This window comes from Anastrepha obliqua, chromosome 4 (genome assembly GCF_027943255.1).
Source record: "Anastrepha obliqua isolate idAnaObli1 chromosome 4, idAnaObli1_1.0, whole genome shotgun sequence".
Lineage (NCBI taxonomy): Eukaryota > Metazoa > Arthropoda > Insecta > Diptera > Tephritidae > Anastrepha > Anastrepha obliqua.
Genome location: NC_072895.1, coordinates 123,876,261 through 124,164,618, shown reverse-complemented (window position 1 = coordinate 124,164,618; position 288,358 = coordinate 123,876,261). Strand labels below are relative to the sequence as shown.

At 37.5% G+C, this 288,358-nt stretch overlaps 3 protein-coding genes across 4 annotated transcripts; 1 reads left to right on the top strand and 2 right to left on the bottom strand.

Moving 5' to 3' along the window:
- Window positions 1-110,884: 110,884 nt before the first annotated feature.
- Window positions 110,885-112,236, bottom strand: LOC129244658 (glyceraldehyde-3-phosphate dehydrogenase 2-like). Its single transcript, XM_054882411.1, has one exon. The coding sequence runs from the start codon at window positions 112,001-112,003 to the stop codon at window positions 111,005-111,007; it is 999 nt and encodes a 332-aa protein (XP_054738386.1). The 5' UTR covers window positions 112,004-112,236; the 3' UTR covers window positions 110,885-111,004.
- Window positions 112,237-166,644: 54,408 nt separating this feature from the next.
- Window positions 166,645-234,293, bottom strand: LOC129244657 (uncharacterized). 2 transcript variants are annotated; one of them, XM_054882409.1, is made up of 2 exons: window positions 233,907-234,293; window positions 166,645-167,953 (listed from the first exon to the last, which is right to left on the bottom strand). In XM_054882409.1, the coding sequence occupies exon 2, from the start codon at window positions 167,809-167,811 to the stop codon at window positions 167,428-167,430; it is 384 nt and encodes a 127-aa protein (XP_054738384.1). In that variant the 5' UTR covers window positions 167,812-167,953; window positions 233,907-234,293; the 3' UTR covers window positions 166,645-167,427. The 2 variants fall into 2 exon arrangements, with proteins under 2 accessions (XP_054738384.1, XP_054738385.1); XM_054882410.1 differs by lacking the exon at window positions 233,907-234,293 and adding an exon at window positions 232,225-232,268.
- On the top strand, window positions 167,861-264,682 carry LOC129244407 (mucin-5AC-like). Its single transcript, XM_054882027.1, has 4 exons — window positions 167,861-169,231; window positions 211,595-211,717; window positions 244,690-245,642; window positions 264,596-264,682. Exons 3-4 carry the CDS (start codon window positions 244,713-244,715, stop codon window positions 264,680-264,682), a joined length of 1,017 nt encoding a protein of 338 aa, XP_054738002.1. The 5' UTR covers window positions 167,861-169,231; window positions 211,595-211,717; window positions 244,690-244,712.
- Window positions 264,683-288,358: the final 23,676 nt, after the last annotated feature.

Genomic DNA, 288,358 nt, shown 5'->3' with positions numbered 1-288,358 from the left:
ACACACTTGCACCACAACAAAACATGCAACACATGTTTACATAAGTCGCTCTGCACACTCACACATGCACATAAATATAAACGCATGCAGGCCTTCCTGTTATTTTGTTTTGTTTGTGTATTTGACCGTTTGACGCATGTTGAACACTTCATTACATAAAAGCAAAATCAATTTGCCAAAGTTTTTGCTAAAGAAAATAGCCAATATCAAGTAAGGAGAAAAGGGTGAAGAAAAATACGAAGATGAAAATAAGATGGCGAAATAAAAGAAATGGAATGGGACAAGGAAGCCCGCATGGTAGTACAGAGTTTGGCAAAAGCTTCATAATCAGATTGGCAAAGATAAGGTGCAGCGGAAAGATTTCGAGCTTTGCCTGAAACGAACTATTGCCCACACACACAAATATAAGTATATACAGGGTTTAAAATGAATGGAAAATATTTAAGGTATGGACCAAAGGAAGCATAATGCAAATTACAGCGAATAGGTGAAAAATCAGTGCAACATACCGCGATAGTGAAGCGCACCAAATGCACTCGTGTATACACAAATTACGTCCGTTTCAATGTAATATTACTTCCGATCGACGTGCGGCCTTGTACCCTAATAAAGTAGTACGCACATACACAGTTTTCACTGGTTCGCTGTGCGTATTGGAATATAACTCGAAAAGTTATATGAACCCCACTATGAAACTCTCAGCTACTAATGAAAAAATCTGAAGAGGGGTGTTAAGCAAAAATTACAAAAAAAAATATTTCCCCAAAAATTTACTTTTTTTTGGAAAACATTTTTTTTTATGTATGTTTTATCCCAAAAAAGTGGTAAAAATGTGGAGAAATTGGATATATTTCACTTAAAAAAAATGTATGCCAAAATTTTCAACATTGAATAAATTTCAAAAATATAAAATTTTTTACGAGATCTTTTTAAAGATATTAAAGATATTGCAAGTGTTACTTAATTATGTGATCTTTAGGCCCTCTGATTAGATAATGGCTATATTTTCTCCTTTTTTTTGAGTAACTAATGAAGTTATTAGCACCTTTTTTTGTTTATTGTTGGCTTGTTGCCATTTGTTAAATTCTCTCAACCATTTCTGAACACTACACAATTGGTTTTTATGTATTTATTTTCACTAGCGCAAAGGAAAAAACTTACTCAATTTTGCCCGCTATTTCCCAAATTTGCAACTTCAATTCATTCATTAAAAACTTCTCTTTCAAAAAAAAAAAAACAAAAAATTATCGTCTGCTCATCAAAGCTCCCTCGCGGATTTTTGCTCATTAATGTATTACCCGCGATTACCTTTACTAACTTTTGTTTCATCAATTTTCATTAAACTCAACCAACGTTCGAGTTTGGCGGCCGCAACGCCCCGTTGCCATTTGTTAATCAACTTTAGACCGGCTAGAGCGCCCAAATTTCGGCGGTTAAACGCCGATGAAAAAAAATCGCCACACTGATACACACTTTCAAGCATTTGTATGTACATATGTGTGTGTAGACGGGTATTGGAAAAAATCGCTATCGCGTAATTTACATAAAACAGAGATGTTTTTTTTTTTTTGTGTGTGTGTGTGTATGTATAACGGTGGGATGGCGAAATTGGTAGATGAAATGCGGAAGTCGGAATCCCATGTGCATAAATCCAAAATAAATTGAATTAAAAAAGGAGCAAACAACTTTTTGGCTATTCAGTCGTATATTTTCGTATTTGTAGAAATGATATTTTTTCCAACTGATTATCTCACCAGCATTTATTTGCGTTTTTATTTCTGTATTAATTTTTCGTTTTTTTATTTTATTACTTCCCTGGAAGCTGAGCTGAGCAGAGCTATCAAACCAACATTTGTAGAGATGTGCGACTAATAGTTATGGATGTGCAAAATCGGAAGTATTTTTTTGTCCAAATTTTGGCTTAAGTTTGTGGATAAATAATGACTGCAGTCGACGGTTTGCTGGTTGGCATTGGGAAACTGAAAGCAAAAGTGAGTGAAGAAGAATGTCGAGTAAGTAAGTATTTTCAGTCACTCATACTTTGTCCCTTCGGAGGTAGTTTCCTACGAAAAATTCACTCAAACTACCAAGAAGAAAAATATTGTTCAAAGCAGCTAATTTTTGTATGGTAACATTTAGTTTCTATACGTCGATATGTCGGGACATAAAAATGGTAATTCAAGGCACACGTTCTGAAGTCTTAGTATACAAAAGAGAAAATCGAAAAGAATTTTTCTCTCAACAAGTTTAGACCCTGGTCGAGAAGCGCAAAATTATAAAGGCACAATTGTTAAGAATGAAAGACGCAGTTCTTAAGTAAGGACTAAAAAAGAGAATATAAATGTTTTCGAATCAAATAAAACGCCAAGGCAAACGAGAGAAACACTCACTCTTTGACGTGTTGGGAGACGCTGCACAAACTGCTGTAGAAAAATGTGATTTAAATGAGCTCTATAAACTAAGTAGAGATATATTATTGGCAAGCACAAAATGAATCTGGTAATCAATTGTAACTGACGTCGTCGAGCAACTGGTAGTGCGGAAAAGGTATTTTGAAAGGACATTAAATATTTCGCATTCATGGCGTAAAGTCAATAGATCCATAGACTGCAGATCACCCAGCAAATATGAAATACACGAAGCCGTTTTATCGCTCAAGCCTGGGGAAAGCTTCTGGAAGCAACAGCATACCAGGAGGATGAGTGAAGGCAATACCAGATAGCATGGCAGAGAAATTGCATAACTTATTTGTGAAGGCGTGGAATATAGAAAATATTTCGACGGATTGGAAGAAAGCAATTGTAGTTAAAATTTCGACAAAGGGTAATAAAAAAATGCTCCAAATGAAGAGGGATATCTTTACTACCTACAATAAACAAGATTTTCATAAAAATTAGAATGGGATAAATTGCAGAACGACTAAACGCCCTTATTAAGCGAAATCAAGCTAATTTTTGGCCAGGCAACTCATGTACTTAACACAAATGCACCATTAAATTACACTGTGGTACAAAAAAAAAAGTTGCAAAAAAACTTTGGATCGGACATGGTGAGGGTTGTAGCTTATGAAAAACTGAAAATAATGGTATAGTTGAAATTTCCAATACACCCCCAAAATCTCATTTTATGGCCATAAAACCGTTTTTCAGTAGGTTGATATGAACAATCACTCCTAACTTCGCCAATTTCCATCCGATTTCGAATTTGCTTTTTTAGTTCGAAAGAACAAAAACAAGCCTTTTTGACAGTGTGTTAACATTTTTTCTGAAATGACAACTGACGAGACTGTAGACGGAAGTATTTGGAATTTTTTTATTTTTTCTCTATTTTTTCGACTTTGACATAATTTTTACGATATTATCCGATATTGAGGATTTTTTTTAGTACACTACTGTTATAGTAAATTTAATTTTGCGTCGAATGAGCTATATTTGACTGTAATTGAATTAAAATTAATAGAGTTGTGTGGGTTTTAAGATTTTTTCTTTTTTTACTACGAGATTTGGTATGCGTTTCGAAGCATGAAAATAATAACAAGTGTCATTATAAACGCATAATATTTATTGGAGTATTGTGCAGTGCAGCACTGTACGGTATGGTACGGTGCAGTACACAACGGCACTGGTTCCAAACTTAAAAATGCATTGGAAACGGCCCTTTGGAGTTTAGTATGGTACGGTACATTTGTCATTTCTTCATCAGTTTTGAATACTTCTCTGTAAGAAATTCGATCATCATCATTCATCTGAAGTCGTCATCAACTAAATTCCATTGTTTAAATCGAGAAGCGAGCGTTTCAGATTGTCTTCCCGATAGAAGTATGTAAATCACGAGAAAGATCCTGAAAATCTGAATTTGATACAATGTCTCGTTCTGAAAACTTAGAACCAGACGGAAAGTACTCTTCATCATCAGGTTTATTGTTATCAGTTTGATCATCATCAGCAATGAGTTGAACTTCCTTCAGTTCATGACCTGCAGTTGAGTCAATCATATCGTCCAAGACTACGGGGTTCTTAACAGTTGCAACATCAGCATACTTTATGTGCTTTCGAGTTTTATAATGATGACCGTTTACGTCCGTTTTACAAAAATAACAATCATCTGGTTTATGATAAGGCTGATGATGCCATATCATCGGAGAATATTGAGAAATTTGACTTTTCTGGCAACGTTTTGATTTATATCTTTTCAATTTCAATGAAACAAACAATAAAACTTTGACGTTTTAATAAGGTTAAATTATAATAACAAACTTCTTTTGTTAATCAATGTACAGTGTGAACTTTGGCACACTTGGGAGCTTTTCCATATTTCTATTGAAAAAAATGTGCTATAATATGTCAGATATTTTCGTAAGTTCTAACCAGTTCTGTTGTATGCAGTACAGTGTACTCTTATGTATTCATATATACTCCAATAAATATTACGTATCTATAATAACGCATCAAAACACGTCCTTATTCCCATTTAGCGTAAGCTATACCAACATTCCAAATTAGTAAAAAAAAAACAAAAAATCTTAAAACTCGCACAACTCTACTAATTTTAATTCAATTACAGTCAAATATAGCTCATTCGACGCAAAATTAAATTTACTATAACAGTAGTGTACTAAAAAAAATCCTCAATATCGGATAATATCGTAAAAATTATGTCAAAGTCGAAAAAATAGAGAAAAAATAAAAAAATTCCAAATACTTCCGTCTACAGTCTCGTCAGTTGTCATTTCAGAAAAAATGTTAACACACTGTCAAAAAGGCTTGTTTTTGTTCTTTCGAACTAAAAAAGCAAATTCGAAATCGGATGGAAATTGGCGAAGTTAGGAGTGATTGTTCATATCAACCTACTGAAAAACGGTTTTATGGCCATAAAATGAGATTTTGGGGGTGTATTGGAAATTTCAACTATACCATTATTTTCAGTTTTTCATAAGCTACAACCCTCATCATGTCCGATCCAAAGTTTTTTTGCAACTTTTTTTTTTGTACCACAGTGTTATTGATCGAATGGTCAGTTGAACTAAATGCGAACCAGCAACTTACTTTTATACATTTTAGGAAAGCCCTTGACGCATTAAACAGACTCTTTATGTAGAGAGTACTTCAATCAAGAGGGATTCCGCCGAAAATAGTGAACATAATTAAAAGCGGTTATGAAGGAGCTTCTTAGCGAGCCGTTCTCGTCAACTAGTGGAGTGAGATACCTTCGATTTTATTTATCACAGCCCTGAATGCTGTGCTAGAAACTGTTAACGTTGAAAGTTATGGCATAGACTGGGGGCTGCGCTGCAAGTGAAGCAACCTCGAGTATGCCGATGATTTAGTTTTTATATCATATCGCCATGCTGATATGCAAACACAGATATCATATCGTAATGAAACTAAATCTATGCGACCTTACGCAAACCTCTGAGCGAAATAGCAAATGGGAGCTGTAAACAAGAAGAAATAGGGGCCAACTGAAAACAACATGAAAGACAATCAACAGAGACACTAGCAGCACATTCAGCGAACTAAGAGCGTTAGCACGCAATAGAAATAGTTGGAGATCTTTTGTGATTAGACTAAGTTCCTAAATGTGTATATAAGGGTTTTCCAATAACAGGTGTTATTTTGAATAGCCCGCTATTTCGGTAGATGCCACTTTTGAAGCTGTCATTTTTTGATATTTGACCAGTAGAAACTACGCCATTAATAAAAATGGGGCGATACACGCTTAAACAAGCACTGAAATTATTAAAATTCACTATAAAAATGGTGAAAATTTGGCCGTGGTTCGTAAAACTCGAACATTTTTGGGTCATCGTGAAGCACCTTGTCGGACCGCAATACAGAAATTGGTGAAAAAATTCGCGCTGTTGGGAGAAGTTAGTGACGTGAAGAATAACACCCGTGCACGTCACTCAAGAACAGCCGAAAATATTGCTGTTGTAGCCGAAAGTGTTGAAGAAAACCCAGGTTTTTCCATTCCTCGTCGTTCTTTGGAATTAGGCATTCCACAAACGTCATTACACCGTATTTTGCATAAAGATTTGGGTCTTAAGGCTCATAAAGTGCAGTTAACACAAGAACTCAAACCGAGCTCAAACAACATCGTGTCTTTGCTGATTGGGTCGTTGAAATGCATGAAAATGATCCGAAATTCTATCGAAAAATCATCTTGGGCTCAGAAAATCAAAGAGTTATTGTTGAAAAGCGCCTCTATCCTCAACGTGTGACTGTGTGGTGCGGTTTATGGTCGGGCGGAGTCATTGGGCCTTACTTTTTCGAAAATGAAGCTGGAGCAACAGTTACGGTGAATGGATTGCACTATCGAGAGATGATTAACGATTTTTTATGGCCGGAATTGGATGGTATTTTCAACAAGACGGCGGGTACATGCCACGCAAGCAACGAAACCATTGATTTTTTAGCTATTATCTTTTTAAACAGTTGGTTTAAACAGCCGACTCACGTTTCGTGTTTTGTTTCACTGTCAAACATCTTCAGTTTGGTCTATAATTTAACCATGAATCGTCTTACAAACGAACAATGAATTTTATTATAAAAATACGTGTTCTGTTAAGAAAGTTTAAGATCCACTTTTTTATCGAAAAATTGTGTTCAGCGACGAAGCTCAATTTTGGATCAATGGGTACTTAATTATAGACGGAGAGCTGGCTACATAGATAGTGTCCTCATCAGGTACATGGCTAATTTATATTGAAAATAATAGTATTAGTGTAGACGAATATAAAAATGAATGTCTGCCATTGCAAAACTGGGGCGCAAAGGGGGGATACGCAGTGAAAGGGGTGAATTTTGGGTGGAAAAAAATTCATAAGGTACAGGTATTCTATGTACGGGAAAAGTTTGGTTATATATTTGATTGTTGTATTTTAAAGTTTAAACATTCCAAAAGCCATTTACAAAATGGCAGACAAAAAAGTGAGGGCTAAGGCCGCGGCAGACGACGTTAAAAAGTGCGCTACACATCAACATTTTTAGTCACATTCGCAATCGGAATCTGATTCGGACGTGATATCTCCTTCGCTATCGCTATATTCATCTTCATTTGATTCGCTTTCTGCACAAAGCAAAATGATTTTTAGACATTTAATAGAATGGAATAGTTATATGCTCTGTGGATAAATATATTATTATCAATTATTCGTTGCTTATTCCAAACCCCTGTTTGAATATAAACTTTGCTATTGTGTTGTACGTGAATCATATTAGCCAACATAATAATTAAAATATCCGGATCTGAGCATTTTATTAGAATGTTCGCTGTTGACTCGATATTGCACGCATGATATACTATTTTTGAATCCGCCTCTTCATGCAAATCGAGAGTAAACTTATCACTTTTTGAAAATAATATGCTTTCATTCACAGCTTCATATTGATAACAGTTATCAAAATTGAGTAGCACTTTTTTATTTTGAAAGAATGGAATTAATTCTTGATTTTGCCAGTTGACGATTAAAAATTTCACGAGTGCCTCTTTGAAAAAGCTATTTCGGAGTTCTTTATTAAAGTCTGATGGTCTTGATTGTTCAGGTCCAGAAATCACGTACATACGATTACCAGAGGAACCGCTTCGCTGACATCTTTCGTAATCTTTGATAGATGGTGACCAATATCTATCAAAAATTACATGAATTTCACGGGCTGCATTGTTAGTCCCCATTTGAAGTATTGTTTTGGAGATGCTTCCTGCCTTTGCCTTTTTCAAGACACTTTACACTCGAAACACTCCATAAATATCGATAATAATTCTTCTGCACTTAAATATCAAGAATGTGACTAAAAATGTTGATGTGTAGCGCACTTTTTAACGTCGTCTGCCGCGGCCTTAGCCCTCACTTTTTTGTCTGCCATTTTGTAAATGGCTTTTGGAATGTTTAAACTTTAAAATACAATAATTGGAATTCATGTACCTTATGATTTTTTTAAATTAATTTTTGCAATCTTCAGCGCCGTCTGCCGGCGAGTTAGCCCCTCGCAAAATGTCTGCCAATTTTTTTTACACTTTCTCAAATATATAACCAAACTTTTCCCGTACATAGAATACCTGTACCTTATGAATTTTTTTCCACCCAAAATTCACCCCTTTCACTGCGTATCCCCCCTTTGCGCCCCAGTTTTGCAATGGCAGACATTCATTTTTATATTCGTCTACACTAATACTATTATTTTCAATATAAATTAGCCATGTACCTGATGAGGGCACTTTCATGTAGCCAGCTCTTAGACTAAGAATTGTTGATTTTGGAGTGAACATCAGCCAGAAGAATTGCAAAAGCTACCAATGTATCCAGAAAAGGTCACAGTTTGCTGCGGTATATGGGCTGGAGGTATTATTGGACCGTATTTCTTCAAAGATGCTGCGAATCTAACTTAACTGTGAATGGTGAGCGCTACCGTGAAATGATATCCAACTTTTTTTTGCCTAAAATGTAAGAGCTTGACTTGTATGACATGTGGTTTCAGCAAGATGGTGCCACATGCCACACAGCATGCGTAACAATGGACTTGTTGAGAGGCGAGTTCGGTGAACATTTTATTTCACGTTCGGGACCTGTCAATTGGCCACCCAGATCGTGCGATATAACGCCTTTAGATTATTTGTGGGGCTATGTTAAAGCTCATGTCTATTCAGACAAGCCTGCTTCAATTAACGCATTGGAAGACAACATTAACAACAAAATTGGACTAAGCGGCTGGACCATTTGAAGCGCAGTCGTGGTCATCATTTGCATGACATAATCTTCAAGCATTAAATTATATGGACTGTACTATCGATTTAAATAAAAATTGTATGCATTTTTCTGAATTTGACGTGTGTTTTTTTGAAAAACTTTCCTATAGCTCTTAAAAAATCAGCCTTTAGTAACAATAGTAGAGCGTGCATGTGTACATCTATTCTCAACCCTTCTATTCCAGATGTCATCCATTGCTGACGAAAATTAAAGAGAAATATATATGACTCAAGAGTTATAAATTCTGTCTAAATGTACTATGTTTCTTCGCCCCTATCTGCCCTAAAATAGAAAAATAAATACATTTTGCTTGTTAAATTTCAAGAAAAAGACGTTAGGTCCAAATTGCTTAGACAGAGTATTTTCAGTGTAATTATTGGACAAAATATGCTGGATACGTAATGAATAATTTTTTAAGTTTTTATTATTATTTAAAATATGGTATTTTTGTGTCAGCAAAATTTTTTCATAATGCAAGCAACTGTAAATAAAGTTTCTTAAAAATTGAAGTTTGAAAATGGCTTTCAATTTCTCTTTCCTTTATTTTTTGCCGTCAAATGTGCATATACAAGGAATTTCGCTCAAAAAACTATTTTCGAATCTGTTTGGTTCGGAAAAGGAACAGTTCAAAGTAAATGCAGGTAAATTATTTTTGAATGCCTTAAAAAAGATGAATACACTGTTGTACGTAAAGCATTGATGAAAGTTTCTCATACACGCATACACTGGCATAACTGGAAAAGCGTTCGAAGTTAGCTGAGAGCAATTCACAAATTCACAAACCTCATTACGCTGAATAGAGGTATCGATGTGCCTTCCGACTGATTCTCTCGGTTTTCCCCTCCCTTTACTGTTTCAGATGTGAAGGTGCAATTCCGTCGATTTATGCGCACAGGCCTGGCAATGCGTTTAACTTAAATGCTTGACGCTTACAAAAACTGAAAACAGACAAAGCCACGTTCAAATTTTGAAAATAAAATTTTCACTCCCCGGTTCAAAAGAGCAACAAAAATAAGCCGTTAAGATAGAAGGGAAGAGATGACGAGGAGTAGAGAACTGAAATTTTATGTGGCACGTCATACTCCTTTACTTTCCCCATACGTCCCCATTCTGCGTTGGCCTTTTCTTGCTTCCCCTTCTTCCTTCCATTCCCCAATGCAGTCGGACAATCACACATTCAGTCGCATTCAAAAACCTCCACATTGCTTTGCTCTTGTTTGCTTTTGCGCCTAAAAAGAAACTTAAAAATGTAGATCTTCACGTTGCATAAATACTTGTATGCGCGCACACATGTATTTGTCTACTTTTAGGCGGTATTTTTTCCATGCTGCAACGGCATCGGGGGCCAAATGTTAGATGGCAAGTTTGCTGGTCGGATGATGGGGAGGGGGGCATTAGAGTGAGGGTGAGCTAGCGTTGTAGTGCTAAATTAATGCGAATTTGTGCGCGCCAAATACAAAATTCGCGTTAAATTTATAAAAAGCGAGCGAAAATAGAATAGCATGGAATGTGAAAGAGTTTGGGTGAGGTATGCCAGTACACCAAAATATTAGACTGTCTTTCTACATCACACCCCCTTTGCCTATAAGCGTCGAAAATGAGTGTCTGCTGCTTGTTCGCTTTAAGTTCTTCGCTGTCCTTTTGCTATTTGGTGGCTAGCTTTTTGTCGGTATGTGTATTTGTTGGTTGCTGTTGGTCTTGCTGTTGTTGTTTATTGTGGCGCTGCTCACCTGTCTATGCTGCTGATGAATGGTTATTATGCGTCGTCGTCATCATCACCATTGCCACGAGCCATTGCGTTGGTCATCATTTCGCACTAACCCCAAAAAGTCGACAAGCTTTTCTACTACTCTCGAGACCAACCTCGGCGCGCCATTCCCTTTACACAGAATAGCTCACAATATGCCACACTCTTGTAGCTCGTGGTCGCTGTTGTTAGTCTAATTTTTTTTAATTTGCTCACATGTTCCTCTTTCACATGCTCACATGCTCCTCCTCCTACGATTTGAATTTTTTTACCATTTCGCGTCGCTTTAAATGCCAAATTTTCGCCAACAGTTTCCTATGTATGCACCCCCATCGACCATTGCTGCTAATAGTATAAGAAAAAACTGCCTAAAGCACTCGCTTTGCTGCCAGCACTGGTGGTTGGCAGTCAACCGCGCCCCCCATTACCCTCCTCCATTAGTGATGCAGTTGAATTTTCGGCGATTATTTTTTCTTCGGTTTTGTGTTTTTAATTCGTTGATTTTGGTTGTTCATTTTGTGACTTCTTTGTTTGTCGCGCTTTGTGGCGTTGACCAGTGTACACATACACACGCATATACGTGCATTAACTTTTCATTATGCGATCGTATGATGCCTGTATATGCATGTGTTCAGCGCTTGAGTTTGTAGAAGACGATGTGTGGTGTTCGGTGTTCCAATGGTGGCGCCACTGGTCATCAGCAGCACCATCATTGTCCTCATCAGCGGCAAATGTGCTGTCATCAGTAGCAGCAACTTATTTTTGTTTTGTTTTTGTCAAAAATCAACTAAAACGACAAATACAACAACACTCCTCCTACTGCGCTCATAAGCACTGCATTGTACCAGTATCCGCGAAAAAGCAAAAAAAATTTGTGTCTAAATGATGTGTTCGCCTTTCGTCCTTTCGATTGCGTTCACCCCTCATACCTATGTTGGCTTGTGTGTTATTGTTGTTGTTAGGCTATATGCTGTGAATGCTCATCCGTTGGTTTTTTAATTTTTGCACCGCTTATTTCGATTTATCATTTGACGCTTTGGTCGCTCAGAGTTCATTTTGCTCATTTTTTCACGTTTGATTGCCATCGCCAAAGGATATCATCAGCATAAATTTGATGTTTGCTTCATTTTTTCTTCTTTTGCTACAACTTTGTCTTTTTTGCGTTAATCAAAAGGATAATGAACGTAAATGTTCAAAATTCTATGCTATTCAACTCGCATGGAATGAAAGGAGGTGCATGTGGCGGTGGGGGAGCAGCAGTGTTGATGTTATATTGACTTTTGCGAGTCAACTTTGAAGGAGTTAAAAAACTTCAGCGATACACATTTAGACACTGTAATTGTTCGAAAATAATCAAATCTGTAAGTAGATGGCGAGACTTTGTTTAAGCTTTAAGTCATATTAAAAAAAAATGTGTCACATGTTTAAAAGCGAACCGAACCAAGCTGGAATAAATTTTCAAAAAAAAAAATTTTTCTTCAGAAAATTCGGCCTGCGGTAAAACTCACTCAAGATTTCAATTCCTCAAAACTTCGTAAGCGAAGAAAAGCATTGTAGACTACACTCTGTGCACCCAGTGTAAGACTTATGCTGCCATTCAATTCATCAGCTCATATAGTTTCTCTCTTTAGTTATGGAACTAATATCATTTTTCGCTAATTTACTTGCTTTGAATTTTTACAATTTATTTTCATAACTAAGTTTTTGCTTTGCAAAAATTCACTAATTAAAACCTTAGCGAAAATATCAACTTTATTTGCGAGGAACTCAAATATTCCACTCACAAGCCATTTTTCTTCAGCATCGCCGTTCTCGAGTGACTAACGAGCAGGCGAAAAAAAGAAAGAAGAGAAATATAAACAATATACATATGTACATACAGTTGTACATAAACGTAAGAACATGTGAATACGTGTGTGTATGTATGTACCTGCATTTGTTGGTGAAAAAGTTTCCATTGTCAAATTAAAATTAATTTTCCAACATTTCGTAACCTTTTGCTGAACAACCAGCCAAAAAAATATGTAATAACTAACGAAAATTCGTTATATGGTACACAAATAGGTACATATGTGTGGCTGTGTGTGTATAAGGATGTGAAAACACAAGTCTCGGTTACTTGCAATTCGAGATTTTTTTAGCGCACAAATGTGCGACATAACATGCAATACTTTTTTTTAACAGCAATAATTCACTAAAGCTTGTATTTTTTTTATAAGAATAAACAATAATATATCTACAATTTATACATAAACATTTATATACAGACTTTATGCGGCAAGTGTAAAGAAATGCATAGATGTTAACCGAACAAGGAGATGCAGCTGCGCAGGAACATATGCAGGTGTGTTTGTATTTGTGTATTTCTATATTTTCAAGCATTTTTTGATGCTTTACCTGCTGGCATTAGTTTAAAAATTAACGAAAAATCGCGAGCATCGAAAAGCAGTGGATGAGAGATGGAAACATTTTTCCATTTAAATTAGAGTAAATAGAGAAATTTTGGTGAATTTGTAAGACGTTTTTCATTTACTTTATGATTATCTAAAATTCTAATTAAGAATTGAAAATTTATAATTCTTTGTTCCTCTAGAACTAGCAGTGATTTAAAATTTAGTAAAAAATTTGCGGTGCAGCCAAACAAAATTATAACCAACGCTCCCCTTTCTCCAGGCCGCAAATCGCTAACCGCCATGCGAGTTCGAGGCGCCAACGAAGCAGTTGTAATCAATGTTCAACTCGAGTTACCAGTGCTGTAGTTTGGCACCTGCTCTTTTACCTTTTTCAAATCCTCTGTAGACTCGAGCAATGTGAAAAATTACAAGTGTGGTCAAATAGGAAAGGAAAAAAGTGAAAAATGAAAATGTTAGAAAAAGTGCAAAAGCAGTGGAAAGTAACACATTTCAGTATAAAAGTTGAGAAAAATGCGCAAATTAAAAATATGCAACTGCAGTAGTGCTCGGTCAAAGACACATACCTACACACATGCTTACAAATGATCTGCAAACACCCTGTAGGCAAATCAACTCGTAACGAGCCGGTGCAATTCTGGTGGATGTAGACCCATGGCGAAAATGATATATTTTCGAAGTGTGGCCGCAGCTCAGCTGATGGGTTGACGTAACAGGGGATGTGCTTACAAAAAAACTGAGATTATGTTGGTGATATACGAAAAAAATCAGCGCAGCCTCCACTTCGTTGCCGTCTAAACAACGACGGATTAGACGAGTGTGAGAATATGTGTGACAAGAGCGGGCAGAATTCTGCTGCCGAGACCATGTGACTTGGCAACCGAAGTTGCTGGCGGCCAAACCTTGTAAATCTATTCTCCTTGACCGAGAGATGACGTCTGGTAGTTTTGCATGCCTTTTTCGATAGATCCGCACTACCAGTGCTCCGAGAGATTGGAGAGTTTTTATGTTTCCATTCCATTCCATTCGAGAAATTTATCAAAGATTTAAAGATATCTCTGAACGAAATTCGCCTGTTGCTGCTAAATAGCGGAATACCTGATTGTTCCCTGGTATTGATAAAGATAAAGTCGCATTCCCATCTCTCTGGAGATATGAGATCAGTAAATAATTGGTTGGCCAGGCTCCTCATCTGAGGCTACCTAAAGAGATTGGTCTACATAAACAATCGGAAGATTTCCCAGGCTCTCAATAACAACATTTGCTAACAAAATTGCCGAGCGTGGCTCCGGCTCTGGGGTCTACGTGGAATCCAGCGGGACAAAACTGCACTTTGCTCTTGGAATGCATGCATCTGTGTTTCAAGCGGAGGTGTATGCAGTTCAAGAAGCGATGAAATTTGTTGTGGAAAAACGATGGAGAGGCAGATCTATATGTGTCTGCAGCGACAGCCAAGCTGCGCTCATGGCCTTAGACAGCCCTCCAACCACATAAGGGGTAGTCAAGTCCTGTAAATCCAGGCTGAACTATGTCCGTAGATATAATAGCCTGATGGTAACATGGGTCCCGGGACACGTGGGTATCGCAGGTAACGAGACTTCTGACTCCTTAGCTAAGATGGGCTCTGAGGCCTACTTCTTTGGCCCAGAGCCCGTTTTGCCACTCCCTTCTGCGGCCATCAGAGCCACGGTTAGCAAATGGGTAACTACCACCCACAAGCGAGCTTGGCAGGCTGAGAGAGGCTGCAGATGGACTAAACTGATGTTACCTGCCATGTCCGATCGACTGTCGCAAACCCTTCTGTCATTAAGCAGAGGGGAGTGCAGACGGCTGGTTGGACCACTTTCTGTGAGCGAAGCACATGGAAAGGTTGGGCATCTCAGACACTGTACTCTGCCCAGCTTGTGAAGAGGAGGATGAGACGGCAGACCACTTCCTTTGTGTTTGCCCGGCCTTCGCTCGAATCAGGTTTGAGGTCTTTGGCACTGATGTGTTAAGAAGCGACCATCTTGGCTCCTTGGCACCACAAGATCTACTCATATTTCTTCGGAGATCGGGTAGATTTAAAGAAAATTAAAAGGGAAGCCAAGTGTAGTACAATGGACTTAATTAATGTCTGAGTGCTGCACTTGCTAGTTGTCTCGACAAAAAAAAAAAAAAAATGCCAGAAATCTTGACGAACATAAGGCAAAATGCCATACAAAAAGCTGAAACTCGCAGCAACTCTGATAATGGGCACCTATCAGATATCAATTTCGAAACATGCAAAAATTCAACTTATCTCCTCAAATACCTACATACACTGTGCTGCAAAACATAATTTTTTTAGGTAGTTTTGGGATAACAAAGCGGACTATGCTTTTGTGCCACATTGCAGTTCCGAACCATATATTTTCTTTAAATAGTTTTCCCTGCAGGGTGTGCATTTTATTTTACGTGGCAAGTACATATGTGCTCGTGGTTATCACTGGCTGGTAACACTAGTCATAGTTTATTTTTATCAGATTTTTTCCGCTCATCTGCATACATTCCTCATATTTCTATGTGCGCTTTCATTTATTTGTAATTTTCTTGCATTTTTCCAACTACGCGACTTTTTTGCTCATTTAAAACTTGGCAAGCGATGTTTGTAAAATTTTTTACTCGGGTTTTTGTAATATTTTCACTGACTTTTATGCTATGGGTAAGTTAACAAAAGTAAGTAAGTAGTAGCCAGTGTAGTATGCAACTTCGGATTGCAAAATATCTTTCGTATGCATAAATGTACATACACACATACATATATACATATATAGTATGCTTTGGATATATTTGGAAGCGCAATCAAAACACTTAATTGGATCATATCCGTAACCAATTAGCATTTTTTATTATCAAAGGTTTCCTCAAACCTAAATCACCTGTCGATGAAATAAGCCAATATGCACCAAAAAATTGATCAGAGAAGTCCCGATGAATGAATTACGATTGAATAGGGTACCGATTTGAAAGTTTTAATCTGAAGAGATGCTCCTTTGTCTGTTTAGTTGATGTTCTCCACAAAACCATCATCTTCATCGAGCAAGAAATTCCTTGAAGGGAGCAAGGTCCGGCCCTCTATTCACTTTCGACGGCTGTTTTTAAGTGGCTTCAGTAGGCAAAGTTCTAATGTTCTGTAAAAATTGAACAATTGTGAAGAATGTAAACTTAAAATATAGCTGGAGAGTCCTGATAAATCAATGCAGCCGTATAGGACTGCCATTTTGAACTATTCACCTGTCCCTGTGATGCCCCTCTACTTTCTACTTTATATGATCTACAAAATTTCTTATATAAAGCTTTACGCCTGAAATAATGAGCTTATTTTCTCCCCTGCACTGCAATTTGTTTATACTATAATTATTTTTAGTGGCCAGTTGCCTTTCAACTCAACGTCTATGCGCGGAAGTGTTGAGTTTCGTATGGCCCAGGATGTGGCAAGTGCACTTTGTCGCTTGAATTATTATCAGAATTTGCATGGCAATATTTTTTGTTTTTCTATTTGTTTTTGAGTAAATATAAAATATGAATTGAAAATCAGGAAAAAAGAAGATTGTTTTTAAATTTCAAATCAACGCATATGAATAACTAAGAAGCAATCGTCTTTTTTCCTGATCATCCATGAATTTTTCGTTTCAATTTATATGTTTTATTAAGCATTGGAGCTTTTTTAACCATTATCCATTTATATTTTTCAAAAAAAAAAAAACGAAAAAAATTTCATTCACACATAATTTCATTCGGATTTCACATTAAATTCTCAAATTTCGTAAGAAGTTATTCACTGTTCCAAAATCCACTCCAAAAAAATTCACAAACAATTTTTACATATTGCACTTACGTTTTTTCCTTATGGCATCCAAATCAGAAAGAAATATTGACACATTGTAACTCACACTGTCAATTTGACAGTTCAGTTCCGCCCCAAGCGTTAAAAAAGTAAGCGACATTATGGCTGGATCAAAAGAACGCTGTACCCGTGGTTGTAATTCGGTGCAAAGGCACGGCGGGTCCACGTTTTGGCATATATTTCGAGACCCTAGTCATCAATAGGTATGAATATTAACCCGTATTAAAGCACTTATCCACAGCTTTTATTTGATATCCATATTGTACAAACACATTCTAGGGTCCACGTTTTGGTCTCTATCTCGAGACCCTAGTCACGGAGCGGATGGAAATACTCTGAACTAAAGCATTCACCAACAGCTTCCATTTGATACCCATATTGTACATACACATCCGAAGGTTACCCGGGTCCACGTTTTGACCTATATCTCGAGACCCTATCTACCAATAGGTATCCAAACTATACGGAAACCATCTTCAATACCTCCTTAACAATGTGTGTAAGTTTGGTTTAATTCGGTTTAAAGACACGGCGGGTCCACGTTTTGGCATATATTTCGAAACCCTAGTCATCAATAGGTATGAAAATTACCCCGTATTAAAGCACTTATCAACAGCTTTCATTTGATACCCATATTGTACATACACAACCAAAGGTTACCCGGGTCCACGTTTTGACCTATATCTCGAGACCCCAGTCACGTAGCGGCATGAAAAATACTCTGTACTAAAGCATTCACCAACAGCTTCAATTTGATATCCATATTGTACAAACACATTCTAGGGTCCACGTTTTGGTCTCTACCTCAAGACCCTAGTCACGGAGCGGCATGAAAAATACTCTGAACTAAAGCATTCACCAACAGCTTCCATTTGATACTCATATTGTACATACACGTCCGAAGGTTACCCGGGTCCACGTTCTGACCTATATCTTTATTCGAATTTTTCTCACCTTTTAAACCTTCCCTAGACCTCCACGAATAATTCAAGACTAAGATAAGATAAATCCGTTCAGCCGTTCTCGAGTTTTAGAGAGACTAACGAACAGCAATTCATTTTTATATATATAGATGAATATAAGTGAATAAAATCTGGATTTGGAAAAATAAAAGGTAAAACAAGAAATTTATAATAATAATTTACCACAAATATTACGCTAATGTGTAAAAAATTCGATGGTTGACATAGTTGCGTATTTGATTCCTAATAAAGTAGTTTGAAAAATATAGGGTCACCAAATAGGGGCGTTAGGAAAAAAAGTCGAATAGACATCGGGGGATGTAGTATTGGCTCTTGCTTTATTTGAAAGCTACATTCATGTCATTATGTGTAATGTTACAGCACACCTTTCGAACGAAATTAACTGGCAGTGTTTGAAGCAGACGATCGAATTTTTTATTACTCGGTCCAATATGTGTGGCATTATTTCGGCAATAGTGTCCCGAATGTTGGGTGTGAGCTCTGCCAAAGTGGTTGTCTTGCTTGTTGACGTAGACCAAGAACTTGAAGTAGTTGCAGAGAAAATAATAGATGAGGGACCGAGCCAAAAATGGGCCTCGTCTGAGAAGATGATTTTTTGACCATAATCTGGGCCATTTTTACTAGAGCCTAATTAGCTTACTCATGCCGTTGTTTTCGATAGTTCGATTTAAATTCTTACCACAGTTTTATACGGAAGATGGTTCAAGTCCAATCTTAAAAAAATTGAGTTGGTGATAGCCAAATCGACAGTTCTGGGTCTTTTTCGATACTGGCCATTATGTGCGCTTTGATTTCTTCATAAATCTCTGTCTGGTTGGTGGCTTAAGACCCTAAAGAGTGTACTCGAGTTCAAACTTTTCCGTGGTGCTAAAAATTGCCAATTTCTTGACAAAAATCAAGCAGAATTTTTATAATTGAGCTGGAATTTCTCTAAATTTTTTAGAAATTTGCAATTAAATTGACAAAGTTTGCTGAATGTTTTGGCAGCTGCAATTGGAAAAACTATTATTTCTATATATCGGGTGTTTTTTTAGCTGCATGAGAACTATCGATAGCTATGGTTTGACAACTGAGAATGGCAAACTGTATTGACATTTCTGTTCAGTAAGGTTTGGCAAAGCATCATGAATCGCTTAACTCTCGAACAGCGCTTTCAAATTGTGGAAATTTACTTTGAAAAAAAGTCTGTTCGTGCTGTTCATAGAGCACTGGCGGCATCACCGGCACTTTTTCCTTTCGGAATGGTGAAGGAGTTGCCATTTCGGTGAATGGCGAGCGCTATCGAACCATGCTGATTGAATTTTTGTAACCAAAACTAAATCAACTAAACATCGCCGACATTTAGCTTCAACAAGACGGCACAACTTGCCATGTAGCTCACTTAGCAATCGATTTATTGAAATATTCAAGCCCCTGTTGGCGCCATACGGCCAGATTTGTTGGGACAAGTATTCATAAATTTGATTGACCAAATGAACCATGTAATTCGTAGTCGCGGCGGACACATTTCTGTAAAGAAAGTATATTTATTTATGTTGAATATATTTATTTATTTGTCGTTCCAAGCTAGTCATCCAGCTTGTGAAACGATTATTTTCTTTCTTGTGTCTTACATACTAAGTACAAGCGTTTTTATAGTAATTTTTATCAATGCAAGCCAACAACAATTTTTCGGTGTTTACTTGTGTAATATGATTCTAGCATTCACGCGCCGCGCATAAAATAATTACGTTAGCTATGTTTGCGTTTACTTTCAAGTGTAATGAACCTTTTAAGAAATATGATACTCTATTTAAAACGACACAGCACAGTGAATGCATAAGTGGACAATAAAATAAAAGCCAAAACAAAATGTTTATGAATATTAATGTTAAGGCATATCCGACTTATAATCATACTACACCTCCCTTCTTCGGAAGAATGCTCATACAACTTTTTTTTGTATGAACATTCTTTTACATTGAATTGTTAAAATAAAATATGTACATAAGAGTAATCTTAATTTTATATATATGTATATATTGTATTAATTTTCTAAGTTTAGACGCGTCTTTAAAACTACTTATTGTAGATAAATCTTAAGCCTATTTTTGTGAACTATTTGTTCTTTTAAAGATAACTTATCGACTATAGTAACATTATTTTTATCATCTATTGCTTTAATGGTATAAGGCCCACAATATTGGGGTTCCAGTTTATGGGCCACTTCATTCCTAAGTAAAACTAAATTGCCTATGCTAAAATTGTGATCCAAACTATTTTTATCATAAAATGTTTTTTGCTTAATTTTAGCTATGTCTATCATATTGCGAGCTCTTTTATGTGCTACTTCTAGCCTAAATCTTACTTCTCTAGCGTAGTTATCTATGTTATATAATGGAGTAATTTGGTCTACATTTTTGAACTGCTGAAACATGTTTGGTGTTTTTCCAAAAACTAATTCATACGGACAATAGTCATGTACTGTAGAAGGAGTGGTGTTAAAACAGTATGTGAAGTATTGTAGCCACTCATCCCAGTCGTTTTTGTCAATCGATATGTAAGATCTTACGTATTGATTGAAAGTTTTATGTGATCTTTCTATTACTCCTAGTGTTTGGTGGTGGTAAGCAGTTGAATTAATTTTCTCTATTTCTAGCAATTCACATAGCTCTGTTAGTTTTGAATTTTTGTATTCTGTACCCATGTCCGAAATGAACGTCTTCATTGGACCGTAGGTAAGAATAAACTTTTCAAATATTGCTTTCGCCACTGTCTTGGCGTTTTTGTCTTGGATGGGTATCGTGACTAAATATTTTGTCATGTCGCATATTATTGTGACTGCATAAGTATTGCCATTAATTGTTGTAGGTAGTGGGCCTATTGTGTCTAGAATAACTGTATCAAATGTACCTGTAGGTGTTGGTGTTATAGTCATGGGGCTTTTTAAATGCTTTGTTGTTTTGGTTTTTTGGCATTTTTCGCAAGTTTTTACGTACTTAGCAACATCTTTTGGCATTTTATTCCAGAAGTAATGTCTTTTAATTTTCATAAGTGTTCTGAAAATTCCGCAATGACCGCCTTCTATAGGGCCATCGTGGTATCTTTTTAGAATGTCCATTACAGTTTTAGCATCATTCAGTAGCGCTACTTTTACTTTATTTAATATCATATTGCCCTTATTTTTAAAATCATTTATCGAGACAAATTCGAAAATTTTCTCGCTAGGTGCCACTTGTAAATTATTAATGCCATATTTGTCGGCCACTTCGTCGAGCCTAGAGAAGAATTGTCCTAAGTCAATTTTCCCATTAACAAATAAGTCATCAATTTTTATATATGCCATTATAGATTTTCCTCGTTTGATGTAACATCGCGTGGGTGTAATCTTTAATTTATTGTATTTCCTGACGTCAGTGTTATTAATTGGGACATATATTTTGGGCTTATCACATGTTTTAATGTGCTGCTGTGTAGTTGGACTGCTGTTATTTTTCGACATTGATCTAGTCACTATTTTGTATAAATTTTGATTCTTTTCATTTATTTCCCTTAAGTCATTGATTGTAATGCGAGACAAAGCGTCCGCGACGTGATTATCTTTTCCTCTAAGATATTCTACTACGAAATCATACTCTTCTAAATCAAGTCTCATTCGTGTTAGTTTTGAACTTGGATTCTTCATTGAGAACAGGTAAGACAGGGGTCTGTGGTCGGTTCTAACAAAAAACTTTGTACCATAGACATAAGGTCTGAAATGGGTTATTGCCCAGTGTATGGCAGCTAACTCTTGTTCAATTGTCGACTTGTTGCTTTCTCCTTTTGTGAAACTTTTGGAGGCATATGCCACTGGTAGATGTTTTCCTTCATATTCCTGAGTAAGTACTGCACCACACGCGTATTTGCTTGCGTCTGTTGTTAAGCAAAATGGTTTCTTAAAGTCGGGATATTGTAACAATGTAGGACTCATTAATGCTCTTTTGAGGTACACAAATGCATCATTGCATTCTTTTGTCCATTCGAAAGCAACTCCCTTTTTAGATAACCTTGTTAGGTATCTTGAATATTCAGCGAAGTTTTTAATAAACCTGCGGTAGTAGTTGCAAAAGGCGACGAACCTTTTTGCACTATCTCCGTCTGTGGGTGTAGGATAATTTTTTATTACCGAGTACTTATTGTCGTCTGGAAGTATCCCCTTGTTTGTACATTTATGCCCGAGGTAGGTTACTTCATGCATAAAAAATGAACATTTTTCAGGGTGTTTAGATTATGTGTTCTACATAAATCGAAAACATTTTTCAAGTTTGAAAGCATATGTTTTTCAGAGCAACCAAGGATTACTAAGTCATCCATATATAAGAAAGCTTGCTCTGGTTTTAAACCACTGAAAGCAATTGTCATCATTCTTTGGAATGAATTAGGTGCTACCTTTAAGCCATATGGTAGTCTAGTAAATCTGTATGAACCGTTGTTGGTTGAAAAGGGTGTGAAATTTCTTGAATTTTTATCAAGTTCTATTAGATCGAGACATGAAAAATACTTTGCCCTTCCGAGTTGGTCTAAAATGTCATCTATTCTCGGCAACGGGAATTTATCTGCAATTAATTTTTTGTTGATTTGTCTGTAGTCGATTACTAATCTCCATCTTTTTTCTACTGAGTTCGGTAGAGACTTTTTTGGTACCAAGAGTATTGGACTATTGTATTCTGAAAATGATGGTTCGACTATTTTGTCTTCTATAAGTTTGTTTACTTGTCTCTCAATTTCATCCTTATGTGTGTGGGGTATACGGTAGTTCTTTATGTATACCGGCTGTTTGTCTTTAACCATTAACTTTTGCTTATAAAAATTATTTGTTGTTATTGTTTCTGTTTCTAACCCAAATATGTCACTGTATTCGGAACATAGGTTTGTCAATTGTTTTTCATATGTTTTAGGAAATTTTTTTCTCAATTTGTTGAGAATATCCGTTTTTCTTTGTGCATTTCCCGTGTTGTTGTTTATTATGTCGTAATCAGAAACATTTTCAGTTAAAATGTTGCTTTGCTTTAAAGATACTGTATTATAATTTGTATTTAAAATGCGGATATAGGCGTTGTCATGTTTTACCAAGGTATTGGCTATAAATATTCCAGGGTGTGGTTCTTGATTTGGAATCAGTGCTTCCTCCAAGGTATTAGGTAAGTTTATTTTTCGTATAACTTCTGACCTTGCGGGAATGATTATTTCGTCGTTACATGTTGTTGTTATTGGTATTTCTATAATTTGTGTTAAATTGTCTGGTCTCAGAATTAGAGCATCGTAATTTTGAGTAAAGTCTAATACACAATTGAATTTTTTCATGAAATCCATGCCTATTATACCATCACATGGAATTGGAAAGATATCCGGGATAACGTGAAATTTATGTGGAATTAAAAATTTCGTAAATTTTAAATCAAAAAATATTGTACCAATAGAACTGATTTTGCCTTGCCCTATACCGCTTAATGCTGTAATGTGTTTTGTGTTTATTTTTTGAAAAGTGGATTTATTGAATTTTAAGAGTGATATATCTGCGCCAGTATCTACAAGTAGTGTAATGTTTGTATTTAAATCTGCTATTTTAAGTTGTACAAAAATGCTAAAGTTAAGGTTAAGCGTATGTATCTTAGAGGAATAGATTAGTTTTCCGAGTTGTTTTCGTCCGATTGGGCAACTCGTACATTGTGTGTCATGTTCCGGTTGAAATTTGGTCTGCCTTGTCGGTAACGATTTCTAATTTGATTATTATTTCCTAAATTATCAAAATTTGAACGATTTTGATTTCTAGGGAAGTTGTTTCTTCTTTGAAACCTTCCATTTCTGGCAAATCGTCCATTGAATGGTCGTTGACCAAAATGTAGTATTGTGTTTTGTTGTCCTGTAGCTTCAGTACAGCTACCAATGAATTTGCTTATCGCATGGTTCATATTGTTAAAATGGCCAGCTTCCATTATTAATTTGACTTTTTCAATGCTGCAGTTTTTGGTCAATGCTTTTACTGCAGTTTGTGTCGAGTATTTGCTTGCGAGTTCTGCCGACAACCCATCTGTGATATATGCATTTTCTAAGTTTTTTCTAAGAGCTTCTATCTCATTACAATAACTATTAGCTGGTTTGTTGTTCTGTCTGACACTCATTATTTTTGCAGCTAATACTTCTACCGATTCTCCTTTAACTGACCTGTTAAGTTTTGTGATTATTTCAGAGATTGTTGTTTCTGTGTCTATGAGATTTCTGGCATTCCCTTTTAATTTTGTTTTTATGAGTGAAACAGCAACAGTTTCGTGCTCACCCTTGATCACTTCAACTAATTCTAAGGAATCTAAGAATGATCGTAGATTTTCTGGTTTACCATCGAATTCAGTCACTAGCTTTGCAGCCGTGTTGAGAAATTCCACAACTGTTTGTGTCATTTCGCCTTCTTCTTCTGACTCTATTTCTGAATTAGTAACTGGATAATCTGTTTCTGAGGAAACTGCTTCAAGCTTAGCTGGTGGGTTCTCAATAATATTTATTGAAATTTTCTCATTAATTGTTTTATTTGTATATTTTTATTGATACATTTAAACGATTTTTTGAAATTTTCCTTTTCTATCAGTAAAGTTTTATGAATTTCGGACCATTTGTTCATATTTTGTCTAACTCATTAGATCTACTCATATACTTTTTCTTTAGTTTTTTATTATGCATAGCATATAATTTTAATGCTAATATCAATAAGGTTACGACTGTGATTATAATTAAGCAAATTTCTACTAAATTTAAGCCAGTGTTAACGACTACTTCGTTTACTACATTGGCATTGGGTTTATCAACTTTTGATAAGGTTTTTCCCATTTCTGAAAGACTATCTATTGGGGATCTTATACCGTAAATCAAATAATTTATGCAATGTAATAATGTATAATGTATATAATGTATGTATAAATTTTTTTTTTTTACATTGGATTTAAAAATTTTTTTTTTTTTCAAGTTAATTCATTTATTAAGTAAGCATATTATATTTAACATATTAAAACATTTTCATAAAATGACCTTCTGAGTAATTTTTACAGTCAAAAAAATTTTTTTTTTTGTATAAGGCAAACAGAAGCCAAAGTTGTTTAACTTTAATTCATGTAAAAGAAAATTATTTTTGTCTCGAGCGGTTAACGCTTATAGACTCTAACTGTCTGCATTCAATCATGCACAGTATTTTACTTAAATTCTTTCCTCTGCTGGAGCAGGAATTCCAGTTTGGTTATGCGCTCCCAGATTGCGCTGGCTTTTTCCCAGGATGGTGGTGGCTGCTGGTTTACCTCCCTGATGAGTATGCTGATTTCCCTCTTTATTCTGGTGGTGTAGCCTCCTCTTCTTTTTGGCTTGCTCACCTTTGGGATGGAAACCTCTTTTGGTTTTTTGTTGAGCCCGTTCCGTCTCCTGTATTCCTCCAAGGAGATTGGTTGCGGCCCTTGACCTCGGTTGTTCATCTATTTTTTTTGTTGTAATGGTTTAACTAAGTAAGTTCTTCCTTCCGCAGCTGACGGATCGTTTTGGCTGATCACGTCAGGACTTAATATTTTGTGCTTTTTGGTGCAGATATCGTCAGCACTCATGCAATATTTTGCTTTTTGTTTGTGCAAGAAACTTGCATTTTATAGCTTAGCAAAATTAATGCTCAAGCTGGCAGGATCGCCATGTAAAGAAAGTATATTTATTTATGTTGAATATTTTTATTTATTTGTCGTTCCAAGCTAGTCATCCAGCTTGTGAAACGATTATTTTCTTTCTTGTGTCTTACATACTAAGTACAAGCGTTTTTATAGTAATTTTTATCAATGCAAGCCAACAACAATTTTTCGGTGTTTACTTGTGTAATATGATTCTAGCATTCACGCGCCGCGCATAAAATAATTACGTTAGCTATGTTTGCGTTTACTTTCAAGTGTAATGAACCTTTTAAGAAATATGATACTCTATTTAAAACGACACAGCACAGTGAATGCATAAGTGGACAATAAAATAAAAGCCAAAACAAAATGTTTATGAATATTAATGTTAAGGCATATCCGACTTATAATCATACTACATTTCAGAAAATAAATATAATGAAATTATCTATCTGATTATAACAAAAAAATGCATACCAACAATATTTCTGTGGCGCATTATCATTTTAAGTCCTGAAGTTCTTTGTATAAGATTACTCCCGTGTGCGCCTTGGTAGTGATTGCTCCTGATTTATGCGTTTACCGCTACAAAACTCTCAAGAGCATTAATGAGTCTCGTATCTCTACGAACGTACTCGTTGAGTTCCAGTGGCCTTCTTACATTTATGCAGCGCAACTTTCTTTGGTTCACGCTAAATATTTCTTTAAAACTAGCGCTTTTTCGAAAATTAATTGAAAATAAAAATGTATGTGTCGAAGCTTCCTTCGACTTAAAATCTTGTTTACTAATTAATCGGCGTAATAGAATCACTTGTCACATGCTCCTGCAAATTTTCTCACACCACCGCCCACTCGAACACACACTCACGCGCGCACTAACACTCGCCACTATCACAATATCATTTAATACCAGAGTGATTTTATAAACGCTTTATCACTTGACCATCGCAACAGCATAAATATCACTTAAATCAGTGTATGACAGCGATACGTGTTGGATGGAAAAAGTGAACTGGACAAAATTGAAAAGGAAAGCAAAGCAGAAACTTCGAAAAATATCAGAGAATCGCTTCGAAGTAAAATAAACTTGTAATTGTGACAGTTTGTGTCAACAAAGGATAACGGCTGACAAACGGCTTTTGACCGGCAAACAGCCATGCGAATAGTCTCTATGTTTAAGCGGTTATACATACAGGGTTGGCCATATTAAACTGACCCATGTGATTATTAAAAAAATATGGAAAAAGAAACATTTTTTTTGTGTTTCATTGTGAAAAACATTTAATTTAGTTCAAGGAGATTCGTTTACATCACTTTTTGAATATGATATCGCGCAAGTGGTCGCCCTTAGCACGTATTTGGATATGTACAGGGTTGGCCATCTTAAACTGACCCATGTGATTATTAAAAAAATATGGAAAAAGAAACATTTTTTTGTGTTTCATTGTGAAAAACATTTAATTTAGTTCAAGGAGATTCGCTTGCATCACTTTTTGAATATGATATCGCGCAAGTGGTCGCCCTTAGCTCGTATAGCGTAATGTGCCCGTTTTTCGGCGTTTTCCATAGTTTTGGCCAGCGTCTCGGCCGATATGGCGGCTATTTCCCGTCGGATATTGGCCTTAAGTGCGCCTAGTGTCTTTGGCTTGTTGACGTAAACCTTAGATTTCAAATTACAGTAAAAAGTTATAGGGTTACTCAATGGGTCAGTTTAATATGGCCAACCCTGTATATACTTGCATCACTGTGTACATATACACACACACGTACTTGGATATGTATGACTGCCCCGTCGCAAAGTCGCTGTTGGCTTGACTTTGAAACACTGATGAGCGCAAATAAGATGAATGACTTTAGCAAGGACTGCGGCAGGATGCTGGGATGGGTACCCGTGCTAGTGAGTGTGGCCAGGCCGCGACTATTTGCCGCTGCTTAAACAACCGTCTGGCATCTAAGGTTAATGAAGACATGAATATGCATGAGTAGGTGATTGATATTGATTCGATTGTTGTTTTTCAGGAAGTATCAATTTAGGTAGCAAATGAATAACCTATACAAGTGCATATGAAATTAAGATATTCAATTTGAGAGGCACTTAAGTAGTAACAAGAAGAAGATTTGTGAAAAAAAAAATTAATTGTTGAAAATCATTATTTTTTGGTACCCAGGCATATGTGAAGCGCAAATTCAGTATTCCACATAATAACAGACTAAGCGTAACCGATCAGGCACTACTTAGTTTTTTATCTCCTTCTTCGTATTCTCATTCTCATGCACTACCTAAATTCGCTAGCATTTAGTAAAATTTTGTTTATCACTTTCCAACACTCGAGCTGACCATCATTTGATTAGTTAACAAATTGCTGCTCCGAAAAAAAGGAAAGAAAAAATCGGCAATGAATCATAGAATGAAGGCTTCCGTTATTTCCCGTTTATTATGCAGACGATTGAAAAGGACATTTACTCTCCTCTTTTTCAGTTGAATTTTTATATCGTTTTAGTTTGCTTGATGACTGGAACAAGCGAGAAAAATGCCGGGAATCAATAATCATGTGAAGGCAACAAATGATTGGCTTGTAGTTAGTTTTTATTTCAGATACAATTAGCATGGTTATTGAGAATGTTTCGCGCGATTGCTGGTATTTCAGTATTTCAGTATTTTTATTTATTTATTTATTTATTGTATGCTTATCTATCGATCAAGTTCAGCCGTTTGAAGTAAGAGCCTTTTGACACCCCAAAGATTGACTCAGATCTCAATTGCTGTATAGAATATAAACAAGATTATCGACTGCATTCCCTTTCTGTAGCATTAGAGTTTGAGAAGACCAAATACAACTCTCAAAGCCGACTCCGGAACTCTTAAAGGCCTGCCTCTTCATAAAATAATTTTATACAACTGGCCGAAATTTCTTCTTCTTCTTGATTGACACGAAAATCGCTTAAACAATTTTAGCCAGTCGTTTCTTTCTTGTGTTAACTGGCGCCAGTTGGACACAATAAGTGAAGCTATGTCCTTCTCCACCTGATCTTTCCAGAGCAGAGGAGGTTGGAATCTTATCATGCTACCAGCAGCTGGTACCGCATGGAATATTTTCATAGGCGGACGATATGACCCGTCACTTTTACTGTCTAACAATATTTTTTGTTATCTGTTTTTTGGAATATTTTTCTTTTTTTCCATAACCAAATATAAAATTTCACAGTATATTCTTAAGACACTACACTTTCGAAATATCAAAAAAAAAAGTTATTTTGAAATTTCTACACCTTAACCTTAACCTTAAGTGAAATTTATAAAAACTGAAAAAAAAGTTTATAAACCTCATTGTTTTTAATTTTTTTTGCAAGTCGTATTGGAATAAAATTCAAAAAGTCGTCAGAAAACAAAACTGAGCGAGTGAATAATATTAAAAAAAAACGAAAAATATTGTAAATATTAAAAAAAATATCATGCACGCCACTATATTTATTATATTTTGGCAAAAAAAGAGCCGCTGGCATTCATTCTCGGGACGAGATATTTACAAAAATTATTTCTATGTACCGATTTATCAAGTCAAAAGGTTTTTCGTATGCTCCCTATAGACTTAACTTAACTAAACTTCAGTACTTTGCAGATTTCACTCACACTTCGATACGTACATACGTTTTTGGAGAAGCGGAAGTATGTGGATATATCCTGGAATGGTTGAGTATACGGCGCACTTAGGGCTCAGCTAATTTATAACTAGAAAAGTGAGCGCCGATCGTTTTGGCTTATAGCTATGGTCATGACCGCCGTGACCGAATGGGTTGGTGCGTGACTACCATTCGGAATTCACAGAGAGAACGTAGGTTCGAATCTCGGTAAAACACCAAAATTAAGAAAAACATTTTTCTAATAGCGGTCGCCCCTCGGCAGGCAATGGAGTTGGCTTGAAATTGTAGGTCCCTCCATTTGTGGAACAACATCAAGACGTACACCACAAATAGGAGGAGGAGCTCGGCCAAACACCCAAAAAGGGTGTACGCGCCAATTATATATATATGTATATATATATATATGGCAGAATACGATAGTGGTGTTGTCATGAACTTGGCAGCAAACTCTGTTTTAAAGGGCCGAATTATCTAGTATAATATGTTTATATTTAAATTTTGTGACAAAAAGGAGGCTAACTTCATGGTTTATTTAGTCGCGATTCATAAATCTGTGGTCACAGTCAATAATCGCACAAGTCAAGAATCATATTTTTCACAAAAATCACTTTATATATCTGTAGCTTATGTAGAGGCTCATACGTTAAGCCAGTATGTTTTTGTGAATAACTATAAAAAAATATGTTTAGGAGGTAGGGATTTTACTTAAATATAGATCTTTGTAGCTAGAATATGGTACCAGATGTAGCTCAAACCTCTTGTTGTCTGTGCTCACAGATATGCCAAGTTTTATTAGAATCTCATTCAAATTTGACATATTTGCTCTTCCATTCACTGAAAACTGATTAAAAGTGGCGCAGATGAAAGTCACAAGACAAGCGAGTGCAAATGTAAATATTGCGCCAAAGTCATCTGATAATTTTCCTTTAGTCTAAGGTAATTTAAGAAAGTTCGTGCAGATAAAAAGTTACTGGGCAAAGATTCTCAGAATTTTTTATAAAAGCATCTCTGCTTAAAGGTGTGTTTTGATATAACAAAAAAAAAAACAAAATATAGAAATTCAAGCCTAGAAAATCTTTTTTGAAATCATTTACGAGCGTTTAAACAAAAAAGATTAAAATCGGTCAAAAATTGCTTATATGACTATTTGTATGTATTATACAACATATCTATGTTTATTTTTTAAGGGACGACTTAAAGTACAAAAAACGCAAACTCGATTTTTTAATTTTCTTTTCACTATTCCCATTTGAAAGGAAGACAAATTGGTAATGCAATGAAAAAATAAAAAATTCAGCCAAACTGCAGGTAAAGAAATTGAATTGAAGTTCGGCCTTATTCTCTTGTGAAAAATACATATTCACAATACATAAGCAAATAACTAAAACACTACACTACACACATACATATATGTAATACGTATATGCTTGTATGCAAGCTACACAAATATGGACTTTGAAAAGAAAATGGCCTCTCAGCGTTCAACGTGTAACCGTTGCGTGCTCGGTCTATATCTGTATCTGGCAGATGCACACATTTACGGCCGTTATTGTTTCATTACAAACAACAAGAGTAAAAATAGTAAAAAGCTCCTACACCCAAGCCTTTCGTGCCAAGTCCGAACAAGAAGATCATCAACTATGCACTATCCGCCCATCTCCACAGCTACGACCCCGTTGTATTCAGCTGGGCTCCGTTAAAAGTCAACAAAAATTAAAAAAAAAAAAATTTCCACGCACACTTTCGCAAAAAATAACATTTGCCATGAGGCTGACATGTGACCGGAGAGCGTGCTAAAAAGAAACCATAGGCCTAAATGCTTATCTGAGAAACAGCCAACGCAGTGTGGCAGACTCAGCAAAAAGCAAAGCAATAACAAAAGATTACCCACAACGTTATCTAAACTTTTAGTTTTTCTGCCTAATGCGCTCTTTCAGACTCTGTACTATAACCTCACCGCCTCACCTCACCTAACTTCACCTCATTCTATCCGTACGCCGCTGGCATAGCACAAAAGAAAGTCTGGGAATCATGAAAAGCAACCAAGAATAACGAAAACTGCACAAAAACAGCGATATAGATTTTTTTTGGGGATTTCGTTGCGCCTATTTTCCGCAGAGAAACAAAGGGGATGGGTTGTTTTAAGGTGTTTAGTTCGTTTATTTGCTGCGTTTAATTGCGAACTAAAATCATCACAATATAGAGTGTCAGAGGATGCGAATAGAGAGGAGAGGTAGGACAGAAAGTTGAATAAGCAAGACAAATTGAAAATGAAATAGACAGGCCAGTGTGAGTGGGCAAGCAAAGTTAGAAAAAGAATTACGAGAAGGAGAAGTTTCATAGGAAAATGAGCAAGAAGCGAAAATTATGTATTTGGTTTAGTATTTGTGTAGTGTTCTTCGAAAAGAAAAAGCAATGAAATTACTAAAACCAGTTAAGTTTGGGCGCAATACCTCTGTATCATTTTCTCTCTCACTCTGTCGGGAATTGAACGTTTTCTCTAACGCAGATCATTGACGCGTTTAGTTCGTTTACCTCTCCATGTTTGTATGTAAATGTACCATATACACAGCGAAATCTTAAAAACTGAAGACCACTTTTGGGCGTGCAGGAGGCACAACATCGAGCCTAACTTAACCCAACAGAATGTTCTCAGCGGATTTTTTTTCATATGAAAAAATACTAAGCCAAATCACAATAAGTAGCGGCAATTTAACAGCTATCTTCCGAAAATATGAGGTAGCTTCTGCTACAGACCCACACTCATATTATACACATATGCATGTACTATGTGGCAGGTCACTCCATGGGTGCTAGATAATTTTTACAACCCCTTGCCATTTTAGCTCTGTATGCCTGTAGGAAACTGCTGTCGATTGGTCCGCGATATTATCTGTAAAATATTTGAGTAGCGGCTTAAATCCGCCGCAACCGTATGCGTTGGTGTGTGACTACCAGTCGTAGGTGTACAGGCTCGAATCACCATTTGATAGAAACAGTTTTTACTAAGAAGGCTGAACCCTATATTTTTGGGAAATGGTCAAGACGAACACCAAAAGCAGGAGAAGGAGCTCGGCCAAATAGCCAAAAAAGCAGGCAAACACAAATTATATATATGTATGTATGTTGGTTTAAGGGTTTAAGTTCTTTTAGAACTGTTAACTATTAACTTCCCTAGAATCATTGTTTCAGAAAGTGGTATCTCTATAAATGTTGAGGTAATCAGACTCCTGTTTAATATAAAGATTTTTACTTAACGCTAGAGCTTACAGCGCCTCACACTTATGCCAGCTCTACTTAAGATGGCTCCTGCCTTGCTCTTTCGTTGAATCTTCATAAAGTTGAGTCTCTGTTTGTGCTTTTGAAGTAAAAAATAAATTTCTGGAGGAGTCTAGGTCTTCAAAGCATTCAACTTTTATAGTAGAGAATCAAAAAAGTTATTTTTTTTTCTGCACATATCGAATCCACGACATTTTTTATGGAGAAAGTGCGTTACACCGTCAGAGGTTGTAAAACGGATGCATTCAAGTTTTCTTATTAAAAGTTTGGAATTTTTGGTGAACATTTATTTGAATTTCTATAAATCTGTTGTGGCAGTACAGTTTGTTTTTTCGCGGCCGAGTATAAGAGTATTACTACCGTGCGAATCAGCCACGTGCGCTTCTTCTGCTCGATAAAACAGTTAATCAGCTTTCTTTTACTAATGGGTTTTCCATTAACGTAATTTCCACCGCCCACTTGCTTGCACTCTCTTATCATCGTTATATAAGTATAAGATCCTAGGTTACGGGGTGATATGAACTTCATAGCTCTTTACTTATTTCCAAAAGCAACAAATATGGTTTTATTAAAATCTCTCGGAAATGCGAGCCCGGACAAGCTGCTAAGGGTCATCAATTCAGTCTGTAAATTGAAGGAGACAGCAAAATCATCTCAGAGATGAGACAACAAGTTGACCATTTAGCCTTTATGGACGGTCTGAAGACGCCGTTGGTATTTAATGTGGACTACGGATGTAATAAAAAAATTGTTTAGGTCGCAGAACCACTTCGCTCTTGAGAACCTTATTTTTAAGTTTTGCATTTTTTCACACATCATTTCTTCTACGTGAAATTTCCATTCGGTCTGCGGCCATTATGCGCCCAACGCACCCAACATCACTACTCAGGCTTACACACGCACATACATACATGCATACTCAAACGAGATAAACGTTCGTGTGTGTAAGACGCTTTTTTTGTTTGAACTTTTTGGCCTACGCAGGGCGGAGCCTAAGCCAGTCGGCATTCGCCCAGTTTTTATGACTTTTTCGCAGAATACGTACGAGTAGGTGTTCAACGTGTAGTGGTGTGAGTGAACACATGCACACATGTACGAAAATGTGTTTTATGGCGAAGCATCTCATATGGCCTCTGGTGACGGACAAGCATTGTTTGACAAGAACTTTATATGTGTGCGTGTCGGCTGATTGACGCTAATATCTAAAATTTTTGATTTTCATCATTCAAAAGCCGACAACAAGTATGTGTGACACGACGACACCCGACTGCACTAACACACACAAAGCTCAGTCAAGCATGCTGGATCGTCTCCCGAGGCCATTATGCAAACACTCTACCGATAAGCGGAAATGTGTGTGTGTGTGTATAAACGCATTTATCTATAGAAAAAACCGAAACCAAATTCCAGTTGTAGGTGTATTTGTATTTTTGCAAAAATCTTTTTTTATTTCAATTTTATTTGCGGCAATTTCGTAGTTGTTTTTACTAATTTTAAATAGCGCGCATGCTTGTGTTAGTGGTCGCTGTGTGTGTGTATTTCTGGGTTGTTGTAACTTTGCTTGCCATAACTACGCGCCTGGAATTAACTATTCTTGTGAAAATATTCGCCTGCAGTTTGAATATTTGCAAATTTTATTGTAAGAGCCTGACAGCAGTACGCTTTTCTAATAGAACATTGTACATTCAAAGTCAAGCAGGAAAATTACGAATAAATAAAACTCATCTCTGTTTGAGCTATTCAATGTTTGCCTTTTGTCAAAATGATAATAACTACGTTAGACTAATTCGAATGAACTTCTTTTATATGTGAAAGGGGGTGCATAATTTGATCACTCGAATCCGGGAAAATTCGAAAATCGAAACTCGAAAATCCGGGAAAAATCAGCTGAAGATCCGTTTCTAGGCATAAGCAATTTTGTGGCAGAACTGCATGCCAGGAAAAGGTGCTAGGTCTAGTCCCTGAGAGAAAGATATCCTTGAAGAGATTGAAGATAGAACTAAATAGGCACTAACTAATTGCCTTGTGGGGGAAAAGGTGTTACTTTCACTAAAACATTAATTATGTTATATGGAATCCTTGCCTGGGCGAACTCGCTGAAGAATACGACGCTCGTAAGGCAGATGGAAAGTTTCGAAAACGCCGTTTTCTTTGGAAGCAATGAGACATTTAGGATCGCTTTTGTTCTATTACAATATATTACAAGAAAATTTAGGCCGAAAACCAGAGGCTATAGGTTTGATTTAAGTTATGTGCTCTTCAGTATTTTCCGAAGTTTACTAATCATCTCATGGTAACCAACACAGCCACACTGAGGTCAAGCGGGAGCTTCTTCCGTCGTTTTTCAAGATAGTCAAATCAGAATCGGAAGTTACAATTTTGAGCTTATACAGGCATTTTAATAGCTGGGCGTAGTAAAAGCAAAAAAAAAAAAACAAAAAAAAAAAAGATGCATCCGTTCAAGATAGCATTCACGAAGCTAAAGGCGCACATTTTGGGAATACCTAACTTATGAAATCTTCATTGATATCAAAGGAACAAAAAGTGCAGATGTACAAAACTATCATAAGACCGGTTCTATCCTACGGTTGTGAAACATGAATCTTAAAGCTAATGACGTGAATTTACTGATGCGACTTGAAAGAAGAATTCTTAGGAAAATATTCGGCCTTATACGATTAGAAGGCAGTAAGTACATACTGTACACGCTTTGTAATCACGAGGCGTAATGTTACGCGGTTTATAAAGTAGCAGGGATTGTGTAGGTATGGACACGACCTAAGAATGAGCAGCGAAAGAAAAGAGTGGATGACCGCGGCAAAGATAGTTATTGAACAACATTGAGCGAGAGCGCAATGTAGAGAAATATGGAGGCGTATTGTAGAGGAGGCAGTGGTCCGCCCCGGACTGTAATGACAATATCACAATATTCCGACAGCCAAACACCAGTTGGGGTCCTAAGCTCGCTGTTGGTAAACTTGAATTAGTCGGTTGATGTCTGATGCTCATGTCTATCATCAGTCACAGGCGTATTGCAGAAAGCTGCATGGTTGATGTGGTTAGGCAGTATTCTGTGAGAAGGTTGCCCTCATCTAACCTAACCTACGACTAAATACTCCATCACAACTATAGACGAAATCCGGGAAAAGTGTAGGTAAGGCAATGCATTTGTTGACACCCACATTTTTGCTATGATTTCTCTAAAAAATGTTGCAGATAGAGAATATAACTTCAATAACTTAAAAGCTTTACTATTATTATTAAATAACTTTTTGATTTGGTGAGACCATTTCATTAATTCGAATTACATATATAATTGCGTTGAAAAATGTGAATACTCACTTTTTAAATCAGTACGGCAGTTTAGTCAAAGGCAAGATGAATGACAACACCGACCCCTGCTCAGCAGCAGCAAATGTCTATTTTCACGCACACATGCATGCTGCTTTACAACAAGTACAGGTGTAAGCAGATATGTGACAGCGTAAAAAAGTCTGTATTGGTTGGCGTGTGCCCATATTTATGTATTTTGCAGTTACATATATACCTTTTTCTTATGTTTTTTTATATTGCGATCTCCTATGTGCGAATGTGTGTGTAGGTAAATATTTCCCTAGTAGTAATTGAATGCGAATTAATTGAAAGACATTTGTCAAATGCAGACTTGGTAAGTTAACAACAAAAAGAAAATGGCCGCTTAACGGCAACGACAAATAGGGCGAAAGAAAGGATTCCTATGTGACAGTGAGTGCAAAAACACTGTTACTATGTAAACGCTTGGGAAGTCGTGGTTTGTTTTTGGTCATAATCCATTGGAAAACAAGACAAAGAGACGATAAATTAGTGTTTAATTTTTTCACTTGAAAATATAAAATGAAATGCCAGTTAAATGAAGAATTAAAAGTTGGGTTCGGAAAAAAAAGGAGTTTTACGCATCTGTCAACGATGTTTAAGCTTTGGAAACATTTTGTATGTGATCACTTGAGCCTTACTTTTAGTATTACAGAAAGTATGAAAGTATTTAAACTTTGGCATATCAGCAAAAAATATTTTGGGCCTACTGTGATCGATCACAGCGTAATTTGTGTAAGAGTGAGTGAGTAGAAGAGCAAAATACTCCCTGTTGCTTTTGAATTGAATTCATTAAGTACGATTATGAGGAAGAAGCCACACGCTTTACCCTGGAAAGCCAGGTTCTGATTACTATAACAGGTTAAACTTATGAAAATATCTTCATGACCTCTTCAGATTTCTGTCCAACCATTAACATCAGACGTCGATAACATCATTAGTGTCCTCTGGCGCCACCTGTCGAAACAGCTCGTTTTCTGGACCTACTGTTAGATGATGTCGACGAGAGCAAATGACAATTTAACACTATAAGTATGGTTTAGTAAGCTGCTACAGTAACAACAACATTAGAAAGCAGTTTACATTGTTATATTCGCTCTTGGTTTGAGGGTGCAAGTGAGTGAAAAGTTGATGGAACTCGCTTGGATGCTAATAGGGGAAAATTACAGCTCTATTACTTCGAATCCCTTTTGAGGTATATGACAGTTTTCGTTTTTCGAGGAAGTCATATAAGGGGTAGGATTATAGCGGCATTCATCGAAGTAGGTTTATCTCAGCTACTGGGATTGCTCGAACATCAGGCATGAATTTTTAAGGGATACTATCACCATGTGGCTCAGAAAGTAAATTTACTAATTTGTTGGTTTTTTTATATTCTTTCGGAGCTAATAACCTTTGCTAAGATATGTGTAGTCAGCTGTAAAGAAATATTGCCAAAAACATATGTGTAAAAAGTTCTGTTGTTTTTCATAATGCTTGGAATCACTGATGATCCTATACAGGGCCATTATCTTAACAAAATAGTTGAATTTTTAGAGTAATATCTCTTGAATTTTTTAGAACTTTATGCACCAACTCACGAACAACCCTCGTGTGAATCAAATGTATTTGACGAAAGTTTTAAAAATGTTGATACAAGCTTGAAAAATTCCGGGTGCATAAGGTAGAAGAGGACATGCATATATGTGGCTATAACTTCCCGAATGACATAAGATAAGACATGGAGGACTGCAACTGAACTCAAGAAATGAAAAATGAAGAAACGTGCAGTTATCGTCGCTATACTTGCTAATCAAATCGATTTAGAAATCTCTAATTTTTTTAAGTGCACCCGTTTATTCATTCATAAGGTTTACCGTGAATTGGAAGTATTAGATGGCGATGTTAGAATTTATTCAACAAGTGCAAGTGATCATTGAGAGGCTCTTTAAAATCAATGAGGGGCCTAGCGGTGGGACTTAGTGCCTCTGAGTATCTCATCCGTTGAGTTGCATACGATGATCTACGGCAGTTTATGTCGGGGCAAACACGAGAACAGCGAGTAATCCAATTAAAACGCCTTCTAAACAGAGTAAAATACCCTAAAGTGCCTGCGATGTTATGATTTTTTTCTATAGAAAAAAGACCAACCGCAGGAATGACAGTTTTTCTTTACGAAAAAAATGTTGGCCAAGACCATCCGCAGAAATGACATGCACACGAAGTTTCTAGCCACTGTTATGGCTTCGGGCATGGGTTGTTATGGTTTGTGAGCAACAAAGGACATGCCAAGCCACCTCACCTCTTTACTCGTGAAGTTCTGCTCCTAGGCTCTAGAAACTGTGGAGAAACCCTGGATTGATAGTGTATGCGGGACTTTGTCAAGACTTTGAAGGACTCGAAAAATTTCCATGACCATAACACCAACTTTACGGACATCTAACTCCGCAGACTTTATTTTCCTGGATTCCCACCTATAGGCGTAGCTGAGGGTGCAATTAGCAAGCATCCTCATATCATTTCTGTCTGAAGGCTGCAATTAATATCGTTAAGAATAATTTGATTCGGGCAAGCACTCTTTTTTGGATCTGGATCGAGGAGGTTATTGCAATTAAGAAAATTTTGCTTAATAACTTTATTTTTATTTATATACATACATTTTACTAAAAATTCCCAGGACTTTTTGAATAAATGTCACTGACTCCTACTGATTCAGGATTCAGTTTACCCTTCAAGGTGTAAGTTGCCAGTAGTTAAGCCTCAGGCTTGAAAAACTATGTAAAACCCTTGATCCTTTGAGAATGAGTAAATGTTAGATGGAGTTGAAATTTGAGATTAAACATATCAATTTTCTTGCGCTGTTAGATAAAGTAGAAAGGATAAATTCGAATTCAGTTGGCGTGCATTAATGAAATAAACAGTTTTTTTGTTTCACTGCGAAAGTTGCCCAGTTTTTCTTAAATAGTAAACAGTGAAAGAAATATATTCTCTCTTATGCTTCAGTTTTAAATTCTACAGGCTTTCATTTAAGCTTAACTAAAATCAGAAAGCGTCCCGTCACCAGCGAAAACTTTCACTTTTATTTGTTTCACATTGGCCATTTTCTGACGCGCCAAATATTTTCAATAGTTCATTCACTTCACAGAACACGAATGCAACTAATGTGAAAGTAAAAAGAGAAACAAAGGATCCATATAATAAAAAAAACAAAATGCGACAAAAAAGCTTCTAAAAAGCTGGTCTGCTGCAGTGAAAGCGCTAAAAAGTGGCACACTCACCTTTACTTTGACTTTTTTCTATCAAAATAGTAACTGCGAAAAAAATTTTAAATATCACAAAGTGACTAACACTCACACAAACATACATACATATAAATATATTGAAAAAGTGAGTGAAAACTCCAGTTGCCTGTTACAATAAATCAGACATTGATCCATATTTTTTCAAATGACCTTGAAATTCAAACAGCAACAATGGAAAGAACACACATACAAAAACAAAAAAAACTCCAAAATAAAAAAGAAAGTTACATAGCAGCGCATTCAATGAAGCATATCCACATGTATAGGTTTGAATATCTCTGAAGCATGCGTGTAAGTGTATGTGTGTGTGTGAAGCGCGATTTTATATAATATATAAAAGTATTTTTCTACAAACTGTATATAAAAATATATTAAATAAACAGCCATACCCACACAAATTTGCCGAAATACTCATACACATACAACTGCACGAATATCCAATAAACTTTGCTGCTTTTGCGTGCAACAGAACCACGAAGAGCCTACTGGATCCCCCAACTTGCACTAACGCACACATACATACACATTTACACGTAGGCGCATCAACAATCCTTCAAATCACTGGCTGACGAGAAATGTATAGGAACATCGTATCTATGCACTCCAATGTGTATATGCGTGTGAGTTGCGTGCGCCTGTGTGCACGTGCGCTGAAGTGTGGCATTTTGTTGCGTATCGCAGCTGCAACAAACGCGGCGTCGATGGCCACATAGCCTATAGGCATAAAAATGCATTTTGGACGCCGCAGCACACTCGCATATATGAGTGTGTATGTGTATATAGCACAATGTAACAATAACAAATATGCCCACTAAAAATTGTGATAAAAATAAAGAATTAGACTTCATAAATTGCCACCGTGTTGCATATGGAATTGCCGGCCGGCATGCAGCTGCTGCAACTGCAACTGCACGCGGCTTTGTGTAAGCTTTGCATCTATACACATGCGCATATGTGTGTGTGTAATAGGTGTGTATCGACTTGCATTTAGGCCATTCAACCGGTCAATAGCCAATATTCGATGAGGGGATGGATGTTGCACGTAATGGCTGTCGACGAATTGCAGCTGCAACTTCAACTGCAGCTGATGTTTTGTTGTCGGTTGTCAATGTAGCTCTTCCAGTCGACCGTGCCCCGTCGCATTGCTCCCCAATGACAAACGCAAATGCTCGAAAGTGGTTGAATTTTGTCGAATTGCTGTTTGATGTTTGGCACTTTTGTGGTTGATCCGCCTGTTGGTCTGCTGCCAAAGTGCATTCAATTGTTGCAGGTCAAAGTTTGCGTGCGTAATTCAGGCCAATTGCACTTTTCTGTTGTGGCAGTTTAGTTATGCCTCATCTTTTATGCAGTTTTTCTATATCCACAAAAATATACTGCATTGAAAATTAGTTGAATTAAGTTTTGTTGTTGTATTAAATATGCATAACGGCATAAAGAGACCTTAGTCGAGTCATTTAAGACATTCTAAGAATTTTGTGACTGAAGGGAGTGACGTGGTTGAGTTGAGGATGTGCAGGGGCTTGTAAATGTTTCTCTGTAGATAGAAGATTTTTTAACTAAATTAGTGATGTTGCTCTGAGATTACCTTTAGGGCTTTTAGATATGCAATTAAAGGAAAAATAATACCAAGTTTTTTCCAATGAATTCTGGTAGAGCAGACAAAACAAAATTTACTTTTATAGACGATTTGAAAGTTTGCCTAACACTTATATACCTAGGATCCTCAAGTTTTTCAGGCGATGCGCACTGAGGGTTTTCGCTATTCTGCCCCGGCTAATTCGGGTCATTTACGAAGGAAGTGAAACATGTGAAGACAGTGCACTTTTTTCTAACGGACACCTCTCTTCGGCAGACATCTCTGTTGAGCGGAAACTTTTTTCAGTACATACCACAACTCTTTAAGAATTTTTTTTTTAATTTTTTCTTATGAGCGGGCAACCCTCCTGAAGTGGACACATTTTTCAGTCACATTTTTCAGTCCCTAAGGTATTCTACCTCGTCATGTCGGTCTCCTTGCCGCGGGGATGAGGCTTAAGTGGCGAGTTAACCCCATTCTATGGAGATTAACTTACCACGAACTAAGAGGGCAGCTTCATATAGGAATTGGGTATCCACTCATCCGCGGAACGGCGGAATTGGTGGCCACCCAAGTACTATGTGGAGAGTACCGTACCGACAACCTGGCAGGAGGGATAAAATGCATTTCTTTTCTTACATGTGGAGGCTAAATAAAGATATTTCTGCACGGGGTAACCCACTTTTGGGAAATCCTCCCGTCGAGCAATCGACGGCTCGGGCATCGGATGTGCAGGCCCGAACCCCACATTCCCCTATGACCGGAACTGACACCCAGGGTTCCGGAGGAAGCGGACTACTAGTGGTGAAACATGGCACATTGGCTATGCCAATGGAGAGCCGAGTGAGTGTGAGCGATACACCGCCATCGAAACGATGCGGAGATGGCGGACAATCTCTCAGTAGACTCAGACGGATCTCTGGTACCGAGTAAGTCTTTGACAACGGTTAAACCTGGTGTGAATCAGGTAAGTACCGGTAAAAAGACTGAAGTTATTGGAGAGTCGAACGCAGGTGTTGGTCTAACCGCAAGGCAGATCAAACGAAGAAGACAGAAGGCGAGGCAAGCCGAAGCACTAGCTAAGGCAAGGATTCAAGCTCCGTCAACTTCGACACCTGTAACGGAAACGGGAAAGCTTGGCAGAACAGAGGATTCCTCTGTAGCGCTGCGCTCTTCCGGAAACGAAACGGGGTCTGTGCCAACGACCGGGAAGAGGAGGAAGGCAAAGAAGAGGAAAGTTGAAAAACGGAATTCGGAAATGCCTGCATCCTCGACCCAATCCAAGGCAGACAAACCTTTGCCTGACAAGGCAGAGGCTAAGGGACCTCAAATGTCGAATGACACTCTTCCGTCAATGTCTGGCGAATCATTCGCGAGAATGGAAGCAAAGGCAATGACGGTGGAGATACATTCCGACAAACAAGATGGTCTACTGTCCACAGGGCAACAAGACTATCTTGACAGCTATCTTTGGAAAGCTATCGGTGAGTCGAAAGACGCGCCGACGTTCGAGGGGAAAAGCGTGGTGGACGGCATCGTAAAGGTGCACTGTTCCAATGCTTTTTCCCGAGAATGGCTAGAAAAAGCGATGGCAAAAATCCCAGCCTGCGAAAACAGCAAGTTTATTCTTGTTGAGAGTAGCAAAGAAAGGCTGGTACGAGCGAGTGTCTGGATTCCGGGCCCTTCCTGTAATTCAGCAGAACTCCTCAAACGCATCCGTGTTCAGAATACGGATCTTGACACGACTCTCTGGAGAGTATACTCGTGCACCAGGCAGAAATCCGCTACCACTTCGGAGGCGGGTTCCCACCTGGTACTGGGTATCGATCTTGGGTCCCTCAAGGTTCTTAAGTCGAAGTACGGGTGCCGTCCCCACCTACATCTGGGGCGGATCCAGTGCCGCGTCCAGGATAAGGTGGAGGACAAAGCGTAAATATACTCAGTCTCATGACTGAAGTAATATTTACACAGATAAATCTGCAGCATAGCAAAGCGTCTACGGCTCTCTTGTGCCGTAGGCATGCAAAACTGCAAACAAACCCACACATAATACTTATACAAGAACCATGGGTATGTCACAAGCGTATCTGTGGTCTAAGTGCTATTTCGTGGGGACAAATACTTCATTGTGAAGGGAATGTGAGACCGCGAGCATGTATTATCATGCCGAGGTTGATCGAACACACGATGTTAAAAGAGCTATGCTCCGGAGATATCGTTGCTGCAAAAATAAAGTACTTGAAAAGTGGGAACAGTGTCGAAGCTATTATAGTTTCGGCCTACCTACCCTACGACTCTTTACAGCCACCTCCTTCGACGGAGCTAAGAGAAGTGGTCAAGTACGCAGAATCCAATAATCTGGGGCTAATAGTGGGCTGTGATGCAAACTCACAGAACATTGTGTGGGGAAGCAGCAAATGCAACCCCAGAGGTCTCAAGTTACTGGATTTTATCCTGTCATCCGATTTGGTCATTCAAAACACTGGTAACAAACCAACTTTTGTGACCAGAAGGAGACAAGAGGTGATTGATTTAACACTTACCAATAGGTCAGTTGGGAATCAAATCAACCGATGGCGAGTTTTGGAAGAGGACTTTCTTTCTGATCATCGTCTTATCGAATTCCGACTGGGAATTGACACAATATCAATACCTTCCGGTAGGAATCCTCGAAATGTGGACTGGGACAGGTATGGTGAGCTTGTAACAGAGCGATTACCAAACCTGAAAAAACTCAAATCAGCAGAAATGATTGAAGATGCGACTAAGAAATTAGAAGGTACTTTAATCAATTGCTTTGAGGAACTGTGTCCACTCAGGCAAAGCAGACAGGGGAAAGCGGTTCCTTGGTGGAACCCTGAACTGTCGAAGCTTCGTGTATGGTCCAGGAAACTTCTTAATAAGGCCTTGAAGACCAAAACAGAAGAGGACTGGGCCAATCATCGACTTACACAGAGAGAATATAAGAAAAAAGTACGGCAAGCCAAACTTGAATCCTATAGAAATTTCTGCAGTAACGTCGAAGAAATGAGGGAAACAGCGAGACTTTGTAAGGTCCTTCATTTAGACCGCTCAGTAAGGCTGGATTCCATTCGAAAACCTGATGGTTCATACACCATTTCCAAATCGGAAACGTTTAATGCTTTACTCGGAATCCACTTTCCGGGTAGTAGAACTCTCTCTGAAGGTGAGAGTGGCATGAACAACAACGGTGGCAACGGTGGAACCTCTAGGTACAGCTGGTATATTGCTAGTCGGATAGTGACAAGGGAATCGATAAGGTTTTCCTTATCTTCCTTTGAGAACTTTAAGTCCCCTGGACCTGACGGAATATATCCAGCAATGCTTAAAAAAGGAGGAGACAGGCTGATTGAGGCCCTGAAAAGGATCTTTACAGCCTGTCTTGCATTTGGTTATATACCATCCCAATGGCGACGCGTAAGAGTAGTATTTATTCCGAAACCAGGAAAAGATGACTATTCCCTAGCAAAAAGTTTTAGACCAATCAGTTTGACATCGTTCATGTTGAAAAGTCTGGAACGAGTGGTGGAGAAACATATTCGAGTGGAGGTATTGCCGAGAAGTCCACTTAGTAGAAATCAACACGCTTACCAGAGTGGAAAATCATGTGAATCAGCCTTACACGATCTTGTTAGCAAGATTGAAGCTGGGCTGGAAGCTGACGAATACACAATGGGCGTGTTCGTGGACATTGAGGGGGCTTTTGATAATGCCACTTTCGGCTCGATATGTTCTTCTGCCGAACGACACGGAGTTAATCAAGCCATTATAAAATGGATATACTCCATGCTCTCTGAGAGGCTGTTAACCGCTTGTGGGAGCGATGACGAGCAAATCACAGTCAGGGCCAAGCAAGGATGTCCCCAAGGGGGTGTTCTTTCTCCGCTGCTGTGGTGCTTCGTCGTAGACTCCCTATTAGTGGAGATGCAGGAACTCGGCTTCCACGTCCAAGCATATGCGGACGACGTCTGTGCGCTAACATCGGATAAATCCTTAAGGAGGCTTTGCACGAAAGTGCAGAGGATTCTTGACAAAATCGATGATTGGTGCATGAGACAAGGTCTTTCCGTTAATCCGAACAAAACAACTATAGTCTTGTTTACGAGAAAACGGAAATTGGATGGACTCAGTCTTCCAACACTGAAAGGTGTGACACTTGGTCTTTCCAACGAAGTTAAATATCTAGGAGTAATCTTGGATAAGAAGCTGACTTGGGAAACACATGTTTCACTGAAGGTGAATCGTGCATTGAAGATTTTTCAGCAATGCCGTAGAGCCTTTGGCAAAACTTGGGGTCTGAAACCTGCTGTGGTCCTATGGTTAAGTCCACAATCCGGGAACTATACAGGCTGCAAAGAAGTGTATGTTTATTAGGGTGGTCCAAAAATGCATGGGAAAAAATTTATATTAAAATTTTTATGCTGCCGCCCCCCATAATGGTAAAGAATGAAAAATAAAAAGACCCGTATTTTTTTTTTTTTTAATCAGACCATATTTAATGGTGCCGCCGGGGCTTTGAAATATCCCATGTATTTTGCATGGGAAAAAAATACTTTTTCGTAGATTTCATGTAAAAACCTGGAAAATGAATATATTTTAACCGGATACCTCAGTTTCTCTTCATAATTGGTCAGGGAATAACAACCAATTATGAAATAATTAATTTTTTTGTATTAACTATTTTTTATAGAACCCCAAAAAGCCCCCATAAAACGAAAATCTAAGAAAAAATCGAAAAACAATATTTTATATTATTTTTATGAAAATAGTTAATACAAAAAAAATTAATTATTTCATAATTGGTTGTTATTCCCTGACCAATTATGAAGAGAAACTGAGTTATCCGGTTAAAATATATTCATTTTCCAGGTTTTTACATGAAATCTACGAAAAAGTATTTTTTTCCCATGCAAAATACATGGGATATTTCAAAGCCCCGGCGGCACCATTAAATATGGTCTGATTAAAAAAAAAAAAATACGGGTCTTTTTATTTTTCATTCTTTACTATTTTGGGGGGCGGCAGCATACAAATTTTTTTTGGACCACCCTAATGTTTATGCATCACTGGTGCCATGAGTACAACCTCTGGAGATGCCCTAAATGCTATGCTTGATTTGCTCCCCCTGGATCTTAAGATACAACAGGAAGCAATAAAAGCAATGTGTAGACTCCATAAATATGGTTTCTGGCACGAAGATGGAACTTCGGGACACAGAGAAATCTTTTAGTTGCTGTCGGAGTAGTATCCACTGTTTTTGGCACCTAAAGATGACCTGATATCCACCGTTTCATTCGGAAGGAAATTTGATGTCAGATTTCCATTGCGTGAGCAATGGAGCAATCCAGGAGGCATGCAGGGAGGTTTGACGGATATTTTCTTTACCGATGGGTCCAAGACTGAAACAGGGTCTGGAGCCGGATGATACTTAAACGATAGTAATAAGTATCACTACGCTATGGGGGGAATGGCAACTGTTTTCCAAACAGAAGTTTTTGCCATCCTAAAAGTAGCCGAATGGATAATCGAGAGGAGATGGAGCGGGAAACAGATTGGAGTCTTCAGTGACAGCCAGGCTGCATTGAAGGCCCTGGAGAACGCGAAGCAAACCTCAAAGATTGTTCAAGAATGTAAGAAGAAGCTTAATTCTGTCGCAAGACAAAACAGGCTTGTACCTATATGGGCTCCGGTGTTCAAGGTAACGAAATTGCCGACGAATTGGCCAACCGTGGATCAGCGGTGCCCCCACAGGGGCCAGAGCCAATAATCGGAATCAGTCCCGCAGGAATCAAGAACTGGATCAACGATTGTGTAGGCAATCTACATAAAGAGCGATGGTCCGGTCGAGAACGCTGCAGAACTGCAAAGTGTTTTGTAGTATGATTATAAGTCGGATATGCCTTAACATTAATATTCATAAAACATTTTGTTTTGGTTTTTATTTTATTGTCCACTTATGCATTCACTGTGCTGTGCCGTTTAAATAAAGTATCATATTTCTTAAAAGGTTCATTACTCTTGAAAGTAAACGCAAATATAGCTAACGTAATTATTATATGCGCGGCGCGTGAATGCTAGAATCATATTACACAAGTAAACACCGAAAAATTGTTGTTGGCTTGCATTGATAAAAGTTACTATAAAAACGCTTGTAATTAGTATGTAAGACACAATAAAGAAAATAATCGTTCGCCAAGCTGGATGCCTAGCTTGGAACGATAAACAAATAAACATATTTAACTTCAATAAATATTCTTTCATTACAGTTTTGTGACAAGTCCGAACAGAAAACTGTCAAACTTTGTACTAAAACTTAGAAGGAAAGACATTCGGTTGATGGTCGGCATCATTACAGGACACAACCCATGGGGTCAGCATATGACCACCATTGGAATCATCGAGGACCCGGTATGCCTGTCATGCCTGGTGCTCCTTGGCTCGACCTTTTCAAATTTCAATTTCAATTTCAAGGTATTCGCCTAAGAGAGAGCTGTAGTAGTAGTATTTATTGCAAATACTAGTCAAATATACAACATTTGATAATTACTTATTCTAGTATTAAGAAAAAAAAGTGCGTGTAGCGTAGTACACATAATAGAAGTGAAACTTTCAAGGCAGTCAAAGAAAGAGGGAGAGACCCGAGAGAGAATGAGAGAGAAAGAATATATATCTAAATAAATTCACATTTGCAGAGAATACAAATAGACAAAATTTACAAAAAAAATTAAGAGCAAATAGACAAACATATGCAAACATATATCTAATATCTGTATGTATGCAAAAATCTCATCTAAGCCTTATGCATTTACATATGCATATGTATGTATGCATTTATGAATAAATATGTTGGGACTATGTATGCACGTAGAGGTTTCTATTCTAAGCCTAGCGACTACAAGAATAAAACGCATTAATAGGCGCAGCCGTAGCGGCCATCATTCTAATTGCCATAGTGCTGAACAGTCTGAAATAGTCGCGGCGGAGCCGAACAGTTCCAACTATTGTACTGTACAACAAAAACTCTTCATCAAATATATATGTATAAGGTATAGCTCTCTCACACCTTTTCCTCTACGTTATATCTTTTTTCTCTCTCGCGGAACGAAAATGCAATGGTATGAGCCATCTGTCTAAGAGAGAGCATACCAATCCAATAATCACGGAGGTCTCAGATAATTATTGTATTTCAAAACGGGCTTTTAGAACCCGAAAAGCGTCTTTTTAAACGAGTTTTCATTACTGGGGTGTTATTAATTTTGTTGATTCCGGGTTCGATAAGTTAGTCGAAATTGAAACATCAACTATTTTCTAAAAATCCCCAACGAACAATAAACAAATAATGTAGGAGCCGAATATCCATAATTCGGTCTTTTACTTCTTATTGGATTATTCGGACTATATACATATATATATACATATATCTATATATATAAAAATTAAGCCGAAAAAAAGTGTACATTTGTCCCGGGTAATCTCAGCAACGCGTTCAAGAAAAACAATGAAAGTTTCACACATTGTTGGTGCTGCTTTGGCAACTTCTGTGAAGTTTGGTTGGAATCCGATAACTCGTGTGTGTGCGGTGCGTCGGTTAAGTGAGTGTGTTTTTGCTATTTGCCGCACGTATTTTTTGTACCGCACATGGCATTCATTAGAATTGAATACATTTTGGTCGTGTGTGTCTGGGCCGATTATTATGAAATTTGGTATATATATATATTTTTCCACGGTGAAGGTTAGTATAATATGCTTATTGATTCCACTCGCCACCAGGTGGCGCTGCCGAAGGCCAAAACGAGGACCCGGGTAACCCTAGGATGTGTTTTACATTGTGGGTATCAAATCAAAGCTACTGATGAATGCTTTAATACAGGGTATTTGTTAGATCTCTGAGTGACCAGGGTCTCGAGATATAGCCGAAAAGGCGGACCAAGTTACCCTTGGATGTGTTTGTACAATATGGGTATCAGATGGAAGCTGTTGATGAAAGCTTTTAAGTGAAGTAATTTTTACTGCCCGTTTCCGGGATAAAGAAAGGAGATGGAGCTGGAGATGGAAGAGGAAAAGGAATAGCTACAGGAAGAGGAAGAGGAAGACCACTTATTATTAAAAACTAATATAAAAAAAAAAATTCTAAAAATATTTTAAAATGTTACATATACGCTTATTATATAAACGTTAATCTGAAGTCAGTTATAGTGAAAAATTCATTGTATCATTGCCGGCTTGATTGGTGATCGTTTCCTTAATTTTTTGCAGAAAGGTTATGCTATATCATTCATATATTTACGTATTACCTGTGCACTCACAAATATACGGTTGAAGCAAATATATGTCAGTTTTTTTACTTCGCCTGGAAAAGTTTATATAAATTTAAGAAGAGTAAATAGAACTTATTTTATATCAGACTTCACGCAAAAAAGGTCATTTGCACCTGAACACATAGCTGGGTTAAAGCGGGGGGGAATAGAACAGTTCTCTTCTCCTTCTCCGCTTTTTCGCACACGTAATTGTGTGGGATGAGTACACGATGGCACATAAAAAGTCACTGGAAGCGCTTGATAGGACATTACGAGATTTACGTAGTAAAAATGAAATGTTTGGTCGTGCCTTAGTGCTGCTGGCAGGTGATTTTAGACAAACACTGCCTGTTATTTCTCGAGCAACTGTAGCAGATGAATTGGCTGCATGTTTGAAATCATCATATTTGTGGAGACTTGTTGAAACACTCAAACTAACTACAAATGTACGTGTTCTAATGCAAAATGATCCATCAGCTGCTGAATTTTTACATCAATTATTGGATATTGGAAATGGCAAAGTTCCTATCGATAATTTAACTGGCTTAATAACTGTACAACCAAACTTTTGTCAAATAAGTCAAACGAAAGAACAGTTAATTCAAAGTATTTTCCCAAATTTGACTCAAAATTACAAAAATCATGATTCGCTTAGTGAACGAGCCATCATGGCTGGCAAAAATAAAGATGTGAATGAAATGAATGCCAAGTCCAGAACAAACATATCGATCCGTTGACACTGTTACAAATCAAGATGATATTGTAAATTATCCCACTGAATTTTGGAATTCCTTTGATTTACCTGGATTACCACCACACATGCTAACTTGAAAATAGGAGCACCGAATATTATGTTGAGAAACATAAATCAACCACGACTTTGTAATGGCACTCGATTAACAGTTAAGAGATTGATGAATAACGTCATTGAAGCAACAATTTTGAATGGAAAATACTCTGGTGAAGACGTTTTAATACCGCGAATACCAATGATACCATCGGATATGAGGTTTGAATTCAAACGTTTTCGATTTCCTGTTCGCCTTGCATTCGCGATTACTATTAATAAGTCACAAGGCCAAACTTTATCAATTTGTGGTATTGATTTAGAATACCCATGTTTTTCTCATGGCCAACTTTATGTTTCATGCTCAAGAGTTGGTAAGCCATCGGTATTGTTCATTTATTCAACAACGCATGGAAAAACGAAGAATATTGTATACCAAAGAGCATTACAATAAAAAAAGTAATAAAGTAAATCACATCAAATGTTTTTTAATTGCTACTACTATTTAAAACTTCTTTCATTACTATTCATGCGCGAGAATTTTTATAAAAAACACACAGTATTTTTCGGCTTAATTTAATTCATTAATCTAGACTTTTTTAAAGACGACCAGCGGAACGGGCGGGTTTTTGGCTAGTATATACATATATAATAATAATACATTATAACATTTATTTTTATAAAAGTCTAGCCATGAAAGGAAATTGGTATACTTTAGTGTATTTTACATTGGAAATGAGCTCTGTGGGATTCATGGATACGCGAGCTTTGCTTGCTGTTCCTCAAATATGTAAGCAATGGTTATCTGTTTTCAGTTGCCTTCAATTAAAAAAAATACTAGTCTAACGGTTAGACGCGATAGAAGAGAAACCTTCCGTAAAACAAACTGAGAGAGAATGAGACGAAAGCAGCATTAGGAGCGGGTAGGTTGATTATAATATTGCTAATATATAAAGCTCATATTTTATTTTCTTCATTTTATTATTATTCATCCTCAATATTTTCAATTTCAACAAATGATACGAGTGGCTTATGATAGCTAAAATATGATACAAATGCTTTGGTTTCGATGTTGTCAACATATCTTTGAAATACCGCGTCAATTGTTGTTTTTGATCATGTTGTCGATTCAGTGCGATTGTTACACATTTTTAAATTGAATGTTGTATTGAGAAAGTCAATTAAAGGAACCGCTGTGTCCAATGCAAAATTTACGTTAAAATCGCCACTTAAAATCATTGGAACATCGTAATCTTTTCTAAGTATCCGCGATACTTCTGGTGTATACTTTATTTTTTCGGTCGATATTCACGACACTTTTCTTCATTATTTTTCCGCATAATTGCGGTAAATATTTAAAAATTAAAATATTTACGAATATAAAAATACGGACGCAATACAGCACACGCGGTTGCTATTATGAGCGTCGTAACGCGTATATTACACAGACGTACTAACATACACACAAACATTCGGAGGACGCTTGGTCTAAGCAAGTTTATGTAGTGTAGTATAGGTATACATAATGCCTTCTCGCTCACCGTGGCTCCGTAATACGAAGGCGCGCACACATACGTACTAGCATACATACAAACATACATACGTATGACTCTTGAACTAAACACCAAAGCAAGTAATAGGCAGTGTAGTATACATACTACAATACTCACTATACTAGCGTGGCTCAGCAGTACGCAGCCACACACATATACGTATATCAACATATAACGCTTCGTAGCCCAGAGTGTCGCTTTTTCGTTTCATCGAGTCTCAAATCACTCCCAACGATTCTAAAGACGTTTTCACTAAAAAAAAAACTCCAAATACGTATGCGTCCTTCATATACTACAACTCTACTTCCGAGGGGCGACATAAATTCAGATCCGCCACATTTTTGTTGCATAACTCGAAAGATATTGCCAGTGGTGTTTTACCTTTGCTGCTCACTTTGTCCGGCATGCGAAGAGTTGATTTAATGGTAGAGATTTTGTGCAGAGTTCTATGACTGCTGAACGGAGAGAAGAACCACCGTTGTATATATATCCTACTTCCATTTTGACTTACTACGCAAACTTACTAAACTAGCGTTTATTTAAGCCTGAGCAAGCGCATACAGCTTTTCAATTGACCCTATCCATTATATTCGCCAATCTCGCACTTTTTTTATTAAATTAGACTGAAAATTAGGTGCACATATAATACTTTTCTTGTTATGTAGAGGTGAAGTTTCTCTTACATTTTTGGCATTTAGTTGGAATATTCGGAAGGAAAGGAAGTTGACTGACTCCAACACCACTCCTGTCAACCCACTCTGCCAATGCTGCTGCTTAATAAACAGAGGAAAAAACACATGTGGTCACAAACTGCTGCCACCTACACCTTCCCACTCGGTGGCTTATGCGCGCTCGCATGCTGGTTATACATCATTTAAAATGTGCATAAAACAATAAAAAATAACAACAATAACAATAAAAGCCATCGCATTTTTCGACGCCGCCATCGACGATGACCATTTCAAATGCCACAGCGCTGCTTTAACTGTTGTTACTGCTGTTGTTATTGCTATTATTGCCAAACGTATAGATTTTATGCTTTATTTTTGCAGTCTGTGCTTCCTACGTTACAGTTTTTTTGGCAGACGAAAAATAGAAATGCAAGAGGGCAATAGGAAAAAGCTAAAAAAAAGTATTTGCAAAACCGCGGGATGACGATTGCGAAATTTTCCAAAAAAGCATAGAAAAAGCGACAAATAAATAGGGAGACAAAAGAAGTCAACGGAAATAACAGCTGTAACTGGGAGGAGGGAAACAAAGGAAAGGCAAACAGAAGCGGGGCAAATAGTAGCAAAACAATTGGAATTGAAATCGCGAGACTGCGAAACAGTGAGACACTGAGACCAAACCGAATAATACTAAAAGATGAAGGCAAGGTGGTATTGGCGGCCGACTACCGGCGGGTGGGTGGCTGTGTGAACGATCATGGGAGGGGCAATGGCAATGGCCGCCATATCCAGCTAAAGTCACAATGTCAGTAACAGTAATAACAAAAACACATGTTTGAGTAAAAAATTTAAAAAAAACAGTAGGAATCATTCGCGTGATGATACATGCGAAATGATCGCCGACGAGGCTGGCAAAAAAACTCATCTCGCATTTCATATATCGTAAGAACTGACCAAAAAGAATGGAAATGAAGGACTGGCGATGGCAGGAGTCCAGCGGTATTGTTGCCGCCAATTTTATATTTGATGAAATTTCTCTGTCTCTTTAATTTTGTTACGGTAAGTTCCTGCTGAGTATATAATTTCTAGCCATGCGGATTTGCGCATTTGAAATTTTCCACAGGCAAATGAAATATATGAGTGGGCACAAAAAAAAAAGAAACATATAAAGGGTTTGTGATTAAACTCAATTTATTATTTGATATCAATTATTCAAGATTAAAATTAATTGCGAGTCAACGAAATTGTCAAAGAAATCCAAAAGTCAGTCGAGTAGGCCTACTTGTGCGTAACTGTATTCTTATCTTGGTGCATCCTTTTTCAAAAGCTTGCCTCGTCTTGCTGCGTGACTGGTAAAAATATAAGTGTGTGAATGCATATTTATCCACCAGCTCGGCTTGACGTTTTTCCCACTCTCCGTTTTCATAGGCTATCTCCCTTCTATGTACACAGAGCAAAGATAACTGTTTGTAAGTATATATGTGAGCTGGTAGAAAATGCGCGTCGCCGATTGGCTTAGAAAATGCGCAATGTCGCACTGTCGACGAGTAGGCCTGGTCTAAAGACAGCCAAAAAAATACAAAATAAATGAAATTGTGCAAAGTGAATGGAAAGCATTTTTTTGTTATTTTTTCATCGATTTTTCCAATTTTAAATTTTACCTCTGGCTTTCTTCGTTTCGCACATTCTATCTTCAATAAAAAAACTTAATTTTAACTAATGAGTAAGAAAAATGTGCAAAAATTATATAACGAAGATGTGCGAAAACAACGGAAGCAAAGCGAAAGGGAGGAATTGGTCTCAAGAAAGAGAGCCCAGAAAGTTGTAAGTAAGTAAGCGTTGGATTTAAGAGAAGTTTATGGCTCTTTAAATTATTACAGTTATAGCAAAATTCCGTCAGAGCTACAAAGGAGTTATACAAGCAGCTAATTTGGCACAAGTAAGGAGTAAGTGAAGGAATTTAAATTTGTGTTCCACGATAGAGGCAAGTAGTAGGAAGAAAATAATATTGGAAATAATAATTTCATTTTAATAATATAGTTAAACAATAAGGGTTACAGTAGTTTATTTATGTTGGTTGGGTTTTTTGATAGCTTTAGAGCGCATTAATAAAGGGAAATTAAATGAAGTGTTGCAATGTGAATAATGAACGGTTATTTGGAAAAATTTATTTCGCCATTAGCAGATTTTTACTCCAGTGGCAAAATTTCTCTGAAAAGAGTTAAAACATAATTTGAAATTAGAAATAATTATTGTTGAATCATTTAACATCGCTAAGTTTATTGATAAGTCGAAAAAAGGCGTCACACATTTAAACATTGTTTTAATGCGTTTCATATTTGGTCATTCCTTAAGTTCCAGTGGCAATTAGAAGCCGATATAAAGTTTTGTTCGTTTTTACGGGCTTTTTTTCCGAAAGTTTAGTGGGGCCGCGAAAATTAATCTGTAAGACTTTGTGATCCCGCATGCAGACTGAAAGCAAAGAATGAGGTGTTTAGTCACTGGTAATGAGATTTAGTTATTTAAGTATGACACCGAGGCTCTAATACGAAGTTAGCGGTTGTTTGTGCTTTTGGCGAAAAAAGGCATTCGAATATTACCACATTTACTTATAGCACCGATATCGCACTCTGCAAGGTGTTTTTTATTCCTCATTCAACAAAACTTCGCATGGCGGCGTAAAGGTGGTTCTGGAAGCTATTTTTGCGGTGCTGAATGGGTTAACTTCGGATAATTACCAAGGATGTTGTCGAATGTGAGATGCAGATTCAAATGCTATGTATTATGCAGAGTTAGAGGGACACTATGTGAAGGTCGATAATACAATTTTGCTCGTAACTTAATAAGCCTATATTTCATTGGCAAGTTCATGGAAACTTATCTATTTCGTCCGCGGCGAAGTAATCCCACACCGGCAAAATATTATGTGACAAAGATTTTTCCTATGAAGTGTAATTTAACTTTATTTTATATTCTTTTCTTGAGTTTCCTCGAATTATTGTGTTCTGCTTCATAAGACATACCAGGTGAATATTGCTCTTGTGGTTGAAAATCTTTAATTTTTTGAAGGCATAGACTCAAATTTATCTAATTTCGCCAAATATATTCAAGCCATGACTAAATAATACTTTTTAGTCATTGTTTGCTCTTTCTCAAAATCATATTCCAGTAGTTTCTCAGGTTAGTCGATATATTATGATTACAAATTTTGAAAATTTGAAAATTTCAAATACAATTACTTAAGATTTTTAGAATGTTCAACTGAAATATAGTTATTAAGCTCAATAAATGCGCTGAGAGTCTAGATTTGATTTATATATGTATAACTTTTTTTATAAGAAAGTACAAATAAAGAGTATTTTTTAACCTTTAAGTAAATTTGTTTTCTCTTCTGTCAACGCTTCTGTTGCACATCCCTACTGATAACGCCTATTGCTTACTTACTCCAGCCAGGCAATAAATTTTCATACTTGCGCACTATTCTGTCGCTCTCTAAAAACAGTTAGAGAAAATCTGTCGCAAAAGCGGCGCTCTTAACTAAAAGCATTGGGTTACTCTCCCTTGCAGCACTTTAAGCAGAAATAGCAATGAATAACTAAGGATAAAAAATATAGTTATTCTGCATATATATTGTACATACATAGTTGAGCAGAAAATTTCTCCTGTTGAGATGAGGTCAGCGTGTATCTAAGGCAGCGCTGCTGCTGGCTGTTCCTCGTAGGCGCGCCGCTCGCTACATTCAGCATTAGAAGTGACGACTTGGGGGCTTTTCCCACCCTTCGGCTCTAAGTGGGTATTCCCCCTGCTGGAAATAAAAATTTCACTGTGCATTCGTTTTGTTTTTTTGCGTCAAGGAGAAAAATTAGAAATAACTTAAAAAAGGCGTGCATGATTTTTTCTCTGCTCACCCATACACCAATTTCCGCCCTTGGCACCACGGTTGAGCTTAGCACAGCTTCCTTATTTGCTTCCTTCCTACCTGCCGTGCGTTCTGTCTTCACTTCTACAACATCCTGTAGCTGTTGTTGCTGTTGGCACATTTTTTCATTTGCTCTTTTTCGCTGATTTTCTTGTAGCGCGTCGCAAACAGAATTTGTGATTGGTCGGTGCACGCGAATGCTTCACAAGCGCAGCGGCTGGCGGTTGGCGGTGGTGGTGGCGTATTCTAAATAAGATACAAACACATACATATGCACACACAGTATGGGTACAGTTCCGAACGCGAAAGGACGAAATGTCGTTTCGTAAGTAGGAAAAATGCGGAAAAGCTAAAAATTGTGTGAGTGAGCGAACAGTGGTAATTGTACAGCATTCTTTATGGGTGTGTGTGCATGTGGGTTTTTTTCACTGCTGCTTTGTTGCTGGCATTTGTTGTCGCGAGTTCACAAGCAGCGTAACTGCAATAACAAAAATACACAATTGTTAACTGCTTATGTTGTTGTTGTTGGCGTGTAGTTTTGTCTCTGTTTAGCGTGCAACTTAATGTGATTAAGGGGATATATTTGGCAACAACAAAATGAGTAAGGAAAAATAGAAGTGAGTGGGAGCGTCGGGGGCAATAGGATGTCCTGGGCTGGGTTACGGGTGGATCCTGCGACTGCGACTGTGGCTGTGGATGTGGTTGTGGTTGTGCTGTACATGATTTGTGGCGCTTAATCGGGTTGGTGCTAACGTTATGTTAGTAATTGCTGCCTTTCGCCGAGGCTGATGCTGTTGTTGTTGTATTTTTTCTAATATTTTTTCATTTTGCATGCTTTTTAATGAGGCTGCAGTTGGCGAATGCGCGACGTACTTCGTTAGCTGGAGCGTTGTAGTCTTAGGCAATTGCTGTTTGCCGTTTTCGCCATTACATGTACGCGTTGTTGTTGCAAGCACTTGAAGATTAATTGGTTTTTGCTATACTTTGCTCTCTCATATAGCTTCCGCAGTAATTTATTTTGCCGCTGTTTGTGTTGGTAATTAGTTTTGTAGATGTTTTCGACGTTCACTCAGATGAATTACAAACTTGAATGCGTCGAGAATTTAAGATTGAATTTAAACGAAACTTACTAAGTTTTACCTACAATGCACTTCCCATTCATGCTTTAATTCTTCAACATTCAGCACAGTGGTCACTCACTCAGCTCAATAGAGCTGGTCATCTTTTGCATATCCTTGAGCCGTGTGTCCTTGACCCAATAACACCTTTTGTGTTGACGCGCGCATATCACACTTCAGTTTCTACCGACTGCCTTTGATTTCCACACTTTCTTCTTACTCACCAATTTTTTTCGCCTTTCATTTTATTTTGCTGTCTAACTTCTTCTTTGTTGCAAGTTGAATGCACTTGCCACACGTTCTCAGCACGTTGCCGCACACCTACAGCAACTTGCTATTGCTAAACCAAAACCGAAAACATTGCAAAGCATTCCATTTCCTCTATGAGTGCTTCGTACGAACCAAACTAGACTCTTTCAGGCAAAAATAAAATCCAAAAAGGGCAAGAAACTCGTACATAGACACACACACACACTTAGACATATAGCAGAAAAATGTCCTTGAAATAGCAAATACTCAGCACAGCTGTTACGAGACGAGTTTTATTTGTCTCCCGTCTATGTAGTGTCTGCTCTGAACGTCTACCCATCCATCCCCAGCTAGCCAACACTTTGCCAATACATATCTGTCTGTCTGTCTGCCCTCTCGTTCGGCACTTCCCTATACAATGCTTCGAATTTTGCTTCCCTTCCGTCCTGTTCGTCCATTTATCCATCCAACCATTCATTCATTCATCCAATCGTCTACCTCATATATTCGAGTGCCCCTCATCTGCTTGCTTCTCATCCGTAGGTAGGTACTCCTAGTCGTATGAGTGTTTTTTCTTCTTTTGAACTCTTCTTGTCCCCAACCAAACTTGTTACTTCCTTGTTGCTTGCCGGTTTCTTCTGTCTGTGTCATAGCACTGTGCCGCTTGTTTGCCTGCTTCCTTCGATTTTTTCTAACTCTTTCCTTGTTGCAATTTCAGTTTTTTGTTTGTTTTTGTGTACCAATGTTTTTATTGCAAACACTTGTGTTTTGTTGCCTCCTTTCTGATAACTGTTGGTAGCGGTGTATTATTGTATATATAACGGTATTGACACTCATTGTCGAATAGCTTCTATTTCTTCGAAAATAAGTGGTAGTTTGAGGTGGTGTCGAAGATGATGGAGAAGCAGTAAACGGAATACTAATATAAAAAAACATGAAAGCAAACTTCGCTATGCGTTTAGAGAGGTGTGCACTATCATTTTATCATTGGCTTTTGTACTTTTTTCTACATTGAATTTATCGACGCTCTAGTTTAATGGTACCTTCGAGAAAATATAACAAAAACGCAAACACTGGAAGATAATTAAAATAGAGTTTGCTTCCAGACAGCTCTTAGTTCTCCAAAGTGAGGCGACCTTAGGCAGATCCCATAGTAAATTTTGTAAAAAAAAGTCTGCTTTTCTTTCTCTGCCTGTGAACTTGAGTTCTAACACAGAATTGAAACTCATTTTTTCACCGAAAATTTTGCCGGACTGAGATACTGTATATATATAAGTCCTAATAAATATGTTATATGGAAGCCCAAGTAAATATTTATAGTGTGGAGATCTAAGTACGACTACAACTATGGGCAGATCTACGCACTACATATGAGCACTAATGCTCTATCTTATACATAGTTCATATTTTAAATACTTAGAATTCAGAACTTTGCAAATGTGTCATCTACAATTTCCTACCACTTTTTAGAGATCAAATGGTATCATATTGTGGAACCATTCTGCAAACTCGAATCCTTGCAATCATGTTGATGTCTTCTACCAGGTGTGAGTCTTCAATACGACGAGAAGCATAATGTTTATTAGGTTTGATACATTTTTTTCTGCAACACTCTAAGCAGATTCAGATTCTAAATTAAATTATAACAAAAATGGTTCACTAGAGCTTTAGAAACTCACAGCTCTAAAGTCAATTTCGAGCCCCTTAAATTTTAAAAGAAGTTATCTTTAATAAATTCGAAGTTAAGATGGAGACTAGTATTAACTGAAGTACTATGAATGGGATTTTGAACTTTATTTTTCTACTGTAGCATTTCTTGGTATGAATAATTTTTATTGCATCTATTTTTTTATTTGATATCAAATTTTTATTGCATGAATCGCAAAATGGCGCTAAATGCTAAAAATAAATGTTTTTGATTGATGTTTTGAAAATTTTGCTTTGGTATTTAAGAAGAAGCATGAACAAAAATTATATGAAGACACTTTCCTATTACAGTACTAAAATTGTATATAGTTTGCATTTTATTTTTTACATTAATTACAAGAATTTACATTAAATAAAAAATATATATCAAAAATATTTTTTTGTATACGACATTGAGAGCTTCCTTCCATGTTAAATAATTATGTGGAAGAAAATTTTCAACATCATGTGCAAAAAAAAATTGTCAAAATTGAACGCGACTTCTAATTGACTTTAAACTTACACTTTATTATACAAAGATTTGATGGACATGCCCAAAAGTTTTCTAGAGGCTTTGATTAAAAAAAAGAAAATTTGATAACCTTCTGTTGAAAAGTGTTAAATTTTGTGAATTGTTCTTTGTGCGGTGACTTTTTTGAACTACTTCAGGAGTTCGGTCATTGCCTTTTGTTGAACTTTTAACGAAAAGTTCTCAAAGAAAAGGTGAGCACCACTTAGTGCTTTTAATGTTTTCGGTATCAACTGAGATTTAAAGTTTGTTCAGGCGCAAAACGTCTTTCAAAATAATTGGGCATGATTCAAATGAAGTGTTAACAGCTTGTTAATTCTCAACCGTCGATTCTTCAGCATCAAAAACTTGATTTCCTGGAAGTGTTGCTCTTCAATTCATAGTCACCTAGAACAAGATTTCTCTTGATAGTTCCTGTACTTTATTTCAGATTTTTGTACCACTTATATTTGTTTTCTGACCTAAATTGGTCGCCAAAAGATTACTCCAACATTTTCTATATTTTTTCCGCTGACATTTCATTCCTTCTTGGCTCAACAAAACACAGCTCCACTTGCGCAACTTTGAATGAATGCTAAAACTGCCTAAAAAAATGGAACATACTTTTTGATCACAGTGTACTCGTATATCAATTTTCAGTGATTTTAGCGATGCGCTCGAGAAAATTCAGCGGAAATTAGATGCCGCAGATAAATTAAATGAAAAGTTGGATAGAAATACAGAAGACGATATGAGCAATCGCGTTTACTACATTCGCCCGAAGTCTTTTTATATGCACCACTATGTAAGTTCTCAACAAATTTTGTATAAAACTTACAAACTTTTTAGTAGGACTTTAGAAAACAGTGGTGTGCACTGTTTGCATTTGCTAAAACATCCAGTTGATTTTTTATAATTTCTTTTCTAGACAGCGTTGCGCATTTTCTGTGGGGGAAAAAAATGATTAAAAATTAACCGGAACTTTGAGCCACTTAAACTTACCATTTATGCTATTAAATTTGCTGCTGATCTATTCTTTTTTAATTTTAATTACAAATTTTGATGAAAATTTGCCGAACTTTCACAAAGTTTTTACAAAGTTTGAAACTTGAATTAATATGATGCTCACAGCAGAATAAACTATACTAAAAAAAATCAAATTAAGAAGTGAAATAAGAAATTTTTATTGAATCCATTTATTTATTGCAAGTGGTTTTCTAACTGTCAGCAATATTTGTACGTAAAACGGAGACATTTTATTAGGCATGTATGGAAAGCACCCTTAAAAAATCTTTCATATTAGTATAACAAATCCATTGTAGACTTTCTCTGCAGTCTGTTCAAGGAGATGGGATTAAGAGTTATTTCTATGATTACAGAGTTTGTGTGTGTCTGAAGTCTCTGATTGTGAAATGTGACAAGCGCTTTTATCTTTTTAGTTATTGTAAAACATATGAGACCGCTATCTATTTGGTCATTTGTGGTGTTATGTGGTAAAAAAAAATAGTCAAAATGTGTCAAAGTGTGTCCAAATGTTGAGGTTATATGGCTTTTTCGCGAGTGTATGAAGGAATAAGTCGATTTTTTTTTAATTTTATTTTGTTTCCATGTCTTAATTTTTATATTAATTATTATTAATTTATTGATAGCTCAATCGATGACAAGAGGTGATATTTTTACAACTGCAATGCCTATCTGAGTCGGGTGTAAATACTTATACACTGGGCTGCTTATCTTTTAGTATTTGCTTTAAATTGTTTGTGGTGCAAACCTGAGAAAGATCACTCTGGTTAAAAAGGGTTTTTGCATTAAACTGTGTGGTCTACCAACTTCTACGCTCTAGCCTCTTTGGCGTCAGTTTTGGTTGAGCGACGCTCATTTGGACTTATCACCCAGGTTGCTTGCTAGCAATAGAGAGTTGGCTTATTTTGTGGAAGAACTTAAAGTCAGTTTTTGTTACATGCTTTAGCTCTCTATAATGACTGAAAGGTCATATTTTGATGTAGGCTGGTAGGCAGTGAGCAGTCACAGCACTGACTTTGCAGATTTTATCTATTCACGTAGACTATGGCATCAGCTACCCCATAAAAAACAGCGACAAATGCAATCAACTTTAGCGTCTGATTACAAACTAGGTCCTTAATTGTAATTACATAAATTTATTTTTTTAGATGTTTTTTCCCGTTATATTCCTGCGTATCTGCAATTATTGCTAAGTGCACAGGTAATCATTTTAGTGCGCTAATAAAGTAATTCAAATGCGAAATGCTTTTAGGTTTTGCTGCCTTTCACACACACACGCACAAACGTACATACGCACAGACGTATAGGTAAAACATTACTTTTATTGCAGATATTTATATCCTTTACCTTCATAACGAATTAAATTAAGGAAAAAATAAATAAAACATGATTTCTTTTTTATTAAAAAATTAAATTCATGAAGCAAATGTGTTTCCACATACACAAGTATACAAATGCATGTGTGTTTACATGTGACAAAAGCAAATGTCGGGATTACACAAAAAATCAACAACAAATATGTAAGTAGAAAAAATTGCAAGATCAGTGCAGAAAAAATGTGAAGAAATTAAATTAAATGCAATTTTATGGCTTTCAAGCGGCGACGTTGAGGTAAAGCCAAAGTCAAAGCTAAAGCCAATGCGCCGACCCAAATAACGGTAAAAAATACACTGCCCTTTCGCTACTAACACGCTACGGCGCAGTGCAGTACAGCGCCGTGAGCAGGATAATGCGATTGTTTATACATACATATATCTATATATATATATATATATATGTGTGTGTGAGCGTGTGTGTTAAAAATGTTACTTCTACGCGCATTTGTGTGTGGGTTTATGCATTTAACGGCGTATTTATGTAAGGATAATGAAATTTATTATTGCGGCTAAAATGTGAAAATGCGGCTAAAATTACAAAGCGCTACATAAAATATTGACAATAAAAAATTGGCTCACATAAAATTTATTTTACATATAAATATCGAGCGAAACAACTAAGCAGCAGCTTCAAGCAGCAGAATATTGAAAAAATAATAAAAATCACATAAATAGATAAATCAAATCCAATGCTTACAAAAATTAGGAAAAAATGCGTTGTCAAAGTGCATTAAAATAAATTAAATTAAAAAAAAATAGTAATTGAAAAGTTTATGAATAAAAGAAAATGGCAAAACTACATTAAACGAGTCTGCCTGAAATATGGAGTCACTGGCGAAAAAAAAAATGGTTCATATAAAATCGAAGTACATGCAGCGGGTTATAATAAATTTAATGTTTATTCTGTAACATTTGAATCAATAAAAATTAAAAAAGAAAGTTAAATAGTGATGCCAACTTGACCATATTTGAGTAGAAGTATTGCTGCTCTGGGCTCGCAAATAATACATTTTTTTTTTGGTTTTTTTAGTAAAGGATTAGTAAATTTTAGCTTTTTATTTTCAGCCAAAATTTTGTAATGTTACTATTAATAATGAACAAGCTTTGGATAAAATACTTAAAAAAACTCACTAAATACTAAAATTTTAACAATTCATATTAAAATGTAAATAATTGAATTAAAACATAGCAAAGTACTTTAATTATATGTATTTTATAAGAACCTCATTACTTTTTTTGTATTTATAAAGGACCCCACCGTCTCCTTATCTTACATCCCATTAATCGTACATTTTTTTACAACCTAAATTTTATTGCTGCATAAAATATATTGGCACATTCTCCGTATCTGCTGGCCCGAAAACTAGATCTCAAATGCGGATCTGCTCAATAGGTGTAACCAAAGGCCGATAAATATTGAGACTCGGGAAGGAACATGGCGTTCGATATGGCATGCTCTGCGCAAACCAGCGCACGAAGTCAGCGCAGTTTCTTTAGACTGGCAGAAATCAATGGAAATCATTTGTATTGGCACTATGTATTAGAGGTGTAAAAGTAACGAAAAAAAGCAAACCCGTATATGTCGTCCCTATAACGATGAGTACTCGTTACTATCGTATCGTTACGTTACTCGTTACTTTTGATACCTTTTCCATTACGCAACGAATCGAATATGTTGTATCGGTATGGTACGCGTACAGTATGACGTTGCGACGTCACAAGAAAGTGTAGAGCTGCAAATGAAGAATTGGCAGAATCTCCTAAATTATAATGAAAAAGCAACAAATAGGTGTCAAAAATTATTTATTGACAATAACATTTAAACAACAAAAATCTTTCGTTCCTGAACTGAAATTAAACATTAAATAAAAACATATTTTAGACAAAACAAAAAATATTTTTGATAAACTAAGTTATTAATATATTAAAAAAATTATTGCAAGAATCTTTGGTTCATATTTAAAAATAACATCTTTTCCATTCTCTTTGGCTGAAAATAATTTGGCCCGATTTCGAAAAAGTCCTTTCAGATGGTACAGAAGAAGCCATAACTGATAAATATTTATCAGCCAAGTTCGAGAGCTCCGGATATAGAATTGCCCGTGCTTGCCACCATTTCAAAGGACACTCATTTCGAGATATAATTCTTTCCTCTAAATATTGCCTCATAGTAATAATACTAACTACAGAGTTTGAAGCTGACACTGACGTCGCCACAGCGTCAAAATCTTTCCAAATTGAATCGTTATCAGCGTCAGTGTTGCTAGTAGTTATAGCTAACGTTGATTCAGTAGGTTCTATAGATTGCTGATGAAAGTTGAACTCGTTTTGCAGCTCAGTTTTCAATGCATCTTTCGCAGACTCATAACTTGATAAATCAAACCTAAATGCCAGCTTCTTAAAACGTGGGTCTAATAGTGCTGCTTTATATAACACAGGGTGCCTGGGACAACTCTTAAACCTACTTTTATATTCCGTTAGTATTTTATTTGCCAGTTTCTTCTGTTATTATATTCGTAGTTAAACTGACCAAAATTCTGGTCATGCTTTCTGTCGAAGCCAGGACCATTGAAACAGTGACCTTTTTTTCTGAAGACATTTCTTCAGTGAGTTTTTTGAATGGCTTCAGAATTTTTATTATTTCTGGCAGTGTCTGCCATTCGCCTTCCGAAAGATTTTCTACTGGTTTGTGTAAGATTCCGAGAGACGCTTATAAAGTTTCTTGAAGTGAATAAATCCTCTCAATCATATCTAGGGTACGGTTCCATCTGGTCACTACGTCCATTTTAAGCTTTAATGGTTTTTGATTAGGCCTCAGTTGCTCCTGCATGGCAATTAGTTTTTTGGTAGCTATTGGACTCTTGTGGAAATGTTCCACAATAGCTTTTATTTTTTTTATCAGTCCACATTCCTGGAGTCCTGCACGCACGACTAAATTAAGAGTATGAGCAAAACACGGTAAATGCTCATATATTAATTTGTCAATCGTATAGCAGCCTTCATGTTCGCTGCGTTATCTGTAACGCAGACAAATATTTTATTTTGTATGTCCCAATAGCAGAGCAACTTATGCAACTCATTTTTGATGTATTCGGCCGTATGTCGCTCATGGCATTCAAAACATCCTAGTAATGCAGACTTAATCTCCCAATTTAATAAATAATGGACTGTTACGGCTTGGTAAGAAGTTGTTGCTCTTGAAGTCCAGCCATCGGTGGTAATCGATACATATTTAGCATTCTCCAATTCTACTTTTAATTTTTTTTGGACTTCGGAGTAGTGAGAATCCAACAAAGTATTGCTTAACATATATCTTGAAGGTATTTTATAACTTGGTTCTAAGTAATTAATAAGATCTTTAAAACCCGCGTCTTCAACTACATAAAAAGGCTGAATGCCTTTAACTATCATTTTAAAAAATAAATCATGATTTTATTTTCTCTTACTACACTTATTGGACGTTTAATAAAGGCATTTAAATTAGTCTGCTTCGAATTGGTTTCATTTGTTTTAATCACAAGATTAGTTTCAGGATTAGACTCTGCGCTTGTTGAAGTTGGTAGTATAGGACCTTCTAGGGCTAGCGCATTTGACTCGGAACACAGAATGATGGTTTCATATGTTGGTCTGTGTTTCTTCATGAGATGCTTTTTCAAATTTGTAGTAGAGCCACCTTTCACGGAATACAACGAATTGCAAAGATCACATTTTACCTTATCGTCTTTAGCCTCCGAGAAAAAACCCCATAGTTTACTCCTTTTCTTATCCATTGTACCAGTAAAATTATTCTCTAAAATAATAACAATAATAAGTGTAAACAAAATTTTCTTACGTTATTCCAATTTCAAACTTTGTCTACGTACACAAAACTTGAAGCACCAAAAGCACTGAAAAACTTTTACGGACGATTAACTTCCAAATTTTAATATAGGTACTAAAGTGGTGCACAAGTCGACATATATGTGCTTTCAAATCATTTGCTAAATTCACACAACAATGCAGTGTTTTGTTCTCAACTAACAGTAACAGGCAATAGCAGCTAGAGAGAAAACCAAATCATGCTTTTGTATGACTTGTTTCTCTCTCAGCATTATCACAACACACATATTTCGGCAAGATAGCAAGAAAAGCAATGACACTGAAAGGCAATGAAAAACAATTCAATTCAAACAAGTGAATTGTGTCAAATGTGGATTATTTACTTACATGAATTCCTGATATTTTAAAATCAAATAGACAGTTAATGTTTGGTATGATGGTTTTGTAGAATAAAAATTAAATTCTGATTAATATTTGAATGTAACTTACACTTTGCCTGCTAATATACACTACGTACATACATACATATGACACCAATTCACACATTGTACTTGATGTCTTTCGGCAAGGCTTGTATGAGAATGTTTTTCTACCATTGCCATGCAAGCATATAAGCAGCGTCGTGCAATTCGTGCACTGTCGATAGAGCCGAAGTAGTATTGCTTGTTGAAGACAGTTTTTCTTCGTTGCTGTTCAAGTTGTGTGCCTACATTGCTTTTTGTCTTCACAAACAGTGTCACATGCAATGTGTGACTTGTTGCTTTGTAATAAGCAAGTCATTTGTGCACCACTTTAATAGGTACTATAATAACAAACAAACATCAGTCTTTGTAACGAGAGTTTTTAAATTCACTGAATGAGCGCATGCGCAAACAAACGTACATCAGCAAACGTTTTTATAAACGTATAAACTTTTTACACTGAATTGAACTCATACTACAAAAAATGCGAGTAACGGAATATATTCGGGTGTAACGTTTCGTTACTCGGTACTAGAGAGCGTACCCGTTACTCACTACCGAATACATACAGTTTGCTTCAGCTTTACTATGTATCCAGTTATCGGCGCGACAGCAATTAATAATAATAATTACCATAAGATATGTATTTATAAAAAATCAGCATTGCTGTGTTGCCAAATTTGTCGCTCTGAAAAACTTTTGCAAGAGAAAGTGACTGAACTGCGAAATTCATAATTTAATATCGCAACTTGAGCTATGGCTATCCTCATCGGAGGTGACTCGAATTCGCCACCAACATTTTGCCATTTGACTTCGAAAGACGTTTTTGTGGGATTTTCAAAGCAGCAAAGCCATTAAAAGGTAGTTTTTTACACCTAAAACATTACACCTTTAAAATAAAAGAACACAAAATCAATGTGGCCATTAAAGTTTATGACAAGATTTTCTGAAATATGTAATCGAAATTAAAATACTTCAAATATTCCAGTACTGGAAAATTCGATTCTATTTATCAAAGTGCCTTCGACTCATCCGGAAGTTATATTATCATTGAAGAAAGATTCATTATTTAGCTGCCAAACTGTTGCCCAGTTGCATTGAGTCCATAACTATAAAATATAAAAGCCCGCCTAAGAAAATATTTAGAATTTCATGTAAAGTAAATTTTCAGAAACTCACTTTTTCCAAGGGGAGTGATAATTTCGCCGTGTGAAGAAGGTGTAGGTGCTTCAAGAACTGCAACAATTCCGTCTAGAAATTCTATAGTTTCTTTGGACACAATTTGGTTTCCTCTATCGATTTCAAAGTGGTCTGTAGACCCATACAATTTTGAATAAAACTAATCGCTTGGTTGGCTTAGGTTAAAATTACATATATGTATATTCATTAGCTTATTATGTTTTTTGTTGTTTTGCTAAGAATTTACTTTCGCTTTATTCCGTTTTGTTTAGTTTGGTTGATTATTTTGATACTTTTCTGAAAAAAATTGGGGCAGACAAAGATTTATTCGTAATTTGTATAGAAGGTGAAACTTGATTACCTAAAAATAAAGCAATTCAATCTGAAACTTAAAAAAATAGTTTTTAATTTTTTTAAATCGTTTTGTTATACATTTTTTACAATGCATATCGAAAATGTTCATACCCTTGAAAAAAAAACATTTGGTAGATTGGAGGCGCTTAGTTTTAAAAATATGAGGCATGAATTAATTCAAAGTAATTCAATTTGATATACCACTTGTTTCGATCGGCGCACCAATTCTCCAGATGTTACAAGTTTTTCCGATATACCACTTTTCTCTTTAATCCAAATCTAAATTGGCGATCTGTCGAAAGCTACATGAAAGAATTATGGGAATTTTCGGACATAGCGATTTATTTCGCATAGGAATTGGATGGTCTGGGTTTTAGGTAAGGAAGCCATTGATTATTTGTAGCCTGTACAAGCAAAATTTTAAGAGTATGGAAATTTTCATTAAAATAATATAGATATGACAATAGTTAATCCATGACTGATGGTGCTTCAGGAGGGTTCCCTTAGCTAGCAGCGGGTGGCTGAATCAGTGCTAAAATAATACTGGTGACAAATTTAAAATATTGCTTCGGATTTCATGAAAAAGAAATTCAAATGCAATGTGTTTAAGCCTTTTTAGCACTTTATTTTAATAAGAAGAACCAGAAAGTTTTACTTCAAATATTTTCTTTTTTTTGGGGCTATAGGCTGATAATTAGCAACTCCTTTGATTGCCAGTTACAAGCCCACCTGGCAGCTTAGGGTGGTTTGCAGAGTTGAGTTGACCTTAAGTTGAGTATAAAAAGGCCACCGGTGCGTGACTACCATGCGATGGTACGTAGGTTCAAATCCCCGTGCGTGAAAATCAAATAATAGAAAACGTTTTTTCTACAATATAGCGGTTGGCCCTCGGCAGGCAATGGCAAACCTTCGAGTGTATTTCTGCATGAAAAGGTTCCTCATAGAAAACATTTACTGTTCGGAGTCGGTATAAAACGGTAGGAGAAGGAGCTCGGCCAAACACCTAACGGAAGTGTAGGAACCAATTATTATTATAATTATTATTTTTTGTTTTTATAAAAAGATAAGTATTGTATAAAAAGAGGCAAGTATTAATTTTCAAATAAATTTTATTTTATTTTGTTTTATGTATCTATGTGATTTCCCAGGTAGGGGCTTATCTACTCACGATATGTTTAATTGGCGCGTACACCCTTTCTGGGTGTTTAGCCGTGCTCCTTTTCTTCATTTTGGTGTTTCACCTAGATTCGAACCTATGTTCTCTCTGAATTCCAAATGGTAGTCACGCACCAACCCATTCGGCTACGGCGGGCGCCGCGGCATATGTGTGTATGGGTGTATTTTATTTCAACTCCTTCTCCGTGGGGCGCCTAAGTTGTCATTTGCACGTCTACCTTTTGTGTGAACTGAGTCTTTTCGCACCTGTATCTCTCGCTACAATAATCCATTGATTTCTCCCATTTGTCTATATTTGTATGTGTGCATTCTAGCCAGTATTCTCACTTCACACCAAAATAAACCTTTGTGTGAGGTATCACTTTTGGTATATGACACCAATTTCCTGCTTTAAATTGACCAATGCACTAACTTGACTTCTATATGTCCTGCCCTCTCACAATATCCTGCTCGTTGAGCAACTGACATGTTAAATCATGAGATGTGTGTGAGTTGGGCAAAATGTCAAATGCTCTTACTGAACATATATTTGTGCACATAAACAACAACAATAGTATTCGTTGACCTTTTCCTTTCCAACTCTGCATATATTTGCCCCTCTTACAATGGCATTTGATTTTTATTTGAAGGTCACATGGAAAGCCTGAAAGAGATATGTAAAAAATACAGAATCGATCAAATTCATTTCGCTATCTTGGATAATTTGATGCATTTTAGTTACAAAGTTACCAGCAGTTTAGCGCCGCGCAGTCGTTTGGCTGCTACTGAATATCATGAGGAACATTTTGTTTATGCATTTATGTATAGCGGCTTACGAAAAGTGCCATTAATGTAATTGATAAGAAAAATTAGTAAATGGTAGAAAAAATTGTTCAGCATGCATTTTTTGCTGGCCAGGAAATACTTATTAACAAAAAGTGCTACCGTGTTGTTGAAGACAAAGTGGCGTCGAATGTAGTTCCATATATTGGGCCAAAAATACAAAACAAGAAATTTATTGCTATTATGAAACCTGCTTTGCCTGTTCCTTAACCTTTATTTCAAAGTAAGACTTAAAGTATACTTTAATTTATGTACACCTCAATGTTCACATTAACCTAAGTATAAACTTATGACGTAAAATAAAAGAAATTATGTATATTTTCGGTTTAAATACGAACTGAATGGTTTGGTCTGACACTCCCCAAGTAGCCCTAAAACACCTTCTTGATACCATTTTCAGACCTCTTACGGGCAGATATCTATAGCTTGTTGTTGTAACGGAGAAGGTTGATGGGATTTCGGTACGAAAAATGCCCCAGGTTGTCGAAAAAAGGAGTACACAGCGACCTTAATCGTCTACCTGACATACTTAGACTTTGCAGAGAAAGCGCTCAACTACTTCCTTCTCTGAGACACCCCCAAAACTTCTGCAGTGGGGATTAAATGGTAAATCTAGCCTTTCTGCGTGTGTACCAATCGTCCAATGACCGACAAATACAGCTATGAGGGTAAAAATTTAATGGCGTGCAGTCTCCACAAGTTTTGCGTCCTAGGTCTATCGCACACGAAGAGCAAGAGAATAGAGCTCCATAAATGCGTGTTTTCTGAGAAAAAAGTTGTATGATTTCCGTTAAAAACAGTCAAGGGAATGCCGACGACCGGGTAGGAGCTCTGAGACCAATCCAGTATAATCTCAAAAACTCTTCTTTCCTTGCTTACGAAAAAACAAAAATTAATTAGAATTATCAAAAGTAACAAACTCGAAACTTAGGAAGGGAAGGGGTTATGAAAGCTATTTCAAATGGTATATTTATTTTGTTATTCGCGGTTAGCTTGAAAATTAATGAAAATTTTCCCATAATTTTAATGTAAAAAATAGTAACGGAGGCGAATTGATGATTGAATCCTTATGATGAGATTTTTAAAATAAGTAATAATTACTAACCTCAGGAGTTTCGTGAGTCAAATTGGGGTGCTGCACAGCTTTTTATTCTCACCTCCATCTACTGCTTACAGCGCCGCATTTCATTGTACTCATTAAGGAAAATTTGCATTGTTGGGTATTAACATTTTACTCGAAAACATAAAACGAGACAGAAGGCGAACTGCAACTGGCCTTTCGAGGACGCTGCGTACAGCCATTAGTGCAACAACCACCCACCGTGGCTACGCAGCTAGGAATTTGCATAGCTTGTACATTCATATTTACTTACACACCAACATATCCAGGTATGAATATACGTGTTTGTGTGTGTGCATGTTTTGCCTGCAATTAAATTCCGTTGCGCTTTTCTTGTAATAATTCCCAAGCAACTGCAGATTAGAAAAGGGTTTACCAAATCTCACTGCACACCGCTCAACGCGAACTTTGCAATGTCTTCCACAGATTGCATACATATGTACATATGTATGTAAGTAAGTAAGTATCTATGTGTGTATGCCGCTTTTCTTACTCATTTATGCAAACGTCATACAAACATAGTATGCCTTTTGAGTATACCTGTGAGTGTGTGTGTGTGTTCCACATGTGTCTGACATTTAGTACAACATCACACTTTGGCTGACAGACCACACGTAAGCGAGCTCTGCCCGGCTAGTCAAATAACCAAGCAAAAGCAGTTGGAAAGCTGGCTGTTGTGCGGGCGACCAAAGCAAAGCCAAACATACAAATATTCATTTGCATGTGTACATGCATATGTGTATGTAGCAATGAGTTGGCTATCTTTTCACCTTCGACCGAAGACTCGATACTTGCAGCCGTTCGCTTTTAGTCTTCCTCCTGCGTCTCTTCGTTGTCTGTGCATGCAAATGCGTTTTTACCTATCAGCTATTATTATTGTAGCTGTTGTTGTTGTTGACTAGCCACCATTCATTTGCGCTGCCGTCTTACGAACACTTTTGCGCCACTTACTCGTACATTACTCCTTTTCAGCTTCTTCTCCTTGCACTGCTGCCACTATTGCTCTCTTTCCCATTTCCTGTCTATTGTTTTTGGTGCTTTTGCTTTTCAACTATTGTGGTTTCAGTTGTTGCCGCCATTTCGTCTATTTGCATCCTATAAATTAAATTATGTTTGGAAATTATGCATGCATCAACATCCACTTCGATGTAGTTGGTGGTAGCATTCACAGCGTAGTAGGGCAGAGCTGCAGGCAACACCAATTCCACCGATGCTGGCGGCACTTCGAATGCCTTCAATAATTTCGCAGATATATCTATGAGTTCAATGGAAGGTGGTGACTACCAACATTGGACGACTTAACCGCCAAACAACAGCGGCAATAGTAATAATAACAATAACAACAATGGCGGCATAGTACCACCAGCCAGTGCCACCGCCAGTTCTGCCACCAGCAATGCCAAAACCGAAGCCAGGCTGACGTTGATTTGGTGGCTAGTAACACCTTTATTGCCTCTTTCTTTCCATACTGGTCTAGGAAAATGTGCTAGTATTGTTGTTTTACTTGTTGTCGTTGTCGCTGTCGCTGTCGTCATTGCACTAATTCACATTTGATGTTCATTGAATGCGTTTGGTCAATGAGGTTAAGTCTCAAGTGCTGCTATGTAGCATACAGCTTTGTTGTTGTTGTTGTTTATACCTTGATGTTACTGTCGTTATTGCCGGAATAATATTACTAGTGATTTCAAGTTAAGAAATCGTAAAGTGATTATAAATGTAATCGTAGTGCAAGAAAGGCAGGCTTTGAGGGGAGGTCCCTGGCAATCAATTCTGATGAAATTATTACGTAAACATGGATATAAGCCCAGAAAAGAGTATTGCATAGAAGTTCTAGATTTGTTTAAGTTGGTTCCACGAAATGCTCATCGAGACAGGAATAAGCACACCCCTCTTAGGATGGTTCGAATTTAAAAATATCAAGTGATGTCGCAAAGGGAAGCCATTAACTCAAGTTGACTTGAAGCAGATAAAGAAACACTGCAAAACCTCGAACGAAAAATACTTAGAAATTTTTGTAGCAATTAAAGACCCCGACGGAAGAGGTTTCATCAAAGCATACCGGTTAACACGGCTGAGTCATATAACAATAATGGATGGTACGAGGCCGCAGAAGAAAATTCTCGAAGCCAGAGTGTTCAACACTAGAGCAAAAGGCAGACTCAGAACAAGATGGACCGACGAACGAGAGCAGGACGTCAATAAACTTGGATTAAGGAATTGGAAGAAAGTCGCAGGCAATCGAGATGTATGGAGGTCCTACGTGCAGCAGGCCAAACCTCACAAAGAGCTGTAGTGCAAAAAGATGATGATGCAGGCCAAAGTATATTAAACCGGATAATGCACTAGTTTTTCCTTCAATCTAAATTTTCTTTTTGTACTATGTTCTATGGCATTGTGGAAGCTTTGAGACTCTCAGCAATTGATTTGGTTTTGCTTTTCTCATCAGATCCTAATTAGCTTTTAATTCTAAAAATTATCAAGCTTCAATATCTGGTACTGTAAGTCCATATATTTTATTGAATCTTGACTAGTGTCGAGTGGCGGGGAATTATTTGCAAGAGCCTAAGTAGCACTCATTCATCTAAAGATTTGGCGTGCAGATGCTGTCCGATCTATGGGTGGTGGTAAAGAATTTCGGTTTTGTAGTAAAGATCAAGCCTTGAAATTGGAGCTCATTGCCGACAATGAATCTAATATGCTCTGAGTCGATTTTAAAGGCTGCGAAAAAGTTGAGAGACAAATTAACTGACAATCTAGTCCAGTTGGCCTCGTGCGTTAGAAAGTAACAAATATTGCTACTGAGGGCTTACAGCTCTTTCATAACTAACAAATGTATTAAAAAAAATCGCATGTTAAACATATCTACGCTAAAGTAAACAATCATAAGCTCTAAGTGCTTGATATTAAGTCTTATTAAGGTACGAAAAAAAATGTATCTGTAAATTACAGAATTATTTAAATTTTCTTATTAATTGCAAGATTCTATAATTTTACTTTTTACTAAAAATAGCTGTTATATTCTAGTTAACAATACCTATAAAAATCGAAACAGTGCCAAGAGTCTTGCATTTGCATGCAGGCTCCTTCAATTAACAGCTTTTTCATGACCTATCCCACTGCATTCATAACTTACGCACGTCGTGAGCTATATCAGTACAATAATAATCTTTGGTAGAACCAGTTTGGACAGCTTCCTCCAAGTGACCTCCACCAATTTGCCTTACTTTCAACTCCAACTCCTTGCTTCATTAATCACAATGACTCCCACTCTCAGTTAATTTGTTCATTCTAGCTTTTGTACCTTTCCTGCTCAGCGTAGCAGAATTCCAAACCAGTGGCTCTGTTTAGCAACAAAGCTGAGTTGCTTCATGCTTTCTCATACTCAACTTGATTTTCTTCTTAAAATGTCTACTCTTCTTTCTGTTCTGCTCTTCTCACTGAAAAAAAAGCAGTTTCTCCAAACTTCGTTCAGTTTTCCCCTTTTTAGCTGCTTTAGTTGTTTCTGCTGTGCGCCACTATTTCTCCTTTAGTCTCTCTCACTGTTGTGCATCCATGGATGATGACGTCATTAACGCTCTTAGTTTGCCCCTCTGTTGTAGTTATTGTTATTGTTGTTTTTGTTGTTCTATAGCATAGCACATCAATTTTTTCCTTTGCGACGAATTCTTGTAGTCGGTGGCCTTATCAGTTGGCGTCGCCAAAGTCTGCAGCTTGCTGTCGACGTTCAAATGGATTTGTTGGCCAGCAGCAGCAACTCTTGGCATGTCTTAGCTTTGGTGTTGGCACAAACAACGGTACCAAGTTGGCATAAATTATGCAGCTCGCACATGCAAAGTGGTCATTAACGTTTGGCGAATTAATGCGTCCACATTGCTCACCTGACGACTGCTGGCTGCAAAACTGGTTAGACGTTCGAATTGCAAGCGTGTTGGCTCTCTTGAAATCATAGTGACTTTGTTGGCCGAGGTTGGTTGACTTGTGGCAATGAGTATGCTGATTTGCCATTTGGTGCATCATTATTCGACAATTCGTTGGAAGCTATTTTTTGTTTTTATTCATGCCTCGAAAACAGTAAAAATTATTTCCAACTTTCATGAAATGGCAGCAATTCCCATTATCTTTATCGGCGTATATTGCTTTAAATTATACTCTGCTGGGGATAACACGAATAATTAAAATATTTCATGAATAATTAAATGGCGGCCGCCGTAGCCGAATGGGTTGGTGCGTGATTACCATTCGGAATTCACAGAGAGGTCGTTGGTTCGAATCTCGGTGAAAGCAAAATTAATAAAAACATTTTTCTAATAGCGCTCGCCCCTCGGCAGGCAATGGCAAACCTCCGAGTGTATTTCTGCGATGAAAAAGCTCCTCATAAAAATATCTGCCGTTTGGAGTCGGCTTGAAAGTGTAGGCCCCTCCATTTGTGGAACAACATCAAGACGCACACCACAAATAGGAGGAGGAGCTCGGCCAAACACCTAACAGAAGTGTACGCGCCAATTATTTATTTTTTTATTTTTAATTAAAATAATTTTATTTAAATTTTCATACTTACGTGACTTTTCTTGTATTCTATTACTTTTGAAAGTCAGCAGATTGTCCGATTTTTTTCTTATTACACTTGATTGGACTATAAGTCAATATTTATTATTTTGGGCTCAATAATTTCTAATTCGGACTTTTTTATATTTAAATAATTATTCTTATAATTAAACCAACTTTGCCTGTTCTTTGATGGTAATGGCTTGCAATAATTCTCCGGTATTAGAGGGTTTCTATAAAAATAATTGGCAAAATTCGGTGGGATATATTTATTCCAGAAATCCTTCAAAGTGCATACCCCGAGCATCTACAACTTTTGACATCAGTTTTTCCACGTTTCGAATGGTCCCTAATAGGCAGATTCCATGTAAGGATCTTTGATGACAATCAGAGTCCCAAGGTAGCCTAAATTTTTTGAAACTAAGTCGAGGCTATAGGGGAGCTGGGGAATCGCCACGATGCTGCTTCAAGACACAATAATAATAAACCACAAAAGTGGAGGATGCAACAGATGCAGTTCGATATACCGTTGATTTTTTGAGTGTTCCTTCCTTTTGATATACTAAATTTCTTAAAAATTTTTATTATTTAAAGTAAGATCTTGGAGCTGCTCTATGTTTTCGCCATTTGCCAAAAGTGCCAAGAATTCACTTTGGAGCTGAGGTTGGGCGAATAAAGTGACATTGCAATTTTACTTACCTTAAAAAGTTCGTTGTTTAATGAAATTTCTTAATTAGTTTGCTTATATATATGGCTGTGATATTTTATGTTCATGTTGAAAAATAGCTATTCTGTCTTTAAATAGTGGTCTTCAGCCACTGGGATAAAATTTGTCTGAAGTCGTAGTCGGTACGTAATATGTAGAAGAAGCACCCAGACTTTTCGGCGACTACCTCGTCTAGCAGTGTGCCGATGATATGCGATATGAGGCTAACCAGTTCTTTTCAATATGTATGACATAACTTCCGAACCAGACGGATTAAATTTAAACTTATCTGAAAAAATAATTTTATTCAATCAATGCAGTATAAATTTGGTATTGCAGTATAATATTGGTACCTAATGGCAAAAAGTCGAATTTTCACTAGTAAAAGTCCCTTTATGTTACTATGCCAAGCGTAAGAGCTACCATCTTAAAATATTCCATAAACTACAGTTATTTCCTTTCAGATGTCAGTGCCGCTGTCTTCTATGAACTCTTTTCCAATTTTGTCCAGAGCTCTTCATCTGTTTCGTAAACTCTTCCATTGCCGATAGTTTGCCTTTCTCTAGTTAGCCAAACAGGTGCGCTCCGAAACTGTTCTCCTCTGCATATAAGGGCACGCCTAGATATTGTTTAAAAATAAAATATGTAAAAATTTAGATTCTTTCATTTTTCACTATTTTTTATTCAAAGTTGGGCTCTTAACAATTATATTTGATGAGCTCTTAACAGGCTGTTAGAGGACAAATATAATTTTTAAGGAGTTGCTCACAAATTCTTGCATTAAGTTCAGCAATTCAATATGAAGATCTCAAGAGGAAAAACGAAAAGTTTGGTAGTTTCCAAGGATCCAATTAGATGCAAGGTTGTAATAGGGAAGAGAATGATAAGACAAGCAATGAAATTTAAAAATATGGGAGTAGAGACATCTCATGATCGAGATATTATATTATTAAAGAGGTTCAGGAAAGATGTATGCAGAGTGCACGTGATGAGGGATGCTTCAGAGATGTAACAGGGAGGAATTAATGCAAGAGAAATGAAAGCATATGTCTTATATACAAAACTACAATCAGGTCTGTACTGATCTATGAAGCTGAGGCACGAGCAGAAAACTCAAAAACAGAACGACTGATACGTGCAACTGAAATGCAAGTACTCCGATTAACAGGATTAGATTGCGAACGATGCAATCCGAAACGAAATTGTAATAAACGAGGTGTGTTCAAAAAGTATCGTGAATTTAGAATTTTCGCAGGTTACGTATATTTGAATTTCGATTGTTTTGTGGCGATATGTTGGTACTCATGTCTCTCATTCATGCCGACGAGTTCGGCCATTTTGAATGTTCAGTTAAGTTGACAGCCGCTTTGCTTCCACGTGTTTCGGCACGACTTCGATTTTTACCTATTTAAGAAGATGGATCAAAGAACCTGTAACAAATTGTTTTTCAATGATTTGGGCATGAGACGGGTCGCCGCAAAATTCGTACCAAAACTGCTCAATTTCGATCACAACTGGTGACGAGACGTGGGTTTATGGTTATGACGTGGAAACCAAAACTCAATCATCTCAATGGAAGCTGCCGCACGAACCAAGACCGAAAAAAGCGCGCCTAGTTCGGTCGAATGTAAAGGTTTCGCTTACCGTTTTCTTCGATTGCAGGGGCGTTGTGCATCATGAGTTCTTGCCACAGGGTAAAACGGTCAATAAGGAATATTACCTGCAAGTTATGCTCAATTTGCGTGAAGCAATCTGCCAGAAACGCCCGGAATTGTGGAAGAACAAAAATTGGCTCTTGCATCACGATAACGCACCTGCTCACACATCGTTGCTTGTGCGCGACTTTTTGGCCAAAAACAACACACTAATGATGCCACAGCCACCGCATTCCCCAGATCTGGCCCCTGTGACTTTTTCTTGTTCCCAAAACTGAAGATGCCCGTGAAAGGACGATGCTACGCTGCGATTGATCTTTATCTCATCACCGAAGGAGGTGCTGAACGAGATAAAAAAATGATTTTTTGAAGTGATTCGAAGATTGGAAAAAACGTTGGCACAAGTGCATAATATCTAATGGGGATTATTTTGAAGGGGACAAAATTGATATTAATGAATAAATAAATAATTTTTGAAAAAAAAACACAAAATTCGCGACACTTTTCGAACACACCTCGTATATCTGTAATTTGTATGACGAACAGGCCCAAGCCAAGAATTCAGCAACTTCGATCCGAATGTTGTTATTAAAATTTTTGGCGATCTACATTTTTAGAGACAAAAGTTTCTGCGTTATTTGGCGATATCTCAAAACCTATATTTATTGGTTTTTTACCCATACCTTCTATTGGAGCATAGGGCGTATAATGATGTGAATTTTCGGACTCAGCGACCGATTTTATATACTAGTTGGAAGATCTGATTCCTGGGTTTTTTGACTCTAAAGTAGTGTAACTGGAGCTCACTGGATTTGTAGCCATATCTCGAAATTTTGCTATAGGAGGAATACACTGAGCTCTAATTGAAAGATGAATTCTCGATTGAAATGGGCTGTTCAGGGTTGAGTGCCTTAAAATAAAATGATTTTTTCTCTCTGGATGTATAGCAACACCAAATGAACAAACAGGAGTTTTTATTCACTTACAGGCTCATTTATGAAATTTAAGCACTTTTCCTCCTTAGCTGTACTTCTATTTATTCATTTCGTTACTTATGCCTAGCACGCGAAAGTATAACAATTCAAGAAAGTGGTAGTTTCATTGCTGCAACAAGTAATTTGCACGCCATACGAACGCATTTTGCTGACAGTTGCAACATTGCGGAATTCTTACGAAAAGTGTGTGCTCAAATTTTAGAGAAACTCATACAAAGTTATTGGCTACTTCAGAAGGTAAAGCAATTGCCGGGGGCTTTTGAATTCTTGATTGCCTATCATAATTGGTACAGAAATTAAAATGGCTAATAAATAAAATTAAAATTCAAAAACTCAATGGTAATCACCTACTTGCAACGACTTGCGTTGCATGCCACCTGCTAATGTGCAACAAAGTTAGCGCATTAGCATTTTTTATTTGATATATTACTTAGGTGCATAATGATATATGCCGCAGCCAGAAGAATGCAAAATTGGTTCACGTGTATGTAGCTTTTAGCAGTATGGCACTTACTTGAATAATATTGAATGTGTAAAATTTCGTGCAAGTGTTTACTTAAGTGAGTCAAGCGTAGAGTAGTGAGTAAGGTAGGAGCCACTCAGTTCAGAACGCTTTGTAATTGCAACAGAGACAGCTGCTTACTTTGTTGCAAATTTTCCAATAAATTAAATTTGCTATGTAAATACGAGCACGAATAAAGGAGAAGGTGTGAGGGTGGTGCACCTATGTGTATGTGTGTATGTATGCGAATGCGAAGTCTATTTTCAGGCGTAGTATGCAAATTTTGAATCCTGAAACAAGTGTCGCATGCATATGCCTAGCTTGCTGGCTAATTGTCTTGCATACCATAGAGTGGAGTGTTGGTGTCATTGTAGCTGTATGGCACTCACCCTACTCTACTCCAGCAACTACATGCATTTACGCAAGAAGCTCCACCACTTGACTTGGCAACTATGAAATGTGGCTCTTACTATTTTCACCACTTTTTCCCCGCATATGCTTCATCTCATTCCCTCTCCCCACACTCATCTCGTTCTAATGCAATGTTATTATTTCTGCTTTGGTGTAAAATTAATTTTCAAACACAAAAGCGCCCACAAAAGCTGCTTGGAAATGTGGCGTAGGTATAAGCGTTGAGCGCGCTAAGAAGAAAGCCTTCAAATTCAATGGACGCAGAAGGGTAGGGGGCAAGTGGTGTTAGTCTTTCTTGACGTGTGCGCGTACGTAGCTGTTGCAGGCGCATAATTGCATTTATTATTGAGAAATTTTGCGCTAAAATTAGAAATTTCAAAAGGACTTGCACAAGGACTCAAAGCGCACACACAAAGCTACATGCACACATAATTGGTGATATACTCGAACAGAAATTTAGCTGCTATTCGCTGTTAAAATAATGACTTTGTAATTTCAATAGTCCAATGTCAAAGACAATATGTCTATTTTAGATGGAAATTAATTACGACAAGCTGATCTAACCAACCAAGTTCTTGACGTGCAATTTTACTATGTACGGTTTGTGAGTTTTTCAGATTCGAGAGAATTAGTTTAACATTTTAAGAGATAGGAAGCGAGCATAGTAAAATTGATTATTAAGAAAGAACTCCGTAAAGAATGCATCTGTGTAAGTTTCTGCGAGATTTTGATTGGGGTTATTTGAAAGAAAAGGTGTACTTCCATTGCAACAATTCAAGAACTAAAGGATGAGATAATTCCGCACATTAACGGCATAAAACCTCAATTATGCCTCAGCGTCATCGAAAATTTGAACCATCGGATGGAGGTGTACCGCCGAGGCCGCGGCAGCCATTTGGCTAATATTTTGTTTCACACGTAATTGAGCTATACCAATATTATCATAACAAAGAGAAAAAACAATAATTTAAAAAAAAAAATTGTATTTTATTGAAAATCAACACCGGTCCTTGAAACTTAACCACACTTTAGATAAGGAACTATTTGCATTTGGTGGTCTAATTGGCCAATATTTTATTCCATGCATAATTGAGCCATACCCGTATTATCATAACAAAGAGAAATGGTAATAATTTCCTAAAACAATTCTATTTTGTTCAAAATCAGCACTGGCCCATGAAACTTAACCACCCTTTAAATAATTGGCACTAACATCCATTGTTGGTTGTGTGGCCGAGCTTCTCCTACTATTTGTGGTGCGCGCTTGATGTTTTTCAACAAATCGAAGGGCCTACAGTTTTAAGCCGACTCCGAACGGCAGTTGGCTATTTTTATCAGCAGTTTTTTCATGGCAAAAATTCACTTACAAGTTTGCCTTTGCCTGCCAAGAGGTGACCACTATTAGATATTAAATGATATTTTCTATCATTTGGTGTTTCACGCACGGAATTCTATATAATTTTCAATAAAAAAATTCTTACCATGCTTTTGCTGTATTTCGACGATGAAATTAGAATAGTTAGATTCTTCCGGTTTACATCAGGTATCCAAAGGTTATCCACTTGTGAGGCAAATTCATAATTTCTGGATTGGAGAAGTTTTCCTCTCTTTTAGTAAAAAATCGTTAGAAGCCAATTTTTAAACGCTTTGTTGAGGTCAGTTTTATACCATCAAGAATGAAATGATGCAAATGCTAGAGAAAATGCTAGCCAGGCTTGTACAGCGAATGCGATATATTGTCTTATCCAATCTATTGGGGCTTGTGGTCTATTCTCTGCTTCAGTTCAGTTGTTACCATTAGCGGTCCGAATTGAGTGCTTGGTCAATTCATAGTGGATGATCCCCTTCCATTTCCATGAAACACACAGAAACCCTTCTCGGCCGTTTGGCTTTGGCTTTGGACATGTTGATTTTGGTTGGGATTCAGTTGAGTTTCTTCTTGAATGGCTGTCAAAAACACGAGAAGAGCTTGACTTAAAAATAAATGAGCTATTTCATCGCTCATGCTGATAGATGCTCAAGCTTATCAATCCGCAACAAATTACACTTATCCCCCGATTTACACGGTAGATACGTTCCTGAGAAAAACGTGTAAATCGAAAATTAAAAATTTTCAAGTCAAAACCGTGTAAATCGAAAAGCTTGTGTTGTGTTTTTTTTTCAATATTTTTAGGTGTACACAGAAATAAAAATAAAATGCATTGACAGGTTAAAATATGTAAAATATATTACGGAAACACTTTTTTTTTATTTAATTACAATACATTAAACAGAAGAACAAAAAATAATAATCAATATCATCATCAGTAAAATCATCAAAACCTTCTCCGCCCAATGAATGCGCCATCTGTACTATCTGCGAATATTCATCATTTAACGTTGAAATGGAATATTCATTTTTGACTACATTTGGCCACAATTTTTTCCAACAACTATTGAGCGTTGTTTGCTTAATGGCAGTGTTTGATAAGTCGATGTGCTTCACACAGTCTAATATTGTACAATTTTTCCAAGCACTAATAACTGTTAAAGATTCATTGTTCTCCATTTGTTCCAAAATATATGTAAAGGCACGTTTTATGTACATACTTTAAAAGTAGAAATTATGCCTTGTAATGAAATTATTGAATAGAAATTATTGGTTGTAATAATGAAGTTGTATTTTTTGGTAAAAATTTTACATCAACGTTCTCATATTCTAGATCTTGTGGGTGACCCGGCGCATTGTCAATTAACAAAAGCACTTTAATGGGCAATCCCTTTGAACTTAAATATTTTTTGGCATCTGGAATAAAACATTCATGAAACCATTCAGTAAACATTGCAGCAGTAACTCACGCTTTCTCATTAGCCCTCCAATAAACTTGAAGATTATTGATGTTTACTCCTTTAAAGGCACGGGGTATTTTTGATTTGTTAATCACTAATGGTTTCATAATATAATCTGCTGAAGCATTGCTACAGAAAAGAATTGTTACGCGATCTTTTGCTGCTTTATTACCACTAGCCGATTTATAAAATTGTGAGACATATGTAAGTCCTTTCAGGCATTTTTTTCCAGAACAACCCTGACTCATCAGCATCGAAAACCTGATCAGGGGTGTATGAATAGCCGTTAATAATTTCTGCAAACTTTGCTGGATATTCTTGGGCTGCATCTACATCGCCAGAAGCCAGTTCACCTTTTAAATTTAAGCTGTGTAAAGAATGTCTTATTTTAAATCTTTCAAACCCGCCATGACTTGCCAAAAAATTTGACTTCTTTTCAGTTGAAGAAGAAGATGGTAATTGCTGTACAATTTTTTCGTAAATTCGTAATGCTTTATTTGTTATAGCGCCCATATCAATGGGTACTCTTTTTTGTGTTTGACCTTCTATTCAAAGCATTAACGCGTTCTCCATTTTTTCCTTTGCGATATTTCTGGTGTATGATGTTGACCCTTACTCGTGGTATTGCCAGCTGCAACACTCTGTCTAATTGTGTTTTCATTTGATCTAATAGTTTTTATTGCAGCTTCGTTCATGCTACATATGATTTTGCAACATGTACTACTCTATCTCCCTTTCGTAAGCGATCCAAAATTTCGATTTTAGTTTCTAAAGAAATAGCTTTTCTTTTAACTTCTTTCCTCATTATAAGCCTATAATTTTTTTAAATTTATATTAATTTGGCTGTGACTAAAGTAAAATTTTGACGGAAAATTAAAAGCTTTTATTTTTTATTAAATATTTATTTCTTTATTAGAGCGTAAGAGAATTCTACTTAATGTTTATTGGTTAACTAAAGAAAATCAACAAATTATATATTATAATAATTGTTTTTTTTTTTTCATTAATTTACAAGTACTAAGCGCCAAATAAGAACAAAATTATACCTTTAATAAAAGAACCAGTTATTTTAATTCACCATAACTAGACTGTTTAACAAAAGTTTAATAATTAGTTTTTATTAAAATTAAAATGTTTTAATTTTTTTATTTTAATTAAACTTATCTGGCAAATTGCCATAATTTACCTCCAAAATTTTCCGCATTTTTCCCTCTAAATTTTACTTTAATCACAGCCGTTAATTTATAATAATCTAAATTATGCACTCACTTGTAATTTACTAATATGGAAAATTAAATCTTTCTGAAACTGTCAAACTTTCACTCAAATACAATTTTCCGTAGATAAAACTTTAATGTAATGCGAAGAAATACAGACACAGTGTATGTGTGCAGCAAGTCAGCATACTCGTATAAGCTCGGGATTCCCCGTGAGATGTGTACACAGCGCACGTGTTCAATCACAATAGCATTTAGTAGAGTGCGATAAAAACAAAAATGACTTATTTAGAAAACCGTGTAAAAGCGAAAACGTGTAAAACAAGTACCGTGTAAATCGGGGGATAGGTGTACTTATTTACAAACAAACACGAAGACCGATTTGGACATACGGTATACCATTTCGGGGATAAAAGTACATCGCCTCTATTCATCTTCTGCAAAGCAAAATCCTGCGGAGCGTAGTAAACGCGTTATACTACAAAATAATAGAAGAATACTTCGTCGTGAGCTTGGCATACCAAGTACCGAAGCTTAATTATTATCGAAGACGTTTAAAACGCACGACTATAGCAGACCCTTAAATGCTTCTTGAAACAAGTCAAATGATCAAATGAAAATTGTTTAATAGTATCCTTATATATATATATATTAGGTGCAATTGTACAACGCTTCCAAAATATGACTAAGAATCGGTAATGGAAAATAAAAGAAAATTGCCAATAAAGATTTCCACTCATTTACCTGACGCTGTTTAAACTACGCTCGGAAGTTTCTGTTTAAAGTCTGAAGAAGGAGAAAAGGAAAAAATATGTACAAGTGTAACCTAAATGGTTTTATTGTTTCTCAAAATGTTATCGATGAGGGTATTATACTTCTGCATGCATTTGAGACAATATTTCAAGCACTTTTTCCGCTCCAATTGAAGTAACTCCAAAAGTTGTGATTTGAAGGCGTTTTCGCATGTGTTGCATTTTATTTTCAATTTGCGGGAGTAAGAAGATATCATTGGGGGCTTCGCTTCTATCTTTTCCGACTGGTTTATTTTAACTTTCGAATACCTGTGGTAAAAAATGGTACTTTATCCTTCAATATAAGCCATTCTACAATGTTGTAGCAGCATAAACATTCCCCATTCATGTATTTGGAATGCTGCTGGGGTGATGGTCCTTGACCGGACATAACTCTGGGTCGCTCCGGTAACATAGAAGCAACTAACGTGGGAACAAAAATTATTGCAAAAGAAAGCAGTAGTGCTTCATTTGTGAATAACTTTTGATGCATTTGATTTGTCTGGCAAACTCGATTGTTCTTTAGCTTCAGGGTCATATATATTATATGTATGTACAAGTATATATAAGATTATATAATAAATATGTAACCTGTAGTAATCTTGCATATCTTTTTTGATGTATCGCATTTGATTTTTGTCAACATTTCTTTCCGCTCGTCGCAGCCAGTTCTGCGCGATTTTTAAATTGTGCGGTATGCAATTGCGAACAAATCTTCTTGTTCTTTGTTCGATGTTCTGTTGTTATCTTCATCAAGGTCGATAGTCATGAGAAATCGTTGTGGGGAAATGCTCACCATTGAATTTCATTTTTCGACGAAGAAGAATGTTTCAAGTACATACCTGTAAGCTATACAATTATCACTGGTATGGAAAACATTCTGAATATTCATCAGCAATGAAAATGCCAAACCCGACAATAACAATACCATATTACACATTTTTGCACTAACTTAACCATAGTGTCAATGCCCGTACATCTGAAACTATCTCTCCATATAACACTCATTTTCCGTTTACACAACCGTTACACGTTTTTCGCTCATACCCATTTATGCCAGCAATTTTCAATAATTCACCCATAATTTTAATAGATTTTAACTTTATTATAAAATTAATTAACTTCCGCTTCATTTGTGGCTACGAACAACCCTCGAAAGGTAGTAATTTTCGGTAAATAGCAGGGCGAATCTATCAAGAATGGCACTCGTATAAGAACTGTGGCCATTACATTTGGAAAGGACACTCACGCACTATGCGTTTGTTTTCATGCACAACACATGCACACTAACACATTCGACGTACATACTTACATGGTTATAGGTGAGGTATGCGAATGTTTCACTCGCCTTATTTGTCGTACAGTTTGATTATCCTTCATTAAAAAGTAATTTTAAGCAGGAAATTAAAAATGTTTAAATGCAAAAGCTGTAATTTCTCGTAAATGGAATGCGTTGCGAGATAATATTGAGAGGAGTTTGTTTTTACAGATGAGAAAGGCCGAAATGTTGAAATAATTTTAGACAAATGTGTTTTATTCACCTTAGAATGAGATTTGGGATAGTGAAGATTTAAGCTGATAAATAATGAAAAAAATGACGGCAAATCAGTAATCGTTGAGTCATTTACCGACATAGACCGCCCCAAAGAAGTTGGTACTTTAAAGTTCTCTGTTCGGTCAAAAGACGGAAAAGCAGAAAAAGTTGCACTTCAATTTTGATCCGAAATAGATCTAAAACCCCAAAATTTTCGCCTCTTTTAAGCATATAGAAAGTATTTTTTTTAATAGCGGCCGCTCTTCGAGGTGTCCCCTGATGACCGCAATCAACGCCATTAGTGAGCACCAACAACTTCCTGGACCAGATAAAATTAGTTCTTGAAATTTCCTTATTGAAGACAAACATTTAGTACTAATTTTTCTTTTCTTTGTTGTGGATTAATAAAAGGACGAAAATGCTAAGAGGTAATCCGAAAAAATTATTAATTGTATTCCACATCTTTTGCTTATACTTTTCGCGAGTTGCACTGCGAGAGGGCTTATAAAATTATTGTCTTTCGTACAATGAATCCACGGGTGCGTGCATTATTTATGAGGCATTTTGGCGGTGAACTCGGTGAGTACCTCGAATGTCTGTGTCCAACGGATATAATAAAGCAGCGATGACCATTTTTTGTTTTTAAAAGAATCAAGAGAAGAATAAAACTGGTTTACAATAAAAATGTCCTCCGCATGTTATAATCCAATTTCTATTTAGAGTCACTGGCTCATTCCGAGTATCGGGTTAATGGTTTTTATGAACAAGTTTTTAAGATACTTGCGATATTTCGCTATTGAGCCAAAAAAACGTGGTTTTCTTCAACCTTATAGCCCATTCTTAATAGACTTTTTCCTTAAACATGTACTTTCATATACAGTGGCGTCCAGAGTAATAGCAGCGTGCCATACTGCTATTGCTTTGAGCATTTTTATACATTTTTTTATGAAAATATAGTTCATATTGAATAGTACTCAAATTAAATGTTAAAAAATGTTAGTCAACATTTTTGGAACAATTTTCCAAATGCTCGAAACTAATTTTTTTAGTTTTACATTTTTTCCCTGTTAAATTTTGAATTTTTGTAATTTTTGCCTACAAATTTTTTTAAAATTAATTTCTCAACGATTATGAGACTTATTGTTTATGGGGAATTTTATTATCTTTCATTTTGTATAACAAATATTATAACATATTAAGCGTGTTTAACTGGCTTGTAAGATATATGTATGTCATTGAGTTGAACCCTTTTTTTTGGTTTGGCTGAATAACGATAAATTGCAAATATATCGAAAACTTGACAATAAAAAGGAAACTAACTTAGATTCCCAATATGCGAGGAATTGCAGCTGACATTCGGTGCGCAAAATAAAAACAAATTTTGTTCACCAGTGTAATTTTCATTTGATAATTTAACTTAATTTGGGAAATAAATCTGACTTAGTTTCGAAAATTCGATTAGTGGGTACTAATATCTAATAATTTAAGGCACTTAATTATTTTTATAAGTTTCCTTCTTTCTACCCATTGAACTTTCGTAATAAAAATTTATATTCAGAAAGTTACCGAGAATTTGCCTCAATTAACACAAACAGCAGCCAAAATGCATTCATAGGCAAAACTTATTTGGGATATATAGAGGCTGGGCACTCTAACCAATTAACGGCCTATAAGTCTTGCTTGAGTGCATGTAAATGTGTGTGATAGTGTGAGCATGTGTGTGTGATACGTATTTCTATATACATATGTACGTACTAAAAACGAAGATGCATGCAAGTGGGCCCATGACTAAGCATTTATTATTATTATGTACTTACTTTGCTGTACATAGAACACGCCTTAAATTTACATAAGCAGCATTTACATAAGTACATTTGAGAGAAAATAAATATTTGCGTGTGTATATTGCAAGATTATATGCACGTTGGTGTGTTAATGTGCGCTCCACACATTTGTGGCAAAGCCTTTTTGCATTTGGATGTGTGCTTAGTTCCACATAAATATCTATCAATTATCCTGTCAGCTCGCAGGCTTCACTCATTTATTGTCCACTTGCATGTGCAAGCCTGTGAACATCTACGAATGCATTTCCACGTACACATAAACACGCATTCAAATGTACAAGCGTATATACGGTGTGAATGTGTGAATTCATGTGTTTTATATTTAATGCAAGTGTGTATGTATTTACATGCACTTCAGTTTCTAATTATAAGTGTAACGAGATCCTACGAAAATTTGCTCCGGACCCCCGCCAACGCCGACGCCAACACCTTCGCTCGCCCGGTGAGCTGGGTAATCAGCCCGGGACGTTGTCGCTAGCAGAGACAAAGCAAACAATCTGAAGCTATTTACCACGCAAAACAAGCACAAAATTTCTTGTCCATGTCTGCATGGATGTGTGCGTAAGTGCATACGTACATATGTGTTAATTCCAATAAATACAATTGCTTAGATTTCTACGCATGCGTGTGAGTGTGTGCGCATTAAGTGCATGCATGCATAAATGCATATTCACCTGTATAAGTGCAAGCATTTGCTGACTTGTCGTTATCGTTGCTACCTTCAATTTGTTGTTGTCGTTGTTTATTATGCAAGCACTGAGGCTGACCAAGCAATGCGTATGCGTACATTACGATTATCATTTATTATCCTTTATATGTATGTATATGTATTTTTATTGCATATGTGTTTGTACGAGTGCGCCTATGTACATACATTGTGCCTGGGCAAGTATGTGCGAATACATAAGCGTATGAACATATGTAAGTAAATTATTTTATCAAAAACAAGTCTGGCAAATTAGAATATAAATTCGTATCTTTCGATGTTGGTTGCAATTAGAAATAATCGTGCAGTGGTCTTATGAACCCGATCGCGAAGAGAGAGCACGTTTGAGCAGGTTTGGGCATTTTATGTAAAAAAATATTTTCGGATAGTGCCTTTTTGACATGGTAGATAAGCTCCTTAGAAAAGAGTGCAAAAAAATCGTATATGGTAAATTTGGGATGTTCCACAATTTAAAAAAAATAAGATGAAAGCATGCTAAATATTTTCCAAACCACCATGCACATCTTTTGCATGATCCGTCATGAAATCCATATTACATAAGTATTTATAAAACAAAAACAATTAATTTCTTATTAATTACAGTGAAAATTCAATCCATAAATACAAAACATTTAAAAATTGAAATTGAAATTAAAAAACAAATAAATTTGAAACTGTACATCGCTACCTGATAACAGGCGTGCGCGTTTATTATAGGCCTCAACCATAAACGCTATCATCAGTAAATACCATATGCTCATACTAAGTCAGATATGTCAGGTTTTATTCAAATTCTAGCGAAGTCTGTTACGAGCCATTGTTTTGTGCTTTCTTGAGTTGTTTATACAAGGTGGCACAAAATTAATCACCCTACGTCGAAGCTCAGTGGTTATAAAATGTATCGTTTTAGAAGGAACGTATGTATGTTTATATCTTTACTTAATTTTACACAAAAAATGGTTACTCAATAAGGCTTTGTTTCATGAATAGTGCTTTGTTTAGAAACAAAATGATTTGTTTTGAGATGCGAGCAAGAACGAAAATTTCGTATAAAAAATGTGTTATTTCAAAATCGTGGAAAACAAGATTGTGTAAGAAAAGAAGAAATTTTTAACAAATGTATTTTCCAGTAATTCATTTGGGTCATTCATTTTACTTCAAAGAGATCTGTTTTACGTCTTTGCGGTGATGATATATCGTGCAAATGGGCACATTTGGCCTTTTCGGAGCTTGTCTTTCATTCATACTACAAACATCACATTGCTCCTGGGAAGCATACAGCGTAACTTCATTTTGAGAAATACATACATAAATCCTAGGGCCTTGGTTTCTGTAACAGCGGTTCACAAGATATTTGGATCTGAACATTGAATTTTGATTTCGCTTACGCCACTCATAACGGGTTACTTTCGTACACCCCTGTGTAACTTTTTGATTTTTTTGTTTCTAGTTGATTATAGTAATTATTAATTCATTTTATTAAAAAAAATGAAAATTTAGTCGATATTTCTTCTAATCCATAATTTGTTTGGATTTTTATTTGAATCAAGAAATATTTAGACAGTTTAAAAGGCCCTTTTTCACATGTGCTACTTAATTAGTTAAGCCGAAATAAGATTAAGTGGTTAAGATGTGTGTCCAAGTATAGCTAAGAATTATTGTTATAATTAAGCTATTGCGCATTCAGACCAAAGGAGATCTATTGTACAAAGACCACCTGGCGGTGTAGCCTTTTTCCGCCTCGTGCAGTACATTCACAAAGAATGTGTTCCAAATTTTCAGTCTCCATTTGACACAATCGGCAGATGTTGATCTCGGGAAGATCAATTCTGTTTAAATGATAACCCAGGCTATAGTGACCTGTAAAGTCACCAGTAAAAAGTCTTAAGACAATTCCGCTGGACTCACGTATATCTCGATGGTATGTTTTTCTGCCTCGAAGTTTGTTGGCTAAAAACACATTGGAATGGATTTATTGAATTTCTGTCCATTGCCGTGCATGAAGGTGGCAGAACTATTTCTTCTGGCTGTACGAGGATTAATAAGAACTTGAAAGTTCCTGAAGGAAATGGGTTTGAGTGATAATATATCAAGCCTAAAATGCGTCAGTTGGGAATGTTTTCATTACTCCTGTTATTTACCGCCTTTCGTTGCTTAACTTAAGGCCACCATGCTAGAGGCGCGTGAGGGACTATGGGTTTGACAACTGTAGTGAATGTGCATTAAGTCTTTCTGGCTCTCAGCCCTCATGTTTTCCTAAAAGTCTTGTACAGGCAATAGCTAAGAATACTCTGTTGTGAAATTGTAAAAGCAAAACATATTGAAAGGCTGCGACTATTAATTTCACTTGTTTTTTATGAAAAGTTTCAAACTCTATGTATGATTTATAAAAAGTGTACAAATTTTCATGAAATTTCCAAATATTTATTTAGAATTTGAGAAAAATATTTGGGAGCGCAGTTTTATAGCACAATAAATTTTAGTATAACTAAAGTAGAATGTAAGTTCAAAGTGGCTCGTTGATTTTTGATAATTCTTTGCCCCTTACATGAAAACAATTGGTTATATGCAGAAAATAGACAAGACCACCAGCAAAAAAAGGTTTCAGAAATTACCAAGAATTTTGTGCCTTCTACTACCACTACTGCAGAAAACTACTATAAAAATGCCTATCAAAAAACTTTTTTTAAAAATGTTGGTTAAAAAGTGTGAAAATTTGATAGAAATTGGGTGAATGTTTAAAAATTTTGGACAAGAAATTTTGCAAGAAAAAAATACACATAACAGAAGTGAAACTTTCAAGGCAGGCAAAGAAAGAGCAGAGAATACAAATAAACAAAATTTACAAAAAACGGAGAATGGTCGACTGGTGTAGGTAAACGCCTGACACAAACCGTGGCAACAACGCACACTACTCCGAGCGTTTATCACCCGCACAAATGCAGCGATTCCAGGATCGCAGGAACAGCACAAATTACCGCAAGGCAGTACCAATAAATCCGACGCCGGAATGGATAGCACTTTATAGTAGCCACAAGCACTAGCCAAGAAATGGAAATAAGCGCCAAAAAAAGACGATAAGAAAATTGGGACCAAGAAACGCCCCAAACAGCAGGCACCAAAAATATATTTCCTACAAGTTTTCACCAACAAACAAGTGCCAAAAAGTAGGCAGTGTTATTTTTCTAGAGAGAAATTAGCAACCACAAGGAAAAACTCAGGAAAAAAGCGTAAAGTGTATCTAAGAAATATATAAGGTATAGCTCTCTCTCTCCTTTTCCTCTACGTTATATTTTTTTCTCTCTCGCGGAACGAAAATGCCGAAAACGTTGCATGACATTAAAATTTTACTCTCCATTCTCGCTCGTCCATCGACGCCTAAGAAGTTTCACTTCAAAAATATCAAAGCTTAACAATATATGGTGACCTTATAATTATGCCACTCACTTTATTATGAATACCACCGTCAATTAGTGTTTTCGTTACTTCGAATTGAAGGTATTAAAAGGATGCCTACCGGAGAAAAACTTCCTGAGTTGAAATGTCTCAAATTTTTCTTTTAAAACATATGTCTGTGTAAACCAAAATTTTATTGTGGAACTATTTTGATATCTGATTTCTTGTATCTGAATACCCTTCTTAATCCAAAAGAGTGGACTGGGTCCGCACACATGAACAGAATATTTATTTTTACTGCTAACCGATTTTTTAACAATTTTCCACTTCATAGCTATATAAGTATGCTATAACTGTACATTCAGTTTTACCTAAGCGAATAGATAAACGCAGCGTCACTATATAGTAGCCTACAGCGATGTGTGTGGGCTTGCCGCATACTTAAGTAACTTTGTAAAACACAAATAAAAATATATAATGTTTTGTGGTGTATATACGTGTATTTCTGCATGCATACACAAACATGTGTACATACTTCCGAGCTTTAAACTTTAATTATTATTATTTTAATTAACATTTGAATATTTTCTACTGCAACGATGACGACGACGACACTTTTCATGCAGTAGGCTAACTACAACAAAATGTGCTTATATATGTAGTTGTTGCTAGCAATTTGTATATTCTAAACGCACATGTGTTAGTGCAGTAAAAAATTCTAGTACAAAATCCTATAGATATTTGTCTGCACATACACGCAGAAGCAATTATACGTAGTGAAATGAGTGCATGTGTATGTGTGTGTTTTCACTTTATTTCTGATGCATAAATGAATTAGTAGCAAAAGTTATTGTTGTTGCTGTCTTCTGTTGGTTTCATCATCCAATCGTGATTTCTAATTGTGGTTGTTGTTGTTGTTATGTTAAGTAAGAACTAAAATTTTCGAGTTCATTGTGCTCTCAGCTGCACTCACCAACCTCACCAGAGGTAGTGACCGTCCAACTACCCACCAATCATTGTTTGCTGCCATTTAACTCATCGTTTTCTTTATTCATTCCTCTCCTCAAGCTCGCCACTTCAATTTTTGTTCACTTGTTTCTCGATGCCTCCACAAATCTACATAGTTTTGGTAAGTTTACGTTTGTTATTGTCTGGCTTTCTATTGTTTTGTATTTCTGTTTCGCATCGTCAACCACTTCCTCCACTATTTTACTTATTCGCATCCTTTTGGCTACTGATTCCACTGTCACTTCCACATTTGCACTTTTAACACTTTAATATATGGACACATGCTCATACATATGCTCATCTATGTATTTCTAAAGCCTGACTGTTGCATAAATAATTTTCTATAATATTCTGATATTGTTGTTGCTGCTTTAAGTTAGCAGTCACTTACAAAATCTGCATAAGATTTTTTATCCACCAGCACTGGAACTCTCATTCATTTTCCGCCATATCTGTCCAAATCATTCCACTACAACATTTTCATGTACTCACTCATTTCGTTCTTTAGGACAGCCAGCGTGGTCGTTTCTGTTTGTTTTTGGCGTTTTAGTTTGTGTATTCATAATTTGATTTTCGGGATTTTAATTAGAATATCAGCAAAGGCTATCTTTGTGGCAATGCTGATTGTATCTGAGCTGAGCGTAGAAGACTTTCTTATACGATATACACATATGCAGATATAAATATACATACAAATAATGTTGTGATGCAAAGCAGTTAAGACATTTTCTTTTTGTCAGGTTTTGCTGACCTTACTTCCAATTCTCTATTACTAAGTATTGTTCTCATAGACATTGCAGAAAATACATTGTGTATCCTTATGTGAAGCGCATTGGTTAGACGTTCGGCTCAGAGATTACGAGTTCTCGAAACATTCTAAGAAATATCGAATTTGACTATGATGGAATGGATCAGTGGTTACTTGTGTAGGTTATAACAAGATGCTGTAACAAGATAATTCATTCAAGCGGGATTTGAACTTATATGTACATAAATGGTGCAAAATTGAATGGAAATATTGGTGTAGGCCTATCTGGCCAGGAACTCTTCACTGACCTTCTTTTGGAATCACATAAGTAGCACAGTGGATCCCCGCTCTTGCAATGGATAAGTCTATTGGCAATCAATGGCTTAGGCTCATTTTTAGTGCGCTCAAAAGTAGTTAGGAAATCCTGAATACTTTCCCAATTTTACCTGCATATAACTTATATGGATGTATGGTATAGTAAATCACAGTGACGCATAGCAGATGCTCCAGCGAGGTAGCGTACAGTCAAAGTGGTTTTTCCTGGTAGGTTAATTTAGCTGCTTGTGGGCTGCTTTTGAACGGATGGGTCTTATCTTCGCTCAGCTCGTTATATATATAATTGGTGCTTACACCCTTCATTTGGTGTTTGGCCAAGTTCCTCCTCCTATTTGTGGCGTGCGTCTTGATGTTGATCCGTGAATGATAGAACCTACAGTTTCCAGCCGACTCCGAACGACAGATTTTTTTTATAAAAAGCTTGACCGAAAAACACTCGGAGGTTTGCCACTGTCATTTGATGTTTCATGCCCGGAGACTCGAACCAGCGCACTTCCGAATGGTAGTGACGCCCCAAACCAATGTCTCAGAGTGATATTGCTTGGTATTGAATTGTGGGAGAGAGAGTCGCAGGAGCTTTTAAGCTTCACCCGCCTAATAATTTCCTTTTATAAGCTCGAAGTGCTTTTCTATTGAAATTTCTAGGAACTCATATGCCACTTGGGACGATTGAGTTAAATTAACCGGAGCTACTCTGTCTCTCTACTCCAGGTCACGAACTCGTATTCGATATAAGTGGCAAATAGATGTACTTATTAACCCGAAGAAGTTGGTTTAAGCTCAGTCATGGTTGCTGAATATTTTTAACTGCTTCATTTTACCGCTTCATGCCCATTCTCTTTTATCAAATCATTGATTTATGCACCAGTTCTAACTCTGGTGTTTCTCTGAGATAATATGCTCTTTCTGTAATAAATTTTTGAGTCATTGCGGTTGTTTTGGAATTTTCTCATACAGTGGAATAATTATTTGAAAAATGTTTTGAGCCCAACTCAAAATATCGTCCAATAAGCCGTCAAAGCAAAAGCTGGGAGTAAGCATAGCTTAGCGAACCTAAGGATATAGCTAGAAAGCAGCATGGGGCCTGACATTTTGCGCTTCACTTTCAATGCCTTCAGCACGAATACCATACATATAACACCCATACATGCATACGTATATATGTAAAATTTATATCTACATACATAATTCATATTCAGGCTCTCCCATTTATGTATTATACATACATATATACCTATATAGTATCTGTACATATCAAAGCTACAGTTAGCTTGGAACCCAGTGCTTGCCCACTCACTGCTCTCCCTGATTCCATCCACACTTTCATGCTTGGTGTCATTGTCAAATGAATCTCATTTGCATTTAAATTAAGAGTCCAAAATGCTCGTGCTCAAACCTCGACTCTATGTTGAACTTGCCAACCAGGCCGCTGGTTCTAGCCAAATCTCTAACTTGTACACATGTAAAAAGATGTGACGCCCAGTGGGTTCTCAGTAGCCAGAGTTTTCTTCAACGTAGCAGAGGAACTTTGGATCTCAGTGCGAGTATTTATGTAGGAAAATATTTCAGTGGCACGTCTGTTGGCACATTGGGTTGCAAGTATAAATGTGCGCGTAAATGTGGTTGCATGGCTTGTATGCTTGCAGTGCGTTTTGTAGTGCTTTTGGGTGTAAAATCTAAAATCTGTTTGGACATTTCGATAAATGTGTTTGAATATTTTGCATTATACACTGGCTAGTGTCGAGTGCATAGTAGATTTGCCAGGTGCTGTTGGTATTGTAAGTGGGGCAAATATAAGTTTCCTGTGTGTGGCAAGTTTGCGTAAATGTTGATAATAATGCGGAGTTCGAAGCTGTTCGTTCAAATAATTAATGCCAGGAACAGGGCGATACGTTTATTTGAAATACGCAATGGTAAAGAAAGAATATTTTAAGTTTGTGTAAGGAAAAATGTTTTTGTGAATACCTTTCGCGCATTCATTGTCACTTCAATCGCCTCAGCAATTTTTTCGGAGTTCAAGGTTGAGACACAGAGTTGACATTGCAAGAGAGAGAAAGCCAGAAATAATTATTTTCCAGCTCAGAATTTCCAACTTCGGTCAAGTATCTCATGAGTAGAATTCACACACAAGGTGCGAGCTAAAATGAAATGAAAAAAAGCCGACGAATTCGGCCTTGAGGGATTACGAAGATATTCACTAGAAGAGGCAGGTGTCTGTCTCTTAGAGTGACGTGTCTCCAAGCAAAGTACTCAAAGATCTGAATGTGTGATAGACTTAAGACCTATCACCTGCGACCAATTAGCATTGGAAATAATAAAATCCGCACATTCTTTAAATGAATAGGTCATACATACTTTTTTGTTTACCAGACTGGCTTCTGACGTATTTTCGTGCGGATTCGAAGGTCATCACTCAAATTTTATTTTATTTTACTTCTATTTAAAAAAATCAAGGCATCAGGAACTCTTTTGGACCGCAGAATCGTCTACAGAGCGCAAAATGTTTGGGAAACCAGACCATATAAAAAAGTAAATTTATAGATTTGTGAAGGGCAAATACTAAGTGTTACTGATTGAGATGAATGTCGGGATGGTGAATTTTGATATTTTGATATTATACACGCCATGTTGTAAGTCTGCGTAGTTAATTTCGTACATATGCGAGCCATGGCATTGACCTAATAGTTTTTCTGGCGAAGTCTATTTCCAGTCAAGCAATTCAATTGGCAGTTCCGCTATTGAAGCAAGGTATAAATTGCATATAACAGTTCCCTTTTGTAGCTGGTTTGATAGCATAAGCTATACGAGCATGCACATCTACATATACTTAATATCTCATTGTTAGTGTTTCAAGCCCTTCCACTATCATTAGACTCCAGTGAATATTAAAACAAAGGCACTTTACAATGCAGCCAAATTATAAACTCGCACCAGCACACTAACACATGAGCACTTGTTCGCTCTAAGTTACTCACTCTAATCACACTCACCCCATTCTTTGGTTTCCATGAACATCAGTACAAAACTTGCTCATTGATCTGTGTAGTAACCAGCTCCGACTGACGATGTTCGGCCAGCTTTGACTTGTCTGCTTAAGTTTTCGACATTAACATAACCCCTCCTGCTGTACACCCTATCAGTTTCCCTGTAACCCGCAAACTTACCAACAAACTTGTCTTACAACGACACTAATAATGAAAGAAGTAGGCAATGCGGGAATGAGCTGTAGGATCCTCCTTCATTACACAAATCTACGCTTATGTGCGCACGTCTCACTGTGCCATTTTTGTTGGGTAGCTAGCTGTCTTGGCTTCTTACCGAAAATTAGCATCGCATACAAACGCACAAAATGACCGCATTGTGTAGGTGAATGAGAAGTTGTGAAAGTATGAGCTTGTATGCGTGTGTGTGTGCATTTATTTGTCTCGTTTACTTGCTTAGCAAGGGAATGGCGGCGCTGGAAATGCAACAATGAAGTAGAAAGGCTTAAGTGCGATAGACAGCAGGCAGGTTTATGAAGGAAGCGGTTCTCTACCGAGGGCGGAAGGACAATGCAAGAGACTCATTTGGAATTAGGAAATTTCAAAATTTACAAACACAAATTTACGCAAGTCTGACAGGCGAATAAATGCAAAGCAGCGCTGCTGTTCGTGTAAGAAGAGGAGATGCTCGGCTGCAGGAAGTGGCATGACCAAGGTGTTCTGAGGGACAATTACTTGCTGCGCTGCTTTTAACTATTCCATGTATGCATGTGTATATTTGTTTGTGTGAGTGTTTGTGCAAGCGTAGGAAACAAGTTAATTCAGTTAAAGGACACTCAGGCAGCGACATAGTCAAATAATCATCTCATTGTGGTTGTTGCGACATTTTGCGTATACATAAATATATTGGTGTATATGTATATCGGTATATATACGCATTTATATTTAAAGCCATCTAATAAAGCTGTAGCTCTCCATTCGCAAGCGTATGCCCGAGTTGAAGGAACTTCTGAGCAAGTAAATGAACAAGAATGGCAACGAAGCTGACGGCTAAGAGTAGCGGTAAGGTGGCTGTGTGCCAATTGAAGGTATGAGTGGCCAGCTGACATTATTACACAGGAAATTCTTCATATGCATTGCATATATTTAGGAGTTTTAGCCATTTCGAAGCTATTTGAGTACACTATAACGGCTTACAAACTAGAACTGAGCAGCGGAGTGTAAATGTTTTGGGTGGGTTCGATAAATCTCTCCGTGTTTGTGCGTGGAATGTATTTATTTGAAAATTGCTAGGCAATAATTAAATATTGAGACGACGTGAGTTCGAACTAAAATTAATGATATATGTATGTATATATATCTTCTCTCTTGCTGACTTCTGAAGACTACGCTTTTGCTATGAAAAGTCAAATTGTATGGTGTCTGTTAGACGTGTGAAGAAAATACCTCCTATACGGCGAAGATTTGTTGGTTAATAGCTTGACTAGTTGATTTTTCTTTGCGCAGAAGAACTGAAATATTAATATTTCTGGTCTACGATGTGGTGGTATTTTTAAAAAACTTCATTGATATGAATCAAAAACTAAAAAATATTCATAACTAGTTTCACGGGCTATAAAACTGTATACCTAGAAATTTTCTAAAAATTCTGATTAAAAAGCAAGAAATGTTAATTATAATTCTTTGTAAATTTGGACAAAGATGAACCGACTTAATTATGTCACCACAAGTGCATATATACTTACGGATAATAGGCTTCAAAGAGGATACTTTTGGGTTTTGATGCAGCGAATCAAAGTTTTCCAAAATTAGTGGTAAAACTTGAGTTATTCCGCCAGGCAATTGCAAAAACATTATTTCGGGAGAAATGCGTTTGAAGGGTTTCTGTCACATTTTCTAGTCAGTTCAAATTGGTAATGGGTATAAATAGCTCCTCTGCTGCTCTGCTGATTTCGTTCAAAGGTAAAGCGGTAAGAAAGTTTCGTGGATCGGTTACGAGAGAAGAAAACTCCCTCATACTTTACCGTCAAGGTCATATCTATCTTTTGTGTGATAACTGTTCTTCTCTTACTTCCGGTTAGGAATTTGCGTACCATAGCTGCTCTCAGCAACCAAGATCTTAGCTCTGTGATCTCAGATTATGGGAAAGAAATGCTACATATTTTATATACTATATATATCAACATGGATATGTTTCTTAATAATGAAGAATATCAAGCTTCACAGCACAGCTCCTGTAGACTGAATTTCGGGCAAGCTGTTGGTCGCTTGATAAAAGTTTGATTTACCTTTTTCTCGTTGGCATTGCTAAAACTTCAACCACATGCACCAAACACATTTTTTTGGTCATATTCTTACAATAATTTTTTTTTTTTTTTTTTTTTTTTTCATATATTACTTTGTTCCTATGCTTTGTCAAACTCCAAAAAAGTTTTCTACGATGGTCAATGGCAGCGCGATTTTTTTGTTTTTTTCACCAAGCAAATACAACATAAAGATGTACCCCTGTGCTCTCGTATAACAGATAGGTTTGGATGTTGGTGCGCGTGTGTGTATGGTACCTGAAAATCGCGCTCATACTATCTTGCTGTTGTTACAGCTGCTGTACTCCTGTGCTCGATTTTCCTCTACATAGCCGCGCCCCACAACCCTTCGGTGTTTGCTACTTCTACAATTCTTCTTGCTACTCCCTTATCTTTTGCAAGCGCTTTGTGTATTTTGGACACTCTTCGTGTTTTGTTATTTTGACCAACTTTTTGCCATGTGATGTAGCTCCTCTAACCCTCCTCTCTCTATTTTCCGTTGGCGCAGCGTTCTGTCCACATTGTGACCATTCATGTGTGTCTGCGTACAACTACGTTTGTGTTCACGTGCGTTTCTGCTATATTTGCTCGTCCACCTCAGCGCGTGGGGTGGTGCTGGTCGAGCGATTCAGTTGTTGTTGCTTGCGACTAACGTCAGGACGATTGCGTTCTGGTCATTCTGGTCCAACTGCTTCGGGTTTATGGTTTTTTTTTTTCTTTGTTAGCTGCTGCCTTCTCAACAGTCGCTGCTGATTAAACATTAATTAAGGAAAAACAATGCGGCCCACAAGCGCTCGTATATGCGCGAAACAACAGCAATAACAACAACGTCTCACTCCACAGTTGTTGCAAAAAAGCTTGCATGTGCTTACTCACATACATACATACCTACATATGAATATGTGCATGTAGTTGTGTTGGGTTGTTTGTTTGCGTTTGTGTGCAAATAAAAATAAAATCGCGAAATTTTGTGGTTGTTCTACTATTCGTTTTTCAGTTTTTTTCCTTTATTTTAAATAAAAACGAAAAATTACAAAATCGCGAAAACGCTATAACGCATTTTTTCTATTTTTGTGCCAATAACAAAAAACACTTACCTACATGCTCTTAGTTTTTAACCAGCAGAAACGCATGGGCGCTGAAGAGAAAGGGTAGCGAGAATTTCAACTGTTCTGTAAACGGTGGCAAGCAGTTGTATTTGCAACTCCGTTTTGTTTTTGGTGGTCTCATATGTGCATATGTGGTTTAAGACTGTTATGGGTGTGTGTGCGCTGGCAGTGGTTGGCTGAAGGAAGTCGAATTTTTTAAAATGTTAAATCGCCACAAAACGAATAGAAAAGAATCATCGACAGACGCAATAAATTAAAGAGCGCGGCGCCCTGAGCAGAGTGGAATTTACTATATGCCTTTTTACGTATATGCAGGCCATACTATTCTTTCGTATTGGTATATTTATATACTATATATTATAATATATGTATATTGAGATGTGTGTGTGCATATGATGGGCTAAGGATTGCGATACAAGTGAAGTAGCGGGCAGCGAGGCAAAGCAGTAAAGGCTGCCGATTAATTTTTCCTAAGTATTTGTTACAGCAAAAATTAATGCAAAGTTATAAATTATAATCAGATACACGAAAATGAAGGACTTGAATAAAAATAAATAGTCAAATCGATTTATATGCATTCCTAAAGCATTTTCAGGCATTTCTGGTAATACGGAAATTCTTCCTTTTCGACGAAGTCAAGCTGCAGGCGTCACGGGTCACGGGTTTCGGACGGTGGAGGACCTCTAGATATATAGGTTAGCCTAGGATAAGTTAGCAATAACAAAGAAGCAGTCCCGGACAAGCAGCGTGTGTTGATTAGTCCGTAGTGGACTAATGTCAATGACGGCAGCCCCATCGTGTAGAGTGGGGCTCTGGGCTAACAACCTATCGCTCCTAATGAAGCTGAAACGAATAACAGAAAATTTTTAGCTTACATGTATTTTAATTTCATAGTTTTTAGGGATGGATTCTTTTCTTTGACTTGACTTTTTTTTACCTGAAGTATGGCGTTAGTGATAGACATAAAACTCTTTGGCTCGTAGACTCAATTGTTACCTACAATTCATGGAATGCTCCGCCTGCAGAAGAGGCGTCCTACTACCTTATTTTCTGTACCGAGGAGTGTTCCGAAGAGAAACCGCGGGGTTGAGGTATTTAAATTGTTTTTCTTTATTTTAAATTTCTATAAATGAATGAATAATATTTCGTATACTCAAAAATATTGTGCAAAAATAAGCAGAATTGAGAAAGTTATGAGTATTTAGCGTTCGTTGCTCCGGCCGGTATTTCTATACCTCCACGACTTTGAAAAGTATTCGTCTTAACTAAGAATTCTTTTTCTGAATTTTAGGCATAATAATTCATCAGGTGCACCTCGGAGCTTTCTTTTGTGTTTTTTAATAATTAACCTCACAATATAAAATTGGCCGATTTTCCTTTTTAGTGAAAATCAGTTTTTTGGCTTCAATGTGTTATGGAGAATTGAAAAATCGGAAAATAATTCTTTGAAAAAACAATTCATTTCGATTTTTTTTTTCGGATGATTCTGTTGCGAGTTGCGATGCGCACCACTTAACGGCATGCTCTTCGAGGTACGTTCGCTTTTCAAAATTACAAAGAAAATTGAAACAAAAAATATTATATTTTACTCAAAAGTAATTTTTTAAAGAGGCATATTTTTTCCTAAAAATATTTGTAAAATGTCAAAAAAATGAAGATCTTTCGTATTGAAAAACTATTAAAATTTTACAGATTGAATAAATTCTATATTACAAAAATTTTTGCTTAATTTTTCCAGTTCACTTTTTATTGTACTCGAGCCTAAGATTCTTTTGAATATATTTGTTCCTAAAAAATAAAAAAAAAACTTTTTTAAAATGTGAAGATGTTTCATGTTAACAAATTCTTTTAAAACTTTGCATATTGAATAAATTCTAAGTTATAAAAATTCTTGCAAAATTTTTCAGTTCACTTCTAAATCTAACTTGTAAGCCTAAAAATAAGTAAACTATTACGTAAATTGACGAAATACTCAAAATACTTGGATCGTATTACATGGTCTCGTTCATGAATGCTGTCTGCATTGCCAAAAAATATCTTTAAAATATTCCCTTTTTAATCTAATCAAATACTTAGCAGATCTAGACTCAGTTAGTAGTTACGACTTTTAGCTGAGGGGAACGGCAGTGCGCTGCACTTCTTCCCACTATTTTTTTTATTATCATAAACATCACAACATGTGAATTTTCCAAGTAAATTTACTATCTGAGTGAACAACACTTCAGCCTACAAAAAAGTATTCACGTGAATTTGCAGTCGCCCGGAGATTTCGATATGATGCATCAAAAGCTGAACGTATGAGCTGAACGTATGAGGCTTGCAACACTCACATAACACGCTGGTGACTTGACATCAAAAAATGTAGTACTAGACTAACGACCTTTACCATTATTAGGTAAATAGGTCAGGCAGTAGTGCCTAACTCCATCCATCCCCCATGCATCACACAGCTTCTCAAACGCTACCGCGCAACCTCATTGGCGGCACGGATTCATTATAATTTGCATGCGAGTCACGTTCGTTATGCGAACTCAGTTTCTTCTTTCTGCCAACACACATTTGCATTTCCTCCCATGCAATTAAGTCCTGACTTTAATTATATAATAATATGCTGTTGCATACTTTCAGGCGTTCAACAGGAAACACCTTGATATTATCAAGCGAGAGTCTAATTGAAAAGATAAAATTTTCACTGCTCAGAAACCTCTCATAATGCGAATATTTTATCAGCTGCAGAATGCTTTTCTTTATGAATTTATGACGTGCAGCTCTGTGCTGCTGCCTCGGTGAAAATTAACTACATTAAAACTTAACCCATTTTCTCATCTACCCACCTACTCTCTCACACGTCTATGCATTTTACATCGCTTCTATGCACTTAGTTTCGAATAAGGCAAGCAGATGGCTAGCAGAACGTTAGTGGCGCCATTTACACGCTCCGCTAATTGGGTGTTGTTAGCTGGGCTCCTTATTAAATTTTCGCATAAATTGCAAGTGCAAATGTTGTTGATGGTGGTGCAACCAGCGATGGAGGTCAAAGAGCGAGCAGCATCTAAACTATAGCAAAGTACATCAGCACAATTAGCAACACCGGCGCAATCAGCCTTGCAGAGATGCTGCTTCTACTACTCGTACATGGGAACTTTGCGTTTCCAACCTCATTGCCGCGTCATCACCAGTTAGACCTTTGGAGTCCAGGAATCAACATTATTAACACCAAAAAGCCAAAGGTGCCTCGCAAGCAGCCAACAAAGTTCTAAGTTGTGAGCACATTTCTTGACAGTGTGTTGTCCTGCGGCGGCGGCAAGTGCTGCCTAATTGCCACCAGTGCTGACCTAGTACGAGTGCGGAGTAACAGCAACAACTACACAGATGTGATATGACGAATTGCAGCGAATTGTGGCGAAGAAGCTGAGCCCAACCACATGACGAAATGGCAGCTAATTTGCGAAAGGTACTGGTTGCAGGATTTATACAGACATCTGCGTGTAGGCAGTAGATGGAAGCTGCAAGCCAAGATGATGGCAGGAGTCAGGAAATAGTTCCCATGGATAGGTAAGAGCAGATAGGGAATGCAAATGTATTTGAATTGCTTTGTTGCACCCTGAGATGGACGCATATGCGCTTCGATGGCCCAACGGAAGTTGCATGCCACAAAAGCCACTGTAGTCGAGAGCATAGTCAAACACTCCCGTACACACACACACCTACGAACATACACATTCATCTTTCAGCGACAAGTTGCGGCACCCTTTTGCTATCGAACCGGATGTTTCGCATCCGCTGGCAATACGCTTATTCTTACACTTCCCGCTCCGTACTTACCCTTTTACGCTTGCTGACATCCACCACCTCGTCGCTTTGCTGGCTTTAATTGCTGTTAATTTTCTACTAAAATGAAATTCGTGCAAATAAGACGATGCCCGCGCATAATGACAGCGAAAGGAGGCGACCAGCGAATCAGTCAAGCGAACCGAGGAGGATGTGTACCGAAAAAAGCAACAAAAAGGATGCTAACAAGCAGTTGGCGGCTGCTGCTGCTATCGATGCTGTTGCTACTTTGCATTTGACCTGCTACTTTGCACCTGGAACGCTTGCAACAACGGCTATAGTGGCATGCTAGTTGGAGTGCAGAGTGAAATTTGTAGTTCGCGGTCGTGTCCTTTGGTATTTTCAGCATCAGCACTTACCCATTTCCGTAGCCACACACCCACACGCACACACATGTGCAAGTAAAGTGCAGTACGTATACACATAGCCACATAACGGTATACGAGTATGCATTTAGGTGACTCTTTTAATAAATAATGCCAGCGCATCATCATCACTCGTTACGGAAATTATTATTATTATTGTTTGCTGTTGCTGTTGAACTTCATATACCGGTAAATAGGTTAGAGGTTAATTTCAGTGCATTTCAGTTGAGCGTGGCGCGTTTGAAAAAGTGGCAAAATAAGAGAAAGATATTAGGAGAGTAGCAGTTAACACCGCACTGACACGGACGTAAATTCATTTCTGCACACAAAAAGAAGAAGGGCGTACAATACTAAGATGATGCTATGAGATATATACAGGGTGATGCAAATACAAGTTTATTTTTAATCAATTGTATTTTGGACATTGTCAGCCCTTTCATCTTTCGAAATTTCTCTTTTCAAAGTTGAATAGTGTTGGTTTCCTATCGATTGAAGATGAGCGATTGAAAAACATTTATTCTACGAGCTTCACTTTCCTCTTTGTGGCTATTTTAGAAAACTAAATGAACTGAAATACCATTTCAGTCTAAGGTGATCCCAACAAATCCAATATTACCGCCTTTCTAAGAACGGAATGTAAGTATAATGATTTGACAGTCTTTAAATGCAGCAGAATGATACACCATGACACTCAACCCACCAAAGGATTGATCTTTTGTACGCTAGGTTCAGAAATTAAGTAATCAGCCATGCTAGATGTCAGCTGCTCCTTTGGAAACTTTTTCTTGGAGTATTGTGAAAGGTCGAAAATTTTAGAAATTAAGGCAATTCTTACGTCAATCTTCTCTTAAGCCTTTCGAGCGATAGAGTGGAAAAATACTCATTTTTTAGAAAAGGTAAGACGGCCACTTCAATTACGGTACCGTCCCCAATATAAGATAATGGAGGAAAAATGAGGTGTTCAAACAGTACTGATAATAAAATGGCGCATCTTCAATCGGATTTTAATATCAACTGCAATAGCGCAGCCATATGCCTAATACGAGATATCCTAATAGATAAATAAATTTCTTTTAGGAGCCCAGCCACATTGGAATACGGAGAAGTGAACTACCCAACAGTATAGCTTAATTAGTGAAAAACCACTTTTATAATTAGTCGATACGTTAAGCAAAAATACGCCAAAAGAACAGAATGTATAAGAGGTATCTAAACCCGGTAAGCGCCCCATGAGAAAATTAGTCACCCATATACAAAACAATTACCCCAGCTGCTTTCCCAGCCGAAGTTCCAAGACGTAGGAGATTGACAGTTGCTTCTGGTTTGGACACACACGGATTATCCAGCAACTACTTTTTGAGAAAACCCAATTGGCCATTTGCCCCTATTACAACACTGACAACCTCACTATAATTTATATACGACAAACTTGTTCACACCTAGAATATTTAACGCGAAAATATAATTGTTTTAGAATGTCTAACTATTTCTTATATAAAAATATTTATTAAGTTCATAAGTGAACTTAATTTCTTTTTAAGTCTGATATTCCATATCAGATTAATATGTATGATTTATTTTGCTGCTAATGGCTGATTGCACTTTTTTTTGTGTCGGGATAACTAGCAAGTGCAGCACTCAGACATTAATTAAGTCCATTGTATTACACTTGGATTCCCTTTTAATTTTCTTTAAATCTACCCGATCTCCGAAGAAATATGAGTAGATCTTGTGGTGCTAAAGAGCCAAGATGGTCGCTTCTTAACACATCAGTGCCAAAGACCTCAAACCTGATTCGAGCGAAGGCCGGGCAGATACACAGGAAGTGGTCCGCCGTCTCATCCTCCTCTTCAGAAGCTGGTCAGAGTACACTGTCTGAGATGCCCAACCTTTCCATGTGCTTCGCCCACAGAAATTGGCCCGTCATCAGTCCAACCAGCCGTCTGCACTCCCCTCTAACATCAGTTTAGTCCATCTGCAGCCTCTCTCAGCCTGCCAAGCTCGCTTGTGGGTGGTAGTTACCCATTTGCTAACCGTGGCTCTGATGGCCGCAGAAGGGAGTGGCAAAACGGGCTCTGGGGCAAAGAAGTAGGCCTCAGAGCCCATCTTAGCTAAGGAGTTAGAAGTCTCGTTACCTGCGATACCCACGTGTCCCGGAACCCATGTTAGCATCAGGCTATTATATCTACGGACATAGTTCAGCCTGGATTTACAGGACTTGACTACCCCTGATGTGGTTGGAGGGCTGTCTAAGGCCATAAGCGCAGCTTGGCTGTCGCTGCAGACACATATAGATCTGCCTTTCCATCGCTTTTCCACAACAAATTTCATCGCTTCTTGAACTGCATACACCTCCGCCTGAAACACAGATGTGTGCATTCCAAGAGCAAAGTGCAGTTTTGTGCCGCTGGATTCCACGTAGACCCCAGAGCCGGAGCCATGCTCGGTTCTGGAGCCATCCGTAAAAATGCGAAAACAGTGTTTGCCGGGGTAATTTTCTGACATTTTCCACAACTAAGTCTCTGGTAGCACTACACTATATCTCTTTTCATGTACAACTCTTAATGGCATGGAGTCAAGGGGCATGGAGAGAAGCGTCCATGCGTTCTCTGTGTTCCAATGCCGGACAGGGCCGTACCAGTTCCCAGAAAACTGTCAGTGCTTTGGATGTCTTTGTTTCAACGTGTGATATCCATAGGAGCTTACTATCGAAGATTACTCCAATATATTTAATTTCCTTGGATAGCTGGATTGTGGCTTCTTTTAGCTTAGGCAGAACGAGTCCATTAAACTTCCTCCTTCTGGTGAAGAGGACAATAGAAATCCCGCCAAGACTGGGGATTTGCCGATAGCCCTTTCACACAGCATCAAGTGTCTATCCAATCCAGAGTTTTCTGCACTTTCCTGCAGATGTTCATAAGCGAAGGGCCTGTTACCAAATAAGCGACATCGTCCGCATATGCTTGTGCGTAGACTCCCGAGTCGTTTACGGTAGTGAGCAGAAGATCGATTACCATGCACCATTCAATGGACTGTCCCAAAGAAGAGACTCAGACGGTTCCCGTACCGTAAGTCCATAACATCAACACTGGCCTCATCCACTCGCACAAGAGCAGCCCCTTCCTTTCTTTCCCGGTTTTTGCTCTTGGTGTACGAGAGGACTCGCCAAAGCCTCGTGTTTATGCCTGGATTCTGGGCACGTAGACAGGATAGGACATCCGCCGTAGACAGGTCTGGATTCGGAATCCAGCAGATGGCTTTTCTGAGGGGTACACTCTTCTCGCTGTAGACTGCGAAGCGAGTGGTCCGGAGGCAATAACCTGACGCATCAGTTGACGCAGTGGCGAAGGTCCAGCTCCCCATCCTCCACTGATGAAGATTTCGCCGGACAGACAGCCGTGCTGGACATTTTGTCGAGGCGCCGATAGGGACGTGGCTCAGCAGAACCTTTTCCCGCCATATTAACTAGCGCCAAGACCGCGCTCGTATCTTGGGGGGTAGTGGCTCGGCTATTGGCGGCAATCGCAGGGCAGGGAGGTGTGCTGCTTTCATCCACCGTACCTCGAGAGCGAGACAAGTTGGGAGCGCCCGTGCCCACCGAGGATTCGGTAGCTTCCGTGGGTGTCACTTCCGCTGACCGAGGTCTTGTGGAAGACACAGACGCAGAAGGGCCGGCAGAGCCACATGAGGATTTCTCCCGCATGAGGATTGCCCGCCGCTTTCTTCTCTCCCCCCTTGCCACGCTCCTCAATTTCCCGGCTTCTTTGGGAGGTCGTGCTGCCGCCGAAGAGATCTCACAACTCAGGCCCTCCGAAACAGGGAAGCGTTTCTCAGACTCTGAAGGAGAGGAGATTGCGATAGCCCCGTCTCCTCCAGGATGCGCTCTCGCTCGTAGAGCTGAGAGACTTGGGTAATGGTTGGGGCCTCCAGAATCCATGCCCCTGCCGCCGGAGCGGGTGGATCGCCACTCGTGTGGATTCCACCTGGAGTAATAGATCCATTGTTTTCCATTACCTTTTCGGTTTTTTTCGGGACCCTAGCCAGTTTGGTTCGCGGATGGTACCCTGATTCTATGCCAACTTGTTCTTAGTTAGACTAATTTTATTATCCTAATAAATTGCCAAAGCATGTGTAGAAATTGGGAGCAAAATTCGAAGCAAAAATGTGTAAAACTCCGCTTCAAAAAAGTAGCACAGCTAAATATTCTATGCAGACGATACCCAATTTTATGTATTTTGAGTTTTAGAGTAGGGATTCCCAATGGTTAGTTCCCGGTTGAGGCCCGCACCACCAACTAAAGGTAAATCTTTGCTAACTTCAGAAGCTCCATCGGTCTTCTACGATTAGCCCATGGGCAGAAGGGCCTTTCAATACGATGTTCTCGACCAACGCTCGGTTTTATTGATTCAATCTCAAGCCTCTTTTTACGCGGAGACAGCACCTCAGCACTATAGGTCCTTGCCAAATTTGAGCTGGAACTTCATCAAATACATCTCTGCAAAACCAGTTACGAGCTTAAGGATTTACTTATTATTTTTGATATTTGCACCATAACTTCCAAGTGCTGTGTTATTTTCTCTAAAAGGTAGTGTTAACTACAGCTGCAGCTGTGGGATCTGGGATGACACCAATGTGCCCTCTTTTTCGCTAACGCGAATGTGAGCTTAAAAATTAGTCTAAGTAGCTGCAATTCACAGACGTTGGTCTGCCGGGTTTTCCGTTGATTGGTTCGAAATATCACTCAAACCGATTGTGCAAGAGGTAGACATGCTCTCGGCTGGCCAGTAGTATATTGTCAAAATGCGAAAATCTCCACTGTCACAAACGTGTTGCGGCATAATAGCGTGGGAGAAATCCAGCGTGCCCTTATTATGCGATATTTTAGAATCAGTCGAAAGTCCCGCATATGCTGTTGAGAAGCCTAAAGTGATTGCATGCCCACTCAAATGAATATTTTTGGCAATTCTTAAAAAAGGAAAACTAAAAACCACAGAAAAAATGTCGCTTTTGCTGCACTAATGACAATACCAAACACTCTTGCTACCAGCAACTGCCGTCCAAAATGTTTTAAATAGCACATTATAGTGCTGTTGCACCCTCACACTTGACTCCACCAACGCTTCCTTGCATTGAGTCAGCTATCAATATGACTGTCATTTGCAAATTCGTCGAATGCATTCGTCCAACTGTCCATTCATCCTTACAGCCATCCGTACATTCGCGCTTATCGATGCCAAACTTAAGGCGAAAAAACTAATGAAAAATCAGCTAAGCAGAAAAAAGGGAGATGACGACAATAACAATATGAAACAAGACCAAGAAAAACAAACAAAAAAAACAAAAAAACACTTAAAAAGACCAGGCCACAGTGCAACAGAAAACGGGTACAATCAGCAAAATGAAAACGAATTAAATTAAATTGAATTAAATTAAATGAAAACTAAAATTCAAATGAATTTTTTGGCATTAACGAGCTGAGTTGAGCCACTGAACTGCTGAGTTGCTGACTCGCTGAGCTGTAGGGCTGTAGAGCTGTATAGCCTGAGAGGCGCTGAGAGCTGCCAGTGTGGCGAACGGAGAATGCTTAAGCAGATGGCAGTTGGCTGTTTGGCGCTTGGCAGTTGACCAGTTATGCGCTTTGTTGTTGGCTTTGCAACTTATGCTGGTGACATTGGCAATGTGTTTGGCTGTTGTTTTCGTTATTGTTGTTGCTGGCTTTCAATGTGCAATGTAATGAAATAATCCACAAATCGATTTCATTTGCCATTTTGACTGTTGATCGTCGTCGCTTGTTTGTTGGCTGTTGGGTTTCGGTCATAGCTTCTGCTGTCAACTGTTCAAGACTTCTTGTTGTCCAACTGCCTGCTTGCCCGCTTGGCTTGGTTTGGATGCAAATTAGCAGTCAACTTTCTGAAAGGGGCAACTGGCAACCAGCTCCTTGGTTTCCTCTTTCCTTCGTTGCGCTGTATAATGCAAATCCGTTTCGTTTATATTTGTATTTAGTTACTGCCTTCTGTCCGCTCCAGCTAAACTATGAAAGCAAGAAATGCGGGAATGCAAATTGATTGATTTATTTTGTAAATAAGCAGACGGCAATGCAGCAAGTTTTTTTACGATTTTTTTTTGTTTTTGCATTCTGCTTTTAATTCATTTCTGGAAGTGAAATTTAAGGATCTCAATTTGTATGTATGCACACAGCCGCTATGAGTTGCGTTTCCTGGAAGTTGGCGATTAATGATGAGTCTCCAACTGTTCTTAATCAGGAAGAATATTAGTAAATAAAAAAAATATGTCCTCTGAGCTGAAATCTTGCACTCAAGATACATAATTGAAAAATATTTAATGAATCAAAAAACCCGTTAGGATGCCTTAATTAGTAGTGTTCATTAAAACATCTAGCTTAACAATCCATTCGTCAATTTATTTTCAAGAAACATCCATTTGAAATTGAAAACACTTACAAATATACAGCACAAAATTAACTGCCAATGTTATTGCATTCCGCCTTGACCACTCTTTCTTAGTCCTTCTTTTGCATGAACCGAATAAGATCAATGATACGTTTCGAATAGCCGTACTCATTATCATACCAAGCGATCAATTTTACGAACTTATCATTCAGCGCTATACCCGCCTTGGCATCGAAGGTGCACGAATGCGTGTCATGCAAAAAGTCCGTCGAAACCACTTCCTCATCTGTGTAGCCGAGTACACCCTTTAAGGAACCATTGGCTGCTTCCAAAATTTTCTTCTTGATGGCTTCGTAGGGCGCCGGCTTGTTGAGTCGTACTGTCAGATCCACCACCGACACATCTGGCACCGGCACACGGAATGCCATGCCTGTGAGTTTGCCATCCAACGAAGGTATAACCTTGCCAACCGCCTTAGCGGCACCCGTCGAAGCGGGTATTATATTTTGTGCAGCGCCACGTCCATCACGCCAAAGCTTACCACTTGGACCGTCCACCACCTTCTGTGTAGCTGTGAACGCATGCACGGTCGTCATTAAACCCTCTATGATCTCGAAGTTCTCATGTATGACCTTGGCCAGAGGCGCCAGACAATTGGTGGTGCAGGAGGCATTCGAAACGATGCGCATATCTCGGCTATACATATCTAGATTGACGCCCACCACAAACATGGGTGCGTCCGGAGAGGGTGCACTGATGACGACTTTACGTGCACCACCTATAAAATGGGCTGATGCCTTTTCTATTGTCAGAAATACGCCTGTCGACTCTACAATGTATTCGGCGCCAGCACTGGCCCAATTGATGGAGGCCGGATCGCGTTCGGTGAAAACTTGAATTTTAGTGCCGTTGATGATGAGACCATCGTCTTCGGCAGTCACTTCGCCTTGGAAGCGCCCATGCGTGGAGTCGTACTTGAATAGGTAGGCCATGTAGTGGGGATTGATGAAGGGATCGTTGATGGCCACAACAAAGGCGCAATCGTCGATGGCCGCACGCAATACGAGCCGACCGATACGTCCGAAACCGTTGATGCCAATGCGTGACATTTTCGTTACCAGCGAAAATTAAGGAAAACCGCAAAAGCGTTTATATCGTCTACGTAAATTGTGGTTTTCAGAAATGTCAAAGATTTTTAGAAATTTCACTGAGCTGTCTACTTTGATTTGTTAAAAATACTTTGACAGAGGGTTTTCACATAAAAACACAAACAAGAAATTTTGAAAGTTTACAAATTTTCAACAAACAATGGATACTGACAGAAAAGCCGGAGATAGGATCGATATTTCTGAACTGTGATGGCTGGAGTAAAGTTCCTTATTATAACCGAGTGTGAAACTTAAATATTTACGATGTATATCTTAGCAACACTCGATGGAGAGAATAATAAGGTGGCGTCTATCGTGGTACCGTTGCTTTACTCTCAACGAATTTAACAAATTTAGCTGATTTTCGTGACGTCGCACTGGTGAAATTATTATTACAGATTAACATGTTTGAAATCAAGTTTGTCTTTTTTTGTCCTCTAGCCTCGGAGTTTTTGTTATTTTTTTGTAATATTTTCCAGGGCTGTTTTAATTGGAATGTGATGTTTATAATGAGAGATATACTTTTTTTCAAAATTAGTTCAGTAGTTTACCCAGTTCTGTTTGGCTTTTCTTACATCTTCAGCGATTGCGATTATTGTTGGTGTTAGGGATCATTCGCGTGTTAGTTGCGTGTTACTTCTCTTCGGTTTATTCATTATTTTTCAAGTTTGTTCTTCTTCTTCTTCGAGCAATCAAATCTCTCTCTCTGGCAACTGCAGTGTTACCTAGTTTTGGATATAAACTACACTAAAACCCCCATTGAAAGAAAAGAAAATATCAATTATTTATTGAATTACTTGAAGAATTTTGTATGCGTGATAAATTGCCTTTAATGTGTGCGTTTTTATAAAATAATCTGCTATCATTATGTACAATAAGCCGTATTTTCCTTTTATTTAAAGCCTATGTTAAGATAATTAAAAAAATCTATCTTTGAGATCTTGAATCGACCCTGGACTGTTGGCGTAGACCTTCTCTTGCACGTTGCCCCAAAGAAAAAGCCACAAGGTGTTAAATCACAAGATCTCGGTGGCCAATTGTGATCACCTCTTCGAAAGATAATACGGTCCGGAAACTTTTCCCGTAAAAGATCAATGGTTTCGTTACTTGTCGTTGTCCAGATCAATACCATCCAATTCCGGCCATAAAAAATCATTAATCATCTCTCGATAGCGATAGATAATACCTGTTATTGGAAAACTCTTTAGTATGATTTTTGAGAAATAACTCTTACTGCTTAAATTCACTAGTTTTTTATATTCGTGTTGCAATAAATCGATACGTAGGCTATCTAACGTGTGTGTTTGGGATGTGGACTTCTAAAGTGATGGTAAAGTTTTCTTGGAAAAGCAATTGCAGTTTTACACCATTTTTGGACATTTTGTCAGGTAATATAGAAAAAGAAAAATACAATATCAAAAGCTAGGAACCAAGGGATTGGCAGGTGGGAAGTGAGTGTTATTTTCTGACTTGAAAATGTTGCAATCCGTTAACAGTTGAGCGGGTACTAAAATGCATATAATGCATTTTCTGAAATTTGTCTGAAAGTATATTTTTTGTTTAAAATTCATTCTACACATCAACTTTTAGTATTTGGTTCCACTTTTTACTTAGATTTCCCAGTTGTTGAATTCTCCAAAAGTACCGTTATATGGAATACAGGCATATTTTTAACCGATTTCACAGTTTTTCCTTACTAATCTAGCCTGCGCCAAGTTTCATTGTGAAATCTCATTTAGTTTGAGAGAAACCTATTTTAGATTGTTGCTTCATGCAAATGGAAACCCCGAGTAGCGGTTTGAACCAAGAGATTGAGTCTCTTCTATTTGTCGCGAAACTTAATTTTTAGAGTGTTTTTGTGTGTATCTCTAGAAGAAAGTACGTTTGCAATTAAGAATTTAGTTTTTTTTTAGTTTAAAATATTATGAACTCCGCAAAGACATTGAAATCCTACCCGAGTTTAAGGCGCGGGTTAATAGATAAGAAGTTGAAATTTCATTTTGGTGTAATTTGTTCAAAAAACGCAAGGCAAGACGTCGCATGCCACTAGACACTTGCGAAGAAAAATTAATGGAATAGAAGGGCAAGTGGGGTAACGGCCGTTGAAGTACTGCGAAGGTAGCTGCGTAAGGAATGCATACCAATTAACCCTTAAGTAGGCGTAACTCGACGAAAGCAAGCAGATAAATACGAAGGTGATTTGAAGCGAAGAAACAGTCAGGAAAACATTTTCGAAAACACACACACATACATTTAAAGGTATCTCCACCAATTTCAGCGCGGTGACCAAGTAAAGTGTGTTATTGTTGTTGGTGTTGTAAGCTTGGTGATATTTGTAAAAGCGTTATAATTAAAATGCATTAATTATACGAACAAAGTAGAGAAATTTCAAAGAAATGCGCGGAGTAAGTATGCGGTGATGGTCATGGAGCTGGCTTGAATGGACCTACTGCGTCTTATAAATATCCTTTTCGATATTTGCAAATGTAAATCAATTGATGCCGACGAACACTTAATCCTTAAAGTCACTCTCATACACACCCGTATAGAAATTTGATGTGGTCGTAATGCTATTAACGCTTTTTAGCATATTTTTAGGCGCAGAACACCAAAGAAATTTGTCTCGCTACTCATTAGCATAGAATTTCAAGGAAATTTACAAGCAAATGACAATCCTGGCATCTTTCGTAATAATCAAGTAGCAGCAAAGATGTTCTGGCATTTCGAAGAAATTTTGAAGGCCAATGCTTTTAACAAAGGCGACCGACCACTCCATGCGCCTTAAAGCAGACAATTAATAATGTGACTCATTTGAATTTGGGAATTAGATTCAGCGGCTGTGGTTATTTAGTTGTATTTGACTTTTGTGGTGCATTTGCTGCTTTCATTTGTATTAGACGTTCAATTATTTTAAGCTGGTGTGAATGTGTGCGTGCGTGAAACTGTTAGGAAGGGTTTTCAATGCCACAAAGCAAATTAAATCTAATTTGAATTGCAAATCAGGCCACAAAATTATTCGAATACAATTTGGGTTTGCCTTTACGGTGTTGATAATTTGATAAGAAGGGCAATGTGTTGGAGTGAAGGATAAAAAGGCAATATTTTAATTAAAATATTTTTGTTTTTACTATATAACAATAATAAGCGAACAAGTGTGCAAGAATTATTTGATATTTCTTTGAATCAATCCCTCTCGAAATGCTGTTTGGTATTAAATTAAAAGTTGGGAATTGGGTTAGTCTAAAGCTGATGTGAAAATCAGATTTACTAGAGCCGTCTCCAAATAAGCCATTTATAACAACAGATAAATCAAAACTTTAATAAATCGTCAAAGGTCAGCTTGAACTAATGAGGATAGGGTAGGTATTAGTAGTTTTTTACTAAAAATTATAGAAGAATTATGTGTTTTATGAGAGATCATAATTTTGTTCCAAAAAAGGTGCAGGTACGATAGAGATTGAACTCATTGCTCACTGAGATCATAATTTTGTTGAAAAGAAGATGAAGGAGCACACACTACACTGCCCCTGTCGTCCCTTAAGCAAGTGTCCTTCAGAAATTTGTGATGCTACTGCGAGGTATGCATATGTACGGGCTGTCCAGGAGAAGACTTCGGAATAAAAAGCTAAATCGAAGTATAACTACTAACAATAAAAACTTATTTCAATGCCTGCCCTCAAAGGGAGGAGAAGTTTACCAAGCAATTTCTTTTTTTTTTAATTTTTAACTAAAAAATTATTTACTTCAAAATTTTTTTGTTTTTAATTTTATCATAAGAAAATTTGAGAAATCACTAAATACGTAATTTTTATTTTTGTGTTAATGTTTTATTAATGTTTAAATAAAAAAAATAGATATATTAAAATGAACCGAAGATATTTTACTACAAGAAACTATACATTTAAATTTTCAATAATAAATGCATTTCAAAATTTTAAATGTTTTCAGTTTACATCTGATTATACTCAAACCTATAAATAAACCAGTTTCGAGAACAATTAAGCGTTCCAATCATAAAGTCGAGATATTTGAGGTTTCTATTACAAATTTATGACTTTCAGCGCAACACCGATATAAGGGAATGAGGTGAGAGAACATAGTGCATGGGAGCGTAAATTTGCTTTAAGAGCTTTGGTTTGAAAGGAAATCTTAGAAGGAAATCATTGAAATAGTAACTCCTCTGACTCTATTGTAGTTTTCACTGATATACAATTTACTAGTTAGTTTAGTTAGTGTTAATAAGTTTACTAAGATAATTTTTTTAAATAATTATTTCGCTGGCTTCATTATTTTTAAAAGCGCAATTATTTTAACAAATAAAAAACCAAATCCATTTATTATTAACTTCAATAATCCTTTCCGTCTTTACAACTGCATTTAGTTAATATTTATTTCACAGCTGTCAGTAAAGCGAACTTTATTTCATACTTATATTTATTTTTACCCATATCTGCCTATATGCGAGGCATATCCGCTTTGCTTATCGTTTACTCTCAGAGATAACACAGTTTCACACACACATTCAGGTAGGATAGTGAAAATTATTATTGACCGCATTAAAAATTTAATTAACATCCATTAATCGAGCGATAAAACATTTGCGAACATACGCAAAAACTCTGTCACGAACAGTGTTTGTGCGCATATGATGGCGTTGTGCAGGCTGTGGATTACAATAAAAGCGACTTACCTTATCGGGCAAACGCCAAAAAATATGCAGCAAATACGCTGCACATGAGCACTTAAGTTAAAAAAGTGCGCACTGGAGGCGTGCAGAAGAATTGGTTGAAAAGAGGCCGGCTGCTGGATGAAAGTCATAAGAGGAGGAGAGGAAGGGCGTGGTAGGAGCAGGTGGTTTTGGTTACATTCATCATTCATTTATTTCGGTTGTAACATGTGTAAACCACCATTTGTGTGAGTGCTTGTGCAAGTGATTTTGTTTTTGTCTCTTGCTGTGCTTGCTTTTAAGTATTTGCTTGCACAATATAGCTATTTTCCCCCATATGAGGTTGTGCTACTATGCATTTTTAAAAATCAACGAAAATGATTCACGCAATAACAATAATAATGCAAAGTGAAACGCTCGTTGCATATTTTTTGGCGTAACCGCATAAAACAATTTTCATTTCCTTTCAACAAGCCAAGCCACGATACAAACACACAGCCAAACAAGTCATATGCGAGGCGGTGTGGCGGCGTGAGCACTCAGAACGGCAGTTGGTTGAAGTGGCCCGCCAGCCAGCAGCGGGCGTAGTGTCAAGCGTCATCAGTCAGCCAAAAACCAGTGTAACCCTAAAACAACAACGAGCGTCAAACAGCGCTGCAACAATAAACAACACTCTTTCGCCCCATCCCCTCAAAGCTAAAAATGCAGCGAAGGTAAACTCTTTTAATTGTCAACGCATACCAAAATGAAAATGACCTAAAAAAGATGAGCAACAACAACAACAAAAGGCAGCAGAAAAACAAGCGTTTCAAAAATAAATATTGTAAAACAAAAACAACACTCTTTGTGGCATGTGGCACTTGCGGCTTGCATACATGCAAAATGCCAGAGTTCACGGTGGTGTTGACGATGGCGGCGGCAGCGGCGAACAAACGGCGACGTTACGGCACAGAAGAGGTGGTCAGTTGTTGGTGAATTGGTAAAATAATTGCTTCGCATTTCCGGTGAACTAAAGTAGATTGTTGTCTATGTACATATGTATGTGTGACGGAGCAAGTGCGTATGCGTGTGTGCTTGATGCGCGCCACTCAGCGCTCAGAAACATGCAACAGCAGCGACTCAACGGAGCGCGTCAATGCAAACCGCGAAAATCCATTGTGGTCGCGCAGTGGAAATAACCGTGGTTGAGTCTTCTCTTTTACATGGCTTCTACAGCGTGTCGCAAACAGAAGAAGCTACTTCAGTTGAGCTATGAAATTTCAAAGCCGTGCGCCTAAAAGCATGTTTGCTAAAACAAAGAATGTTCGTAAGAGCAAAAAACGGAATTTAAGACTGCAAAATTAGGTGAGGATGTGACTAAAATGTGGTCGCTCATGTAGAAAATGCAAAGCGGCGGGTTCGATGGTCTTACACAAACTTGTTCCGCGCACGATTTCCAGCTGCTGAGCTTAGATTCAACTACATTGCGCAATGTAATGCCCTGCAGGCGGCGCCGAGAAAGCTAAGCCTGGTTATTTTCTAATTTTCATCATATTTCCTACGCATCATTCACTTTTTAACCCAACTACATTTCTTCAAACACTTTTTTCAATTCCTTCTACGTTTTCATATCTTTCTTCCTCTTTTAAGTGCAGCACACTTTCAGGCACTTGGAAAAATGTCACAAATTCTTAATTCCTACAATGGCAGTAAATAACGTTCGCCCAACAAAAGTTGCTTTTATTCCTTTGCACACGCTTTATTTATATGAAAAAAGCCTTGCGCTGTTCCGCTTTTTTCTGCAGAGTCTAGCACACTTTTAGGTGCTTCAGTAACATTCCTGTGTTCACTCACTCGCTCGAGTTGTTGTCGTTATTCTAGTCGTTTGCGTTGCTTAATTATTGCATAAAAATACCCTTGGGTAATTTGTCTTCATTAGACGCTACTTGGCGAGTGTGAGTGTCCTTATTTTGTACAAAGCCTGGAAGTTGACTTCCATATACGCCATTCAAGCAAATATCACTATTGTCTTGCCGCTGTAGCTATGTCAGGTAATTTTTATTGTTCTCTAAATGACATAAGCCAACATATGTTGGACAGGCAGGAAGTACCAAAGACAACAACAATACTCAAGTGCCGTTTCTGCTATTTCCTACTAATTAAGCCCATAAGTAGGCAACTTTTGTCGTGCACAATGCATATATTTATTTAGGCGAACGCAGGTATCTGCGTTTGTGTGTGCACTAAGCAGCATGCAACTACCTTCCAGCGCAATTCTGCGTTTGTGACTGCAACAATAGTTTTTCCGCGTGTATTTATGTATTTCATACTTTTTTTCGCCGCTTGATTGCCTTCATAATACAAAAATAACTTAAAAGTACTTAGTATGTTGTTATTGCGCCTGAAAGTATGCCTACACGTTGGCTATGAAACATTGCAGATTCTGCACGTCATGAAATCATTGCATTCCTCCCTTCGTTTTGTGGTAAAATTGGTGCTTATATAAAAATATATATATAAAATACAAATATGCATATGTTTGTAAAAATATTTTTGTATTGGAAGAAGTATGAGAGTGGTGCAAAATATGTTTTCAAAGCGTCAAAAACTGTGTGATGCCTCAAACATTTTACATAATATTGTTTTTAAAATACGTAAGTTCTTGTCTCGCTTGCGCTGAAATGCATTTACGAAAACTTTACGTAGGTATACGCATACATACATACATACATACACACATGAAGCCAGTTACATATGCGCTTATGTAATAACTAACGGGAGATACATTTCTGAAGTCTGTGCGAAATAAAAGTGATGTCTAACTTATGGGGAAGTTAAGGAAATTCGTCAACTCATCTAATTTGTATGCAGATATTATTCACCAACGCTCTGTTATGTGTATTGCTGTGAGAAGGCATAGATAAATGCGTGTGTGTAAGAAATACTTTGAAGTATTGTATGTATTTGGTATATTGCTAGTCGGATAGTGACAAGGGAATCGATAAGGTTTTCCTTATCTTCCTTTGAAAACTTTAAGTCCCCTGGACCTGACGGAATATATCCAGCAATGCTTAAAAAAGGAGGAGACAGGCTGATTGAGGCCCTGAAAAGGATCTTTACAGCCTGTCTTGCATTTGGTTATATACCATCCCAATGGCGACGCGTAAGAGTAGTATTCATTCCGAAACCAGGAAAAGATGACTATTCTCTAGCAAAAAGTTTTAGACCAATCAGTTTGACATCGTTCATGTTGAAAAGTCTGGAACGAGTGGTGGAGAAACATATTCGAGTGGGGGTATTGCCGAGAAGTCCACTTAGTAGAAATCAACACGCTTACCAGAGTGGAAAATCATGTGAATCAGCCTTACACGATCTTGTTAGCAAGATTGAAGCTGGGCTGGAAGCTGACGAATACACAATGGGCGTGTTCGTGGACATTGAGGGGGCTTTTGATAATGCCACTTTCGGCTCGATATGTTCTTCTGCCGAACGACACGGAGTTAATCAAGCCATTATAAAATGGATATACTCCATGCTCTCTGAGAGGCTGTTAACCGCTAGTGGGAGCGATGACGAGCAAATCACAGTCAGGGCCAAGCAAGGATGTCCCCAAGGGGGTGTTCTTTCTCCGCTGCTGTGGTGCTTCGTCGTAGACTCCCTATTAGTGGAGATGCAGGAACTCGGCTTTCATGTCCAAGCATATGCGGACGACGTCTGTGCGCTAACATCGGATAAATCCTTAAGGAGGCTTTGCACGAAAGTGCAGAGGATTCTTGACAAAATCGATGATTGGTGCATGAGACAAGGTCTTTCCGTTAATCCGAACAAAACAACCATAGTCTTGTTTACGAGAAAACGGAAATTGGATGGACTCAGTCTTCCAACACTGAAAGGTGTGACACTTGGTCTTTCCAACGAAGTTAAATATCTAGGAGTAATTTTGGATAAGAAGCTGACTTGGGAGACACACGTTTCACTGAAGGTGAATCGTGCATTGAAGATTTTTCAGCAATGCCGTAGAGCCTTTGGCAAAACTTGGGGTCTGAAACCTGCTGTGGTCCTATGGATATACACGGCACTTATCAGACCAATCATCACTTACGCTTCTGTGGTCTGGTGGCGACGGAGCATGGTTAAGTCCACAATCCGGGAACTATACAGGCTGCAAAGAAGTGTATGTTTATGCATCACGGGTGCCATGAGTACAACCTCTGGAGATGCCCTAAATGCTATGCTCGATTTGCTCCCCCTGGATCTTAAGATACAACAGGAAGCAATAAAAGCAATGTGCAGACTCCATAAATATGGTCTCTGGCACGAAGATGGAACTTCGGGACACAGAGAAATCTTTAAGTTGCTGTCGGAGCAGTGTCCACTGTTTTTGGCACCTAAAGATGACCTGATACCCACAGTTTCATTCGGAAGGAAATTTGATGTCAGATTTCCATTGCGTGAGCAATGGAGCAATCCAGGAGGCATGCAGGGAGGTTTGACGGATATTTTCTTTACCGATGGGTCCAAGACTGAAATAGGGTCTGGAGCCGGATGGTACTTAAACGATAGTAATAAGTATCACTACGCTATGGGGGGAATGGCAACTGTTTTCCAAACAGAAGTTTTTGCCATCCTAAAAGTAGCCGAATGGATAATCGAGAGGAGATGGAGCGGGAAACAGATTGGAGTCTTCAGTGACAGTCAGGCTGCATTGAAGGCCCTGGAGAACGCGAAGCAAACCTCAAAGATTGTTCAAGAATGTAAGAAGAAGCTTAATTCTGTCGCAAGACAAAACAGGCTTGTACTTATATGGGTTCCGGGACACTCCGGTGTTCAAGGAAACGAAATTGCCGACGAATTGGCCAACCGTGGATCAGCGGTGCCCCCACAGGGGCCAGAGCCAATAATCGGAATCAGTCCCGCAGGAATCAAGAACTGGATCAACGATTGTGTAGGCAATCTACATAAAGAGCGATGGTCCGGTCTAGAACGCTGCAGAACTGCAAAGTGTTTTGTGACAAGTCCGAACAGAAAACTGTCAAACTTTCTACTAAAACTTAGAAGGAAAGACATTCGGTTGATGGTCGGCATCATTACAGGACACAACCCATGGGGTCAGCATATGACCACCATTGGAATCATCGAGGACCCGGTATGCCTGTCATGCTTGGAGGAGGCGGATAGCACTGAGCACTTTCTCTGTGAGTGTCCTGCCTTTGCTAGAGCGCGACTACGGGTATTGGGTTCCGATGTCATGGGAATGGGTAATATTCGTTCTCTAAAACTGGAGGATATCTACAGATTTGCCAAAGAATCTGGAAAATTCTCACAGGACTAACTATCTCTATCTCTGTCTCTATTCTTTCCTATCTCTTTCTCTGATACTTTTCTCCCTCCCTCCTTGACTATCTACCCCCTTTCCAGAGCTTTAAATACAATGGGCTTTTTAGCCTGAGTGTTTTAGGAGCCACCAAATCTCCTGGTGCTCCTTGGCTCGACCTTTTCAAATTCAAATTCATGTATTTGAAGTCTTTAACCTGAGGTTAGAAGGAGTAATTTTTTTAGTCGCTGCCGGTATGTCCATATCTGTCTATTACCTTTGGAGCCATGGATAGCTTCATAAAGTTGTCCAGCTCTGAATTATAAAGAGTTCAGTAGCAAGAAGTTTAAAGATAAGTTTGTGCCTTAGTACATAACTTAATTCCACCATAAAGAGGCTGAGAAATTCCTATTAGTCCTACTTTAATAGCCCGCTTATGAATTTGAATATAACCTAATATTTTGCAGGGCAAAAGTGTTGCAAAAATCTATTACTAAAAGACAAATTAGTTAATATAAATAAAAATGGTAAAATTATTTCTTTAAAAATCAAGTGCAATTTGTAATAAAAATAACATAATAAATTATAGATTTATTGCGCTAGTGTGCCAAAATGATTTCAATTTTAATCAAATCCTAACATTTAAATATTTTGTCCTTTCGTACTAAAATATTAGACTATCCAGTGCTCGTAAATCTGTTGTAGTACTTCCTTAACCGGCCATCGCAGCAAATATCAGTACATGAATTCGGTGAATTTGCCATTCAGTTGTGACAGAGAGGCAGATATGAGCATGTGAGCTAAGTTTATGGTGCACTCAGCCCTAGAAGGTCTAGTTGGGATTCTATATAGTGTATCTAGACGAGGTATCTTACTTGATTGCCCCGACTTCGAATGGATTAGTTATGAGGCTTTTGAAAAATATATCTTGAAAAGGGAACATCTGAGGTGCCTACTGATTCTCAATTTAAAAATTATATTATATTCTATTATAATTTACTAGCTATTTACCCGGCACATTGCTGCCGCAGAAAATCTAATGGCGAACTGCAGTCGTTCGAAAGCGTACGACATTTCTGTAGGAATGAATCTTCTCCTTTAAATTTTCCATTGAGAATAGTTGCCTCTCTAACATTCAACGTCAGTTTCTTCACAGCGAGTAAGCTCCATTACATATTCTTGGTGGTGTACTGTTACCTAATAAACTAATTGGTACGCCGACTTTAAGTGGGAAATAGTGCATGCATACACCAAGAAGATCCAAGGAATTTATAACTTCGTCCAGATTCATGAGGCTGTCAATGGATTTGTATGCAATAGAGTCGCCTCAAACTTCAAACTGCGTGGTTTACTTCGTTGCAGTCGGTGTCTTTTGGTGACAAAATAGCAAGTTCGCAAAGCCTTTTATGATTTTTATAATTTGTACCAATTTGGAGAAAATGTCAACCGGCACTTTTCCTTCAACAATATTTATTGCATAGATGCTTTGAAAATGTTTGCCCCGACGAATCGCTCTGCCAATATACGCATTTACCTTTCGTGGAAGCTTTCTCACAGGCGACTTCGTTAGTACGACGTGCAACGACGTGCACGTTCACTTCTTAAATGAGTTGGCACGAACGGACGTTTTGATGTGAGTGAGCGATCTGGAAATAGCGAAAACAAAAAAATACCTGCACCTTATATTCGATGCTTTCTATTCCAAAGTTAAAGTGATCCACCGCGCTGTTTATATAAAGAATCTGTTTGATTTTTTATATAAAGAATCTTCATAGCACAAACACATTCAGAGATTACCCAATATGTGCCGCTTAGGTCTCATATTGAAAGTGGGTATCGAACCTAAGTTAAAACTTTATTAAGCTGGCACCACAGCTTTTTAGAATTAAAATCCGAATATAAAATCAGTAAAAATGAAGCTGTCAGAACCCTGCTAGCTTCAACTTTTGTAAAACAAGTCAAACGATTAACAAAATGTTGCATACATATAGGCTGAGAAGCATTACAGAACTCTCAGTATAGGTTTAAGGCATTTTGTGGGTTCGTTTTGCAAATACTGACTTAAGACAGGGAAATACTTTCTAAGTCGTTATCACTCGGAAGTGACTGTTTGTTGTATGTCGGCAATTGCAGTAAAATCTATGAATTTTGTATTAGTATTCTTATTAATTTAATAGAATCTTGTATCAAATTTACAGTTATAGGTACATTCAACAATTTGTGCTGGTTTTTTTGTCGCCGGGGTGGTAGGTTGTCGAGAAATTGAATGGAAAAGAACTTAGAAGACACTTTATGCCTAAGCAAATGTGTGAGACGAATTTTCACCGCACACATACGCATTTATGTGGGCAAGTGTTAGCCTACAAACGAGTTAGGTGAAAACATTTTTTTGGCAATTAAGGATATTGCAGAGGGTCGGACTAAAGTTTAAGTCAGAATGCAGCAAAATAAACACAACGCAAGAAAGAGAGCGCAAGAATGCTGCCATGGTATACAGAGTAAAAGATGGGGATTACATATTTACCATATGTAGTTGTTTTTGTTTATGCAGTGCGACCTAAGACTACCGAAATACAAAAACCAAACGCATTTAATAGGGTTTGAGGAGAAACTGAGAAATTATGCTTTGAAACTAGAGGTTAGTTATTTGTCTAGGCAATAAAATCTTTAAATGAAATAAAGTGAAATTTTGCAGTAAAGAAAAATATTAAAGCAAAATTTGTAGGCTTCCGTAGCCGGCGCTCAGAAATTAAAGCACAAAGCTAGAAAACTTAAAGAATTTTCGACGAAAGTCAAAAATGAAAGAGCAGACATGCAAATGAAGAAATCCAACAACACATCCAGCAATGCGCAAATGTGCATACGTACTTATGTATGTATGAGTACACACACATATGAGGCGTGATTAGGCAGTACCTGCATAAGGAGAAGCGATAAAAGAGACAAGGAAAATGGCCTATTGGTGTTGTTTTTCTAATGCATTGCAGGTGAGGGTTTAATCGCCTTTTGCGTCTCAAGGAGGCGCGTTGCCTATCTGAGGAATGGAAAATTGCATATAAATTTATAGAAAAACTGCATTTACATACACGGAGAAACCGTAGCTCTATATAAGAATTTTATATACACCTGTATGTAAATACGTAGAAAAGATTTATGTACGACATATTTACATATGTAGAGTGCATTCTTAAGTGCAATAGTGCGTGCATATAAAGATTTTTAAAGCAGCGGCTGGGCAGTACATAGCAACGCACACTCACACACACACACATATATATGTACAAGTTTCGGCATCTTAATATACGAGTAAGTTGCGTAAGAAGAAAAATGTATGCGTTGCCCACACACACTCATACGCGCACTTCTATTTCACACACATTCACACATGTCCTTGCATATGGCACATACGCACACATACTTTTGTGCACTTTAGCAATTTATTCAATTGGAATTTTTTGCTATTGGTTGCAATAATCTAAATTTAACCGGTGTGAGTGAATGAAGCAGAGCAATGGCAGTACCAATAACTATAACAATGCATTTGTTGTGCATTCTGTTGTTTTATAGTTCGTCAATTGCATTTGGATTGAGGCAATTTTGTCACTTTTAATTGTTTTTCATTATACATAAATGTATCTTTGAATACTGGCGTGTATGTGTAGGTGTACCTTTGCTTTTGCTGCTTTTTCATGGGGTTTACTTCGATTAGGAGGTGTGAATTTACACCTCAATGAGAAGCCTAAAGGGCCACGCATGTTAACTAGTTAAACACAAATATTTATATGCCTGTAGTGTGCGTGTGTGTAAGTGGGTGAGTGTGTTTCAGTGTGACTTTTGGTTAGCTATATGAAAACACATAATTGCGCTGCTGGTATATAACGTGTTTGAATAGAGAAAAACTGTGCAAAGTGCTGTGATGCACACATACACCCATACACATAAAGTACATGTTTTAGTATTTGACGTGATAGGGCGTATGCGTAGGTGTGTTTTATGGTTTTTGGGTAATTTATATGCAACTTGCAAATATGGATAGCACAAAGTGTACAGAAAAAGTTTTATATAAACACTAATACATTTACATACATGCGAGTTTTCTTATCTAAATGGAGCTACGCTTTGCATACATTCATACACAAATATATGTACGTGCATAATGATGTGCTCGTCAGCGACCTGGGCAAGGAATTCAATTATCACAGTTGATCTATCAGTTCGTGTTGGGAACTTAATTGACAACAAATTGCTTAATATAAAAAAAAACTGGCCCAGAAAATTTGAATACCGTAGCTGCTAATGCATTAATAATTTATATGAGTATATAATTGAATATCAGAGACCTTTGTAGCTGAACACTTTCTGAACAGAAATATATTTCTGTTGAATTACTTGTGCGCACTGGGGTCAATCTGGGGTTTGGAATTTGACCCATAGATTTGTTTTATATCTACAAGAGGGATCACTCCTCACCTGTAAAAAGCTGGCACATATTAATATCGTGTAACGGAAATCAAAAACCAAAAAGTCAAGTGGAACGGTGATGCCAATTGGCCGCCCCAAAGCAGCGATTTGACTCCATGGTACTATTTTTATGGAGTGCCTTTTAAATAAGTGCATGTTATTTCTTCCTCTTATGAAATGTTGTTCTTTCTGAAGTTAAAGCGTTTTCGGAACAAAGCGTGACATTTGACTCTGGTTTTGCATTCGTAACCCATGTCAGTCAGATATTGCCAAAGACTTACCATATACTAATTCAGCATTTTTGAGGCGCTTTGCGACGGATTTTATAGACCCCTATGCTAGAAAAATTATATATAACTCCCTAGTTTGTGCTAAACTCGAAAATGGGTATGTGATTTGGAATCCAATGTATGCCTTTTATTCGAGTAGAATCGAAAGGGTACAACGAAATTGTTATCGACTCGCTCTGCAACCTCATCATTTCTCTGTTCCACTACCAACCTACAGTGAACGGTGCTTGTTAATAAATCTAGGATCCCTTGCCAATAGACGTACCCTTCAGTCCTTGATGTTGGTTTTTGGTGTTATTTGGAGTTCTGTTGATTGCCCCGAATTCTCGAACAGATTGGCTTCAATGTTCCTTACAAAACTTTCCAATTTTACTATCCATTTAACGCCGAAACAGTCAAATAAAACTACTATAGCTTTGCCACTATTACGAGGGCTCCTACTAAGTTAAATAGTATCTACAGCCTACTTGGCCCAGATTATGGCTGCGCCAAGAGTTCTTTTAGAGAATTGCGTCCCACTACTCATAAAGCTCTCTTTTGATCTAGCAAGTAAGAGTTACTTTTAACTAAATATTATATAATATTAAATTCCAACCGCTAGCTGGATCACCCTGTATTAATCTTTGTTGAGAGTAATAATATTTAATTCCAATGCCTTTCGTTTCTCAACCTGTCCTGCTAGATTCAGTTCGACAGTTGTAACTTTTAGATAAGTAACGAGTGTTTTTTATGGTTTGACAGCTGAGAATGGCAAACTGTCCAGACATTTCTGTTCAGTAAAGCTAAGTAGTCGCCCCACGACAGACAATAGCAACCTTCCAAGTATATCTCTGCCATGAAAAGCTCTTCGTAAAAAAATATCAACCTGTCATACAGCGCATTTAACAATCGATTTATTGCAATATTCAATTCACCATTGACGCCAGGCGGCCAGATATTTTGGAAAAAGTAGTCAAAAATTGGACTGATCGAATGGATTTTGCTTTTCTACTATCATTTTAAGCCCTCAAACTCTTATGAAAATATCCGATATATTCTTGGAGGGCCTGTACGCGATGCGATGCAATTTTTGGAATGCATTTTTTAAGTCACACATCCAGTCATGCTTGACAAACATACGACTAATGTGAGGAAACAGTGCTGCCTATCCCTTGCTACAGATGAGAAAGCTGACACTCGCATTTCTGAATTAGAAAAAAATTATATTCTGTCTCTGCTTCCTTTCTCCACTAAGAACTTAGCATTAAAGAACCAGAAACTTTCGCCCATTTCACTTTAATGCGCCCGAGTATTGCGAGTCGACTAGGCGTTTGAACTGCAGGCTGACGATCTTACAATACACTCGCTCACATACATTTATCACACGAACTGTTATCAACGTTGACCGCCGAAACCGTGAAAACCAAAAATCCTGTCGAGTGGTTTGTTTGCGGCCGCAATTGCAGATTGCTGCGGCCAGCCAACGAACCAGTCAGTCAGTGAGTCAGCAATCGCCGCGCACAACAACGTCACAGCCAAACAGCAACAAGCAGGCGACGAAGGTGCCAACAGTGCGACGTAGACGTGAATTAAAAGCGCCCTTTGAATGGCGGAGGTTGCGCGCGCGGTGCATTTGCGTTAATGATGATTTACCAAATTATGCTAGCCACAAATAAATGCAATGTAGCGAACGGCAGTTGCAACAATAGTAGCAACACCAATTGCGTACTGGTAATTGTGGCAGCAATCGCTTTAGTAGTCACACTAACAATATGGAAATATTATTAATTGAAAATGCATTGCGATATGAGCGTTGCTGCGTATCGTTGGTATGTGGCTATGGCTGTGGTAAGCACACACATACATATGTGTGGCATGAGCGTTACTGTGTCGCATTTTCGATAATGTGGTCGCTGCTGGCGGATGGCTGAGGCTGACAAACGGTAATGTGGTATGCGAGCAATGCGTACGTTGCGTGCGATGCATAACTCCGCGACAGCAGGACATGTGGCAAGGCAAGCGACGAGTCGAAGGTGGCGTGAGACAAGTGACTAGTGGCATGCGGCATATGGCAGTGGCAAGCAACAATTGACCAACAGCTGCGGCAGTTGTATTGGCTAAATGTGATAATTGGCTAACGAAAGTATGAAAATGTTTGGAGCTGATTGCCGTAGCTGCTGTTATAACCGCCACTTACCAGGCCTTATCAGCTCACTCGCAATACCAATAAATCAGTGATGGGCCTTCCGCTTTAAACACCAGTGCACGCACACATATGAGCGCTGGCATGCATTTGGAAATTAGCTTATGCAATGCCAATGCGTTGTTTTTGTGTCTATATTTAAGTGTGTATATAAAGGGCGATTGTTTAAGAGCTATAGGAAAGTTATTCAAAAAAAACACACGTAAAATTCAGTAATTTAATGTTTGAAGATTATTTCATGCAAATGTTGACCCCGACTGCGCTTCAAATGGTCCATCCGCTTAGTCCAATTTTGGCATACTCTTTCCAATGTTTCGGCCGGTATCTCACATATAAATGCGTTTTTTTTCCAATGCGTTAATTGAAGCAGGCTTGTCTGAATAGATATGAGCTTTAACATAACCCCACAAATAATAATCTAAAGGTGTTCTATCGCACGATCTGGGTGACCAATTGACAGGTCCCGAACGTGAAATAAAATGTTCACCGAACTCGTCTCTCAACAAGTCCATTGTTAGTCTTGCATTTTGGGCAAAAAAAAGTTGGATATCATTTCACGGTAGCGCTCACCATTCACAGCTACGTTACGATTCGCAGCATCTTTGAAGAAGTACGGACCAATGATACCTCCAGCTCATAAACCGCACCAAACTGTGACCTTTTCTGGATACATTGGTAGCAGTTTTTCTGGCTGATCTTCACTCCAAAATCGACAATTCTGCTTATTTACGTACCCATTGATCCAAAAATGAGCTTCGTCGCTGAACACAATTTTTCGACTTTAAACTTTCTTAACAGAACACGCATTTTTATAATAAAATTCAATGATTAGCAAGCGTTGTTCGTTTGTAAGACGATTCATGGTTAAATTATATACCAAACTGAAGATGTTTGACAGTGAAACAAAACACGAAACGTGCGTCAGCTGTTTAAACCCACAGTTTAAAAAGATAATAACTAAAAATATCACCCGTTGTAGGCACATGTAGACACATGTGATTCTGCGGGTATTTGAGGTAGTCATAAATGAAAATTCATTAAGTCCACAAATTATGTACATAGATATTTAACATTAATTTTCTGATTTTTAACGACTCGGTGACTGGTGCGCCTGATTTGTGTTTGGCCTTGTGGCAGTTCGAAGCGTTGCAATTTCAGTATTCATTGATTTCATTACAAGAAAAATTTATTGAAAGCACTTGCTCGTAATTGTTGTATTGCTGTTGATAATCGTATAACAGTAATTACTTCAGCCACTAATATATTCGGGAATATTTAAAGAAAATGGGGCCCTAAATGCTTACGCGTGTTGACTTTTCTGTTATTACTGAGTTATTTTCATATAAAATATGTTTCCGTATGCACTTAACTATTATGATTGACAGCTTAAGATACATGTATACAGGGTGTTAAAAAATAGTTTAAAATATTCAAATCAAAAGAGCAAAAAGGCCTTAGCCCTTTACTGCATTAATTAAGAAAGCCTTGGAAATAGATTTATTTTGCTTTAAATAAGGTATATTAAAAGAAAAATAATGAATACGTAATTTTCTTTTAACGGAAGTATTTATAAAAACTTTTGTAACGCATAGAAAACACTTTAAAAGTGGAAAAATTATTGTCCGTCGATAAAGAGAGTTTATCAACTCAATGAAAATATTTTGTTTTGTCAAAAAGTGCTAACGTTTTATTCTGTTATAGGTTTTTGAAAATGAATCACTTGCACTGCAATTCTGCTTTTTCACCCATTTACACAAAAGTGAGGATATTTCGAAATGTCACAAAATCATAGTCAATTTTTACGTTTTTTTGTTCCTAAATATAGGTATAATCGATTAAAATAGTTTGAATTATTTTATAATACTTGATTTTGAAATAAAATTTAATCAAAACTGCAATATCATTTGTGAGCGCACCTGCGGACCCTTCGAAAATAAAGAAAAAGTACTGTAGTGGTATCGGAAAAATTATTGTCTTACAGAGAAAATCAGTCTTCGAGGCTATGTTGGTCCCGCATCCAAAGAGACTACAGAGATTGAATGAAGCGAGCAATCACTAAAGATAAGAGCTGGATATTCGACTATGAGCCAGAGATCCGTAACTGAAGCCAGCTCTGGCTAGAAAAGGGTGGAGAGCAGCCAAAGAAAGCAAAGATAGACAAGTCGCCGGTGAATCCAATGTTGAATACGTTTTTGGTAAATATTAGTGTGTGTCTGATGGACGCAGAGGGACGTGACATCTCTATATTGGTATTCTGCAAATGGCAGCGAGCACGCGTTTTCCGTGCAAAGCTCCAATATATTGAGAACAGTTGGATCTTGCACCAAGAGTTAGTTTGCACTGTGTAAGAGTTGTTTTTTACTAAAACAGGCATTCAAATGTTATCACCCCTGGGATTTTTTTACGCTTCAATATGGTGTCGCCCCTCAACTGAGCTTATCAAAACGGCATGGTCAAACGGTAGATGAAGGAAGCTATAACTGAGTATAATTTTGGGCTACGAAGGATACTTCAATAGTGAAAGCAATGTTGGAATTGATGTTCAGAGTCAGAGGAAGAGAAAGACTTCTACGAATGTCGGTAATAAAATTAAACTCGTACCCCAAATTTGCTTATGTTTTATTGATCGATTTCTGAAACTTGATAGTAACTCCTCGTACGATTTGGCCTAATAATGCAAAAATGCAAACTATGGAGTATGGTGGTTGCAAATGGTTTTGTTGTTTTCCGCAATATTTTTCATGATGATCGATACGTTTTTGCATTCATTTGAACAATTGAGCACTTTGTCCAGTCACTTTTCCAGGGCATTTTTTAAATTGGGTGAAATACAAAGCGATCATTTTAACATCTTTTTTGCCATAAGTTAATTATATCAAATTTCGTTATATTAATGCCCAAAGATGCCTCAAAGATGAGCGAACACTAGCCACAAGAAAATTCATTGTACCAGTTGTACTGATTTTTGTTCATCGCTGGATTATTGCCTTGTTAATCCACACCGGAAATTGTGGAAAATAATCGGACGAAAATGTTCACTGCTCAGTTCTATTTATTTTTTGCCAAGCTGAAGTTTTAAAGCCACTGTAAGCAACACTAATAAAGTGCATAATATATCAAACTTTCCAATGAAAATGCCAGATGGCCAGATGATAACTCTAGAAATGCCGAAGGCCAAAAATCTAATTAGCAACCCTCGTACGTATTTCAATTCCCTTTTGAAAGGTTTCCTACTTATGTAATACTAAATAATACTATTCTGTCCTGTCTCAATTAAAAAAACTTTATAGCAAATGAAGCGTGCAACGGCAACACAGGCTATAAAAGCGAAACAACGGAAAATTCTACAAAAAAAATTAACAAAATTGTCCAACGCACACACAAAATCACATATTACACAGGCCGGAGAATTAACTGTCGCAAATAATGCGGCCAAAATCAGTCAAAGGAAATGCAAACATGCAATTCAACGCATGTGAAAATAAACAAAAAAATATACAATAAAAGAGAGGGCAAAATGAAATACTTAAAAAATGAAAAGTTATAATTACCAAAGCGTAGATGCAGAAATATTTGCTTGACACCAGTGCTACCGAATCCGCTCCCTACAGAAACCATTACCATCATCCCGTTCTCCTTTTTTCGCTCTCCTCACGCCCTTTGCATCAGCATAAGTGACAGCAATCAATGCCAGCAACAAACGTACTCTGGTGTCTATACACACCATTGGCTCTTCACCCTCACTGACGACTTTCCTGTTTGAATGCAATTGACTGCAAAGCAATAATAATAAAAACAACAAATTATAAAACAGTTAAAGAAAGCAATATGTACCCATACACGCATAGGAAAAACCAGTGAACGTACCAAAGGTTGGAAGTGAGGCAGCGCGAGTGGTGAAGCATTCGAGAGCGAGTTCAGTGAGTCCAATGTGAAGCAAAATTGGTTCGGTTACGTGGCATGAGCGTATGCTATAAAAAAGTGTTCAGTTGACGACGCTACATCTAAGAGAGGAAGGCTTAACAGCCGTTGGAGTTACAAACTCTGCATGAATATAGCAACAACAATAAACACCTACTATCGAACTTCGACCGGCACAAAAATATATTTATGAGTGTACCATACAATTGTATGCTAAAATGTATAGTACATATGTGTAAATGTAAATTTGATTCTAAATGAGGTGATATAATTTCGTTCCTTTTAGAAACGAGAATATTTTTTAACGGTTTTTGTATCTACTGCAGCAAGAAGGCAAGTGCATTTAGCATATTTGAATATTACATAGTTTTCTTAGATGGCAGTTATTTAAAATATGTTTTATATTAATAGGGGTATTTGTATTACAATGGGGAAGTAAAAACAGAGTGAGTTGGTCATGCACTTTTGGTGAGATATTTTTGTATGGCCTGGCCTTACGCGCTCAAATATGGTTATGTCTTGCCGTGTCTTAGGCGTTGTGGAAGAACGTAATAAAATTAATACAAAGCCAAATTAAGTAAAGCCAAATTATTTTTAAGTTTTTAATGAACTTTTTTTAACTAAAGATGTGTTATTTTGATCTCAGTGCGTAATTTCTGAGGTTAATTCGCTGTAGAAAGGTATGCGTTTACGAATTTTTTTGGAGATAATGTTAATTTCCACATGATAATGCAATATTTAAGCAGTATTCTCCTAAATTTTCGTTGTAAAATATTGAAAATGGAGCAAATGACAGTGAATCCCAGTTGAACACACCAAGTGAAACCAAGTCCTTTTTCATCTGATTTTTCCAACGCAGAGGGGGCCTTCCTCTTCCTCTGCTATCACCAGCTGGTACCGCATCGAGTACTTTCAGAGACGGAGCGTATGTATCCATTCGGATGACATGACCCAAAACGAAGCCGCTGGATCTTTATTCGCTGCGCTATGTCTATGTCGCTGTAAAGTTCATACGTCTCATTGTTCCATCGCCTATGATACTCGCCGTCACCAACGTGCAAAGGTCCAAAAATATTCCGCAGAATCTGTCTCCCAACACTAGTAATTACCCAGATTAGCAAGGTTTTTAGTCAGACAGACTACCAAGTAGAGCTAAGGTAGGAATCCATAAACCTTAGTAAAATTTTAGTGTTTGGCCGCGTAATGAAACTCGATGTTCATGAATTACACCGGCACACAAAAAAAAAAAGTGGGGAGTACTTTTGACTAGACCCATATATCCCTATGTATTTTGACGCGCTGAATCCGAATTCGGTGTCCGTTTTGCCCGTACACCCCCAAAATTTTAAGTAAATAGCGAAAAACCGTGAAACCCCATGAAAAATCGCTGAAAATCGCATTTATAGACGTTTGTCAATTTTAAAAACTTTTCTTATGAGTGTATTATACCTGATTTCAGTGTATTTTGACGCACTGAATCCGAATCCGGGGTTTGTTTTGCCCGTACACCCCCAAAATTTTGATTAAATAGGCTAGTTCATGGATAGTTTTACTACTGAAGAAACCTTGGCATATGAATCTATTCTTTTGCTTGTACTTGGGACCAGGGCACCTCCACGAGGTGACGGTGGGCAACAGAGCAATCTGGCGGAGCCCTGGGTTAACGGCTATCGTGCCAGCGATTTCTCACGGTTTTTTACTTAAAATTTTGGGGGTGTACGGGCAAAACGAACACCGAATTCGGATTCAGCGCGTCAAAATACATAGGGATATATGGGTCTAGTCAAAAGTACTCCCCACTTTTTTTTTTTGTGTGCCGGTGTTATTATTTATCAATTGGAAGAGCTTGACAAGCTTTCATATTTATAGTTACGGTAATAGATTATTTTTTAAGCCTGATAAGAATTGCAGCGTTTCGAAGCAGACATATGAAATTGTGTCCTCACAAATTTCTGGGTGTGTTCATACGACAAGCAATTTTTCACACTGTGTTTGGATTAACTTGAATGAATGTATATATACAAGTTAAAAGTAAAAACAATTATAGTACTTATAAAGAAAAAATAAGACAAGCAACTACAATAAACAGTAGTAGAATGTACAAAAACACTTCATAACAAATAAGAAAATAAACGGTAACCAAAATTTTGTAAACTGCATTTCGTTCAAAAGCGTGTACAGAATTGTATATACGTATGTATATAAGTATGTACATAAGTATATTTCACATTAAGCAAAAAAACTGGATACCAGCATCCCCCTCAGGAGAGCGTTACTGTGCTTCCTACTGGGTGGTTGTGTATATTACCATCTAAAAAAATTGCGCTAGTCAGCGGCCGCCATTGATGTGTGCGGCGTTTTGGTATAGGGCGGAGCCATTTCGATGAACTAATCAAAAAAATATATACACGAGCCTACAAGTTCGAGTACATGTGTAATGGAGCACTCAGTTTTTTACAGTGTTTTTGGGTTTATTTAAAAAGAAACATTTCTGTGAACATGTGATGAAAGCACTAATCTCAAAATAATCAGTTCTGAGAAAGTGCAAACGGCTTTCGAAATGTTAAATTAATATGTGTGCGTAACCATTTGGACTGAAACGAGGATAACTTTTTAAATCGATAGAGATTTTATTTAATATAATTTTTTTGACAACAGTTTCTTCTTACCCCATTGCTTGCTGTTAAAGCTGGAAAATTGTTTTTTTTCGGATATGTTGATTACTACTTTTGTCATTAAAACTAAATTCTTATAAACTTATGTACATCGGTGAGAAAATGTTTTAATTTAGAAGTCAGTTTTAGAGTGCGCAAATTTTAAATTTGCTGACGGAAATTTTTCTGTCGTACGTACCAGCAGCTGCTTTAATTTTTTTCTATTAATTTTTTTGTTGAAATTTCTCAACTGTCAATTTTTGCTAATAGACATTACAGGGACTAAAAGCAAAAACAAAATACATTGCCCTTGTTGGTTTTCCGCTACAACTACTACCTGTGTCGATCGTATGTTATTTTGGCATACCTACTAATTCTAAGAGCAACTTATAAGACCAGTATTTTGATCCTGAAAATATACTCTCGACTTACGTAGTTTCATCGAATGTGTTCAGAATTGTAATCATATGGTTACCAGGTATTCGTTTTTTTTTTTGCTGTAGGCAAAAAGCGCGAGAGCGCAGAGAGAGTACGGAAAATATGGCAGCCATTGTTCAGTGAGTAGGACTGAAGAGAAAATATAAAATAAGTTCATTATTACTATTCTATTGGATTTTTAATAAAAATGACAAAACTGCTTAAATTGAAGCACAAGCTACCAGAGCTATCAGCTATTTACAAACAATTTTTATACCAGCATAACAAAAGTAAAAAAAAAAACAACACTAAAAAAAAAAAGGATTTAATGGAGAAGAAAGTAAGAAATAAATAAATAGTCATACTTGTAAATATATAAAAAAATAGAAATTCTGGACCCAGCTATAAAAACTCTACAATCCTTTGAATCTCTCCAAGATTTTTACAATAACATTTTTGTACAAAAACAAAAACGAACTGCAAATTACTCACTGAATAATCGGCTTCATTTGTCAAACCAAATTTGGCTTTATGGCTAAATCAAGGCCATTCCGGTGCGCACTATCACAGGCAATGCCGCGGTTGACACCGTGTAAAATAGTTGAGTAGCTGTCGGAAGCAACTCTTGGGTGATGTCCAAATGCCAAGTTTGAGGCAAAAATAATTATGCAGCACAAATGCGCTGAAAGTGAGTGCGATTATGCTTGTGAGCGCCTAGAAATATGTTTTTTTTTGTGTTTAGTTTCCCAATACTGCCCAAGTCTCTAATTGATAAATATTTTATAGCTATGATCAAATCAAAATTCATTTGGTAAAGACATTTTTCTCGCAAAATTCCTAGGCGGATTTTTTTTTGCACTTTTAAATTTTCACAGTATTTGGAAGCTAAAAAGCGAATTTCTCTAATAAATGGGTAATTTGTGGGCTCTGGGAAGCAGAAGGGCTATTGGTTCTTGGCTAACATGGCCGGGAGACGTTTTACTGGCATACAAAATGCGTCATTCTGTCGCAGTACACCAAATTTTATATCCACTTACCTATCTAATATTTATCCAGCTATCTGTCTATCTTTGCGTTACTGAAGTAGGGACCTAAGTGATATGACATATCTGGAACGAGTTCAAATCAATTGAATTCATTTCACAATAGATCTTATGTATTAAGTCCAGTCGACACTTAAGCTGAACCAGTCTATGAAGTTAACTATTCCTCTGGTATAAAGTTGTCCTCAGTTGGCAATGATATCTAACTGAACCGCGGGTCCTTTGGAGGAAGAAATCGATTTCAAGAGACGAATTAGGGCTGTTTTCGTTTGTTCTTGCCATTGGCATTGAGTAGTAGTTTGTACACAGGACTGCTGAGAAGATTTTACATTATTTGTATTCAAATTGCCAAATATTTCTGAGAGCAGAACTGAATGCCGAGCTTTACTTTATTAGTATCGCATGCTAAGCGAAGTGGATCGTTAGTGAAGACGATTTGCAGCCATTTTTATGTTCTGCAGTATTTTTAACACATAGGTTTTTTGATGATAGCAGGTGAAGAACGGATCTTGGTTTAGCTCAGAGTATAGGCTTATCTCTATGCATTTTTTCCAAGAACCAGTATCCCTCCAAAGTCTCCCTATTGCCATTGACGTGTTGAGTTCCTGAGAGAAAGTTTTACTAGTTCACTTTAGATGTGGCAACTCGTCGTAGTCCACGCAGAGAAAGTCTATGGTAAGACAGCCACAATTCCCTATCTATACTTAAACTGTCAAACGAGATGCACCCTAGGGGAAATAAATTGGCTCAAATAGGAACACAATTGGGTTTTAAGTGTGAAGAATACCATTTTTAAGTTTTGCTAAAAAAAAATGTTCCACACACTCAAGCAGCGGGTCATGTTCTTGACTCCAGTTTGTATGAATGTAAGAATATTTTGAACCACTTCTGCCTAAAGTATGCAGATATCCCCTTGTTTATGTACATTTTTACCGGTTTGCTTTGTTGCAGCTCACAGCCGGCGAGTTAGACATTTCCTAGTCTAAGACTTTGGCAGACAAACGCCAACACAACACCTCTGCTCTTGTCGTCAGCTCGTTCTTAGACACGCTTCCTTGCATATCCTTGCCGAGTTGCTTCCTCTACAACCACATTCAAAACGTTTTTCACTTTACTCTACCTTTTTTGTGGCTATTTTGCGTTTGACATCAGAAAAAGTGGTAGAACTGGCACAACCGTTAGAATTGTTATCGGCATAAGCGTCTTTGCTTGGGTTGTGTACGTGGATGTGAGTTCGAGTGCTAACTTTTTCCAAACAGTGTATAAAATTTCACTTTTCGGCAGCTCCTTTATGCTCTTCTCATCCAACCGGTACCCGGCCACTCATCCGTCGGCAAGTCGGTCTTTCTGACTGCGGGTGGAAAAAGGACACGCTTGTGGGTGCTGAAGTGCAAAATATTTTCACTTTTCCCCAACTCGACCGCACACTCTTACACACAAGCAAGCCAGAACACACATAGTTGAATGAAGGGAAAGTACTTTTGTGTGGTTCAAATGCTTCTAAATGCATGGATGGTTAGACGGGTCTGTGTGGGAGAAGGTGGGAAGGGGGGTCTAGTCAAGTTTGCAGGTTTGCAGGATGTCGCTGACGTTGTCACGTTTTTTTGCAACAATTTTTGAAGGTTAAATGGTAACACTTAAAAATTCTTTCAGCGGGCTAAGCAAAGTCAAGAGGAACATGTATGAAAACCTTTTTGAATGGAGTACAAGAGGTAGCATGGGGCAAGAAGAGGTTGGAAGACATGCAACAACCGGCTGTTAAGTTTTGGGGGAAATAGAAATACACATGGTTAGTATTTGGGTCAAGGACACTGAGTAAAATGCTGTTTTTTGGGGGTTTCTTTTTGTTTTGAATCTCTTCTTGTTTTTTGTTTGTAGCAAGCGCCAAGTAAGGGTTCAGAATTATTGAAGGTGCCGTTCTCGCCTTTGTGCGCACCATTTGTTTGTGCACAAAAAGTCTTGGGATTGTCTACCAAGACAATCGAAATTGCATTTTTAATTGAGTAAGCTTTGTTCGTAGCTATCGGCCATATTTTAAATGCACAAAAAATCTTCCACTTAATTTCGCTTTGTCATCAAAAACAAGCAGGAGATAATGCCCTACACCCTCACATATTTAATAGTTAATACCTTCGCAGCAGCACTCTAAAGATTCATATGCCATAAATTCACTTCCTTTTACCAGCTCATCCCTCAAAGGATAGTCCCACTCACATGCATTCTTCATTTCCTCTCTTTCAAAGCCTTCCAAAATCGAATAGCAAAATAATAAATGCGCGGAAGGTATTTATTTTGCAGCCCTTTAAGTTGACGCATGAAATTACTTATTAATAAAAAGCAAAACACAAAACTACTATCACTTCGCACCCCTCCGCATAGCTACGCTGTGTCAGCATCAGCGCCAACACCCGCCCCAAATCAACTTCCCTTCGATATGCGAGGCTAAAGTGTGCACTTCAGCGCCGGTGCCATCCCACGGCTCCAGCCAATCGCGGCAAAGACGCCGCGACCGGCAAGCACTAGGCGACCCAATCGCGAATTTTCGCGACTTTCACGATAACAACAACAACTACAGCTGACGCGCAAGTCGAAGTCGGAAAAATAATGAGCAAAAAATCAGCTCAAAATTATTTGCGCCTTTTTTTTAATGAGCTGGCGAAAACGCACACACTCTCGCACATGGGTGTGCGAGTGGATAAATGTAGTTGGCGGATAGGGATGTGAGTATATCAACAAGCAACATCGCTGATAGTCGGGTCGGAGAACGTTCAAGCGAGTGTGGGTGTACTTGCATAGAGCAAAATATTGCAGATTGATGAGCGCAAAAATGCTAAGCTGCCTAGATTGTTATGTAAGTATGTAAGCACCCAAGAGCCTTCATACGTACAAGCCAAAGAGGGTGCAGTGCAACTTCAGCGGGTGCATTGTGTGCTGGGTAGATGGGAGGCGCTCCTCAGTAGTCGGTTCGAAAGCGCGCAGTGCGCAAAGCTGCTGAAACGGAGAGAGTAAGAGAAAGCGATGTGACTGAGAGCGCACCTGTCGTGTGTAGATGGGGGTGAAAGTATACTCGTACAAAGGAGAAACGCTGCTATTGTAGAAAATTGAGAGCGAATTAGCGTTCAAATTACTTGCATTAATACAGTTAACACAAAGTAGATTAATAATTAGAGTGGAGGATGGTTCCATGTGTAGAAGTCCACGCAAGTGGGGAAAGTTACTGATCGTCATTCACTTGGGGGTGGCCAGGACGATTCTTCTGCATATGGTACAAGCAGCTCACAACGTCCGGGATTAGCCCACGTATCCTCTGGGTAGCTTCCGAACACCCGTTCGGGAGTGAGCTAACGTGAGAAGGCGAAGCATTCCAGCATAGCTGGTTGTGCACTGGGTTTGGGACCCGCCACTTAAAAAGCCCCCCCAATGAAAACAGCAACAAAGCCTCGGATGAGAACTTCCAACACTGATGACGACCCCTGCAAACGAAATAAGGAAACGATTTGAGGGCATGCACCTGGAATGTCCGGTCCCTTAATGGGGAAGATGCCTGTGCCCGGCTGGTTGGTGTCCTCGTGAGAGTAAAGGCTGACATCACTGCCATCCAAGAGATGCGATGGACGGGCCAAGGCAAGAAAACCAGAGGACCTTGCGACGTCTACTACAGCTGCCATTTAAAGGAGCGCAAATTCAGTGTCGGATTTGTTGTGGGAGAGAGACTTCGTCGCCAAGTACTGTCGTTCACTCCTGTGGACGAGCGTCTCGCAATAATCCGCATCAAAGCCCGTTTTTTTAACATATCGCTAATTTGCGCCCACGCCCCGACGGAAGAGAATGACGATGCGACCAAAGATTCCTTCTATGAGCGCTTGGAACATTCGTATGAGCGCTGCCCCCGCCACGACATAAAAATCGTGCCTGGCGACTTCAACGCCAGGGTGGGCAAGGAGGGAATTTTTGGCCCACAGTCGGAAAATTCAGCCTGCACAACGAAACATCTGGTAACGAACAGAGGCTGATCGACTTAGCCGGGACCCGAAACATGGTAGTCTGCAGCACCAGATTCCAGCATAAAAAAATCCACCAAGCTACCTGGCTGTCCCCTGATCGAAAAACACGATACCAGATCAACCATGTTGTGATAGATGGAAGACACGCTTCTAGTGTATTAGATGTATGAACGGTCCGAGAACCCAACATTGACTCGGATCATTACCTTGTTGCAGCCAAACTGCGCACACGCCTCTGTGCAGAAAAAAACGTACATCTACCTACGCAAAGAATATTCAACATCGAAAAGCTGCAATCGCAACAGACAGCCAGAAGATTCGCCACTCGACTCTCATTCCTGCTCTCAGAGAGCATTGTCCAACAAACCGGCATGCACGAGCAATGGAGCAACATTTCTCGTTCCCTACGTACCGCCGCCGAAGAAGAAATCGGATTCCGGCGAGCCCGAAAAAATAATTGGTACGACGGGAAATGTCATGCTGCCGCAGAAAGAAAGGATGCCGCCTATAGAGCCACGCCGCGATCGGGCGCAACGCGAGCCGTGTGGGATCGCTACAGAGAGCTAAAAAAGGAAGAGAGACGTATTATCCGACAGAAGAAACGAGAGGCCGAAATACGTGAGTGTGAGGAGCTTGAGATGCTGGCCAACAGGAACAACGCCCGAAAATTCTATCACAAAGTTCGGCGGCTTACAGAAGGTTTTAAGACCGGGGAGTTTTCCTGCAAGAACAAAGGCGGCGATCTGGTGACTGACGTACAGAGCAATCTTAAATTATGGAGGGAACACTTCTCGAACCTGTTAAACGGTAACAGCTGCGCATGTCATAGAGAATGTGAAGATCCCGATACCCCAATCGATGACGACGGAATTGTAGTTCCGTTACCCGACTATGACGAGGTGAGAATAGCAATATCACGGCTAAAAAACAACAAAGCCGCGGGCGCCGACGGACTGCCGGCTGAGCTATTCAAACATGGCGGCGAGGAGCTGGTAAGGTGCATGCATCAGCTTCTATGCAAAATATGGTCGGATGAAAGCATGCCTGCCGATTGGAATGTAAGTGTGCTCTGCCTGCAATCTGTGCCAATTACCGCGGGATTAGTCTTCTAAATATCGCCTATAAGGTTCTAGCGAGCGTATTGTGTGAAAGGCTGAAACCCACCGTCAACCAACTGATTGGACCTTATCAGTGTGGCTTTAGACCTGGAAAGTCTACCATCGACCAAATATTTACAATACGCCAAATCTTGGGAAAGGCCTACGAAAGGAGAATCGACACACACCATCTTTTCGTCGATTTCAAAGCTGCATTCGACAGTACGAAGAGAAGTTATCTGTAGACCGCGATGTCTGAATTTGGTATCCCCACAAAACTAATACGGCTTTGCAAGATGACATTGCTCAACACCAGCAGCGCTGTCAGAATTGGGAAGGAACTCTCCGACCCGTTTGATACCAAACGAGGTTTCTCACCAGGTGACTCGCTGTCGTGTGACTTCTTTAACCTGATGTTGGAGAGCAACATCTAAGGTTGCAATACATGGTTTTTATTTGGAATTTCCAAAAGGGTTGGAAATATTATAACTTGTGAAGATAAATTAATGTTTTTTTGAAAAATCTATTTATTAGTGAATTAAAAAAAAAGTTTACGTTAATATATAATTGATAACACTGAGGAAGTTTACAATCTGGACAAAAATTTCGACAGTTGATCTTACTTAATGAAGGCTTTCAAAATTCTATGTCGTCTGCTGCTTTGTTTGATTGGCTCGTTTTTTCGAGACAAAGATATTTGAAAATTATTTTTGAGTCCCAATGTGCCAAATTTGTTCAATTTCTTTGACCTATGTAAAAGGTGATCATTTTCTGCCCTACTGCAGTTAATCATTGCAAGCTATGCCCAGCTTGCTAGCGTAGAAGCGGATAGACGAACAGATGTTCAGTGAGAACGATGACAACCTGCGAAACTTCATGTCTGGGCTTTAGTAACATACTGGATATTCTGGTTATACTATGTTCAGACTTCAATTTACGAGTGCAGGAATTCTGCAGCCGACCGCCATATGCCATGTATAACCCGCCAGCTGAAGACAGTGGAAATAAATGTAACAAAACTGGAACTGTCAGAGAATTTGTGGAGGACAGTAACAGGAATTGCAGGTCTCAAATAAACAAATAATTTGCAAGTTGGTCCTGGTTTCTTGATAGGTTGCACCTACTGGAGAATTCTGCTGGTTGTATTCTGGAGTAATTTCATATAACAATCATGCCACTATTTGTTTATAAATGGAGAGGAAATATATAAAAAAATATGGAATATTTGGTAAGTTCATTAAAGCAAGGTGTGTGAAATGGTTTAGATATCCGTCTGGCACTCCCCAATTAGCATTAAAGTGCCGTTTTGATACCATTATCAGACCTCCAATGGGCAGATATCTGCATCCAGCCAGAGCTGTTGATGTAATGGAGAATATTGATGGAATTTAGGTTGAAGCACTGCCCCAGGCTGTCGATGAAAGGAGCACCTAGTGACAGCTATCAAATCCGGACATTCACAAAGAAAGTGCTCAATAATATCCCTCTCTGAGAGATCCCCACAGCTTCTGCAATGAGGATTAAATGGTAAACTTAGCTTTTCTGCGTACGTGCTGATCGTCTAACGACCGGAAAATACAGTTACCAGCTTGGAAATTGAATGGCGTATAGTCTCCTCTGTTTCTACGCCTTGCGTCTCCTGTACTGGGGTCAAAGGATTTTGGAAATAACATACACCATCTGGTGCTTTCCGGAGAATTAAGTTGTGCAATTCCACTTATTAAAGTAAAATTATATTAAAAAGCTTTAAGCAGTTTTAATTCTCGTTTAATTAATTTAAAGAAATTAATAATCTTAAACGCAAAAATTATCTAATTTTATTTAAGTTTGTTGATTTTTTATTGCACCCCATGAAACCTATTACATCTTCAAATACAAGTTATTTTTTTATGTTCTTCACATTCGCCATTGCTACAGTCCTATTTGCTGGGACGGCTATCTCAACTTCTACTACTATCGTAAACAATTTCTTACACTAAGTTGATAGTGTATGGCAAATGCTTTTCGAATTCAGTTGCCTTCTTGCACAATCCTTCTTTACCTTCAAATTTCCTTAATACACTCCCACTTTGCTCAATCGCCGGCCACTTTCGAAACACTCATCTCACAAATAAGCTTTCATACTTCCACATCCATGGGCATTCACGTCTAGACCACACCGCTGGTATTCCTCTTATTATTTACCTTCTTGGCGAACTTTAGATCTTGGCCTGCCTCCCTGCAAACCTTTTCCGCTAAGCGTTGTCTAGAACTTATGGACATTCGATAACTTGTATCCATACAATTTCGAATGTGCATGTGAGTACAACATATGCTTCGGCGTGTGTAGGTATGGGTGTGTGGGTATATGGGGGATATTGGCGTTTCACTGTAGTGTAAGTGTAATTAAAATCCCTTGATTAATATGTAAATTTAATGAGATTACGAATTCAGCGAACAAGATTAGGACCAAGGCAAGTACGAGTGAACGCAGTGACAGCCTGAGCAGACAGTCAAGCAAACAAATGGACTGTGCAGTTATGTAGGAGTAAATGTGGAAATAATGTGAGGGATAGAAGACAATGTATGTACCCTTTAGCTGTAACATAAATTCATACACTAACATATACATATCTACAAGTTAAATATACTTGAGGGAATGAAGAAAAAGAAAATGAGAGTTAGGGTTATTGAACAACGCAACCTATTTGACTGAGGAGCATTGCAAATGTAAAAGGTGTAGATTTTGCACCAGGTTCACTGAAATTATGTGTACTTGCTTTTATAGAAATTATGTATGCAGTTGTGTTTGGCCTTCAAATACATCGAATTACCCTCTGAGCTATTTACAAATTTCTATTATTAATATAATATCTGGTTTAATTGAATGTTTTCGGTTTGGAAAACTTTGCGTGTTATAAAATCATTCTCAATTCTTTGCTGCATGAGCTCAGGCTCTTTGCAATGGTCTAAGCACTCTCTTGGAAAGGTTAATTTATTTATATTTATATTACAATTTCGAAATTCCTCATCGCCATTCAAAAAACCAGTTTTATCCGCAGTTTAACCAAAATATATACGTGGAAATCAGTGTTCTACCACAGGCGAGCTCATCTTACGAGGCGCGTAAGTAAGTTTACTCACGCAATCTCTTCTACATTTTCATTTCGAGGATTTATCAGCATTCTGAAACCCTCAAATTATTAATGTGTTTAGCTTTTTTTTTTTGTTTTTTAATCATAGATGTTCCGTAAAGTTTTTTTGTGCATAATAGTTACAGTCTATATCTCTTAGACGCAAGACTGCTTACGTAAATTCACAACGTCCTGCAAGGCTCTTGCTACTCTAATCGATTCGAGGGAATACTTGAACTCTTTTTAAGAAACTAGATGTTCCTGATTGCCTTCAGTTTGTCTAAAAAGGCATTTTTCATAAGTAAAGTCAGCAGACGGCTGCTGCGTTAAGTGAAAGCCAAGATGGTGTTGTTGTTATTGTAACTTCTGAATTAATTCTACTTCTCAAACATACAGACAGCTAGCGAAAAGGGGAAAAGAGAGTAATTGTCATATAGCTGAAAAAGTGAGAGCATAATTTTGTATTTGGGAATAACTGAAAGTGTACTGAAAAATTTAAATATTATATAGGGTGAGCCATGTAATATTTTCAATAAATCAATATTTTTTCAAACTTTTTTTTTTTATTTTGAAGATTGAACATTGTCATTTGTGAATGAAAAATAATATCGCTCAAATGACTGCCACGACTGGCTTTACAGTAGGCCATTCGATCAACCCAATTTTTAAGCACATTTTCGATTGTTTGGGCTCCAGTTTCATGAATGGCAACTTCGATTTCGTGTTTTAAAGCAACAATCGTCTCTGAATGGTTCGCATAGCATTTGTCCTTAACTGCTCCCCACAAAAAGTAGTCCAACGGGCTTAAATCACAGCTCCGAGGCGGCCAATTGATATCGGAATTCAAAAACGGTAGCCAAAAGTTCTAGTGTAACTTTGGCAGTGTGACAAGTTGCACCGTCCTGTTGAAACCAAATGTCGTCCATGTCATCCTCTTCAATTTTTGGAAACAAAAACTCGTTGAGCATGTCACGGTAACGCTCGCCATTTACTGTAACCGCGGAAGAAGAAGAAGACTCACCACTTTCGAAATAGGTTTTCAATATTTCCCAATTTTGTTCAAGCGTTTAGCGTCCCATTTCGTAAATGTCAAACCTTTAAGTAAATTATGAACACATTTGACATGTCATTTGTGTTACCATTCCCAAAAAAATAGGTGGTTCAAAAATCAAACGCTATATGGCCCACCCTGTAAATTAAACTATGTTAAACAGCTACCAGGAGGTGAGTGCTCTAAAGTAGGAGAAGTAAGGTTCTTGTTAAGTGGGGATGAGCTTTAGGTCGAGTTTTCATGATTATTTTAAAAAAGTGTGAAATTGGATGTTTTGTTCTTATTAAAAAAATTCATTATGCATCTGAAAATACTTTCTGTGCAATTTGGCGCTACCTTTTAGTTTTTATTCAATATTTTTTAACAAATATATATATTTTTTTTAATTTTCAATATACTTCCTGGTTTTTACAGCAATAGGAAATCCAAGTTCTAAGAAATCTCCAATAACTTGTTCCTCATCAACTGTAAGCCGTTGAAAGTTATATCGCCTCCTCTGAATAAAATCCGAAATAACTCCTCAGTAATTTACTTCTTCATATGCAATCGCACAAAAACCCCTATTTTTTATCCATATTTGTATAAAATTAATTTAATTAATTTATTGCATATCTCTGTGTACGCCTAGTAATTTTCTAAATTACACAACACAAAAAAAGTAATGATCGCGAGCCTTGCAGCGTCGCATGAACATTATCGCAATTTTATTACGCATGCGTAGCATTCCTTAACTGCCGCCCCACTCAGCAGCGTGCGCTACGAAGTATGAAGACAATCTTAAGTTGATCCACTGGCTCAATTCTCAACCCATGGTTGAACTGCCGACGCGCATGGCCTGATTTATGGAGCTGCTTAATTACAACAATACACAACAAAAACACTAATATATGCGCACATATGCACACGCACACAGACACAGCAGGCGTACAGTGAATTAATGAAATCAGTTACACAGCTACGAGTACGTCAGCCAGCGTCGCGATTTAATCCTCGAAGTCTCGGAAATTAAAAATGAGCACAAAAGAATCAAAGAAAAAATCGAAAAATACCAGTAAAGCAACCGAACCAACACAAAAATGCACGCAAAGGGACGAAAAGAAGCGTGTACAATTAAAGAGCAACAGCAAAATCAACACCACAAAACAGGCCAACAACAACTACAACATAAAAATATCACCAGCAAAATAATAATAATACCAACAACAGGAACAACGACCATCTTGCCGTGCTGACATCTGCTGCGATGCTGTCGGCGATTTTAATCGACTTTAATCGAAGCAGCGCAGAGCAACAGAAAATCACAAGAACAACAATACGTATCGAATATAATCATTTCTGACACGCCTACATGCAATTATGTTTTGCTGAAAAATAAAACTCCTTTAGTTTTTTGGCTTTGCGTACTTTGAAATGCTGGTTTCATTATTAATTTTTATTATTTGCCAACAATGAGCAGGAAACGCAAGGAACTTTAGGATTGGTAATGGAAGCACACTGAAATACGCATGAATAAAAGTTGCATACCTAACGGAGAGTTGAGGTCAAAACATAAATTCAAAATTCCAAAAAAATTTGTTATTATTAATGCATTAAGGGCAACTGCAGCTAATTATAAATTTCGCGTAGGAAAAGGGAACATAAATAGTTTCGGCCGCAAGCGCTGAAGTGGACTAATTATAATATTGTCTGATGAGGCCAAAGCTCTGAGGCGGAATTATAAATATACATACTTGTAGCCCGTTTGCTGGAAGAACATCGTAACTCCAAATATGAGAATCTGGAGAAAAACGGATTTAAAATTTTTAATTTATTATAATTTTTTGATTTTTAATTAATATGTATTTTCCGGACAAAACTATAATTTTTGTACACAACATCAAACCAGTAGCCATGGTTGTTTCTACAACTTAACTAAATATTTCGTGTTTCACATTATGACGTTCTTCAACGCAAATGATCAGTACTTAAATAATAAACTCAAGGCCTCTTCCACCCGCCAAGCGTTAGCGAGTGGCAAATAGAGGAATCACTGGGAAACATTTGCCAAAAATTACATTTGTTTAAAGCACTTAATGAGTATTATAAAATCTGCGTTGTTCGAAATGTGCTTAAAATATCTAAGGCATCACGGCTTGATGGACTGGAAGGTATCTCAGCAGTAAGTTGGAAATGACTCCTTGATTTCAGGATAGAAACAGGCACCATGCAGGTGGACTGCATCAACTCAAATCTAATGACTCCATCTGGTATTGCTATGGAACGAATTCAAGTACAAGTTTAGCCTATTTCGACAGCGTTGATCCGTTTGCCGTGTGAACTGCGCTAAAGAGCGCAGAGTTCAGGTTTTTAGGTGCGTCAGAAAGTAACCACTTGAAATCTACTTCAAATCATAGGAAATCATTCCAATGCATTGTGGTCCGGACAGCTGCTCATCTAGGCAGCTCACGAAGAACATGTTCAATTTCTCAGAGCAAAGGAATGTTTCAGATCAAGGTGCAGGCAGTTGAGTCCAACTCATTTCTTAGACTTAATGCAATTAGCAACACTCCTTTCTTCAAAGTGTCATGCAATTATAAATCCTATTTTCTCGCGTCTCTCTCTTGAGCTCCATTCGCTCTATCCATTCCACTTACATGCGCTTTAATTATTGTTATAATAATTTTATGCAACAACTACATCAATGAGATTTGAAATTTTAATACCGACCATACACACATACGCATGCGCAAAGTCTTTATACGAGTACACTATACGTGCACACATACATACGTACATATGCATAAACGCGTCCGTCAACATAAAATGAATTATGTTATTTGAAATTAGTTTACAACCTCACAACCGTCAACTGTACGCAGCAGCTAGCAACAAGCAGCAGTAACAACTTTCTTGGTGGCTCCCACCTCCTGAGGCGCTGCGCATGCGCAAAGCTACAAAGTTGGTTTGCCTGGCATCCGAACAACCAGCCATCCAGCTAGCCAGGCTGTGGGCCATTATATATTTGGCACACCAAATGTAGCTGCTAGGCTTTAGCTCTATTGATGCCGTTGCCGTCACGGCTGCTGCTGTTATTGCTGCCTGAGTTGCGAATATATTCAGGTTAATTTCAATAGGTGGCATGCAACATGCCCCTTGCCGATCAACTCTCATTTCATTTCGTGCACATTGACAGCAGACGCTAATGGGAAATTACAAGATGGCATTGCCACAACTCGCATTATAAGCTGTAATTAGAGAGGTGCATACACACAAACACACACACATACACACACGCAATGCACCATTTATAAAGTTGCTGACTTAAACAGCAAGCAGCAAGCAGCAGGCAGCAGGCAGTAGGAAGCAGTGGCTCTCACATGTTTCTTGCTGCCTGTTTCGCCTGGCACAGCAAAGTCGCCACAATTTGTTTTTATAATTACACCAGCGACAACCGAGGCAGCATCGCAAATTTGTGGCAATGCATCGATTATTGGTGATTGCCACTACAACAATAATAACAATAACAGCAGCATATGTATCAGCAACAGCAACAATTTATGATTTTTATCAATTAATTTTTTGCGCTACATGCGAAGCGAAAATTATACACAAAATTTTCTATTTCCCTCTACACAACCCTCCCCACCTGCACCTACTTTATAATGTGGTTTCGTGCATAAATTAAAATGAAAAACCGTTTGATGCCCCATGGACCCGTTCGTTAAGTGGTCTACAAACAATGTTACAGCGCCGTTAATAGTAATTTCATGCCGCAACCGCCTCAACCCCTCGTCCATGCAACGTTCATGCATGTAGTGGTGGATAAAATTTTAATAGTTCGTGTGATTTTGTACGCATTTCAAAGTTGTTGGCCACTTTTTCTTTTTGGTTTTTGTTAATTCTATTTTTCTATTACCGCCATTGAAGTTGTCGATATTTTCTGTTAAACACTTAATATTATAGTTCCATAGTAAGATTTGCTCTGATAATTTTTAATGTGAGCCTGCACATTAAATTGAGATTTTAGTCTTGATGTTAAAGATAAAAGGAATCGGTTAGTTGAGTGACGAATGAATGCCAGAAATAGGCTATTAAGAAAACACCTACCCGCCAGTACTAGTTAACGGAGTGGCGTAAATCGTCAACCCCATCATGCACACCAAGAGTTCCAGCCCAATCTACTCGCAATGATTCCGATACACTCATTTAATATTTGCATGTCGACTGCAGCATTACAGTGAGGATAGCAAACTACATCTGGTGGGACAATCGCCCCTCTGTATTACACTTTGACACTCTTTTCTTAGCCCTTTCGGAGGCAGCGATGCAAATGTATGCAGACAGGAACTAATATCAATTAAATGTGCAAAATAAGCAAGCCGAAATTATACAAATTTTTTTAATAAATAAAACATTTTTCTTCCTTATAATTCATCAGTTTTTTATAGAAATATTTTAAGAAATCGTATTCTTTTTATTGGGCTGTAATAAAATAAATTAATTATTTTCAACCAGAAGAACAGAATTGTCTTCTTGAAATGTTTCTTTACACGAAATAATTTTTTGTTGTACTTTTTTTGATCTCCTCGAACTTTTGGGTCATAAAATAGAAAAATTCTTCCTTGTTATTATTATCATTATTGAGAGGAGATTCAGCACTGCGACCCGAAACCCTACATGAGTTCAGAGTGTTTCTCCGAGCCTAACTTTCTCAATAAATTTTAGTATTTGCCCTATTTTATTGAGTTATATCCTCCCCCAATAAAATGTGTTTACCCAGGTGTTTGACCTATTTATACATGAGCGCTGGGCGGGATGCCAGCACATTTTTCCCGGCTTCATCTTTCTCCCTACAGAACCTGCACAATCCGTAGGGGTATACTTCCTTGTTATTAGAGGGCTCTAAAATAATTTAAAACTAGTGATACTTAACAATTAATCCTTTCTCTCTGCACCTTACTTTGTCACTTTTAGCGACGTCAGCCTCTGTGGACCGAAAAGTGACTGCCGTATATACAGGACACATTTTTTGTAACAACGAATTAGGAACTAAATAATTCGCCACAACCGCACAGCCTGAGGTAAAAAAAATATTAACTATTCCAAGAGCAATTGCGAGTGCATTGGTAATTAAATTGGAGCGAAAGAAGTGCTGTAAACTAGAAAAACCCGGCGCTTTTCTTACCACACGCATAAATGAGGATATGCGTACACATGTATGTATACATGCATGTATGTGTGTGTACATTTGTAAGCATGCGCAGAGACGCCCCTCGTGCCAAAGTTTCATTTTATAGCAGGGAATTCTGCTTTGCTGTTTATGTTAATTGTTATTACACTTTTATGTTACTGAAATTGGCAATAAATGACAACGAGAGTTGCCAGACTGCACAAAAAGTTGAAGGTTAAAATTAAACGGAAAGTATACGACGTAATTCGGGCAAGGAAAGTGACCGAAGTTGAAGAGAAAAATAATTAAATAAAAAATAAATACAAACATAATGAGAATGTATGTGTGTTTAAGCTTCCATTATACATTTTATTGCGGCTGTATGTGTTGTTGCTCCAAAGATTTGTTGTGCTTGCTGCACAGTGGGCTAGAAGGAAAAATAAAAATATATTTTCTTAACAAATTATTTGACAGAAAGAAAGGTGAAAAGAAGAACCTTTATTTAAGAAAATATTAGAACGCAGCACAGGAACCTCGACTTAATCGATAGAATTTAGTTACATATGCATACATCAAATATGTCACAGAAATAAAAAATTTCGAGTACTTTCAGCTCGATGCGTGCATCACAACGAGGCAATTCAAGAGTAACATTGTGCTTCAAGATAAAAAAGCCCTTTGACAGTTTTGTGCTACAGTGCTCCAAAATAGAGGCAAAAAAAGAGAAAATTCGATACATTCCTTAGTACTATTACTGCAGAAGTAAAAATCCTGCGCTGCCGACCATAAAAAATTATGTTGTTTATAGACCCAGTACAGATATAACAATGCGGTGGTTCAGTGATTCCGTTCTGGTAATAGATATGTCGAAAATGGGGCGCGCTCTGGAAGGTCGTCGAAAACGTTGATAAAATCATGGAAATCTTTGAGTTCTACCGGCATTTGAGCACTATTACTTATATATTGCCCAAGAGCGAAAGATTAATTAGGAAATCGGAGCTATTTGCATAAGGCTGGTCTCAAAAAGAAGCTTTATGTATGGAAGCCACACGAGTTGTCGCAAAATAACGTTTTGGACCCAATTGACTAATGTAACTCTTTGCGTAAACCTAACGAAGTCGACAGGAAATCTTTGCAAGCCCACCCAAATGGTCACCAAGACCGGGCAATAACATTTTTTTGTGGTTTTGATGGAATCGGAAGGTATTAATCCACTAAGAGCTGGAACAATCAGGCCAAATACGCAAATCGAACTTTTACTGCTCACAACTTACCAGATTGAAGCAGGCGATCGGCCATAATGGAAGTACTGGAAGAGTGTTGTGATCGATCAAGATCGTCAAGCTGCTCACATTTCAAACTACTTTCCGAAAGCTTGGTTGGGAGGTTCTATCGCAACCGGCCTATATCCAAGGGTAGCAATTATTACCTTTTCAAGCATTTCTAAAACTTTCTTTAAGGTACATAACTTTGCTCAAGATAAGCTTGGGAAATTGAGCAGATCAAGTTTTGATGCGAATAGAGACGGGCATTTCTTCCATCGTGGATGTGTGAATTTGTCTTCAAAATGGGCAAATATCGATTAAAATGGCTCATGTTAGGTCTTTGTCGGATAATTCTCACTGTGCTATTTTCGTCTTCGGATAAGTCAATAAAAATGGTAATAATTACTTGGAAAGAACTAAGAAAATTTTGAGCCTAAAATATTTGGAAATTTTAATAGGAGCATAAATGTTCTTATATTTAAATATTTGTTTTTAAATTACTTCCATGAGTCCCGAAATGCATCGAAGCCTTTATATCTGAGCAACCACAAATTGTGCCACTGTGCTCAGTTGGTTGGACAAGCAAGGCGCACGAACGCACGCATGTATATTAACTAGATTGAATATCCCATTTTTTCGCAACAATATTTCGCAATATTTCAGCAACAACAATGCATTTGCAAACAACACTTGGAGCGACCATCAACGGTCAACCTTGCCCCGTCTTACGCCCCACTCCAGGTGCTCCATGCACTGCAGCGTTTTTGTTGTTGTTTATGTTGTAAGTAAACTGGAAAGTGTTATTGTTGTTGCAGCTGTAAGTGTTAAAAGTTGCTTGCAACATTTGCTAGTAATATCGTAAAGTATTTTTTAATTGATCATCTCGCCGTGCGGCCAACTCAGCTTTGACTTGGCATGCACACTCAGCCTCACTATAACCTAAAATAGTTCAGCGCGCGACTTTCTGCGTGGTTTGTTGCACGACCCCTTATACTAGATGAAGTATGTTGCACAACTTGCAAGTTAGCGCCTGCCGCACACGCGCACATACGCGGTGACGGCAACACTATGGCATGTCGGTGAAGTGGGGAGGCCGACCGTCAGGCCGATAGGTTGGCTATTTATGAAGTGGCATGAAATTATGTTCGTATAATTTCTGCTTACAGTTTTTGCTGCTGCTGTTGCTCCTGCTGCCGCTGTGGTAGCTTCTTCAGCTTGCCACCTTTCCACCTCGTTTTTTGTATTGCTCTCTTCGCTTGCCACACTCCCAATCCCTACAACAACAACTATTCTTATTAGTTGGAACAGGATTGTAATTACAGGCTGTTCGTGCAACGTGCTCAACGTAGTGGCCAATAAATTATTTCTATATGTGTTTATATATGCCACTAAGCTTGGCTATACGATATGGCATATGTGCTGAAGAGCTTCGGCGAAATCATTAAACGAGGTAAGGAAAACAAACACAAGAAAAGAGCGTTGCGAGAAAATTTTAATTTTAAAAAATTCTAAAAAACCAAATCATGCATTGCAACCATTCATGCGTGTGTTTGCGTCTTTGTATGCATCATATCATATAATTGTATAGATGTTCGTTGTATGGAGTGCAACCTATTAATCCCTTGCAATTCGATTAAAAATACGATTCTTTGCCTCTTCTCATTATTTCTTTCTCTCATTTTTCGCGTTCTTTCACGCTGCCTCAGTGCAATTTCAATTCGGTCATCAATAATATTTATACGTACATATGTACATATGATTATGCGAGCGAGTATGTACGTTTGTTGGCATGAGCGAACCTTTTTAAGTGCAGTAAAATCTACCCTGCGGGCATTTGCATTTTACCTTCAAAATTTACTCCTCCACACCTCCGCTCCTCCGCCGACTCGTTTAGTTGAAATTGCGATGAGCTCATTTCCGTTTCGTTCATTTACTCAGGCAACCGATCAACTGTTCGTTCCTGCATTCATTCATTTCTTTATTTGTTACTCCGTGAAATAAAGTAGGAAATAAAAAAATAAAAAATTGTGGGTTTTATTAAGTTTATGTTTTAAATTCTATATTATTTAAATTACCCCTTTTACTTTGCTCCTTTTGTGATTTATGTCCAACTTTGCGAAAAATTACCTAATTATGGTTTTGCAACTTCTCGTCGCGCCGAAGTTAACCAATTAAAATCGATACTCTGCTGAAGCGAGTACTCCACTTGTGATCGTAAATCAATTATTGATTTATGACTTTGGCCATGGCGGTGCTGACGATTTAAGGTTTTGTGTGAACTCGGCGGCTGTCTTCGACCGAAAATGAAGCGTAGTCGTTCAAAAATGAGTGTTAATACGCGTACTTTTGCCAAAACTCTCAAATGTGTTGGGCAGTGAACGATAGATGCTGAATTAAGACCATTTTCAAACTTAGCATTGACTTCGGCATAATTGTACTCAACTCGATTTAGTCAGAATTTTTTTAGAATTCCCTCACCATAACTAATGTATGTACCTGAAAGGTCTAGAACTGTTATAGTCCCAAAATCATAATTTTTCTCGGCACTAATTATATTGAATATTTTCATTTATTGCAGTGGTTGGTATGAGATTTCCTTGAAATCACTGTACAAGTATAAACAAGTAATTTTAATTAAAATTGAATTATCCTGCGTCTGTGTGTACACTTTGATTGAAATGCTATAATTATAGATTACTGCATGCTTTCCCATTTACGTATGCAATAAATTTTGATGTCCAGTAAATAATAAGAAATACAAGTATGCCAGTGTGGGTAACCAAACAATGCGCGCAGAGAGTGGCACAGCGGTACTCGCACAATTGCGTACAATAACAATATACGAGTACGGAGTACTACCAGCACTTGAGCTGGTAATGACACAAAAACATATGCTTATGCATGCTTACAAACTGAATCTGAGAGGGAGATCACAAAAAATGTACTTAGTTGTTTCTATTTCAGTGCTTTTTCCCCATTTATAAGTTTGAAGATCTTAGCAAGCGTAAATAGTGCTATTTAGCTCTGTTGGTGGTTCGGATACTGTAACCATAAAAAAATCAACTTTTTCGTTGCTTAGAAGACACCCTAATACCTTAAAATTGTTATTCCCAATAGACTAAGGCGCGAAAAATTTCTAAATATTTCTATTTTGAATGTTGGTGTAACTCTAAAAGTAATGAAAAAGTCTAAATCTATTACATTCTACACTAAAGTATGGATGCTGTGCTTCGATATAATATATTATATTTTATAGTTGCAATTTGCATAATTTTTGTTTTTGAAAATTTAAGCGAAAATCGATATATCATAAAAAACAATCTCTACTATTTGAAAGCTGGTGCTAATTTATTGTGCTCCAAGACGATTACCAAGTTAGCGTCATGAGTTTCCTGAAAATTGGAGAGAGCAGAGCAGGCGAATGGTATTTATTGGTGTGTGTACTATTTATATAAAGGGTTTTCCAATAAGAGGTGTTATTTTGATATTCAAAGAAAAATGCAATTTCTTAATATAAATGATCGGATGTTTATTTCATTATAAAGAGGAAGGTATTCCGTTAATAGTGGAAAATAACATCAGGCAAATGACCACCACGACCACGCTAACAGGACAATATTCCTTTCATGAAATTTTCCATAACCGAATTGCAAACTAGCTGCTCTATTCCTCGATAGCCTCACGAATTCCATCTTTGAGGTATTGAATCGACCCTGGGCTGTTGGCGTAGACCTTCTCTTTCACATGGCCCCAAAGAAACAAGTCACAAAGATTTAAATCACAAGATCTCGGTGGCCAATTTAGTTCATCTCTTCGAGAGATAACACGGTCCGGAAACGTTTCCCGTAGAAGATCAATGGTTTCGATGCTTGTGTGGCACGCAGCGCCGTCTTGTTGAAAATAAACGTTGTCCAGATCAATACCATCCAATTCTGGCCATAAAAAATTGTTAATCATCTCTCGATAGCCTTTTATATATTTAAATAACACCTGTTATTGGAAAACCCTTTACATATTTGTATATAAATGTATACTTATCAGCACAATTTTGAGAATTTTGTAATTTGCGTCTTCTTAAATTCGGGGCCCAATTCGAATTTCGTTATTTGTTTACAAGAATTATCATCAAGGTTTTTTTATTGCTTATATTTCCTACATCGGATATACTTCTGAGCTAAATCCTTAGTTGAAGGAGAAAAAGAGATGATTTTGGCATCATACAGCTTGCCTGAGTGTGCCCCATACTGGACAGCCGCTACAATCAAATCAAACCTATCCTAATTAGAACCGCAAATCAAACAAAGGTTAAAGAAAATGAACTTATGTAAATACCACGCCTTCAATATAAAATATATATACTAAATATACGCGCATGAATATATAATGAGCGCAGCGCGGTAACAGGAGCCAGAACCAAGTAAACGCTAACTTATTGAATTCCAGTTGTATGTACATATGTTTTTGTACATAGTTTAGTATATACAAACAGGCATTTATATAAATACATTTTCATTTTACCGCCACATAATAACCTTACCTCCATGCGACGCGTTGCTGCGCCAAAATGAGTGCGTACATACGACAATGCATGCTTGGCAAGCAAAGCTAAACAAAAGTAACAAAAACATTAACTACAATAATTACCATTACTGTGCAATTTTAGCCTGGTCTACTAAACCATCGCCAGATCAGGCTGCCAGCAATCAGGAATGAAGCAAATGAGCCACCACATATCGAGACGTTTGCAACACCCTTGCATACACTTAATGCACAGAATGCTTACCATATTTTCTATCCCTGCCACCATCGTCGTTCTGCCACTTCCTCCACCAGCTTGCCCCAACAATGTCACTTAAGTACTCATTACCGTCGGCTGTCCGACGCTCCCTCTGCCAACTATTATACGCTCATAATCACTATTTATATTAATGAGCTTCGGGTTGCACATTCGTAAGAATGCCCTTTCCGAAGGTGGTATTTGCAGTTGCTTGCCATATGTGTGCATTTATTTAGCCCTCAGCGCCGTTCGCTTCTGTCTTTTGCAGCTCCAATTTATTTGCGGCCATTCGGCTACGATTACCTTCTTGTTAGTTGCAACCTTCTTGCTGTTGTTATTATTGCTGTTGGACAAATTATCTAAATGCAACAGACACAGTAGGCATACTCACTTGCATGCATTCATAGTCGTTCCTAACGATTCGTTCCTATTAGCCAGCTACCCGACCCTAGCTTCTGCAAGTCGTCTAATTCTGTCAATTTCTTAGCAGCTAACAGCGTTTCAGTTGCATCTCACCACCACTCTCTTGCTTGCTTGGTTTGCTGGATTGCTCGTAAGGTTGGCTGACTAAATGCTGATGGTCTGATGGTATGCCTCCTTTGCCTACTCCGCCCACTCAAAAATCCAGCACGGCCGCTGCACATTAGACTATACTTTCCTTCCCATTACTGAGCACATTTCCTTGCATTTACTCTTTCCTTTAACCATCAGACTTCCTTCGCCCATTTGCGTAGTCATTAGTAATTATCATTACAGTTGAAGGGGAATTTAATTTCGTTTCCATATATGATACAAAACGCATCTACTGCCGACGACAGATAATTTACAATTCAAAAGCCTTCATATCCATTTATTTATATTAATTTCTGCATATGCCGTTAGTTTAGACAGGAGGGGCCAAACTTGGTTTGTTCTCCATTCCGTCGCAACACAGTCTAAAGTTCTTTAAACGTTCTTAATGGTTCAAGGTATGGAACTGCAACTCAGGTAACCGCCATATAATGAGGCAGATCTTCCCCTCTGGAGACTGGTTATGAAAGTAGCCCAGTTTTGCGTTTTTTCGAGTTCAGTTAGACGCTATTTGCTTGGTTCTCTCGGCTTGGATGGCTCCTTGAAATCAAAAGTCTATAGTCTCTCAACCATGTGGTATGCCTTATCGAGTAGAAAGCTTTAATCAAGCCCAGCCCCAGCCCTTAGAAACTGTTTTATATGCGATATATTCACTAGACTTCCATTCCTTTGAGGTGAAACACGCTTGGAGGAATATCTTCTACCTACTACTGTTTAGAATTTTGAAGATTGAAGTTTCCTCTCAATTCTACTACGACCATTAAATAATCGGTTGATCAACATCTATCGGAAATGAGTAAATTATAAAGACTCATCATCGCAACCGCGGTTCCTTGGTGCGGTTTGGAATTCTGAGGTAAGACCTTGTACAATGCTATTCCACAAGTATGTAGTCTATTTGGTTAAAATACCGTTAAGAGATTTAAACTCCGCCTAAGCACAGTTAAAACAAACACAAGCCGGTGGAAGGAGAGAAAGAGGTGCCCCTGTATGTCTCTCCATATTTCTCTATACACGAAATCAACCGAGACGCGTTCCTTTATTAACCAACAGTTGGTATTATCCGCAACTCTTCGTTATAGAAAAAATTGGCGATCCAAAATTCAATAACGTCTGAGATGACAATTTGCCTCATTCCCTGACATCTAATCTACATAATTAGTGCCACACTTGCGTGCTTTCTTCCTTATACTCATGCCTAGGTCCTAATACTATATGTTCTTTTCACGTGTTGTAGGTGATCGAGCTATCACTCAGATTTTCTATTTCGCCTTCTGGACAAATTTCTATCGTAATGCTCGGATCACAACATTAATAGGGTAACTGCTAAGAACTCATAACTGCAACATGAGACACTCAGCGGGAAGTGGCTGAGCGTTTAGAAAATAGTGCATCCATGCGCTAAGCAGGGCAACCGAAATAAAACATTCCAAGATAAAAGTGGCAACAACAAATGACAACAACATTTATATTATATCAACATACAGTTGAACTAATTGTCGACGCGAAGTAAATATGAGCAAGTCAGCGGCAAGGAGCAATGCAATTGCAACATGAGTTTTTATGAATGTTTATGTTTTGTGGCGCACAACAATCGCCATAACCAATGCTTACAACTGGTGCAGCACAAACAACAGCTCTGGAAAATTACATATTTACTCATATGAATGTGTGAGCTTGGATAGCCTCGGAAGATGCTGAGGAATGGGCATAGCAGGCATTTGGCTGAACGGCGTGTGTGTCCACATCGAATTATTGTGAATGAGACTTTGTGAAGGAGTAAGCGAGTGGCTGGCGCATTAGGCGAAGACGCCGAATGCGACGAAGGAATGATTAAAGCCTCGAAGAAACATAACAAAATTAGTTGTTGGCACAAGCTCGGCTCCTCGATCAGGCGCGACTCCAAAGGCTGAGACGAACGGTTCACCAGACGGATGGCTGTTTGGACGGGTTAAATGGAAAGAAGGCTCTAAGCAGTTGGCATATAAATTCGTACCAACGTTAATTTCAAATTTAGAGCTAGGAGAATGACAATAGCAGCAACAACAATGACGACTGGCTTTAACAGAACTGGCAACATAAACACGCAGTCAATATTTACAACAGCAACGGTGGATGTGCAAGGGGTGAGCATTGTGTGTGAGCATACTTGCAGCGAATGCATACTTGGAGCAAGGCGACGTTGCAAGGTAAGTTAGTTGCTGTTGAGTAGATGAAGTAAAAGACGGCCGCAGGGCGCGTGCTAAATTCACAACGGACAATGGTCGGCAGAATGGATTGTTAGAGGCAGAGGGACGTAGAAGTCGGTTAGGCAGCAGGCTACGAGGCAATATGCAATGACAACAACGTAGTGAAGGTGGCACAGAGGCAAATAACGTAACAAAGCAGTCGCACAGCGGCCAGACGTACCGAGAGTGGAAGGCGCTGCTGTAGCAGAGTGCGAATGGGGGAAGATGTTGGAGTGACAACAGATTCGGCCGACTGAATGCTTTGGATGCCGTTCGGGTAGATAGCTAAAGTGACAAACGCTTAACGGTAATTTTTAATGTAGTTACCTTAGTTGGTTTGGTTGTTTTTCTAATGCTTACTATGTTTCTTCTTAATTTGTAGTTGCTGTTATTTGTGAGCCGCTGGCAACACGAAAACGAAATAAAATGCATATTTTTCCATGACCCAGCAAAATAAAACGAAATAAAAAAAAAACAAAGTTATCGAAATTTTTGTTAGAAAGAGGACGTCCAAAGTCGTTAAAGCCAAATATGGAAAGTCTTTGAACACTTAAAATTAGCGATAAGACAAATCTGACACCTACCAAAGTGGTAAAGAGAAAAATTAGTGAAAATCTATTTTCATGTGCATTTTGTGGGCAGCGCGAATTGACGCTTCGGAATAAGCGTACCACTATACCGACGTACGTTGTGAAAGGAACGTACGAACGCCAGCAGAGGAGACACGCGGAAGCGCAGCGCAGACCTACCGCAACAAATCGGCGCACATCAAAAATGCAGCGAAATAAAACAACAATATGCAAGGCGCACTAAATCGCCGGGAAGAAGACAAAGCGCAGGCCAGCCTGCTTACGCCAAAGGCGATGGATGAACGCAACAACAGCTGGACAACAAACCATCGACCGACCTACCGATATGATGTTCAATTGTCCAGGCTCGAAATGTAATGGTAGTGACGTGACGTGGGGTGGCGTAAGGAACAACACAGTCGAGCCAACAACAAGTGGCCGTCGTCAAGTCGTTGCCAACGTAGCAGTGCGAGTACTTGCAGAAGGCACAATTCGACTGCCTAGTTACAGGAAACGTCTGCAGCATGAAACTCTGTGGCTATTGCTGTTGGTAGCGCTGGAAATGAGTCGATTTGACTATGAGTATCGGATAACCTCATTGACTAAACGCATTCGAGGAACATCAAATGTGAATTAGTGCAACTACAAGCGGCATACGGGCCACAAACGATGGTACGCGGGGAAGCGGACACCGAGAGACCGAGGAAACCAAAAGGTAGTATTGAAACGGATAGACAGATCCAGAAGACGGACAGTAAGCTCAATGTTCTGCATACATAATAATTCGGAGGAAGCATAATTTAAACTTATTCTGCCCATATACACACAAATGAACACCAACGTACCTGCTAGGGCAGCGATTGTCTGAGGGATGAGTCAGTGCCGAATGGGTAGAGTTAGGCGCTTAAACGTAAATCTGTGGCTCACAAGTCGAACGGATGGTGGGCAGAAGTAGTGGCAACATTTAGTAGCCAGTAAATTGAACCACAGACATTCAACTAGACAGAGTATAGTTCAATGGCTTCGATATTTGGATAATGCATTTGAGGACGTGGCCAACAATATTTATTTAAAATAAGTAAACGTGCATTTGAAGGATACCTGAAGTCAAACAGACATAAAGGCTGTGGGTATGCAGTTACGTCAATCTGAAAGGTAAAGCAACTGTTGTTGGAGTTCGTAAACGTCGTACCGTTACAAGTGCTAAGATGTGTATTTGTGGAATGGATATTTAGTATATGTCTACTGCATTAGCACGAAAAGTGTCCAAGAAGGCAGTATTTGGTTTGCTCCATTTGCTGATAGCATCGATGACATTGAGTGACATATCAATTGAAGGGCAGCTCTCTTTAGACAAAACGTAGTATTTCGCTGTTTGGGTCGATACGCTACGAGTTTAGAGCAAAACTTAAGTTTTTGATTGAAACAAATGTATATTTGGCGCAAACTAGCCTTATGTAGAGTATAATGGCCGCTAAATGATATATATATATACTAGCGTACCCTCGCCCGCTTCGCTAGACGATAAATTCAATGATTTGCTGAAAGAGAATAAAATTAATACGAAACAAAGCAAATTCTTTGATACAATTTCATTCGAACTTTATTGTAACACATTTTGGTAGACAACGTTTTTTGTTTTTTCATCTTTCGCGTGAATAATGACGATGGTTTGCCAATTCGTGAGCAAGATACATACAATTGTCCATGAGAAAAAATTGGGTGTTCTAAATTAATACCGCACATTTGTAGAGACTGTCCTTGCGCCTTATTAATTCTCATAGCGAAGGCAAGGCGAATAGGGAACTGCAAACGTTTGAAATCGAATGGTAAATCCGCCGGAATCAGTGGAATTCAGGGTATCAAAATGTCTTCTCCTTTGTACTTCCCTTTCAAAATTGTTGCTTCGATAACGTTACCCATTAGCTTCTTCACAGCGAGTCTGGTACCGTTGCAAAGTCGGGGCACATTACTATTGCGCAGCATAATAATCGGTGCTCCAATTTTTAATCGTAAATTATGAGGTGGTAAGCCTGGCAAATCGAGTGAGTTTAAGAATTCAGTTGGATAATTTACGACCTCATCTTGATCAGTAATAGTGTCCATTGACTTGTACGCAACTATGTCACCAGGTATTTGATCTAAAATAGCTGAATTTATATCATTGACGTCCTTATTTTTCCCAGCTAAAATTGCTCTTTCGCTGAGTCAATCATGGTTTTTGTAATGTTAAACTATGTTTGGAAATACACTCTGTATCAATGCCTCTTTAGACTGTGCAAAAGTGCAGAAATTGTTAGGCAATGTTATCATTCCTGTTGTTTTTGAAAAAAGGTTTATTTTTTTTTGGTTAAAAAGTGTTTTTTGAAGTTTTGAAAAACACTTCGCTCTAACAAATTTCTTCTTAGTTAATTGCTGAAAATTAAATATTTTGGAAAAACTATTATATTTCTTTTTAATTTAACGTTTTTTAGAAAATTTTGTTCTTGAAAAAATTTCATACTTTTGTAAAAGTTTAAATTGATTTGTTAAAAAAGATTTTTTTCGCTTTGAAAAACACCCCCTCGAAAAAATGTATTCTCTATTAATAGTGGAATATGAAATGCTTTGAAAACACCTTTAAATTTTGTTTGGTTTTCAGAAAATTTTGTTTTGAAAAAATTTCATACCCTTGAAAAAGTTTTATTTTATTTTATTTTTTTTTAATTTTTGAAATTTTTTTTTTGTAATTTTAGAAAAACACCTCTTCGAAGAAATTTCTTTTATCTTTTTGAGGAAAATGTGGTTTTGAAAAAATTTCATGCTTTCGAAATTTTTTTATTTTACTTTATTTCTTCAAAATTTTTGAAATCAATTTGTTTTATAATTTTCGAAAAACACCCCTTTGAAAAAATTTTTTCTATGTGTCATAGTGATATTCCATTAACTTTTAGGATTATAGTCAAATACTTACAAATATCTACGCTTTCACAAATAGCAGCAATAAACAAATTTCCTTAAAACCAAAAAATTTACTTTTTTTCTAAAAAAATTCTAAACAAACAACGTAATAAATTTAGAATTTTGTGTTCACGAAACAGTATTGTTTTTATTGTATTAACTGAAAACCAAAATGTTGCAAAAAATCAAAACAAAACTAAATTATTTTTTTGTGTTCATTTGGTCCATATGTTCCATAAAAAGTTGATATGGTAAATAATATGCAGGGTCTGATACACGCAAATTTCCATTGACCATTATAGTGACAAAATTATCGATCACCAATTCCAACAGGATTTCAAAATCAGAGTTGGAATGAGTTGTTGTGTGGTGTACTTCTGAAAAAATGAGAAATAAACAAAATAAATCTAAAAATTCGAATTCTAACTTTATCTTGTGTATGTTCTTATCACCTTTGAATTTTTCCCATGAAGCACCATTCATTTTAAATTTTCCAAGAATTTTTTTTATCATTTCGCGTTTCTTTCCTTTTTCATTCGATTCCAACATTTGTTCATAGCCGAAAACATCGTTTGCAAACGCATTCATTTCCATATAGAATTGGTCAAAGAAAGCATTGCTCAATTGAATTGAAACATTATTTTCATAAATACTTAGGACCTTAACTAATGCACCTTGGTACATACCTAACGCAGATATTCATCGCGACCTTGACATCGATACTATTGATGAAACAATACAAAGCGCTAGCAGAAGACACATAAATAGACTATTAACGCATACAAATCCTATGATGAGAAGACTACCAAATAAAGAAAAATCTACCCAAAGTCGGCTTAACCGTCAAACACCAACAGATGTTGCAAAATCCTTGTAATCAATTGTCAACTAATCGTAAATGTCATTGTTTGTTAACCACTTGTTTTTAAATAATATGTATATATTTCTTCTAAATGAGCTTGGGGGCATTGGCCCTTCAATATCACTCTCATTCCATCTTTTTATAAATCAAATTACTTATTGTCTAACGACAGGTGTAATATTTTATGGAAGAAATAAAAAAAAAAAAAATTTTTTCATTCGAATCATTTGAAATTTCTGTATACAATAACGAAAAATTCAAAAAAAGTTGAACACATAAAATGAATGTCGATTCGAAACTTACTTTAATCTAAGAATCGAGCAAGTTTTGTTTTGTACAATATTTTGATTTTTTCTTTTTTTTATATGAAGAAAATATTTAAAAGAAATTTTTTTTGCTAAAAACCTTCCCCTAGTGGATCCCTATAATATGAAAAAAGAACGAATAAAATTGGCCTCGTATCGGCCCAAAAAAATGCGTACAAACGAACATCATTTCATTTTTATATATATAGATATATATATTATATAATTGGCACGTACACCCTTTTTGGGAGTTTGGCTGAACTCCTCCTCCTATTTGTGGTGTGCGTCTTGATGTCGTTCCACAAATGGAGGGACCAACAGTTTCAAGCCGACTCCGAACGTCAGATTTTTTAAGAGGAGCTTTTTCATGGCAGAAATACACTCGGAGGTTTGCCATTGCCTGCCGAGGGGCGACCGCTATTAGAAAAAACTTTTTCTTAATTTTGATGTTTCACCGAGATTCGAACCAACGTTCTGTCTGTGAATTCCGAATGGTAGTCACGCACCAACCCATTCGGCTACGGCGGCCGCTAAATGATACCAAAAATAAAAGTAGACAAGGCAACAACTAATCAAACTGGATAGCCACAAGTTTTTTCTTTGGTGTATCTTCAATATATCTTCGCCTCGAAATATCTTTTGCAATCGCAAAACTTGTCGGCTCGGGTTGATGTGGGCAGAGAGGGACGCGCCCTTATTCATAACGGAAATATTTACAATGTTTCAGCGTTTTAACCCTTTGAGGGTATTAGGGAGTTCTTCAAGTAAAAAAGTCGTTTTTTTAATTCTTTAATCGTTGTGCGTAGTCGCCATTTTCAATTTTTTTACAAATTGCCAGTTTAAAGAAGCCTTTGCGCAGTTGAGTTATTTTTTTTATCTTTTTGAGACACACATGTGTGCAATATATTCGCGTAAGGTGTATGCGAGCCCATAAATTTTGATCCCAATTTCACTAGCAGTCACCGCTAAATGCACCTCATAAAACACACCCCTCAAAAACAAATACAAATATACCCAAATATTAAAATCTGATTTTTTTGCGCTATATTGTAAACATATAATCCCTTTTTGCCCAAAGAAAAGAACTTAAAGCCCATTAATTTTTGCATTGCGTATCCAAAGGAAATCAATACTTTTTTATTTTGCCGCTGTGCATTAGCGTATTTTTCGATCGCAAATTGATTATATTCGAATATCTCTTATTTTCTAATTGTTTCAAAAGAGAAAAGCATACACATCCATTCATACATAAATATGTCCATCCTCATATAGAATGTCCGCACATGTGTGAGAAAAGTGCATTTGTCATTTTGGCTCTGACAACACTACCCTGGCTGCCACGCGACCCTAAAAGGCTAGCCTTAGCAATTTTTTTAGCATCAATTTGCAACCCTTCGTTCATGGCAATCATATATTTTTTCATGTGATTAGTGTGGCAGCGATACGGTGATGGGCACAACAACAAGTCATTAATTACAAAAAAAAAAACAAAGGGGTGGAATAAGCACATATGAGGTTTAAAAAATAGTGGTTGAAAATTTATGCGACATAATTAAAAACTTAAAAACTGTGCGAAAAGTCAGTGTGGCAGTCAGTATTTGAATTCGTTAAAATTTTCATTTATATATTTAAATTTTGAAAAAATAAAATCTTTACAAAGCATTGTAAATAAATTTTGAAACATTTTGAAAATTTATAAATTTGATTATGAAACTTCACATTTTAGTTTATTCTATTTCCGCGCGCCAAATGAATGTGACGCCCCATCTACGGCACCAGCAGTGTGCTATTAAAACATCACAGAGAGAGAGAAAGATAGAGAGGGTGAGGCAGCTGTTCAAAGCAAAGCGCGCTCACAGTGCTGAGGCTCCACAAGCGCCACTGTCAACTGCGGCACATTCCAACAAACACATGCGTTTGTCACATTAAAAGTTTGGAAAACGCTCATGTCTCCGGTTTGCTAACAGCTCTAATTAATCTTGTTTCTTTTATTTCTCTCACTCTCTCTTACAGCATCAGATTTTCGTCAAGCTCAACTCGCGCACAAACTATTTCCCCACTTGAATTCTTGCAGCAAAGTTGGAGCTATGGCAACAACAATGCTGGGAGCTTATAATGAGCGCCTTGCACAAACTCATACACGATATACGAATGTTGCCACTCAGCACAACTGCCTTAATTAATTACGTCATTATTTGTTCGCCTTTTTACTGTTGCTGCGCTCTCTCACGCATTCGCTCTCAGCCAAGGCACAGCTGTTAGCCATTAGTGAGCGCGTCGACGTTAGCAGCGGCGAAGGTGGGTGGTTGGATAGTCTACTGTTAGCTGTCAGTTTGGCTTCTGTCTCTTCCACCATCGCCCTCGTCACCTTTTAACAGGCGCGCGCAATTCATTCGCCTGCGTTGATTTTGTTTTCCTTCGCTTCGTTTTGGTTTTGTCTTACCTCTTGCAGTATGCTCTTGCATGCACGCATGTAGCGACGTTCGTTTGGTGGGCATTTGCACTCGGTTGTGTTCGTTTTATTGCCGCTAGCAGTAAGCAGCGCAGCAGCTTTGCCACCGCGAACGAAACAGCAGCAACAACATTGGCGGTGACTTCGTTTTCGTGTTGTTCGTTTTTGTTGGCATAGTTCGTTCATCACTTCGGTTCGCTGCTCGTTTCTTAACTACTGTCATATTAATGTGGTTGCTTTTAATTGTTGTTGTTGTTGTTGTTGTCCAGTTTTTCGGTTCGTGTTGCTGTTGCTGGTGCTTACTCAAATGTTGATTGCATGTGTGCGCGCTGATTTTAAGTGTTGTTGTCGTTGCTGTTGCTGGCATTTCTTTTGGGGGGTCTTCGGCAGCGACACAGCGACGCAGCAGCGCAGGCCGGCTGATAGGCAGCAAGCCAGCCAACAGGCAGCAGGAAGGCATAGTTGGCAGCGCTGCTCAGTCTTTTAACGGCGCTCTGCCTATTAGTATGGTTCGCACGGATGATTTTTGAATTCTACATTTGAACTGTGAATACATTTGGAACTCGCATTTGAGCCGATTACCATCGAAGAGAAGCGGCGAGCTTAAAATTAAATGGATAATTATATAAGTAGTATAATTAAAGACTTTATTTAAAAATTGAGTTTGTGTGTGAATAAACTGTGAACAGTGCAACTTAGAGCCGCTGCAAGAAGATCTACTGTGACATGGTGTATTAGTGTGGGAGTGTGCGTGCGTGTGACAATTAACTGTAATCAATTCATTATATTACTTTTGGGGTTGTCAAATGGAAATTTGTGTACTGTTATGTATTGCGGCTTGCATATTGACTGGCACCGTTAACTGATATTCGCGCACACTTAAGAAATCGTGCATTTAATATTAATAACTCTACAACAACATTAACAATTAAGTAGCCACTTATCGCCAACTTTTGCTACCAATTTGAACTAACAACAATCATACAACCAAAAAGCGTGCAAGCCAACTGAAAAGAAAAAACGACAACAACAGTAATATTCACTACATATTTCTCCATTGGGATCATTGCAATCGTTGTGATTAATTGCATGTGGCAGTTGAAAGTGATTGATAAATTGCAGCAATGCGATAGCCGTGTTGCTGTTGCTACCTTGCATTGCCACTATACACCTAGTTTCGCTGCTTGAGCCGTGTCGCCGAGGCGCACAGGTAGGCAGCAGCAATGCACTTCGCCAAAACAAAAACCAGCAAAAAAATTTGAGACAAAGAAATTAATAAATGCAATGTGTGCGCGTGCAGCAAATAAAGATAATAAAAACAACGAAATTTTAAAAGTAAAAAACAACAACAAAATGAAAACAGCAACACTCAGTGCACCAACGCAATTTTCGAAGCTGTGAAAGTGACCGCATTTTAATGAGACAAGCGGCGATGCAGTCGGAATGGTGAATTTAGAAGGATACAAAATTTGCAAAAAATTATGCAGAGTGAAAAGTTTCAAAATCAATCTGACGGTGCTGTGTTTGTATGTATTTGTATATCCAAATAAAAATATTTAAAATCAAAGCGTTTAGAAAATATAAAATGAAACAAACAATTTAAATAATGTTTGCAGTGAATGGCAAATGGAGGCATTGCTTTGCTTATGAAATAAACATGTAAATTGATTTAAAAAAATTAATCGAATTTGGTTCAATTTGATATTTGATTAATAACTGCATTTTCAGACTCTAGATCATTAATAATTCTCTACAAAATAGTCCAAAATTGTCAACAAATTACTAATTTAACTACAATTTGAGTTTAAAACTACATCGTCTAAAAATTCTACCAACCCAGCATTGGACCCTCATTGCGCAGTTGAGAATATTTGGCTGAGGTAAGTTGCTTCCGATCCAAATATTTTATAACAAAAACTTATAACTAAATAAATCCATACAATTCGATTGGCTGGCACAGTTGTTATTCGCAAGGTTGAACCATGGGAAAATTATTTAAAACAATAATTTTCGAAAAAATTTCAATTCATCAAATTCAATTTAAATTTGATACTTAAGAAGATATTACACAATTTTGGAAAGCCCACTTATTTTTGTATAGTAATAAGCAAAAAAAGTTATTTAAGTTCACTTCCCAAGTGCAGCTGTCACTCAAAAGATTGGGTAAGTAGGGATTTATGAAGAAAACTAAAAGAAAATAAAAATGTTCGAAAAATCTAAATTTCACGATTTTTTAATTCAGAAGCTGATCCATATATTTGACACGTTACAATTTATCCGGCGGAAACCATTAAAAATTTTTCAAATAAAAAATAGTCAAAACTGTTAAATGGGAACAAAATTAGTCCGTGCAACATGATTTTTTCTTTACTTCTCCATTTTTTTTAAACAGCAATGAGTTTACAGTAGATAAAAAATACAAACAGTTCAAAACACAAAACAGAAAAATAATATAAAGAACACTGCTCAGATGCAATTTTATCTGGAAAATTCTCTTGCATGCAAATAAAAATTCACACAAATCACATAAAAGAAAAACTGCAAAAATAATAATTTATGATAACTTTATTTTTGTTGTACAAAATTATTAAACCCAGCATCGGAAGTGAGTTAAATCCGCCCAAGCTGCGTCCTCATGACGTACGCCACGTTTTTGGCGCTGGGCGAAAAAAGGCAGGAGCTCGTTAGGCGCCAATATCTAAAAATGTTTAGCCACAAAAGAAATTCTTGAGCTGAATAAAAAGATGGTTCGCCAATTAATTATAGAAATAGGATAGTAAAGTTTCCTCGCCGGTAAAAAAACGCGTTCGATGCATCAAAATATTATAAATACGATTATTTCTCAGTTTATAGGCGAATGAGGAACTTTCTAATGCCTTTGCTCATTTCGCCGTTAGTAGCTTTATGACACCTTTTTTCAAACCCAGTGAATTATTAGTGATATAAAATGGTATTAATGTGTGCACGTAACGGTTGTCGTTAACAAACTCTTGATAAATATTGGCATACACACACCTCTATAGTCAGCTATGTCTGTCTAATTTTCTAATAGCGGTCGCCCCTCGGCAGGCAATGGCAAACCTCCGAGTGTATTTCTGCCATGAAAATGCTCCTCATAAAAATATTGCCCTTCGGAGTCGGCTTGAAACTGTAGGTCCCTCCATTTGTGGAACAATATCAAGACACACATCACAAATAGGAGGAGGAGCTCAGCCAAACACCCAAAAAGGGTGTACGCGCCAATTATATATATATATACAGGGTGAACGATATGAAGTGTTACCTATTTAAAACAGCATAACTTTTTTGTGTGAAATTAGTTTTTATTGATTTCAAAGACAAAATTGTTCAAAATGATTACAATTTTAATATATACAATACATATTAACTTTAGCTCGATATGCCTTGACTATAGCCTTCAAATGGTCAAAAAATGAGTTGCATGCTGCACGAATCGTATAATCGCTATTTTCAGCGCATCCATACTGGCATATTTTTTAGTCCTCACCTTGCTCTCCAAAATGGACCAGATGGAATAGTCCATCGGATTTGCGTCTGGCGAATTCGAAACCCATTGTGTGGAACATGATGTTTTAACCATTCTTGGTTCACACGAGCTTTATGAGACGGTGCCGAGTCCTGTTGGAACGTCCATGGTCTACGACCGAAATGTTTGCGTGTCCACGGCTCTAAAGCAGCTTCTAGAACATTTTCCCGATAATGAGTCGCATTCACTTTGACACCAGGCTCGATAAAAACGATTGGAGAGCGTCCATCAGCGGTCACTGCGGCCCAACCCATTACTTGCGATGGGAAATTGCTGAGAGTTGCCCAACTAGGAAATTTTTTTCATCAGAAAACGCAATGTTAGAAAATTCGCCACGCTCGTGCAAGCGCAACAACTCCTTTCCTCTTTCGCACCGAACTTGTTTTTGCTGGGATGAAAGATCGTGTACTTTTTGGAACTTGTAAGCCTTGGCCGTGAGCTAATTTTTCAATATGCGTCGAATGCTGTCTTGCGATATTTTCAGTTCTTTGGCAATTTTTCTTCCACTTCGACGTGGATTTCGTTCAAGTCGAGCCTTCACTTTCCGAACCATTTCTGGCGTTGTTGCGGTTTTTTTGGTCCACCTCCATAACGTTTTGCAATGCTACCAGTATCATTGTAACGTTTTATAGTGCGATACACAAACATTTTATTCACTTTGAGGTGACTGAGCTCACGAACACTGGCTGGTTGTGATTTTCCAACCAAATATAACGCAATCACACTATTACGTTTGAATTCCATCACAGAAAAAAAAATTCAACAAAACTGAGACGCAAATGCTTTTCATGGCTAATAACCATATATTGAACTGTCATTAGAACAATTTTGACGTTGATGTCATGAGCTGTTTTACAGATACAAACAGTGTGAAGTTGGTAACACTTCATATCGTTCACCCTGTATATGCCTGTCTAACTGTCCTTCCGTTTGGCTAAATCAGCTGAGCGACACTGGCTACATGCAATAAGTAATCCTTGGCCGAAGGTAGGTTGCTTTTGAAAATGAGGTGCTAACCACCCCTACCTTCCATTTAACTGTATTTTTTATAAGAGAAGTGAAATGCGATATTACAATAATTAGTAAGTAAATTTGCTTAAATTTTATGTAAGGAATGACATCAGATAATTAAACAACGTCAATTTTTCAGTGAATTCGTACTGTTATTGTATATCTATGCAACTTCTTTATCAAATTTACCATTTTTTACAGACATTTCATTTGACTTTTTCATTAGTGACCAGCACCGTTTTACTACCACTATCTCGTGTGATGATGATGTTTTTTTTTTTTGTTTCCATGTCAGATCCATTTAGTGAGGTCCAAGTATAGCAGCAAATCCTTTATCTCGATGTCTGAGATCTCCTTAATTTGCTGTAGGAAAGGCTTACCGAAGGATCGGAGTCGTGCCCTGGCTAGTCCCGGACATACCCTGTACCCGCCCGATTTTTTTCAATATAGAAGAAAAATTTTAGCAAACCCCAAATGAAATATCAACGATGCGTTTAGGCATTTGAAACCTGCACTTTTTTAGAATAAAATTCAATGGGCTACAACTGCATACCCCGAAAAATTAATTCGTTTTGATGAAGTTTTGAACAAGTTTGGAAATTTTTGCACAAAGCTTAAAACTTTGCATTTTATGATTTTTGTTGTCGTATAAACCATATTTTTATAAAAGAAAATAATGGTGTGTTCATAATTCTGTTACTCGATCAAAAAGCTCCCAGAACAACCGCCAGGTGCCTCCCTGAGTCAACTGATTCGAGTTGTATTTTTGTTCTTATTAGGTTACCACATTTGTGTACAACACTCCTACCAGAATTTTACCTCCATTGCTCGACACTTGTAAAAGTTACACCGTCTCGAATAAATCGGCCTCTATGCGCGATTCCATTTTTGTTCGATTTAAAGAATGCATTTGAATTTGTATTAAATTGTGCATTAAAAATTGATACAATGGAGCGAAAATCTTAAAAAAGAAAACAGCTGTTTCTGAGTGGCATAAATAAACGATCGAATAACGAACGTATTAGCAGGCCATCGACATCGAAAGCTGATGAAAACATCAATAAAGTGAAAGAATAGCTGACCAATAACCGCAAATTTGGTATCAGATGGAGCTGACAGAGAAAGAACAGTGCTTATGGACGCCTTCAGGACATTGCAGTTAATTATTTGGCTTTGTGTCTAGACACAATGCTGCCATTATCCGTGAATTTTTGACCAAGAACGAGAGGAATACAACCCAATATCCATCGAGTTCACCTGATATGGCTCCCTGCGGCTTTTTCTGTTCGATCGAGTCAAGAAACCAGTACAGGAAACGCGTTTTAACAGTCAAAAGGAAGTAATAGAAAATCGCAGACGGCTCTGACGGCACACTGCCATAAGAGTGTTGCAGTTGATGAGAAGTACTTTGAAAGCGATAATATCATTTTTGTGGAATAAACTTGTGTTATGAATTTTTCGAAATATTCCGGGAACTTTTAGATCAGGGTGGTATGTGAGAAGGAATCGTGGGTGCGAATTAATAGTGTTTATCACAAGTACAGCCAAATTTGGATTTCCGATCGTGTTGCTGTGTGCGCGGCGAATAAATGAAGATATATTAATGAAGCTGAGTAAGCGTATAACCCTTAGCATGAAGAAAGTTGTGTGTACGATTATAAATAAAATTTAGAGAAAGCGCGTGCGCCCATTACCTTCGAGTTGATGAAGAAATACCGTGATTGAAAATATGTATTGGACCGCTAGAGTTAAATACAAAAAAGTATTGTATTATTTTCGTCAAGTTTCCTCACACAGCTTACCTTTTACCGCAAAAAGGACTCCATGAAGGTCTGCGTGTTGAACTTAAGATTTGCGTATTTGTTATGTGCAGATAAAAAAGAATATGGAGTTTTTTAAACAACGCCATAACATTAAATTAACTAAAACTTCATAATTTGAATATAATTCTTGAACACAGATTCAGAGTACAATAATCGACTTAAAAAAATATTCTTAGCTCATTCTCACAATTTCTGCGCTACTTTTAATTCATAAAGTATTGAAGTAGAGGCGATTAGCAATGCCCCACCCTAAAATAATATGGTAAAGCGCTAATGTTTTTATATACCGTTAATTTGATGCAAATCACACATTTTTTCTGAATATTAAATTAAGAAAATGAATGAAAAAATTATAATTAATTTTAATTGCCGTGAAACACTTTTGTGTTTGTGTATTTGCCTTGAGTCAATGAACAGAAAATTTAATACTAATTCATACCAAATCTGTAGTTAATTAAAAACTATGTATGTGTGTGTGTCTGTTTAGCGCTATTCGCACATGATATAAATGTTGTGCAATAAAAATGCAACTCGCATGCAAACTAAGCTAGTAGTGACAAATACAACTACAACTATAACAACAACTAGATATTTGTGTAGTTTTTAAAGTTGAAGGACAACCGGTGTCAGCTTTGGCAGAGTCTATTGACTTTTCACTAAGTAGCACTTTTGCTGCTATTATTGTATTGTAAACTTACATTAGCAGCGATTGTTAGGCGTAATTAAGTTATAATAAAAAATTAGCAAAAAAGAAAAAAAACATTTTTTAATTTCCATTTAATTTTAATTACTGTCGCTGTATTGTTTTTCGCAAGTAAATTACTTAATATGCATTTTTACGTATGTGTGTGTGTGCGTGTGTGTGTATTCACATGCGCTTAGTTTCAATAAACAGAATGCATTTTGAATAACGCATAAGTTAATCATTCTATTAATTACAATTAATGCAACTAATTATTCTAATAACAAGTGGATATTAGCAGGCAGCAAAAAATTCAAAAGCAACAATAACACAAAAAACAAAAACAAAAATAAAACAGTTGCATTAAAATGGTAATAAAGTTGTTGCTAGAAGTTTCTTGTAGTTAGCAATAATTGAACGCAAGTGGAATTTGCACGTAGTCCCTTTGAGATATTAAGGGAAATGAGCTTATGATTGACAATCGGAGAAGGCAAAGAAAAAAACAACAACAAAAAGTGGAAATTATATGGTTTACGTTTGTGTGTGTGTAATTGCACTGGGGTATAATTAGAAGTCAGTAAAAGCGGTTTTAGATTTTTAAGCCGCTTTCGATGAATGAAAGTAGGCTCGTGTGAATTTTAATTTTAGTTTTTATTATTTTTCTGTTGGTATTTGTTCAATTAATGCAGTCGCTAACTTTATTATTCTCATACTCGTAAGTTAATGAGCAGCTGATTACTAATCTATCAAGTTCCTCTTTATTTTTCTCTAATTTTTTGGAACGTGTTACTTTATTAGGTTGCTGCAAAATTAAGAAAACTTACAGGGAATGCAATATTTAATGCACAATCGGCTTATTAAATTTTTTTTTTTTGACAACTCAAAAGCCATCTCACAGGATTTCCCCCTTCTTTGATAATTGAATAAAAATAAAAAAGGAGAAAATATTAATTGTCCTCTACTGGACAGAATAAGTGACTGCGAGGAATATTCCGCCAAAACATGGCTTTAGAGATGAAGAAAATGTATGCGCACACTCTAGAGTTATCTTAAATAATATTGGCAATAAATGTGAAGCATTCATCTGTTGTCTGGCGATCGCCGTAGATAATGGGTTGGTGCGTGTCTACCACTCGGGAGTGCGTAAGTTCGAATCTCCGTGCATGAACATCAAATAATAGACAATTTTTTTCTTTAGCGATTCTTTTTATTCCACCAATTATATATAATATATAATTATTATAAAGACACCACATAATGAAAAGTTTTGACTACTTACATGTTTTTAATTTCAATAATTTTTTTATAAATATATAGTTGATTCTGTGGTTCATTCAAGTGTCAAGCTTTGTTAAAGATTTATAAAAATTCGCACATTTGTTGAAACTTCTAAATTAAAAAAAAAATGGGTAAACAGTTTTTAACAGATTCAATTTTAATGCAAGTTTGAAGTCGCTCAAAATTTTTATTAAATTTTAATATTTTTGTCAATAGAATATTTTGCATTAAAAAAAAATATCATGTCCGTGTTTTATGGAAAAAATGCGTAAAGCCTTCAAGCGCTCTGTAGCTGTGGCTATTGCCTCTACTTTTATAATATAATAGATAAAATGTTGGTACAGAAATATCTTAATGCAGATTTAATTCTCATATTTTAGAACTCCACTTTGAAACAAAAAAGAGTAATATTGGTGTGATTTTTGAAATTAGTTTTTAAATAAATACCATTTCACGTAACTATGGGATCTGCATCTATTTTCAAAGTAAATTCAGAATTTTTGAAACAATTCGAAATGGAGCAAAAACTTTTAAAACAATAAAAGTTCAACCAGAGTTCAACCAATTTCATTGAAAAAACAAACTAAAAGCATAAAAACTTTATTTATAAGTGAATTTTTCTGCTAATAGAACCAAAGTATTCAAACTTTGCTACTTTGAAACAAATCTGCACCTTTGAAGGCTTTCCACACTAAGTTACGGTGCTTGAAGTCTCAAAGAGGCCGATAATTTTTATTATTGCCACGAACAATGAATGCAATGTGAACCGGCGTTTGGAATTTAATTTAATGCGACTGTAATTAAAAGTCTCGTCATTATATATATATGTATATATGTATATATATGTAATATTTAAATTATTTTTGTTTTTCATTGGAAAGAGTAAATCATTCTATTAAGCATGGGTTTCAATCGAATGGCTTCCACGGCGATACAGTACCCCATTTGCCCAACCAAATTTTTCCGTACATTTTGGGAAATTTGGTAATTCGTAAATGACTATAAAACTGGTGAGCGTTAATAGATAGGTGGATGGAAAATGAATTATTTTATTGAAATTAGATATAGCGCGTGTTTTTTAAAAGCTTCAGAGCTTAAAATGATAATATTATACAATAAAAAAATATTGTTGGAATGATTTTTTTTTTTTTATTTCAATCTGGTGGATAATTGCATGGCATTTATTTCTTGAATGTGATATCCGGAATATACCCGCCGTGGCTGCTTTATATGGTCCATTTGAGCGGTCTAATTTTTGACTACCTTTTCCATTAAATCTTCCCGTATGGGGTCAATGGTGGCTTGAAGATTGCAATAAATCGATTGTTAAGCGCGCTGTGTGGCAACCTGCATCGTCTTGTTCAAATCAAATATCGCCCATGTTTAACTGATTAATTTTTAGAAACAAAAATTTAGTTACCATGGCTAGATAGCGATTGAAAAGTATCTAAATGGTGAACAGATTGGAGGTACTTTTGCCAATAGGGTTTTGACAGATCAGGCGTGGCTAGTGTCAAACTAAGTGCAAACTCGTAATTTTTTAGTATTCGTTGACATTTCATCAAGGAAAGACTTACGGCCAACAACGTTTACAAATCATACAATTGCGTTACGAAAATCGATGCTCTGTGAAAAGTGTTCATCGTGCGCTCAGGCCAACCAATGGTGCTCAGCGATGAGGTCCATGTTTGGCTTAATAGCTATACGTCAATAAGCTAAATTGCCATGTTTAGGCTAAAGAGCAATCCGAAGCCATCCACTGAAAACAACCGTTTGGTGCGGTCTACATATGAGCTGGAGAAATCAGCGGCTCATATTTCTTCAAAGACGAGGCTAGCGCCAATATAGCAGTGATTGGCAAACGCTATTGCGCCATGACAAACCACTTTTTGATACCGCATATTGAAGCAAGTGATCTCCACAACATTGGGTTAAAACAACACGGCACTGCTTGCCATACAACCCGTGAAACAATGGATTTACTGCGTCGTCGTTTTTGTAAGAAATTTGTCTCTCGTCTCGCACCAGTCGATTGAGCACTAAGATCGTGTGACATCGCACATTTGGACTTTAATTTGTGGGTGTACGTAAACTCTAAATGTTTTGTGGATAAACCAGCTTCGATTGAGGCATTGAAAGCCGACAGTACTAAAATTATTCACGAGATACCGACCGGAATCCTCCAGCGAGTAATTAAAACTTGGTGTTGTTTTACCAACATTTGAAAGGGATTAACTTAAAAAAAATAAATATCATGAATGGGTCTACACAAAAATAATAAAGACTGCCCAATCAATATGAATTTCCGTTGTTTTATTTCAATGTAAAGTCCGATACCTCCGACTTGATCACCCTTTGTAATGTAGGGTGCCTCACAACAAAAAAAAAATGCGGGTTTTGTTTGATAACTACAACATTTTTAATATTCTAAGCCGTTTTGATTGTATGAGCAGAACCGAGTTGAAAATATCTCTAAAAATCTACTTTTTTATAACTTTATTTATGAAAAATGTTTTCCAAAAAATTATCTTAGATAATAAAAGAGTTTAAGGGCTTTAAAGATGTGCATACAAATGCTTAAAAGTTTTGTCAACAAACTCAAAATAATAAGATTTTTGGAAGTGCATTCAAGTCGGTCCAACTCACGCAAATCTTTTTTGAAACTTTGATGGCAGCGCGGTATAAATTGTTTTTGTATGGAAGATTGTAGCATGTGCACTTGTACAGCAATTGCGCAAGGCTCACTTATTTAGTCAAAGGTCTCCATTACGAATTGTAGGTTTAATTGAAAATCGCAAATTAATATTTAATGACCGGCGATTTTTTTCTTTTTAATTCCACAAGTAATTAATCAAATCAATTCATATGCATATCACATGTTTTTCCTAAACAAATCCACATAATTTTAATGATTACCAACCAATTGACTGCACAGCCGAGGGCGACCTCACAAAGCTTACATCATTCCCACACAAGCAAATACAACTGCAAACATTTTAATAATATGAACAATAATGCAACACATTTAACAATAGAGCTGCAAGTAAAAAGTAAAAATAAAAAATAAAAAATTAGATGAAAAAGTGACAACAATAATGACAGTTAACAACAGCATCTATAACAACAGGCTGCTAGAAATGAAACTAAGTGCATTTGTAGCTGACAACAATGCGAATGAAAACGATAATCATAACATCATTAGTGCAAAAAAAATAATAGTAATAAAGCAGTAAACACAGGCCGCAAATGATCACATCAGCGACGTCAGCAACAGCAACAACTACGGCTATAGATCATTGCAAGTGAAATGACAGCAGCAACGCGTCACATTGCAATGAGCGACAGATTACGTTGGGGTGAGATGAGGGGTGATGGGTTGAAGAAGGTGGATATCTGGTTGAGTGCCTCAGATTATGAAACATTTTAATCCAAATGATCCCGGTAACAGCAGCAGCAATAAAAAAACGCAAGTGATCAGCGCTAATCACATGTAAACCATGCTGCAAAAAACGAGGTTTCATATGAGCCCTGTAGGAAAATAAATTGATCAATAACAGGAGGACGTGATTTAAGTTTGAATTCATTAGTTTTTGCTTTCTTTTTAGCTTCTCTATTTTTTTTCCTGACTCATAATGCTCCCATAGGAATACGGTTAAAGCAGCTGTCAGCTGTCATAGGTAGGTATTTTTATTCTTTATAGAAACCTTTTCATCGCGGAAAACTCTCGCGTCAACAATGTTTTGAAATTACTAAAATTTGCTTTGGACATCAATACGTTAAACTCATAGAAAGGTATGGTATTGTCGAATCATGAACAACAATATTTTGTTTCAAAACACTTAGGCAAAATTTGGTTTTAACAGCATGCATCTAGAGGCCATATAGTACGCGAACCAAATGGTTTGTTCAAAGCGAAGCTTAATGAAAACTGGCCTGCTAGAATGTGACTTAGCATCACTCGATGTTTTTCTGCGAGGATATGTTCATACCCCATTGGTATGGACTGATGTCGAAAAAGCCGTTAAAAATTGGACTGATAGATTGAAATTCATCAGCACAGCTAAATGTGGGTATACGCCCAAAATCATATATAATATATTACAGTAGTGCTACACAATGAACTTCCACATAAAAATAATTACATGAATTAAATTAATCATTTTGTATTTCTGTTTTATTATTTAAAGTGCTAATTCCTTATACTAGCAGTTAACGAATTATGCACGCTTCAGCTTCTAGCAAGGGCAAGTGTTTGCCATAACCAATTGTTTCAATAGTTTAGGGGTAGTGCTTGAATCGGTAAAACGGCGGCCCTTTGAGATGCGTTTGAGTTGAGCTTCTACCAGTAATAAAGTGGCATGCATTTTTATGCCTTCTCTGAAAGTTTCACAGTTTTTTATAAGAAAATGTTTCCAATGCCAAAGTTCGCTCGAAGGTTTCCCATATCCTTTGGGAGGGCAGTCGTTGTAAGAGAAAATTTCATTTTATTTATTTATTGTCTTAAAAATCTAATTTAAAGAACTATTAAGAAATATTTTTTATATCTCCAGTGAATTTTGAAGCCAAGTACTATGGACGGTAAGCCTCCTTCAAGCATATTCTTCTATATTGGCAACCTCATTTAATCCTCCATCAACTAAGAAAATTCCAGTTTTTACACAAAAACCAATAAAAAACTCAAAGTCAGAGAGATGGCACTACTGACGCGTATCAAGGTTATGTTTAGTTGGAAATAAACGCATCAACTTTCAGCCATCTCACGCCTCAGCTGTTGTGGTCGCATAATTCATAGATATAGGGTTCCAACTCTTTCACATCCCCTCTATTATCCAAACTTGGCTCCCTCGAACTACTATTTGTTCCACAATTTTAAGAAATGGCTGGCGGGTAGAATATTTTATTGAAACGCGGATGTGAATGAAAGAACTAATGGCTGTTTTTCAGACTTGAACAAATCCTATTAATCGAAAGGTATCTACAAACTATAATAGCCTAAAAGTGTATAAGCCTTGTATAAGCCTAAAAGTGAGACGATGTCGAAAAATAATAAAGGTTTCCCAAGTAATTAAGAAGCTTTTATTTTTGCACGGAAATTTCGCACGATCAGTATGATAAATTATTCAGAAATAGTTTTAAAGTATAATATTATTTATTATATTTTCAAAGAAAGGCAGTGCAAACAACTTTTATAAATAAATCTTATTTTAGTATTCTTCCGACTGTTGAAAATCTAGTCATTACCCTACTGGTTACCAAAAGTGCATTGGTTTTGCACTCGAAATTTTTCCTCTATTTGAAGTTTTCTCTGCGGGGTGATAGGTCTGTATACACACAACCACATATATAATACTTATATATGTATATATTTACAAGTATGAGTACCCCTTTAGGTATATGATTACCTCGAAAAAATGGCAATTGTAAGCACTTAACCCCATGGCACAATTTATTTTGGTGTTTGGGCATCATTAGCATTGGGGAGGCAAAAATTATATTTCAGCAAAAACAACACAACACAAACAGCAACTAACTTAATAGCACCCTATAAATGTACACTACATATAATACACGCATACATGTGTACGTGTGCAAAGCTTTGCGTTAACTGTCGTATCAACGCATCAGCAGCCACACCGACGCTAAATCGCACGGTGTTGTTCATTCCACCTGGGCTGAACGACTAAGCTGGGCTCTAAGCAACCGTGGGGGTCGGCAGGTTGCGGATAGCCGGAAGGCCTGTAGTAGCAGGTTAGTTGCGAAATAAGTTTAAACGAATAAGCAATCCCCGACAATGAGCGGCCAGAAGCGGAGGAGGCGGCTAAATGACAGCCCATCCGATGAGGCTTCCGGTGACAGAAAAAAAAAAAAAAAAAAAAAAAAATCCAGGCGCGGCGGTTTCCATAGTGGACGGCTTCCTGGTCAGCGTCTGTTCACCATGTTAGGTGCGGCTGCTAACTGACCGGTATATGCCGTGGCGCACTGGGAGTCTCTCATCACTTCAAGAACCATCTCTGTTGTTGAAGTGAGGGGAGTGATGTGAGCTTGCTCTGCCGAGGTGTTAGCTGCGGGGTGTATCAGTGACCAGCCCCTTCGGGCCCTAGTCAGGGAGTGTGTATTGGACGCAGAGGTAGTAGTATGCGTTGCCCCGGGTGAGCTCCGGTCCGTCCGTGTTTTCCGGGACCGGTAAAGCGAAGAACAGGCCTCAGGGAACTGGGGTAGGGGCACCGTCCCCAAGGGTATACCCGTTCCTGTTTATTTCGGCCCGCCCCCCTACACACGATGCGCTGGTAAACAAAAAAGAATGGAAAAATATATGAGAAATACAAATAACAACAGCAGTAACATTTATGGTGCCATTATGGGCAGCGGAAATGAAAGCCTAGAAGAGGCTAACAGAAAGGTACCAGGTGCAAGTGGATCGAGTGATCTACTAGTGGACCTTACTGAGGAGTACAAGACCCCCAAGGGCCGTATAACAACGGGGGCTGATCCCTTTAAGCGTGCACCAAAGCTGGGACGGAGCCCTATAAAGACGCTCAGTGTAGAAAGGCCTGAGAGAGCAAAATCGTCGCCACCTGCGCTGCAAGAAAGCAATGAGAAAGCAGCACAATCGAGTAATGACACCTTAACGCTTCTTGGTGATACGATTGGGAAGTTGACAGAAGCAATGCGTCTACCGCAACGCTCGATCAACAACCATATAAGGGAACTCCTCGAAAAGATCACTAAGCTGCACTCGAGAGCTCAGGAAGAAGCGAAAAACAAGGAAGCCAAGCGAAACATTCTTGGAAGTGTAACGACTGAAGGAACACCGAAAAGACCACGCGACGATAAGCAGCCGGGTAGAAAAACGCCACCCAAAAAAAGCAAGACTGCACACGAAGAAGAACGCAAAGTGTCAGCAAGTGCAGACAAAAAAGCCAGAGGAGAGAGTAATGCCAAGAGGACAAACGGGGATATGGAAAAAGGCTGGATGAGTGTCAAGCGCAAACCAGCCAAGAAGAAAGTGACAAATAAACCACCCCCGAGGCCGGATGCGATTGTCATTGCGCGTGCCGGAACAATGACATACAGTGACATTCTCAGGGCGGTTAAAAAAGATGATGCCTTGCAGGAACTCGGCGAAAACGTTATGCGTATAAGAAAGACGGCCAAAGGCGAAATCCTGCTTCAATTGAAAAAAGAGCAGATGGCCAATACAGGAGTCTACCAGAAGAAGATTGGTAAGGTGCTAGGTGACCAGGCGCAAATCAAGGTCCTAACCCACGAGATGTTGGTGGAGATCCGTGATTTAGATGAAATCACAACCAAAGAGGACATAGGTGAGGCAATACGAACGCAAGTTAAGGAGCTTAACCTATTTAGTGCAAACGCAATAAAAAGCGTTAGAGCGGCGTATGCAGGCACGCAAACAGCAGTGATAAGCCTACCAGCACTGGACGCAAGGCGACTGCTTGAGAAACAAAAACTCAAAATCGGCTGGACGGTATGCCGAATAAGAGAAAAGCCTGACTTGAGGAGGTGCTACAGATGCCTGGAGTATGGGCACCTAGCGAGGGCGTGTACAAACGAAGACGACAGAAGCCAGAACTGTCTCAAATGTGGAGAAAAGGGTCACCAAGCAAAAGTATGCGAAAAAAAGCCCTTCTGCGGAGCTTGTAAAAGGAATGGAAGAGAAGATACAAGCCATCAGATTGGAAGCAGAAAATGTCCCCTGTATCAAGCGGCGTATATTAAAACCAAAAAATGAGGATTGAGCAGATCAATCTAAACCATTGCGAGGCTGCACAAGAGCTCTTAAAACAAAGGGTATACGAAAATAAGGTGGACGTTGTGCTAGTCAGCGACCAGCATAAAAACCTAAACGTCGGAACGTGGGTCTCGGACAGAAAAAGTAAAGCTGCTATCTGGGCCTGTGGAGGAAATACCCTGCAGGACAAACCGCACACCCACAGTGATTACTATACCCGAGCAAAAATACGTGGCATCTATTTCTACAGTTGCTACGCGCCACCGAAACTGACGCAAGTAGAGTTCGAAAACCTGCTGGATGAACTTGTGCAAAACGCTCGCGGCACCACACCAAACGTGATTGCGGGTGATTTCAATGCGTGGGCCTTGGAATGGGGTAGCAGATACACCAATAAAAGGGGAGATGCCTTGATTAAGGCATTCTCACTGCTTGATGTGGTTCTGCTAAACACTGGGGGAAAAAACACCTTCGAAGTGAATGGTCGTGCATCAATAATCGACATCACTTACGCCAGCAGGACTCTAGTACGATCAGCAAGCTGGCAAGTGAGTGACTTTTACACAGGCAGTGACCACCTCGCCATTAAGGTGGACTTTTCGCATGGAAAAGAAACCGCACAGAGAAAACAGAATAAGGGTTGGAGGGTGGAGACGCTTGATGAAGAAATGTTCCAAATCATGCTAGAAAAGACCCCACCTAGCACCAACGATGTGGAACTTCAGGCGGAGCTGCTAGTAAAACATGTTAGCAGAGCGTGCGATGCCGCTATGTGCAGGAAAAGACAGAGCGCTCCCAGAAAGCCTGTATACTGGTGGAACGAGGAGATCAGCACCCTAAGAAGCGAATGCAAAAAAGCAAGGCGCCTTTCCCAAAGGAGTTATGGGCTGGCAGAACACTACAGGCTCCGCGAGAACTATAAAAAGAAGCGGAAACAATTAAAGAAAGCCATTAAAAGCAGCAAGGCAGCCAGCTTTAAAGAACTGTGCCAGAATGTGGACGAAAACCCGTGGGGTGATGGCTACAAACTCGTTATGGCCAAGGTCAAAGGAGGTAGAGGACAGGCGCCCACTTGCCCCATTCTCTTAGAAAAGATTGTACAGACACTCTTTCCAAAGCAAGACCTGCAACCAAGCCAGACCCAGTTTCACGCAGCAGAAAATAGCGTCACAATCAGTGAAGCAGAGGTGATTTTGGCAACGGAAAGTTTCGGCAATGCTAAGGCTCCAGGACCTGACGGCATTCCGAACAAGGCGCTGAAGATCGCTATCAGGCGCAACGCAAAGCCATTTGCAGAACACTTCACCAAGTGTATAAATGAAGGCATGTTTCCGAAAGTATGGAAGAAGCAACAACTAGTCCTACTTCAGAAACCGAATAAGCCAGCGGGTGACCCAAGTTCTTATCGGCCACTCTGCATGATAGATACTATGGGTAAAATCTTGGAGAAACTAATCTGCACGCGCCTGGAACAGCACCTGGAGAAAGCACCGGCTGAACTATCCGAACATCAGTTTGGTTTCCGAAAAGGTCGTTCAACCATCGATGCCGTCAGGAGGGTGACAAACATTGCCAGTAAGGCTATTGAGGGTGACAGGTGGATGCATGGTAATAAAGAATACTGTGCAGTTGTCACTCTGGATGTTAAGAACGCCTTCAACTCGGCATACTGGCCCCATATTATAAAGGCTCTTGAAGAGAAAAAAACGCCAGCATACTTAGTACGGGTTATAAACAGTTATCTGTCGGAAAGAGTACTTCTGTACAATACAGATGAAGGTCCAAAGAGATACGCAGTGACGGGCGGAGTACCGCAGGGTTCTGTACTGGGCCCGATGCTATGGAATGTATTATATGATGGGGTACTGCAACTCCCAATGCCGAGGGGAGTGCAAATAATAGGATACGCTGACGACATTGCGTTGACCATAGTCGCCAAAACAATCCCCCAGATCCAGAGTATCTGCAGCGAGGCAACAACAAAGGTCAAACAATGGCTAACGGCGGCTAAACTCCAGCTAGCCGGGCAAAAAACAGAGGCAGTTCTCATTACGAGTAGAAAAAAATTAGAAACGACCACACTAAACATTGATGGGTTCAACGTCACAACACAGGCGGCACTACGATATTTGGGTGTAATGATCGATGCTCGACTAAGCTTCAGGGAGCACATCAAAAAAGCATGCGGAAAAGCAGCCATGGTGACGGCGGCACTGTCAAGGATTATGGCCAACATCGGTGGTCCCACTCAGAGTAGAAGAGCGCTCCTGGCTAGAGTTACCCAGTCTACACTCATGTATGCAGCACCCATATGGGGTAAAGCCCTGATACAGAAAACGTACGCGAAGAAGGCGGAAATAGTTTTTAGACTTATTTCCATTAGAGTTGCCTGTGCTTTCAGGACAGTGTCATTCGAAGCAGTATGTGTCATATCGGGTATCATGCCACCAGATATAATGGCCTCTGAACTGGGTAGAGTGTACGACAAAGCCAAAAGCCTAAACAGGCGATTAACGGCGGAAGAGCGTAAAGAAGAAAGACGGGGGAGCATAAGTGAGTGGCAAAATCGCTGGGACCAAGCGACAAAAGGGAGATGGACGCATAAACTTATCAGAAGCGTACAGGCCTGGGTTGAGAGAGGACATGGAGACACAGATTACTATCTCACACAGTTCCTGACGGGGCATGGATGCTATAGAGAGTATCTCCAAAGACTCGGCCACGAGGACGCAGCTGACTGCTCGTTCTGCGGCAACGGTAGTGAGAACGTGGAACATGTCTTCTTCTCCTGCCCGAGATACGCATCTGAAAGAATGTGCATTGAAGAAATCATAAAAGAAAAAATAACCCCGGGCAACATTGTAAATCACATGCTGCAGTCGAAATTGGTGTGGGCTAAGATGAAAGAGTGGTCCGCGAATGCGTTACAGGAACTGCGGAAAAAGGAATGGGAACGCAGTAAGGAACGAAGACAAAGAAGTAATGAAGGGTAGACGGAGAAAGAAATACAAATGAAGAGCCATAATGGCTAGCTTGGCCCTGCGATGCAATGCTTAAACGGCGGTACCGCAGGGCAAACGAAAGCTACAGAGGTCGGAGTTAGGGTTTAGTACGTAGGTGTACTGTTTCGCAAGTCCAGTTTAGTAGTAATACTGACTGTGCGTGGTCCCGAATGAGGTGCACCTTTAGCGATCAGTATGAATCGTGCATGCCGTCTGTATTGACGGTATCTATGTAAGATTCCCCCTTCGGATAAAAAAAAAAAAAAAAAAACCGACGCTAAATCGACTCCAATGGATGAATGAATGAATGAAATGGATAGGCGCTGGCAGCGGAAAGATTAGCAGGAGGGGAACCGTACAAACACACGTGCCTGCCTGCGAAAATTCGCATATTTGTGTGTAGGCAGACAACAGGCGGCAAGCAGCGCAGCGCTGGCCACTTGCTTGCGTCGGACGGCACTTGGGGGTGATGGCAATAACAATGATGGCAACACAGCTGCATCTCTTCCACCTGCTTGCTGCCCGCACAAATCGCCAATGCACCGGCCGACTGCGCGGACTGCCAGGTTGTGCCGGTCGATTTGATTTTCACTTCCAAAGTCAAACAATGCCAATGCTGTAGAGTTTTGTGCAAGTGCAGTGCGCTTGTATGTGTAAGAGTTCAGTGCATATGGGCCTTTGTGCTTCTGAAATGCTTGCGCGATGTGCACTTGCGCTTGTATTTGCATTCGTTTTGGTGCCAGCGTTTGCCTCCCAAGTAGGCAAAAAACTAATTCATAGAAATATTTTGATGTCGTTTATTTGTAGAAAAAGTAACCAAGCGCACAATGTAAATTATAATAATAAGCATATAATTCAAATAAAAAAATCCATACATGCAGACAAGTATGCACAAGTAAACTAGAAGTAATGAAATTGACGTTGCCAAGGTGCAATTGTATGTGTGTTTGTATGTACTAGTATATGTATGCAAATGCGCTGCAAGTAATTTTGATTCTTGTTATTTTTATATTTTATTCTAATTTGCTTGTTGCTTATAAAATCTAAACTGTGAACACATACATATACATACGTACTTATGTATGTACGTGTATATATGTATGTGCGTTGTGCATTTTTTGTGGTTTTCATTTGCCATTGTCGCTGTCAACTATTTGAATTGGACAGCTGCCGCGATTTGCCGACGGAGGCCAATAAATAATAATTTTAAATTAATTTTATTTTGTGTGCAATTTTTTCGCATTAATATAATTTTTCGAGAAATATAACAAGTAAAAGGAGAATTAAAAAATCATATGCAATTATTTTTAAAATATTGCTAAGCCATTTTTCGTGACTTGCTTTTTACTTGAGAAAAGGAAAGGTGCTAAATATTTTTGAGAAGAAAAAAAATGTTGAGGTTGTGTGACATGAAAAATTTCAACAAGAGAGCGAGATAATAAGAAGTGTGGGTACATAGAAAAAACTGATCACACTATGCAACATAACTTTTTTTTATTTTTATGGTAGATTGAAGTGATTAACTGTCGCTTGATTGCTTAGAGAGCTCTAAATTAGAATTCATAAATTTTTGAATATAATAAAAAAATAAAAAGTATGGCTTTTGAAGGGGAAATTGGAGCGTTTTTCGAGATTTTTTTTTTAAGTGATCATAACATTACTTCCCATCGGAGTTTTCAAAATAATTCAGTGCAATATTAAAGCACGAGAATCGGTTTTTTTTTAATTATTAAAGAAGAAAAGAGGCAGAGTAATCCGCGCGGGCTTGTTGTTGGTTTGGAATTAGAAAAATGATCAGTGTGGATTATTAAAAATCAAATAAAACATTATAAAAAAAAAACAATAAATGTAAAATAGTAAAAAATTATACATACATATGTCACACCTAGGATTCATGGGAATATATATATATATATATATATTTTATAATTAATATGTGTGTATAATAAAATTTTGCTCTACGAGTATAAGAACATAAACAGATTTTAAATGTATCTCAAAAAAATACTTGACTCTATCTGGCTGCCTTCACATTCAAAAATAATTACTTTATTGAGCTATAAACTTTTCAGCACTACTTCTATATAAGATCCATTGACTGGCCCTAATCACTATTAATTCGTACCCCAAAGAAATATTTTCAAATACACACCTTTGCAAAACTATTTATATTATATTATTTATAAAAATATAGTTCATATATTATTCAGTGTACTCTTGCCTAACGGACAGCTCCCATAAGTGGACATTGTTTTCTGTAGATACCACAAATCCCTAAGTATTGTTTTAAATTGTTTTTCCTTGAGCGGACACTTTTAAAAGCAGACAAATTATACAGTCTCTTAGCAAAAAGAAAAATTTTCAAAAATAAACGGTATTTTTAGTCACTTCAAGCCTGCAGTTTGTCAAATCAAAATTCAATGGGCTATACAACTGCAAAATTTTTATAAAAATTCTTATTAAAAAGTTCAGAATTTTGATGAAAATCTATTGAGTCTTTTCTTTAATTTAGTATAAATTTTAAAACTTTAAGTTAAATTGTTTTTGTTGTAGTGTAAGCTATGTTTTTATAAACAATTATTAAAAAGCGATGCGATTTGGTAAATTAATAAGACAAGTCGATACGATTTTACAGTCTGGGTTCTGATTGTCAAATTTTGGTTTCTTTTGCGTTGTTACTAGTAATGGAAGAAAAAATTATTTTTTGATCAAAACAGTTTTTCTGATTTTTTCATACTTTTATATAAGTTACAATAGCAATTTAATTATAATTTCGTACTTTTCGATTACTAGCACCGGAATTTATGCTTTGAAACGGAAAACAAATGCTTTTTGTTCTCCTGCGCTAGTTGGTTGAAGTGGTTGTCCTCAAGAACCCAATTAGCGCTCTCGCGCCATTTTGTTGCAACATCCTGGCTACCAACAAGTTATATGGGTTGTTCCTTCGCGACTACATCCAGTCTGTGCGATTGAGAAATTTTATAAGGTTGTTTACATCCATACCAGCTAGTTCTTCGAGGTTTTCAAAAAGCGGTTTGCCTTCCATAGGGCAAAGCATTCAAAGAGGTTTTCGTCAAGGTGGTAAGACTATTCCTACTTTGTTCCACTAGTTATAAGGCCTGGATTGCCCCTTGGCTATCCCAAAGAATAGCAATATATATTGCACTTAAAAGAGTGTGATATTAGTAACCTACAAGCTTCCCAATCGCTAATCCTTCCGCCTGGAAGACACTGCAAGTATTAGGAAGACCCACAGATTTTCAGTTCTAAGTCTCTGCGAATATATATCTATTCCAACACCACAATCCATTTTTGAACCATCTATGCAGACTGTAGTATCTCTTAGAGAGCGGCAAAATTCCTATTGAAAGTCACCGTTGGGGACGAGTTGCACTGAGTTTGTCGCAATAATAGACTGGCATACGTTTTTCCTTCCAGTGACCCGCTTCATTTAAGCGAACCCCTTTGTAATCAGTTATAAAATTATGAAAAACATTAAAAGTGTGAGAGAAAAAAGCTGTATAACCTACATAACCTCTCTAGTGTTGCACAACGCTCCCCTAACAGTTTATTAAGTACTTATTAAGCAATAATATGTTTGAAAAATTTTCCTTTAATAAAAAAAGAAACAATTCGCTCACTGTGAGTTATCTGAAAACTATTACAAAAATTAATTGCATTAAATAAGTAAGCAATCACTGAGGAGAATTAATGAACGGAAATGCCGCCTTGTAACCGGTGATAATCACTACTCTACTTGGTGTCGTTAATCGTACCCATAAATATTGAAAGCAAATAGTATTTTATAATAATTTAGTAACGAGCATCCAAACAGCTGAGGATTACTCAACGTTTGTTGTTTTTGTATAAAAACTTAGTTAAATCAACCTATTTATTATAACTTGAGTACCTTTGAAATTAAACTACCAGTCAAACCTTATGTCACGACGCTTCATTGACGTCTGTTTGAAAGCAAAACAAAAAACGGAAAGATTGCTGACAGCTTCATAAATGATATATTAAAAAAAAATGCCAATTAAAGGGTAATTAGACATTTAAAGCAAATCACCAGGTGGTCACTCAATCTATAGTTCATCTGTTGACCACTCGATGTTGATGTGATGTCGCATCACACTAAGAAATTTCTATGAAAGCGTGGGTGCAGAATCAAAAACAACAACAAAAACACAAAACTAATCGAAAGAAAGGCAAATGTGTAAGCGTAAGCGAGCAATGCGTGGAATTTTAATTGCCATCATTTATTTGTTTTTGTTTTTCACTTATAATCCGCTACTTATTATTGCCTGCGTTGGTTAATTTGGAGAATGATCATGAAATGTAAAACCACATGCATGCCTACATACATATGGATGTGCTTCCATTGATGTCTACACGAGCCGGCACTTAAATAGGTTACAACAACAATAAAAGTAGTACTGAAATTGTTTAACTGCTAATTAAAAATAAAAATTAAATTTGATGCCAAATTATTTTTGCCGTGTGGGTGTTTGCGTTTTTTTTAGAACGTTTTCACGTCAATTAACCCATTGTTGGCCACTTCTGGCAATTGCTATGATGTTTGAAATCAACTTTAACTGCACTCTTTTGCGTCCAAAATGAAACAAGATATGGAGTTTGTTGTTTACCGTTTCCTTTGGCCAGCAACTACCTGGGTAAAACATATGTATGTAACGGGTCGATATTCGTCGATGTTTAGTTGATTCATTTTTGGAAACAATTGGGCTCGATAGCGCTTGAAATTCACCGTAAGGTCAGCTCCTTCCTCACATCGAATGAAATAAAGACCGATGATGTCACCAGTACTCTATGAACTTCGGGAAGAGATTTTTTTCAAAGTAAATTTTCACAGTTTGGAAACATTCTTCTGGCATTAAACGATTCATGATGACTTGCCAAACCTTACTGAACTGAAATGTCCACACAGTTTACCATTCTCAGTTGTCAAACCATAGTTATGGATATCCATAGTTCTCATGGATCTAAAAACACCCGATATTTGGGTTGATGATTTTAAATATGAATATGGGAAATCCATTGAAAGAATTCGACAAAAGTATAATTTAGCAAATATTTGGTTGTAAAATTGTAACTCGAGTCCGCAAGTTTCGGTTTTATACAAATTTCTGGTCATGGCTGGGCCTAAGTGGAAAAATTTTACTGAAGAAATATGTAACCGCAACAACCTTATCCTTCCAATCCTTACTCCCGCACAAAAAGTCAGCGCATTACTTGAATTGTAGCTACCAAAACTAGCAAAAAAAAAAAAACTAAAGAAAAAGACACAGTTACACATTGCATTAGTGGCGCCAGGAAGCGAGCAATCGCTTTAGTAGCGCAGACACACCAAATTTAGCGAAGTCCTCAACCATCTGTGTGATCCTTCTGCCAGAAAAATTTGACACACAGATGGCGCTTCAAGCAGTAAGAAAGCGTTGTTCCTAAGCAATGACAGGTGGGCATTCCCACTACTTAGGACTGGTGGTGGCATGCTAATCACCTACCCTGTCAGAAAGCAAATAGATTACCGAAACTAACGCAAGACTGAGTCTTGTCGAGACCCTATGCTCCCGAGTGGAGTCAACAAGGGAAAAAAACAAATGTAACACAGCTCATCAGAGAGTGAAGATTAGAGTATGATATCCGGCGTATTTTTGGACGCAGTCTCTATACACTCTTTTCTGAACTTTATCTTATTCTGTTTTAATCTAAGTTTTTGGCCGATTTGTGAATATTGAACTTTGAACTGTTTTCAAGTGCAGGAAACTGCCGAATTCTGATTTTTCGAAATACCACTCTATTTCGGAACGAAATGTAGATTGAGGCCTATGGGGGAGGGGTTTTTGATATTTCAGTTACAAGTGATATACTCTAAATTACTCAATTCCTTGCCTACTTAATCCAGCATTGAACTCTTAGCGCGAAAAAATGCTTACAAAGGTGAAGTAAATTAACAACAAAATACCAGAAATAAAGGAACAAAAAAGCTAAGTGCTTGAACCATGACATTCTTTTAATACTTCGTCGGCTGCCTCTTAAAAACTTCAGCGTTGTTTTTGTTGTTATTCAAGAAGTCTGCAGCAAGGCGGCCATTGCCGGCAACCCATTGACGAGAATGCATTGTGCGGCCACAGCGCGTGGAGGTGGACAACAGTGGGATCGGACGCGTTGACTGTCAAATCCCCGCGGAATAGTTGAAGCGAAGAGAGCGGCGAAGGCATTTAATCCACTTAACTGAACCCAAATGAATAACGAAGCGTACATACATACGTGCACACATACAGGCACCATTCACGTACTCGATTCCGAGTTGATGTATGTATACTTGTGACATTTTTATGTTTGTTGCTCTTCTTGTTATTGCTTTTAATTGAAACGATGCACATTAATGCGACACGGCTGACGCCGGCGTCGTTCCTACTCATGCGTGTCAGTTGCTGCATATGTATGTAGGTGTGTGCGCTGAAAATGATCGCGTTTTTGCATTAAATTTTCATTTCGTTTTCGTTAAATATTTTTGAGCATGCGATTAAAAAAAAAAAACAAAGAAAAAAAATTATACCAACAAATACTGAGCGGCTCTGAAAGCGAGTGCGAGCGTGAATATGACAGCAATTTATCATTACGAAATCATTAAGCAGCGCCGAACAAGCTGACAATTAAATGCGGCGAAAATGAATTGGAATTGTAATTAACATTAGAATCGGAATTAGAATTAGAAATGGAATAATATGCATTGGAGGAGTGAGGAAAGCGCGACAGGGTCGCATTTATTTAATGAAGGCAAAGCAAGCCGACGACAGCAGCGAAATACGCGAGCGGCTAGCGACAATAATGATGAACGATGTCGGGCATCCAAGTATCTAATAGATCTTTATCCAGCCATCGCCTGGCATCGCATCACATCGTACTTTGGAGAGCGCGCATATTGGGTATGTGTCTGTGCGCGTGCCCGCTCGTTGTGATGGAATGCATTAGTGAGTTGCCATTTGTGTAGTGCGCGGAACTGCTTAACTCAGACACGCTCGCTCGCTCGCCGGCGCGATCCGCCTTCAACTAATTAAAACACTTAATAAGCTTGTTAATTATTTCAAACGACATTTTTGAGCGGAAAAACTCTTTGGAATATTATAAATGAAAATAATCGAGTCGTGTTTGGCATTTTGATTAGTTCAGAAAGCGGATTGGGGGAGGAAATGCCATTCATTTAGACATCGGCAGGCATTGATCTATTATATTTAATGTGTGAATTATTGCTAAGTGAATTAGTGGCCAAAATATGAGAAAAAATATTACTGACCGCGGTCTTTCAGCAACACATTGGTCTCATATTTGATGGAATGTGACATTGTTGATGATTATTTTTGACTTGGAAATATTCTTCGCTCAAAAAAGTAGAATAAGTTTCATTCACGTTCGAAAATGATAGCTTTACTTCATTATGCTGAAAAATGCTGTCTCAAATGTCGCCACGGTATTCTTCTTTCGCATTCACTTATCGGAGAGCCTGCATTTGAGTGTTAAGAGGTCAGTCCACTTTTTTCGATAATATTACGGTAACGTAATTTCCGTTACGGAGTCATAATTATTGAAGTTTTGCGAGCTAAAGTTGCCGAAATGAGCTTAAGCCAGCATTGATTTTTCGGGAATGGGGCACCATGTTATGCTATCCACCAGGCAATCGATCTTTTGGACGCTTTGTTCGGTTATTGCGTTATCAGCCGTCTTGACGGTATCTACCAAGTCCACCCGGAGCTGCACTAAGAGGTTACTAAACTTTTTTTTTATGTCGAACACCGCACCATATGCTTGTAATGATTCAGATCTCTGAGGACTAAGGTCACTATTAAAATTTCTATTCTAAAAATCCATTTTTGCTTAGAAAATGAACTTCTTTTCATAGACGGCGCGATACCAGCTTAATCGATTTTGGCTAAGAAAAAACAGTAGTGCCTAAAAAATAACACACATAAAATTATAAAGTATGTTCTACTATAGCTAACCAAATGTTCTTTTTTTAATTACCGGCGATTACAAATTACAGGTGCAGTTGACTTAGCTCCCTTAAAGAAGGGTTTGTAGGAGAATGGCTGCACAGTCCCCATTTTCTTTTTTATTAATATAATTAAAAATAAAAGAGCTATTTTCCAGCTTATGATAAAACCAATAAAGGCGAATTTAAATTTTTTCATACGATAATCTAAAAAAAATCCGCAAAAATGTTTTTTCCTATCGCAACAGTGATCTTAGTGTGGCTTAAGACAAAAATCGTCAGAGCCATTCGTGAGATAAAGCCTGGAAACATTAATATCACTTTAGAAAATTGTCTTGGCAGCATCAGCTACTGATTGTAGGGCCAGCTGAGGAAACTATTCAAATGAAGTTACGTTCTGCATTTAAGCTTAGCTCTCAAGAGAAACAAAACCTTAATTTCAAAAAAAGCTAAGAAATATTTCAGAAAATTTATTTTGTACATTTTTCTTAAGATATCCCATAAGTCTCAAAAATTCCAACTTATTTGACAATTTTTCAGATATATTGGTTGAAAATATTTCATTAGGTGAAATTTGTTTTTTTTGTAAAACTAGCGAAAACCCGCCCGTTCCGCTGGTCGTCTTTAAAAAAATCTAGATTAATTAATTAAATTAAGCCGAAAAATTCTGTGTGTATTTTATAAAAATTCTCGCGCATGAATAGTAATGAAAGAAGTTTTAAATAGTAGTAGCAATTAAAAAACATTTGATGTGATTTACTTTATTACTTTTTTTATTGTAATGCTCTTTGGTATACAATATTCTTCGTTTTTCCATGCGTTGTTGAATAAATGAACAATACCGATGGCTTACCAACTCTTGAGCATGAAACATAAAGTTGGCCATGAGAAAAACATGGGTATTCTAAATCAATACCACAAATTGATAAAGTTTGGCCTTGTGACTTATTAATAGTAATCGCGAATGCAAGGCGAACAGGAAATCGAAAACGTTTGAATTCAAACCTCATATCCGATGGTATCATTGGTATTCGCGGTATTAAAACGTCTTCACCAGAGTATTTTCCATTCAAAATTGTTGCTTCAATGACGTTATTCATCAATTTCTTAACTGTTAATCGAGTTCCATTACATAGTCGTGGTTGATTTATGTTTCTCAACATAATAATCGGTTCTCCTATTTTCAAGTTTAGCATGTGTGGTAATCCAGGTAAATCAAAGGAATTCAAAAATTCAGTGGGATAATTTACAATATCATTTTGATTTGTAACAGTGTCAGCGGATCGATATGTTTGTTCTGGACTTGGTATGTTAGCCAAAATAGCCGCATTCATTTCATTCACATCTTTATTTTTGCCAGCCATGATGGCTCGTTCACTAAGCCAATAATGATTTCTGTAATTTTGAGGCAAATTTGGGAAAATTCTTTGAATTAACTGTTCTTTCGTTTGACTTATTTGACAAAAGTTTGGTTGTAAAGTTATTAAGCCAGTTAAATTATCGACAGGAACTTTGCCATTTCCAATATCCAATAATTGCTGTGAAAATTCAGCAGCTGATGGATCATTTTGCATTAGAGCACGTACATTTGTAGTTAGTTTGAGTGTTTCAACAAGTCTCCACAAATATGATGATTTCAAACATGCAGCCAATTCATCTGCTACAGTTGCTCGAGAAATAACAGGCAGTGTTTGTCTAAAATCACCTGCCAGCAGCACTAAGGCACGACCAAACATTTCATTTTTACTACGTAAATCTCGTAATGTCCTATCAAGCGCTTCCAGTGACTTTTTATGTGCCATCGTGTACTCATCCCACACAATTACGTGTGCGAAAAAGCGGAGAAGGAGAAGAGAACTGTTCTATTCCCCCCCGCTTTAACCCAGCTATGTGTTCAGGTGCAAATGACCTTTTTTGCGTGAAGTCTGATATAAAATAAGTTCTATTTACTCTTCTTAAATTTATATAAACTTTTCCAGGCGAAGTAAAAAAACTGACATATATTTGCTTCAACCGTATATTTGTGAGTGCACAGGTAATACGTAAATATATGAATGATATAGCATAACCTTTCTGCAAAAAATTAAGGAAACGATCACCAATCAAGCCGGCAATGATACAATGAATTTTTCACTATAACTGACTTCAGATTAACGTTTATATAATAAGCGTATATGTAACATTTTAAAATATTTTTAGAATTTTTTTTTTTATATTAGTTTTTAATAATAAGTGGTCTTCCTCTTCCTCTTCCTGTAGCTATTCCTTTTCCTCTTCCATCTCCAGCTCCATCTCCTTTCTTTATCCCGGAAACGGGCAGTAAAAATTACTGCTTAAAAGCTTTCATCAACAGCTTCCATCTGATACCCACATTGTACAAACACATCCAAGGGTACCTTGGTCCACCTTTTCGGCTATATCTCGAGACCCTGGTAACTCAGAGATCTAAAAAATAATCTGTATTAAAGCACTCATCAGTAGCTTTGATTTGATACCCACAATGTAAAAACACATCCTAGGGTTACCCGGGTCCTCGTTTTGGCCTTCGGCAGCACCACCTGGTGGTGAGTGGAATCAATAAACATATTATACTAACCTTCATCGTGGAAAAATATATATATATACCAAATTTCATAATAATCGGTCCAGACACACACGACCAAAATGTATTCAATTCTAATGAATGCTATGTGCGGTACAAAAAATACGTGCGGCAAATAGCAAAAACACACTCACTTAACTGGCGCACCGCACACACACGCGATATCGGATTTCAACCAAACTTCACAGAAACCTTTGCCAAAGCAGCACCAATAATGTGTGAAACTTTCATTGTTCTCCGCTGCTGAGATTACCGGAGACAACTGCACACTTTTTTTCGGCTTCATTTTTATATATACATATATAGATAATTTTGCATACTAAATAAAACAAATATCTAGCACAAAGACTATCCTTTTCTTTTCTAGAAATGTTAGACTAATTAGCATTAGCCGAGAATTATAGGAGTCTTAAATCGTAGGGAACGTAATGGGTGTTTAAGAAATATGTTTCGAAATGTGGTCGTAAGGTCTCTAAATGATAACTGCGTACTCTATGAACAAAGGAGAACCGTGAACAGCAGTTAATAGGGATCGGAAAATTTGGATGTTTTGCGACGAATTAAACGCTGAACCCAACACGATTTTGAAGGAATCAAATTAATGCGACCGTTGGAAGAAAATTCCGTATCGAATAAAAATTCAAGATCCTTAAACTCTATTACTCTTCGCAGTACATTTTTAGAAATGGTGTAGGATGCTGTGAAAACGTACTGACGCGTCGAAAATGTTAAATGAAAACATTTTTTAATAATCACAGACAGACGTGACCTCATGCACCATCAATTGATATTGTTCAAGACGGGTTTAAGCTTCTTAGCATCCATTGAGTCCTTAACAGGTGAGAAAATTTTTAAATCATCCATGAAGCACAAGAAATAAGAAAGAAAAAAACATAAGCTTATGTTATTTACGAGAATGACAAAAAAAGTGACCCTAAGATACTGCCTTGAGAAACACCTCAAGTAGCAACAAAGTTGTTCGGTAAAACTTCATCGATTTTTACTTTGTTTACCTTTTCATAAGCCCTTTGCGAAATGCATAGATGTGGTGGACGAATGAAATGAGAAACAAAACTGGTTCCCTACTTAGAAAGCGCAACTGGCTTGAACTCGGACAGCTTGAGAGCAGGAGAAAGAAGTAAAAATGAAGTCTTCTCATCTAAGATTCTAACCGATTTTTCATCGATTTTATGCTTCTCATTTTATTTTTCTGCAGTAACCCTGAACTTGCAGAATTAAGAAACACAAAAACAAAAACTCATTAGGTTGTCATATTGAAATTCTGCTTAACAAAAAGGAAAGGCAGCTAATGCTAATAAAATCGTTATTAAATTTAAATTAAACATTTGGCATCGAATGGCAAGGGAGTGATGAACGCATTAAACCAAACTACGTCAGCGTCCCCAATGTGTAGTGGCAATTACAGCTACAGTTTAAAAAACATTAAAGCAGCGTTACAACAACTAAAACAACAACAACTACTACTACTTATTAAACAAACCACCGATTCACTGCAATTTATGCCGTTGCATATTTGTGAATTTATTTTGGGAGGGGCAGCGAAGAGTGTGGCAGTCCAGCTACTTAAGTAAGGCGGTCATAAAAATGCGTAATTATGCGCATTTTCGAAATGAAATGAACTTAGTTTTGCAGCTGATCGTTTGGTGGTGTTCGCACACACGCGCACACAAATACACGCAGTGGTAAGATGTAATTGCGATGCTTTTTATTAATGCGCGCGACATGCTGCTTAAGTCCACATCAAATGCTGTGACACGCTTTCCCCCGAGACACCAGCAACTTGGCAGTGCCTTACTTAAATACTCTATTATGTGGCCATTTCCAATACACCGGCTCGTTTTTTTATGACAAGTAAACCCCATTCACACACGTACACACACTTCCGCATATAAATAGTCGTTTGTCTAAATTCTTAAAAATTCGCTGTGATTTTATATTTATCTCAAATTAGTTTTTGCCTTTGCTTGGTAACGGGTGCAGCAGTTGCAATTAACCTAATTAACTAACAACAAGAAAAAAGCAAAAAAAAAGCTTTATAAAATAACTTTAGAGTTGCAATAGCCAAAGCGTGTGCGTCCTCTTATGGTCGTGTGTGTGGGGTAGATGAAAGAGATTTGCGAAGCAGCACTTCTGTGTAGAAAGTTTTCTATTTGGTATTAAGTAATAAAATAATTATTTGCTTTGATGTGCAGTATGCATGTGTATGTGTGTAAATAAAATGCTCACACACGCACAGCTATGCAAAATTTTATTAGTCGTTGCAATTATCTGCGCTAAGTGGTGCTTATAACGGCGAATGGGTGGTTAACTTGTGACCTCACATTTTAAAGCGAAATAAGATGGTCATGCTCGTTAGATGAAATTCACGATTGGGTGGTAAGCAGAGATTAATGCGCCTTATACTGCTAGATACTCTCTACCTTTCGGTTCGCTTACCTAGCCAGGGAATGAAGAGAAATCTGCATTCGAGTTTCGAATGACCAAGGCTGCATAGAAACCAGTTAGGCTTCACGCTCACTAGGAATGCAGCGCTTTTCGCAACTGCTTTCATGATGGAAGGAAAGATTTCCAAAGCCAAAGTTTGCGTCTTTCATCGAACAAAGATGCAACCAAAAATCCAAGCGTTCAAAATAAGTTGCCGTCATTAACCTTATTGAAACGATTTCATGGCCACAGATGTTTACCTCTTAGACAAAAATTGGTCTGAACCAGAACTTGCAAGAAAATGTTGGGATGTATATTATATCCGTTGGTCGGTGTTCACCACGAATAATTCTAGTTCCTCCATGGTAGTTTATCTTCGGTAAAAATCCCAAAGGCATCACTTTGACCAGGGAGCTGCCCTTCGTTCGAGAGCTTTACTCGAGGTGGTGATGACAGTAGAGATTAAGAGCAACTTCGGCTAAGGCGGTGGAACGGATAAATATTAAAAACATGAATTAAAAATATATTTTTTTCGGCCATGAAACAAACTTAGGAGGTTGCATCAAAAACAAAAAAATATTTTTTGGGCTATCCTAGTGCACACTGAAAGCACAATGGAAGCACAATGCTGAGGAAAGGGTGAAAAAGGCCAGTAATGCGTTGTACGCAGGTAAAAGGATGCTGGGCGTTACTTGGGGTCTATCACCCTCTCTGATGCATTGGGTCTACACGGCAGTAGTTAGACCGATATTGCTGTATGAGGCCTTAGTATGGTGGACTGCGACAAGTAAACTGACATACTTAATGCCACTGGAAAGGATTCAGCGATTCGCTGCTGTGTGCATAACAGGAGCGATGAAAACCACTCCAACGGCGGCGTTGGAAATGATACTCAGCATGACATCTATTGACCCTATGGCGGAGAACCGGACAGCGAAATCCGCGAGGAGGTTAGTGGCTGCTGAAGTATTCACCTGTAGAACTTTCGGACACAGCTAAATAGGAAAGTGGAGCTCAGGTTGCACAGACTACATGACTCCGTACTTTAATTGCGAGAGAAGGTTTCGCACTACAATTGAAGAGGAGGGATGGCACAAAGGCATGAAGCCTGGCCATAGAACTTTTCACATCTATACAGACGGCTCTAAAACTTCGTTTAGATGGAGCGGGAGCGGGCATTTACTGCTCAAAACTAGGGATAAGGCAGCCTATCAAGCTGCCAGATCAAAGCAGTATTTTTCTAGCGCAAGTTTTGCTGTGGGAAAAGCCGCGGAGCTAGCCTACACAAGAACAAGGAAGAACTCAACAATTAATATCTACGTGGCCAGTCAAGCAGCAGTGAAAGCAATAAGCTCATATTGTGTTAAGTCCAAAAATGTTCAACGGAGCAGGGAGGCCATAGAAGGGCTAGCCACAAGCAGTAGGCTGCTCATCTATTGGGTACCTGGTCACGAAAATAGTAGATGAGATAGCAAAAAGGGATGTTAGACTGCCATTTGAACAAGAGAACGACATACCAAAACCGCTAAATGCAATATAAAATGAAATGGACGACTACATGACAAAGCGAGGGGAAGCTAAATGGACTAATCTGACCACATGAAAAACAGCAAAAGTCATGTGTAGAACTAACGACAAAAAACTGACTCAATTCGTACTTGCGCTCTCGCGAAATTACTGCAGAACTATTATGGGAATGCTAACAGGTCATTATCTAATGGCTGCACATGCGTACATGATAGGGATTGCTAACACGGACAAATGCAGGAAATGCAGAGAGGATGTTGAGGAAACTTTAGAACACATTCTGTGCCTCTGTCCGGCATTATTAAAAACGCGTTTAAAATGCATGGGAGCCGCATTGTTTGAGGGTCTGGAGGACGTCTCAAAGGCGGATCTCCCAGCTCTGATTAGATTCGCCAAAAGCGCTGACATTCTACATGATGTCTACTTTCAGTACTCATAGAGGTCGGTCTCCATCTGGTATCGCTAGGGACCAAAAGGTCTATGTGTGGCTTATTGCCAACCAGGCTAACCTAGCCTAACCTAGCGCACAGCAATGTCTGATTTCTGATCTCTTGATCTGCTCAAATCCAATATAATTCAAATCCAAAACCTAAAATGTCTTCTACTCTTCATTCTTCTTCAGCCAAAATTAGTAGCGGAATTTCAACTGACGAAATAGGTGTTGTTGCATAACATACACTCAGTACACTTCCTACCACTTCTGATTTCAACCCCCCTTTCAGCAAACAAATCAATTCATATGCTCTGTATTATCTCAACCACCCCAGTGCACCTTGCAACAAAAGAATTTGAAGCATGAATTGTGACACAATGTATGAATTGTTAACCCACAAGGAAAATAAAAGAAACTCTCATAGCAGCAGCCCCTAACCACCTCTAACACCCACACTCATGGCCACATTCCTTCCACAAACAATGCTCCAACAATAGAATGGCGTGACACTAAACACCATAAAGGTCTCAAAATACTGTAAAAATGTGCTACATGACACTTCTAAACGCCTGGTAGTGGCACGCGTTAAGGGCGGAAGAATGTAAAGAAAGCAGCAACCCCTAAGAGCCAACGTGCAACCACCAGATATGTATGAAGTGCAGAAGAACGTGAGCGCTGGCCCCAAACTACCCCAAAAGCAAGCAGAGTAGAAGGGAAGGGGACGGGAGTTTCTAAATTTGTCAAAATAAAAGGAGATTGAAGTATATTGGCGCCGCACTCGGAATGAGTTGGGCAGTGATTGGGCGAGTAAAAGAAGTGCCGACGGCAAGCAACATGCAGCGCAGCGCCGGCGACAGGTCAAGCGTGCTACATACCACGCGCACGACGCAGATTTCTTTCACAAATCTTGCCCTTTTCACGCTTGACTTTAGCAATTTTTGGATTGTTTTTGCTAACTGCACGACGTTTGTTTGCAGGTCACATTTATTTTGGTTACTCAGTCCTGTTATTTTTTTAATTTGTCTTTTGCGCTTAAAAAAGGTTTTGTTATTTTTTAATTTTGGCTTTTGTTTGACTTTTCCGGTTACGTTGGATTTGTGCCTTTTGATTTAAATTTTGGTTTTTTCTGGCTGAAGCTTTTAATGCTACAACTGCTTATCCGCTAAAAACAAGCCAAACCCAGGGTACACAAATCCGAAAATCAGTCCACAAAAAAAACGTGTTGACATTATAATAATAATTTTTAATTGCAAAAAAAACATTTTCGTGTGCCAATGCGGGCACTTACGGACTCACCGAACATTCGACTTCTTTGCTTTTTTTGTGGATTTGTTTGGTATTTTATTGGCTTTGTGGGTGGTGTTGGTGGATAGGTTTTCAAACATTACAAAGGGTAATTAACATTATTTGGCATTTTTTCAACACTCAACAACCGAAGAGGGTTTACATTGCACTGCTTAACCCTGCTTTTAGACGCTCTATTCTCCACCTCAGTTTCTCCTGCTTTGGTTCTTTCTTGTATTTACTTGCTTGGCCCACAAAAAGGGTCTTTTCAACATTAATTTTTTGTGGTTTTTGCATTTGGTTGCACTTTGGGTTGTTGTCTTCCATGCTGACCATTCATTGCGCCGCTGCCTGCTTGTTATCCTTGCTGAACACGAGGATATACACATGTCGTTTTATACACTTATGTGTATGTGTTAATATCTCATTTTTTCCACACTCATCCACTCGCATTTTTTGCATGCACATTTTTTTCTGCGGGTCATTTTGTGGGCATTCAATGGGGGTTTTCTCATTTGCAGTGCTTGCTTTTGGATTTTTTTTCCGCCCCGCTTGCTTTCAGTGGTTTTTTCTGTGGCTCTTATGGCTTTCAACACCTGCAAGCGGGCGTGAATTAAGTGCTTTAGATTTTCTTCATTTAACACTTAATTCTTTAGAGCCCACGAAGAGGGGCGTGTTAATAGCGGAAATGAAATTTTTTTCGGCTGTTGTAGCTGCTGAATTGATAAGTACCTGTACGTGTGGAAATGTTTTAATTATTGCAATTTATTTTTTGTTAAAAATGGAAATGTAGAAAAGCGCAAATTAACTTAAGAGGCGTTTCCTGAATTTAAATGATTTGTATTGGAGCAACACTATGCAATTTAATAGCAAATCTTTGCAACTTCTTATCTCGAAGCTGTTTTCTGCCAATTATTCATTGAAATATAATATTTAAAAATATGCCAACTATGGGTTTCTGTTCATCGGGATATTCACGTTCTCTGCGATATGTGCAGTTGTCACTATTCAGAAAGTTCGAGAAGCGTTCCCTCTATAATTTAAATATTTTCTGGATGCCAGTCACCAGCTCGGCGTTTTGGTTTTTACAGAAAAACGCCCGGGCTCGAAACCTTTTAAGCAGCCGAACTAGGTGTTATGGCTTTCAATTCACGATGCACAGAATACAAAGGTGACTCCATTCTTTTATCGGTGAGTTTGATAAAATCACTATGCTATGGTCTATGGTCTGGAAGTCTGATGGTCTTCCCATAATTATAAATTTCGTCAAATCACATTATTAGTTTCTTCTCGGTTTCCTTTCTTTAGATGCCATACAGTTTAGTACCACCTGACTGTCAACAAGATATGACGTATTTAACACGAATTGTGCTACGTTACAGTCCCCATAGAATGCACAAATTTATTATCTTTGAGCACATTTTAGCAAAATCTCTTATCATTCTGACCAACTTTCGTGTCTGACTAACCTCACTCAATATTCAGTTTCCACGAACTTTTGCCAACTATGGTTCAAAGACATATTTAAAACGGAAGTTTTCCTCCAAGAAATTACTTTCCTACTTCCGTAAGTTACGACTTGCTTTTTGCTGCCAAAAACACATTTGTGGAGTTTCACATAAATGCTAATGGACCATAGTACAGTCATATAACTGGCAAGGTTGGAACCCTCTCATTAGCTTAGTAAGAGAAAGAGGTAAAATCCATTCAGCACTACCTGTACACTTCGGAGAACACGCTTCGGATTTTTGAAGAGTCAGTACTTCGGTGAACTGAGATGTGTGGCAGAGTCCCATTGGAAGAGCCCACCCAAATTGTTGAAACTTTGTAATAGTTTAAAGACATGTAGGATAACTATGTGCAAAATTTTCTGCTGGATACCACAGTGGCTCTCTATGTCCACCGAGTGAACTGTTTTGAAGAGCAGCCCATCTAACAAAACCTAACCTAGAAGTTCGAAAAAATAAACGACAGTTCTCATATGGCTGGTGACGCAAGTACATAAAAGACAAAAACGTAGGTTTTCTGCAAACTTTACTTCACTGTGACAAAGCTGGATCTTTGCAACATAAGGCAGCTTTCGTTTCCCAAAGTTAATCTCTCTTCTGGCTAAATTGGTTGGGATTTATTTTCATTTGAGAAACGTCATATTATTTGTAAACTTGTAAGCATAGTTGCTTATATTTTTTCTTCAATGCATACACGCAGCATATACATATGTACATATGCGCATATTTCACTCTTCGCTTTTCGTTTGCTGTTGCCGTCCAGTTTTATGAATGAAAGCCGTAAAAGGCAAAAACACAGAGGTTTGTCAAGTCAATCCCAATGTGATTTGTATCAACAAACACAAAATACAGCGCAATAATAAAAACAGCAGTAGCATGGAATAAAAAACACGCAACTGCACAGCAAAGTTGCAGGAGAACAAACGCAGCAAAGCGTGAATCGCTTTTCAGTAGCAGCTGTTGGTGTTGGAATTGCTGTCGCAGTCACTGTTGCTATTATTTTTTATTATTTACTTCTTATTTTTTTGAACGCTTTGCAAAATTCACGCTTTATTATTGTTTCTGTTTGTGAACTACACCCGTGCGACGCTGCGCTGCAAGCAGCAGCAATGTAACAGCAGCACAGCAAATTGAAGAGGCAAAAGCAAAGCACTACAAAAAATGAGAAAAATAAAAACAAATAACAAAATAACAGAAATAAGTATAACAGAAGAAAACAAAGGGGAGAAAAATGCCGGCGTATCCGAGACGCGCTCATAAAAACAATAAAAACGTGAAACGTGCAAAGCGTTACGCCGCGCCGGCACCCGCGCGATAACAACGCCGTCGACCAACTCATCAACATCAGTAGCTGCACCGACAGCAGCGACAATAAAAGCAACTGCAACAGAAACAGCAAAAACAAGAATACAAAAACAATAATAATAAGAAACCTCGTCATCACAGCCGTTACGTTTTGCCATCCGTTGGTTAGCCACAACGCGCGCAAACTTTCTGCTGCTTCGTACGCGCACTTCCTTTTCTTCGTTACTGCTTCCTTGTGTCCGGACTACTTCAGCGCATTCAACGTATCCAGCATTTCTTCGTGCTGTAGCGGATGTAGTTTTCAGTTGCGCGTGAATCGCTTTTTATTTCATTATGTTGTTGGACAACTGTTGGCAGCTGTTGTTGTTCGTACTAACACCAACAACGCCACCAAAGAAGACAACATCATCGCAGCCATCAACGCCTTCGTCGGCATCATTATCGCCAAGAGAAGTGAAAAAACAATAAAAACCAACCAACAACCGAAAATTTGCCAACATTTTGTTGTTGTGACTTTTTAGCCAATTTTGCGACTCCAGAGCGACTTGTTGCTCTTTGTTGGCACAGTAGAATACTATTTAAATGTTGTTGTTGCCTTTTCTGTGACTTTTCTCTTTGTCGTGTGTATGTGGTACGAGAAGTTGACGCCGAGCGTGCGAAAAACAGCAGTCAGACGACATCAACTGTGGGGAAAAATCAGGAAAAAAAGAAAATGAAAAAGGTAGTAGTGCGTCTCTCTTGAAAGTGAAGGAGGGGGCGAACGGCATGTTGAGTGCTGAGAGACTAAGTGGACGTTCGGCATCTCATTATAGAGCCTTACTTGCCAAAGAAACTAACTAGAATTTAAAAACATTTACCTTTTTTTGAAGGAAAAATATACATGTATATAATTGGCGTGCGTCTCGATGTCGTTTCACAAATGGAGGGACTGCCAGTTTAAGCCGACCCCGAACGGAAAATATTTTTTATGAGGAGATTTTTCATGACAGAAATACGCTCGGAGGTTTGCCATTGCATGGCGAGGGGCGACCGCTATTAGAAAACACTTTTTCTTCCTTTTGGTGCTTCACGGAGATTCGAACCAACGTACTCCAAGTTCGGAATGGTAGTCACGCACCAAGCCATTCAGCTATGGTGGTCGAAATAACTGACTTATGATTTCCGAGCAATATCGGTCATTTATCCTCTTAGCAGTAGCCAAGCAACCGATTTAGAGGGGGCTAATGCAAGAAGGCGGCTTCCGATAATTGGATTTAAATTTATCGGAGGTTCGCACTTCGACCTCATGGTCTTTTGTGGTCCTGATGATACATTGATTGACAATGTATTCGTTTTATGGATTCAACAGAGATTGAACAATCTGATAAGCAGATGCGTGGCTGTCAGCGGGCATCTGCTTGGAGGAAAAGGGTCTATGTATATAAAACTACTATAGAAATATTTTTAATTGATAATAATTTAGAAATACAGCATTTCTTACAGACTACGAAAAGTAGTTGATTGCTCAACAGTAAATATTTTCATAAAACCAGCAGAACAGTACTGTGAGCGGGGTTACGAACGCGCCACATAAAAATCATTGTTAATGGAAGATCCCAAGATGTCCCGGGTGATGAATGTTGACAACCTTAAAACACATTTATGCCACAATAGGTCCATTTGAAAGCCTCGTAGCATAAAATCGTTAAGAAGCTAAAGAAAAAATCGGCAAAAGACTTCGAACCGTCATTAGTGGGAAGAAATATCTTCTCACAATGAGTATAAGCATCACTGAGATGATCTAAAGCTCCTGAAAGATAAAGGTTCCGGTAAGGAAGTAAGGTCTCAAAGCAATGGAAACTAAATAAATAAAAGACAACCAACTTACTATTCCCTTGCAAAGTATTCAGAAATAATTGATCCATTGGATTTCTCATGGCCCGATTAGTGGTATCATGTAGCCATAACCATAACTCTGGATATTTGTTTGATATTTCAAAAAATATAAAAATTCGAAATGAGTAAGGAAAAATTTGTTGACTTAGTGGAGAATCATGCGAGTCCGTATTGCAAATTGCTAGAAGTGACTTGTAATAAAAACAAATGCAAATGTTGTGTGAAATATGTACACAGAAATCATGGCCTTTTCTTTTATGCTGTATAAAAAATTAATAAAGAAAATTTTACTTTTCCTAAAATAAAAAAATATCAAGTCTTTCAGACGGGTTTCGCGATATTTTAGTTTTTTGGAATATATAATAATAGCAAACCCGGCCCCCTTCGCTGGGCACACTAAAATAGAATAGATATGGTTTAGAACAGAAAATATATGGTTTTCATATTATTTATTTCTTTATTCTTTATTCAAGCGCTTTGGCATAAACAATATTTTTTGTTTTTCTATTTGTTTTTGAGTAAATATAAAATATAAATTGAAAATCAGGAAAAAAGAAGATTGTTTTTAAATTTCAAATCAACGCATATGAATAACTAAGAAACAATCGTCTTTTTTCCTGATCATCCATGAATTTTTCGTTTCAATTTATATGTTTTATTAAGCATTGGAGCTTTTTTAACCATTATCCATTTATATTTAAAAAAAAACAAAAACGAAAAAAATTGTTTTTTCCACGAACACATAATTTCATTCGGATTTCACATTAAATTCTCAAATTTCGTAAGAAATTATTCACTGTTCCAAAATCCACTCCAAAAAAATTCACAAACAATTTTTACATGTTGCACTTACGTTTTTTCCTTATGGCATCCAAATCAGAAAGAAATATTGACACATTGTAACTCACACTGTCAATTTGACAGTTCAGTTCCGCCCCAAGCGTTAAAAAAGTAAGCGACATTATGGCTGGCTCAAAAGAACGCTGTACCCGTTGCCACTGCTCCGAATTACAACCAAACTTTACGAAACCCATTTTCAATACTTACTTAACAATGTGTGTAAGTTTGGTTTAATTCGGTGCAAAGACACGGCGGGTCCACGTTTCGGCATATATTTCGAGACCCTAGTCATCAATAGGTATGAAAATTACCCCGTATTAAAGCACTTATCAACAGCTTTCATTTGATACCCATATTGTACATACACAACCAAAGGTTACCCGGGTCCACGTTTTGACCTATATCTCGAGACCCCAGTCACGTAGCGGCATGAAAAATACTCTGTACTAAAGCATTCACCAACAGCTTCAATTTGATATCCATATTGTACAAACACATTCTAGGGTCCACGTTTTGGTCTCTATCTCGAGACCCTAGTCACGGAGCGGCATGAAAAATACTCTGAACTAAAGCATTCATCAACAGCTTCCATTTGATACCCATATTGTACATACACATCCGAAGGTTACCCGGGTCCACGTTTTGACCTATATCTCGAGCCCTATCCACCAATAGGTATCCAAACTATACGGAAACCATCTTCAATACCTTCTTAGTAATGTGTCTAAGTTTGGTTTAATTCGGTGCAGACACGGCCGGTTAGCGAACACACACAAAAAGTTGACTTTATTTTATATATAAGATTTTTTTCAGTTTGTGTCCGAAAAATCCAAATATCTTACGGAACCCTATTTTTTTCCAAAATAAAATGTAATCCATGTTACTCCTGGATAATGTAGTTTTCGAATGGTGAAAGAATTTTTAAAATCGGTCCAGTAGTTTTTGAGCCTATTCGTTACAAACAAACAAACAAACAAACAAACAAACAAAGTTTTCCTCTTTATAATATTAGTATAGATAATAGAAATATGGAATAGAAATCTACAAGATAAACACGCTTACAGCATCATTCTATATCACGAAAAATGAATTTGTTTCGTTGAAAATGTTGCTCATTCATAAGTGAGTGGCGACGAACAAAAGCAGCTGTTCATATCAAAGCAAAGGCTGACGAAAGCATTTTTGTAATCTTGCTGGCCAACTACTCAAAGCCAAGTAGCCAAAAACAACGAACAACACATGACAGCAAGAGTGGACGAACGAGAATGAGTAAAGCACATTCATACATACATTTGTCACTCCGACCGTGGACGCTTTCGGTGCCACATCAATCGTTCCAAAGACCATTCGTTCATGTGTAAAGTGATTATTGAGAAATTTAAAATGAATATTTTGTAAGCTAATCTGACCAACGTGTTTCCTCTTTTTTCTCTTTATATGTTTTATGAAAATCCCTTAAAACTTTTCTCCCATATTTGCTTGCGAAAATATGCTGTATGACACACGACAGGCACGACCTCAATCTAAACACTGCCTTGGCGCCACCTTTGACTAGTCTCAGCAAAAGCAGAAATAACAAATAAAAAAATAAACGCTTTTGTAACCACATTCACAAGCACATGCACAAAAATATTCGTACATATGTACATACATATATACACGTTCCAGGAAAGCCCAGGCAAGTCAAGTGTGCAATGCTAGGCCGGGGTCAGGTTGGTTGACGATAGCGGCGTGAAGTTTGTGGTGAGGGTGAAATCGCCCACAAGAAAGAAAATTGTAGACACTTGCCAGACACTTTGAAGCGCCACTCACTCACTACATAGCAGGCATACAAGTAAATGCACAAACACACGCTCAAAGGCGGGTAGCAGAGGAGGAAGTGACTCTTAGTACGAACACTAAACTGCTGTTGGAGTAGCTGTAATGTTAGAAGTAGCTGTGGAGTTCGCTTCAAGTAAAAGTGAATGAATACCTATGCATGTGCGCACACACGAGTACGTATGTGTGTGTGTACTGTGTTTATTGAGGTTTTGTGTGTAAAATGTGAAAAGTTTTGATATTTTTCTCACAAACTGCCACGCACGCAGCCCTCTTGCTCTCCTCTACCACTCTACCACTCTCCCACTCTCCCTTAGTACCGCTCTCTTTTTCTTCTTCATATTTCTAATACTGCTTTTTAGTCTATCTGCCCTCCCAATACAGGCACCAACATTTCGCTTTTCTTCATTCATTTCTTTGTTGTTTAGTCACACAGTCAGAGCCATGCGACTCTTCCTTTTCCCCTGCACATGCAAAGCTCTTCTGTTTTACTTAGTGTGTATGGTTGTTGCTTTTTTCCTATATAAAATTCCGTTTTATTTATCACTTGGGAGGCACGTAAAGATAAAGTAAAGTACAACGTTAGACGGTTGGAGCGGTGTGCGTAGGGAGGTTATAAAATTGTACTCGTAAAGAAACACTGGCGTGCTGGGTGATTTGCTCGTAAAATGCGAGCATTTTGGCAACTGTTGATGTGCTGCTGTGATTTTTGCACAGCTCCACTACTGCTCTCCTACAGCGGTTTATTGCTGTTGTTTGTAAATTGTGGCTCTGTTATTTTTAAAATCGACCCTAAATCTGGCAACAGGTTGCTACTCGGCCTGTTGGCTTGGCTCTTTGTCTGTACCGTTGAACATTTCTTTCACTCTATTATATTGCTTGTTTGTTATTGGAGCAGCACGTATGTTTTTTTCCTAGTTTTTGGAAAGAATGTACTTTTAAAAACTTGTGGCGATTTAAGATTTGTAGTAATGTAGCATACAAAGTTGTAAACTTGGACGAAGGGGGCGTTTTCTTTGCCACTTAGCTCTGTTTATCTGCCTAATAGCCTTATTTCGCTTGAATTGCAGTGAAATACCTCTGAGCTGTTACTTTTTTAGCTTTGTGCTTTCTGCTTTTGCATTTTATTTTTCAGCAGCTGAGCTTAATTGTGTTTGGAATCACTGCACCCCTTGCAGATTTTTCTGCTTTCCTGTTAGCTTGTGTAGAATATAGTGTAAGCGTTGGTGAACTTCCAAAGCTGTTTCATTTGGAAGTAAGCTTATTGCATTTGTAGTTGTAACGAACTTGAAAAATGAGTGAACGTCTATTGTAGGAAAGATATGCGTACAAGTCAGGTAGATTGGAGAAGGCTCACGCTACTGCTGGGCCAAAACAACAAATTGGGGTTTCAAAATTCGGTTTATCAATACAATGGAGTTCGTTCTGAATTTTAATTTGTTTCCAAATCCATTTGTTCTTCTTCTTTTGTCTGAAGTTTAAAATTTTTGTATTTTTTGCAGTGTGGCTTACAAGGAATACATTAAAGGATTGGAGTTGATTACTGGATGGGAGCTGATGGTTTCTTACTAATATAATTGCTCAGTGCCAACCTCATTGCCTGGAAAAGCTGGACGAAATTCAAGGTAAGCAGAAATATGAAATATAATTTACTTTATATATCCATACAGCTCGTGCAAGCTCGTGCCTATTTTTTAAATTCAAATTAAGAATAGCAGAATGTATATATATTTTGCCGTGGTTGCAACTTAGGGCCTCATAATAGCAAAATGGTGGCGCAAAACAAATCATAATATTTTATTTTAAAATACGTTTTTTACTAATTAACTAAATGGTTTTGAGCGCTAGAAATCATTATTTTGACCTTTGATGTACGTTGCCACTTGCAAAAATTATAAATCTGCCGATAGGGTGATTCATTTTGAGCCACCTTTAATATTATGCATTGAAAAGTCTATGTTTATGCATTATGCCATTTTCAATTATCATCTGCGTGCGATCTTGCAAATGCCGATTCTTTTAGCAAATTTTCTAAGACATTAATCGAGATTAGATCTCTATAGTTTTGGGGCAAATGTTGTCTTTTACAGCTTCACTTCTTTCTCGCTTATTCACGTGAACTATACCCATGAAATGGCTCAGAGCAAATGATCATAAGGCACTAAGGGATTAGATGACAAAAAATGAACTTTTTTGGGGAATCTTTTCCAATGCTATAATAAAATATATCAAAATTCCGAAAAAATTCTGCACAATCATAAATTGTAAAGTTTATTATTTTTAAGTAAGTCATTCCGTCATTTCCCCACGGGACTCACATTGAAGACTTTCCTTCGCAGTGCAGATAAATTAACTTCTTGTTACTTCTGTTTCTAAATACGCGCTTTCTGACAAAAAATAGGGCTTCGGAAACTCGCAAAGCACTAACAGTCCTTAGGCGCCATTTACTAACCACCTTTCTGTAATTTTCACAACAGCAACAATAAGGTTCTGGTTAATATTTTCAGCTTTCTTGCCAATTCTTTCTTCACTATTTTGCCTTCAATTCATTTGCTATTTTAAAACCCAAAATCAGATAAATAATGGCGCGACCTTTGAATGCGAGGTTCACGTGTTTCTTCCTTCTGCCTCCTTTCTCGCTCCGCAAAGCTGGTTTTCCTAGAAATAAACGCTGTCTTGCTTATCTTTCGGCTTCACTTGTAAGTTTTTTCTTTTGTTTTGTTTATTTATGTATTCCTATTGCTACACATACGCGCGTACCCAAACGCACACATGCACTTAAGCAAGCATTCATGTAAATTGAGTACAAAATTAGAAACCAATCAATCGCATTGCTTCAATCGGTTCCAATCGGATTACACATAGAAATGGTGGTATAAATATCTATATGAACGTATACACCCATATACATATATGCGTGTTTAGAGTAAAATGCGCATAAAAGTATGTAATTTATTTGAGTCTTACGAATTTCCAAGTTATTTTCAAATTGGTTATCTTGTAATTGGTTTGTGCCAATTGCCATTATTTTGCAAAATTACCTGCATATAATCACATCACAAACTCCACACACATACAAACATACATTTTCTGATTGCTTTATTTATGACTATTATGATAATTTCTATGGCTGCTCATTATTTTTATTATTATTGCCTTTGAATGATTGTGGAAATATGCAAATGTTGCGTAAAACGTTTTGAGTTAGCTGGTCTAAAGGAAAATATTGACAATTTAGGATGTTATATGTATGTATTTATATTGCTTTAAACGATATGTAGTAGTGAGGAACTTACTTAATGCGATGGAAGGCTTACATTAAAAATCCAGAAAAACCCTAATTTTCAAGTCCTTTTGCAAACAAAGAGCCCGCTGCAAGCTACATTAGACCATTTTTACTTTTTCAGAGTAATTTCTTATATGGAAGAAAGTGCGTGACACGATTAGCTAAGCAAAATTATAAAAACTCAACGTGATTTTTAAGCAGCATCAGACTTGCACTTTAAAATTTAATAAGCTATAAAACTACATATTAAAATGTTTTCTATAAATTCTAACTAAAAACCCTGGAATTCTCATATTTTCTGTATGAAGTTTTATTAAGGTTTTGTTAGTGTCATTAAGCTATACTTTTATAAAAAACTTAAGAGCATTAACAGCATTAAAAACATTCAAAACTCATCAAATTGTTGGGGTACTATTTTTTCGTCGCTGGCTGTACTCCAGCTATTCACCTCATTACAACAACATTTCTGAGAAAACCATAAAAACGTAGCGAAGCAAATTCAAAGCATCTAACTTATGGCACCAAAAACGGGACGATAACAACATGCAATAACAAACATAATTACCTTACAGTGCGTTTACATTTGCAACAAATATTCCTATCCTTCACAAACGCGTTGAGGCGAATAGTCAAATACAAAATTAAATGCATAAAGTAGCAGCCAACTACATACACACACACATACATGCGAATAAAGTAACAAAGAAAATGCGTAATTGTTGTAGTTGTTACTGTGACTGCAGACTGTATGAAAATATACAACAAATAATCACGCAACAATTAATTTAGCGCAATTTGCATGCAACGTCAAGCGGCCACAAGTTGAAGTGACATTATGCGCCAAGGAGCCACATAGGTGTGTATGCATGTGTAAACAAATACATATGTATACATTCACATGCATAGAATGTTTGTCAGGTATGTTTTGGTGCTTTTAATGGTTGCATTTCTATGCAACACCGCCTGCAGTAGTTAATTCTAATATTGGCTGCGTTTTTATGCTGATCTCGAATTTTATTTTAAAAGTATGCAGAGTGGGATTGTAATTTAAACAAATTAATTATTGAATTTAGGAGGTATTTTTATGTGTTGTTTCATGTTGCAATTTACATATTTAATAATAATAATTTCATCAGTTAATTATAAGCTTTGAAAGCAGCTCAAGATAAGCACAGACAAAAAAATTATGCTTAAAAAATAATCTCGAGCGCAATGTGTTGCCTCACTCGCCATAAAGAACGATTTTGATAAAATTGTTGCTCGGTATACCATAGCTTAGTTAATTTTCTGAGCGCATTAATTTTCTCTGTTCCTCGGTAGCATGGAAAATGATATATTATAATTGCTTGAGAGCATGAAAAAAGACAATACAGTGCAACCTTCCTTGGGCAGGCACTCTCCGCCAGTCATTTTTTGTCATCTTGGTGATGATTTCATCGGTATTTGAAAAATTTCCAAAATTAAGATACTTCGAAAGAATTCTCGAATCCCGCAATGCAGGTTTACCAGGCTCTGTACTATTTCTAAAAAAAGACATTACATTCATTCAGACATTCACAGCTTTGATCAAAATAATGGATAGGCGATATTTTTACCATTTCTGACTACTTTTCTTTTGGTTTTGTTGGAGAAAATGCAGTGTTGCAACTGCCAGGTAAAAAATGGTCAAAAATTAACTAAAATTCTAAGTCACTCCAAATTTTTTTTTTTTTACACTAGAATTTAATGGGCTTGGGATAGTTTTATGAATGGAAATTATTTAATTTTAATATTTTTTTTAAAAATAGTTGAGAACAATCAGAAAACTAAGTCTCAATAGTAATAAATAAATAAACTTTCAACTTGCGTAATATAATATGTAATTTCTGAAGTCGTTGATGTTGCATATGGGGTCAGTTTTCAAAATTAAAATTTTTCAAAATTTTTACGGATTGACCTGAAATTCTGTTGGTAATTTTATTATTTTTTTCACGCTCATTTCCATTTTAAAATTTCAATTTATATGCATTATCAGCAACCTCGAAAAACTCAAAGTGTATATATGTTTTCGACAAGAAAACAATTTGAAAAGAAATTCGCCATATTGATCCGATATTTTCAATTTGTTAACTTTCGCCACAAATTGGAATTAAACGCATCGCAACTTCCAAATAGAAAGAAAAATTCATCATGTTTTCATCAAAATTCCAATCTTTTAATACGAATAATGTTTATAAAACGTTTGAGTATTTTATAGCTCAGTACATGATTTATAGCCAATTAAATTTTGGATTAATAAAGTGAAGGTTTGATGTGCCTCAAAAATCGTGTTGATGTCTAACAATTTTTTTGTTGTTGGTATAATCCATTTTATTCCAAATTAAACAAATTTGTATCGCCTTTGCTCACGGGATATTCTGTACAAAGTCCACTGATTTCTTTCACAAAAGTTTACTCCCATCATCTATCTAATCGCTTTGGAAGAGAAGGCAAGAGAATATCACTAAAGCGTTAATTAAAAAGTTGCAAATTTCTTTCCAAGTTGTAATATTTCGAGAATCGATGCATGTTCCTAGAGGGGAGATATCATGATTTCATTATAGGCGTGGAGCTTCCCATGCATTCACCCGTCGAAGCTCTACCTTGAAGTATAATATTCAAATACTTCCAGATAAGCTGTCCAATGGCTGGCCAATAGCCCAATTCGGTGAAAGCTATACACTCCTCCATTTTGCAGTTTGCCGATTTGACATATATTTTTGTCAAATGAGGCATAGAAAGCCTTAGATTTTAAGTCTGATGGTTTTTTAGTCCATTCATTTCCAATATATGAGTTTTTTCAGTCATTTCAGACCCTCAGGAATTTGATACTGGGATTTTACTGCATTCAGAGATTTATGATTCAAAACCTGTAGAGCTGGCCACCTTGCAATTTTAATAGATTCTCTCTTCATAGCCCCATATTTTTCACGAGACTTAGGAAAATCTTCATTAGGTGACAGAAAAATGAAATATTTTCAACTATTTCCAGCAACTTGAATTACCTAAGAATCCTAACTACAGGCAAGACAACGCATACAAATAAACATATGCATATACATAGCTTGACATGCATGCAAATATTGCGTTTACCTCATTAAATCAGCTAAATGTGGAGGTACCACCACCACTTCTCCCTACGCGCATAAATTTGTGTTGTTGTTGAATGCGCGAAATATGCACAAATTTGGTTTGTTCATGGTTGCATTCAACACGTGCTTTTATTGTTATGTTCGTGCTCATATAGATAACACACTTTGTAATGCATGCACGCATTTATATATATGTAGGTATATAAACACTTTTTAAACACATTTTTGCCATTCGATCGCGCTATAATTTATGTGCCACATTATGTTGCGTAGTGGCGCGGCCTGCGTGGCTGACTCGCTGGCTGGTTGACTGGCGAGCACTGCAACGATCTCTCAAATACGCTGCCACAATCTGTCACGATCGTTATTACATGTTGATGCCGATTGTACGCAGCAGGCGGTGACGGCCCACAGGCCAAGCGACCGATAAAACGCCAGATAAGCCGTGGCAGGTTGACTGCTACGCACCTAACAACAGAACTAGCAGCAAACGCTTGCTGTAGCAGCGCAGAAAATGTATATATATTTTGTGAATCTAATGTCATACAAAATGCACTATTTTGTGGCATTTTAATGTCGCCACATGCATTTTGTGCGCGTTAAAAATCACTACGAAAATTTTAAAATGATTTTATGCTAATTGCATTTGAAAGTTTTTTGATTTATGCAGCAAATTGTTGTTGTCAAACGTTGATTGGTTGATTAGTTGGTTGGTTGCATGCCACATACTCGTAGTAGATATGTGTAACAGTGCTCTCAGTTGATATCGGATATTTGTAATTATAAGCTTTGGAGCATTAGCATAAAGTTGAAAAATAATACAGCACCGCATGGCACACCACTTCCTTTTACTAGAGTGGAACTCAACAAATAGTAAGATGGATACACAATAAACAATATAACTGCTACTTGAGAGTAGTCCACTGAAGAGTCTGGTCCATCAATGAAAAATTTTAAAAATATCAATGAAAAAATACTAAAAAAGTGCGATGGAAAAGAAAATTTACTCGCGGAATCAAAGAAAAAAATTGGAGTTGCGCTAAACTTTGTAACATTTATATTGTAAAAGTGTCGCTGCACTATGTGCAGGCAGACTTCAATACACCTTCTTCTCGAGTGCAGCGCTATAGTTCGGAAAAGGTTGACATATGGCGGCCGATTTCAGCCAGAAGAAAGGCACATACGCTCAGTCCAACGCAGCTTAATAAGGCAAACGGGATGGTATGAGGTACTGTGATGAGTAGAGGGCACAAAGGACCATGGAGTGGAAGTGCAATTATGAGAATACTTGAATTTTCAACCAGACAATGCGGACTCATGCAACTATGTATAGTAGCCAAACAAGAAACAGGATTGTTGCGAATTCAATTACTTACTCGAATGGCCAGATGTCAGCCCTAAAAAAAAAATTAACCAAAAATCGCATCTAAAAAGCTAGTTAATAATACAATATATCAATATATAATATGACAACGAGGGAAAATTAAAAGCCGCCAACAACGAGAAATACAAAAAAATTTTTTTTAATAGGAAAAAGAGAATTTGGAACTAATTAATGGTGAGGTGCAAATAAATTGGAATATTAAACGTTGATTTAAACTTAAATCAAAACATCTGCCTTAGAATTTCGCTATAAAGTGCATTTGATTCAAATTTAGTTTCTCTAAAGTATTTTTTCCAAATCACCTTTTGAATGATCTTAAAACACTTTGATAAATATTTCGAGATTTTCTGAGGGAGGCTTCTTAAAGTGCAATTGACCCTCAACCGATTTTCTACTTATTTTACCTGTTGTTTGATTAATTTTTGGCATTATGACTCCTAACTGCACGACTAATGGCGCTTTCTGTTAGGAATTTGATCGAGCATCTTCTAGTTGTGTTAGGAAGCCATGAACGGCAAATCTCAGTTTTATGCCGGTTCTGAATGGTAGACGATTTTTTATGAGATATTTCTTTTAAGGCAGGAATTCACGCGTAACTTTACGCGACCCTTTTAAGAAATGACGTTTTCTAAACTTTGATGTTGTATGTCCATAATGTACTTTAAACTTGTATCCAGCAAACGAAAGTAACGCGCCAAATCACTCGTTCACTAAATATGCACCCCTTAAATGCAAAGCATGATGCGGTTTGTGGGCCAGAAGAAATATCAAGCAAAACTTCTTCAAAAAACTCGAGATCAAAGACATCGATGTACTTAGAGCCCATGTTCGATAACTTTTTGATCTCAAAAGCACATGAATATGATCTGGAAGTATTTTAGTTTCAGAATCTTGCTACATGCTGTACTGTGCGAAAACAATAAATTATTTGAGGGAGATTTCGGAAGTACACCAACCTCTAAGGCCGTAAGATGAGACACTTGTGGACATTTTTCGTAAAACTCATCGAAGTATATATATATATATATATATACATATATAATTGGGCCATACAGCCTTCTTGGGTGTTTGGCCGAGCTCCTCCTACTATTTGTGGTGTGCGTTTCGATGTTGTTCCACAAATGAAGGGACCTACAGTTTTAAGCCGACTCCAAACGGCAGATATTTTTATGAGGAGCTTTTTTCATGGCAGAAATACACTCGGAGGTTTGCCATTGCCTGCCAAGAGCGACCGCTATTAGAAAAATGTTTTTCTTAATTTTGGTGTTTCACCGACATTCGAACCGACGATCTCTCTGTGAATTCCGAATGGTAGTCACGCACCAACCCATTCGGCTACGGCGGCCGCCGTAGTTTGCGGTCTACGTAAATAAGCCAATAGCTGTTACAGCTTTGAAAAGCAGCACCGAACGCACCTTTTATTGAACCACATATAATATATGACAGTTATATTTAATTACAACCTTTGTTGAGTGTTTGGCCAAGCTGTTCCTCCTATTTGTGGTGTGCGAATTGATGTAGTTTCATAAGTACAGATTTATTCCGCTCTGAGCGGCAAATGGGTTTTTGTGAGGATATTTTTCATAGCAGATATACCTTCGAAGGTTTGCCGTTGCCTGCTCCAGAGCACTGCTATTACTTAGAAAAACTTTTTCTGATATTTGGTGTTTCACGCAATAACCCAATCAGCTACGGCAGGCGACATATGGTCTCATGAACCTCATGAGCTGCTGTTTGGACCATAGATACTATTCTCTTCCAAAATTTTTATTTTATTTTTTTCCAATCCAAATAGATTAATTTTCGAACACAATTGTACGTAATTTGTTATCATTTCCATTTAATTTGTTTGCCTCATTGCGAGCAACTCATTAAAAGGTTAAACATCTTTTCATTGAACTTCGTACTCAATTGCGATATTATTGAACTAATGTAAAAGTAAATGCCCGAAGAAAAGAGCAACAAATGCTAATGCAACGAATGAATAAATATTTAAATGAGTTTCAAATGGCAGCTCATTGAAGGAAATATTGTGCTCCTACACATGCACATCCACACATACTTATGCTTATATAATAAATAAAATGAATAAATAAACTGACAAATTCATAGAAGGAATCACAGAATACAATCACAAACACACGAATGGTGGGACGGAATTTGTATCGAGTTCAGATTCACCATTAACGAGAATGAAGGGTACAACGCACATACACACACAAAGCAACAACAGAATCAATAAATTGAACAGCCATAATGAAGAAACAATTCAAAAATAATTACCTCGACGACACTCGAATCAAAGCAAATGAGTTCTCTTGGAAACAACGATCTTTCCCAATCAATTGGTCGAAAAAAACAAATCTTACCCCAAATGTAACGATCCCCCGAGCACACAAACACGGAGTACAGTACGAGTGATCGCAGTTGCTAATGATAGTTGAATGTCGAGCATTGGATGTGAGAGTTATTAATAGTGATGATGTTGATTGTTATCAGCGTTAATAATTGAAGAAAATTATACAAATTTATTTGTGCTGCTCGCAATGTGGAAATATTTGTGACGCGTTTGGAAATCAGGGCTAAATTAATAAATGAATGGAGAGAGGGGTAGAGGGACGGCAAGTGTGAATGCTACATACTATATTTTATAGGCAGATGGCGTCGTTTGACTCATTTGAGCGACCGTCAAGTTAATTTCAATTTATCGATTTCGTGGAACTGTTTAATGGGGCAATAAGTACCTACACATATGCACATACATATAATAACACGTTTGCGGAAAGAACGTCATAATGTGAAAATTTATTCTTCTGGCGAAGTACGCAGCACTGGGCGTGGTTGCTTATGCCATATTGTCTTAAAAATTTATAGGGGTATCTATTAAAACTATCTCATGAGCAGAAAGAATGGGTTTATTTTCTTAGTAAATTTTAAACCTCTAAAGCCATTTTTTCGAAGCTTAGATTATTGAGTTATGACGTTCTTACGGCAGAAGAATGATATGTATACCTAAGTATGTACATACAAATAAATATGTGAATTTTCTGCAACGACATTTATTAATTGCACGGTTTGATTTGCTATTCCTGAAGAAATTAAGTAAAAAGTTCCGAAAAGTGCTTTTAGTGGTCCATATTTCACGAAGTAAACATTACATCGGATCATACTATAGGCCGATTTAAAGGTCAGATCACATATCTAAAAAAGTTCCTGCACTGTTTCGAGTTTGGTGAAGGCAGTTGGTTGTTGTAGCATACCAAAGTAGTGGCAAGAAGCGAGACAATTCGATACTTCATGGCCACTACGACCGAGGTAAAAAGTTGGAGCACGTGCCCAAAAAATAGTGTGCTGTTTATGCATCTAAAACGTAAGCGAATGTAATAACAACGAAAAACTGTGGTTTCAGGGTTTTCTTCTGTTCTAGGTAAAGACACTTTCTGGCAGAAAAATCACCGAAAATGTTGACCAAACTCTGGAAATTGTCGAGTCAGAGCTGTGAGTCAGCACTTTGAAGCACAATTGAAGATTAGTGGGAAAGCTCTTTGGAACTGTCTAGAATTATTTGCATGGAAAGCAATTATAGTTAGAGTTATGACAACTTCAACGTCGAAATAAAGCAAAAATGTAGGACACATTTTAATTCACCTAATGTATTGTATGATATTATACTTGATACAAATTTATTTTTCATTTCACGCAATACTTAAAAATATGATATGTCGCGACTTTTTGTTGCAAAACAATTTTTATATAAATTATTTGGGATGTGACCTATGCTCATGTCTGCTGCTTAATAGCCAGTTACCAGGCACTTTCTAATTAGCAACATTATTGTCAGTTTATATAAATTGATGCATATACCCATTTCCATTCGAAACTCCAGATATAATCTGTACCCACCCATATACAATTTTGATTTAACGCTCACTTACATATGTCTTCATATTTATTTCTATTTGCGCTCCATCAGCGCAGTTTTTTATGTACGATTCTCAACTTGTCAATTAATGAAGCCGCATTAATTTGCTGCGACATGCAAATGTACATATGTATGTAGCGGGTGCTTTTTCAGACGCTTAGAAATTTCTATTGAGACATGTAGGTGCAAAATAAGCTGCTGTCTAATTAAATGCATATTTTTGACATTTCTATTCGGTATTGTACTCCACATTTAACAGGTGATAAATTGTAATAACTTTCGCTTAGTAATCCCTATAGCTTTCATAATTTTTCGAGTTGTATTCAAATACATTTTGCAGTTTAAAAAATGAGTCATATTTTGGGTCTATGAATAAATACAAGTACGATGGGTTCAACTCCTCACTGAGTGCCATGAAAGAGGTTGTTTGGTGTGTTTCGTATACCGGAAGCAACACTGGTCTATAGCTATGCAAATCCAAAGATGAAACCGACGTTGCTGCTACGAGCAAATGATTCGCAGCTTTTTTGTAGTTGCCCCCGTAAATCCCAATGAGTTCCGTGATAGTATTTAGTAAGTAAGAAGGTGCAAAGTGTCATAGGATTTCATAAGCTCTACTTTTTTATGCAATTTTGCAGATTGAAAAATCTCAAAGAAACCCTCGCATTACCCTTCGACTACTTTTTGTAGGAATAAATTCTGTTCCAATAAATCAGCTACGATTGGTGACTTGAAATCTAACATTCGGTGCGTTATTAGCCAAAGTTTGCTAAGATGGCCTAGCGCAGTCATCGACCTCGACCGTCAAAAAATCTTTAATAAATACGAAATGTTTTAAAGTTGCAAGGAAATAAAACTTTGCAAACTCTTTTAATTTTTGTGTATAATTTCCAAAAAGAAAGTTTCATTTAAAAAAAACACCCATTATGTAATGTATGTGCACTAGGCCGGGTCGATTTGTAGGGAGGCAAAAAAAATCGCCCATTGCTCTGTGAAAATCAAATTCTAGGGATCAAAATAAGAAACTTTGCCGAAGGAACCATACCTCTAAAACGAATTCTGATGTCCCCCAATCTGGGTCGAACTTTTTAGTTTCTTTTCTATAACTCACTTAAATTAATTTTTTCATTTACATATGTTCTGACTAAATAAATTTCTTAAGAGAAAAAATAGATATTATTATAAATAAATAATAGATATTATTTTTTTTGTAAATGCCAAAAATGATTTTTTCATGTAAATGCCAAAAATGGTAATATTTTGAAATTGGGGGACATCAGAATTCGTTTTAGAGGTATGGTTCCTTCGGCAAAGTTTTTTATTTTGATCCCTAGAATACGATTTTCACAGAGCAATGAGCGATTTTTAAATCGACCCGCCCTAATGTGCACACTTTGCTCATTGCCGCCTTTCTTTGTTTTTGTGCCAGTTGTTGTTGTATTGTATATATTTCTTTATTACTAGCTTACTTGTTAAGAGATTTGGTTGTTGTTTTCATAATAATTGGCATCAGCAATAAGCGCATTGACGCCACCAAAATGATACCAACCAATAATAATCGAGTAGAAAAAAATCAAAATACAAATAAATAAGAAAATTGAGTTGAAATACAAAATCGTGCGCCGCTTAGCCAGCAGAAACTGCGGCCGCTCAATCAAAGCCGCTGCAAAAATATTAATTTACTCCAAAGCGAAATAAAACCAACGAAATATGAAGTAGCCAGCATAATTTGCTTGGTAATGTGCGTCGTTATTTGTGTCGTAATGTGCGTGTGTTTGCGCATGCGCACAATTAATTTGCTGCGATAAGAAAATATGCGATCGTTGGTGTGCGTGTTGTGTGCGCGCGTGTTGGTGAGGCGGCCGATAGAGTACTGTGCACTTGGGGAAGAGTGCGGTGCCGGTATTGCCATGTGCGGTGCATTAGAGATGCTGATGTAATTCAACAAAATCTTGTTTATATTAACGCAATTTCTGTGCTGCTGTTGTTGTTTTTCTTATATTTTTTTCACCTCAATTGACTACCATTAAAGTTTGACAGATTTATATATGATATTTACAATTATAATCATAATAATAACAGTAGCGTCAACTCGAATAGTGGGAATGGAAAATAAACGCACTAATACAGAAATGCATACATATACACATATATGAATCTATATGTTTGTAGTTATACACTTATGCATTTCTACATTCAAGAAACCAAAAATATATGTATAATTAAGAAATATATATTAACAATTAATTCATGTCATGTTATTTTTTTTAATGTCAAATTACCATAGTTATAACTAATTCATATGCAAATGGTTACAGGAAGTTCAATGGTTCAATCCCTAACTAATGGAATAACTGATTGTATGCCGGTACAATCACACGACCTTCATGATTTTATTAATATATCTGACGATTGGACCAGAGTGTGCATCAGCTTCATCGTTCATATCCTCAGAATGGAATTTTTTCGTTGGCTGGAATCCCCTGTTTTAGCATTCGATGCTGTTTCACATTTATTAGCATCATGCATTTTTTGGGCATTTGCTCCGATGTTTCACCTTAGTCCTAGTTCTGCCGAAGAAAGTATCGAATTTTCTCTCTTTACCGTTTTCGACCCAAAATTTATCAAACGCATCATTACTTCAGACGTGGCATGGGTTTATGAGTACGACACGCAAATCAGACATCAGGAGAGTAAGCGGAGAGCTGCGAATGAGCTAATACCAGAAATACCACGCCCTTTTCAGTCAAAAAAACAAAGAATTACTCACGGTTTTTATGGATTACTACGCTATTGTGCGTCATGAATTTTCGGCAGAAAGTCAGGCAGTTAATTAGTTAAACCGTCATAGGATTTTTACGTAAAGCAATTCGAAAAAAATAGAAAGGATTTGCGAGAAAACAACTCAGGGATTTTGACATGACAACGCACCGTCGCACAGTGCCATCATTATCTGTGAACGACCAAGAACGAATCGAATACCATTCAACAGCCATCTCACCTGATATGGCTTCTTGCAATTTTTTCTGCTTCACCGAGCCAAAAAACCACTACCACTGCCCACTCAAATCAACTCGTCTTACGCTCCACTTCTTTTGGTACCGCTAACCTCGCTGATATCGCGTAGGCGGACACCCACCTAATTAGGACTTAGTGAAAGCACAAATAAGTTTTTTTTGGGTAAAAACTCCATATTTTTGTTCTCCAGCCCTCGACTCGATTTTTACCTCAAATTAATCCAATTTAGTCTCATTACGCTGGTTTACAAATAATTAGCCCGAAAATTAAATTATTATTCGAGTTTAAAAATCCACATGACATGATTGCTTAATTTTGTATTAAAAGTATGAAATACCAAATTTAATTTTTTTATTTTTATGTAGTTTATGTCCTACTTTTCGGTTTTTAGTCAGATTGACATTTCGGCCATAGACTGATACGTGTTAATAGCATCCTTCCAAAATTTGTTTTCGCCCTAAAAAATTGAAGGACAACTGAAACTGTTACACACAACGCACAGTAGAAACCATTCCCATACTTGAGTCTAGCTAAGAAGAATTTAAAACAACCATGCTAGTACCTGGATTAGATGGAATTCAATTTCTCCATTTACGGCCATTCTTTACAGCGAATAATGTCTAGAGACCACTTTGTCACAGCTGCTGTGAAAAATTCAAACTTGCCCTTTTTCGTTTATTCTTATTTGTCGGACTTACCGCTCTGCTTGCTCTGTCTTACAGCCTTTTAATTAGAAGATTATTTTCAGACGCTCCCCTAGCACACAACGCACACGATGTCTTTAAGATTTCAGGGAGTCCTCGTGGCTACTGAAAATCTCTCATACAATATCCAGTAGCAATTTGTCTCTAATAGCGGCAGCTTCTGGCCAGTCGTTAGCAAACCTTATTCAAAGCTAATAGGCTCACACTATTATTATACCGTTATTACGAAATAGTAGTAGTAAACAGGCGAGTGTCTACGAACCCATAAAATAAGCTTTCATCGTCACAGAATTTTTCTTAGAGATTCATCTTAATGCCATTGAACATTTTCTCTCACTTAATGAGTAGTCCATTAAAGAAGATTATAATTATTATTGGTATGCAAATGCATGCGAATATTGACGATCGTTAGACACTTCACATAATCAACCAAATGGATTTCCGCAGCAGTACTAAATTCGTATGCATGCATGCATTTCATTTTAACACTTTCACATATTGCAGATTATAACATTAGTAGTATTTATGGAGAAACCTCATAGCTGATATGAGAACAGTACAGTAACGAAAAGTAGTACCAAACTGCATACTTGATGGCTGACTACTGACTAGTCTGGAACTAACCCTAAATGGTGTCGCTGTAATTAGGCTGGTAGGTTTTGAGCCAAAAACAACTTTTGTGTTCTAGGGCTTCCATTGTAGAACCTGCTCAGACATAGTGCAAAATAAGCGCAAAACTATTGACCTTGAATGCACAAAATTTTAAGGCACTGACTGGTCATTAAGCGCGGACTGCCTCCACTCCTGAAAGCTCGCTAGCGTTTCAATAGTTTGATCTCCTAACGGGTAAGTCCATAGTTCTATTATGTACTTTGGTGCGTGTTGATGAAGCTCATTAAATTCTTCGCGAAATATAGCAATTAAACGCCAGCAAAACATTACAAGTGCTTATCAGGCAGGGGTAGACGGACAGCCAAAGAAAGGGAGACAAAGCTTTAAATCCAGAAGTCGCTTTAGCTAACGTCAAGCCGAGCGCACGGGTAATCATGATAACTTCTTACATACATATAAACACACACACTTACTTTCGATCGCTAGCCGCTAACAACTCATAATTTATGCAATAATGATTATGAGCACTTGTGAGTGTGCTTTGTACCACATTCCACAAATGGCAATTATTATTGAAAAGTTGTCCATTGATCGGCCAAGTAACGATCGTTGGAGACGATCGCAACGACAATGGACAACCTCGACCGCTCCTCCTTGGCGCTCTTGCGCTTGCGTTGCACTTGCTGCATTGTGTTGCAAATATGCACATGCTTCACAGTTAAATTTCACGCCATTTCGTGCGGCACTGAACGCCACTCATTCCTGGACGTACGAGCGTTCACTGAAGTGGTGCTAACTCTGCAATCGCTTGTTGACCATTGCGTTTGGACCATCAATAAAGTAGAGAATTTTATTAATTGTGTTGCACGTTTGCGGCATAATAAAAATGAATTAAATGCAGTGTGTCTGCGCGTTGTACATGTAAATCGCAATAAAAGGAAACAAAAACCCGTAAACTGAAAAAGCACGAAATTAAAATTAACAGCAACAACTGCAAAATGAGGAGGACGCACAACAGCAAAACGGCAGAGAATCGCTACTAAATGAGCAATAAAATGCTGCTACATGGACCATGTGACCAACACTAACACATGTGCACGCGCATGCTCGTATTTGCGGCGGCAAGTGTGGAAAGCACCGCAGAAAAGTAGCAGAAAATCAGATTTGCAACACGAACGAATGAACAGCAAACGAGCGAGTGACTGCCAGACTGTAAGACATTATTGTTTGGTCGCTTACAAGACTTGAGGCCGAGTGACGTTTGTGGTGGCAAAATTACAGCACAGCTACTGCGGCACACCACGTGCACTCCTCTTCCCAGGCCAGCTACCGCTGCCATGGTGCTGTGCCACTGTCAGTGACGCATGCGCAGCTGCTGCTGCCAATTTGCGAGTCGCTGCTTGGTTTTTTCCTTCTTTTATTGTATTGTGACCAACATTGTGTCGCTCGCGTGCAAATTTAATAAATTGAAATTAAAATTGAGACAAAGTAGACTGTTTTTTGTTTTTGTTTTTATGCATTTTTAGTTCTCAATTAAAAGAAATTGATAGCTCTGAATTATGTACGAACGCGAACGAACGAATGCTTTGTCTGTCGCTCATTTTCATGTTCGTGCTACAGTTGATTGTGGTTGAGGGCGAGGGAGTAAAAAGGGGTGGGTATGATTTTGTGAAGGCAACCAATTGACATGAATGATTTGAATTTTATGCAAATTTATGTGCAAAGAATTCAATTATATAAAAATATTTTTATGAAAAGCGCGCACATCAGAAGGTGAATAATTGAAAATAAATCAATACAAATGACAAGTAAGCAATGGCTACTTCTCGACGCTAATGAGCGTAATATGTGTTCTAAGTAAAGATAATTTTCACAAGTCAACAAAGTGGGAAATCAGTTTATTAGTTCAACAAATTAAAGAATTTATGATATCTTTCATATTTATTTTAATTCGCGTGCGAATACATTCGAATTTTATTGAGAAAGGTTTAGACTGAAACTTGGCAACGCTGCTTATTATGCCAAATCACGATTGCCTTATCGAAGTCGCACACCGCTGCCCTGAGCTCCATAGTCACCAATTTTTCACTAATATGTGGTTGAGCGTAATTAAATAGCAATAATTATTTAATATTCAGAGTTTGTTTGTATCACCTTTTTTATATTTTTATTTCATATTAGCCTTATTTTCAAATGACTTTCGCCTCGATATATGCACACAAATGCCCAAATGTTCATTGGAAAATATTTATTTGCTTACTAAAAATCGTCACGAATTGCAATTAAGTTTGTTTTAGGCTTGGTTTTGATTGATTGCACCAATTATGAACTTAATATTTTTACATCTGCTGTCAACGCGTGCTCGTTACGCATATTTTTATGTAAATGAGTTTTTTCATCACAATTTATGTGCTGTAAAGCTCTCAACCGATCTGGCTTGCTTGATTTGCAGTTTAAATTTAAATTTATGAGTGTCGGTCATAGAAAGGGGGGGTAGAAACTTAAGACAACATAAAAAGAGTCCAAAAACTAAGAAAACACTGATTTTACTTTCAGTTAAAGTGTGCGAACGAAAAATAACAGCTGTTAGTTCCAGAAAACTTAGACTAAAACTCTGTACGAAAGATGATTTTTTTATTACTGAGTATGCTTTTTTCAAAGAATGCATCTTTGACAATTTTTTACAATTTTTATGAAGAGATTCATTTCCAGTTTAGACTCAGAGAAACTAGATCAGTCATTGATTTTAGACCAAGCTGGCCGCCCCTCAATAATTTGATCACGAGAAAATATCAAAGCACTGCATAGAAGTATACCGGACAGTCCCAGAACAAAAACATATGATAAGTGACTTATTAAGAACCGTCATCTTTTGTTTTGTTTCTGAATTCATTCATGTAGATTTCTAAGCCTGTCATCAAGAAATTTTTGCCAAATAACTCTCATCTCACTTGGGTTCCTATGGTGAAAAATTTTATAATTTTATAATATAATTTAAAGAACATCTATACAAGCTTAAATTGTTAAATATCTGTACTACTTTTGTTTACTCCCGAGTAAGATACGATCATCTGGAGGCCTTGCTAAAAAAATTTTCAAAAATTCTTCTTAAATTTTATTTACTCTCCATACATTTTTCTATACCGATAGCTATCAATAAATTTTAAGCCGTCGGAAGCTGGAAGGTTCATACTGCTTTTGTATTTTACGAGTATTTGTAATATAACTAAATGATAAAAGTTTAATATTCCTTAGCGAAGCTTACCAATTTCATGCTATTTAACGGTGCCAATTACAATACAAAACTGAGTTATTGCTCGTCTACGACACGGTTTTTCTTGTTAATTTTTTTTTTTAATTTTTCGAGTTTATTTGTTAGAACTCATAAGTTTTTTCATTATTTATTAAGCTTAACTTTGTTCATAATCTGTAAGGAACTATGAAAACTCAATAGACTCCGTAAATAAATAAATAAAGGTGAAGCCTAGTGAATAACTCCCAGACAGTAACTTTTTTATGGCATCTTTGACATTTATCAAGTGGAAGATATATAATTTTACCCAATAGAAAAACATGTTAAAATTATTGAAACCTATTATGAAAATAGTCGATCTTTGAGAACAACATATGGCAAAATTCGTGAGTTTTGTTTGGGATTTAATAAATAAATAAATCTGTCGACTTTTCAAAGATTGGTGAACAAATTTCAAAATAATTGGTTCTATCGAGGATAGACAAATGACTGGCTATACAAAAAACTGGACATTCTGTAGAGCAAATTGCTGCTGTAGCGCGAATTGTTGCTGAACAACCTTCAACATCGATATTTCGACGTTCTCACATAAATTGCTCTAATTTTATTGCATTAACCTCTTTTTCTGTTAGTACTAACCTTAGATATACAGCCATTAAAATTGCATGATATTCTATTCGTTAGTTCGTGAGTTATTGGGCTAAGAGTGACGCGACCTGTGTTATTTTCAAAACAATAAATCAAGATGAATTTCGCATTTCAATTTTACACTGCTTCTTGATAGGAAAAAATACCGTTCCAGCAAAGCAATGGCGTTCAGAGTGTTATGGTGATTCCGCTCCATTAGAAACAATAATAAATCGTTGGTTTGCTGTCTCAAGACGTGGTCGTGGAGACACCGATGATGCACAACGCAGTGGACATCTAAATGAGGTGGAAACATCGAAAAAATGTACAAAATCCTTTTGAATGATCGAAAAGTAAAGTTGCGTGAGTTAGCTGTCATCGTAAAGATATCAAAGGAAGGCATTGGCTTTATATTGAATGAGCATTTGACTCTGAGACAGACTTTAAAATATCTCCTTTAGACAAATATATAAGTTAGTAAAAAAAGTCGAAACAGCTGTTCACAAGACGAAAAAACAAATACGAAAGGTCAATAACTTTTCACGTGATTATACAGAATGATGAATTAAAATATTCCCGAAATAAGAAAATCTGTGATTTATTGAGCCGCTACTTTGTTTTAGTTAAATTTTTAAGAAAAGATAAGCAGATGTTAATTGCTTACCTGTTATTTGTTACAAAAAATTGAAAGTGGCTTATTTTTTATTCGATTTTATTTTACTTGTTTCGGTGTTAGTAGCGAATTTCAATTCAGAGCTATAAGCTATCAGTAGAACGATAAGTAGGGTCTCTATCCGCATGACAAGAAAGCGCCTTTTCAGCCACTTTCCACAAGACAGACTCTGTTTTGGGCTAAATGTTTATTAAAAAGCGGCACTACCTCGCTCTGTAGATGGTGGATTTGAGTCTGGAGTTTTTAGAAAATTGTACAGAGCTCACCGCCAACCTACTACGTCCGTATCCACCATAATCCCCATTTCAGAAGGCAATTCACTAACCGCAATCTGTGAGCCGTCCAATAGCCTGACGCTCGGCAACGAATATATATTTAGAAACTGACGAATCCCTCTCATGGACTCAAACTAAGGCGAAAGCGAGAAGAAGACAACATTGGCAAACATTGGTTTCGGCACCAGGCGCTTAAAGTGGGCACAATAGCAATTAATAATAATAATAGTAATATTTTTGTCTCAAAAAAGTATTTCGGCCACTTTTTATCTGATTTTTATCACTTCCAAACGCAACAAGCAGATTTACTTTTTTTTATTATTATAATGAAACCAACCGACTTACAATGTTAAATCAATTATAGAGAGACTTGTATCGCCCAGTTGTTTTTCAGAGCTTTATTAATTTAATAATAATTTGCCAATGAAATGACAGCAGTATTATTGAACTTATTAACAGTAATTTTCTTGATTTTTCTGAAAGACGTTGCACTGTGTTTTGTTTCCAATTCTCACACATTCCAAACGCTATACTGGATAAATATTTCTTCAATCAGTTCTAAATTGATAATTCGCAATTACTTAAAGTGTTCATATATTTTCTACGCTTAAGAAAAAAAAAATTAAAAAAAATGTAATTTCCGGAATACAACTAATGTAAAACTTATTAAATTCATATATTCGGTTAATGAATTTCTATTCTCACCCTCCAGTAAATGTGTGTATGAAAAAATCCCCAAGTGTGGCATTTGCATTCACGATGAATTTACGCCGAATAACTCATTAAACCCTCAGCTCAGCAGCAGCTAAAATCGATTAACCCAGACCACTTCTAATTTTGCTAACAACGAATGTGCATAATGAGCAAAAACACATACGCACATACGAGTGTATCTGCATGCATACATACACATGTGTATAGGTACACTCCCTCGGACTTGTGCTGATTTCCTACCAGAAATTTTAATTTGATAACCCCTTTGAACAATCCAAAAGCCGGCCGATGTCCTTAATGCCCATAACATTACTTTGCATGCAATTCGCCGATACTCGTATGCGTGTGTGTGTAAAGCCTTTGAGGAAATTAATTGCAAAATCATGCAAAACTGAGTCGGTTATGAAGGGTTGGAAAAATTTCGTTAATTAGTTCGAATGGCGCAGCCAATAAAAAAGGAAATTTCAAACAAAAAGCAACAAAGAAAAGAAATTAAATGAATTTGCAGGCATTTATATGTGCATTTGCATTATTTTTTTAACATACTCACTGACCTAAGCACGCTTTTTTTGTGTTTTTTTTTTTTGTTTTTTGTTTCTCCTCATATCCTTCCTGCATTGAGTTTTTGTCAATAAATTTTGCGTGCCTTCCACTGTGCAGTTAATAATATTTTTGTTCCACTTGCTTTTGTTGTTATTAACTCTGCTCGGCTTGTTTTTTATTGTAACTGCGCCTTCAACTCCAGTGCGTGCTCAATTGGGGAGTTTTGCAAATGTTTGTGGCGGCCTTTATGTTGTTATTATTATTGCACGATATCCTTTGTTCTAGTAGTAGCTACGATTTTTGTTGTTGCTACAGCTGTTGTTGTTGTTCACTAATTTAACAAAATTATGATGCGCGCTTGACGCCCTCCGTCATTATCCTGCGGACAACCGATTGCCTGCCTTCGAAAGTAATGCCCCGCCGGCTGGAAAGCCTTTGGCGTTGTGCACGTCCTGCTTACTATGTTGCATGCAACCCAGCTGGCCTCTCGCCACCTTCAGCGCGCTGCCTCTTGCACTTCCATTGCCAAGTAATGAATCATAAAATATGAAAATACGAAAAGTACTTAGAAACTGTTGAAGTGGAGCTGAATGACTGGAAGAGTGAGCCCCGCGCTCTCTGCAGAGAGGCTGGTGGGGGTTGTTGTAGACATTTTGAATTTAGAATTTTAAATTAAAAGCAAATACGCGCTTAATGCGAATATGCGAGCTCATTATGAGCGTGCAAAACACACACACACATGCAAACCAAAATGACAAGAAATTACAGCGCCGCTTGTATGTTGAGAGAGGTGGGAGGGAGGTGGCGTCGTTTAGTGCGCTAAGTGTGGGGATCAAAAGCTCAAGTTGTAGGCAAATGTGGCTGGCACAATTTTTTTTTTCTAAATTTTAAGGGTTGCAACACACGTGTGCTTGCTGTTTTTTGTTTTTTTTTTCTAACTTTGTTATTACTTTTCTGCATTCATCTAATTTATGTTGTTGTCACTGATGTGGCTGGTTTTGTTGTGATCGCTGCGTGCTTATGTGTAACACGCGAGCTTCCTTCTTTCCATTTCGAACGCCCATACTTGCCTCTTCAGCCAGCGCAATCTCCTGTTCTTAACTATTCATAGAAGGCTTTTGTACTTCCCCTTCGCCACAGCTTTAATGTATTTTTGCTGCGAATGCACTAATCTTCTGCGCCATTAATGAATGAATTTATATACACGAATATTTACGCATTCAAATGTGCATGTACACGGTTATTCTAGAAATCGCACTATTTCGCATTCCATGCGGGATATTAAGGATAATAACAACATTTGGAATTTAAATTGTCATTTGCACCGTTGCCAACACATTTATTTTTAATTACTAAGGGATTTCGGACATTCATAAATCATAGTTTTTAAACTTGTCCAGTGAGAGTTTTAGGTCTAAGGATTTAAAGCAGATTTTTAAAGATTTCTAGCTAATTACTGACTAGTCGGATCCATCTACACTAAGGTCCGGCGGAGCTTTTCAGCAGTTCCAAATTGAATGAAAGAGTTGGTGAAGGATTTTGTTTCGGTATCAATCTGTCGTGTTTTCTCGGTAGAAGACATAAAGAAAGCAGTCGACTGTTTGTAAAACTGGTATTAAACGGCTCAAGCAAAGTCTTAGATTCAAAAACAGTCCACCAGAGAGTGAAGAGGTAATGCCTGAATATATCTTACCTTCCGGGGACTTTCGTAAGTCTTAAGGTATTAGGCCAGATTATGTTGGGTTATGGCGGTTACCGCGCTTCATTAATGTATAGATGGCGCCCATTGAGATACCGCTAGTTTGGGCTCTCTAATATCCAATGTGTTGAAACCACTTCGTCTCTCTTAAAAGCTTTTGGATGTGGAGATTTATATCACTTCATTTTGTACAAAGTTTGAGACCTTAAGTGGTAATGTAAACAAAATTTTAAAAAAGAATTACTGAAAAAGTAAAATAAAGTAAATACTATCTCGCACTGCTATTATTTGTGAACACAACGTCAACGTCAAAACAACACCACATATTGATAAGTATTCACTGTTTATTTATTTACTATGACAAATAACTCAAACTAGTTATTTTTTTATAAAAAACCAAAACTATATAAAGAAAAGTTTCGGCAAATTTCCATCAAAATTTTAAATTTTACTCAGAATTTTCAGAAAAATTTTGACTACACAGTTAAATTTCGATATAATAAAAACAAAGTTCGAATTGATTCAAAAATTACTTTGATTTTTGACAATCTTTTCTTTTGACTATGGTATGTGTTTTCTTCCACATAAAAAAAATTTGGAGCAGGCGTTAAATGATCAAAATGCACAAGACCGCACCCGAAAAAAAATCACTGTGATTTTTTATCTACTTGAAACTTGCCCTTAATTATGCCAAAGTTCAATGATTTGTAAAACTGTATATCCAAAAAAATTCTAAGTAAAAGTTTTGAGATTTTGCTGAATTCATATAAATTGTATACGAAGTTCGAAACATTGCTTTATATAGCAGTTCTTGTAGTATGAGTTATATTGTTATCAATATGTGATGTACACTTAATTTTAACACTAGCTGCATATATTACGTATATATAAAAAAAAAAACATTTTAAAAATTTCTAAAACAAAATTTCAAAATATTAAAAAACACGATCTCTGATTAAACCATCGAATTGCTTTTGCCATGTTCCGCTTTTTTTTATGTGGCACTAATAATTAATATCTGTTTTGCTACAATAACAATGCAATTTCTCATGCCTTCTACATGCCAGCAATAAATCGGCTATTCACGTATTGTAATTGCCATGTTGTATGGTGATTATTGATGTCAATACACACACATACCCACACTCACACTCGTAATGTCGTACTGACACATAAAGAAAAGTATGTGCATGTGTACGTATATGTCCCAACGACTAAAAAGTTGCTCTACTTCCTGTGTGTAGTTAAAATTACTATTTTGCCAATAGCATAATGCAAAGAAGCAAATACATACATGCACACATGCGCCGACATATTCGTATGCACTCTAAATACTTGTAAGTTGGCCTATCGATCGTTGACGTCGTTTAATAGCGACTTATCATAACACAACAACAACGTCGAGGTAACCAATAATAACTACAAAAATTAGTGCTGATCACCGTAAATACACGTTGAAACACATACTTACATACACACAAACATGTTGGCAAACAACAATAACAACGTCAATATAATCAGTGCGCTTAAATTGCAGGCAAGCACTCTAATGGCAACTTTGCTGCGATAGCTGCTGCAACATGTTGCCGATCAACATTCGCTTTGCTACAGCACAGAGCATTTCATTTTATAGGCCTGTGCTCCATCTGCAACCATTCTCTTCCATCGTATTCACTCTACATCCTCAACCACGTCCTCGTCCACATCCACTTAATAGAACCGGTATAATTATTGTTCGGCTGCAAACTATGTTTTCCTCACTTTTCAGCCGTCGCTTTTTTACACCAAATTGTAATTAGAATATGAAAAGATGTGGCAGTGGCAGTGCAGTGTTGTTGTAATGGCTAACTTTGTTGCAGCAACTTTCCAATTGTGGAAAATTAATCATTTAAGTGTTGTAAAAAATGGCTACTATAATACACAGATTTGAGACATAATCGCTTTGCAAAAATATGTTTAACGGTATACTGGAACGCAACATAGGGAAATTAGTCTGCATAGTGCGGAGAAAAGCGATTCTGTAGATTGCCAATACTAGTGTTAACTATTGTATGTGTATTGCGGTACCTACCTTAGCTCCAGACCAGATAATAAACAGTCCAAGCTGCGACAAGGACTTTCGGCTATGCTTTTCAACTAGAGCTTCAGTCGTGCGTAAAAGAGTCATCTTGCTCTACACTGACGCATTTCAGCTGGGCTTCTGTGTGGCGACAGGAAGACTCGCATATTCTCAGAAAGTGTGAGGGTTATATGAGAGCTATAGATTCTTAAGAAATGGAATTACTGACTAGAATAGAGCCCTAATATTTGTCGACAGTCAGATAATGCTGCCAGCAGTAGAAACCCCTATTACTAAGTCTCAGCACGGTCAATCAGTGTAAAATGGAATTGTGCTCAAAGCCTCCATGCTTTTGCTTATCCTCGAAACATTGACGCAAATAAGAAGGCAAACGAATTGTCCAAAACAAAGGCTTGCCTGAATGAATCTTTAGCAAGAGCGCGCAAAACTGAAATGAAACTACCCTTTTGCACCAGAATAGAAGAATATAGTTGGACAATAAAACATTTAAGAAACCAAAAAGTCTCTAGCTTAATTATTTTAGGCTGCGAAAAATTGATTATCTAGAAAACGCACAAAGCTATTTAGATTTGAAACAAGTACTACCTGATGCTGGTCCTATGAAACCATAATGCAAGAATAGGGCTCCATCTCACCGGAACCTGCGTTTGAAAGAAAGAGAGCTTGCGTTTGTATAGGCAGTGGAAACCGTCGCCTAGGTCAGAAATCTCAATTTGGAGCTGTCTTGAAGGAGGCTAGAAATGCAACAATGTTGTTATAGATGCAAGTCATCAAAATATTAATTTTTACTCCATTTTTCATGGCAAATGTAAACAAATCTGCAAAAACCGAAGAATACCATGCCCAGAAGCAATGCCCGTAACATACATACGCATGAACTGAAAACAGCAAGGGTCATTACTACAAACGAACAAAATTATGTTCATGTCAACGCCAACCTCCTTGGGCAGAGGACAACAAACGTCCACAGGACACACTTGCAAGCGCTGCATACCGTAGAACGAGCAACGACTTTTTGTACGAGTTGATACGACTGCAGCAGACCAATCGACAATGGTAGCAACAACGAAGTGAACCAATGAATGGGTGGGTGGGAGAAGGAGGGTCATGTTCCCTACTGCATGGTCAACAGCACAGCAAAGACAGTCCAAATTCAGCTCAGCTGGCTGACCGGCACGTGCTCGTCAGATGTTGTGGGCGAGTGCCGCACCAATATATCCATAGCTATGCTGGGCGGATGCCAGCTGCAAAGCTCGCACCGACCGTCGACGTCGTTTGCTCATTGAAGACGCCGTCAGACTGCAAGGAATGCAACCGATACAAACAGACGGACAAACAGGCAAACAATTCATCGATTAAGTGACGGTAAATGCAGCGGGGCCAGTAAGGATAATGTGAAATTATGAGCAGACAAAGCAACCAAAGTGGCAAAGAAGAGGAAGAATGGGGTAGTAGACAGAAGTTGGTGTAGAGAGTGAATGAGGAGCAGGAAGATTGCGGTTGTAGGAGGGGGGTAATTCTATGAACAATACGAACCGAATTACCAAAGTGCATAGGTACAGTGACCACACTAACTGCACATGCATCAATGCATGCATATTCACATACATATACATACATATATACATATATATATGTTAGAATATTTGAATGTGTGTACATATCGCACATACGGGTGCTTCCCAAAAGTGGCATAAAACAAAACTTTTCAAAATTGAATTTTTTATATTTTTACCAACCAATGCACATCTCTACCAGTAAACAAAAGATCGACTCGGTTTTTGTTTCAAATTTCCTCCAGAATAGATATACATATATCTTCTCCTAATACTGACTAAGGGATATTTTGTTGAAATTTTTCGTTTAAATTTTCTGAAAAACAAAAAATTTTTAGTTGGGCCTTTATTTTAGTTAGTCTGCGTCATGCTTCATAAACACATACTCGTGCACGTATACAAATACATGCATTCGTGTGCATGTGTGTACTAATGAGTTGATGGTGTATGAATTTGTCCTGCAATTTTAAAGGTGTTTTCACTGGTGAATGTAAGAAAAGTGTTGCTGAATATTTTTGTTGTTATTGTTGCATTTTGTCATTAGTTTATTCGTGTACTTTATGTTGTTCTAAGAAGGGGTTGTGTTATATGCGCATGCATGAGAGTGTGTGCGGGATGCGTCATATGCTCCGTAATCGTGCAGTGCATTTGAATTTCAACAAAGTACTCAGCTCTGCTCGGACAAGCCATGTTTATAGGTAGCTCGTGGTCGTCACTAGAATGTTGTCGTCACCTAACCCACTACCACCACAAATACTCGCAAACAGAAGCAAAAACAACAAGGATAGTGTTGCCTATTGGAATAAGTAAGTAATTTAGAAAATTAAGGATTAGAAACATTTCGAGTATGCAAGTGTAAGCTGGAAGGGAGAGGTGTGGAGCTGTGGTATTTTATGAGGGAACTATTGCAGTCTGGTAGAAAATTGCAGAAATATCGATTTTTGACTCGCAATTTTTCTATGTGGGTTGATGAGCTTCATAAACAGATTTTTATATTTTTTTATGAAAAATTGAATTATGAGGAATCGGGATTTTTTTTAATAAAACATATTTCAAATAAGTTCAAATGAAAGGTTTCAGATCTTAGGGTATTCAAGAGCTTGGGGCGTAATATTAAAATTGTGTGAAAGCTCTAAACTTCTTTAAGAGGATATTTATGGCGCAAAAGCTAAAAGCATAAGTAAATGACTCTATTTTATTTCTCCTGTAGTCAATGACGTATTTCATTCAAACTTTTAAAAATATCAAATAAAATATTTGGATAATATTTTGTAAAATTTTCATACATACATGTTGGGAATTTAATCGTTGAACTTTCATTTCTTGTAATATCCTTAGCGTCCTCAGAATAATTTATCATTAATCTTAAATTAAAGGAAAAAGTGAACTAATTTCTTGTTAGTAGATATACTTGTCCTCACCACTCTTACTCCTACGATTTCTTCTCATATGCACTCCACCATTTTTTTTATAAAGGTATAGTTTGTACTGCAACAAAACCCTTATATTGCAAAGTTTCAAACTTTATACAAAGTTTAAAAAAATCAATAAGATTTAATCAAAACTTTCAACTTTTTCACCATAATTTCTATAACCTTTCTGTGTATGCAGTTTTTAGCTCATTGAACTTTGGTGTAACAAAGTGAAATTTGCAAGTGCCTAATAAATATCGTTGATTTTTTTATTATTTTTTTCGCGGAGACTTAACGCCTGTGCTTCTACATAAAGTATATGCTCGAATTATTCAAAGAATTCTGTTTAAAAAGTTTAAATTTTGTACCAAGTTTTAAGCTTTTCCTTACTTAGTTTTTGTGGTAGTAGGAACTATATTTTGATAAAAAAATGGAGGTGAGTTTATAATTCTACAGCGGAGTTTATATGGGAAGGAGTCGTAGGGGCCCGAATTAATAGTGGCTAGAGCAAGTAAACATATGTAGATATATTTAGGTAGATTCGGCGAAAAGTTTCCTGTTTTGTAACCGGAATTATAGAACTGAATATATTCTATGACTACAGCCGAAATATTTCGGAAAAATACTAAAAGAAAAAGGAAAAATACTACGCTGAAGATTTTGTATGCAATTTTTTACTTTATTTAGATGATAAGTTGAAGGAAACCTCCACAACTCAGTCAAATCTTAATCGATTTAGATTTCTAGGCTATCAGTGGATATGGTGTTAATCGCCGTTTTTATTTATTGGGAAAAAATAGTCCATTCACCTTCCCTTTATTTCATATCATCTATCATTATTTTGATTCTGTTGACACAAAATTTTAATTTTTGCAAACAATTTATGTAGAAACACTTAATAATATATTTTTTATGTACTTTGTACCACCAAATCATTTTGGTTGACTTCACAAGCATTTAAACTAATAACCTGCAACGCACAAGGCCGATCTGACCTACTGCCTGGAATTTGCGTAGGCTCTATCTAATAAGCTTTTATACCAATTGGCTTAAAACTATTATATATTCCAAACATATTGTGCATACTATATAATAATAAAATATAATTTTTTTTTTGTAATTTCAAAACCGTATGCAACTTTTTGACGTCGTTCTTTGGTTGAACTGTAGCTGCATTCTCATTTTTTTCCAAACATAATTTTTTTTTGTTCATTTCGAAAAAACAATTTTCTTAATTTTTCTGAGCTTAAAACTTCCGCTGGTGGCTTGTGAGACTTCTGATATGCATGTAAACTTTATAATTTTCGGTTGGGTGTCTCCCATGGAGGCCCGCAAGGTCTAGGCCACTTCTGAAGGGCCAGAGCATGGCCGCACTGCGCACTTTCTTGCAGTGGCCTATATATAAGTAACCGCTATCAGTTGATTTTTCGTCGAGATGTTGGGATTGAATCCTCGATCCTGAATATTAAAGGCATTTACTCGTACATATTCAAAGCACAATAAGTCTAGCTGCGGCAACCACCACAATGTTCTTGAAAAACAATAAATCACTATACAAAATAAGGACCTATTTTTCGGATGTCTGTAGGCTTCGATGCTAGTGCTACGTTGTATGCATGCATTCACTTTGTTTAATTTTATTGCATAAATTATTATTAACAAATAAAATAAATAGATATTTTTATACCAGATATCTACAAACAAAGGCTGACCTTCTCCACGTCTCTCTTAGAATTCTCCAAAACAATTTCACTTACAAATTTCAAATTTTGTACTTGAGACGGCTTATGCAGGTTCGCCTCATTTTCGACTTTCTGGTACGACCACATTTGAATTCACATATACGATGCATACATACATACATACATACATTTACATGCAAAGAGCAGTCTGTAGAACTTACGCCCTCTACAAGAGTAAGCACTCCGCTTCATGCCATATTCTGCCCTTATTTCGTTTCACAGGAATGTTTTTGCTATATTTTGTAATGCATTTACTCTACTCGCATTCGTTCCGCTTAGCTGCCGCTCTTGTGCTTATGTGTAGTATTACTATCGATACACAAAACTTACAGAAATATTATGAGTGTATGTGTGTTGGTAAGTGTGAAAGCCTTTTCGAGCAGCTGTTCAACTGACCACTCTCAATTATTCAGCAACAACAAACCCAAATAGATATATATTTTATGCCCTTTTACGCTCTAATCGTTCTTTACTCACACAGATGCGCTGAATGTTTGCTGTTGCAACAGTGTTACCAACTTACCTGGACTAGCACTAGAAAATATCCAAGTAACTAAATCAATGATGAGTATTTCTCTGCAAAAACTGCCTTTGTAAAATGTGTTGAAATGGTGGAACACTTGCATATTTTTTAGAGAGTTTCTATATAAGATGAAAGGAATGAGAGAAATGAGAGCATTGGAGTTCTCTTAAGAACCTGTGGTCTGCTTGTGGAAAGATGGGCCTCATGTCAACTCATCAATGAAAAGTCGCGAGATACTTCTGGTCATGGGTAGATCGGAAGCACTTGGGGGAAACCTCTACAGCTAGCAAAGCCTCATCTCTTGAATTTGGTGGATATCCTTACGGGCATTGTATGTTAGGTATACATGCGGTGAGACTAGAGATTGCTTCAAGTCGTGTCTGTAGAAGCTGTCACCTTCACCTCAGCTGCCCTGCTGTCATCCGGCTAAGATTCAGACTTCTGGGCTCTGACTTTTTACCTACACCTGTGGATAAAGCAGGTTTAAAAATCACACACTGGTGAATTTCATCAGTAGCTTGAAACGATTAATATTTACAAACGTAATTGGCCACTGTTGGTCGTCATCCTCCAATCCAAAACCTCTTTTAATTTTTTTTTCGTTTGTAAATACTACCATCTATCTGTGCTCTTTTCCTTTATGTTCCATGTTTTCTTGTTTATATCAACCAAACCTAACATTTTTCGTTCGCTATTTTGTCACCTCCAACCCAGTTCTTCTCAGATTACGCCACGACAAAAACATTATCAAAATTGCACTTCAGCCCTCATAGTCCAGTACTCACTCTGTAATTGGGTGCACTGTACGAGAGTTTTAATCAGTTTTGTCTGAAATATATAAATAATTTAAATAATTACATTGCCTTCAAGTTACCTATGTTGTTGAGCCCTTCATCTCATCGCCATTTTTCCACTTTTTTGGAAAATTGTGTTTCTACTAACCTCTGACCTCTCCACATTAGTTTGCTGTTTTCATGCCTTCGCTGCTCTTCTCCTACCAGCAGCATTTCTCATATCGATTTGAAACAAAACTTTTCAGCTCTCCTCCTGAGTTTTCAATTCAGACTTTTCCTTATCTTTCAACTTTCCCGCTTCTTCATTTGCATTTTCCTTCACTGCGTTCACATTCTTACCGATAGCCTTGGTCATTTGAATGTCTTCGGTAATGCATTTCGGTTACTATGTATGTATGTGTGTACACAAATACATGCACTAAAATATTTACATGTATATACATGCACCTATACACCCACTTTTCATATGTATATGTGCAATCATTGCTGCAATACTTTCGGCTCCTTGGACCCCCTGTTCCTCATCGTCAAATGATAATTAATGAAATTAATGCAAGAGTGTGAGTTTAAGTGCACAAAATATTCGATAATGTTTGCATAAAATGTAAATTCTAAAATATGTGAACATTAAGTAAGACAGCTTTAGTAATAGCGGAGGAGAGCAGGAGGGGAGATTGGGCGTGAAGAAGGGGCGTTTGAGAGGGTAGAACGGCACAACATGCATGGCGGGCAAGTAATTGTTCGAGGCGAGTTTTATGGTACGATGCGGACAAATGCGCACATGCAGACACACACACACACATACATGCATGGATAAATACATACATACAATACGTAAGTACAGTTCGCATTTGAAACTTTTTGTGTGAAGGTGGCAAAGTTTGCAAAATATATTTGCATTCTGCATTTGTCGAGCTAAGCTCGACATGCTGGCGAGTTCATGGAGAGGCAAGTAAGGCAAGGGCTACGTAATGAGATAGCTTGCATACATTTATGCATTTATATAGGCGTGCATGTATAGGTGGGTGTTGGCATGCTTTTAGGAGCAAATAATATCAAAATCAAGTTCTATTTGGGTGTGCTGATGCGGCCAAGGAGCGCCGCTGTGTATTTGGGCTTAACGAGTATGTGTGCCTGACCTGATGTGTAATGCGTTCGTAAAATAGATGCATAAAATTCTTAGCGAAATTCGGAAGACTTGTTACATACATAAAGGCGTGGAGACAAAATTTGATTACTTTAATTTCATTTCATTTCATTTATTGCCCAAAATCATTTTAACATAGGAGTTTACAAAGTTATTATAAAATTAAATTGGTTAGCATTATCCTAACATACATTTGTATTTATCTAGGAGTTTAAAACTTATTTTTCTTTTGATATATACAATAGGTTATGATTATTATTTGGGATGTTTTTGACATAATTTTAAAACTTATTTATATTCTCCCAAAAAGGGCTTAAAAAGGAGATAACGTATATTAAACTTCTATAATTTATTTGGCTATAAATTGATCAATGTTATAAACTAAATTTTCGTCGTTGACGTTGTAAGTATTGTATCGCCTATGATAATATATTGCTTTACTATTTTTATGTAACATATTATTATTTTTTAGTATTTTTAAATATATTGGTGATAAATGTTTTTCTGTTAGAGGTAATGATATTTCCCTTGCCCTTGACAGATATTTGTTTATCAGTTCATTTTCTATGAATGTCAGTTTATGAACAAATCTTACTAACGATTTCATTAAGAAAAAGTCTATGCGTGATATTCTACATTTTTCATATAAACTTTTATTAGAAACTCTTTTCCGAAAAGTACCACTTCTGTAAGGTTGGCGGTTAAGACCGCTACAAATTCTTAAAACATATCGTTCAAATCGTCTTAGCCTCTCCATTTGTTTCGACGAAATGTTGAACCATATAGGATGAGCATATGATGTGATTGGTCAAATTATTTGTTTGTAAATATTTATTTTAATGCAGTTCGATAGTCCACCCTGCCTTCTTACTAAATTACAATAGCTAAAGAACATTTTTTTTGCTTTTGTCAAAATGAAATCTACATGTGAATTCTACAAAGGTGAATTTGCTATCCAAAATTATGCCCAAGTAATTTGGTCTTTGTATTTTATGTTGAATCCATTTATTTTAATTTGAGGCTCATATTTACGAGCATTTGGATATAAGTTTTAAAGTATTCCTTTAACAATAGTGGTTTCGCTTTTATTGAAGTTTAGTTTTAGCTTCCATTTGTGAAAGTATGTATTTAATTCATTTAGGTATGAGTTAACGGCTTCATTGGCTTTGGTTATGCGTTGGTGAGTGATTACTTTAATAGAAAATCTAAAGATTGAGGTAATTTTTAAACAAATTTTGCGCTGAACTGCTTATCACAGATTTTGATACAAAAAACTTTCAACAGAAATTCATTGAGTTGAATAAGACAAGTTGAAAGTAACATTTCATCCCCAAGTTATATACCCAATATCCAGAATTTATAGGCAAAATTACTTATTATCACACATACGCAATTATTCAGTTTTATTTAAAAATTGAAATCGTTACTGCAATACAATACTATGTTACCATTTGTCTGATGTTGTATGCACTTTTTTCTCGTTTTCTTCTTTTTCTTCCTCTATGTCATCCAACCTCACTTAGTCTCTCCACAATGCCTCACTGACATGGCAGAGGGCTGTGAGGAATCGGAGAGCCAGCCAAGCAACCGCAAAGCCGATAACGCGCCGACCATGCTCGGCACTGTCTTGCCATGCGAAGCCGCCATTACAGCCGCCTCATTGGGCACTACCTCGACCGCCGGTGGTGGCATTGTCATCAAGCGTGAACCCTCAACAAATACCAGCCCCTTCGTGGACGCCAGCGTGCATCATTTGAGCGGCAGCATTTCAGCCACTGTCAGCCTCACCGCCACGGGCACGTCCAGCCCCGGCGATACACCGCCACCACCCACAACAACAACGCCAACGCAAATATTGGCCATCTCACCGAACGGTTGTCGTCCGACAACACCTGCGCTACAACAGCAACAACGCACACCCACGCCTATAACAGGCACTCGAATCGTCAGCACTACAGTAGGGGCCGCGACGGCCTGTTCCTCTTCTTCATCGTCGACATCGTCCTCTTCTTCTAACTCATCGATGACTTCATCCACTTCGTCCTCATCCTCGACTGCTTCGTCATCGACGACAGCGGCAGTTGCGCCCAATTCAAATGCCAACAAATCGCCTTGCAGCATAGCGGGGTCGCCGTACTCCACATCGGCGGTCGCGTCGTCAGTACGCGGCGGTATCTCACCAACATCACCACCGCTTTCCTCAGCGGCATCGGGCGCGGCACCTGGCACACCCAGCGTTTTGGAAGCAAGCAACGGTAGTTGCGGCTCTACATCTGCCAATGGCATTGGTGCGACAGGCGGTATGTTGGCAACAGCGCAGGCAACAGCGCAGGCAACGACGACAACAGCGGCGCTGGCTATGACAGCGACCGCAACATCGCCAACTGCAACAGGGCAACACCAACGTACACCTTCGCCAATCGCTGAGACGGCAACATTGCTGCCACATGTGGCACTCAACATAAAAACAGAATCGGTAAGTGGAAATATTTGATTGTGCGATTATTTGTACCTTGAAGAAAATATTTCAAGTGGCAAGTAAACACTTTGATCGAACTGGCGGCAGCGCAGAGAGCAGCGTTGTTGCAACATGATTGGAGAATGTGCGCGTGAGTGCCAGAAAACAACTTCATTTGTCACAAAAGTAGACGACAAAAGAACAAACAGATGTTAGCCGCATTGAAGGTGTGGAGCAAGTTGCGTTTGTGAGCTTACGTTGCGGCTGCTTGTGTAGAATTGCGGCTCCGCAAAAAGCGTGTGACAGTCGGCGTTTTGCCAAAAATCACATTGCGGATAAAATCAGCAACAGGTAGCAAGCAAAGCAGCAACTTGCGATTTACTTATGGGAAAGTGGACTTTGAGAGTTGCCATACTTAACAAGTTTTGCTGAAATTCTCGAGTTTTATTAATTTGCTTGGCAAGCCTTGTTAACCTACAAATCGAGTCAAAAGACAGCGGCGGCGTACCCTTAGTTTTTTTTTTTTTAATAATTTTGGATTCACCTCATTTATTTCTTTTCGCATTCTTTTGTTTTGTCACTGCCAAATAATATTAGGTAATAAAACAATAAAAAAATAACAAAAGGCAAAACTGTCACCACTTTTCGGGCTACTTTCATGTCCCTCTTCATAGCCGATCATTTGATTTAACTGGAATTAACATCTTAAGCGCAGCCGCCTACTCATTTTAGCATTCGCATATTATTATTTTTTTTTTTCGTTGTTTGCTTTACCCTGGCACTCTGCATAAACCTCATTTGCCGCAAAGAACGAGTAAATAACTGCAACCTATTCCGCATCCAAACTACCTTTATGCCTGTTAGGCTACCTGTTTATTTTCATGATTTATTTTTTTGTGTGTTTTTTTCTGTGGGTCGCTGCTTGACTTTGACTTTGGCCTGGTTTTGAGCATCGAGAGGTGTGGTATGCACAGAGAAGTCAGCACATATTTCGAGCTACAAGACCAAACACTGCTGGCGTAGACTGCAATATCAACAAAAAAACACGAAGTGCAAAAATCTTAAGCTGCAAACAAGCTAAAAAAATAAACTCCCTGCTATGTAAAAAAGATTCGATAATTAGTGAGAAACGAGTTAGAACGAGTTCCAAGTCGCAAATTTATTGATGTGCGCTTTAAAATATTGGACTTGGCACACTTTCCAGCGAAATCTTCTTAATTGCTTGGTAGCAAAGATTGGCTGCTAAGAAGAGAATGAGACAAATGCGCCGTATTAAACAATTGTTTGTGAATGAGGTTAAAAAAGTCTTGCTTCATTTTCTTTCAGGTAATTTGTAACTGTAATAAATTTTATTTAAAGACTTTACTTTTCAACAAATTTTTCTGCTTGAATATAAGAGATACTTTTCAAGTTTTATTTTGAACTCAGATTTATTTTGAACTCAGAAATGAAAAGTAATTTTTGAAACTAAAATGTCTTTTCTTGAGAAATAAAAGTTGTTTTTTCTTATTTCTTACTTTTAAAATAAAAGTTCATGTTTTTGAAATTTACTTTTTTGTTGAAATAAAGTATAATTTGATTTTGTTTTTATTTTTGTTCTGTTGTTTGATTTAGAAAAAGTAGTTTTTTGGGCTTTATCTTTGGATTAGGAAATAAAAGTTATTATTTTATTTTTATTTATTTTTTATTGCATTCCAAGAAAGGAGTGATTTACATTAATTGGCGACAGCTTTGCTGCAGGCCAATAATTTATAACAGGTACAAAGATTACAATTAAATAAATGTCTATAAATATTATAGTATAAAATAGTTAACAATTTTACAAACTAGAAAAACGTTGACTGTAAAAAGTTTCTGATTATATGACAAGAATTGAGTAAAGCTGCTTTCTGCATGTCGAAAATTAAATATTCTGGGAGTTGAAGAGTTTTCACGTTGTCTGCTAAGCTTTTATGCACTAGTCCGTGGGCTGAGATGATAATTGGTAGTATGTGCACCTTCCTTAGCTTCCACTGGCGTTCGACATCAATGCCTAAGTCAGAATATTTGGATATTTTTTCTGCATACGTTTTTTGCATGGTTCTGTTTAGAGGAACAGCAATATGAACTATATAACCAGTCGCTTGAGATTTATCAATAAGGAAAATATCTAGCCTATTGTGGTCTCTTGTGACATTTTTTAGAATTGTTCGGTCATAATATAGAAGGTAGTTGGAGTCTTCTTCTTTACGCAAGTATTTTCGATATACGCCGTGGACAGCCATTTCTGACCATCTTTGGATTTTTTCATCTATTGTGGTTGCGTTCCTGATTTCGTAGGATTGATTCATCCGAAGTGGGGTGTAATTATCATCCGCAGCACTAGCAGCCTTGTGCAGATCGGATTGGGAGCACTTATGTTGGAAGTATGCTCTTATGTTTAAGATAAGTTTGTCATGCAGTGCTTCAACATCAATCTGTCGCCTGCCGCCCGCTTTTCTAGATAGCATCATTCGAACGACAGAGCTTTTTGGATGGCGTGACTTGTATTTAGTCATAATTGTACGTATTATTCGTTGTAGGTTTTCTATTTCAGTAGATGACCATTTTACAATTCCGAAGCTATACGATACCACCGGCACGACAAATGAATTAATAGCGTGGATTTGGTGTTTCCCATTAAGTTGGGTTTTACAGACAGCGTGAAGGCGCCTTTTAAATCCTGCTATCAGATTTTTCCTCATTTGCCTCGTATTTATGCTGCTGTTTTGCATAACTCCAAGGTACTTGTATACCTCTCCCGGCTCCATTTCTGTTATGTCGAGTCCGCTACATTCCGCAGTTACATGTCGAGAAACCACTTTACCTTTAACTATTGTGATCTTTCGGTATTTATCAAGTCCAATAGGCATTTTAATGTCATTGGAGAAGGTTTCGACACGTTTCAAAAGCGTATCTAGATGTTTGGAATTGCTGGCGTAGAGTTTCAAATCATCTACGTAAAAAAGATGGCTCAGTCGGAATCTTCCAGACTGTCCGTGTTTTAATACAAACCCATGTCCCGTCTCATTCAGGATGTGACTTAAGGGGTTCATGCTGAGAACAAACCAGAGCGGACTCAAGGAGTCACCTTGAAAGATGCCATTTCGAATGTTTATTTCGGTTGTGTATTGAGAGCTTTCCGGCCCAGGTATTTTTATTCATGTCCTCCAGCGTTGCATAACTTTTTCTAGAAAGAGTATGATATTGGAATTGAAGTTGTAAATACAAAGTACTTCAATAAGCCCGGAGTGTGGAACCGAATCGAATGCTTTCATTCAGTCAATATAAGCTGCATAGAGGTTTCTGTTCTTCTGTTTAGATTGCCCAAGGACAACTTGATCTATAATCAGTTGCTCTTTACAACCTTGTGATGCACGTCTACATCCTTTCTGCTCTTCTGCACTCAGATTATGTGTTTCGATATGCTCATAAAAGATGTTAGTTATGCAAGACGTGAGTATTTTGTAAATAACTGGCAGACAGGTGATGGGCCTGAATTTTGAAGGGTCGTTGATTTCATCACATTTTGGAATCATATATGTCGTGCCAAGCGTTGCAAAATTTGGCAATTCTTCTTCGCCGGTTATTATCTTGGTGAAGAGGGCTGCAAGTTTGTCGTGTATACATGTGAGCTTTTTGAACCAGTAAGCATGCAAGTTGTCGCAGCCTGGAGTTTTCCAATTGTGGAGCCTTCGAGCAACTTTCGCAACCTCTTCAGGTGTTACGGCTGAGAAACCAAGTATTGGAATACTAGAGTGCTTTTCCTTCACTTCTGCTATCCAGCTTGCCGAGGGTTGTATTGCTGAGGTTTAGACCAAATAGACGAACAGTATGATGTAAATTCATTCAAAATAAATATTTTATTTTATTTTATATTATTTTATTTTTTTTCTTTTATTTTATTTTACTTTATTTTATTTAATTTTATTTTAATTTAATTTGATATAAATAATTTTAGTTTCTTGGCCCGGTACATCTTAGTCTTTTTGAATATTATTCCTAACGGAATTTATGTCGAAATATAGAAAATTATTTAAAATCAAACACTTAATTTGTTTTTTATTGTTAATCCCACCTTGAGCTCTCAAAATAAAAATATGAAAGCTTTAATTTATTTTACATTCATTTATTTCATTTTCTTTTACTTTAGTTTAGTTCGCTTTAGTTTATTCTATTTCATTTTTTTGTTTTATTTTATTTTTATCTTTTAATATGCTTCATTTTAATTCATATTGTTTTCTTTAACTTGTTGTCATTTAAATTTTTTTAATCTTTTTTATTCTTTTCATTTTAATTTTTATTTTTGTCTTTCTATTTTACATGTAATAGGTTTATATATGATATTAAAACTAATTTCAAGCTTCGTTTGTTCAGTTATTTTCTTTTCATTATGTTCCATACCAATTCATACCATTTTGTGTAATTCCATATTATTTGATTTTTTTACTTTAGTTTATTTTGTTTCATTTCATTTCGTTTCTTTAAATTAATTTCTTTTCTGTACATTATTTTTCAATTTTAAATTATGCTTTTACCCCACTGAATATTATTCCATTTGTTATATTTCTTTCCATTTTACACATTTAAATTAAAATCATTTCTTTCCTATATCTCTTTTTCATTTCATTTCATTACATTTTTTTATATCGTATTTTGTGTTATTCCGTTCCATATTTTAGCATTATCTTGCCATTTCACAATAAACAATGTTCCATCCATTCCATTCCATTTCAATTAATTCAAGTGTTAAATTGTACTTAAAACTTAGCCAACGTTTTTTAAGAAAATGAATTTCGGCCGCCGTAGCCGAATGGGTTGGTGCGTAATTATCATTCGGAATTCACAGAGAGAACGTTTGTTCGAATCTCGGTGAAACCAAAATTAATATTATAAAAACATTTTTCTAATAGCGGTCGCCCTTCGGCAGGCAATGGCAAACCTCCGAGGGTATTTCTGCCATGAAAAAGATCCTCATAAAAATATTTGCCGTTCGGAGTCGGTTTGAAACTGTAGGTCCCTCCATTTGTGGAACAACATCAAGACGCACACCACAAATAGGAGGAGGAGCTCGGCCAAACACCCAAAAAGGGTGTACGCGCCAATTATACACCTATATATATAATTGTTTAATTTTTATTTTTTTTTCTTTGTACTATATCATTTTCAGTTCTTACCTATAATTTTTCTTTTCTTAGTTATAAATTGCCATTGTACGGTACTCGTATGTCACTGTCAAATCCCCAACATGGCCTGCTCATTATTCGTTCAATAGCGTCGTTGGCTGGCACCTTTTCGTCTAAATAACTTTTTTGGTGCATTATGTGAATTCATTCTGTGTTGTTGTGTCGTTGAATCGCTGATTTCTGCGAAAGTTATGTGCGCATTTGCCGAACACCCGTCGCCACCCACTCCTCAACGCTACTAACGGCGCATTATTATTTTTCTTGCAGTGCTACAGAAAAACTCATACACATCCGTACCTCTATAGACATTTATACGAGTATAAAGCCATCTGACCATTTGGTTTCGAGGACATGCGAATTTTATTTATTGCTGACAGTTGCAGTTATTTGGTTACTTTTGGTTCCAATTTTTACCACTATACATTCAATGCTCCACTCGTAGTTGTTGCTTTTTCTTTTGATAGTTGGTGTTGGGCTCATTTGTTTGTTCGCTTCGTTGTTATTGGCGCTTTTTGTTATTTGTTAACATTTTTTAATTGTTATTTCGAGTCGCGGTCGCAGCCTGCGCGCAAAATTGGGACACTGCAGATTTTTTCTTTTCATTTTTTCTTGAAATGGTCGCGCGAGTTTTGGCTACTAATTTGGCTTGGCTCCTCGGCTGGCTTCGGAACTACATACTTACTTAGCTTAGCTTAGCTGACGTGGAAGTGCGAACAACAATAACATTTGGCCAGCAGGACTGGCAAAACGTGCAGTGGTTGCAGCGAAAAAATTATCTGGAACAATCTGCTGTTTCACTTTTTTAACATAATCCTACATATGTTCAGACATACATAAGAAAAAAACCATTTTTGCCTCTGTTTTTGTATAGGTACATTTTTTTATTTATGCATTTCATATAAAACGATTGAAGTAATTTTTGTCTTGAGCGCATGCCCCTCAATTGATTTGTAGCTGAACTCATTAATCTGACACACTGCACTCAAAAATCGACGCCTGAAGTTCGCTCCGCTCTAGAGTCTCGTTTGGTGAGGCGCAATTAATATTTATTTAACTAATCACTTGCAGTGAAAAATTGCATTTAATAATCTCGAATTAATATAAATTCTAACTAAATGCTTGCGTGGCATTGCAAAGATATTAAGCCTTTGCACCTATGTCACATGCACAGACACACTGCACGCACATACATACATACATAGATGCTCGTATGCCAAGCCGCATGAATTGCCTTATTTGTTGTTAGCCTTCGCTTAATTATTTAATTAATCATACAATTATCTACTATTTTGTTATGAAGTCATTTTAGTTGATTATTAAGTCTTGGTTATGCTCGCATTGCCAGTTTTTTCATATCCACTGTACCTGCGCAGCCATAATTTTCATTTCAGCAAAAAATGCAAAAACCACAAAAGAACGATTAACTTTTAATTTTATAAACATTTATTTAGTAGTATTGGCTAACTTTTTATAAGAGACTTCTCTGGATAGAGGAGCCTAGAACTTGAGTAGATTAAGTAGAAATTGTGTAACCATAAGTAGTATGGGGATGTATGTGAGAGAGTAGATTAATTCTGTTAAGTTCGCTAATATTTATAGTGTTTAGGGGTAGCTTAGCATCGTAGAGTTTTACAATATTTGTCGACGGGAAACTTTGCACACCTTAAATATTAGTGGTGCTTCTATACTCATAAACCAGTACCAAACACAAATCACTCGTTCGTTGTAAGAGTGTCGTAATCGCAAAAAAAATTATCATCAATAAATGAATTATAGGAAGGCAGAACAAATTATAAATACATGAGAATACAGGCTGAGCTAAGAACTCATTTAGCAATGATTTGAATTTAGCCTTGTCCTGCGCATCTGACGGGTTTGAGAACAGATTTACGATAATTCTCTATAAATTCTAATGACTGCGGCATAACTGGTCTTGGCGTATTCTAGCAAGAAAATTTCGTTAGGAGGAAATAAGTCCGTTCCAATAGCACAGACAATCTACCACTCTACGAATTTTACCGAACACAAAGCTTAGGAAATATAGGATAACCCAATAAGGTCGCAGTTTTTTAATAAATAAAACGCATCTAAATTTGTCGAAATGATTTTTTTGTTTCGCTATATTTTTGTAGGCTATGACATTTATGCAAGAAAAACAATATCCGTTAAATGCACAACGCGACTTAAAATTTCTCATAACACAATGATTTGGGTATGCAGAGTAATGCACTAAAGTTGGTCCGAAAGTACCTGAATTTCATGCAAAAAAGCTCCCACGTTGGTATCGCCATAGACATGATTTCCAAAGCTGAATCCGACCCAATAATCATCAAATGCACTATTACTGGAGATGAAACGTGGGTTCATACATACGACAAGCAATGCAGACATCAGGCGAGTGAGTGGAGTGCTCCGAATAATGGTTCCAACAGCCATCGAATTCACCTGATACGTCTGCCTGCGATTTCTTTCTGTTTGACAGAGTCAAAAATGACTACGCATAACGCGTTTTAACAGCCGTAAGGAAGTAATTGAAGCATCGAAGAGGGCTCCGATGGCTATATCGAAAATTGAGATCCAGAATTGTTTCGAGAGCTGAACCAAGCGCTGGCATAAGTGCGTTGCAGTTAATGAGCAGTGCTTTGAGGGCGATAATATCACTTTTGGAGAATAAACTTTGAATTTTCTGAATATATTTTGAATACAAAAAGAAAGAATACCTTCTACTCAAATATGAACGAGACGGTATCAATAAAACGGTCCGCGGATGACATATGGCAAAAATAAATTTTTTATGTTTTGGTAGGACTGTTATAAGCTTACATGCCAAATTTCAGCGTGATATGTCACATAGTTTGTTTTCTGTGCTCCTGTAAACAAGTCAAGCTCGAGTGTGTTCTTCGAATTTAACGATGAAAATTCAAAGAATTTGTTTGAAATTTTGTTATTCCAACAAAATTTCGGCTTCAGACGCCTTAAAAATGTTGCAGACAACCTATGGGGACTCTGCTCTATCGCGTGCACGTGTTTTCCAGTGGTACAAATCGTTCAAAGGGGGCCGTACATCGGTTGAAAACTTGCCTCATGAACGTCGTCCAGCAAAATCAGTAAACGACGAAACCATCGTAAAAGTAAAGGAAATTGTGCTTGAAAATCGCACAAATCGCAAAATCGGTTAACGCTGAATATTATTTGGACGTGTTAAAGCGTTTGCGCGAGAACATTCGTCTTAAAAGGAAGGAATTGTGGGACAACAAGTCATGGTTGTTGCATCACGATAATGCACCAGGTCACACATCACGTCTTGTTCGCGATTATTTGAACAAAAATAATGTTAATATCGTTCCGCAAGCACCGTATTCGCCTGATATGGCTCCATGTGACTTTTTCCTGTTTCCCAAGCTCAAGTTGCCGCTCCGTGGAAAACATTTTGACACAATTGAAGTCATAAAAGAGAATTCGAAGAACACACTCGAGCTTGACTTGTTTACAGTAGCACAGAAAACAAACTATGTGACATATCACGCTGAAATTTGCCATGTAAGCTTATAACAGTCCTACCAAAAAATAAAAAATTTATTTTTGCCATATGTCATCCGCGGACCGTTTTATTGATAACCTCTCGTTCATATTTGAGTAGAAGGTATATAGGAAAAGATATGGCACATTTCATGCAAGTAAGAAAGTAATAATGCAATTAAATCCTAACCAGTAGGTAATAATAGGGGCGCTTAAAGGCTGCTGGGAGGACTGACAGGGCACGTCTTTAAATGGTGTTGCACAAAGGAAAAAGGAGGAAACATATGATCAGTTGGTCCAGCTCGAACGGGAGCTCCAGCAAATAAAAATTTTTGAAACTGTTTTCTTTCGAAAATAAGAAAAAGAGACAAATAAATCGTCTACGCTCATTCTCAGCTGTCAAAAATTTCTCCAAGACGCTAACTGGGTCTTCACACACAAAGATGTTTATATCTATTTGAGTCTTTACGCTCATACATACACGCACAACATATAAATGTACATACATACATAAATAAGCATAGGCCGCTAATTAATTGCCGATAATTGAGCGCTTTGCAATTAAGCACAAGACACATTTTTATCGCAATCGTCACCGTCAGTACCGTCAACGCCGCCAAAACTCGCCACCAGCCCCTCAGCATTCCATCTGATCGCCTGCAATATACCAATTACAACTACAACTGCCACTAATCGCCAATCGAAACATTAACCCAACTGATATCTTCGTGGTGGTTGCTGACCATAAAAAACATTCTGTGTCTGCATTTCCGTGCCAATACCTAATTGTTAGTCATACCTTTTGGGTAAACAATTTAAATGTGCGGTTCGCTATTTTTGGTCAGCCAATGACAAAAAATGAATGCAAGAAAACCCCCGCTGGAAACTAAATAGAAAAGCCAAAGCCAAACAACAAAATAAGAATAGCAAATGCTCACAAAAATTCATTTCTGTATGGGCAGAAGGAAATATATTTGCAACTTAAAAACCTGCAATTATACATAGCTATAACAATTATAAAAGCAACAATAACAAGGCAACTCAGCTAGAGGCTAAATATTACTACCAAACGTACGTACGAAAAGAGTAATAAAAGTAATAAAAACGGAGTATGTAGAGTGTGAGTAAGCAAATGTGCGCAGGGGTGCAGAACAAACTGGATTTTGTGGCAGCGGCGTAGTGTAGCGGCCAATGTTGAAGAGGATATTTGAACAAGTGTGGTCAGTAGGAAAAGAGCGGCGCCGCAAAATGGTGTAAAAACTTAAAAAAAAAAAAATATTTCAAGGAAAAAATCGGCTATTGCCAGACATGTAGCTGATAATTATTTTAAACTTTCAACAAAAGCAATAAATTTCCGCAGCAAACTGGACCTGGACCTGGACCTGACAAGCCAAGGTTTGAAGTGAAGGAAGAGCTCTGACCCAGTTGTACCATATATATTATACATGGTACTAGAAAATACCTGGTTGCGCTGGCTTTGTGCCTTTAGGAGATATAGAAATCAGAGCACTCATACATTTTTCATTTTTGTTTTGCCTATTTATTCCTGCTCATACCGTTTACCTGAACAGCAAGAATAAATGTACTTTTCATTTTCAAAATGTTAACAATAATAGAATATAATTAACAAATTTGATTAATGCAGAGTGAAATGAAATATTTTAAAGCTTCACAGCATACAAATAATGCTTCAATCAGTTGTGTTGGTTCTGATTTGTTGCAGTTTGAAAATTTATTTTATGGTTTTTTCACATATTTTGGTTTGTAGGCGCACTTCCCTTGTAAGTTTATGCGATTTAGGGTAAGGAAAACCTCACGGGAGAGACTAGCTTGAAATCGCAGCTTTCTATGCAGAGTTATTAGCTTACATATGAACATATTTTGAGACTTTAATTTACAAGATACAGGGCTATGATAATTGGTAAGTGGCAGGGCTTTCCGCTAAGGGCTTATTCTCCTCCTCGAAGTAATCGCAACCAAACCAATCGAGCGTTTCATTCGCTCATTTTGCTACATTCGCTGATCGGTCAGACACTCGTTTTGTCCGCTGGTCGCGCACTCTACAGGCGAGTCGGTCGCTCAATTGCCGTAGCGCATTAGTGGGGGGCAACCAATCAATGTTTGCACAGCTTTAAGTAATGAAAGGAGGAAAAAATAAATAAAAAAAGCACAACGAAAACAAATACAATCTATAAACGCTCGAGTTAAGCCTTGAAAAGTGCAACCGAGAAGAGCGCGGTAAAAGAGATCGTTCGCAAAAATAGCATAACAAACAACAGCGCAAAAGTCAGTTTGGCGTCGTGGCAAGGAGGGAGTGTGCATTAATGGTCACAGCGCGGACTAGCGATGATGAATAGCATAAAAATTTCTGGGACTTAATTCTCTCCTTTTTCTTTTCGAAATCTCCTTTTGCAACGTTGCGTTAAACTTCACGACGAAACAGGATTTGCGCCCTGTTTAATTGAGCTATCCCCTGCCGCACACCATCCGCGTCAACTCGTTGCGGCATGCCACGTCGTGTGACTTTGCTTGAACGCAAATACAAATAAATTTTAGTTGCTACTTTTTTTCATTAATTTTCATCGTTATTATTGTTATGGTTGTTGTTGTGCGATTTTGCTTTATTTGTTGGCCTGTTTATGTTGCCTGTACTCATTTGTAATTAGTAGTAAAGTGGCATGTTCAGCTCCGCAGCTGGCTGCCACAGCAGCACCATCAGCAGCCTTTTGGTGGCAGGAGGGAAATGAGTTAGCGTTTTTTGTTGCTTTTGTTGTTATACATTTGGTCACATTATATGAATGTAGCTATGTTTGTTGCATGTATTTAGTTGGTTGGTTGTTGCATTTGTCGACGCTGTTGTTGCTTGGTGGCAGATCATTTGGCTTAATGCTTTGCCGCGGCTAAAATTGCAGCTGGATTTTCTAGTTTGTGACTTTTGGTCGATTGTCATTATTAAATGTATGCACTGCATTGTTGTTGTTATTGGACAAACCGTGTGTTGCTACTCTTAATGTATACCTGCATGCATTTGATGTTGCTGTTGCTGTTGCTGTAAGTGATCATGCGTTCATGTGGCGCATTACTCATTACTAAACTTGCAACTCGCAGCAACTTGGCGGTCGACTGCGGCACACATTTCGGGCTGCAACAAGCTGTGGCGCTTTAACGTTGCATACGAGTACCGGCGATAATTCAGTGGCTTGAGTGGAAATAAATTTACTGTTTTTTCTTGCTATTATTGTTGGTGCCATTAGTGGTACTCCTATTTAATTACTTTTGACTTCGAAATGGCTCAATGGTTGCCAAAGGGTTAGAAAATATTAAGTGGGCGAAAATGGGATATACAAGTTTTTTTTTTCATTCCGCAAATCTTAAAGCTATTCACATCTGCCATAGAAAAGTTCAAGTAAGAGCTGATTACGAAACCGTAGGAGCTAATTATTTTATGTTTACTGGATTAACGGTTTATAAAAGACGATATTGGCATCATTCACCTCAACAATCACATTATTACTTCCAACTTTTCTAAACTGGATAAAGAAATGAAGCAACTAGGTGGGCCGTTTAAAGCAGCTGGATTTTTAATTGAGCCGTAAAGTTCTGTCCTGTGCATGGGGCAAAACCACGAAATACGACAACCTCCAATGAAGTTGATAGAGTAATCCAAATTAGGTTTCTGTGCACGATTTATTTGCGTATTGATAGTGGGAAATATTGCAGACTATGAATTCATGAGCTTCAAAGAATTTAGAGCAACGCTGACGAAATGCAGCAAATAAACATCCCGCTGTCCAGATGTCTTACGTTCCATCGCTGAAAGTATTCAATGCGGTATATGCTGTCGGAGATAGAGGATGAAACTGGCTCCACTTCGTGTTTCTCATAGGCGCCGATTAACACGATCAGTCCTATCAAGGCCCGTAGCTCTCTTCTTTTCTGTCTGTTGACACTTGGTTGTTTTTCAGATATCAGTATAGTTCACTCAGTGACCAGAGAGCCACGCTATGATATCCAAAAGAAGATTTCTCTATAAGTTTACCTACATGTCTCCAAACCGTCCTGATCTTTTGGCCGATCTGATCTGTCTTCCCAACAAAACTGTGACCAAACTGTCATCATCCTTCAAGCATTAGGCTACAGAAATCAAAAACAAATTCTTTAAAGTACGGGTTATTCACACCGAAGGTTCAGAATAGACTTCCTCTGCCTTATCTCTTGAGATTCTTCAGAAATCGTTGTGAGGGGCTTTGAATATGACGGACATATGAGCTATTAGTATTCTCGCAACAAAAGCCATATATTTTTGTACCCCTCAGAGAGCTTCTATAACATCCTTATTCTCCTCCATCGAATGTGGGCGAAAGCGAATGCAATATTCTGCATGTTCGCAGACTAGTCTAGCAATTGCTGGTGACCGCTCTGGCGTGCTTTTCAATTTGCGAGAGAAACAGTATTGGGGTGGCTTGTATACCTGTACTCGGTTCCTCAAATTTCACCTCAGGCTCTTTTTTTGCGCACTAGTCTGCTTCCTAGTTTCGCGGTACACAATATCTATGTAAGTTTACTTTAATTCGAAGCAAAGTATGGAGTACCAGCAATTTCAGTGTTCTTTAAATAAAATGAAGTCTATATTTCCGTTTTCTAACCAATAAAACCTCTGTGTAAAACCTCTTACCCAATTTGTCTCGATACTTATTTTTTGACAAATAATTACGGATATAACTGTAGCAGAAATAAAAATTAGTGAAGCCCTGTCAAGTCGCTCAATTAAATTTTCAATTCTGTCGTAATTCTCAATCGAAATACAATTCTCTTGTAAAGCCGGCAAAACACGCCGTAAATATTGCAGACGACGTAAAATCATGCGTTCGCTCCTAAACTGCGTCATGAGACAGTTCCTGGTTGCACACAACCGCAGACAACCAACCGAACATAGCTCGAACTCAGCCAATGAATGGACGGCCTAGCAGAGAAATCGGTGAAATCAGCCAAAACAGTGCGTCACTCAGACAGCCAGTCGGACAATCAATACATCAGTCAGTCCGTCAGTCTGCTTAGTCATTCGGACGCGTCGCGCATGCGTCCATCAATCCATCGTCCAGCTGCAGCCTACAAGCAGTGGTCTGTCCTGACGACTGCAGGCAATTTGTTGTTGTAACACATTAAATGCGTTTTTATTGTCTTAAAAAGCTGGCAGGAATATGTACAAACACATACATACATGTGCAAGGCGCAATAGTCGAACTAAATGGCTAAGAAGCCCAAGTGCTCAAAGGCAAGAAGAGTAGTAGTGGCAGTACGAAGTTGTAGTTTGCCGAAGACATTTGGTTGCACATTAAAAGCCATGAACATTCATGTTGTTGCTGTTGTTGTTTTTATTGAATTTCATACGAATTTATGTACGAGTATGTTCTTGAGGTTTTGCATTGCTGTTGTTGTAGTTTGCATTTGGTACGTGAGTGCGAAGCGGATTTGCTGGCCGTTGTTGTGCGGGTGTACTGCGTTGCCTAGGGCGGGCTGGGCCAGCTGGTCTGTCTGTCTGGAGTTGGCTGAGCTGTGGCGACTGTCGAAGGGTCGCAGGGACGAAGGCATACTAGTCATGTCAATAAAAATACGTACAGACTGAGGGAACCGGTTGCTTGTTGTAGTTGCTGTTTGGTTTATTGTTGCCATTATTTGTGTATGTTTTGCATGTTTTGTGCGGCTTAAATGAGCCACATATGTCAATTTGTGAAAATTTGACATTTGCATTTGCGTGCGTGCGTGTGCGTGTCTGGAATTGCCATTCTTTTCCTTTTAAAGAATTTTATTTGCCTAGAAATTAATTGGATTTTTTAATGTACTTACATAGAATTCCTGTAATTAAGCAAAAACACTTAGCAACTGACAGCGGGAGATTGAAGTATTGAAAAATTACATTTCATTACTAAACTGGGCAATGACCAACTAATTTAGTTAACTCTCAACGACAAAGGAAGTTATCACCATCAGTTGATTGGTGGAGACCCGAGCAGTGATACCAGTTGTGATACTCTGTTGTTTAGAGTTAAAAGTAGTAAAAACTCCCCCTGCCTATTTTTTAAGAGTCCCACTCCGCGTGCTTTAACACCGTTCCTAAATTTCGTTATCAATGTACACTGCGTTAAGTCAGTAAAGTAGTAGAACTTATTGAAAAGTTGTCACAATTTATTTGTTTATTACTTAATCTAATAATTTTTGTGTGAAAACACAGTTAATTTTCCTATAATGGCCATATAAATAAGTTTCAAGCTTTGTGCAATTAACAAAAACATGTAAAAAAATGCCAAAAAATTTCGTAAAAGTAATTTTGGATATGCAGTTGAATAGTCCATTGAATTCTGGCTGAGAAAGTGCACATAGTGTTGATTTAAAAGATTTTTTTTTGCTAACGGTTTGTATGGATGGTTCTCTTAGACGTGGACACTCTTGTGACACACGATTTTCGAGTCAAATTTCTAGCAAACTTAAATTTTAATTTTTTGATTTTGCGAATTTGGCACTATTTTTGAATCTCTAATCTATTGTTGAAATTAATGGAAAACCAAACGTACTTCCAGTAAGGCCGCGCGTTCTATCTTCTGGTGCAACCCTCATTGAGAAAAGAGCACAGACTGTCAGCCTACTACACTATCTCGCCTTACTATTTTGGCGAAATCGTGTCATCATTCTGCACCAAGTGTCAAGACATACCGGAGCACCGGAAAATGACGAAGAAGGCGATCGCGCTAGGAAAAGTTCTAAGGGGAGAGTTGGTGAAATGAGTTCAAACATTCAAGCTGCTTTAGAATTCCTTTCTTCACAAGTTGAGCAGCTACCAAGTCCAGGGCTCGATAAACGAAGACCACGGAATCCCAGTGAGAATTTAAACACCAAATACAGCTGTATTATTGCCCATATTGCAGCCAGGTTCGACTTTCCGCCATTGGTAATGTAGAGAAAAGGAAGAAGTAGAGTACGTTCAACCCGATTGTTCGCACTTTCGAAAAATGCGCTTCATATTTCCGTGGAACTACTTCTTCGAAGGTCTACATAGTTAAGACACAGTTTCGTCGGGAGAGTTAGTTGTGGGTTCTGTGACCACCGATTCGAATAGGTTGTCCAACTTAACTTAACCTACTCTTCAGTTAAGAAAATTTCCGGATTATTAAATAGTAATTAGACCTTGATTATTCTAGATTTTTATTATTGTTGGGTTAACAATCAAGAACGAGCTATTTTTCCTTCATATAAGGCGCCATTTCAATCGATTTTACCATCTCATAAAGTAGATACTTTCTGTTACCCTGAAAAATTCGCGGATCTGAGCGTTTGTGTTCTATTAAACTAGCCATATTTATATAAGTGAAATATGTCACTTCAAGTAATATGCACATACATACATACATAGGTACATTATATTAACTTATTCAAATTATTACTCATTTATTTTTCAAATACGGGTTTACGTTTTCTGCTACCCGTACTAGTACCCGTACGAATATATAAATTAAAAACTACTTAGCGCGCTGCCTTCAATTGATTTTCATTTGCAATTAAGGCCAACACACTTTGATTACAATATACGTCTATTTACTTACAAATACATACACACACTGATGCATTTGCAACTCGATTTTTCATGATTTATACACTCACTTCCTTCTATTTCAAATGCGTCCACATCGACATGTACATATATATACACGTGTGTGTGTGTAGGCGTTGTGCACTTCTTTCTCATTTTCTAGAAGTTTGTATATTTGTATGTACGTATAACATCAAAGTTTGGTACTGATTGTTATTAGTGTCGTGGCATATGTTGTTTCCCTTATTTTTCCTTTTGTTGCTGTTGCTGCTATTTTTGCAGTTGGTATTGCAATTAAACGCTTCATTTCACAAATACATGCAATGCAAACACCCAACTGGCTGCTGCTACTATTGCTGCTGCATATTAACGCTACAATGTTAATAGGGTTGCCATAAGACAATTGACATTTTCTGGAAAATAGGCAAGTTTGATCAAATTTGGTAGTGGTAGTGATTTTTAAATTGTGTCAGCCCGTTCAAAAAGTACTCAGATGATATCCTGCTCTGAGCGTCAAAAGAAAGTGTACACCACATAATGATAAGTTTTTACTATTTATTTATTCCCTTTATAATTTAAATTATTTCTTTATAAATACTACATATTCTAAAGGGTTTTCCAATAAGACGTGTTATATTGATATTCAAAGAAAAATGCAATTTTTTAATATAAATGATCGGATGTTTATTTCATTATAAAGAGGAAGGTATGCCGTTAATAGTGGAAAATAACATCAAACAAATGACCACTACGACCACGCTTACAGGACAATATCCTTTTCACGAATTCCATCTTTGATCCTGGGCTGTTAGCGTAGACCTTCTCTTGCACGTTGCCCCAAAGAATTAAGTCACAAGGTGTTAAATCACAAAATCTCGGTGGCCAATTGAGATCACCTCTTCGAGAGATAATACGGTCCGGAAACTTTTCCCGTAAAAGATCAATGGTTTCGATGCTTGTGTGGCACGTAGCGCCGTCTTGTTGAAAATAAACGTTGTCCGGATCAATACCATCCAATTCTGGCCATAAAAAATCGTTAATTATCTGTCGATAGCGCAATCTATTCCAAAATAACACCTGTAATTGGAAAACCTTTTACAATAAAAACTACATGAAGCAGAGTTTCCAACTATGTATACAATTTGTAAAAAATCGGCGAATTTTTATGGAAATTTCAAATTTTAACTCAGAATTTAAAAAAAAAAATCGGATATGTAGTTTTATAGACCATTAAATTTCGATATGATAGGGTGCAAGGTTTAAGTAGTGCGTTGATGTTTGACAATTTTATTATTTATTATTCGCATCTGATATTCTCGAAATTCATATAATTTTTGAGAAGGACACTTTTTAGAGAATTAAACGAAGACATTTTGCATTCAGTTTAGATTTTGTAACTTACTCGTAAATTATTTAAAATACCTAGCAATCCTATTCCAGTTCGTATATCTTCTCACACCCTGCAACGCCTATATTCCACAAGCGCGCGCACTCTCTCTCGTAGTCCCTAGCCGCTCTTCAATTTTAACTGTCAAAGTAATTGACCCCACATGAAGTGAGTGCCGGGAGTGCATTAGCAGAGCAAGAAAATCCGTCAAAAAATGTGCAAATAAATAGCAAAGAAATTAAAAGGAAAAGAGAAAATTCAAAAGTAAAGCATAAAAAAAAAATAAAAATTCAATGAATGTTTGTTTGTGTGTCCGCCTGCAATGGGAACGCAGCACGAAGGGAGAGCAAAAATGTTAAGCGCATTTAAGTCAGCGCATTAAATTGGCTGTCATGCAATACAAGCTGCAACACCACGAGACGGAGCAAAGCGAGGGAGTGGCAGACGAAAGGGGGGCAAACGAATTGCAGAGCAGCCGCGAAGTTAACTCTGCGGCGGAGTATAGTTTGACTATTGACTTGATGTAGGTTTAGAATGGGAATACTTGTTGGCTAGCTGACTGGCTGAGCTGACTCTGCACTGCCCCGCCCCGCTCTGCTGTCTGCATAGAAAAATTTATAAGCGAATTGCTGGGCTTATGTGTGCCGGGTCGCTTCATTTAGCAAACGTTAATAATTAGTTAGCCACGAGTGGTGTTAGTCGAACGACTAGAAGACACGTTTAAAGGCAAGAATAACAAAAACAACAACAACTGTAAAATAAGCAGTATAAGAAATACTACAAAAGTGAAGCAACAACAAAGCATCGCCGGACAGCATGCGCTGCTATGCTAGTAAATACAATTTATGGCAACAGTCAACGGCGAATAATAACAAAAGAAACAACAATTAAAAATGTAAAAACAAGCAAGCACAACAACAATACTGCTGCCGGCGGCCAATTGGAATTAAATGTGTTTTCTAAGTTGTTTGCAACGTTTTTAATATCCTCACGTATGCTCGCTGCTGACACACAAGCTCTGCTCTGGTCTCTGCCGCTACGTGCGTCGGCTGTTGGTGTTGGTATTGTTTATATCGCTGCTACTTAAGCTAAACTGGCAACGCCAACGCTTGCTTGTTCCATAAATTTATAATTCGCGCGCACACACACAAGCGTAGTTCACACTTGCATGTGGCATATGCATTGTTGTTGCCCTTTTTGCTGTTGTACAAATTGCAATTTTAATATTTAAGCCAAAAATAGCATTTCAACTCATTAATTTAACGCGTGATTATAGCTATGGACAAATGCTGCGCATACCTGCATATTGCAAAAGGTACTCGTAGATGTGGATGCTACAACTGGCGGCGGGCGCAAAAGCTGAACGTAGTAAACACAATAAACGCGCTGCAATAACAAGATCAGCAAATGCGCATTAGTGAGCGCATTCATATATACATATGCATACATATATACGCAAGTGTCTGTGCGAGTAGCGTTGGCGCATGCGCACCATCTAAGCAGCGAAAACAGCAACGCTTACAGCTTCTTCTATATTTGGCTTTGTTATTGCTGTTGTACGATGCTGCCGCAACGATAATTTCGCTGCTCGCTTTTATTTGTTTATTTGCCTCACTCCTTTGGCTTTGCACACCGTTCAACTCATTTACTCTTTTTCATCCTTCCTCAGCACTCTTCCTGCCACATTGCGCTTATTAATACTTACCTGCTGTTGTTGTTACTTTATCTATCTTTTACTCATTTTGGATTTGTGCTGCTTGTATGAGGATGTTTGGTTTTGTCTGTTGTTGGTGTTTACAACAACACACTGCCATGAAATGCATTACATTCTTCCCGTCGGCGTTAATTCGTTTTTATGCTGATTTTCCTGCTCCATTCTACCCACACACGCGCACATACCAACATAATCAGCACATAAACGTACAGAGGCGCTCAAAATATTAGCAGTGCGACATGGTGTGATCATAAAAATTTCACAATTTTTGTGAGCCCTGACTTTTGTAGCACTTTCAAATTAAAAAAGGAGCGTGTGAGTTTAAAGGTGCTCAAAATTCGAATTGATTTGATCATTTTTTTTTAAAGTGGAGCGTATTTTTTTCTGTACAAAAAAACATCGAGAATGTTTTATAAGACTATACCAAAATTCAGTGGGCTATAAAACTGTGCGGCTGCCGTAGCCGCTATTATTGTGAGCGCCTCTGTACATTAAAGCGCGTATGCGTATGCCCCTCTTTTTCGAGTTGCCTTCTTTTTCGTTTCATGCCATTATCATAATAATAAGAATAATATTATTGGATTTTTAATTCCTGTAGCTATTTTGTAGTGTTTGCTTGCGCCAGCAATAAAATTCTTCTAAAGTGGGTGTGCCGGTGTTGTTATTATCATTTTTTATTTTAGTTGAAGTTGTTATTGCTGGTGCTGTCTCTACGCCTGCATCGATTAGCCACAACATTCCAGCAGATAAAGAAATGGGGAAAATTGGAGGAGCATACAGAAAGTGCAAATCATGAATAACACGCGATGGCAGATTCTACAGGAATGATAATGAGTATGAAGCACAAAATTATCTAAGCAAAGCGAAAATGATCGCTACAAAATTTTTGTAGAAATTTAATTACTTACTGCGAAATATAGAGTATTGATAGACTGTATTGGTTGATTGCTTACAAAATTTGTTAAAGGTGGCAAAGTTTTACAAGTTTATGCTAGAGAGAGGTTTTAAAGAAATATGTAGAAGTCTTTCATGTATGACCAAAATACGAAAACTTTGTTAATGCAAAAAGCAACTGATTTATGTGCGATTTTCGCTCATACATTCGTTTCAGGATATATGGAAATCTGCCATAAGAATCGGTTTGAATGATCCCTAGCAAGTAATCATATTTCTCATAAATAAATTCAAGAACACATTAGAAATTTAAGCTAAATGAATATAACTCGAAAAAGAAGATTATGGCGATGCCATATCGAAACTTGCAGAAACTCAGGACTCAGCTATTAATACAAAAAAATTAAAAAAAAAAATCTGATTGGAAGTACTTTTCAAAAATGGCAAAAAAACAGTTTCCCCCAAAAATTTTGAATAAAAAAATATTTTTTTTAATATTATTTACATTTTTTTTTCACAAGATATTTTTGAAAATATATTTATCAAAATTTTCGATATATTTTTAAAACAAAATTCAAGTATATATATATATTCGCCGTTTTTGAAAAAATCTTGCTCTTCTAAAATCTTGAATCGAGAAAAATATTGGAGCCAAATTTAAATATTTGTATTCTAGTGTAGTTGTATTTGATCTATCCGCAAAGAAAAGCCGTGTAACAGCAATTTTCCTTTATATAGGGTGTCCATATAAGAGCGAAGAGTAAATACATAAGTTTAAATAAAAAGGTATCTCTGTACTAGCACATAAATCAAAGGGACATCTAAGCTTCGCTGGTAGCGCTTCAAGCGGACTGCCTATTTTTTGTTGACTAGATCCAATGTGTTTGCTTTATTCCGTCATTAGTGTCTCAGATGTGGGCCTTGAGTTCATCGAAAGTGGTTGGCGTGTTAGCATAACTAAGTGGATCTACGAAAATAATTGACGCCTATCGAGTCGCATGATTGCGGAAGATAATTGAGGTAGTCTAGTCGTCAAATTTCCCTCTAACTTATTCGAGTGTTGCGTCGCTGGGATGGCATGTGGCGCTTACTTCTCCGCTGAAAAACAAATCTCAAAATGTGATTATTTTTTACACCGCTACAGTAGCCTTAACCTTAATAGACCAAGCTTGTTACCCATTTTTTGAATTTCGAGTTCATATTCTCCCACAAATTGAGTACTAAGAGTTAATGCCACGTCAGGGCGCCAAAAGGTTTTTATGAGTATTATAGCCATTTTTATAGCAGGAATCAACTTGAAAGTTTGCCATTGTCTGACGAGGATCGACCACAAATGTTGCTACTCGCTGGGAGGTACGAACTCAACGATACTCCGGCCACAAAGGCCGTGAAATAGTCTATTATATGCGACTTATAATTTCTTTCAAGATCACAATTAATCTATTGTATAATTCTCAACCAGCTAAAGAGTTTTTTTAAAGACTAAAGTTTGCCAGAAAGTATTCAGATTCAAAATTTAGACCTAAGGTAACAAGTAAAGTTGTATGCAGCTCCCTGTCTGCAACTACATATATATATATTGTCTTTAAAAAAACTCTTTAGCTGGTTGAGAATTATAGATTAATTGTGATCCTGAAAGAAATTATAAGTCGCATATAATAGACTATTTCACGGCCTTTGTGGCCGTGATTGGCGCGTACACCCTTTTTGGGTGTCTGGCGGAGCTCCTCCTCCTATTTGGGGTGTGCGTCTTGATGCTTTTCCACAAATGAAGGGACCTACAGTTTCAAGCCGACTCCGAACGGCAGATATTTTTATGAGGAGCTTTTTCATGGCAGAAATACACTCGGAGGTTTGCCATTCCTACCGAGCGGCGACCGCTATTAGAAACAACTTTTTCTTAATTTTGGTGTTTCACCGAGATTCGAACCGACGTTCTCTCTGTTAATTCCGCATGTAGTCACGCACCAACCCATTCGGCTACGGCGGCCGCTGCAACTAAGTGCCTAATTTATTAAAAAACGGTAACAACATGAAGGTTTTAGTGTAGCAACAACATCACGCAGCAAAGCAGGAAGCACTAAAGAGGCAATTTTTGCAAAAAATCCCACTAATAGTGACTTCAATGGCGATGATGATGACAATTATGATGCCACTGAAGGCGAGAGTGAAGAAGAGGGAGAAAAGGAAAGTGGGCGGCTATTAGCAGCGACTTCCGCTTTAACTATGTCCTTCCGCTGAGGGCTACGTGCAACAGAACTAAGCTTCACACACACACACACACATGTGTATACAACGAGCACACAACTTACTTGGAACATCGCGCAATTGTTGCAACATTATTGCTACATGGAGTGTTCTTCTACTAGGGCTTTGTTTTTGTTGCTTTTGGTGTCTATGTGTCGTTGACTAATTAAAATTGGAACAATAGTAAATTAATTACGACAAACAGGTTAAATTGTGAGCAGTAATTGTGGCAGGCAACACACACACACGCACAAGTACATATGCAAAAGAAGGATAGTTGGTTTTAGTGGCGCTTCGTTGCTGACCCCAACAATTGGCTTTTGTTGTTGACTTATAATTGCTGCTGCATAATTTTTGTTGTTATTGTCTTTGTAAATGCTGCTGCGGTTACTGCTGTTGGCCATTACAAAATTGTCGCACGCGACAAACATCAAAAATGGCAAAAATTATCGTTGAAAACATCAACTTGTTGGCAAAACAAAAACACTCCCGTCTCTCACTAAACACGCACACACTAACACATACACATACAATATATATGAATTGTCAGAGTATCGTTGCAGCTAACTATAAAAAGCACTTTAGCGCACAATAAGCTCATCTCTGTGTGTGTGTGTGTGAGGCATTCTCCTCGCAGCAACATTTGCTTCTGCTGCTTTGTTGTTGCATATTGCTCTTGTCGCTGTTGACAAAATACGTGGCAAGTTTGCGGATGTAACACGAACGATGCCACGCGACGCGCGAGATAAGTGCGCGCCAAAAAGGATGCCTTTGGCCAATGTTGCATGCCGACACAGGATAATCAGGCACGCGGCATGGCTTACAGCAGACACACGAGCATGTGTGAAGATATGTGGCAATATGTTTGTTTGCGCTGTGTGGTGTGGAACATTTTACAACCATGCTGCCACACCGCATGATCGCCACTACGCCGTAGCAGTCCCTCCAATGGTTGATGATTTAGTGGCATGTCGCTGGCCACCGAAGTCGTCGTTTACGCCACAGCCTTGTCATGTAGCCACTTACCCACTTGAATGTTTGCGTTCGTGTGTGTGTGTCTGTGGTGAATGAATGAGTATGTTGCTTATGCTTATTTGCTTCATCATCATCCTTGCCACTGCGACATTAGTGTTTGCGGCAGAGTGTGTCACGTATTTAGCGCATTTTAGTTGTCTAACGTGCCACAGCCACGGAGCGTGTATTTTGAAAGTTTGTGCATGTTTGTATGTGTTTGTGTTTAAATGATATATCCGGATGTGTGTTGTTGTTATTTTAAATAATCATTTTCGATTGTGGGTTTTCTCACCACTTCACATTCAAAGTGTAAGTATTTTGTGTTTAACAAAATCATTTATATATCAACCCTGAGCTTAATAGAACCTGCTCAAATTAGATGGCTTTCCTTGTGTCAAATAGCGGCACGCTCTCACTTAAACTACAGCTTCTTCCTCTTTGTATATATTTTTTTGTTCTATATATTTATTTCCTTGTTCACTCAGCTGGAAAGCAAAGGGCTTCGACAGAACTCTTCCATCGTACACTGTTCTGGGCTGTTATTTTTGCGCCGTCTCATGTGCGTCGGCAACTGCTAGCTCGCCCAACATCGAACTTCTCCAAGTATTCATTGCTCGACCGCGACCTCTGCGCCCTTGCGGGTTCCGATCCAGTGCCGTTTTTGTGATGCTGTCTGGTGGTTTTCTAAGCGGGTGACCTATCCATCGCTACTTTCTGCGTTCGATTTGCCATATGATCGGTTTGTTATGCGTTAATCTCCACAGCGCATCGGAGACATTTGTTGATAAAGATTTAGCCCCTATGTTAGAGACGTGCCATGTTTCACTTCCATACAATAATACTGACTTCACACATGCGCTAAATATTCGCAGCTTAGAGCGTCTGGAGATTTTCGAACTTGCCCATACTATATGCATTCGCCCGAACGCCGCCCTTGTTTTGGTTAGATTGCAGTTGACATCAACATCTGCTCCGCCTCTGTCGTGATAGTGCGGACGAGGTAGTAGAACTTTCGACAAAGTGCTCTGGCTAATGTAAATCTCTGTACAACGAGAAAAGAAAGAAAAATAAATGTTTTCTAAGATGCTGTAGATTTTTATTTTAGAAAAAAGGGCAACCGCCAAACTTCATAACTTCGTTTATATACCAGTGTCGCTTTAACTGAACTATGCCGAAATTGAAGTCAATGTGTCAAAAAAAGTATAACTTCTGCTCAAATATGAACGAGACGTTATCAATAAAACGGTCCGCGGATGACATATGGCAAAAATACATTTTTTGTTTTTTGGTAGGACTGTTCTAAGCTTACATGGCAAATTTCAGCGTGATATGTGACATAGTTTGTTTTCTGTGCTACTGTAAACAAGTCAAGCTCGAGTGTGTTCTTCGAATTTAACGATGGAAATTCAAGTTGAACAAAGAATTTGTTTGAAATTTTGTTATTCCAACAAAATTTCGGCTTCAGACGCCTTAAAAATGTTGCAGACAACCTATGGGGACTCTACTCTATCGCGTGCACGTGTTTTCCAGTGGTACAAATCGTTCAAAGGGGGCCGTACATCGGTTGAAAACTTGCCTCATGAACGTCGTCCAGCAAAATCAGTAAACGACGAAAACATCGGAAAAGTAAAGGAAATTGTGCTTGAAAATCGCACAAATCGCAAAATCGGTTAACGCTGAATATTATTTAGACGTTTTAAAGCGTTTGCGCGAGAACATTCGTCTTAAAAGGAAGGAATTGTGGGACAACAAGTCATTTTTCTTGCATCACGATAATGCACCAGGTCACACATCACGTCTTGTTCGCGATTATTTGAACAAAAATAATGTTAATATCGTTCCGCAAGCACCGTATTCGCCTGATATGGCTCCATGTGACTTTTTCCTGTTTCCCAAGCTCAAGTTGCCGCTCCGTGGAAAACATTTTGACACAATTGAAGTCATAAAAGAGAATTCTAAGAACACACTCGAGCTTGACTTGTTTACAGTAGCACAGAAAACAAACTATGTGACATATCACGCTGAAATTTGCCATGTAAGCTTATAACAGTCCTACCAAAAAATAAAAAATTTATTATTTTTTGCCATATGTCATCCGCGGACCGTTTTATTGATAACGTCTCGTTCATATTTGAACAGAAGCTACTCTGGTTTCTTAAAAACTATGATTGATTGTTGCGCTTCAGCATTAACTATAAGTTAGAATCATCAAGAGGTCAATATACTTTATACAGATTTGATACTCAAATGCCCAATAATTGATTGTCGGGCTCCAGCGTGTATATACCGCTTAAGAATTTAATACAAAATAACAATACCTTTCGACATTTTGGAGCCTTCTATGGCTTAACGTAATTGCCACAATTTTCAAATCAAAAACTCATTGATTCATAGCCGAACTCCAGCGTGTGTTGACCATTTAAGCATTTCCTAAAACTGTAAAAAAAATTAAGATTTTAAATACGTGTCTTAAAAGTCAAACATGCTTTCCACGTCCGTAGACCAGAATTACTGACACCCAAACTACAGATTACGCAGGCTGTTTAAGCATTTAGTACAAAATTAAAGCGCTGTGTAGAAGTGACAAATACCACCGGAAACAATTTCTTAGGTCATTATATCCGCCCTACTAATAAATATTAAATATTACAAAAATGCAACCATAGAGTTTATTCTAAATTACTACCATTTAGGATTTTTCGATTTTTTGATGTGATTTTACATTAAACTACCAAACGTTTTCTGTAAAATTTGATTATATCTAAAACGCTGGTAATTGCAAAACACTGCAAGCTAACAACAAATTTCACCAAACACAAACGATAAAAAATATTTAATGAGTGTTGAAACTAAAACTTAATGGCGCCTCCGCCTGTCTGCCTTACTTGCTGTTTTCCACTTTGAAGGAGGCACTGTTTACCATTTGGTCAATTTAATATTCTATTAGCCTACCAAACCACCCATCGCTGTCGCATACCAGCTCCCCAAACCTGCACCGGCTACAGCACCCGCTGCCTGCACTTTGATATATTTATGTACTCACTCAGTAACGCAATAAGTCGTCAACTCGACTCGGGTCTCATGTAATTATTAACGTAATTAACTACTTTTTTCTATAATATATTTAAGTTATTATAAAAGTAGTTAAAAAATTATATACTTGCAATTGTGGCCCGGTTAGTTGATCGTCGGTCGCCTTGGCTTCGGTGCAGTCATTGTGTGGAGGTATAAGTAAAGAAGTAGAGGTTAGTAATTGGTGTTGTTGTAGTTGTAGCGCTATAATACTCATTTAACAAACTAAATACATTTTTAATTATGATTTAGACTGTACAGAGTAGCGTAGACTAATAATTATGCCAAATGCCAAAAGCGGCAAAGGATGTGGGGATGTGTAGGGGGAGGAAAATGGAAAAGGCGGCAGCAGCACACACGCATAAATGTTGTAAATATGAAACTATTTCAATATTGTTGTTATGGCTTTGCTTTGGCGTTCATTTGCGTTTTTGTAGCACCAACACTTGCATTAAAAACGATATACAATAACAACAACAGCGTGTAACGTTGGGACCATATTCGACCAGCCGCATTTAAATTAATAATTACGGTGACTCAAGTACTAAAACAACAGCAACAATAATACTACACGTATGCATGTACATATAGCTGTATGTTGTATATATGTATGTATGTGTGTGTGTTAAACAAAATTTATATCGAGTTTTGCAAAGAGTGTACGTGGCACTTGGAGTGTCGCTAAAGTCGTTGATTTGACAGAGGATATTGCCACTACAATGTTTGTTGTTGTTGCGCCAAAGTGGTGCCACACTGAAAGTTAAATAGGAGACGCAACGGTCAATGTGGGTTGTTGTGGCAGGAACGAGAGAAAATAATTAATGCACTTAATGTGTAATTATTTCAATTAAATGTTGTTCGTGAGTCGCATAGTGGGTCGCATCTGCTTACTCTGTATAGTGTGTATAGTTTTCGAAAGCATTACTCACCGGTTGCTCTGCAAATACTCCCACAGTTGAAAGTAGGTTGAAGTGTTACAGCGGATGTAGCATACTTGACGGGGTAGAAAGTTTAATAACAGCAAATGGCACTGTCGTCCCTAGCTCAACAGCTCTCACCAATTTGATGTCTGCCAAACTGAAGCTCTTAAGGTGGCTTTTAAGACCTTTTACCAATTTGGAGTTCCGGGAAATACATCATTACGACTCAGTCATATTTTCTGCCACGCTTTTTGTTGGTGAACTCTAAGTCCCAGTGCGATAAAGAGAACTTCAATGCAGGTGCACATGAAAAGAAACGCAGGCCCAATCACCGGCACCATTTCTGGTAGGGACACTAAGAGTCATGTATTAGTATACCAAATACCAGATAGAAACTAGAGATCGAAGAACATATGAAAATATGCATATATTTTTTAAATATGGGAACTATATTTTATCCTCATGGGCATTCTACGAGGTCATTGCTTGGCCGAAGAGCTTGGGGCTGTGAATATGTACATAGGTATATCTCTCCGAAGATACTGCAGAAGTTGTAAGGATGATCGCAAGGGAAAAGTGATTAACTACAGCCGGTTTTTTATATTATTGATAAGCCTTTTCGACTGAATTGAGCCAAAAGTGTCAATATTAGTCTTAGTCTTAGAGGTAATACTTTGTTTGTCTTGGTCTTAGTCTTAGAGGTAAGACTAATGCCAATTGTGTGTAGTATTATTTTAAGACATCTGGCTTGATTAAAGCTTGTTGTTGAATTAAGCACATTAAGGAAACTAATATATTTTTGGGTTTCTATTAATATTTTATTATATTTTTGACGTGATAACGTCTTATAATTCGATTTAACAGGCTGCACGCACGAAAAAATGTGTCGTTACCTTGCTCATTAGTGTTACCTTGCACATTGCCGTTACCTTGCTCATTAGTGTTACCTTGCTCATTGCCGTTACCTTGAATGAACTGCAAGCGAAAGCGCGGAACGAACGACAAAGCAAACAAAGCAAACGAACGGCAACGTTCGACATCTTGCTCTCTCCTACTTAAGTGAGCGTATATGTGTATGTATATGCGCATATGTACATATATAAATTGACTTATTTGTATTTGCATATGCCTTCTTATTGATTATTATTAATTTGATTTACTTGAAGAATTTAAAATAAAACCAAGTTTGTTAATAATACCTGTTGTTTTAATGTTATTATTATTTTTTGACGTGATAACGTCTTATAATTCTATGTAGCCAGCTGCACGCACCAAAAAATGCGTCGTTATCTTGCTCATGCGTCGTTACCTTGCTTGAACAGCATGTTATGTTATGTTATGTTATGTTATGTTATGTTATGTTATGTTATGTTATGTTATGTTATGTTATGTTATGTTATGTTATGTTATGTTATGTTATGTTATGTTATGTTATGTTATGTTATGTTATGTTATGTTATGTTATGTTATGTTATGTTATGTTATGTTATGTTATGTTATGTTATGTTATGTTATGTTATGTTATGTTATGTTATGTTATGTTATGTTATGTTATGTTATGTTATGTTATGTTATGTTATGTTATGTTATGTTATGTTATGTTATGTTATGTTATGTTATGTTATGTTATGTTATGTTATGTTATGTTATGTTATGTTATGTTATGTTATGTTATGTTATGTTGTGTTATGTTATGTTATGTGATGTTATGTTATGTTATGTTATGTTATGTTATGTTATGTTATGTTATGTTATGTCATGTTATGTTATGTTATGTTAATGTTAACTCATTCTCTATACCCATACAAAATATCTATCAAACAAATAAAATTAAAATTTTCTTTTGAAAAATGCAACCATTGAATTAGTATTTTCTTATGACGGTATCACGTTAAACTATCGTCAGTAAACCGACTTTACAGACAACCTCTTCTTTTTATTGATTGTTCTTTTATTATATAATTTTAATAAAAACTGTTATATGAATATAATAAAAGAAGTCTAATAAAATTAGTAATATATTTTGGTTTTTATATTAATATTTTATAACATATTTCTGTTATAAAGTTTATTTTTTAAATAATACAAAAACATAGTAAAATTTTCATATATGTTTTTTATTAAATCTTTTTTCAATTTTTTCAGTAATACTTTATTACATTTTTTTTAATATAATAAAGGAAATATAATACACATTTTGTATTTTGGTTTTCTAGTTTTATTAACTTTTTTTGTTAATTTTTTTATATTAATATTTTATTATATATTTTTTTTGGTTAAGTTTTTTATGAAATATAATAAAATTTTCGTTTGCATATTTTTGTATAATTTTTCTCGTTTTTTGTTGTATGCTTATTATTCTTATTTCGTAAAATTTTTTTTCAATTTTCATTGCAGTTTTCATAGTTGTTTTTGTTAAATTTTATATTTTTGTTATATTTTTTCATTGAATTTTTTTATTTTGTTAAAAAAAGCTTATTACATATGTATTTATTGTTTACTCCTTTTTTTATATTTTTTTATTGAATTGTTTTTATGCTAATTTTTTTGTTGTTATATGCTTCTATTAGATGTTTTGCTTATTATACTTACATTTTTTTATTATAATAGTCTGGGGAAAAAGAAATCCATTGCTGTTGCGTAAATTTTTTCGACAAATGGTTTAAACTTACTTTTTTGGCGATCTTTAGCTCCTGGGCAACGACTAACATGCCGGTCAAACGCGATTATTTCTGTGATTTTATCGGCATTTTCGACGAGGGGCCTGTCTGTGCCAGGGGCATCTTTAACATCAAAAATGCCTAAACGGAAAATTGCTCGTAATTAGATGTTACAGCCCCATAAACACCATTCACAATTTCGGCTGCCTGGCTTGCACTTTCACCTTTAAGTGGACAGATACCTGTAAACGACCAAATTCTCCCTGATTTTCATTAAAATTATTTAAAATGAAGAGGTCAATATATTTTTTTCAGAATTGGCATACAGTTTATTTATACATTAACATAATATAATTTTTTTATATTTTAATCACTTAAAATGGCTGATGTACGCTCAATTCTTCCAGGAAGGTCGTCAATCGGCGGGCATTGTAGCATCGGCGTCAGTGACCTGAATACAAAAAACAAAAAATTTGTTTGTTTATTAAGGGGGGATTCTACTGTAAAAATCAAATTTTCATGGATTTTGTTTTCATACTTGTATTAATTTAATTAGTAAAAAAAAGTTTAGGGTTACATAAACACAGGTCTTGAGTGTACAAAAAAATTTTTTCAATTTATTTTCATTTCAAAATGGCAGCTGTACAGCCGCTCCCCCGAAACGCCTTTTGAAATCTGCCCACACTGTCGCGCATTAAAAAAAAATCTGATGTGAAAAAAACCAAATTTTTTTTATTATATATCATTATTTTTAGTTGTTAGTTGTTTTGTAAAATTTTTGAAGTTTTTTAAAAAATCGACATTTTTTTGTTGTCATTTTGTTATTAAAAAAGGGGTTATAAATAATAAATTTTTTCCCACCATAGCTTTAAAAACTAGTAAATATTGTTCAAAATATACTAGCAAAGTTTGAGCTTGATATGTTAATTTTTCACGGAGCTGTGATGTGGGCAATTTTGAAAACGTGGTTTCGAGAAAAACACGCTTAAACAATTTTTCATACTTACAGCTTATACCTGTTGAGTAGCTGTTCTAGCTCCCCTCTCTTAATGCTTTATTCTTTTATCCGAAATAATATCCAATGAGCATTTTCAAGGTCAAAAGAATCTATAGATATTCTGACATGGGTAACCAAGTAGAAGGTTGGAGTAGGGAACGTCTTATCTCTTGATCAAGCGCATATGACCGTAAACCGCTCGAGCGCTCAGTTTATACCTGCTTTGCTAAAACTTTTATAACTTGAAAACTATTCAAGATTTCTTTTTAAGATTTTCATGGAACATTCTGGAGTTGTTTCTGAGTATGTTTCAACAAAAAGTAAAAAATCGATTTTTTTTTAAGTTTTACAGTAGAGGCCCCCCTTAATGTCATAATTTCTATATGAATTAAACAAAAATGGAAAAAATAAAATGCTCCAAAAAAATGAGTTTTGGGGCGAACTTTCCTACTATTTTTGTTTCGAAAAAATTATTTTTTCGAAAAATTTTCGAATTGTAAATTCACATAGAAAGTAATATCATAACAAAGAAGTGTGCAAATTTTCAGGGAGATCGGTCAATAACTTTTTTGAGAGAAACGCGTCTGAAATTTGAATACAACGTAACTATACCTCTCCCAGCGCTCGAACGCAAAGAATAGAGTCGTCACGGTTGACGATCTATAATATCAGAATTACTTAAATTTACGTTCTAAAATTTTTTGACTTATTTTTAAAGGATTATATTAAAATTTTATGAAAAAAAAATTATTTTAGTGTGGAATGTCACCTTGACTTAATTGAGTGCATTGAAATTACTTTAAAAAACTCAGTGTACATACTTATACATCCATATATACAGCGTTTGCTTTTTGAACCACCTATTTTTTTGAGAATGGTAACACAAATGACATGTCAAATGTGTTCATAATTTACTTAAAGGTTTGATATTTACGAAATGGGACGCTATACGCTTGAACAAAATTGGGAAATATTGAAAACCTATTTCCAAAGTGGTGAGTCTTCTTCTTCTTCCGCGGTTACAGTAAATGGCGAGCGTTACCGTGACATGCTCAACAAGTTCTTGTTTCCAAAAATTGAAGAGGATGATATGGACGACATTTGGTTTCAACAGGACGGTGCAACTTGTCACACTGCCAAAGTTACACTCGAACTTTTGGCTACCGTTTTTGAATTTCGATGTCAATCACAGCTCCGATTTAAGCCCGTTGGACTATTTTTTGTGGGAAGCCGTTAAGGACAAATGCTATGCGAACCATCCAGAGACGATTGATGCTTTAAAACACGAAATCGAAGTTGCTATTCATGAAATTGGAGCCCAAACAATCGAAAATGTGCTAAAAAATTGGGTTTTTATAGCCGATTCAAAAAGCAAATTTTACATGGCCCACCCTATAGTACACAACATCTTAGTGAACGTCCAGAGAAATTTCATTTAAGCTCAAAAAAGGTCAATTCCCACCAATCGCGCGATACTAAAATTGTAGATTCTCGCTTAATTAGCACATTTTCGCTAATTACATTGAATGTCCACTTTTCAAGTAAGTCACATTTCACTCACACCCCATACACAAGCAAGCATACCAAAACATGTGCATGTATGTTTTTTTTTTTTTTTTTTTTTTTTTATCCGAAGGGGGAATCTTACATAGATACCGTCAATATAGATGGCATGCACGATTCATACTGATCGCTAAGGGTGCACCTCATTCGGGACCACGCACAGTCAGTATTACTACTAAACTGGACTTGCGAAACAGTACACCTACGTACTAAACCCTAACTCCGACTTCTGTAGCTTTAGTTTGCCCTGGGGTACCGCCGTTTAAGCATTGCATCGCAGGGCCAAGCTAGCCATTATGGCTCTTCACTTATATCTCTCTCTCATTATTTCTTTGTCTTCTTTCTTTACCGCGTTCCCATTCCTTTTTTCGCAGTTCCTGTAACGCATTTGCGGACCATTCTTTCATCTTGGCCCACACCAACTTCGACCGCAGCATGTGATCTACAATGTTGCCTGGGGTTATTTTTTCTTTTATAATTTCTTCAATGCACATTCTTTCAGATGCGTATCTCGGGCAGGAGAAGAACACATGTTCCACGTTCTCACTACCGTTGCCGCAGAGCGAGCAGTCAGCTGCGTCCTCGTGGCCGAGTCTTTGGAGATACTCTCTATAGCATCCATGCCCCGTCAGGAACTGTGTGAGGTAGTAAACTGTGTCACCATGTCCTCTCTCAACCCAAGCCTGTACGCTTCTGATAAGCTTATGCGTCCACCTTCCTTTTGTCGCTAGGTCCCAGCGATTTTGCCACTCAGTTATGCTCCCCAGTCTTTCTTCTTTACGCTCTTCCGCCGTTAACCTCCTGTTTAGGCTTTTGGCTTTGTCGTACACTCTACCCAGTTCAGAGGCCATTATATCTGGTGGCATGATACCCGATATGACACATACTGCTTCAAACGACACTGTCCTGAAAGCACAGGCAACTCTAAGGGAAATAAGTCTAAAAACTATTTCCGCCTTCTTCGCGTATGTTTTCTGTATCAGGGCTTTACCCCATATGGGTGCTGCATACATGAGTGTAGACTGGGTGACTTTAGCCAGGAGCGCTCTTCTACTCTGAGTGGGACCACCGATGTTGGCCATGATTCTTGACAGTGCCGCCGTCACCATGGCTGCCTTTCCGCATGCTTTTTTAATGTGCTCCTTGAAGCTTAGTCGAGCATCGATCATTACACCCAAATATCGTAGTGCCGCTTGTGTTGTGACGTTAAACCCATCAATGTTTAGTGTGGTCGTTTCTAACTTTTTTCTACTCGTAATGAGAACTGCTTCTGTTTTTTGCCCTGCTAGCTGTAGTTTAACCGCCGTTAGCCATTGTTTGACCTTCGTTGTGGCCTCGCTGCAGATACTCTGAATCTGAGGGATTGTTTTGGCAACTATGGTTAACGCAATGTCGTCTGCGTATCCTATTATTTGCACTTCCCTCGGCATTGGGAGTTGCAGTACCCCATCATATAGTACATTCCATAGGATCGGGCCCAGCACAGATCCCTGCGGTACTCCGCCCGTCACTGCATATCTCTTAGGGCCTTCATCTGTATTGTACAGAAGTACTCTTTCCGACAGGTAGCTGTTTATAACCCGTACTAAGTATGCTGGGGTTTTTTTTCCTTCAAGGGCCTTTATAATATGTGGCCAGTATGCCGAGTTGAAGGCGTTCTTGACATCCAGAGTGACAACTGCACAGTATTCTTTATCGCCATGCATCCACCTGTCACCCTCAATAGCCTTACTTGCAATGTTTGTCACCCTCCTGACGGCGTCGATGGTTGAACGACCTTTTCGGAAACCAAACTGATGTTCGGATAGTTCAGCCGGCGCTTTCTCCAGGTGCTGTTCCAGGCGTGTGCAGATTAGTTTCTCCAAGATTTTACCCATGGTATCTATCATGCAGAGTGGCCGATAAGAACTTGGGTCACCCGCTGGCTTATTTGGTTTCTGTAGTAGGACCAGTTGTTGTTTCTTCCATACTTTCGGAAACGTGCCTTCATTTATACACTTGGTGAAGTGTTCTGCAAATGGCTTTGTGTTGCGCCTGATAGCGATCTTCAGCGCCTTGTTCGGAATTCCGTCAGGTCCTGGAGCCTTAGCATTGCCGAAACTTTCCGTTGCCAAAATCACCTCTGCTTCACTGATTGTGACACTGTTTTCTGCTGCGTGGCACTGGGACCGGCTTGGTTGCATGTCTTGTTTTGGAAAGAGTGTCTGTACAATCTTTTCCAAAAGAATGGGGCAAGTTGGCGCCTGTCCTCTACCTCCTTTGACCTTGGCCATAACGAGTTTGTAGCCATCACCCCACGGGTTTTCGTCCACATTCTGGCACAGTTCTTTAAAGCTAGCTGCCTTGCTGCTTTTAATAGCTTTCTTTAATTGCTTCCGCTTCTTTTTATAGTTCTCGCGGAGCCTGTAGTGTTCTGCCAACCCATAGCTCCTTTGGGAAAGGCGCCTTGCTTTTTTGCATTCGCTTCTTAGGGTGCTGATCTCCTCGTTCCACCAGTATACAGGCTTTCTGGGAGCGCTCTGTATTTTCCTGCTCATAGCGGCATCGCAAGCTCTGCTAACATATTTTACTAGCAGTTCCGCCTGTAGTTCCACATCGTTGGTGCTAGTTGGGTTCTTTTCTAGCATGATTTGGAACATTTCTTCATCAAGTGTCTCCACCCTCCAGCCCTTATTCTGTTTTTTCTGTACAGTTTCTTTTCCATGCATGTATGTGTAATTATTTCATTGTGGCGTCATAAAGTGTGAATAGTTGTGGCAAATAGGTGGAATGGCACAAAATGTGACATAATGCATACGCATGCACACTTCCACACATACATACATATGTGTATATGTATAAGCACTCAGTATGGTCAGAGTAAGATGCCAGGCGGCTAAAAGTTCCAACGAATTCGAAAAGTTGGCATTGCCTGCGAATGGTGAGCACATAATTGCGTGCAGCTAATAATTGAATGTAAGTAGTTTGATAATAAAAAGACAACAACAAAATAAAAGGAATAAATAAAAAGTGAGTGCATGAATTGAAAAAAAAGCAATAATTAATTTCACTTTGGAACAGGCGATGCACACAGGCACACACCAACTCGAGTGTACACGGATATGTATGCGTGTATTGTTGTTGTTGTTTTGCTGTTGTTAATTACGAAGTAGCAATAAATAGCAATTTCTTAGATTGCTGTATCTTTCTGCCCCATTCCTTTTCATGCGATTATTTATTAATTAAGTAATAAATGTAGGTTTATTGCAGCGATATCGATTGTCCGGCGCAATTACAAAAACAAAAAAACCAAAAATTCCTAACTAACGTAACTAAATATGTATGTAGACAATCGGCTGCCGACTGCTGGTTCGTCATTATTCAATTTAGTATTTGAGCTATTAGATGGCAGCCGTTTGCGCAAACAGATGTAATAAATGTGCACAAATTCAAATATGAATATATACTCGTGTATGTACGTATGTATAGGTGCAAGACCGTAATAAACTTTACACTTTTGTTGTCCGGTGAATATGCATTAATTGCAAATGAATTAAAACATTAAATAATTATGTGTAAGCAGACACTTGGTACATATATACATACCCACACACACACACGCACACATATATAGATTTATGTACTTACAACTGCCTATAGGTTTGCAGGTATTCATGCATACGTACATATCAAAATAAATGCCTAACTAAATAACTCTGTCGATTTGTGAGGTGCGTGTTTAGCAGCAATTGCTGTTGCCACAAAATGTTGTACACACATTATTGGTGCATATATACATACATAATACCATGCACAATTCATACATTCATTCAAACGGTGCGGCGTGCAGACTTCATTACCACCCTCTTTCACCTCTTTGTATCCCCACCCCCCTTCCCCCTCCTTAAATACCATCTGTAGGCGCTTGTAATTGCGACTAGCATTAGCATTAATTTTCGCTTAATTCAGTGAATTATAAATGCCAATTAGTCGTCTTACATTGTGCTAGCAACAGCAACAACAATAGCAAAAATAATAAACCAGCAAAAGTCTTTAAAAAAATTAGAGTGATTGCAAGAGGGAGCGCCTCGTATAAACACGCGCGAGTGATTGAGTGGCAGTGTTGCCAGATTTACGTCATTGAAATTCGATTAGCTGTTCTAGCACATTAATGATGTTAGACTTAATGTGGCATAAGTACTCAGTGGTGGCAGCCAAACGTAAATGCACTAATGAAACCTTTCCGCTGATGTAGCAAGAATATCGAGCATTGGGTCTACATTAGACCGGGTCAGCCGCCATACAAAAAAAATTGGAAAAGTGCAATATTATGTGAAGTAGATTTCGGCACCTTCTTTATTTTTTATTGTAACTTGGTTATTTGAAGTGTTTTAACTATTTGTTTATGAATTTAGGAAATCAGAAGCGAGATTTTAATGAATTTTACATAACTTGAGGTTGATGAAATACCAATAATATTCTAGTGCCATACAAATCTGCGTAACTGACCCAAATGTAAAAAAAAAAACAAAAAATATAAAAAAATATCAAAAATTCCTCAAAATTAGAAAAATTACATATCCAATTGCTTTTGACAATCGGATAACAGACAACCAACTTGTAATAAAAACCCATTTCCACAGTTTCCAAAATAATTAAAAAGTGTGTGTGGTGCCCAATTCCCCTCAGCATAAGCCTTAAATGGAAAGGTTGATTTTTTCAATTTGTTTTCAACCCAGTTTAGTGTTCATTCGCTTAAAAATTGGAGTTACCTCATGAGACACCAGCTACAATATCTCGTCAGTACCTTAACAAGCCTCGTTCGTTTAGCCATAGACTCGATTGGTAAACTGACTCAGGGGACAATTATTTTACAACAAATATCATATAAACTAAAGTTTCTACCATTGTGCAAGGTTTATAAAAATTCCACAAATTTTCTTACAAATATCCAGTTTTAAATTCATAATTAAAAATTAAAAAAAAAAAAAAATGGATCAACAGTTTTAGTACAAAAAAGGCAAAGGCTTAGGGGGCTTAAAATTCTCGTTGATTTTTGATAATTTTTCTCTGACGGTGTTGCTGATTTTCTCTGTGAAAAGATTCCGTGCATTTATTAGTAAGTATTCGAAACTGGTCAAAATGTGACGGGTGTATATTCCAACGACCGTCACTTCAGCAGTACCCAAACATTTAGGCTGAGTTTTTGAAGCTACCATAACAACAACAATTAAGAGGCAGTGGCTACAAGCACCTCAATAACTGTGAGTTATTGATCCTAAAATCCCCTGAGCTTTTCTAGAACTTCCGGCTTTAGGAGCGTGAAATATTGGGACACAAAATGCGTCTGCGCAGGTACCATATAAATTGTTTAAAAAAACTATAACCAAGATTTTATTTAACATTTTTGATTTAATTTTATTAATTTTCTTCAACTGTGAAACAGTAAATTCCCCTTGAAAATCTATATAAATCCAATCTTCAAATATTGCGCAAATTGAAAAAAAAAATTGCTTCAAAAGTTCTAATTTTTTCATCACAACTTTAGAAAAATGTCGAGCTTATAGCCCATTGAGTTTGATTATATATTTAGAAATATGGCGAAGTTCAGAGGCTTTTCTTCAAGCCAGGTGGACCCTCGATCCTTTGGGACAATACAGGCAAGGTACGCCTAAGCTGGCTTCACTGAGCAAAGTGGGCTAGACATGTTCTGAGGATGAACTGAGAATAATAAGCTATATGTGCCTTATAAAAGCAATCACCCAAGCAAAGCCTGGATTGACACTGTTGATGACGACGCCAAGGTATTTGGACTGAACAACTGGAGGGCGCCTGCAAAAGATAGAGATTCTTGATCGAAGCTATTGAGGGAGGCTAAGATTCAATACGGACCGTCACGCCATTCACCTCTTTTATTTTTCACATTATTACTTGTGATCTATTCTTCCTTCGTAGTGGTGTCGCATATCCTGTTTGAGTCTTTGAACAGCCCTAATCCGATTTTCATTATTCATTACTTTCGCTAGGCCGCCAATACTTTTCTTATTAAGCCCTCTAATTTGTCTCTCCAATCTGGCAACACTGCCGAATGAGTGACGTGTGAATTGAAAAAATTATTTGCTTCTGCACTCATTGCATATTCAATCTAAAGTTTACAAAAAATTGTTTTGCCGATTTGGTTTCATTGTTGGCGTTCCTACAGTCATTATGCAATGCTTAATTATGTGCGATAATGTATGTATACTTGTGTAGCTAATTAAAGTTGTGCAAGTGTATTTAATTATTTGCATTGTAATTGGCGCATTACATTGTTTTTTCTTCTTTTCTTGTTTTTGTTTTTGTACAGACTTAGTTTTTCTGCATTCAAGCATTCCATATATTAATGACTTCTGTCTTTCGCACTCACATACACACGCACCCTTACTTATACACACTCATGCATAGCAATTCATTGCGTAAATGCAATTATCATCTTACATTTTCTATTCGAGCGCAAAGACACTTTGTGGTGTTTAATAGATGAAGGAATGTGGCAAACAGAGTTGCTCTCTGGAGTACGGAATGCCATTTTAGAATGTATTTAGTAGTACATTATTCAATTACCATGAAGTTTTTGAAATATTCTTAGTACGTGTGAGGTAAACTAAGAAGTTCTAGAGCGCACCACATGAAAGAGAACTCAGCAACAACAAACAATGAATTAAGCAAATAAAGCAGAAGAAAGAGAGGTATTTAATAATAATAGAGCATGGACAATGTGATCAGTGTGACTACTTGGGCACTGCTTCCCCTAAAGCTCGTTGATCATGAATTTTACATCTCTTTTAACTTCGTTGTCCTTCATCAAGTTTGTCAAGTCCGTCGAGCCCGTCAGTATTGCCTCGTAACGTACATCTTCTTCGGAGTATCCCTCCCATACGTACATACGAGCACATGAGATCGAGTTGAAGACTATCAGCGTTCTCGTAGCCCGTTCGAGACGAAGTATTCGGATACTGTCGAAAGATCGGAAAATTTGTTCTGGCACATGTACGTTTGAAAAAATATTTAGGGAGTTCACAATATGTACTATTTGTCGTATTTCTTTAATCATGCTATTGTATTAGCACAGTTGTAAAGTGGTTGTTTTTGTTTAACATGTACAAATACTGCTATTTCAATACAACTTTAAAAGGTATGTTTAGTGTGCTATTTGTCTATGCTATACGATCAGCTGAATTTGTTTACCATCACAATTTGTGCAAAAGAAAAATCTGAATTAGAATGGAAGTAGAGCAAAATAATAAAGTAAGTAATATTTTTTTAAATGCCAACTCATTTCGCTCTTTAAAAACTTTTTTTATTCCAGGACAAAGGCAAGCGCATTCGCAGCAACCCAACTCGGAGATGGACGGCGGCAGAAGAGAAGTCTCTTATCGAGTTTTTATTGGAAAATCGGCGACTTGAGGTTTGTTTTTGTTTGCATAGAAGTAAAATAAAATTATATTATGTACGTGCATACGTTTATTTTGCAGAAACCGTCCGCTCAAGTTTATTATAAGGGTTTTTGCGAGGAGAAGCACATTACAATGGAGTGGAAGCTGGTGCGTGCAAAAGTGTGGAACATGAGAGCGAGCTACAACAAAGCCAAAACATGGGAGGGATCGACGGGAGCAGGGAGCATGAACGGCGATACCATTAAAGGTATGTAGGTTCCTAAAATATTTCTTTGCCGATTAATTTCAATAGCCTAAATTTTTTTCCAAGGAACTTTGCTAAAAATGTGCTCATTTTTTTACGAGCTGGATGATATTTTTGGAAGCCGAATTTGCGAATCTTCCGTTATCGATGACACAATGGCAAATTTAGTTGAAGAGGGCCAAATAATTGAATTGACTGAAGAGGGCCAAATAATTGAAAGCGAATCGCAAAGGCTGGTACAGATTACGGAAAGCCCTCATATTCCAGTATGTACTTCTAGCATGACACCAACCACAAGCTCTCAGAGTCCGGTTTACACGTTGACTCCAACAACAGACATGAGCCGCAAAGGTGTATACAGCCGGACAGCAGCTTCGGACATTATGAAGGTGCAAGCTGAAGTTATGGCATTCAAGAAGAGGAAATTTGAGGCAGAAACTATAGCAAGAGATAAGGAGTTGCTCATAAGGGAAAAAGAATTCACCCTTAAGCAAAAGGAGTTTGAGCTAAAGGAAAGGCAGGCACGACATGAAGAAACTTTTAAAGAAAAGCAACTCCAAAGCCAAGAAAAATTGAAAATTCTTGAACTTGAAATGCAAGAGCGTTTGGCTATGGAGGAATTGAAACTCAAGTATAAATGAAAAACTTCATGAAATCATGTCCTCATATACATATGTATGAAAATATTTTTGAGTTTAACTCTTTTTATTAATAAAAAACACACAACTGATTCAAAACTATAAGCAGAGCTGTTCAAAAATTTTTATATTGAAGTGCAAATCGCAATACATATACAAAATTATATGTGCACAGAAACTTTTTTAAATTGAAAAAAAAAAACAAAAAAATTATTTTAAAAGTTCAAAGAATTTTGATGGTCTCCTTTAATAATATATTTAATAGGACTATGAATAAGTTCGTGCGGTTTTACAACAGATGGCGTAACTTGATTATTATTCCATCGATCCACATTTCCAAACATTCAAGGCACAAACGTCAGTATAAGTTTTTTATTTGAAGCGTAAACAACAATATTTTTACCACACTTGAAAATGTCGAATTTCGTGCCAAATAATGTGTTTTTGCGGGGAATTCTTCTTCATTATTTTAATATGAAGAAAAAAGCAGCCGAAAGTCATCGTATCTTGGTGGAAGTTTATGGTGAGCATGCTCTAGCTGAGCGAACGTGCCAGAAGTGGTTTGCACGCTTTAAAAGTGGTGATTTTGGCTTGGAAGACGAAGAACGCGAGGGTGCGCCGCCAAAGTTCATGGATACCGAATTGGAGGAATTGCTCGATCAAGATCCGGCTCAAACGCAAGAAGAGGTTGCAAAAACTTTGGGAGTTGATCAATCAACCATTTCCAAACGTTTAAAAGCCATGGGAATGATCCGAAAGGTAGGCCATTGGGTGCCGTATGAATTGAAGCCAAGAGACGTTGAACGCCGTTTTATGGCATGCGAACAACTGCTTCAACGGCACAAAAGAAAGGGTTTTTTGCATCGAATTGTGACTGGCGATGAAAAGTGGGTCCATTACGACAATCCAAAACGTCGGACAACGTATGGATACCCTGGCCATGCTTCAACATCGACGTCGGCGCAGAATATTCATGGCCTGAAGGTTATGCTGTGTATCTGGTGGGACCAGCTGGGTGTTGTGTATTATGAGCTACTGAAACCGAATGAAACGATTACGGGGGATGTCTACCGACGACAATTGATGCGTTTGAGCCGAGCACTGCGAGAAAAACGGCCGCAATACGCCGATAGACACGACCGCACGAACTTATTCATATTCCTATTAAAATTAAAATTTTTTTCAGTGCTATAATATTTTTGAAAATTTTGTTGTTGTTAATTTGTTAATGTAAATTAGAATATCATACTAAAGTACCTTGGCTTTTTGTTTGCACTTTCATATGAATCGAATTTATATGTAAGGTCAAATGGGAGTGCTATGAAAAATTCTGTTTTAATATTCAAAGTGTGAATTTGTATCTGTGCCTATTCTTCAGGGCAAAAAAAAAAACAAAAGTGCTAAAAGTGTATATGTGGTGAACAGCTCTGCTATAAGTAAAAATATTTGGAGTAACTGGCTTTTATTGACATGGTGGAGGAGTTTGATAGTAGCATTAATTGCTGGGTTGATTTTGAATAAAGTTTAATAAACTATCCCTAAGGGTCGTTAACGGTAATAAGTGGGTAGTTGGCTCTAAACTGCATTCTTGATCCTCATTGTTGAAGCTTATGAAAATATTGTGTAAAATGCAGCATACCATTATCCAATCATTGCAATCT

What these genes read in the sequence shown, in the direction of transcription:
- LOC129244658 (XM_054882411.1), bottom strand. Translation starts at nt 112,003, where the DNA reads ATGTCACGCATTGGCATCAACGGTTTCGGACGTATCGGTCGGCTCGTA.
- LOC129244657 (XM_054882409.1), bottom strand. Translation starts at nt 167,811, where the DNA reads ATGCCTTCCTGCTGCCTGTTGGCTGGCTTGCTGCCTATCAGCCGGCCT.
- LOC129244407 (XM_054882027.1), top strand. Translation starts at nt 244,713, where the DNA reads ATGGCAGAGGGCTGTGAGGAATCGGAGAGCCAGCCAAGCAACCGCAAA. An exon ending in TCAACATAAAAACAGAATCG is followed by an intron (nt 245,643 to 264,595) that starts GTAAGTGGAAAT and finishes GCGTGATTATAG; the next exon opens with CTATGGACAAATGCTGCGCA.